A 288,358-nucleotide genomic window follows, 5' to 3' on the forward strand; every position below is an offset into this window, starting at 1 on the left:
GAACACCGTCGCAGCCTTGAGCTAATTCTGGTGGTAGACGGAAGACCTCAAGCAACTCATGGTCCAGAGGCACAGGTAATGCTTTCTTAACCAGGGCTCTTTTGGTTCCAAGAAACAGAAACCCATTAACCTCTTCCAAGAGGTGGGGGGAGGGGAGGCAATGCTGCAAAGGCCTGGTGAAGGGGCTGCTCTCATGGAACCCAAGACAGAAGGCATAGCTGGCAACAGGAGGCTGAAAGCCCTCGGGAACCGTCTGCTCTTCCCCTCCCCTAGATGACCTAGTCCCCCCAGTCCTTGCTCCTGTCTCCCCTTCAGATCTGGCCCCTTCCTCTCCCTCTCAAGGTGCTCTGCCTGTCTGACCCATGGCTCAGCGTGGCCACCCCCCCAACACTATGGCATAACTGTATAAATCCATTCCCACAATTGACGGGGACATCCCTTTTCTCTTGAGAATGAATTCTTAATGGAGAGAATGAGACCAATCTCCTCTCCCCAAAGGGCTATCCCTGAAAGGCAGAACCCTCTGTGGAGGCTGGGGGTGCGGTGCCTGTGGATTGGGAGTTTGATCTGAACTCCTAGTCTGAACAGCTCAGGAAAGGAGAGGGGTGACATCACAGGTACTATTGCCCTTTCCAAAAAGCCAAGTGTTGGGAAGGGGCCTATGAAGCATATGAACCACCAAGGTACAAATAAAAATTCCAGTTCTGTCATGAGTGCTCTAAGAATGCCATAAATAGGTACCACCAGCAACACTAACTCGGCCTGGAAGCATTGGGAAAAACAGAGTACGTAACATTTAAGTAGGATCTTGAAGGAAGAATCTTTTGGTGAGGGGGCTTGGTAGGAGGGGTAAACAGGTTAACGCTGGCAGGCTTGGCTAAACTGTAGGGTTCAAGGGGACGCGAAACAACCCAGAGAAGTAGGCAAGGAGGAAGGTTTGGCTAACAGGCTCATTCAGTTCTTTGCCAGCGGCGGCTAAGATGCAAATGAAAAATGTCCTTTAGCTGATTACATGGTAGATGCTAAGTCATGAGATCCATTTGCACCTACCATTCCCCCTTTTTGAGGCATTTCTGGGTTATCTAGATTTCAGGCTTTTATCAAGGGAGAGGCTGGGATAAACCAGAGGGAATGGGAAAGAGGGTTGAGAAGAAGAGCCTGGGAACCTGAAGCCCCAGGTGCTGGCCTGGAGGCTGCCGTTCCTTGGTTCTGTGGACCTGCACAGCTCCATGTCTGCTCTGGACTAGTTTCCTGAACTACAGATAAGCTCTTCAATGGCCTCAGAGGCTATTACTTCTACCTTCACTCTGGTCTTCTGGAAAACATACACAAAAGTGATGTGTGCACCTGCGTGTTTATAGGCATGCACGTGTGCATGTGTGTGTATGTATAACAACTTACCGGACAGAGCCTTGCAGAAGTCCTTTTGGAATTCCCTGGCCCCATGGCCTGTGTATTAGAGTGAAAAAAGACATTTCCAGCCTTTGCACACATGTTCATTTTCAGCACTTTTTACTGACTGAACCACACGTTCCCGCTCCCAGATTTATTTGTTCCCAGGCTGATATTGCTGCTATAATAAGTAAACCCCAGGATCACAGAGGCATAGCAGGATGAAAGCTTGCTCCTCACTCTTGCGATAATCCGATGAGGATGTGCCCAGGTAGCAAGTAGTTCTCTTCCACATGATGATCCAGGGAATCCACTTCCCTCCATTTTGCATTTCTGCCCCTCGCTGAGGCCTTGGCATGCTCCTTTTCCAGTGCCAGACAGGAAGAAAATTCGAGAAGGCACACACACCTCGGACTCCCTTGGCTCTGAAGCGACATACATTACTTTTGCTTGTATTCTTTTAGGAGGCGCTCATGGCAAAGGAGACTGAGAAATACACACCTGGCTGGGCAGACACTTCCCAGTGTCCACTCTATTTTACAAAAACAGGAACCTTTATGAATGTGTGCCTTCACCACAACCCTTCTGTGCTTAAACATAGATATTTTTAATATCAATGGCAAGAGCCATCTGACCTATATCTATGTGAGGTTTTAGAGGTTATAAAAAGCCTTTTATATACATGTGTTTGAGTTGGATAAAAACCACAGAAATAGATATTATTCTCACTTTAACACTGAAGGCCTGAGTGCCTAAATGATTGCCAGGAGCACCTAGTTATTAGAGGCAGGACACAAGCACAGGTCTTCTAATTCCAAATCTAAGCTCTTACCAGCATATTACAACCTCTGATGACAAACACCAGAACAGAGTTTGAGGACCCCAGGAGGCAGATCTAGCCAGTGAAGGAGCTCCTTAAAAGCAGCCAGGGGCCAGGAGGGAAGGCAGAAGAAACCAGCCAGCAACTGGCCCTCTCATTCTCCTTCAGTTCCCTTCTCCTCTGTCTTCATCCTTGCTGAGCACGGAGCTTCCTCTAGAGGCAACTGAATGGACTGATGTTCCAGTAAGAGCCAAACTGGTAGAAATTTCCAAACGGTAGAAAATTGCACAATGGTAAAGTGAGCTGGGTTGAGGCGTTTAACCACCATTCATGATGGAGAATTATCTGGCCCCAGGAAGGGGGTGATTCAAAAGATATCATCTTGGGAAAGACTATCCGAAAAAGATTCCTGGTAAACTGTCCTAGTAGGTGAATCCTGTGACATTTATGACATGTGTAGAGGAGAACAAGTGATCAAACTCTATAAGAAAAGAGACTAGCCTTTACTCATACTCAAAGGAATTCATCATTCTTTCTTAAATATCTGGAAAGGAGGTCACCCAAGGGAAACTCTTCTGGTGCTTCAAAGTGCTTAAACTCTGATGTCTAGTCTTAGTCCTTTTGCTGTGTCGCACGTTCTTCTGACCACATCAGCATAGCAGGTTGTCACTCCATTTCTCTGCCATCCCCCTTATTAGAACTGTGGATTACATGAATGGGGTTGCTTCTGCCTTGGTAACCATTCACTCTTCTGCTATGGTCAACACCTCTGGCTTGGATCCTCGTTCAATCAGTTTCTCTTTCCATGACTGTAAGGCAGCAGTTAAAACCTGGAGGCCATGAAGCTTGATGTGTTTGATCAATGAAGTGGATTTTTTAAAATGGAATAATTGTTAATGTTTTGAAACAAAAATATATTGTGTAAAAATGTGGACTTGGGTTTCTTTGGCCATACTCTATGGGCATTCTCATGCGGCAACAATCCAATGGAGCTGATAAGTGGCCACCCCGTACAGAGAGGGTTTATGTTCTCAGTTCACTAGAGCCCCTACCCAGCTCACCTCTCTCATTCACATGACTCACCTGGCCCCTGGAACCATCTGTGTGGTGACACCTGCATTTTGGCTTTTCACATATTGGTGCTACCATTTCTACCCTTTTGATAGTACACTCTCAGCCACAATCTCATCTGGGTGAGGTTCTTCGCTTGGTGGGATAACTCAAAACTTCATTCCCATAAAATTTGAATTCTTGATGCATTGCTCTAGTTTCTAATGACCAGTTCTTTCAAGCAAGGGACTATGAAGACGCACTCCCCGTGAATCCCCAGAGTCCAAACATAGTTCTTCTTTATCTCATTGTGTAGCAACAAACCAATTTCCCCCCAAGTAATTGGGACAATCGCTCCACCACTGCAGTGATCTTCTTCTCTGCTTATTGGTTTATTGGCATAAAGTGCCCTAAATGAGTAGGGGGCAGGCCATCAGAGCCATAACTTTGTTTTCTGGTGGAAGCACTTCTCCCTTGGGCATTAGGCCTCCCAACCTACTGAGCCCAAGGTTGTAGGGACACAAAACAAAACTCTTCAAGGGATTTATTAGGCATGATAATGAGAAGGATCACCTCCCTCCCCCATCTCTACCTCTTGGTCTCCAGGCCTATGTATCCAGTTTAGGGGCAGTCAGCACTATCTGCTGCTCTCCAGTTTAAAGATTTTATTTATTTATTTGACAGACAAGAGATCACAAGTAGGCAGAGAGGCAGGCAGAGAGAGAGGAAGGGAAGCAGGCTCCCCACTGAGCAGAGAGCCCAACTCGGGGCTCGATCCCAGGACCCTGGGATCATGACCTGAGCGGAAGGCAGAGGCTTAACCCACTGAGCCACCCAGGCACCCCTGCTGATCTCCAGTTTAAAGCTTAAGTACACTCAGTAAGATAGCATCCCAACTTAAGGCATTATTATCTCCTAGCTCGTGCTGTATTTGAGCCTACATCAGGTCATTCCAATATTATGTAAAGTCAGCTACCTTTGCATAATGGGAAATGTGCTAAAACTAATGCCTGTGATCAGAGGCAATATTGTGAAAGGTATCATGGCAATGGATAAGGCATGCTGAAGTCCATGAATGGAGACGTTAGCAAAAATTCTATGAATTCCACAAATTCCAGAATTTGTGTCCCTTCCCTGTGAAGATGAACTGCTACCTCCTCCATGATGGGAATGATCCAATGTAATCAACCTCATACCAAGTAACTATCTGATTATTGTGGTATATAGTATTGTATGAAGGGTTTATCAGTTACTATTAGCAGGTTGCCCATTCATTCATGCATGAGTCAGATGAACCTTGTTGATGGGATCCATGTACTCTCGCTCAACTGCAGTCTCCATCTCTGTTGCCAAGACCATTTTATACATGGTCCACTGAGCAAGCATCAGAGTGACTAGGGAAAAGGCCAGATCCACAGGATGAGTCAACTTGTCCATTTGATTACTGAGAGCCTCCACAGCCATGATTGGTTTTAGGATGGCAATCATGTAGAACACTAGTATCTTCCAATGCTTCAATGATCCAGACACCCATTATCCACCGCATGAGTCAGTGGAGATCCATAGTTCAGGTCAAAGTGGACAATCACATACACTGCCTGATGTTCTGTCCCCTGGGAGGATTTCCATTTACCAGTCTTTGAGGACCATCCAAGTGGGGCTGCAGCATGGTGCTGTCCACTTCTGGCTGGTGCTGGCGTGCTGTGCAGGTCCAATCCTGAACTGGGTTTGTGCTTTGTCCTTATTTATAAACTGATTGCAGAGAATTCTCTGTGAAACCATAGTGTGGTTGACGGATAGGCTACAAAGCTGCAGATACAGGAGTGTAAGTCACCTGTTTTTGCAGCTTACTGGCACCCTCTTGATCTGAATGGCCTGGACTTAATATCCATACCTTCCATTTTATAATAGAATGCTGCCTTATAAGCCTTGATTTTGTGGTTTTTTGGGTAAGGCATCAGTCGTCCATGGGTAATTTAAGTCAAATGTCACTTGGTTTCTTCCCCACCTGTGTCCTCAAGAGAACTAATAATATTGAGCATTTACTTAACAGAGAGACTTGGGCTTGGTCCATATTCCTGTGCTCCCAGCACCATTCTGTATCAGCTAGAAGGAGAGGAGGGACTGCTTTAGAGTTTCCTGGGGGAGCATCCACTTGTCCATGTGCATATTCATAGCTTTTCATTTGTCTTTTTCTCCTATGTATTATGTCTAAGGTCATAGGAGACTCAGGTGAAGCCACAGTTTTTATAATCATTGTTATAGCCTGGTGCCTAGGTGCTAGAACCACTTGCTCTCCCAATACATTTCCCTCCACCTTTTATCATGCTAACTTCAGTGATAATTTGGATGAATATGATGCCACCATCTACCATAAGCTATCATTGTCCCCTTTGCCCTCATCGAGGAAGCTATCCCTGATCACATGACCAACCCAAACCCAGAGTCCCACTATATGAGTTTGTCTCCTGGGGTCACTTCCACCATCCATTCTGTATCAGCTAGAATCCCCATAGAAGCAAACGGAACATTGAAATTGTGATAGTCCAAAGTTGTGGACAGTGTTGGAAATCCAGGACCAGCAGGACTGGAGCTGTTACCACCTGTTGGCACACGTTTCAGGAGAGAAGAGGTTTTTGGAATGAGAAGGAGAGTCACACAGATAAGCCTCCTTGTGGGGAGCAGTTTAAGTGGAAAAACACAACCAGCCCAAGTCAACCTCATGGGAAGAACCAGGAGAATAAGTGTCTTGCCCTTCTTCCTTCCCAACTCCCCATCCCTGTTTCCTGCTGGACTCCTGGTTATCCAGAGAAGAGAGGAGTTCCAAAGATTCAGTTCATACAAGCTGCCTCCCATGGTAGAGCAGACAGTGGGTGGAGAAGGGGAAAGAGTACCACTAGAGAGTCAGGCAGGTGATTTCTGGCACACCATATAGAGCTGTTGCAATGATTTTATGTGAGAACGAACCTAACAAAGTACCTGACAGATAGTAAGCATTCACAGGTGAAGACACTGATGAAGCCCAGAGAGGTGATGCTAACTGCTCAAGGACACACAGCCAGTTCCTAGCAAAGCCAACTGGGGACTCCCATACTTGAAGCTCTCTCCACTGCCCCTCCTTGCCTTGTATTCCACGTGACTTTGCTACTGACATTGTTGTCCCTTCACTCTTAGCTTCTCCTCAAGGAGTTAACTCCCTACAATACAGCCCCTCACCACACCTTTTTGCAACAGGATACACATCTCCTCATGGTACTTCTGCCTTATTCCCCTGCCTCAGCAAATATATCTCATTAACGCCCTCCCTAAACATCCTACATTTTAGATACGGACATTATGTAGTACTCAACATCGCAGTAGACACACTCCTTTTTACGTGGATAATGGACTTCCCCATTAATGTACATCATACCCCTCTTTAGATTACCATATTAAGTGCTATAAGAATATTAAATTAAGGGCCACAAAAAAGTGGATTCTAATTCTGGCTCTTCGATAAGCTAAGTGTCTGCTCTGGAGAAGGCCCCTTCACATACTTGGTCTTACATTTTTCATGCATAAACATTAGAGCAGGTGATTTTCCAGGCTCCTCCTAGCATCAAAGTTCACTGATGATGCAGAGGAAGAGGGGGAGTGGGAGGGTTCACAGAGAATGTGTAAGAAAAGAACACTTTTCCATGCAGAAGTGTTTGTACCAGGCACTGTGCCCTGTACTTTACCCTCATGAGCTCACTGATCCACCAGGGCCACCCTGTGAGAACGGATTATTAGCCCCATTTTACAGACGAAGGAACTGAGAGCAGACAGACGATTTGCTCAGAGTCACCCAATACTTTTTAGCAGCATCAGAACGTATACTGGAATCAGATGATACTGGAAACCAAACTCTAAACCAATGATTCTCAAAGGATAGCTCCAGCAACAACAGCATTACCTGGGAATTTATTATAAATTTAAATTCTCAGGCTCCACCCTGACTCCCGACCACTGGGGATAGGTCCCTGCAAACCGTGGTTAACAAGCCCCCCAAGCATATGTGACTCCTGTTCAAAGGTGAAGTCCAGTGTTGCAAACCATTATGCTCTACTGTTCCCCTTCCCGATTCTTTCATCATATACATCCCATTACATGCTCAAATATGCAGATAGCAATATAGCTCTGTAAACACAGCCTCAGTGTCTTTCTATTTGTGTCTCCAATTCTACCTTCAAATGTGCTGATTGCATAATTCTTCCCATGGAAACATCTCAGTATCTCTCATACGCCCCTTATTTTTTTTTTTTCCAAGATTTTATTTATTTATTTATTTATTTGACAGAGAGATACACAGCGAGAGGGAGAACGCAAGCAGGGGGAGTGGGAGAGGAAGAAGCAGGCCTCCTGCTGAGCAGGGAGCCTCAATGCAGGGCTCGATCCCAGCACCCCAGGACCATGACCCAATAGGACCCCAGGAGCAGGACTTGAAGACAGAGGCTAAATGAGTGAGCCACCCAGGCGCCCCCATCATACACCCTTTAAATGCTTTACTGTAACTGCCTTCACTCGGGTTTGCAAGTTATTCTAAGCCTTAAGGTGGTGGTTCCCGTCTAGCAGAAGGAAGAGACATGAATGATTACACCCAGGCAAGGATATGTGCTTGGAGGGATGCAGGAAGCAGTGCGAAATGAACAAAAAAGGTGGGGATTTTTTCCTTATAGAAGCAATGCTTGGGTAGAGTTTCCAACATGAACAAGAAGAATAATTATTGTTATTGTAGGGATATTTTTGTTTGAATCTTAGTTCTTTTTTTGGAAAAAAAAATCGAACAGAAAGAAAATCTTTTCAGCAAGTCAGAGATTTTAGCTAATCCCCCCTCCCCCACCATGATAAATTAAGAAAAGACCTTAAAATAGAGACTCCAGTTTTAACCAACTCCCCTCTGAAAGCTCAGGGAGGTGGCTGAGGTAAGAATGGGGGGTTGGGGAGCATTCAGGAGGAAGTATTGAGAATCAGATGGGGTGAACCAAGTTTTGAAGGATGAGGCATCGATAAAGACAGATGAGGGCACCCATTTCAGGCAGTTTAGCAATGCTATAGGGAGAAGCAATTGAGAACAGGAAGTGGTTCATTTGTGAAGAACTGGGTTCAAGTCCTGCTCTCATTTGACTAGCAGATTGACCCTGACTATGTCATCCAAGGAGATCAAGTGTTGTACTTTTCACTCAGTTACACACTTAAGATACTGTTCTCTACTTTAGAGTTTAGCGGGGGTGGGGGTTAAAATACATAACTGCTGTACCTTATGCATTATTCTGTGATTATTTATGTTATTACTAACATTGCTGTTGTTCCAGGAGAAGACATAAATTTGAAGGCCTTAAGTAGCAGGTGGGACATGTGGGATGTGGAAATAGCAGGGTTAACCAGACGCCCACCAGGGCAGCATGGCATTATCACAACAATGGAGTTGTCTATTTTTGCAGGAAAGTGTGTGTGGGAGGAGGGACTGAAGATCATGGCCAGACCAAGAAGCTTAGTTTCTCGGGCTTAACCGAGGCAACTGGATTTACCCCAGAAGCTCCTGTGTTACTCTGCTCTAGTCTGCCGCCGTAAAAAAAAATACCACAGGCGAGTGGGTTAAACAACAGAAGTTTATTTTCTCCCAGTTCTATAAGTTAGACATTCACGGTCAAGGTGCCATCAGGGTTGGTTTCTGGTTTGGCCTCTCTTCCTGGTTTGCAAATGGCCACTTCTTCATTGTGTCTAAGTGGCCTTTTCTCTGCGCAGACACATTCTCTGGTGTCTCTTCCTCCTCTTCTTCTTTTTTAAAGATTTTATTTATTTACAGAGAAAAAGAGAGAACACAAGCAGGGGGAGCAGGAGAAGGAGAGACAGACTCCCCACTGAGCAGGGAGCCCAACACAGGGCTCAATCCCAGGACCCTGAGATCATGACCTGAGCCAAAGGCAGACACAACCCACTGGGCCACCCAGGCACACCATCTCCTCTCTTTCTTCTAAGGACATCAGTCCTATTGGATCAGGGCCCCACCTTTATGGCCTCATTTACCCTTAATTACCTCCTTTAAGGGACCATCTCCAAATACAGTCAGAGTGGAACTTAGGGCTTCCATACAATGTTGGGGGACACAATTCCGTGCTCTCCCATGGAGGGACTTTTAGGACAAGAGTACCATGATCCAGTTTGCCTTTCCCTTAAGTCCGTCCTAGCCGTCCACATGGTGGGTGGTGGAGGTGGGGAGTGGAGACCAGCGCCGTTCAAGCTGGGGACTAGCAGGATGCAGATGGAATGGGGGTCATGCGGGTGGAAAGGAGGGCACAGAGAATTAGAAGGGGGACTCACAGGAAATGTGACTGCCAGGAGGGACAGGGAGAGGCGGGTGGGGCTAATGGGTCCAGTTCTAGGCATGCTGAGTTGTCGGGCTGGTGGGCACCCAAGGGGCAGCGGCCAGGAGCCCGGACTCCGCAGACACTCGGGCTGGGGTCTGAGACAGGGACAATCTCAGTAGCAGATGCCGAGTGCAATCACAAGTCTCCTGCACATCTGTTCCAGGCGGAAAAGAGCCCACACGCTACCCTGCAAAACCTTCTAGTCACAACTGTGAAAACCTCAACCACCAACAGCCTAGTGCAGAAGCCCATTAGCCTAGCTCTCGTTTGTTTTTCCAGTTTGAGGTGCCCCCTTCCTCCCACCCCCCTTCCTCCACCCCCACCGCCCCCCCCAGTGCTTTTCCGCTGGGGAGAGCCCATCAGCTTCTCTCCAACACGCTTCTGATCACTTCCTGCCTTTCTCCTCCCTCCCCTACGTATGTACCTATGTCCGTCTACCTCTTCCTCAGTCTGCATCTTACCTCCCCCTCCGCATGCACTTCTCCGCACTTCATTTTCTTCTTTCTTTCCTGCTAATGGTCCCCACCATGTGGAGCCCCTCCAAGGGGCCTTCCCACACCCGCCCCACTTGCTGAAGGTGTATTAGCCCCTCTTCCCTCGGGACTAGACTCCTTCCTCTCCACCTGCGTCTCTCCCTTCCCTGGAACACAGGAGCCTTGCAAGCAAGGACCACTTCCCTGGGCGCGGCACAGCACAGTCTGGTCAGAAAGAATCTAGGTCCGTGTGGGCAAAGGTGGTGGCTCAGTGGCTAAACCACAGAAGCTGATTTCTCAGTCCAGGACACGTCCCGAGACACCTGGGAACTGACACCACAGGCATCTAGGGCCACACAGACCCCCACTCTCTCACCTCAGCCGGGCTGTCCTGGGCCCTTTTCACCATGTCCTGCCCGTGCCCCACCACCCTCCCTGAGAATCAGGCCTTCCAAGCTTTCCTGCCCTCCGGCCCCCAGCCCGTGGTCCTGCCCTGCTCTCCGGCTGTGCACCGTCCTGGTCCCCACCAGGCCCCTTCCACACCCAGTCAAGGGTTTTTGAAGGGACTTGTGTTCAGGGAGGTCAGCTCAGCATCCTGGAATCAGCTCAGCTCAGCCCAGCGTCGCTCGGGATCTCCAAAAGCAGAGTTCCCATCTTCAACAGGGAGGAGGTAGCCTGCGGGAAAGAACTGCTAACGCGGGGCAGTGGGGAGGATGGGAACACTGCAAAGAGGGGGGTTTCCACGTGTGGTGTTGGGTCACGCCTCTGAAAGGACTCCCTTTGAAGAGATCCTCCTCCTTCCACTGCGCCAGTGTTGCTGGGACTTACTGGTAGGAATTTAGACCATGTTTTTATACAGCACAGTGGGCCGTGTGAGGAGTGAGGATAAGTGGGTGTCCAGGGGCCCAACCCTGCCCTGGGGCAGATGCCCCAAGGACAGACCCATCTGGGGTCACATGCCCATTAGGGTTCTCAGAGGGTGAGAACTTCGGAGCCCTGGTCCTGGGCTTGGAGCAAGTGGGGAATTCTCCCTGGGATCAATTTCCCTTTGCATTTATCACTAAACCCACCATTAACAGTATTTTGTGGGAAGGGAGATACGCATTTCTATTTCCAGAATTCGTGATTAGAGCGCGTAACTTAGAAAAAAAGATGCTAAGTATCCCATGTACTGAAGAGCCACAGCTGGAGCTCAGCGCCCTCCCCGAGGACAGCGTGACACTTGAAGCAACCCTGCGACCAGCCACCCTTCCCCGTCCAGTCCACAGAGGGTGCGGGAAGAGAGAGGGAGAGTGGGAATCCCTGCATTGCTTCCTCCCTTCCTCCTCGCAGCTGGAGAAGCTAGGAGACTCCTGGAGAACTGCCCCTGGAGATCTAGGCCAGCGGCTGGCCGGACACCTCATTTGGCCTTCAGAAGTCTGTGAGGTAGCAGGCTTGCTGACCAGCGTCTCCCCAGTGAGGCAGGGGAGAGGCGGGGAGAGGCAGAGCCAAGACAGGAGGCACTGAGGGTCAACCTGCTCCAGGGAAATGAGATGTGAGTTCCCCAGGGGTGAATGGGCACCACAGAGGCAAACGAGGCCTGGACCCTCAAAACCACAGGCAGGCTCCTGAGAAGGAAGGGGACATGAAGTAGGGCGGTGTGGGGAGGTGTGGAAGAGGTCAAGCCAGGGCTGACTGTCCCATGGAAAGGCCCTGTGCATCGGGGAGGCCCCCACTTTAGGACCTGACATGGGCCCCACTCCAAGAGCCAGCACTGGGGCACCTGCCCCACAGAGGTAGGGGGGCTACCCACAGTAAGCTCTGAGAGGCCTCCACCAGGAACAGAGGAAGACCTGTTTTCTGCTAAGGAGCTCTTACCGGTTTCCTCTCCCTCCTCCTCTACCCATCCCTTGGAAGAACTGAGTCCCATGAAAGCCCAGGGGACGTGGTCTCAGAGCCTGCTGGGACCCTGCTCTCCAGCCAGCAGTCACGTGCCCGCTCAAGGGGTTGCTGGGGCAGCAGGGAGGGGTGGGGGAGCAGGATCTAATTCGAGCTGGAGATTGAAGTTTAGTAATGGCAGAACCGAGCTTATCAAGAAGGGAAGTGGCCAGGAAGTTGTCATAAGGGATCCAGGGCACCGTGGAAAGAAGGTGCAGAAAATAGTGAGCCCAGAGGACACATTTTACCTTTGTCCCCTGGGTTCTTCACAGGGGGGCTGTCTACCCTCGCTGAGCTCTCAAGCACCTGGGAGCCTCGGTCACCAGAGATGCAGCTTCCAGGTAGTGGGGGAGGGGGCATTGAGTGCTCCCAGGAGGGAAGACATATTCCTGCTGCATCACAAACGTGGTCTACCGGAAGCCATGGGACAATGTAGAAATTGCAAATTTTTAATCCATATGGAGAAGAAAACACAGATAATCTATGTTGTGATAGTCACTGGAGTTCACTAAGTATTTCTAATTCTACTCTGGGTACTTACCAGCTGTTTTGGAGTTAGGTGGGAACCATGTGGTTTGCTTTTAGTCAATGAAATGTGGGCCGAGTGACATGTCACTTCCAGATGGAAGCTTTAGGAACCAGCGTACAATTTACCATGTGTCCCCCACCTCCCCCTTTTCTGCCACCACCATCGTGGAGCATGGAGCCTCCCTCAGCCTGGGTTCCTGAGTGAGGACAAGAAGGAGGAGCGCCCCCTGCTGACATCTCATGGATAAGTTGCAGGAATGAGAGCACCTTTGGGATTGAAGCCCTTGAGGGCTGCGGGTGTCTGTTACTGCAGCTGATGGTGGTCTCTCCTCTATGTCAAAGCTGTGGCTAGGAAGACCCCTGCTCCCCGCAAGGGGGCCTTCATAGCGTGTCCCTTGTTTAAGGGAAAAGGGCGGTGCAGGTGGGGGAAGGACTGAGGCGGCACTGGTGAGGTACTGGCTGGGGATGACGTGGAAGAGTAGAAGGAATTGGCCAGAGTGCTCACCCAGATTTGCTAAGAAATAACAGGAGAAGCCTGTGTCACGTATTTTGCACCCCATTCAGAGGGCAGGCATGCAGCTAAGGCCGTGAGCGTTCTCTGCGTGGATTCATGGAAGTCACACAAAGTGGGGTAGTGGTCCAGGCTGCAGGGAGGAGGGCTGGAGTTCATGGCACTGCACAGAAAAGGTCAGGTTTCCCCAGTCCCTACCCGCACAATGGAACAGAGGGCCAGTGCCACAGAGCAGAAGATGGGCGTGCTGAGAAGGTCTGCAACCACGCTTGTGGCCTTGGGGGTCATTCAGGAACTTGGAAGCAAACGGCCAGGTGACCAGCCTGGCTCTGTCTGGGTTTTTTCCTACAAGGCATGGGTGCTGCCCACTTCCCCTCTTCCCTGAGTCCCCTAGAGAACCAGGGGTGTATACCAGCCTACAGGTCCCTCCCCAGATGGCAGCCCAGGCCCAGCGACACCCCTCTCCTCACATCCTAACTAAAAATGTCCTCACTCTTTCCCTCCCCTTAGAGGCTAGGTGTGGCTCAGGAGCGTCTTGGCGAAGGAAGAAACAGGATGGGTCTATCTTTTCCTTGACTGCTACTGCTAATGGTCCTCCTGTCCTTGGGGAAAGCAGAGAAAGGCTGAACGGGGCTGCAGGTGGGCCCCGCACTCGCGCACGAGCTCAGACTCTCCCACACCAGGCTGGGCGTCTCTGCCAGAGGCTTGGTCTGCCCTAAGTCTCCCACTGACGTCCCACATGGGCAGATGCCCCTTTTTCTCTCCCCCAAATCGCTGAAGCCTATGGGAGGCCTCAGCAAACCAGGGGGCTTTTACTGCGACTCTAAACACCTCAGAGTTAAACACACTCAGAGCTGAATGCAACCACGTGGTCCCCCCAGGGTGGTGGGGAGAGGATTGGGGAGGAGGGGAGAGGCTGCTGTTCTAGCGCCTCAAGGAGGGCAGCCGGGAGTGGGCAGGAAAGTTGCGGGTGATGCCACCAGCAAGTCACTGAACTCCCGAGTGTGATTCGTGTGAAACGGAGAGAAAGACGCATCTCGCTGGGCTGTGGAGATAAACAGGATAGGGCGCGTAGACAGCGCACTGGAGCCGGGGGGTGAGCCCGGAGACTCGGTGTCAGCACTGAACCCACATGATGACAGGCATGATCCCAGGAGCACTTAGCTGCATAAAGGGGTAGGGGAGGGTTTTCAAGAGGAATTACCTTCTTTCTGTTTGCTGGCAAAGAACAGAAGGGCAGAGTGTGGCCGAGGAAATTCTGGAGAAGGTTCTTAGAGGGTGATGGAGAAGCCATTTCGAGGGACAGCCTGCCCCTTTGTGTGGTGAGGGGAGGAAAAGAAGAGGTGCCAATATACTGGAGAACATCTAGAGCCTCCCCTTGGCTGCCAGTCAAAGCTCCCCCAGCAATGGAGACCAGGCCAGCAGCCTCAACCAGAGTAGGTACCCCAGAGATGGCATGAACCCCTTTGGGCATCTGCACCCTGTCTACAGCTGCTTCCCACCTGGGGTCCTGAGACCGGAAGTATGGCTGATGTCCCCAGCCCTGCCAGCCTGAAGCCATGGATCGGGCTCCCCCCCCCCGAGCCCTGCCCCCACAGCATGGCCTTCTGGTGATGGTTTTGGGGAGGGTGGGCAGCTGTACAAAGATGTACAAACATGGTAGGTGAAGGCCAAAGGGATCAATGTCCTCATAGCAAAGCAGGCCGACACCCCTCAGCCACTTCAGGGTTCCCTTCTCATCCGACAACTCGGACTTCTTAGAATCAGAGCACCAGGGAAAGCCACCAAACTTTTAAGAAAAAGAAACCCTTCCATGCGGGGAAGCCACCCAAAGAAAGAGGCAAGAGCTACCAAGGTTTACTCATTTTTATTTTTTATAAAACAAGCTACAAATACCTCCCTCTGTCCTCACAAAGGCAAGCCACACAACACAGCCCACACGTGTGAGAGAGAAGATCCAGGGTTGGGAAGGAGGAGTTCTGAATTTCCACAGGGGGGCGCCCTCTCTGTGTTTTCATGCTTCCTCCAGGCCCCGGGAAAGGGGCTGGGGCCTCCTGGAAGGTCCATCCTGCTCTGGCACGCTGTGTCATCTGTCCAGGCCAATGCTGGGGGCGGGGGTTGGGGGAGGTGCTCCCTTTCCTCCTTACCACGTAGGTATGGGGCCTCCAGTCACCCCTGAGACAATCTCTCAGACTTGCTCAAGAACCTTCTCTAGCATGAGGCCCCACCAGAGCATGTCCTGAGGAGGCTGTGCTGACCCCCAACTCCACCCTGGGCGCTCCCTGAGGAGGGCCTTGCGTGGGCCCGTGCTTCTGTTGTCAATGCCTTCCAGACCGGAAATGGATACACCGTCTGCTGAGTTGGGCGCATTTATGGGAATGCTGGGTGGGATACAAGATGAGGCCAGAGTTCCAGGACCAATCTGATAGAGGCACCGGTCCTGGGCCGCCTGTCCTCCTTTGATGCTGCCACGGCTGCTCATGGGAAGAGACACTCAGTATCACTTGTTGCTGTCTAATGGCTGTCTGAATGGGCACGGCCACCGGGCAGAGGAAGGCTGGGTGGGCTGCCGTGGAATCCCAGAAACATGTCTGTGGAAGGTGAGGCCTGGATTTCCCCCTAGCTGGGTTATTAGCCCTACACTTCCAAGGAGGGGGCAGAAGTTGAAGGCCCAGGATCAGTTTTGCTCTGGAATTGGCCTTGAGCCTAGAAGCCCTTAGGAGCATTTGAAGGAGAAGGAACACTCTTCAGTATTGGGTTAAAAAACAAATAAACCACGGAGTCACCAACAAGATGACCAGCTGAGCTCCTCCCTCAGGCTTGTTATCACCACTGAAGACAGAATGGCAGGGGAGATACGGAGTGGAGATGAAGACCCCGTCTGACCCCACTGCTGAGAGGGCCAGTCTTGGGAAGCCTTGCTTGTGCGTTTGCAGGGGGCTGGCAGCGCACTCATCAGTGCTGGCCTCTGTCCTCTTTCCTCCATGGCTTAAACATCAAACATCTACCAAATAGAAGGCCCCACTGTCTCTTTTTCTTCTTTGCCTCCCTTCCCGTGCTTTACAGAGTAGACGCTAAACATGGGCAAAAATGTTTCAAAGGACCTCATGCAAATCGTCTGGGGATCATTTGCTCAGTGGGTCACGAGGATCCTGGCATACCCACGGATGGATTCTGTTCTGGGCCGCCTGAGGGTCCGGAGAGTAGGACCATGTGGGGATGTGAGAACGGGTGCCTGGGCTGGCTACTGCCCTCCCTCCAGGGGGCATATCCATCTGTCCCCCAACCCAACCTCCCTTGAGAAGGCCAAGTGCCCAGTGACCTGCCAGATCTGACAGCTAAAGCAAGGGCAGGACCCTCCTCCCCCCAGAAAAGAACCAACAGAGTCTACAATATCATCATAGGGCTCCCGTCTTTATGCACACAGGGCTTGGCCTCCGAATGGAATCCAGGTGGGCTTGGGTTACAGTCCTGGGGTCTAGAAATCGGGGCCATGTGTCCACAGCCCCCACAAGGAGAGCAGGAAGAGGGAGGGGAATGAACAAACAGCAATGCCAACGCCTGTACAAAAGAACTATACAATTTACATATATATTTATGTACAGTATATAAATCTCTTTCTTCTCAGTCCCAGCAACAAACACCCTCCCGCCCACCCTCCCCACAACAAAACCCCTCAAAGTTGTCAGTAGCAAATCCAAAAACTTACAATAAGAGAGAGAATAAACAGTCCTTTTTCCCTTTCCTTTTCCCATGGGTATTAGATACTGGTGTTTAAAAATGAAACCCAAAAGAAAACACGCGAATCAGAGTTATTGAAAGTGCAAACACGGTGGGCACCACTTATGTCACACGGGATGCGGCCAGGCCAGGGGAGCTGGGGAAGGTTTGGTGCAGGGGGTCCGTCCTGCCTCCCTGGTCTCTCCACCTGCCCTTTGGTTTTCTGCTCCTTAGACGAGGCGTCCTACTGGGAAAGGGAAAACAGAAGCAAGAGGTCAGAGGCGGACCAACCGCACACATTCATTTCCTCACAAGAGCAGCCTGTTAGAGATGGGCTGGGCAGGATGCAGGAAGCCCAGACTTTCAGGTAAGCCTGTGTTTTACCAACCCATCCTTGGCCCCCATGGAGCACCACTGTGACCCCTGAAGCAAGTCTGGCATTCCAGAGAATGGTGCCTTGCCCAGGAAGCACGGCTGGGGGAATGCAGCCCCTATGGGCCATCTGACTCCGAGACACTAGCTGTTCAACCTGGGAGAGGCAGGCGTGGCTTTATACTCGGGGATGGCAGATCCTTGTAGAACGAACCAATCTTTCCCTGTGTCCCCAGCAAATAAAAATGGAAAATGGGAGCCTAGGTAACTTGGCCAGCTCCTCCACTCGGGCCAGACTACCAGTGCTGCATTTAGGGGGCCCACAGAGGGGACCCCAGAAAGAAGACAACTTACTGAATGGGTTTGGACCGGCCCATTTTCCCTGGGGGACGCTGCTGAGCTTACCACCTACAACAAACAGGAACATATGACACTCAGGGGGCCTTGACCCAGAGAACTGGTGGGGCGGGGCTTCCTCTGTGCCTGGGTGGCAGTCTCCTCCAGCCCCTGGAATGAAGAATGGACTCAGGAGAGAGAGATTGTGTGGCCGTGCTTCCTGTTCTGTGGGTGGGGTCCCTCTTGTGCCTGGTTGAAGCCACCGCTGACCAACACCTTTAAACAAAGTCCCTTTTCCATAAGGCCAGGCCCTCACTGGAGCGCCTCTCTGAAAGGTATTAGCTAAGAAGGGCTTTGATGCCAATGGACATTTGCATAACCTTCCTGGGTCCCGGTTCTCCATGTCACAGAACATCAGGGATGGAGGGGATCTTAGTGACCATCTGGTCCCTCCCCTTCACCCAGCAAATCTGGAAACTGAGGCTTGGAGCAACTGCATGAGTTAACCAAGGCCCAAGCCTCACTCTGCTAACACCCACTCTGCCCCATAGGGTGCTGGTGGATCTTGAAGGCTCCTGTAGGGCCCAGGGCTCCTTGAGGAGGAGTGGGAGCTGGGGCAGCTCCGCATGACCCCGGGAGGCTGTATGACATTGCGCACGTACCATAACCCCGCTGGGCCAGTCTACAGAATGGGAATTGGGGCCACAGCTGTGCCGCAGGGCTGCCTTGAGAACAGATTGAATTCATAAAGTGGAGAAAGGGCTTTGAAGAGCGTGAGGTGCCACAGCTCAACGCTCCCCTCTCCCTGTTACGCTAACATTCCCAAGAACTGAGAGCAACAGAACCCCAGCTGGGGGGCGGGCTGGGGGCAGAAACTGAGATGTCCGATTTTACAGATGAGGAAACGAGCCTGGGAAGAGAGTGGGCTCGGGGAGCAGCAGGTGGGCAGTGTCAGAATCCCACGTGACTCAGAATCCCATCATTCATCGGGTCTGTCCAGTGGCCGCTTCTCTCAGTTGAGAGCAGGAAGATTCACAGAAGGAGAAAGGTGGGGGGAGGTGCCTTAGCTGAGCCACCGGGCCAAGCAGAGACTTGGGGAAAGGAAATGCCGGCCAGGGAGGACACTAATCCTTTACCTAAATCTCGTCATTTACCCTGCGGGGCCACTTTATATGATAGTTACAAAATGATCCAATCATCCCCATGTTATGATGGGGCCACTGAGGCTTGGAGATGGCATAGCTTTTATGTGTGAAATGAACTCAGGCCTGGCTCTGCCCTCCCAGCACCACGCTCTTAGGGGCACGGGGGTGTGGGGGAGGAAAGGCCGGAACCCGGGGCATCCTTGGGCAATGCCAAAGGAGAGCTGGGATGTTTCACAAATGTAGGAACTAGTCTCCCATCTGCCTGCCTCACAGGATGGTGACCATCACCCTGACGAAGACGGTTTATTCACTGGAGAGGACAAGCCAAGAAAGAAGGCCCGGCCCTCAGAACGTTGGACCCCTCATGCCGTGCCGACAGCTCGGCCCCCCAGTGCACAGTCTGCTCAGTAAAACTACCAGTGTTCACGAGGCATTTCCAGAAAATGTGGCCTCTGAGACCCAAAGCGACACTCGTTCCTAAACTGCCTGTGCTCCCCCAGTCCCCTGGAGCCCCCCACCGGGCCTGCAAGCCCCTCTCAGCCCACCAGAGGGCACCGCGTGTCACCAGATGGCCAATGCTGGGCTCAGGCCCCACATAACCTTCTACCCAAGTGGCTTTTCTGCCACTCCCCAGAGCAGAGGGCCCCAGGGAAGCTGCCTTCAGCCCGTGGGTGCGCTCCTCTACTACTACCAGTTTCTTCTGTGCTTCACCACAGACTGGGTTACTGGGTTACTGGGCTAAGTGCCTCACAGGCACCATCTTGTTAAATCTTCACACCAAATCTATGAGGTAGATGCTATCACCTCCATTCTGCAGACAAGGAAACTGAGGCCAAAGAGTTTAGATGACTTGCCAGAAATTACAGGGCTAGCGAGTGGCAGAGCCAGGATTTAAAAGCCAGGTCTGTCCGACTCCAGAACTTCTTTCTGTTTTTCACCCACGGCCCTGGCCCCGGCCTCCCCTATGCCTCCCATTAATGGTCCTTTCTCTGGCAGGAGAAAGCACTCTGGGGGCCTCCCTGGGCAACTTGACACGAAAGCCTCGGCCGAGTCTGGGTGAGGAGGAGCAGGGCTCCCTAAGTATCACATCCCAGGGGACAGTTTTCCTGGGTGCTCCCCTCAGGTCCTCGGCAGCAGCCAGCGTTGGCAGACCCTGGCATCTGGCAAGGTTTCCGAGAAAGGCCCGGAAGCCCCGCTCTGCTCTGCAGACAAGAGGTCCCCACCCTCGGCCTCTCCTTGGCTTCTGTGTGGTGCGTAGACCAGAGCGGACTGAGGACAGAGTCATTACAGACTCCTGTGAGTCCATGCCCCCTCGGTCCCTCCATGCTCCTGGGGCTGGGCTCCACACGAACACTGGGTCGGTTCCTCCAGTACGGACCCCTGCCCGTGCTCTGGGAGATGAGCGCAGACTCCAAGCTTCACTAGAGCCGGTGGCCCCCTCACCCATGAGGTCATTGGGCAGATAGGAACGGAACGGTGCCACGCCCGGTGCTGGCGGGGACACTGGAAAGACCCAGCTACAGGGTGGGGATGCGGCTTCTCCAGGCAATAATCGTAAGAACAGGAATGTTGAACTTGTATCCAGTTCCTTCACTGTCCCTGGGGCTGGATAAATGCTACCACTCACTGTTCCACTGAATCAGCACAACAATCCTATGGGGTGAATACCCTGGTTATACCCATTGTACAGATGAAGAAACCCAAAGCCAGAACGGTTGTGTGGTTTGTATACGCTGAAGGAGCGAGTCTGTAGCTGAGGCAGGGTTGGAGCCATGACACTGCCCTGCGTCCTGGGGGAACACACAGAGCCTCCTCGATCACACAGGAGGGGCTGGAGCAACGAGCTCACTCCTCCAGGGTCACAGGCCCCTGAGGCAGGGCCAGAACCAGTTGTGGAGTGGGGAGGTCCCGAGACAGGGTCCCTAGTGGTCATTCATCCACTTCCTGGGCTACCCATTGGGTTCAATGACAACTGAGGGTTAGTGCCAGGGAAAGCCCTTATGTTTTCTCCCTGGGCAAGCTCAGCTTTATCAAAGCTTCCACTTCAAATAAATTGGTATGACCCGCCCAGACCCCTCACCTGCACTAGAGAGCCACCCATCCTTCAGGTGCATCCAACTTGACATGTCCAGACCATACTGGGTGTCTCCCCACTGCCCCACGAGCTCTGCTCCTCCTTCCATGTCGCCCAACTCCGTGAACAGACCCCCCCCCCGTCTCCCGTTGCCTAAGCCCACCTCCATCCCTCTATCCACTTGGTCACCAGAACCACAGCTCAAGCTATCTCGAATCCACTCGCTTCACCCCTGCTGTGCCTCTGTCATCTCCCGCCACAGCCTCCGGTGCCTTGCTCGGCTGCAAACCCATTTCCTGCACTGCAGCCTGAATGATTTTTTTTTTTAAAGATTTTATTTAATTTACTTGACAGACAGAGATCACAAGTAGGCAGAGATGCAGGCAGAAAGAGAGAGGAGGAGGAGGAAGCGGGCTCCCTGCAGAGCAGAGAGCCCGAAGCGGGGCTCCATCCTAGGACCCTGAGATCATGATCTGAGCCAAAGGCAGAGGCTTTAACCCACTGAGCCACCCAGGTGCCCCCTGAATGATTTTTTTAAAGCAAAACCCATCCAGTCATTTCTCTGCCTGAGCCCCTGTGACAGCTCTCCGCGGACCTTATGAAGTTGAGACTTCCCGCTTGCCTCCTTTCAGCCCCTGGCGGCTGCCACATTCAAATACGCATTTCAGCCCCACTAAAGTCTTCCTCTACAGCCCGTCCTCGCCTCCACGCCTGCAGCCTTCAATTGCCGTAGCTGAGAACCCCCACCCTCCACTGATGCACTGGCTTGGCCGTCTTGTACCCGTGGCTCGGGTATCGGTTTAGACCAGGGCTCAGCAAACTTATCTGTCAAGGACTAGGTAGTAGATATTTTAGGCTTTGTGGGCCAAGTAGAGGCTGTCATTTGTTCTTCTTTGTTGAAAATTATATCCCTTTAAAAATATAAAAACCACCCTTAGCTCACAAGCCATATAAAAATAGGCCACGGACTAGATGGGGCCCCAGGGCCATGGCTGGTTTGGACATCACTTCCTGCACCAGGTTTTCCAAGGCCGTCTGCCCCTGAACTAATTTCAGTGCTCCTACACGTGTTCCTACAATACTCCACACTTGTTCTATCATGACAGAGATGATTAGGTTTCCACCCAAATCCATGTTCTCCTCCTCTTCCTGGGCTCCCAGCCTTCCCTACTGTGGGGTGTGGCCTGGTGGCCATTTGCCAACCCCAGGAGTAGGAGAGGGGACGTGTCACTTCAGGACTGGCCCATAAAACTCCCCCATGGGCACGTGCACTACTCTGTGCTTGACTCCCTCTGGCCGACTGGGAATGGAAATGACCCCCACGGTGACCTGGAAGCCCATAATAAAAATGACGAATCATTCTCAGCCAAGATCTCAGAGCGAGTGCACAGACCAGTCTCCATTCCTATCTGTCCTCCTGGAAACACACACACACACACGCACGCACACACACACGCACACACCCCATGACCCAGAATCACATGCTGAACTATCTCATGGGCAAGATGAAGAAGTTTCTCCTGTGTTGATGCGTTACATGCGTGGGTCTGCTTGTTACACAGCCTGGCTTATCCGAACACACTCTCCCAGCACTCAGCACAATGTCTGTAAATACATTCCTATCTATCTCCTTGGTAGACCGTGGGAGGACAAGGATTTTGCCTGTGGACTCCTTCACTGCCCCAGGCATCTCTCCGGAGCCCCCTCTATGCCCCCGGTCCCTTTGCCCCCGTGGGCCAAGTTCTGGAAGGCCAGGAGCCCGGGAGCGAGCACTCACCTTCTTTGCTAACACCCAGGCAGCCCTTCAGCTCGGGCAGCGAGATGACCTTGTCCTTGTTCAGGTCGCAGTAGTCAGTGAATCGCCGGGCGCACTTCTTGGGCTTGGCTTTCTTCTTCACGTAGCGCTTGAAGGGCTTCATCTCGCGCTTGTTGATGTCGTTGCTGCTGTTGCTGTCCAGCTGGCTGAAGTACCAGTGCACCACTCGCTCCTCCAGGGTGTGGCTGGGGTCCGGCTCTGCAAACCTGGGCCACAGGCAGACCCCCGCCCCGCCCCGAGATCCCCGCTCAGCATCCTGCTGGAGCCACCCGTCCTGCCACAGGTGTCTCCCACAAGGTCAGATGCTGGGGTCCTTGTGCTGCGCTGCCTGCAGCCGGGGAGAAACGGCTCCCCCGAGCCAAAGACCTCCCAGCCCCACACAGCTGGCAGCAGGATGGAGCTGTCCTCTTCGGCTTGACTCTCACGACTGGACACTTTATTTTTCCAGGGTCCCCAAGCACATCAGCCTGTCTCACCCTCTACCATAGCCAGGAGTGTTCCTGTACAAGATGGGGGCTCTGGATACACTGGTTAGATTTAATTCACCTAAGTAAAATGCAGCTGGCATCCAAGCTGTCCTCCTGGCCTGGGGTTCTCTGCAGGACAAGCTGCTGTTCCCATAGGAACATGAACACTCAGTAATCGGGACTATGATTGAGCACACCCAACACCAGGCCAGGTTCTGGGACAAACGACCCTGGCCTCAAACTCCTCAGCATCTTGCTGGGACAGAACCCAATATGCTGACACCAGGCAGTAATGATTCGGTGTGAAGCTCCCAGGGCCTGATCCTGTCAGGCACCAAGTACGGTAGGAACTGGAGAGAAGGCAGTTGTGATGGACACAGACAGAGGTTCTGAACCTGGCAAATCCCAGACCTGCTAGGGGTGTGTCTCTCCACGCAGAGGTTTTAAGACTGGAGGTCTGGGATGGATCTGGGAAACCAAAGGTATACTAGAACCCCTGGAGATTTTAGAGTACTTAGGAGTACTAGACTATAGCAACTAAGAAGGCTTCCTGGGGTCAAGGTGCACAGTAATGACCACACATCTAACACCCTCCTGTCTACACAGCACATACAGTGGAAAGACCAGTGTTTTTATGTGTAACAGCACACACGCCCTACCCATCCATTTGATTTACTGATGCCATTCAGGATGCTAGCTAATAGTTCAAACGTTTAGAGCCAATGACAAGTCTGTTCCAGAGGGGGTGACTGTAGCTTCTGCTCCCAGGGCTTGGCACTGAGTAAATATGGCTCAGGCCCTTGTGTTCAAACTCCTGGGCACCTTTCCCTTTGTAGCAGGGAGGAAGGCTCAGGTTGGGAGGCCAACACCTTCAAATTGTCTGCAGAGCCCTGAGCGGAACCACAGCTCTGCCGTGGATCAGAAATGGAGGCAGAGGGCGTCACTGTCACACAGGGATCCCAGGCCAGGGGCTCTGGGCTGCCAGCACATTCTGAAACCATCTCTGGCAAGAAAAATATCCAAGGCACTTGCCAATACCTTGGGGTTCTTCCCTGGGGTTTCCTGAGTTTTCCAGAAGGGAGGAGACCATCTCTGACCCCACCCTTAGAAACGAGCCAGCAAACTCTTTCCCTTTCCCATCCCCAGGTGACCTCAACATTTAGGGGAAAAGAAGTTTCATTACCACAAAAAGCCAGGCATTCCTGCTAAATGCCCGTTGCTAATTAACTGGATTGCAGTCCCGGGCCAGCACCCCTGGGCATCCTGGGCCGATTCCCAGACAGCGCAATTATCGCATCTGCCAGCAGAATGTCACCCCCATGGGTTTAATGCAGGGAGTACCTGGGAAGGTGCGAGGCACCGTCCACCCCTGGCTCTGTGGGGATCTACCTGGTCTGTCATGGCTCAGAAGGTCTTTGAAACAGACGTGGAGTTACTCGCTGTGGAACTCAGATTTTTGTTTCTGTTGACACATGGTATTTTGGGGTTTTAAAACTTCCTTTACTTTACCCACCATATTCACTCTTAAGCCTGCAGGGCAGACCAGGTGAGCAGCGGAAAATTCTCTCTCAAGATGTCCAAGGCACAGGAGGGAGGGTGGCTAGCTCCCTCTTGAGCACCCTGTCTGCCTGTGTTCCCCGAAATGTGAGGGAGGCGCCCGGGGCTGCAGAGAAGAGCCAGGACGAGCCCCAAGGGAGGCACTCCTGTATTCCCACGGAGCGCTCTCTGTCTGGGCCCCTCCAGCCAGGGGCCATGAGAGCCCTGTGGCAGCAAAGGCAACTCTTTCTTTAACCTTTAGGCTCCGCATAGCGTCATGTCTACCTAGAGGTTGGAATAATAAAGCCTCAGTCGCTGAGCCGGGAAGGGATGAGGTCATCCCGCCAGCCGCCCTGCCAGGAGAGGCCCGCTGCCTCCAACACGTGTTGCTGGGGCTCCCGCCTGTCCGCTTCTCAGGGACTGCACTGAGGGAGCTCCCCCACCTTCCTTTGGGCCGGTCCACGCAAGAAGCAGCTCTTTGCCCCACTTTACAACCTCTGGGAGTTTCCCCCCACACGGAGTGATCATCCTTTTGCTCCTGCTCCCTCTTCTTTCCTTTGCTTCTGACTCTCGCCCTGCCCTGTCACCCTTGTCCGCTTGATCCTGCCCTCCTCACTCCCCCAGCATCTTACAGCCATGACCCCTGGCCTGACCTGGCCCTGGAGGCTCTGAGGACGCTCGTTTCCCAGGAGGAAGTCCTTTGAGGCCCCTTCAAGCAGTGCCTCTGGGTCCCTTGACCCTGTCACAACCTCAGCCTGTCCTGTGGGCCCCAAGGGGCACCCCTCTTCCTCATTCCTCCCCAGCTTGCCTAGGGCTCCCTGCTTCTGAACTCCTCTGTCTTCCAGAAACCCACATCCCATCCCCCACAAAGCCCAGCTCTACATGTGACATTGACAGCTCTAGGGTCCTACTTTGGAACCAAGTGCTTTACCGTGGCCAAACTCCAAGTGCATTTAAAGCAAGAATTTCTCAGCTTTGAGGGATCACGGGCCCTTTCGAGAACCTAAACAAAGCTATGGTCTTCTCTGGAAAAATGCATATGCGTGTAGCACTCTGCTGACTGGACTCCCTAAACCTCATCCAAGCTCATGGACTCAGTTGAAGAACCCTTGATCTAGAGGGAAGGACACTGCAGCCATGGCCCCAGAAGAATGCTTAACCATAAGTCTTCTGGAAGAAGATGGGGCGAGACAAAGGACAGTGGCTGGACGGGTTTGGAAGCTGTTTCCAACAAATATTTCCAACAAAACATAATGGAAAACTACCGAAGGTATTTAGTCTAAAACTCTGAAAACCAGGTTTCTGGGTTTACAACAGGTTTAAGTCCATTCCATGCGTCATACAAAATCAAGTCAAGACTGAGATGGGTCAGGAGTCTGGGTTTGGTCAAACCGGCAGTGGGCGCGCATGTGCAAAAGACCCAAAGAGAGGCCTCAGTTAGCTAAGGAGAAACTGAGATTTTCCCAGGGGAGTGGTGGCTGAATGGGGCAAAAGGGCCTCCCCCAGAATTTCCAGAAATCTCTGGACCTGCTTATTGGAGTCCCTTCCATCACAGTTAGATTCCCCCTAACTTATCCTTGACCTCAAAACCATACCCCACTCATCCCTCCAGCTCTTGAGGCCTTCCAGAAGTATCCTTTGAAAACACTGGCAGTTTGCACTCCTGGCTCCAGGCTGACTGACACTGGCACCAAAGCTCCAACCGTTCTCTCCCATATGTGCACCCAGCCGCCCTCAGAGATCAGAGTTGCTGGATTTCAAATCTGCTCATCAGTTGAGGGCTGGGGACCCTGCATCAGAGGGCGAGATGGTTCCTTACATCACTCCACATTGGTGGTCCGTGCCACCGGCCTCCCTGCAGGGGAGGCTCTACTCTACTGAAAGGGTTCATTGCGTGTGTAGAGTTATCCAAGCTTCCTTGGATATGGTATGGAAAGTCACACCCACAGGATACCAAATCCAAGATTTTGGAAAAACAGATCATAAGACTGGTGGCAGTTCTGTCTCTGAGCTGTTTGGGTGGCTGTCCTGTTGACTCCCACCTCCATGGATGAGGGAACCCACTCGAGCCAGGCGCCTCCCTGGTCTGGCCCCATTGAGTTGTCTCCCGAATGGAGAGGGGACAGGTGCTGCCCTTGTCCTGCAATGCTTTCAGTTTTGCTTCTGCAGCCTCACCCTGCCAGGCCTGCCTTGGCAGCAACGCACAGCTGGAGAGCCAGGCCCATTCGCCCCGAGAAAACTTGCTTTGGCCAACATCTCGGGCCTTGCTCTGCTGTCCCAAGCAGTTTTAAAGAAGGTGAGCCGAGACAGCTTGGAAGCACTAGCCAAGCCAAGCAGACCAACTGAGCCCCATCTGGAGAGGGGTCTGGACCCTGCCAGCTGTGTGGGCGGGTGGGGCTGGGAAAGGCCAAGTCAGCCACATTCCAGCCTCTTCCTTGCAAGGCCATTGACAAGTAGCTGCACTGGGCAGGAAGGAGGGAGCCACTGTGCGCAGGGTCTCTCACCAGAAGGCTCACACAGCCCACCCCACCTCCCCTCAAAGTTGACTTTCTCTAGGGTGAGATGGAGAAAGGGGAGGGTTTCCCTGCTCGAGAAGATTCTGCCAGCTGGGATCTTAGAACTCTTCCTTGGGGGCTGATAAATGTTAATGGGCACCATGGGAGGGCCGATCTAAGGGGCAGCTCTCCCCCTGGAGCCCCAGTGGGAAGGACCATAAGGATGATTCAATCATCCCTAAACCTTCACTGAGAACTGCCAGCCTCCAATGATACTTGCCGGCCACCCCTCCCAGCACTGACCGCAGATGGTTCCGTGGACACCCCATTCCACTCTGCCTATTCTCAGATTTGGGCTCCCCCACCCAAAATCAGTGTGGAAGGCCAGAAAAGGAAGCAGCTATCTCCCCTCCCTGCCATGTCCTATAACTAACAAATCATCTTGAAATCGGAGTAATTTCGTTGCTAAAGCTTCAACGAACCATCCCCCCCTACCCCCAGAGCTGTAGTGCGGCCTCTCCTCACCTGTCCCTCCGATGATGGCTGTAACCTTCCCCACTCCATCTTGCTCCCTTCCCATCCCGCGTCCCCAGAGCCTTCAGGATGATTCCTCCAAACACTCACCTAAATCACAGGCGTCGTGCAGCCCTTGGCATGAGTCCCCAGGTCCGGCATGATCTGGCCTCTGCCCAAACTACAGCTTCACCTTTTGCCTGCCTCCCAGAAGGAAGCCGCACTTCTCACGGCTCCCTGCACAGGCCCCACCTCACGGCTCCTAGGGCCCCTCTGCCCCAGTCCCTCTAGGTTGGGCATTTCCCCTTCACACTGAGGATGTGGCTCAAATGTCATCTCTCTGAAGCCTCCCCTCTCCGACCCTCCCACCCCCAAGTCCCTGAGGCACTTTCCTGTCCTCTGTTGCCCCGCTGAGTTCATAGCGCAATCCCGGGATTGTATACCTCTTCTTTCAATCAGACTGAAGCTCCTCCAGGCCAGGAACTTTGCCTCTGTCCCTGTTTGCCCACAGAATCCCACACAGAGCTTATATCAGGGAAGGGCGGAGATGTAATAGTTCGTACAAAGCCTGTATCTCTAGACCCAACAGGTGGTAGGTCAGGGAGAAGATAGGACTTCTCTGTCCCCTCTTCCCACTGGCCCCAGCAAATGTCCAGCCTTAATTACCAGACCCTGAGAGGAGGGAGGAGGGATCGGATGTGCCTTCCTTGACTTCAGCCTCCTATGCCTATAGTCCCAATGTTGCCCATATTCAGGGCCAAGACCAGAACCCAGGCAGCCTGGATTCCCAACTTCTCTTCCATAGTCCTCTTCCAGATATGCCGCCCAACCTTCAGCTGCCCTGTGCCTCGGCGCTTTCTTCATACAAGGGTGCCTATCTAGGGTCCATCCGCACAGTGCCCCAAGTCTCTGGGGACTGCGCAGGGTGCCACAGGGCCCTGGTGACAAAGGAGGGCCATGGTGAATGATGGCTACGGTTGGTGGTGAACCCTCTGATGTGTAGGATAAAAAGGGTACCTTCAGCTGCTTATTTGTTCAATGGATATTTTATTGGGCATCTACTATGTGCCAAGGACTATTCCGAGTGCTAGGAACACAGCAGGGAAGAACGCAGCCCATGTTCCTTCTCTATAGAACTTAGATTTTCATTCAGTAGGGGTGAAACAGACAATAAAAAAAAACAGCAAATGTCAGCTAGTGTACGTGCTCGGCTGAGAAATTAACAGAGGTGTGGAGATAGAAGGTGACCGACAGCCCCTTTAGACTGGCTGGTTGCTGAGAAGGTGACATTTAAATGGATAGTCGGGGCTGGTCACAGAAAAAAGGGGCCTGATATTCCAGGCTGAAGCAGTAGCTGGCATGGCGGCCCGGGGGTGGGGGGCGGGCAGGCAGGAACCTGGAGGGTTCAGATTCAAGGTCTACTGGAGGTACTGAGAAAGATAGCGGCTGGAGCACAATGAAGGGAGGGAGGACATGGCCAGTGAGACCCTCCTGCAGGGCCAGTTCAGGTCAGAGCTAGAACTTGCCCGAAATATAGTGAGAGACCTTGGAGGACTTGAAACCCAGGAAGTGGCCTCCTGTACAAGTGCTTCTCTATCCTTCATCCTGCGTCCCCTTGCCCCCACCTAGATTTCTAGACTATTTCTTGGTTCCCCTCGCCTGTATTTTGATTATGAATACAGCCTCTAAGTAACACAATTCCCCATGTGGTTCAACCTTTCATTCCCATCAAAACCAAATACGATCTGGCATATTAGGAGCCTAAAATGGAAAACATGTTTAGGAAAGAATGTTTTTTTAATCTTTTCCCAAGTCTATATGTGTATTACACCTTAAAGAGAGGGTTTTTCAAAAGAAAAAAGAAAATCTCTTCCCTAAAGACACATGGATATTAAAAACTGTGATTAAAAACATCATACACTTCTTAGTTTTTATTTTCTGCAAAGATCCCTTTGGCCTGCAATTTGAGGGCAAGGCATCAAGTCCCGATGTCCCCTAGCCAGGGGCCCCTGCCTGTGCCCTCAGCCCCTTGTGGGTCCCTTACCCACTGGCCCAGGACCCGTTCAGTTCTGGTACTTCCCTAGTCCCCTTAGTCCGCCTGGGGCCCAGGCCAGACCATGCTCAAGGGGCGGGTTCCCAAGAAGCAAGTGGGACACACTTGAAATCTTGCCTCCTCAGGAGCGCTGTGGAAACACAGGCAGGCTCCCCAAGTGGCTGGTCAGGGCCGCCAGCTCCAGGGGGATGTGGGGGCAAAGCGCCCAGACCTGGACTTCTGAAGCCCATGCCCCCTCCTGGATACTTTTTCCACTCTCTCCTAATAAACACAAGTATGTCATCCCCATTTTTGCCTGCAACAACAGGTATTCCAAGCATAAATCACCACAGCATGGACTACTAAGTAAGTTTTCACCATCTCCTCCCACCGAACCTTCTCGGAAGTCTGGCTACGGTTCTCTCCACCATAGCTGCTCAGTGGTCGAGCGCCTGCAGCTGCCCCCAAGCAGCTCCCATCCACCAGCCTGTCAGCCCCTCTCCATTGTCTCAGAAATAGGGCTGGGCCTCCTGGGGAGGCTGATCCCATCCACAGGGTGTGTTAAACCAGAAACCAACCCGAGAGCTCACAGGCCCGTGAGGCTGCTGAGATTGCGTGCGCTGGACTGGCAGCTTCTGAGCAGCACCCAGGAGGTAGCAAGCTCTGAATTCATTTGGACATGACCTAACCTTGGGCTTCCTGGACAGCCACCCACACCTGCCTCAGGTGGCAGCATCACTGACAGCCCTGTTTCCCTGCGCCAGACACATGCCCTATGGTTCTGTGGCTCGCTGGCCAGGCAGCCATGCCAGGGCCTTTTATGGGCCTGGGCCTGTCACCATGCGGGCACTCCTTGCCTTGCTGATGACAGCTCTGTCTCTGGGCAGAGGTGGAAGGACTCGCCCCGCCCCCTCTCGGTGAGCCTCGGAGCCCAGAGGCAGGCTGCCCAACCCTGCCGAGCCTGGCTACTTCTTCCACTGCTGAACCCCCTCCACATTCATCCCCTATTGTGCCTCCTCTCTGGCTTCCTAGCTCCCGACTGTCCCTTCTGTCTCATCTGTTGCCACTCTCCTCTCCTCCTCACCCTGTCCTCCCTGGCCCAGGCCTCCTGGACTACGGATACTCTCTTTCTTGGAGCCCTAGTATTCTTTCCTTTTTCCTGGGATGGCTCTCCTTCTTTTGCTGGCTCAGTCCTACTTGTCCAGCTATCAACTCCTCCAGGAAGCCTCTCTGATTCTTCCAGACTGAGTTGGCAAATCCTTCCCTGTTCTTCCACGTCATTTCCCATACTTAGGATGCAATTTGCAAATATCTATCTACAGCCTAGGGTGCCCACCAAGCTGTAAACTTTAAAGACAGGAACATGCCTCACATCCTGCATTCCCAGGCCTTAGACCAGTGCTTGGCATGCTGTGTATGTTCACCAGGTGCTGAATGGATAGATGGGTGGATGGATGGATGGACGGATGGATGGATGGATGGATGATGGATAAATGGATGGGTGGATATGGATGGGTGGATGGATGGGTGGTTGGATGGAAGGATGGATGGATGGATGGGTGGATGGATGGGTGGATGAGTGGATTGATGGATGGGAGGGTGGATGGCTGGCTGGCTGGCTGGCTGGGTGGATGGATAGATGGGGATGGATGGGTGGTTGGATGGAAGGATAGGTGGGTGGATGGCTGGCTGGATGGATGGGTGGATGGATAGATGGGTGGACGGATGGGTGGTTGGATGGAAGGATGGATGGATGGATGGATGGATGGGTGGGTGGATGGCTGGCTGGATGGATGGGTGGATGGATAGATGGGTGGACGGATGGGTGGTTGGATGGAAGGATGGATGGATGGATGGATGGGTGGGTGGATGGCTGGCTGGATGGATGGGTGGATGGATAGATGGGTGGACGGATGGGTGGTTGGATGGAAGGATGGATGGATGGATGGATGGGTGGGTGGATGGCTGGCTGGATGGATGTGTACTCCAACCACTGGCCTAATGGGCTAATGAGTAGTGCTGGGATGCTGGTCATGGTGCATGTGTGCATTTCAGCCTCATTTAGAACTGCCTTCACCTACATATCGTCCCTTGAACTAGGATGGATTTGGTATGGCAATGTCCAACCTCCCAGCTGGAGCCCTTGGGATTTTCAGGAAGTCAAAAAAGCTCATGATGCCTGCCTTCTCGGAAGAGAAGAAACTCACTAAGTGCTCTGTCCTTCCTTTCTGCTCCCGTTACATACTCCCTCCTCCTTCCTGCAACTGAGGACTCTCACCCCAATGCATCCACTCCTGAGACTAAGGTGCTGGAAGTCTCCAGATGCCCTGAGCTTGCCTGTCATCAGGTAACTAAAAGGCAGAAGCAGGCAAGTCCCAAAGAACCGGGAGGAGAGAGGATCAGAAGATCTTTGGCAGAAGGTGGGACAGGCCCCTGCCCTGCCTAGCCCGTCCCGGCTTCTGAAAAGTCAGGGACACACCTCCCCCGCTAGGCCTGAGTCCTGCTCACATTCTCACCTCCCACCTCCAGTAGGCGCTGCTGAGTTAATGGCCTGCACCATGTCAGTGGTGAGAGCATCCAGGAGGCTGGTGATAAATTCCATCTTCTTCCCTTCTGGACAGCCTGAAAGATAAAGTAAGATTTAAAGGCAGCTGCCAGGTAAGTAATCAAGCAAACGGTTTCTTCAACTGCCACCATTTCCCAAACCTCTCCAGGTCCTTCTTGCCCAGCCAAATCCACTCTGGGAACTATTTATGGCTCAGATGAGTCTCATAACCCCCCACAGTTCCTCTACCCACTGCCCACAAGGGACCGGCAGAACAAATGGAAAATCATCGCTTTCACTTTTCTTCCGTTCCACAAATTTTTGCTGAGTATCAACTGAGGCGCTATGTCAAATGTTAGGGATTCGGTACACAGGGTCCCTATCCACCCATGTTCAGAGTCTGCTGGGAACGCCAGCTAGCTCGGGGAGAGTCTGACCAGGTGGTCACGCCAGAGCGTCAGAAACACTGCTCTCCTGAGAACGAGCAGGTGCTGAGGGGGCACAAGGGACGGAGACGTCCCCCAGTGGTCGGAGGTGACTCAAGTAGCCCTACCAGTTTATCTGTCCAAGAACCATCTCCTTTCTTCACTTCTGTCTCATCCAGCTCAGATGATGATAAAACCTCCCTTCCCTTGTTTCTTGTTTGTTCCATTGCTTGGTTGCGGCAAAACCCCAGTCTCTCCCCCAGGCCTTAGCTCTGCTGGTGTGAACAACCAGATAGGTGGGTGTCCCTGTATATTCATGACTGCTGGTCCCCACTGGGCCCTACGATCATTCCCACAACCCTCTCTCCGCGGTGACAGTTCTGTCTTCCCTCCGGCAACCCACCCGGTCTCTGGTGAAGCGCCACCTTCTCAGAGAAGCCCCGGACCTGGAACCACAGTCTCCCTTCACGTCTCACAGCTCGCTGCTCTTCCCCTTCAGAGCACCTGCCACGGCTCTTTATACCAGCTTGTATTCATTTATTTGTATCTGTGTCCTCAGCTGTGGGAGCCTCATGCTGTTCAGAGCCCTTGATCTCACCCTCATGCCCGGCACATGGCGAAATTTCAGTTCACGCTGTTGATGGGGGGGGACCCGAAGCGGGTACTCTGGCCTCTACGACTCCAATCTCTCGGGACAGGCTGGTTTTCACAACAGGACTGTCAGGAGATTCTGCTTTCAGTTCTCAGGGTGGAGTCCTGACGGGGAGTGGGGAGGGGGCCCAGCTCCCCTCAGCGCAGGTCCGAGTCTGTGCTTGCTAAAGACTACCCTGTTCCAAGCCACCAATATTTAGTGACCTTCCTGTCACCCCCTGGCAGAGCACACTGTAAATATGAAAAACCCCTCACAGCAGCCAGCTGGAGGCTCTGGGCCCCCTGCCTGCACATCTTGTGTCACATCCCAGTGACAGTGCTGTGCCACCGGGATGGTTGTGAAAGCACAGTACTGGGCTGGCCACGGACACTGCCCATGCCCCTCAGGACAGCCCCTCCCTGAAAGCTCTCCTCTCAGCCCCTGGAACACTGTCCCAATCACCCCTGGATGGACAAAGAATTGCAGGATCGCAAGAATACGATTTTAACCCAATGGCTACATTATGAAGATAAAAGCTAAGAGCGAGGAGGAACAAACTGCTCAAGGGCACCGGAGTCCTTAGCGACGTCCCCGGGCTCCTGGGAGGCTTCGCCCCACACCCCTCCCCCCTCTCCATCCTACAAAAGGGGAGACAGAGCCAGAGCAGAGGAAGGAGATGCTTGGGCATGATGGGAGGTGCAGGAATAGGAAGAGAGGAGGGCATCAGCAAGGGGCAGCCTTGTCTCCCACCTGGCAGCTCCCTGTCCTTGAAGGGATCGTCCACCTCCGCACTCTTGGCCCTGGCATCGCTCTCACAACTGGGCATCACGTAGCTGGGAAGAGAGACACGGGAGTGGGGGGAGGGGTGAGGAGGGGCCAGGAACCTTATGAGCCCGCTGGAGCCACGGCTGGTAGCAACCATCCTGTTGCCACTAAGCTTAGAACTCCCAGGGCAGCCTGCGGATTATCTCCTGCGCTGTCCAGCAGCTGCCCAATCCCGGTAGCAATGTTCCCACAGAGACATGTTGGGGCATGTCCCCAGTTGTCACTCAAGCAGAGCGATGTCACCTTGTGTCTGCATGCAGGACTTCTGGGATCTACAGAACCTAGGGACTCAGACAGGGCCTTAACCTCCTCACCAGTGCACTGAGGTTCCAACCTGCTTCTCCAAGGTCACCCTTGGGAGAAGGAATAGAACTGTGACCAGAACCCAGGACACAGTGCAGAAACATTCTCCTAGTGCCTTGATTCCCACCGGGCCAGGCAAGCAGGGAAATGTGAAGCTAGCCTAACAGCAAGCTGCTGCTCCTACCCCCAGGGTCCATCTCAGGGACTGGACAGGCTCCGGGTGTGTGGGGTGGGGAGGGCTTACCGCGTGGAGGTCCCGGGCAGCGGGCGCCCCGTGTCCACCAACACACACCAGCAGTAGCCAGTGGACTGGTGGCATTGCACAGGCTTGTAGAGCCCCCCGGGGGCGCACTCGGGGATGACAATGCCCTCCCGGGGATTCTGCCTGGCCTCTTCCAGGGCGCTCTGCCTCTCCTGGTCACATGAATGGACTCTCTCTGCAAGAGAAGAGGCAGCCTGTGGGGACTCGCACTCTTGCAGCGTATCATTGCTGCTTTCCCAGCAAGGATCCAGCCTGGCCCCAAGCAACAGATGGCTGGGGAATCACCCGGCAGAGAGCTGTGGCTCCTGCACAGGCCTTGCACCGGCCCCCACGGTGGGGGTGGGGGTTTGGAGGCCCAGAACCTCCCCAAAGCCTCTCCACTGCCAGGGTTCGTTAGCATTCACACGTAGTTGAAGTTCCTTCCAGCAGGGCCACAAGCCAGCTGGGGGCTGCGAGGCTGCTCCTTATCTGAACAGCAGTTTGCCCTGGGGGTGGAATTCCTGACTGTTTTCAGAGTGGCTCCCACTGAGGCTCCTCTCCTGGCTCTGGGAGAGGCAGAGGTGCAGAAGCCTAACCCCTGAGTGCTGAGGAGCGGACGCAGGAATGCCTGCCTGTGTGTGCGGACACTCTCCCAAGCCCAGACCCAGCAGGACTGAGCCACAGCCACCAGCCTTGGGGGAGTGACGCTCAGCGCCCAACAGGAGCAGAAACACAGCCCAAGCCCACTCCTTCCCAGGCTCCAACAGGGCTGGGCAAAGTAGGCTCGACAGGCCCGAGGCCATGACACGGTGCTGCTCTATCCAGTGGGAGAGAAAGACGCCCACAGGAAGTGTCTGTGCTCAGCGGCTGCGGGCAGCCCATGAACACGTCTGTACAGCCAAACCTGGATTCCCCAGCCGGGCCCAGGCTGCGTGCGGCGCCCGGAGCCGGGTCCCTGGCCTGAAAACCCCACCCACCAGTCTATGACCTGCCTGATGTCCCTTTCCTGTTGGGTGGTTCTTGTGTTTTCATTTGTCTTGCTGTTATTAAAGAATAAATAGCATTGGGTTTCTTTTCTTGGTATAAAAAAATTGTGAAAACCCCAGAATCCCATGGAAATTAAACACTGCCTGCCCTAGATCTTCTGTCTTGCACCTATGACATGAAAAAATACATATGCCCACATCCACTTGTTTTTTTTTTTAATAGTAAAAGGGGTCACATCGTAAACCTGAACTATTACTCTCTTTTGTCTATTTCTTTATTATATCTTTATTTCTTTCACGAACGTGATGGCCACAGCTTTCCTCTTGAAGATGACAGGAATAGTCTTGGGCATCCCATGAAATGTTAATGATGTGTTAATAAAAATACTGTTCTTCGAGCCAGCAAGCCGGTATCAGCAGCCTGGAGGCTCACGGAACTCACTGAAGTGCCCAAACGGTCCAAGTCACAGCCGCTGAACTCGACAGGAGCCAAACCTTTGAACCGCAGCTCCATCAGTGACCCACGGACGAGCAGCGCGGGTGTTTCAACAAAGCAGGTGCACGCGGAGCCGCGAAGCAGTCCCACGCGGTCTCCGGGAAAAGTCACACAATGCGCAAAAGATTCTGCTCCCAGAAAAAACGTGGAAAAGCAACAGCCCCTTGGTTCTTGTTGTTGCGGGGGTGGGGCAGGGAATGTGTGCTTAATGCCCTAAAGACATCTCAGGGGGAGGAGGCAGGTGAGCAAAACACATTCACAATCAAAATGTAACTCTGAATTTGGAAAACGAAAAAAGAAATACTACTGTTCTTATAAAGTAAATACAGCACAACTAAACAGAACTCCTATGGCTAGAGGAACAGGAGTCTGTAAGAGCAGACAGACTCCAGGGGAGGGATTCTGAACCTAATTAGAACTACCCGCGGAAGAGACTCTAGAGGCAGCTCAAATAAGAGACAGAAATTGATGAGTAAGAGACAGAAATTGATGGGTTTACCGGAGACATGAAGTTGGCTTAAAGGCCTAGAATCCTGCCTTGGGCCCCTGGCTTGGATGATGCAAGAGTTTTTCAAGAGCTCCCACAATCCCAGTTTGGTTACCTTACTTCCCGACCTCATATTTCATGCCTTGAGAAAGGCGACGGAGGAGCAAAACCAAAGGAAAACAGCTTTTTACTGGCACCATGTTCATGCAACAACCCCGACAGAGGCTTTAAATTAAGATCCTCTGGGCCAACATTCTAAAGCCATAAATCAGCCCAAAAGCGAGAGGCAGAGAGAGTGGGGGGGGGGAAGCTCCCCCAGGGGCAGGGGGAACGATCACCTGACTTCACACCGTTGGGGATCCCGAAACTGCAGAAATGAGGAGAGAAGCCGTCTAAGAGGAGGCGGCATCCCATGGTTTGGGGGCTGTCGACAGACTTCTGGAAGTCCTTGAAGGCTGCCCTGAACTGTGTGCTGCCAGCCTCCACAGAAGCTGCATGGAGTTCGATGGAGAATAAAAACCACACAAGGGACACCTCTTGCTAATTTGGAAACATGGGCCTGGCATGGAATTAGAGAGAAGGCGATGTCTAGGGGTGATGGCCTGTTGGCACATTCGCTTGCTACTTTAGGACAGGCCCTGAAAATTCCAGATGCCCCTCTAAGAAAGAAACAGGAGAAGTTTATAATAATAATCACTAACCATTTGTGAAGAGTACCCAGAAAATTTATCTTCCGAAAGAGATCTCCCTTAAGACCATCTTTATATGAATAACAGTCAAAGCAAATATTCATTGAGTAGTATGTGCCCGGTGATAGACGAAGGGCTTTGCTTGCTTACTCTCTTCGTCCATCTGAGGGGGGCACTAGGACTATGTCTATTTTGTAGACTGAGCTGAACTTTGGGGGGATTCATGAATTTTCCCAAGTGCACTCAGCCAGAGGAGAGAGCTGGGACCCCAGTCAAGAGCTTCTGACAGTTGAGCCTGTCTTGCTAAATTTTAGACAGAGGTTGCTGCCTCTAATAATTTGCTCTGGGAGAAAAATGAATTTATCTTTAACGTGACGTTCTCTTGGATCAGTCACTCTGCAGACTCCCCATATCTGCCACATTCCAAACCACGTGTGTAAATGCACGCATTTGCCCATTAACACGGCACAGCTTCTTCTGGATCAATGGTTTTTCTCAGCCTGAACATACCACACTTCTTGTACCCAAGTATTTTTGCCTCTTTGCTGTGGAGCTGAAAACCTAAAGCCACATTTGTCACTCACCTGCCATCAGAGGACACAAAACGAAGACGAAGAGCTCACACCTGTTTCAGGGTTTACAGGGGGCCAAGCTTGGAACTAGGCACTTGACTTGTCTTAAGTCACTTCAAGCTCACCACAAGCCTCAAGATAGGTGCTATTATTACCCTCAGGGAGCAGAGAAGGACCCAGGAACGCAAGCTGGCTGCAGGGTTTCCTCAAGGTCATACAACTAGGGAGCAGCCCCGGGAGTCTGCTCCCAGGCTTTGCTCCCTACTACCCCTCTTCAACACCATCTCTCACTGCCAGGTGCTAGTCTGATCTTCATTCGATTCCCAATTCTTCTTTTCCTTGGTATGGCAAATAGTTAGAAAGGGGCTCCGGTGAATCGCACCTCAGATCCCTTCACCCAGACACTGACTGGCCCGGACCAAGGGAAAGGGCAGGTGGGAAGTACAGCGTGTCCCTTCCAGGCCTAGGCCTTTAGGGGCCTTGCAACCTCACTTTCCACTTTCTTAGAAGCTGCCCTGGGAACAGCACAGAAGGAAGCCAGGCCAGCCCACTGGAAGATGAAAGGCACAGAAGAAAACAGGAGTCACTCAGTCTGCAGCCAGCCCAACCGCCCTTGGCCATCTTGGCCACCCAATCCCATGGACCCTCCAGCTGGATGAGTCCAGGAGTGAGTTCAGACAGAGCCAGTCAGGGAAACACGCAGCCAGTCCACAGAAACATGATCAATTAAAGGATAAATTATTTTTGTTTCTGCCATTTAAGTTTTGGGGTGGATTGTTACACAGCAGTAGCATGTGAAACACCTTGACTTGCTCAACTCCACATTGATCAATTTACTCCTTATACAAGGATTTTTGTAGGTTCTCACACCCTTTAGTCAATCAATCAATAATAGCTCAATCAATGGATTATTCCTCCAGTGCTTCTCCAGAGGTCATGCAAATATAAATCAGAATGTATCAAGGGGCAAAACTCATTCTGTATCTGAGGAGACAGAAGCCAGCCCCCTCCATAGGGCTTCTGTCACCCTCTGCCCTTCTGGGTCACCTCCCAAAGGAATATTAAAATCTACAACTATCCATTTTCCCAGGTACCAGAAATCACCTTGCAATCACTCAAGACACGTGGTCTCCTTCAAGGGTCTCTCCTGACCTCTGGTTCAGAGAGGGAGCTGCCCAGATGGGGACACCCCTGCTTTATAACATTCTGTCCCTGCTTCAGAAACCTCAGGGAAGTATGACAACATCAGAAGGTTTGGCCTGAGGGTGAGAAGGGCCAGGCCCATCTGCAAACGCTTGACAGAGAGGGGAGCAGTCAGGGCCGGCCAGGGGGCGAGCGGAGACAGAAAGACACATTCTCACATACTCATGCACCCCCCCGCCCCACGATCCAGTGCCAGGATGGTACGGAAGAGAGACGAGAGCCAGGTCACTCCTCACCCGGCAGTGGGGGCTTTGAGTTCCATCAACACACCTCTGTCTGCCTGAGAAAAGAAATACGACAGAATACTGTCCCATGGAAGAAACGAGGACACGGCCCAGCCCTAGCCCCCAGAAAACATGGCCTTCTCAGCTGTCACTTATTCCAGCACCAGGGCAAAGCGGGCCTGAAGCGGGGCGGGAGGGGCAGGGAGGGGGACAGGGGAGGGAAAGACGAGGCTGAACCAGACAAAACCTAAACCCCGTCTGCAGGCCCAGGGCACGGGTTCTTGCGTGTCCCGCCAAGACAGGCTAAGCATGGAGAACAGCTCTGTCTGCTGTGGCTAGCCCCTGCCTCTGCGCCTCTCCATTACTTGTGGTAATTAGGAGCAAAGGAGAGCGTGGACAACCTAAATCCTCAGTTAATCCCCAATCCTGATTTTAGCCCAGAGTTTATCCTTCTGTCCTGGGAACTTTTTTTCCTTTATCGTTTTTCCCCCTTTTTTTTCTTCTTTCCTTTTTTTCTTTTTTAAACAAAAATGGCCAACAAACATAAACATTAGAGGATTCAAGTTTCGGGTCCTTGGGCTGGTCTTTCTTTCTGGCTGCTGCCTTCCAGAAGAGGAACTGGTAAAGAAAGGAGCAGAGAGAAAAGCTGAGACACTGCGTAACCCAGGCCTGCAGGTATCCGAGAGCCAGTCACGTTGTGAACTCTTTGGAGAAAGAACAGGGGATCCTCATAGCGATGGAGGCAGGGGGGAAGAAGGCAGTTAGTCAGGGCCGGGCAGTAGCAATCAGGGTTCTTCAGAGTAAGAGAACCAATTAAAGACCTACATCTACATCTATACCCAGATATCTAGATCTGTCTGTATCTAGACCCCTCTCTCTATATATATATATTCATATATATATATATAATCTTTCTATATAAATCCATATATATACATATATGTGTGTGTGTGTGTGTGTGTGTGTGTGTGTGTATATATATATGTATATAGGCACTATAGCCTAGCCAAGTTCACATATATATGGAGTTATATAGATAGATAATATATATGAATATATTATCTACCAATCAATCTATCTATCTATCTACCTATATATATATATATATATATATATATAGAGAGAGAGAGAGAGAGAGAGAGAGAGGTATTTATTTTAAGGAATTGGCTCACATGATCATGGGGCTGGCAAGTGGGAAGTTTGCCGGGTAGGCCAACAGGCTAGAAATTCAAGTAGGAGTGATCCTGCAATCCTGAGTCCAAAATCAATAGGTCAGGCCAGCAGGCTGGAAACTCAGGCAGGATTTCTATGCTGCAGGCTGGAGGCAGAATTCCTTCTTCAGGAAATCTCAGATTTTGCTTTGAAAACTTTGAATGGATCGGACGACGCCTTCCCACGCTGTGGAGGGTCATCTGCTTTACTTAAAGTCAACTGATTACAAATGTTAATCTTTTCTAAAAAAAAAAAAAAAACAACACAAAAAAAACCTTTGAGCAATGTCTAGACTAGTGCAGAAACAGTCTATTGGTCTAGAAACTGGGCACTGTACCCTAGCCAAGTTCACACACCAAATGAACCGTCACAAGGTCCATATGAAAAATGAGAGCAAGAAAAAAAACCCAGTCTTAGAGAAAACCATACTCAGAAGAACCAAGAAGAGTCACGGGCCATAGAAATGTGCACTGGGAAGGTGTCTTGATGACTGAGGCAATATTCCTGGAGAAAGAACCAGAGGCTCTCCTCCTAGTGGAGGCACGGTTGGTAACAAAGGGCAGCTGCCCAGGCCATCCTGACCAAGAATTGCTTCCATGAGAGGAAAGGAAGTGGGAAGATGACGGAATGGAGGACACTGGGCCGAGAGAGGAGGGTGTCCCCAGAGCATCGGACCTAACATGGCTCCTGAGTGACCCACGAGATTAGGGCTCATATAGGATGCAGAGGAGGTCAAGGGACTTGGTGGACACACGTTACCACATGGTCTAGTACTGGGCATGGGTTGGCACCGAGTCAGCCTCTGGAGAGGTCATGGAAGTTCTGGGAGACATAGTAAGATGAAAGAACTAGCCCTGAGGTCTTAACCTATCCTCACGTCAGGCCTTCCTCCGTCCCTGAAGCTTTCCCTGAGGGCCGCAATCTTAGTGAAGTCTCCCTCTCCTGACTCTAGGACTGAGGATCTGCTCCCCTCGAGGAGACTGGGGACCATGACTTGTCTGGACTGGAGGTTCCCGAGAGCGAGGACTCGATGGCTCTCTTCCTTATCCTCCCCACCCCCACCCCTGGCCCCCAGCTCCGTATTCATAGCACAACCGTGGAGTCTCTATTTAAAAGATACAGAAAGAGTGTTTAGCCCAAGAACCCCTCTATTGCTTGAACCCCTGCTATGTGCCATCTCCAGCGGCAGAATTCTGCTCTAGCCTGGCATTTCATACATGGGGCCCCGCACGGCGGAGTAAACTGCAGAGACCAAGATAAGAATACCTATCCCCTTGACTCATCCTGGAAAATGCTACACTCCACCCTCAGACTATCAACCACTGGAGTTTCTTAGGGGGGAAAAACCGTAAAAGGTGACCCGCCTGGAAGGCGAGAGATTATGTATGTTTCGCTGTGAACGGAATCGTCCAGCAGGCCAAGAACATTAAGGAAAACACTAGTGTTGTATTGCCCACAATTCGCCCAAAACCTCTTCCAATACCACACGCCCACCTTGCCTCTTATCAAAAATGTATGCAATGCTGCCCGATGACCCAAAATAACAAACCGTGTGTTAAAAACAACCTTTCCGAAATCACAACTTGAAATTCCAGAGGCGGAAGAACTCCCGCGGCCCCTGCCTCCGGGTTCCCTGAGTCAGCGAGCGAGGGTGGCAGTCACCTACACCGCGGGCTGCAGGCTCAGGGTGCAGAATCCAGCCGCAGAGACATGGCAGAGGCAGGAGGAGGGACAGGTAGGACCAGGTCGGAAGGCAGTGACTTTCTGGGTCTTGAAGGGCGGGAGGTGCGGTCTCCAGGGGAGGACAAGCAGCTGGAACCCACCGTCTTCAGGAATGATTAATGGAACGTTGCCAAGCCGGCCCTTTTTGTTTACTTGGCCACACAGGGTTTTAGCACCTATGGTTTCAAGCCAACCGTGTGAAGAGGTTATTTTTCCCACTTGGGGACTTTGCACTTTTTCTCAGGATGGGCCAAGTGGCCCTGGAGGACGGTTCCAAGCACCATGTGCTGGGCTGGCTCTGCCCCGCCACCGTGGGCCCTCTGTCCTATCCAGCACTGAGCTGCCCCTAGGCCAGTGCCGACTCCCAAGGTGTACTCGTCTAGGGGCTTCAAGAGCCCCCGAGAGAAGAGGGGAACGCAGAGAACCATTGCTCAAGCCTCCCTTCAGATCTGAGGACAGACAACAGGCCTAGAAAAGGAAAGGCCCAGAGGAGAGGCCCTGCCAGGTCAGAGGAGAAGCAGCCTCACCGACAAAGAGAACAGAGTCAAGCCCTGAAAATGTGTTCAGGGGTGCAGCAGGTAGCGGGGGGGAAAGGAGGACGGAGGGAGAACAGAGACAGAATATGCACACATTTAAAACGGTTGCCCTGCCACTGGGATGGGTTCTCCCATCTCTTTAATCTGAAGGGCATTTCATTCATTTGGGCAGCCAAATGAAGTGAAAATGGTATCATCACACAATCTTAACCTACAGATGGACTTTGCGCCATTGGAGGAGGTTGGTCTCTGGAGGAGGTGACCCCTTCTGATGGACGAACTGGCCAAAAGATGCTCTTCCCCCCGGCCCAGAACAGGTGAGGATGGCAGCAAGGCACAGGGAGCTGGCTTGTCCCAAACCCAGAGGGAACTCAGGGCAGTCAGAGGAACAGGAGTGGGCATGGTATGGGGACACCTGGGCTTCCTTGGCAAGGCTGAAAGCAAGAGTAAGAGCCTAGCACTCCCAGTTTGCACACTCCACCCCCGGGCCTGGCACAGGGAAGGCTCTGTGGCTGTTAATGGAAGTCAACAACAGCTGGAGGCCGCACAGGGTGGTGGCCAAGAACCTGGGGTCGGATGGATCCGCCTCCACCATGTGTTACTCTGTGACCTTGGGCAGTCTCCTTCAGCTCTCTAAGTCCCAGGTTCCTTACCTATGAAAGCAGGGTAATGATAGCACACATACTTTAGGGTCCCTGGGGGATTAAATGAAGAAGTAGAGGCCAAGCATTTCCCCTGGCCCCAGAGTCTTAGCCGTCTAAGGTGGCAGTGTTCTCAGCAAATGTGGAAAGAACCTGGGCTTCCGGACCCATCCCCATGAATAACTAGTCTCCTCGGTTGGACTGCAGGGATGGACCACAGGTGGGCAGTGGCCACAGTCCATGCAGGCTCAGGTTATACAGGGGCACGCTGGCGGTAGGCCAGCTAAACAGATAATAATGGAACTAAGATCTTTATGACCACTGTGCCGGCAACACCAAACAAGATCAGTGATAGAACATTTCTCTGCACTGGAGTGGACGGTACCACTGCCCCCCCTCCCTTTGGCATGCCCCCACCCAACAGCCAGCTCCTTGCTTAGACATGCCTTGCATTTCTTACCTTTCGCACCAGGTGGATGGGCCTGTGACCCTGGACAAGGCCTTTGACTAGCCTGGGCTCTATTCTGTCACTGAAAATGAAGTGGTGGTACGATACGAGGCGCTCTCAAGGCCCACAGCCTTACAATTAGGCAGCTTTGGGAGCGCTTCCCCACCGCTCCGGGGCTGGACCCAAACTCCGCCTCCCACGCCCCAAACTCCACCTCCACGGCCCAAACTCCACCCCTATGACCCAAACTCCGCCTCCCACACCCCAAACTCCGCCTCCCACGCCCCCAAACTCCACCTCCACGGCCCAAACTCCACCTCCATGACCCAAACTCCGCCTCCCACACCCCCAAACTCCGCCTCCCACGCCCCCAAACTCCACCTCCACGGCCCAAACTCCACCTCCATGACCCAAACTCTGCCCCCCATGTTCCCTCGGAACCCAAGCACTAGGAAGGGGTTAAGCAAGGCTATTGCATTGGTTCCGGGTTCTCCCTTGTTCCTCTCAACACCTTCAGAGTCATCCTGTGGCTCAGAGGCCCCATCCCCAGAACAAAAGTCACCATGCCCATCCCACATTCCCGAAGCTGGCTCAGGGCACCTACTCACAGGGGTGTTTGCAGTCGGCTCTGTAAATAGGGCATGCTGCTGGGACAAAACGTCGTGGGTGAGGACGTGGAAGGGAAAATTACAAACCAACCGGCCTGTCTAAATGATTTCTCTCTGTGGAACCTAAAATGGCCAGGCATGGTTCACCATTGTTGGAAGCACCGACCTCTGCCTTCCCACACAGAAGAAACTGAGGAGTGGAGGAAAACAAGATATAAATTCTACAGCAGATATTTCTTTGAGGATGGATCATCCCAATATAGAATATAGGCACTTTTTTTTTTAACTTTTCCCCCAGAGCATCACTGACTCACATCCCCTCAAATTTTAGAAAAGGCTCCATCTCTCCTGCCTCACGCTATTAAGTGAGCTCATGTGACCCTTCCACCAACAAGAATATGAAATGTTTCCCAGTGGTTTTGCAATGACAAGTACTGAGAAGTGGCAAGCAGTCTTCTTTCTAGTTTTGCTCAGTAACTTCATTGACCTTGATCAGACAAGCTCTGTCCTTCAAGGACAAGAGCTAGCAAATACACATTTAGGCAAGAAGGAAGAAGGGGGCACATGCTGAAGCAGAGATTGGTGGGAGGAAGAGAGAGTTTTTAATTTGTCATAAAAAGTGTCTAACTTCACTCTTCATCTCCCAAAAACACTTACGTGGGAGTGTGTTTATAAGACATATACTCCGCCTTCTCGCAAAGCCATTTTACAAATAAACACAGAATGAGGATCCTCAGAGCGGAGACCCTAGTTGACTTCTAGCAAATGGGAAGGAGCAAATTACAATACCTTAGAGGGACCTGTAGTTTCAGGTTTTTAGTAGCAGAGGCCAAAAGAAAATGCCAGGGCACATGGTTTTGCTATCAGCACCAAAAACCGCACAAACTCACCTACTGAAAACAAAACAAAACAAAACTTTTGCTGTTCAAGCAAGGCCCAAAGGCCGATCACACTCTCCCCTCCCCTTGGCCCGTCACCGCACCCCCGTGTCCAAAGCAGATGCAGTGCGGCGAAGGAGCAAGACAACTGGGAAAACTAATTTTAAAAAACGAGGAAAAATGAATGCGGGGCTGGGCTCTCTGGGGCCTCCAAATGTGCGTACGGGTCCTGTCTGCAAAGGGAAAGCTTGAGAAAGGCCTTTGCTGCTACGGAGAGGGCCAAAGGCATGACCACCCTTCCCTGTCCCCGGCTCTATTCTCTGGCCATGACGGACCAAGACACCTGCAGCAGATAGATGGGCAGGCATCCAGAAGGCCAGTTATAGAAATAAACATCAAGGGTTTGTTTTTATACAGATATTTTAAATGCTCGCAAGCCCAGACCCGTCCTCGGCTGCTAACGTTAGCGGATTACTCATTCTTCCTTCCAATCACGTCATGTATGAGGTTCCAGGTGGCTGCGGGGTATTTGCTTACAACGGCTACCGCTGGTTTCCCTGAGAGCTGTTTATTTTTCCAGGCCTCAGGTCATTACATCACCCCGTGGTTTCTGGGCAGGCCAAGAGTGCTGGTTTGGGGGATGGGGGATCCGGCCAGGAGGTGTCGTTGCCTCAGTGACCCCGCATCCCAGTCACCGCAGCTGTCCCGGCAGGAGCTTCCCTGGTGAGGAAGGAGCGGTCCAAATGCAGCCCAGGGGCCCACAGCGGGCCGAGAGGAGCAGGGCTCTGACGCCAGCAGATAGGAAGGAGCAGGGGTGCTGCGAACATCTGACCGGCCATGCAGACGGTGAGGTAGGCAAACGCTCCCACGTGTGAGGAGACGGGGCTGTGTTCGTGGCAAAACTTACACGAAATGATTTTCACCCTGTAACCCTGCTGACGGCTCTGTCTCAGGGGAGCAGAGTTCCCACATGCTCCCACATTCAGGGATGTCTGGAAGGAAGCTCTGCCGGGCAAAGAGGCAAGGGAGGAAAAGCAAGTGCTTTTGGATTTCACCCCCAGGGTCAAGTTCTAGGGCCTTCTCAAAATCCCAGATCAGATCATGAAGGAAGTTAATGAAGAAAGGAAAGGAAAGGAAAAGAAAGAGATGGGGAAGGAAGAAGAGAAGTCGAAGGACCCCACCAGTGGCTCCAAGAGGTAGCCAGCCACGAGGGAGCAGAAGGAAAGGGCCTGTGCCATGAGGGTGTCACTGTGCTGCTCCAAGAGAAGAGGTAAGGCTCACACGACCATATTTCCTGAGAGTATTTTCCCAGACAAGAAAGCACAGAATTCTGTCATACAGAAAAAGAGAGAGAGAGAGAGAGACTTCTATAAATCATAGCTGTAGGAAAGTGTCTGCACATAGTAAAATTAGAAGCAGTGGGACATGAAATATGGGATGAAGAATGAGACAAAGCCTAGTTTTCATCATTTCTTTAATCTCTTTGTTCTCTTCTATAAAATGCAGATGATTAAAAAGATTCTTATACTCTAGTTATATTAAGAAATGCTTTGGTAGCCAGCTTCTGATACCAAAAGCTCCACAAGAGTTCATATTTGGTCCTAAAAGCAGAACACAGTCTCCGACCAACACTCGTGTGTGAGAGGATGGCCGGTGTCAAGTTCTAGGGTGTCAGCTGGCCAGGTATGCCGTCTCCCCAAAGGCAAGAGAGCTCTTGGTGCAACAGAGACCAGAATCAGAGACAGGAGCCCAGAGGGGCAAACCCATCGACAGTGAGGCTGCCAAGTCCTCAAAACGCAATACTGACCACGGGGAACATAAGACAAAGCCTTAAAAACAAGGATCGACACCCCCGGGAGGAGAGAAGGAGACAGGATAAGTCTGCAGGCATATGTGTCATGTTATTGCAAAGCTTCAGCTGCCCAGTGGAACCTTTCCAACATCAACAGTCCCCAGGCCAGAAAACAAACCTGGCGTCACAGGGTCTGAGTGTGAAAGAAGGATGTTTGGGGTGGTAGAAGGGACTAGCATGTCCTTCTTGCCTCTAAGAGAGAGTGGGAAGAGCGCTCACCTAGACTGGCTTCTGAGTCCTGCTTCACCCTTTCCATGGGTGGGGGGTGAAGCTCTCCTAACCCAGAATCTTCTGGCAAACTCCAATGGGAAACTGCCTCGGGGGCTTGACCCAGAGGCTCCACTCTGTACCAGAGCCAGCTGCCCAGACACGAGTTATCACTAACATGTTATCTGACTTCTCATCAACCCACATGAGATAACATGAAGAGCGCTTTGGCACAAGATTTAAAGATATTCCATCAAGAGTAGCCATTATTTTTTAAGTCATTCATGATATACCTAACTCTGTGTTAGGCATTTCACATATATCGTTGAATCCTCAGAAAAACCCTGCAAGGCACTCAGAACCTTGTTTCACAACTAATGAACTTTCTTAAGGTCACTCAGCCTCTCACGGGAAGCCAGCACGGGAAGCCAGGTCTGCTGGTTTGTCTGATACCGAAGCCCATGCTGATGCCATTATGAGGTTTACCACTTCTGTATAAAAATGATCCCTAGTGGGGGCACCTGGGTGGCTCAGTGGGTTAAGCCGCTGCCTTCGGCTCAGGTCATGATCTCAGGGTCCTGGGATCGATTCCCACATCGGGCTCTCTGCTCAGCAGGGGGCCTGCTTCCCTTCCTCTCTCTCTGCCTGCCTCTCTGCCTACTTGCCCTGCTTGTGATTTCTCTCTGTCAAATAAAAAAAAAAAAAAATCTAAAAAAAAAAAAAAAAAAAGATCCCTAGCTCTGCCCACAAAAGCCAGACGTCAGGAAGCCCCCCCCGGCATCCATTTGTGAGAGAATACACCAGAACAGAATGCCGAAGCTCGGCAAAGGTTCACGTTGGACAGGGCAGGGCCACTTGAGCTGCCCCAAGTTCCTGAGCTGACAATGCAGGCTTCCGTGGGCATGTCAAGAAACATCTCCCGAGGCATGGTCCCTTCTTCTGCCTGGTCTATGAGAGGGGCCAGGCACCAGGAGAAAGACAACCCCATGCACACATTCCCATCCAGATGCTTCTAATTCAGACCCACAGACCAGGGGCCAACAAATTGCTTTCTGTAAGGTGTCAGATAGAAAGCATTTTAGGTTTTGCAGGCCAGACAGTCTCTGTCACAACTATTCAGCTCTGCTGTTCCAGCCCCCAAACAGCCATAGGTGATATGTAAATAAGTGGGTGTGGCTGTGTTCCAATAAAACTTTATTTGCATGAACAGGCAGCTGGCTGTCAATTTTGGCTGTCAATTTTGGCTGTCAATTTGCCAATCCCTGCCTAAATGCCTTTGTGACACCATATTTTTTTATACATAATTCCATCAAAAGGATGGACAGGTACTCCGTATTACCACTTGATCATAATGGAGAAAGTTCTCAGTTTACCAGAAAATGCCTAAGGTCTCGATCTCTGATAATTATTGCTGACCTCAGTTACTCCCAGGGAGGCTTTGGCTATCCCTGAACTTTCCTCTTCTACACACTAACCTTCCAGACATAACTGGGGCCAACCAGGGAAAAAATGAAGATGGCTGGGTCACACCAACAACAGGAAGGCAGTTGTACCTGCCTGGATACCATTTCTCCATGAAGACCCAGTAGTCATCCAGTTGGCAACTATCCAGGACAGGTAGGAATGGAAAGCTGAAGAAATCTAGCGGAAGCAAACATCAGATAGCTTCATATCACCACTTTACTTCGCTCTGAGAAAAGAGCCCAAGAACACAAGCACTCCGTTCTCCAAGATAAATCATTTTCCCCAGCCCCACCCCTACTAGCTGGGACCCAGGATAAGTTACTTCCTCTTGCTCAGCCTCCATCTCTTCTCCTGTCCGATGGAGGCGATAACAACACTTATCTCATTGGGTGGTGGTGAAGCTTCAAGGAGATAACACCTGTAAGGTGTGCAGGATCTGAAAGGATGATTCCAATTTTGGTGATGACGACGATGATGATGATGGTGATGATGGTCTTTTCTGTCCTCCCCCAGAGCATTCAAACACAGTGAGCTAGATTCTATAATAGATATAATAGGCAGGCAACAAAGCCCTTGTCCTCACAGAGTTTAGAGCCTTGGTAGAGAAATTAACCACTGGTAGATGAAAACAATTTCTGGAAGCAACTGCTAAATGTCAAGTGAGTGTTCCAGGCAAACGGTGATGCAGGATTTCAGAGAGCGCTGACTGTCCTAGCTGCCACTGGTCACAGAGTGACAATAAAGCCTCTAAATAAAGGCTTTGCCAATTTTCTGGGAGGAGGTGGGGGCCAGGGATAGGGGGACCACAGGCACCAAAACCATGTCACTTTGACTTATCACATTTGTCTAACAGCAAGAGGGGAGGTGGAAGAAGGGTCTACCAAGAAGCTTGAATTAAAGAATTCTCACTGTAAGTGGTATCATTAACATTCCCATTTTTCCTACCGCAATGATGATCGCAATAACTAATGTACTTTCAGCTTCTCTTGTCCTTACTGTTTACCACTTAGCCAGGCACTGGTTAAGCACCAGATAGATAGTATCTCGGTTAACCTTTACCCAAAGTCCTTCAAGGGAAAGATCATGACCCCAGATAGAGAACTGAGGTGCTGGAAGGATTATTTCATTTGCCTGGATCTCTCGCTAAGTGCAGGAGCCTGAAAGCAAATGCAGGTTTTGCTGATTCCAACACCTGTGCTTTAACCACGGCACTGTTCTGTCCAAGACCCTGGCCCATGGGACTCTCATGGTCTTCTTCCCACCCCATCATCCCCTATCTCCAGCTTTTGTCAATCAGGGAACCAGATACATGCGGAGGTACTGACCCGCCCACATCACAGAGAAAATCCAGAGCTGCTGCATGGAGTCATCAAAATGGGTAACTTCCTTCGTACACTTGAGTTCCCCCACTCCCACCTTTAGGCTAGAGCTGGCAGATGGATACACCTAAAGGGGCTCAATGACAGTCCACTCACTAATTAAAGGTCTTCTAAAACTACCCATCAGTTCAAAGGGATGGATCTTTTGTTTATAGACCTTGATATCCATAGGAAGAAAATGATATGGCTGAAATGAAATTCACCAAATTTATGCAGGCATAAATTATGCAGAGGGGCATTTCTCACAGTGAAGTCTTAGGCGAATAGAAGGGTGATTTCCCCACGATGGAGATACAGATTGGCTTTGTTAATACACTTTCCTGTCGGTGGACATCCAGTCTTTTCTGATGGTGAAGTGAACTTTATTGACTTTGGACTTCATTGATGATAAACGAACTCTAAGAAAGAGTCCTATGAATCTGATCACCCTCCAAAACCCGTCACCCTTCTACAAGGAGCTCAGCCAGTACCAAACCTGACCACTCACAAGATCCTCAAAAGATGAGACCAGAAATGACATGACTGTAAGCAACTATTTGGAGCCTTAAAAAAATACATAGAACCGGGGCTCCTGGGTGGCTCAGTTGGTTAAGCAACTGCCTTCAGCTCAGGTCATGATCCTGGAGTCCCGGGATAGAGTACCACATCAGGTTCCCTGCTCAGCTGACCTCTCCTCTCCTGCTCTCTCTCTCTCAGATAAATAAATACAATCTTAAAAAGAAAATCTTAAAAATAAAATACATAGAACCAAGTCTCCTAAGCCTTGAGGTCCAACATTTCCATGCCAGGTCATTTTTTTTTTTTCAAATTCTTCTGCATGGCATGTAGAGAGTCAATTAAAACAGAAAAACATACAGTCAAAAGATTTTTTGCTAAAAGATCAGCTCCTCATGAAAGATGATACCTGAGCTACTAATTGAAGAAAATTAAAGTTGGAAGGGATTCACTCATCTAATCTCGCTTTATAGCTGTAGAAGTTGAAGACAAGACACGTTAGATGACTTGCCAAAGCCCATACTGCGGGTAGTCACGGAGCAACTGTGGGGCAACTGTGGGGCAACTGCAGGCGATTCGTGCACAAACACAATCCCAGGCAGATTATTTACCTGAATTCCTTACATTGGTGTTGTTCAGTTTGGAGTCCTTGATTACCAAGTGCTTAATCCACAGAGTAGGAGCTGTAATTTCTGGGGCAGAAAAAAAAAAAAAGAAGAAGAAGAAGAAGAAGAAGAAGTAGTGAGAAAATCTGGACAAAGGGTGTGGTTAACTTGGAGGGTAGCCCCCAGGCTTCAGGAACTTTTTCTAAAGCCTGAGGCATCAAGACTTTGAGCTTTCTTCCTCATTTCACAACCACTTTGTCCCAACACCTCTCCCTTCTCACTACGGAAGCTCCTCTCCCCGCCAGCTCACGGGAGCCAACCAGGGCCTCCCCTACTCAGAGGCAGAGTGGTCTAAGTCCAGAGGCGCTGAGCCGGCTCCATCCAGGAATAAAAATATTATCCCAGGAGGTGAGGAGCATGGGCCAAGCCAAGTCTCTCTCAGCTGCTTCCCTGGAAGAAGATTTAAAGGGGATAAATCAACAAATGAATGCCAAACAAACCACAGAGACCATTTTGGAGGAAATGACTGAGCCACAACAGATTTCAGCTTGCTGAGACTCTGTTCCACATGGGAAGGAAAGTGGTGAGTCCAATGTGTGCGTCAATATCCTTCCGAATGGTTTCTCATGGACACAGGTTGAATATCCTCCATCCAGAGAGCTTGCGGGGGACCTCTAGGCCCTTTGGGGCTTGGGTCACATGATGGACAAGTGGTATGAGAATCGGGAGGACCCTGAACTCAAGAGTGATGAGTCCTTCAGTGAAATTGCTGGGGCGATCTCCCAAGGTGACATGGTCTCCATTTCCCATCTGATCCCTCCAGATCCCCGACTTGCCAAAAATCCAGGAGATTTGTGGATCACAGAAACATCTGAATTTCTAGGCATGAACACACGTATGTATGTTCCACTAAATAACCAGTTGTAAAGGAGAGCTCACATGTCAGTTCTTCTACCTAGAGGTGGGTCTCTGCTCGGGACATCCGTAGGCACAGTACTGACCAGTGGCATAATTTCTTTTTACTCCTGTCTCCCAATCCAGTCTGATGATCCAGGTCTGGATACACTCAGCTGAACGCTGCTCAAAGTTTGCTGCGTATTGCACTGACAGCCGAACCCCGGTGTCAGACTTTCTAGAAATTGCATTTTGCCAAGCTTCCTACTTCCCCTCATGGGAGCCTGGAGTATATGGCAAAGTGCACTGAGGAATGTAGGCCATGAGCAGCTCAAACTCAAATAGAGGCCAGCCTTCTGCACCCCACACTCCTCCTATCTAGCCCTCATACCCCCAGGGACATTCAGCCTCTATCTACCTACCAGCAATACTATGTCTCTTGTCCTAGAATTCCCTCTCAAATGCTCTCAAGGTCCAACTTTGTCAAACCAGGTCCACTAACCAATCTCTTTCCTCCTACTTTCCTACTATACCCCATACTCTCCCCCTCTGTCCATACCAATCCCCCCACTGCCCTGATTCTTCCCTTCCCCTTTCACAATCCAGCCCGGGTACTGTCTCTTCACACAGTCTTCCCCCAGACCACTGTGATTTCCTTTCTCGCAAAAATGTCACTAAAATAAAAACTAAGACCATATAATTTAACATCTAAAGCTCTCCAGTAGTTGCCATTGTCTTGAGAGCAAAGGCTTCATCTCAACTACTCCTTCTTGGCCCCCCAGAGGCCTACCACAATGGTGGGCACAGAGAAGGGACTTGTAAGTGTTGGTTCATCTACTGAAGGGACAGTGCTGGCCTGTCTTTCTCAGCCATGGATCTTTGGTCTTGGCAGCTCAAAGGGTCCATCCAGGCTGTGTTATTGTTGGACATCAGCAGCCAGGCAGGAAGCCTGGCTAGAACAGAGGGCCTTTCCAGAAGTAGAGAGTGTACCAGTTCCTGGGAGGATCTGCATTTTTTTTAAAGGTTAAAACAACCCAGCCTAACCTGGGAAAAACTGAAATTAAAAAAGAAAAAATAATAATAAAGTTTATACAAATATCCAAAGGAAAGATGTTCCTCAAATCTAAAAATGGGTTGGGAGTATATGAGTCGGAAGTGATACAAGAGCTTACCATCTCCATCGAACACGGGCTGAGTCTCCATCGTGGGTGTCGGCTTCGACCCGTCATCTGAATTGAGAGTTAAAAAGAATCGAAAAGAGACTACCATTATTGAGGTAAATACTATCTACTCTCCAGCACTGTTGAATGATTGGGGTTTGCACATGGCCCGGCCAAGTCCCAATGAAAAGACCAAAGAGAAAGGAAAGAAAGAAAGAAAGAACAGGAAGGAAAAAAAGAACCACAGAGAGACACCAACAGTAAGACAAATCCAGGTGTATGTTCACCATCCCAGGGGTGGGACAAAAGGGAACTCAACTGTCATGGTCTTGGAAGGCCCTTCCCCATCAACCCACGTGACCTGGCATGATGACTATCAGCTGTGGTCCTCCCTGCAGGAAAGCTGGGGTGTGGGGGTGGGGGTGTACCTTCCCTAGCTTCTAAGCTTTGGGCCAGGCATGTTAGGGTAAGGCTGGCATACTTCGTGGCCTCAAATCCTGGTGTCCCCAGTTCTTACCTGTCCTTTTGTGAAAGGAACCAGCCGAGTACCTAGTGGCTCTCATTGAAGAGCTTCAGGAAAACAAGAGGCTGTGCTTATTCCCTCCCAAACACCTAGCTATTTCTCTATCCTCCCCTAAAAAGGAAGAAAAGGCAGGAAGGACCATCCTCTCTCTCGTATGCTGAACTGGAGAGAATCAGGAATCCCTAGAATACTTCTAAGTATGAAACACTGTGCCCACCCATTCCCAGGGAGATTTGGGGGCAAGCAAGATAGAAGGGGATGTGAGAAACTGAAGCCTGAACTGGCTTTGAAATTTCTACAGCAGATGACGGGAGCACGAAGTTCCCAGGAACAAAGTCCTAATGCACAGGGTCCCAGCAGAGAGCCGGCCGCTCTCCACAGAGCAAGAATGTCTGCAGCGGAGGAGTGAGTGTAGACTTTGCCGTCCTTCAGGACTCTGGGTTACTTCCATCAAGATCCCCCAAAATCTCAGTGCAGGTCAGTGTCTCTCAACTTTTCATTACTGCCCAGCTAAAGAGCATTTTTAGACTTTTTCTTCCTAATCGCCTTCCTAATGAAATATTCATAACACAGACACTGCGTGTATATCTGCTTCTGTACTATATGTGTATCTGTTCTTTATATGAAAAAAGAACAAGAGTTCTTTTGTCCCCCTGCCTCCCCCCACCCCCAGTCAACTTCCCTTTCTTGATATCTCTGCCTCCATTGAGAATGCATAGTTTAGAGATTTCTCTGTGTTCTCCCTGGGCAGGGGCGGGGTGGGGTGGGGGAAGAAGAGCCCTGTGGTCTCAGGCAGTGGGATGATTACACCATCCCCCAGAGATCTTGTACAACTGAACATTACATTCTCCGCGCACTATTTTTTGGTCATTTCATTCATTTAACTGCTATGTATTTATTTATACTTATTGGTTTGTTTTGCCAGTAGTTCTTATTTTTAAGAAGAATAAATACCAGTTATTATAACTGGTATAATAACTGGTATTTATTTATTTATTTATTTATTTTTATTTTTCCAATTTATTTTCAGAAAAACAGTATTCATTATTTTTTCACCACACCCAGTGCTCCATGCAAGCTGTGGTATTTATTTATTTTAACGGAAGAATAATCAACATACACTATGGTATTAGTTTCAGGTGTACAACATAGTGGGTTGGTGTTCACGGTCGTTACAAAATGATCACCCCAGTAAGTCTAGTTCCCTCTCTCACCACACCAAGGTGTCACAGTTATTACTGGATATAGTCCCTGTGTTGCACACTACATCCCCATGTCTTATTTATTTTATAACTGGAAGGTTATACCTCTTAATCCCCTCCACCGAGTTCATTAACAATGGAGAAAGCAAGTTCTCAGAGAGTCTGTGTGACGCCAGTCAGATCAGCCTTAATAACAAACCCCCCACCACCCGCCGCCATTTGGAGCTCCCAAAACCTTTGGCCGACTTCCCTGCATCTTATCAGGGAGGGAGGAAAAACACAGAGTTCTGATCCCTTTCTTGAGCGTCAGACTCACACCCCACCCTTGGGATCTTCAGACTGGAGCTCTAGAGAGACCCTAATCGTGGCCAGAGGCTGAGGCCAGCAGCCCACCGTCGGGTGACACATGACTCTGCTATTATTCTCCTCGGCTGACACCAAGACCCAGCTCCTACCGGGGCCGAGGCGACCCTGCACCAGCTGACAATCATCCCTAGGAACAAGATATGGGCAGGGGGAGAGGAGTGAACTTGCTGGAAAGCTCGTTTGCCTCCAACCAGAGTCCAGAACAGGCATCTTTTGATGCACAACCATGTAAGTTTGATCTGGAAGTCATTGAAGGAGAATAAACACAGAGCAGAACCGCACAATGTCACTTTTTTTAATAGCATCACTTCCCCTGACTCTGTTAACACCTCTTTCCACTGAATTCAATCAGCCACTGAATGAAGGCTTGTGGCAGCTGCAAAGCGCATTTGGTTGCTCCTCCAGATGCAGAGTTCACAGTCTAAGGAGCCCGGCCCCACAGGCTCAGGCCCTCCACCTGGGGTGGCTTCACTTTAGGGGCCTCCAGGGCCACAGAGGGAAAGGGAGAAATCAAACATTCCCGGAGGGACAATGGTGAGAACCCAAGTGAAAAATGGCTCCTGCGAGATTTTAATATTCAACTAAAAATCCCCCCATATTCCAAGAGCCGTAGCTCTCTCTGGAGCAGGGTAACAGAGAACATTCTGCTGCTTCCTCCCACCAATCCGATGACAGTCTCGGGCTGCCCATCTGGTGTAGCGATCAGCAAAGGTCCGTTGCCCAGGGGAGGAAGGAGTGTTTCCAGTCTCCCGGGAAAGTTTGGCACTTGTGCGGGCCCAGGACCTCCACGGTTGCCCAGATGCAGGCCCAGGGCCCGAAGCACCTGAAGGCACGTGCGGGCAGTGAATCTTCCTGCAGGGCGGGGTCACCACGGGTGAGTAGATACAGCCAGACCGCCACAGTGGAGGCCCTAGACAGAAATCTTTATGAAGTGAGAAAAGACAAGGTGCCCTGCTGCCAGGAGAACCACCTGTGAAATTCAGCTGCCCAAAGGATGAGAAGCCAAGCCAAAGCCAACAGGACCCTCTGACCATCATCTCCGGGCACCTGGGCCCCTGGCTCCCAACCCAGCAAACAAGCACACCCTTCGACCAAACACAGGTCCAAGGCCTGGGTCCAAGGTCCACATCAGTTCAGCTTCCTGGCAGGCCTTGGGACAATACCAGGCCCCACACGGAGCCCTGGGGAGAGAGAAAAGCTTCCGCTTAGTCTCCCCGTATCCAGTGGGGGCACACTCCATATCCTGGCTTTACATCCAAAAAACTGGGTAACCTGAGCCCCTCACTTTTCTTCTCTGGGTAGTGATAGCTTCTTCTGAAATGAAGGGTGCCCCAGTCTTGGCACAAGGTGCAGGACTAAAGATTTAAAAGCTCAGGAGCAAGGACTTTAAAGGTATGAATGCTATGAGTATAAAGCATCTTAACCAACTGCTTACTTTTCAAATTGGATTTACAAAATTAAAATCCTATCAAAGTTTTTAAATTAAAAAAAAAAGTAAACCTTTCAACTCAGTAAGAAGATGAACAACCTGATTTTAAAATGAACAAAATACTATAGTAGACATTTCACCAAAGAAGATGCACGGACAGCTGAAGGATGCCTGAAAAGATGCTCAACACAATTAGTTATTAAGAAAATACAGATTAAAACCACTATGTACCTACTAGAATAGCTAAGATTTTAAAAATAGGAAATACCAAATGTTGGCCAGGGTGTGGAGAGACAAAACCCCTCATTCCTTGCTGTGGAAATAGAAAATGGAGTAGCCATGCTGGAGAACAGTTTGGCAATTTGTTTGAAATGTGAAACATAAACTTACCATTCGACCCAGAAATTCCGCTCTTGGGAATCTGTCCAAGAAAAAGAAAAACATGTCCACCCAGAGACATGTGTGCAGAGATCCATAGCACCATCACTTACAAAAGCCTCAAACTGGAAACAACCCAAATGTTTGTCAACTGGTGAACAGGCCACAGATGGGAATAGGGCCCTATCATGGAATACTACACAGCGACGAAAAATAATGAATTCCGAATACAAGTGACGCTATTGATAAACTTCAAAAACATTAGACTAAATGAAAGAAGCCATGTACAAATGCTCATATTGTAGGATTCCACTTAGATGAAAAGCTTAGTAAAGATAAGTCTATAGAGTCCAGATCTGCAGGTGCCCAGGGCTGGAGGAGGCAGTGGGGTGTAACCAGAAGCCGGTCCAAGGTTTCCTTTTGGAGTGATGGAAATGTTCGCTGGTAATGGCTACACGATGCTCTAAATGTGCTAAACTCATTGAACTGTATGTTTATGATGGGTGAATTTTATGGTATATAATCATGCTTCAGTAAAGCTGTTAGAGTACCAGTGTCATCTCAGATTCAACCTCAGGCAGCAGCCGCTGAATTATTTCAGTGATCCTTAATTGGCAGGGAGACTCCCATATATTTTAAAGAAAAATGTATCTCAATCTCAGTTGACACGTAAGTTCATGGTGATGTGATATCTCGTGCTCATTATTGGTGGTGCTTTTGGACCTCACATAGTAGGATGTTAGTCCTCTTTAACACCACTACACTCTTCCAGAACAAGAAGAGGAAAGGAAACTGCAAATGCCAATTCGAAGATTATCGTTTTTCTTACAGGGAGAAAAATGTAAATTCGGAAACAGTGACGGGCGGCGGGGAATAAAAAGCAAAATAAAAAATAAAACAAAAAAAATTTTTTAAAAAAAGGCAAGCTTACACTCATGACTAAATGAATGAGGCAAAGCTGAAAGAATTTTTCAAGGATGATGTCAAGATCTGCAATAATGAGACCATGTTTTGCAACACTCCATTTCAGGCAGGTGGCTTTCCTCATCTAGTCTCACCAATGGCCAGCACAGAGGACGTCACTGGGCAGATAAAAAGAGATGGCGTCGCAGAGGAAGAAAGTGATTTGTTCTGGGCCCAGAGGCAGGGAGCAGCTCTGGAAACTGCCCAGGCCCAGGGTCCTGGAGTTTGGCCTTCCAGTTTCTCCAACCCCCAACCCTGTCTCTTCCTAAGGTGCAGCCCCGAAAAGCCGCACCCCCCGCATGGGTTCCGCGAGCCTGTCCAGACAGTGGGTTTGTGTGACAGCACAATTCCTTGCCCTGAGAGAAGGTCTGGCCCATGCACAGACAGCTGGAAGTCACTTCGACCCCTGATGACACCGTTCAAAGCCTCCTCTGTTTGGCTTTTTGATTCCTGATTGACATTCTCTGGCAAGTGGAGATAAATGCAGGCTGAGGACAAATGTTGATCCGCTCTGACTATTCTCAGCGAAAGACTTTTCAGAATAACAAACAAAACAAAACAAAAAATCAAAAACATTGGTGTGCTTAAGGGACTGAATAGAACCCAAGAGGTCCAGGGAAGCAGGGCCCGGCCTTTCAAGGGGCTGGCGAGTCCGCCGAGGAGTTAATTGTTCGGGTGTACAATGAGTTTATTCTGACCACATACAAAGAGCTTTCTCTTCCAGGTCCTTCAAAAGCAAATGTGTCAAAGGGGCCAGAGGAGGAATCTGTATTAATGGCAGCTCTTGGGGTCTCTGAGACTGAGGAGCCTTGGAGAATGAGGAAAAAAGAAATCCCCCACCCCGAGATTCGGAAGATCTCTCGACGATCCCAAGCCCCCTTTGATTCTTGGGCTCTGCCCAAGCCATGTCCATCACCGGCCACCCTCCCTTGTGAATTCTTTTAGACCGCCATTGGTCGTCTTTTACAAAGACATGGAGAGAAACTTCAGCCTGGCAGAAGTACTGGAAGGTTCTTGCTTTTGACGGGACCACATTTATGCCAGAGCCACCAGCCCCCTTAGCTTGTGACTCAGGGACCCAGTATGGAAATTGGAATGATGTATTCTGGGCATCACAGGGAGACACCGGTGCCTTTTGCAAAAGTCCCTTAAGACCCTGACCCAAATCATGTGAGGAGGAGGATGGAATTTTAGTCAACATTTCCTGAGATGCATGTCCCAGGAACAATGAAGCTCAGACATGTACTATGAGCTTTCCTAATCCTGACCTTTGAGAACAGCGGTTATCTGGGCACCTTGGGTCCTTTCCAGAGCAAGAGATCAGTGTTTTACATTCCATCTACCCACCTGCACACTCCCTCCCAAAAGAAGTAGAAACAAGCTCAAAGCTGTTTTTTTGCAAACAATTCCCTACATTCTCAAGCTCCACATTCCCCTGAATAAGAGCAAAAACATGATGCTGGTGAAAAAAATAGACCAGACATGGAAGAAGAAGAGAAGAAAGAGGAGGAGGAGGGACAGGAGGGGGGAAAGGAGGGGAGGAAGGGAGAGGAGGAACCACCAGCAGCAGAGTCAGTTCCGAACTGGGTTCACAAAGAGAAGTGGGCTAGTTTTTTTTAACTCTTTATTTTGAAAAAATGATAGATTCCCAGGAAACTGCAAAAATAATACAGGGAAGTTCCATGTACGTCTTGCCCAGTTTCCCTCGATGGTAACATCATCATAGCAAACCTAAATACATAGGCAACCTACAAATATGTAGGTTACCTCATTGTACAATATCAGAGTCAGGACTTTGACAGGGGGGTCATCCACGGACCTCATCCACATTCTGCCAGTTTTACGTGTACTCGTGTGTATGTGTGTCGGGGAGGGGGTATTTCTTTGCAATTTTATCCACGTGCTGATTCGTGTGACCACAATTAAAAGACAGAACAATTCCATCACCATGAAGATCTCCCTCTACGGCCCCGTGATCATCACACATGCCCGCCTCCACCCCATCTCTCACCCCTGGCCACCACTGACCCTTTCCCCATCTTTACAATCTTGTCTTTTCTAGAATGTTATTTAAATGGAATCATGCAGGAAGTGACCTTTTGAAACCAGCTTCTCTCACTCTGCATAATGCCTTTGAGGTCTATCCAAGCCGTGGTTTGCACACACGGACGTGTTGTGCCCTCTTACCGCTAGATCGTGTTCCACGGGGTGGAGGCACCGAGCTGTGTTTCACCCACAGAAGGACATCTGAGTGGTTTTTCTCTTCGGCTACCACAGATAAGGCTACTGTGATCATCCACATTTGGGTTCTTAAGTACACACAAGTTTTCATTTGTCTGGAATAAAGGCTCGGGAGTACCATTGCTATATTATAGGATAACTGTTTGTTTTGTTTTTCACTCTGTAAACAAACTTCCAAAGTATATCTCTCAGAGTGTGTTATCATTTTACATTTTTACCAACGATGTGTGAAACATCCAGTTTCTCCACAGCCTTACCACCATTTGGTATTGTCACTATTTTTTTTTTCTTAATTTTAGCTATTCTAGTAGGTGTGTAGTGATATCCTCTCACAACCTTAATTGGCATTTCTTTATGGCTAATGATGTTGAATATCTTTTTGATGTGTGTATCTGCCTTTTGCATCTGAGCTCTGGTAAAATGTCTATTTATGGATTTTGTCCATTTTTAAATGGAACTGCTTTTTTTTTTTTAAAGATTATTTATTTATTTATTTATTTGACAGAGAGAGATTACAAGTAGGCAGAGAGGCAGGCAGAGAGAGAGAGAAGCAGGCTCCCTGCTGAGCAGAGAGCCGGATATGGGACTCGATCCCAGGACCCTGAGATCATGACCTGAGCTGAAGGCAGCAGCTTAACCCACTGAGCCACCCAGGCACCCCTGGAACTGCTTTTCAACAGGTTGAGTTTCTGAGAGCTCATTACATGTTCCAGATAGAAGTCCTACACTGGATATGTATTTGGTAAGTATTTCCTCCCAGTCTGTACTTTTTTTGTTCTCTTAACAAGATCTTTCAGAGCAAGTTCTTAATTTTGATGAGGTCAGATTTCACAAATTTTAAATTTGGGGGATCATGTGATTATAGTTCTAAGACAAAAAAGTTCTAGACTCATCTACCTATGGTTTCTGAGAATCTCCTCCTATATTTTCTTTTAAAAGTTTTAATCGTTTTACATTTTACATTTAAGTCCAAGATCCACTTTGAATTCATTTTTGTGTAAGAAAATGGGGTTTGGGTTGAGGGCTTGGGGTTTCTTGTTTTTGTGTTTGCCTACAGGTATCCAGTCGCTACAGTGCCATCCTCCTCAGAACTGCTTTCTGTCTCTGTCCCATCAGTTTGCCAGCCTTGGGCAGGCCTTTCTCTGCGTTCCTTACTCTGCTCCACTGATCTATGTGTCTATCCCTTGGCCGACACCACACTGTACTGAGTACTAGAGCACTGTAGGTCTTCACAGGGTATTATGATTTCAACTTCGTCACATTCTAGAAAAGGCAAAATTATGGAGACAGTAAAAAGAGCAAGGGTTGCCAGGACTGGAGAGCACAGAGGATTTTTAGGACAGCAAAAATACTCTGCGTAATATTGAAATGGTGGACATGTGCCATTATACACCTGTCCATTTCCACAGAAATGCCAGCACTGAGAGTGGGCGCTAATGTAAACCATGGGTCCTGGGTGATGATAACGGGTCAGTGAAGATTCACTGATTATAACGAATGTGTCACTCTGGCGTACATGTTGATAGTGGGGCACCTCTGCCTGTGTGGGGGCAGGGGCTGTATGGGAAATCTGTGTACTTTCCTCTTAATTCTGCTGTGAAGCTAAAACTACTTTTTAAAAAAAGAAGTCTTTTTTTTTTTTTTAAGAAAAAAGAAATGAAACAAACATTTTTAAAAAGGGAAAGGTCACAGCATTTGTTCGGAAGAACACAGGGAAGCATGAATTGAAACTTTATCAAGGGTCATGGGGGAGTAAAGCATGAAAGCTCTCTTTGTTTTTAAAAGAAATCAGAGTGATACCTCCCACTTAATTTTTCATTTTAAAAATGTTGTAGCTCTTCTAGCTCCACTGCCTTTCCATGTAGACTTTCAAATAAGCAGCTCTTGGATCTCTGTTTTCTTTCAGCTGGCCCAGAATTGGTACAGCAGGACCCCGAGAGTGGTGATTCGTTGGCCTCTCCCCCAGGAGCTGCGTGGTGCTCTGAGCCTCTGAGCTGGAGACAGGGGCTCAGATGTGGCCCAGAGACCTTGGTGTGCACACGCGGAAATCTCTGCTTCCATCCGCGTTCCTGGGCCATGCCTGGAACTGAACTCAAGGGATAGCGAGCCAATGAACAAATTCTCAATGGCCTGACAATCTCTGAGTCCTCACCTGGACCTGGGGGACCCCACAAAGGTACCAGGCAGTGGGATCAAGAACATGAATGGCAAGTCATCAGAGAGGGAGACAAACCACAAGACTCTTAAGTACAGAAAACAAATCGAGGGTTGCTGAGGTGGGTGGGGGATGGGACAACGGGGTGATGGGCACTAAGGAGGGCACCTGATGTGTATCAGCTGAGCACAACTGATACACAACTGATGAATCATTGAACTCTACATCCGAATCTAACGATGTACTGTATGTTGGCTAATTGAATTTAGATTAAAAATAAAAAAAGAACTTGCCAGTGGGCCAAGCTCATCCCAGGCAGCTTCCCCAAGAGTCTTTCCTTCAAGGCTCTGGCCATGGGGACTACCAACCAGGGCTGGGTGGAGGGGCCACCTAGTTTGCCTCCCAGCAGAGGTGACAGCTTCCCAGCACCTAGAAACCTGTGCCTCCTGGGGAGGCTTTCCCTCCCCCTGAAGGGAACCTCTCTAAGAAAGAGGCTAAGGGCCATTAGAATGTGAGTTCCACAAGGCAAGGCTGAGCTCTTATCGTGTTCCTTGTCGCCGGGTCCTCAGTGATCGTAACAAGCCTGGCACTTAGGAAACTCTCAGTAAATGTTTGTTGAATGAAAGAATAAGAAAACAAGTAGAAACACCAGAGGTTACACGTAACACCAGGGACTCAAAAGAATCCACGACTAGGAGGCTTGTCCAGATCCCTAAAACCCCTTTCCTCTCCAGTCCTTGAAAATGGGATTCAAACTCTTCATTTAGAATCCTCCACGCATAACTTTCTTTCAGAGACCCCAGCATAGGGACTGGGTGGAGGGCAGGGCTTCAGCACATGGGAGCCAAGCTGGGGAGTGAGGAAGGAAGGAGACAGGGCACACGTACGTGTGCTGGAGCACACCCACGCACACCGGTCTACACTGCAAAGCTGGTACCCTGACGTGCTGGGCTTGGTCAGCGCGGCTCGGGGCCCTGGCAGGCAGCAGCCACACACAGGCGGATGCGAAAGGCTGCCTCCCATGGGTCTGGAGCTGCCTAGGCCCGCTCCTGTCTCAGCAGGTGCTGTATTCGCATGACTGCGCCTCCCTGGGGAAATCCAGTGTGAGCAGAGGTGGACCTGTCGAGGTCGTCAGCTGCCCACCCCCACTACGTCCAACCCCAGATGGTAGGGAATCAGACTGTTGCCATCTGACGACCACGCTAACAGGTCAGCTACTGAGCTCGCCTCTCCCTCTGTGCTGGGGGAGAGGAAAGAGGGGACGCTGGGAAGAGGGTAGAGTCATTTGAGCAGGAGGGCCGCTCTACGTGTAGAAGGTCCTGAGACAGCCCGAGAAGTGCAGCTCAGGGCAGTGAGGCGAACTTCATTTGGGTGTGCTGACCACAGGAGGGCTGCTTCTGGAAGCCATACTGTCCCCGTCGTCCCGGATGCCTGCGGCCCATCACCCCTGCCCGAAGCACATCCCTCAGCCCTCAGTAAGCATGCTGCTGAACCCGTCACCCGAGTGACAGGTCGTCCAAGCTGGCACCAACCTGTAGACCAGGCTCTAAGAGAGAGTCTAAAAATGGAGATAGAAAAAGAGACCCCGAGACAAATAACTGTGACTCACTCTTTACTTAAGAGCACAGGATACAGAGCAGCTCTTGGGGGATTCAAGATGGGCTGGGTTTGGGGAGTTCTGCCCCTCTCCACCACTGGCTCAACAAATACAGAAGTCCATGCAGAAAATGCAAGCAGAGTCTGCTAAGGTTTCTGTTTTTCTCTCACTTTCCTTTAATGGCTAAATCCCAGACATCTTACAAATAGGAAATATGCAAACTACAGAAAACCCCTCCTGGTCCTCAACCTTCCCTCACCAATTACTGAAGCATCAGCCCGGGATCTCCAGGGTCCTGGATGCTCAGAAGAAGCAAGCTCCCAGAGAAGGGCCAGGAAAGAATTTCACAAGTGCTCTCCGCCCATTCTCCCACTTCATAGTTCTACATCCTGAGGTCTTCCCCGGGAGGCTGAGAACTCCCCTCCAGCACCTCACAAGCAATCCTACCCAGGAGCCGCCCCCGACTTTGCTCCTACGCTCCCCAAATCATCCACGTTCTTTCTCATCAAGACCACAAAAACAGGCACCTCAGGAAAATCCACTTGGGGTAAATTCACGATCTCAAAACACATTTTGCTCCCCAGCCATGTCCCAGCTGTCCAATCCATCTCTACCTCAGCTTCTGCAGCCTTCTACTGTTCTTAGCAGCAGATCCGCAGAGCTCAAGGGGCTGCTGGCAGCCCTCTTCCTCTCCTCTGATCGTCCTCTGAAGCATCAATAAAACACATGTGGAGGCACGTGTGCCCCCCAACTCCCCAAAGACAGCCCCCACCTTGCATCTCTCTTCAAGGCCAAGGACCAAAGGAAAAGAAGGGGAGGGGAGCCAGGATGGGAGTGCCCCAGATCAATGGATATTTGAAACTCAAACACATGGCCCGGGACCTACGTTGCACGTGTTAATTACCACACATGTTCCCATAAAGGGGTCCGTTAAACACAAGGGGCCCAAAGAACAGAGCGAGGAAAAGACATTCCAAGGGATTAAGTAAATAGTCTGAAGTTCTGACCCTCCTCCCCTCCCAGAGCACGTGCATCTGGGTAAGATAACAGCACCTCCCTCCCTCTTTCCCCCACGTCTCCCCTCGGGCCGCACACCTGTGGACCCCGAGCCTTGAGCCAGGCCTCCTGTCTGGGCCAGCCGCCTGTGACCTGCTACTGCCTGGCTTCTCTCCCTCCTCCCTTCTCCGGCTATCTCTCCGAGCCTCCTCCCCCAGTCTCCTCTGCTCAGCCTTCTCCTCTGCTCCTCCGCAGGCCTAATTCCTGGCTGGCAACCAGACCCTCCGTCTGCGCACAATACACCTTTTCATTCCTTGCAGGCAGGGAGAACCGATCCTTCTGAGCCCTGTCAGTGGAGCGGGCTCCCCGAGGCAAGAAGGTGGGGGAGAGGAAGGCCTGGGCCCGCTCCTCCCCCCACCAGCCCCTGCGGTCCCCACCACACTCACACCCAGACCCGGGGCGTCCTCGCTGGGTGTGCCTCTCACCCTGCTCGAGGGCCGGGGCCGCAGCAGGCCTCAGGGCTGTGAGCCCCAGCTCTAGGGAGATCCCGTCTAGGAAACCCCACGTGTGGGCACCAGCTCAGACAAGGGGCCTTTGTGTCTTCCCACCTGCTGCCCTCCGGAGCACATTCCATTCTTAAGTGGCAGCTGAGAGAGGGACCTCAGCGGCCGACACAGGATATTACAAATGCCCTCTCGCACCCTGTCCCCCTTCCAGCTCCAGCTTCCTGGACAGGTGTGGCTTCAGGTGGCCCTTCCTACAGGTGGCCTGAGCCTGCTTTTCTCCGCACTGCCCGTGGCAGACAAAGAGAAGAGGATTAGCACCTAAGGTGATCCTTTCCAAAGTAGAAGGGAGGAGAGGCTCTGGGCAAAAGTCAAGTCTCCAGGGGCGAGTGTGCCCCACCAGGCCTCTGCACCAAAGAGAGGCTCTGTAGAACCATCTGGGAGGGAGGAGCCCATCCCGCGTAGGGGGGCAAGCTTCTGGAAACTAAGCAACTTATCTCTGCGATGAGGCTTCAGACTCTATGCCCTTATTCTGCGCACCGTCCCTGGAGGAATCAGGTGTCCTGTCCTCTCCCAGCTGGATCAGCAGGAGCCCGCAATGGCTACGGGCCTGTTTCTTTTGTTGTCCACAGGGTGCAAAGCCACAGCAACCTGGGAAGTACTCCTCTGTATAGTTTAAGATCCCAGACCCCACGGTTCGCCCTTCTCGGCGTGGGCGCTCCATTCAGCATCACGCCTTCAGTTCCCTTTGGTGAGGGAAATATGGGCTGTCAATATTGCACGATTGCCGATTGCCTTTTACTACCGCCGTGATCTCGTGCCCCAGAGCAGAGGCAATGTTCCTGAAGTCTTCAGTTGCAACAAGGCAAATTGAAGGCAGCTCCCCATCGCAACTCCAATAAATTGCAGACAGACACACACGCCATGCACAGTGTTGAGGAGTTCAGATCTTTGCAGGAAGAAACATTCACACCCCTCTCCCACTTTACCACCTAGAAGGGAGCCGCCAACAGGCACGGCTGCCTTTCCCTGTCCTGGGAAGGACCTGGAAAGGCATCTGGTCCCTTATTTTTAACCCCCATTTGCATTCCTGCTGGCGGGAAGGTCCATTAGTCCGTGTTTTCTAGTGGGATCCTGATGCTCCATTTCCACGTCCTCTTGGAACACCTGCTCTCAGGCCAGCAGCTTCTCCAGAGTCTCATTTCCTGCATTCGGGCAGGGTGGGTTTGCCTCCTCTTCCCATTCCCATGGGATAAGCATGTAGGGCGGGCTCCAAGGCCCGGCCTCAGTCTCCCTGCGACCACGGGTGCAGGTCAAGCCCATGTACCTCACGCTGATCCTACCCAGGCCTGATGCTCCTTGTGGACATTTAAGAACATGAAGTCCCCAAGACCCAGACACAGGTGCAAAGCCTCAAACTCAGCTACTGTCTCCTGGCTGGGCTTTTACCCAAGAGCCTGAAACAGGGGCTCTGGAGTGCTCGCACACGCAATGACATTGGTATTGGTTCCCTGCAGCTACTAGAGCGCATGCGCGCTCTCCCCCCGCCCCTTTCCCTTTCCGTTATCCCGGTGGTGAAGCTCAGTGTGCCTCACACTGGAAATTGTGGTCAGCACAGCCCAGGGACCTAGTCTTCATGTTGGCTGCTCCACTAAACAGCACTCAGACAGACGCCTTAATTGAGGTTAGCCACATAATTTGTAGAGCCCGGTGCAGAATCAAAATGCAAGGCCCTTTGTTCAAAAAGGAGGAAAATAGTGCCATGAAGGACACTGAACTGCACAGTTTGATCCTTTCTTCCATGGTCTCTCTCCTGACTTGTCGTGGTGGTTTAAATTTTTCCATTTAATGTTGTTCTACATAAAGAAGGATTAAAATCTTTAGCGTCCTTTGGAAGCCCCATAACCCGCACCACAAAAGCGATATGCCAACGGTGTGACAAGGGCGCGCACAGGAGTGCTTCCCGGTCCCGCTGGGCTTTCCGTCACAGAACACAAGTTCGAAGACAGAATGATTAAGAATTCCAAAACAACAGCACCATGGGTTGCAAGCCTGTGAAGCCAGTTTCCTCTTAGTGAAGAAAATCTGATGTACTAGAACAGTTATTAGGGAGAATCAGCGAGGGACCAAAGATGTTCAAGCCAGTGTCCAAAACAAGAGGGTCGGGGCAGACTTGGACATGACTGCCTTTGTGTCCTTTTCGGTTGCCTGCTGCCTACCTGGTAGCTGACTGCCTGAATGGCCCAGGAACCAAGATTCTCAGGGTCCCTGCCAGCTCTGTATGCTGCGCTCACTCACCTCCCTCAGAAATTCTGGAAGCGTGGACCCCCACCACCGTATGAGCCTTACTTACCTTCTCCCAGTCCTTCTAGGAAGAAACCTAGAATAGGAATGGAGATTTTCTGTGGGGGGACTTTTAGCCTACACCCAGGCTCCTTCCATCTTGTCTAGAACTCTTCTTGGACTGGCTTTAGAAGCAAACATTTGGATAGAGCGTAAAACTCTACTCACCTTTCCTTCCTGAGTTACCCTGGCTCAAGGGCTTGTCGGTGACTGAACCTTGGGTAAAAGGGAAACAGAAACACAGACATTCAGAATGTATCGTGGTTGGTTTCTTTCAAAGAGCTGGCAAAGCCTGCAGCTATAAGCATATGGTTATGTATATACATGGCCTGTATACATGTCTGGGGACATTATATACAAAGAACGGGACATACACGTCCAGTGGTGTTTGCTTCGCATCAATGTCACTGATACCGCAGCACCAGTGAGATGAACCATGATCTCCTGGCAATAATCCTGACCAGATTTTTACAAAACTTCCCCTCCACAGAACCCCCTTGGTGAAGGTTCCAGTCACTGCCCCTCACCTCCACTCCCCATCTCCCCCACATCCCACCACCGCCGTGTTCTGAGCCATATCCAGTCAGTAGGGCCAACTGAAAAGAAGCCCCTCTTACTGAAAATGCAATGATTGACATCCCTTGCTGGTTAGGGCAGGAAATCGGCGATTTTCCATCTGCGTTAAGTAGAAAATTGTCGGCCCAATTGTATTGAGTGGGCCAAAATAGTCTGAGGCATGGAAACAATTTTCTAGACGCAGCCTATTCCTCAAAGAGGGTACAGTGTGTGTGTGTGGCTTTGCCCTGCGTCTGCGAGGACGCCGCGTGCACCCATTCTGCGGTCCGGGCCCTGTGGCACCTGTCTTCTCCCTGAAGCCCACATATGCAGGCCAGAGTCAGCACACCCACGTAAGGACATCTGCGGAGGTCTGGCCACGAAGAGAAAAAAAAAGAGGATTCCCTCTTTTCTCATTCTGTACCATATCTCTTTCTCCATATATTAGTTTTGTGAGAATTCAATTATATTACTCTGCATGGCTTGTTTCTAGTGCATTTGTTTGCTTTACATGAAACTTTCCAGGACATTTGCAAGGAGGGCTCATTCCTGCTTCTCCCCACACCAACCCCAATTAAGGTTTCCAGTTTCCACGTAAACCACAAATAAAGTAAACTTTCCATTTTGGCCTGCAAATCTTGGTTTCCTAATGTAGATGCTTACTGCCTTTCTTACCATTCCCTTATATAGCAGGGCCGGTAGAAAAATGAATAAAGCTTGTGAAAAAAGAAAAATGTTAGGATAGCAGGGCTGTTGGCCCTTGGCATTTCCCATAGGCTTTAGAACAATGCTTTATTTGCTTGCGCTTAAAAATTAAAGATAAGTAAATAAATAAAACCTCATAACACACAGATACGAAAAAATATGGCTGGTGGCTGGATGGGCTTTCTTGAGTGAGGGCTGAGCCACACCGTGAATTAAGGAAGGGACCCCCAAGTCCCTTACCATCTGAATGGAAGTAGGAAGTCTGGGGCTTGTGTAAATCCAAAATCCATGATCCTGTGGGTTGACCTAAGAGCAGAATTTCTCTATGCTCGTAGAGTCGTCAAGAGAAAGGACTTAATGTCTCAGTGGACTAGTGTAGTGGGTCGCTATGAAGCAATGATCCCCTCCCTCGTCCAGTTATCAAAACCACCTCAGAAGCTTCGCAGACCCGCTGGATCCAACTGTTCCGGGGAGCCTCGACACCTGGGCTCTTTTTAATTCCCCGGGCACAGCTGCTAACAGCCAGCTTGGAGGGCCACTGGGATGAAAGTTTCCATTCCTCTACATTACGTTGTTGGGGGGAGGAGAAGCAAATATATGGCACCCAGGCCACCACGTCCTCCTCGTGTGCCCGTGACGGACATCACTTGTTGATCCTCTAGTCTTTGATGCCGAACTCCCATTCAGTTTTAAAAATCTGTCTCAACAAAGTGCTCCCAAGACCGCTAGCAGCCAGAGCGTCCCAGCTGAAAGCTTAGATGCCATTCTCTAGGAATTCCAGCTGAAGCTTGGGAAGAGAGCATCGAACCAGAAACCTCAACTCAAAACAAAGAAATATATACCCATAGGCATATACTGAGCCTGTCGCCCGGCTGACTAAAGAGCAGGTGTGTCAGCGTGGAATGCTCTCTGACCTGGAAGAGGGCTCATAACCACCCGCCATCTTTCCACCATGTTTCCAAGATTCCCCCACGAGATGCAGGAGACCAGCAGAGGGGTCTCTCTCCAACTCTTTTCTTTCTTCCCGCCCCTCCCTACGGTACCTGAACATACAGGAGTTTTATTCTGCACAGAAGAGCCACTGATGGGCTTCCCATCTGCGGTGACACACCAGCAGTACCCCGTGTAAGTATGGCACTGCACCTGTTCAGGGAAGCAGGGAGGGGGAAGAGAACCATAAGTCGTGGGTCACCATATCAACAGTCAGCTCCCACCCCTTCCAAAGCCTTGCCACCATGGCGAAGGAGCCCCTTCTAACTCTCACCCAACACCTGTCCCAACTACCTCCTGCAGGTGGCTCGGTCAGTCGACAACATGGATATGCGTCTTCTGTGGGAGCCCCCAGGCCCAACCACAGCAACCTACCTACACGTCTTCCTTATGACTTTTAATGCTGAGCATCTTATATCCTATCGACAGGTCCACTTTGTCTTTCCTGTGAGGGTTCTCACCAAGATCTGAACATCGCCCCCCCCCACCAAGCATTGGCATATACACTCCCATCCATCTGTAATAAATTTGGTTTGGTGAACTAATCTGGCAAGTGTAAGTTGGAATGTCACCATGGGGGGCTGAAATGACCCTTCCTTAACAAACAGTGCAAGTAGTGGGCTCTTCTTCTTCTAGCTTCTCCCAACATCTGGTCAGACAGTCGGCCTGCCTACTGCTCAGTGGCTCTCGCGAGACCAGGGCACACACTAGCAGTTGTCCACGAGACGACAGGGTTAAGGTAAGAACAACGTCACTTGACTCTGCAGCTTCTAGTTTGAGATGCCCTGCTGCCCCTCGGTGTGATCATCCTCAAGCCTCCATACTTGGGTCCACCCCATCTGGGAATAGTAAATAAAAATGAGGCTTTTGCTTCATTTGGGTAACTATTCTCTCTCTCCCAACAGCTATCACTCTGTTCACCTCCTCTCACCCCAGCGCCCCTCTTTCCCACCCATTTTGCAACGCGGAGCAAGGCATCACTTCCCTGCTGAAAACCCCTCCATGATTTGCCCCTGGATTAGGATAGAGATTAAGCTCCTGTATGTGGAGCTCAATCCCCCATGATCTGCCCCCTGCCCACCCTCACAGCCTCATTTTACACCCATGTCTTCACATAAACCCTCCAGTGGAACCACACTGAACCTTTCCAAGCCTGCAAATACATCCTAGGATTTTATGATTCTGAACATTTGTTTGCTCCAAATATCCAGTAGTCCGGGATACCATTCCCCAACACATCCCCAACCCCCTCCTTGTCCCTTTGTGTTCCCATCCACTTTGTGATACACTTTCTCTGCAAAGCAATCCCAGCCTCCCCGCCCTTCTCTTCTCCTGACCCTCCACATACCCTGGCTCTCTAAATTCAGAGCCCTTATCTCCCCCACCAAGACTGTGACATTCTTAAGGCAAGGGACTGCATGCTGGTTATTTTCTACCTCCTAAGCATCTAGCAGAATGCCTGACATTTACTGTAGGCATTTGATGAGTTAAATAAGTGCTTCATTATCATATTTTCTCAATTCTTGGTCCCCATCAATTCTAAAAATGTAGCATCCATTTAAACAGCCCCACCACATTAAACACGGACCTCAATGACAGGATGGGTGCCAGTGCAAAGACATTAACATGTGGGAAAAAAGTGCTTCTTGGGATCAAGGACATTTTGGAATCAAGGATAGACAGTAACAGCATACAAACTGGCTAGTAAAGTATATAGGGGTAAGGCAAGAGAGATCTGATGGTCTGGGTGAAATCCAGAAATTATCGGAAAGGCAGAAAAGCTCCACAATGGCTTCTGCTCTTCTATGGGTACCAGAAGCTATAGTTTTCCCCAAGACAAGGTGTTGTACTACAGACCTACCCATAGAAATCAGGACAAGAACAAGATGGGGGCATCTTACCAATATGATGACTGGGTATAAACGAGGCATTTACCTCCACTGCTCCATGTAAAGAAACTACATTCAATGCCCTTGTTCCAGTACCATATTTTTGTCCCACTTCATCTCATGGAGACATCTGTAAACCCGATGGCTATGGTTGCTGCCACAGATGCTCACCCAAGATCAGTATCTTGGGTTGAGTCAGCGCTACCTTCTGAGAAAGCCTAATGACAGAATGGAAGAAACCCAGACAGACCTGGGTTTGAATCCGGATCCAGCCAGTTACAAATTAGGCATGTTACTTAGCTCTCTGAGCCCCATCTATAAAATGGGGAGAACACCGCCAAACCTGGAGGGCCCTGGCAAGGGAAACAGACAGGGTGAGTCCAGTGCCTGGCACGGGAGAGGGCTGGGTACAAGGTGACCACGGTGATGATTGCTTCCAGCTGTGTCACAGACACCTGGCAAGCCGGCCCCCTTCCGGGCCAGAGCTTCCCTGGTAACCTCCAGAGCTTTGGGTGGGAAACGCTCCTGGAAACTTGGGAGTTTCCCCCTTCAGATTTCGTCAGCCCTGCAGGGGATAGTTGCTAGATGATTCCTCGCCAGCGGCAGATTTTAATGGGGCCTGGCTGGCTGCTTTCTCCTCCCCAGCCAGTAATCACCTGTGGGGAAACCAGTCCCCAGGGCTGGGCGGCCACACTGACTCACTCCCAGGCCCCTTGGCTCCCGTGGCCAGAGCTAGCTTCCCTCTTCGTGAGGACTCTACCCCCCCCAAAGTCCAACACTGGCGCAGTCCTCTGGCCCAGTGCTGCCTGCTGGGGCTGGGTGCTGCGGTCACACAGGCTGCGGGAACGGCTGGACAAAAGCCTCCTCCACCCAGGCACACAGAGTCCCAGCCAAAGCTACTGAAGAGTGAATTAAATGCACGAGTACGAGGCTAAACCCAACGCTTTGTTTCAGGGGCTATAATCTGACCTCTGGGCTAAGCAGGTCCCTGGGGCCACAAGCTCACTGAGTGTGCCCATTGTATCCCTACAGGCATGTGGACGCTGCCTCCCAGCCCCCAGCCGGGCCCACAGGCCAAAACACAGCCCCATTTTCCCCAGGGCTCTCAGCATTTTCGGACCAGGCTCCAAGGAATAGACTCCAGATTACAAAATCCTCTGCTGGGAGGTGCTTCCAAATCCTAGAGAAATAGAATTGATTGGAGGAATGATTGCCATGCCATGTAGTAATGGGCTCACAGAGGACCCAGGTAAGGTCTCAGGCTACAGGAACCCAGCAGATGACCAGCAAGCACTTCCCTTTGCCAAAGGAGCCCCATGTTATTTGCCCATGATTCTCGACCAAGAGGTTGTTTGTAAGCTTTTTGGGGGGCAGTTTCCAAGACCTCTTCTAAAGGAAAAAGAAGTTAGGTGGAGAAAGAAAGCAAGGGTCATGGAGTCAGACTGCAGCCCACTTAACTAACTAGTTCTACCACTGTAGTTAAGTTACCACTTACCTTTCAACCCTCTGCAGCCTTGGAAACGTTCTTAATCAAACCAAGCCTCAGACTGCCCCTGCCTACTTAAAAACTGGAGATAATTATGGGGCGCCTGGGGGGCTCAACCAATTAAGCATCCAATTCTTGGTTTTGGCTCAGGTCATGATCTCAGGGTCGTGAGATCAAGCCCTACATCAGGCTCTGTGCTCAGTGTGGAGTCTGCTTGAGATTCTCTCTCTCCCTCTGCCTCTGCCCCTCCCTCAGTTCGAGCTCTCTATATCTCTTTAAAAATAAATAACATCTTTAGAAAAATAACAGGAGATAATTATACTTATCTCACTCAGTTGTTGAGAGGATTAAATTAGATAATGTAAATAAAGCACTGAACTCACACAGTAAGTGCCCAGTTAAGCTTAGCTATTTATTTTTATTATCATGTTATTTTTCAGCAACCTATCTGTACACTCAAGAAGGGCACAGTCAGATTCCCTGATGGAAACCAAAGAACATACTATTCTGACCAGTCCCAGGGGAAGGGGGTAGTCTAAGTTCAGCAAACAGTTTGAAAAAGTTAGTGGGAGAAGGGAAATTTTGTTTTCATACAGAAGTAGTTCAATTACTCTCAGAGGAGAGAAGTAAGGCTTCTTACAGAAAAGCAGTCAGGCTATAAATTCTATAGAATTGATGGTTTACATACACATAATCAAAATGGAAATTCTACCAAGTTTGGTTTCCTACCTTGACAACTTATTTAACATTTTAAATTAATAAGTAATCCCTTTTGTTCTACCTCCCGCAATATCAGCCTCAAATTAATCAACTTTCGTATTTAATGGGAAAGTTATGGGCCATGAGGAATTGCAAAGGTAATTAGCAATTTCTAGGATCTCACTGTGCAGCTGTCAAAGCTCAGGGCTGATCCAGGCCCAAGGGTATGGATACAAACCATGGAGTTTGCTCCTATTCTATCTGGAGCATGTTGGGAAAGCTGAAATGTCAACTGATGGGTCTTCCTTCAGAGACAAAAGTGTTTATATATCAACCTAAGTGAAATTACTCATTGCTTAACTATACTGTTGAATATGACTGGCATACTTAATATAGGCTTTTTTTTTAAGATTTTTTTTTAATTTATTCATTTGACAGAGAGAGATCCCAAGTAGGCAGAGAGGCAGGCAGAGAGAGAGGAGGAAGCAGGCCCTCTGCGGAGCAGAGAGCCCAATGTGGGGTTCGATCCCAGGATCCTGGGATCATGACCCGAGCAGAAGGCAGAGGCTTTAACCCACTGAGCCACCCAGGCACCCCTAATATGGGCTTTTATACACCGAGACGTTGTATGTGAACCTCACAGTGACCATAAATCCAAAACCTGGGATTGATACACACACACACACACACACACACGAAAGAGAAAAAAAGCCAAACATAACACTACAGGAACTCAACCATCATAAAGAAAGAGAACAAAGAGAGAAAAGAACAGAGAAGAACAACAATACAATGAGAAAACTATTAATTACATGTCAATAAATCCATACATATCAATAATTATTTTATTTATTTTATTTTTTTTTTAAGATTTTATTTATTTATTTGGCAGACAGAGATAACAAGTAGGCAGAGAGGCAGGCAGAGAGAAGCGGAGAAGCAGGCTCCCCGCTGAGTAGAGAGCCCGATGTGGGGCTCAATCCCAGGACCCTGAGATCATGACCTGAGCCAAAGGCAGAGGCTTTAGCCCACTGAGCCACCCAGGCACCCCTCAATGATTACTTTAAATGTAAATGGCCTAAATGCTCCAATCAAAAGACATAGGCTGGCAGAACGGATTAAAAAACCAAAACCCATCTAAATGCCGCCTACAAAGAGACTTATCTCAGACCTAAAGATACAAACGGACTGAAAGTGAGGGGATGAAAAGATATTTACTATGCAAACGGAAGTGAAAAAAGAAGCCAGGGTAGCAACACAGAACAGACTGTAAAACAAAGACTATAATGAGAGACAAAGAAAGACATTACATAATGATAAAGGGATCAACCCAACAAGAAGATATAAAAATTGCAAATATCTATGCACCCACCATTGGAGCATCTAAACACATAAAGCAAATACTGACAAACATAAAGAGAGAAATTGATAGTAACTTAATAATAGTAGGGGACTTTAACACCCCACTTGCATCAGAGGGGAGACCATCCGGGTAGAAAAATCACTTAAACGTACTTTAAAACAGTGTGTTTTTAGGTAAGCACGTTTCATCTCTGACTCATACACTTAAATATTTTTGGCAAGAAGCCCTTTGCATCAACAGCCCAATGGTATATTTCAGGTCAACCTCTGTCCAAATTAAGACAAATGGGAAATTACTTTAAGCCTGTTCAACATTAGCCCAACTCCCAGACATCTGGAAGAATGTGGGAGGCTAGCACGCTCAACAAACACAGTGAGTAACTCGTGAGTGTGGGGAGCAGAGCAAACGCCGGCTCCCAGGATAAAGCAGACCAGGAACTGAAGGCAAGGACTGACATGAGAAAAACAAAGGAGACTCCCAGACAGCGCATATAGACAACTGCCCCCCACTGCTTCCATGCCCCAAATGGAAAACACCTCTTCTACTTCACAGCGGCTTTTCACTCACCACCGATGATCCCACCAGACCATCCAAGTCATGCTGTATGCAAGTCCTTTATAGGACAGGCACACGGAGCAGAGGTTATGTGTTTAAATGTCACAGCTAGTTCTTAACAGCTTGAGAATTTGGATCCTTGGGGCACCTGGATGTCTCAGTTGGTTAAGCATCTGGGTTTGGCTCAGGTCATGATCCCAGCGTCCTGGGATCGAGCCCTGCATCAGGCTCCCTGCTCAGCGGGGAGTCTGCTTCTCCCTCTCCCTCGGCCCCCCTCCCCTCCACCCACCCCCGCTTGTTCTCTCTCTCTTTCTCAAATAAAAAAATAAAATAAAAAAACTTCCAAAGAAGAAAAAAAAAAAAAGAAGAAGAATCTGGATCCCTGGATTCAAACTGCCATAAAATTTCAGAATTGACAGAGCTGGGGAAAAAAGAAAAAACAAACCGTAATGATCACTAGTCTAATGCAAACATTTCACAAAGGAGGAAACAAGTCCGAGTCTGAGTCCTCGGACACAGCCTGAGTTCTGGCAGCTGGATGTCCCCCAGAACTGAAAGGGAGAAGGAGAAAGGCATGGCCCCTTGTGCTGGCATTTGAGGGAACTGACAGGGTCTCTTTGTGCCTTGTAACTCTCTGGCATATGGAACTCTTTTGGGGGGGATGAAGGGAGGGGTAAAGATGGAAATGGGATAAATACTCAAATCAAGGAGGCGGCTGGAAAAGTCTCTTGTTCCAGCTTGATGAGAGGATGCTTCCGGTGTGGTTCAGGTGACAGTATTGGGGGGGCCTCCACTGTGGCCCCTGGCTGGCCTGCTTTCCTCTGGCTGTTCCTGGGGGGCTTCTGTGCGGGACCCCACATCCCAGAGTAGCTCCTCTGTTGTTAGGCATTTGCTCTCCTTGCTGCCAAGGGCCCCCAGATGCCCTAGGCCAGTCTCTCCTGCTTCTAACTCCTGCCACACTGAGATGCTTGTGAAGACCGCAGGTGTTCCAGAAGGTGTGACCAAGAATTACTGGGGGTGAAGTTCTCTAGCCAAATAACTTTGGAAACATTGGGTTAAATAAAATTGAAAGATTTCTTGATTATCTGACTTAAGACTCTGAGAAGTCAGATCATGATTTAGATCAAAGAGGAAGATAGTGTTTGCAGCAACTCCTGAACTTATTTAACAGGGGGACCGTCCCTTAATTTTGTGTGGGGAGCATTTCGTGGGACTGGTGGTCTCTGAAACGTGCTTTTAGAAAAAGACAATGTAACGAGCTACAAGGCTTTGCTGCGTTTCCTTGCTTTTCCCAGTCTGTCCTTCTTACAGCCCCAGATCGGGTTCTCATTTTAGCTCAATCTTCCTGAAATATTTTCCCTCTGGCAAACCCCACCGCCTTTTTGTAACACTTTCTCAAGCTCTGTATCTGTTAACGAAATCCATCTTGAGTAGCCTCGGACCTTCACGAACAACTGGATCCCCTCCAAAGCACAGCACCTTCTCACCCCGTGGTTTCTTCTCCCTCCTCTCTTTTCTTTGTGCCTCTTTTGTAAAATAGAAAACGTGAGTCATATGCAAAGGGTCGGGCTTGATGCAGCCTTCTTTGTAGCAACCCCCAAACCTGTCATGAAATAACTCCTATCATGCACACGAACACTTCCCAGTGGGAAAAAGGGAAACTACGAAGCAGAAGGCATGCGGATATTTGTCTGACTCTCTTTTGGCAGTGGGAGTAAGAGACTTTTTTTTCTCTCTTATCTGCCAGTTGCCCCAGATCAGTTAGCAGGTACTCTGGATTAAGTTAATGCTCAGTGAGAGTTCAGCATCTTGCTATTGGTCCAACTGATAACTTTGTTTCGGGGCAGTATTTCCGGCAGCCCCACTTTCCCTTTGTCCGCATTCTCTACGGGACCTTGGAGAAACTGTGTGCCTCCAAGGGTGCCATAGGCCCTCGCTCGCTGGAAGAATGATTTGGCCTCGGGCCATCTGAGACAGCCGCTTGTTGCCCTAGAACATCTCTCTCCATCTGAAGCTGCCGGAGAACGTGCTTTATCGGGTGTGCTCCCCACACGTACAGTTTCGGGATTCCTTGGGTCTGGGATCAGTTGGAGAATCTGCATTTCAAACAAGTTCCCAGGTGCTGTTGCTGCAGGAACCCCATAGTTCAAGAGCCACTGCTTTAAAGGAAACTTCCACCAAACCGCCCTTTCTGGCATTTACCATGAGCTCCTCAAGAAACAAGTCCTTTTCCAGGTGAAAATTTGGGAACAAGGAGCCTATGACCATACTTCCCTCCCAAGTTTTTATGTTCCTGTTGTTTTGATGACATCCGCGGTCTTCTGATTCATGGGTCTAGTGACTGCAGCATTAAATCGTCTGGGTGATTTTACACATGGGAAAGAGTTTGCTTGTGGTAAAAAGAAAGGGGGAAGAGGGAAAGGATAGTGTAATTCTTTTGCTTTGGCTAGCAGGAGCTGTTTTTTCCCCTCGGTTTAGGAAAGCTTATCCCGCAAACGGCCCCCTCATCTTTAGTCAGGTTTGGCTCAGAAGCAACAAGATGCAGAAGGAAAAACACAGCTTTGGAGTCAAAATGACAGGGGTCTGAATACCAATCTCTGCCATAAGCTGTGTGACTTTGGCCAAGTCACTTAACCTCTCTGAACTGTCTGGGATACTGAGCTACCGGCACCCACCTTAAAGGTTACTGAGAAGACAAAATGAGACGAGATAGATAAAGCATCTAAAATGTTGTGGGCTGTTGCATATGCACTCCGCACAAGCTGAACTTGTCCTTTCCCCTTTCCTTGGCAGGCAAGATGGAGGTCATCACTTCAGAGTGCCATTTTCTTATTGGCTATAGACCTTGTCTCTTGTCTTCTGCCAGGTTAGGGAAGCTTGCATGTTGGGGAATGAGGGCCTTTCCTTTTAGAATATTTACCTCAACCTCTAGAGTTTAATGGAGGAGATGCAGGAAAGGAAGGTGATCTTACAACTTCAAATATGAAATATCCTCCTCAATTTGAAAGTCTTTGTTGACACATTTTTATGTGTTGATGGTGTAATGGAGCTGCAGGCATGATATTTGTTAGAAGAGGTGAATTCAGAAAGAGAACCAGAATTTCTCTTTCCTAGGCTGTTTATGACCACACCCCAGTTTTGGGAAAGACTTTGTAAGAAACAACTTGGCAAATTGAATTCAGGGGGAAAAGAGACATAAATTCCTATGATATGGGAATGACTGATAGAAATAAGGATTTTTGCCAGGGCAAAAAGGAATGATTTGTTGGCTAAAAGAGAGAATTTCACAGGGACATAATGATGTCTATCTTCAGACTTTCCTGAGGAATGTGAGATTTCTGTGGATTCAGTAAGTCCCATAGCTGGGACGGGGCTCATCTGTTGCCAGTGACAGCTCTCCAGTCAAGGTAGAGAAGGACTTTCCTAATAAACTGTCCTGAAATACATTATGTCTGTTGTCTTTGGTGGTGATAAGCTTCCTGTCCCTGGTGGCAATCAAGAAGAAGGTAGATGACTGGGTCCTGAGCCCTCGATTGAGACAGGGTAGGGAGCGGAAGGGGAAGATGAACTAGATACCTCTGAGGTCTCCTTTTACCCAAAAGCTCTGTGATTCTACACCTTGCTCTAAGTTGAACGTCTGCTACCCAGGAGTACAGTGAGAATCTACTAACTGGACCCTAATGATCAGTTAGGACCACGCTTCCAAGTATCTGATGAATATTTTTTTGTATTTTTTCAAAAAATATAAACACCATCCTCTCAACACACACATAAGGAATCTCAGGGACCCAGAGGACCTTCTTTCCTTAACCCCATTCCCTCTGTCTGATGCCTAGAATGGCCCAGGCTTTGTAAGTAGCAAATAGAGCACTTCTTGTTTACTCGCTTTTATTTCCTTTTGGGGTTGGGGGGGTGCAATATCAAATATGCTTTTTTTCTTTTTTAATTTTAGTACAGTTGAATCAAATATACTTTTTTTGTTTTTTAAAAAAAGGGACCCGGTAATAAAGCTGCTTGTGGGTAGGAGCTGTATTCAGAGCAGAACTGGGCAAGTCTGGCCAGGGGAGAAGCTAGGGAGGGACAGGGATGGTCTACAGGAGTGGGCGCTCTTTCTTGTTTCTCCAGTGGACTTCACGTTTAATGAGACTTTTCCACCTTCATATACCTCCCTCCTGTGTTCTTATTTATTGCCTTTCCCTACTTTGATGGGGAAAAAAAAATCCTACTCCTTTAATTTTGCAGAATCACTTAGCTAACTGATCTGCCGTGTCACCTCCTGGCATGTCGTGTGCGACCACAGGAGCACAGCAGAAGTCCTAAGTGCATGTACATGAACGGCTGAGCCTGGAAGTTTCCTAAGTGTGTGGTGCACACCGACTTGTGCCTCCCCACCCAACTGAACGTTAGCTACAGTCTTGTAAAATCCAAAAAAAAGTGTGGAGGTCACCTCCCAAAGGCCATTGAGTGAACCTCCCTCCCAGGGCAGGAGCACTCCCTCCTCTCCCGAGCAGCAGCACTGCTGGATGCCAGTTCAGTTCCCAGGATGGGAAGGTAAGCTCTCTCTGAGTCAGACATTCCATCTGTGGATTGCTCTACTTGTAAAAAGCTTTCCCTGTTCTGAGTCAGAATCTGAGTCACTATACAGTTTTCTCAGTGATCCTGAGTCAGCTCCCTGGGACTATTCAGTAAAAAGCTATTGTCATCCACAAAGGTTGGAAGATGGTTCTCTGTATTCCCCTGGTCATCTCCTCCCTGCACCCCCATCCCATCTGCTGGTTCTTCCACCTGTAAATCAAACATGTCTGGCTCCTGGGCAAGAATGCAGGGTCTGGGTGCTCTCAGCTGGGTGTCCGAACTCCCCACGGCCCCTGGTAAGTCTGTCCCTACTTTTGTCTATCATGGAAATGAAAGGTGCCAGCTCTGGGCAGTGTGTGCTGCTGCTGCAGGGGGGTGTACTTGGGAGGGAGGGAAGGACGGAGGCCTGCTTCTCCAGCCTTCCTACAGCCCATGGGGACAGGGAGGCTCAGAGGTGGTGGGCTTCAATCACCCTCTCTGCTGTTCTCTTTTTCAGTGCCTGGGCTGGAGCTAAGAAGCTTGTCTGGATGTTCCTTTTTAGCTTTTCCTCCTCTCCCCCTTCACACTCTAGAACTGTTTCCTGAAGTCACCGCTGCAGGCCTGAGTTGCATGCTTAGCTTGCAAAGCAAGGGATGTTGGCCAATCTGGGAGAGGATGCTCTGTGACCACTCAGCATCAAAGAGCAGGACAGAGCAGTGGCTGGGCTGTCAGGTCGCCATAGAACTTAATGGATACAGTGTTTGAGCATAAAACAGGCTCCATCCACCCACACCGTCTTGCATTCCTCTGCATGGGACAGGTGACTCGGCGGGGGGGGGGACCAGTTCTCTCGCTGAAAAGAGGAGAGTGGTTGCCCTCACTTTGTACAAGAGCATAGATGAACCCCTTGCTAGACAAGTCCTTCCTGCACCTGGAAGGAGCAGGCCCTGTCCCTGCCATCATCCACAAAACTAAAAATTCACTTTCACAGGATGGCCGATGATCGGCCACAGGATTTGACGAAAATGCTCTGGTACGAGACCATGAAGACAGCTGCACACCACTCTGTGAATGTTAAAAGCCACTGAATTACACACTTGAAAGAATAAATGTCATGGAATGTGGATTACATTCACTAAAGCTCTTATTTTTTTTTTTTAGGTAGGCTCCGCACCCAGCATGGAGCCCAACGAGGGGCTTGAACTCACGATCCTGCAGTCAAGACCTGAGCCGAGACTGGACTTGACTTAGCTTAACCATATGCAGATATAGATCCATATCTGGTGCCCCTCAAGCTGTTATTTTAAAGAACGAAACCAGGTGGCCAGCTCCCAGGTCACAGTGTGCTGACCTCTGAAACAGTTCAACCAGCTCTCCCATTTTACAGATAAGCAAACTGAGGAAGAGGAAGAAAACTAACATCTAAGAAAACTCACCATTTTGTGCTAAATAGTGGGTATTTCCATATAAATTATCGTATGCATTATCTGGTTGTGGAACAAAAGCAACACAATGAAAAACATATGTAAAACAAGAAATAGGATGCCCTGGGCACGGTAGATGTTCAAGTTGTAACAATAATAATGTGTTTGTTGCTTATTTAACCAAAAAGGAATAAGAAAAGCAACAACTTGACTGACAGTGGGTCTATTTACCATTATGCCACTTATACATAAAGAACGGACTTGATTTTTTTTTTTCTTCACAGTGTAACTGCTTTAAAAAAAAAAAAGTTGACATTGTACACACCACAGAAGGCTTGGGGAGCCTAGAGCAGGCCACCATGCACTAAAACATACAGAACCGGCTTTGTCCAGGGGCATCCAAAGGAGCCATTTATAGCTAGAGAAGCTCCAAATACTCCAGCTTCTGGATGCAGCCAGGGTTTTAGTACTTTACGTAGAGAGGCCTCTGCTATGAGCAGAGACTCACATGGCTGCTCTAGGTAAGACAGTTCCCCATGAAGACAAAAAGACATAGCTCCTAGACTCATCAAAGATAGGATGGACCCTTCCCCTAAGACAGTGCTCAGCATTCCCGCCTGCTGATGTTCAATCTACCTTGGTCAGCAGGGCACAGATACCTTCCGTACTTGCGGGGGACCTGGAAGGGGAAGGTCCAGCTGGTAAGCCCAGGTGATCCCAGGGCAAGCTAGTCACATCTCAGGCCCACAGGGGCAACTTCAGGAACAGCAGCTCCACCTGACAGGGTGGGGAGGGGGAGGAGCTCAAAAAGGAACATCAGGGACGCCTGGGTGGCTCAGTTGGTTAAGCGGCTGCCTTCGGGTTAGGTCATGATCCCAGGTCATGGCATCAAGTCCCACATCGGGCTCCTTGCTCGGCAGGGAACCTGCTTCTCCTGCTGCCTCTGCCTACCACTCTGTCTGCCTGTGCTTGCTCTCTCTCTCTCTCTCTCTCTCTCTAACAAATAAATAAATAAATAAAATCTTTAAAAAAAAAAGTTCCCTTAAAAAAAAAAAAAGGAACATCCACACCTGCTTCCTAGCTTGGCCCAGGCACTAAGGAAATAATAGTTCCCTGGGTATTTGGAAATATATCAGTAAGAACTACAGCAGTGCTGACAAGGGGAGCCCACCATCTTTGCCAAAGAAACACAGAATTTTTTCTTTGCACTTCCAACTTCAGAACAAAGCATCATCGAAGGAAAGAATAATGACAGCTCCCCAGGTCCCTAAAGGCAAAAAAAAAAAAAACCTCAGGAAATAAAAAAATTATGTGTAAGTGTGCATTCGTGTAGGGAGCAGTGATTAGAACAAGTAAAAATGAGGAAAGTGTTAGTGCCAGATAAATCTTTATTAAGGAAGACTGTTCCTAGAACATGAAATCAAAGATGGGAAACAGAATACATTTTATCACAGAGAAGTAACATCACAAATGGTGTCTTATAGTCTCTAGCATTGTTAGAACCATCCAGCTACCCCCCAAAATTCAAGTGGCTTGGGAATATATTTGATAATAGCCACGAATCAGCCATGTTGCCCTCGATGCTGTGGAAGGCTATTTGGTGGTATGCATCAGATGCCTTAAAAAGTACGTGTCCTCTTGACCCAATATTTGACTTCCAGAAATTGAATCCCCAAACTTCTGGGATTCACTGTGTAGTCCACGCAGTGGAACACATTGCCGCTGTTAAAAACCAGGTAGCAGGGTGAGGGGATCCAAGATGGCAGCCCAGGAAGAACCTGAGCTCACCTCTGCTTGTGCCACATTGGATCTGCAGCTGCATACAGATCATTTCTCTTAGAAAAAGATCTCAAAGCGCGACAAACTGCTTCTCTACAGGGAAGGATAAAAGGAACCCATCAAAATGGGTGGGAGAGGCAGAGATGCCGTCTTGGCAAAAACCTCACACTCTCAACCCAGCCACGTGCTGACCCACAACAGGGAAGGCTCTCCCCAGTCCAGCATCTGTCTGAGAGCTCCTGGGATTTACACCAGGGAGATGAGTCCCCCAAAACACCTGTCCTGGAAAAGCAAGGGGATGATGTGCAAGGCACCCAAAATGCTATAAGAAACTGAGATTTCCCTCTTTAGAGGGCTCACAGGTGGTCCTGTTCACCTTATTCACTTATTCACTGGATCACTGAATGATCCAGTCCAAAAGCAATTTGAAAAGCACCTGGACTGTACGTAAAGGAGATTCATTTCCTGGTCTGGGGGCTTCTGCTAGAGCGGCAGTGGACAGCTGGGGTTCTCTCTAGAGACAACAGTGCCAGCAGATGTTATCTGGGTCCTCTCCACTTACTGGGGCAGGCAGGCCCATTCAGACACAGCACCCTCCCCTGCCCCACTGGGAGGCAGGAGGAAGGGTGGGGATGGACGGTCCTGACACGGTCCCCTTGCCCTGCTGAAGCCATAGGCGGTCACAGAGCCACCCTACTCCCTAGCTGGGGTAGATAGTCACCGATGCCCATGGCATTCTCCCACTCCTTTGATAACGTCAGCAGCACAAGTGGTTATCATACTCTCCCACACCCTCACTGGGGCTGGTGACTTTGAGTGGTCATGGCTTTCTGCGACACCCAATCTGGGGCCAGCGAGCCCAGTACAGGCAAGGCACTCTCTAGCAGGACGGCTGAAGTCCTGGGGTGTACACAGTCGCGGCATTATCCCACTGCATTTCTGAAGTCAGACAGTGGGCCCCACCCCTCCTCTCTCCAGCTGCTCTGCTAAAGTCAGCACACACGGACTGCACAGGGGAAACCCCTTGTTTGCCTGGCCCCGGTGGCCAAGGGGTCTGACTTTCCTGAGCTCCCAGGGACTAAAACAGACAGTTATAAATTCTAAGACAGTTCCCGGCAAGCCAACACCTTGTGCAGGCACAGTCCAGACAGCCAACTGAAACACACACCCAGTCCTGTGAAAAAGGCCTATTTACTAATCCTAGAGCTACAGCCTGGGGAACAGGCTTCAGGTTTCCCACACTGCTAGAGGCTAGTGAGGCACTCCCAGAGAACATAAGCAGGGAGACACCATTCTTGCATGACCTTTGGTCTTGCTATGTCTTGACAAGACCCCCTAGAAAGGAGTTTATATATTCATCTGAAGCCCGGAGTTTTGCAGCTGTCACCCAGGGAACACCTCCGGATCTCCTGACCTGGAGGCTGGCAGGGATGATGAATGCAACCCCACAAAACTATAGAAACATATACATATTCTTTAAAAGCTGCTGCCTGAGGGTCTGGCTTCCAGTTGGTCTGAAACTAGATGCTAAATGAGATCCTCTCCTTTGTAACATGGACAGATGTCGACATGCCCTGATATATCAAGAATAACTCGGGTTGTTTGGACAATCACCAAAGTTCAGGAGACAACCAAGAACTAGGGCAAAGTTGAACTGTAAGGTTCATCACGTACACAAGGTCACTGCTTTAAGAACCAGGAGAGGTAGCTTGTTTTGCCTAATGCATTGAAACAGACAAAGGAAGTCAATGAAAATGAGTAAACAGAAATATGCTCCAAAAGAAAAAACAGGACAAAACCTCAGAAAAGGACCTCTGTAATGATACAGAGATATGTAATCAAGCTGGTGAAGAATACAAATGATCATAAAGATGTTCACTGAATTTGGGAGAAAAATGGAAGAACCCAGTGAGAACTTCAACAAAGAGATAGGAAATATTTTTTAAAGTACCAAAAAGAAGGGGCACCTGGGTGGCTTAGTGGGCTAAGCCTCAGCCTTCGGCTCAGGTCATCGTCTCAGGGTCCTGGGATGGAGCCCCGCATCGGGCTCTCTGCTCAGCAGGGAGCCTGCTTCCCTCTCTCTCTCTCTGCCTGCCTCTCTGTCTACTTGTGATCTCTGTCTGTCAAATAAATAAATAAAATCTTAAAAATAAATAAGATCTTAAATAAATAAAATCTTTAAAATAAAAAAGTACCAAACTGAGCTGAAAAATATACTTTTTAAAAAAGATTTTATTTATTTATTTGACAGACAGAGATCACAGTGTTAAAGAATATAAAAACTGAGCTGAAAAATATACGAGAGGGGTTCAACAGCAGGCTGGATGAACCAGAAGAATGGATCAGCAACCTGGAAGACAAAGCACTGGAATTCACCCAGACAGAGCAATAAAAAGAATTTTAGAGGCAGCTTGTGGCTCAGTTGGTTGGGCATCCAACTCTTGATTTTGGCTCAGGTCATGGTCTAACAGTTGTGAGATTGAGCTCCACATCAAGCCCAGCGCTAAGCCATGCATCAGGCTCCACACTCGGTGGGGAATCTGCTTGAGATTCTCAGCCTGTTCCTCTGCTCTTCCTCTCTCTCTCATTCTCCCTAAATAAATACAATCTTAAAAAGAAAAAAGAATTTTTAAAATAGAGATAGCTTAAGAGACATGTAAGATAACATCAGGCAGAATAACATCCACATTATAGGGGTCCCCGAAGGAAAAGAGAAAAAGAAAGGGGCAGAAATCTTATTTGCCAAAAACTCCCTAACATGGGGGGGGGAGGGGGCGGAAACAGACATCAAGGTACAGGAAGCCCAAAGAGTTCTAAATGAAATGAATCCAAAAAGATCCACACCAAGGCACATCATAATTAAAAGGTCATAAGTCAAAGAGAAAATCTTAAAAGCATCAAGAGAAAAGCAACTTGTTACATATAAGAGAAACCCCACAAGATTATGAGCAGACTTTTCTGCAACTTCCAACCATAAATATTCTACCTGGCAAGGTTATCATTCAGAAGTGAAGAAGAGACAAAGTTTTCCAAATAAGCCAAAGCTAAAATAATTCATCACCACTAAACCAGCTTCATAAAAAAATGTCAAAGGTACTTCTTCTAAACTTAAAAAAAAAATGGCATTAATTAATTAACAACAACAACAACAAAATGCAAAAGTAAAGATTTCGTTGGAAAAGATAAATATATATAGTAAAGGTAGTGGTTAAATCACTTATGAAGCCGGTGTGAAGGTTAAAAGACAGAAGTAGTAGAATTAACTAAAACTACATTAGTTATAAGATATATAAAATAAAAAGAGGTAAAGTGTAATGTCAAACACATAAAAGCCTTGAGGGAGATAGTAAAAATGTAGAGTTTGGGAATGTATTCAAATTCAATTTTCAAATTCAAATTCAACCTAAAGGAGACTGGTATATATACATAGTATATTGTATGTAAACCTTGTGGTAACCATATAGCAAAATTTATAGTAATACATAAAAGAAAATGAGAAAAGGATCCAAAAATAACACTAATGACAAAAAAGGAGCACAGAGAAAGTACAAAAACAGCCAGAAAACAATTAAAATGGCAATGATTACATATCTATCGATAAGTACTTTAAAATGTCAATGAAATAATTCCCCAATCAAAAGACATAGAGTGGGGACGCCTGGGTGGCTCAGTTGGTTGGACGACTGCCTTCGGCTCAGGGCATGATCCTGGAGTCCCGGGATCGAGTCCCGCATCGGGCTCCCAGCTCCTTGGGGAGTCTGCTTCGCTCTCTGACCTTCTCCTCGCTCATGCTCTCTCTCACTATCTCTCTCTCTCAAATAAATAAATAAACAATCTTAAAAAATAAAAAAAAATAAAAAAAAAATAAAAAAAAAACAAAAGACATAGAGTGGCTGAATGGATTAAAACACACACATGCACACATACACACACACACACACACACCCTAAAAACAACAACAAGACCCATATATGCGGCCTACATAGAAGAGACTCAATTCAGGACACAAACAGACTGAAAGTGAAGAAATGGAAAAATATATTCCATGCAAATGGAAACCAACAGAAACCTTGTGTAGCAATACTTATATCCAACAAAATAGACTTTAAAACAGAGACTGTAATAAAAGTCAAAGAAAACCATTATGTAATGATAAAGAGGTTAATCCAGCAAAAAGATACAGCATTTATAAATATATAAGTACCCAACATTGGAGCACCAAAGTACATAGAGCAAATATTAACAGACATAAAAGGGGAAATGAACAGCAATATGATAATAGCAGGGGACTTTAGCACCTACTTATATCAATGGATAGATCATTCAGACAGAAAATTAGTAAGGAAACAGCAGCCTTAAATGAGACATTAGACCATATGGACTTAATAGATATATACAGAACTGTCCGTTCAAAAGCAGCAGAATACATATTCTTCTCAAGTGCTCACAGAACACTCTCCATGATAGATCACATTAGGCCACAAAACAAATCTCAATAAACTGATGAAGATTAAACTCATTTCAAGCATCTTTTCTGACTACAATGGTATGAAACTAAGAGTTAATTACAGGAAGAAAATTGGAAAAACCACAAACACTTGCAAATTAAACAACATGCTACTGAACAACTATCAGACAAAATCAAAGAAGAAATAAAAAAAAATACCGAGAGACAAATTAAAACAGAAAAATGGCATAACAAAATCTGTGGATGTAACCATAGCAGTTCTAAGAGGAAAGTTCATAGTAATACAGATCTACCTCAAGAATCAAGAAAAACCTCAAATAAAAAATCTAATTTTACACCTAAAGGAACTAGAAAAAAGAAGAACAAATGAAATCCAAGGGTAATAGAAGGAAAACGATTAGAGCAGAAATAAATAAAATAGAGAATAAAAAGACAATAGAAAAGATCAATGAAACTAAGAGCTGGTTCTTTGAAAAGTAAATAAAATTGACAAACCTTCAGCTAGACTCACCAAGAAAATAAAAAAGAAAGAACTCAAAGAAATAAAATAAAAAATGAAAGAGAAGTTACAAGAGATACCATAGAAATACAAATGATTATAAGAGACTTCTATGAACAATTACATACCAGCAAATTGAGCAAACTAGAAGAAAGGTATAAATTCCAAAAAACATACAATCTTCTAAAGCTGAATCAAGAAGAAATAGAAAATGTGAATAGAGTGATCTCTAGCAAGGATACTGAGGCTAAATCTTCCCAACGAGCAAAAGTCCATATGGCTTCACAGGTGAAGTCTATCAAACATTCGAAGAAGATTTAATACCTATCCTTCTTAAACTCTTCCAAAAAGGTGAAGAGGAGAGAACACTCACAAACTCATTTTAAGAAGCCAGCATCACCCTGATCAAAAAGTGGATAAGGACAACAACAATAAAAGAAAATTTATAGGCCAATACCCCTGAAGAACATAGATACAAAACTCCTCGACAAAATGTCAGCAAACCAAAACCAACAAGAAAGGATCATACACTGTGATCAACTGGGATTTACTCCAGGGATGCAAGGATGGTTCAATATCCACAAATCAAGTGGTACATCACATCAGCGAAATGAAAGATAAAAATGATATGATCATCTCAATAGATGCAAAAAAGTACTTAGCAAATTCAACATCCATTTATGATTAAAACTTCTCAACAAAGTGGATATAGAGTGAATGTACTTCCACATAATAAAGGCCACATGTGACAGACACAATGCTAATACCATTCTCAATGATGAAAAGCTGAAAACCTTTCCTCTAAGATCAGGAACAAGACAAGAAGCCCCACCCTCCCCACTTTTAGTCAACATAATACTGGAAATCCTAGCCACAGCAATTAGTCAAGGAAAAGAAATAAAGTTCATCTAAATAGGAAAAGAAGAAGTAAAACATTCACTATTTGCAGATGACATGATATTATATGGAGAGAACTCTAAAGATTCCACCAAAGGCAAGGGAACAAAAGCAAAAATAAACAAAACAAATGGGACTACATCAACCCAAAAAGCTTCTGCACAGAGAAAGAAACCATCAACCAAATGAAATGGCAACCTATATATTCAACAAGGGGTTAACATCCAAATATATAAAGAACAACAACTTAAAAACAAAAACCAAACAATCCAGTTTAAAAATGGGCAGAGGATCTGAATAGACATTTTCCCAAGAACACACACAGACAGCCAAAAGGCACATGAAAAGATGTTCAGTATCACTAATCGTCAGGGAAATGTAAATCAAAACTGCAATGAGATATCACCTTCCACCTGTCAGAATGGTTAGTATCGAAAGGATAAGAAATTACAAGTGTTAGAAAGGACGTGAAGAAAGCGGAACCCTCATGGACTGTGGGCTTAACATATATTGGAGCATGACTACAGAAACAATATGGGGGCTCCTCGAAAAATTAAAAATAAAACTTGCATATGACCCAATAATTCCACTTCTGGATTTAAAGAAAATGGAAACACTAACTCATAGAGACAGAAGTACCCTTATGTTCACAGCAGCATTATTTACAATAACCAGGATATGGAAACAATCTAAGTGTCCAACAATAGTTGAATGGAAAAAGAAGACATGGCCTGTGTGTGTGTGTATGTGTGTGTGTGAGTGTGAAATGGAATATTAGCCATAAAAAGAATAAAATCTTGCCATTTGTAACAACACAGATGGATCTTGAGTGTTAGGTTAAGTGAAATAAGTCAGAGAAAGACAAATACTGCATGATTTCACTTGTATGTAGAATCTAAAAAACAAAACAAAGTCCAGGTACAGAGAACAGACTGGTAACTGCCAGAGGGGAGAGGGGTTGGTAGGTGTGAAAAAGATCAAGGGAACCAGAAGTACAAACTTCCAGCTGTAAAATAAGTAAGTCATGAGATGTAATTAATGTAGAGCATAGAGAATGTGATCAGTGTCATTGTATTACATTTGTATGGTGACAGATGGTAACTAGACTTACCGAGCTGATCATTTCACATTGTACACAAAAATTGAATCACTGTTGTACACCTGAAACTAATGTAACATTGTATGTCAGTTATACGTCAATAAAAATTTTTTAATTAGGTAGATTTATATATAACATGGAAATAAATCCACAATGTAATTAGTTTAAGAAAATGTTATTCAAAAAGGGGCACCTGGGTGGCTCAATTAAGCATCTGCCTTTGGCTCAGGTGTTGATCCTGGGATCCTGGGATCAAGTCCTGCATTGGGCTCCCTGCTCAGTGGGGACCCTGCTTCTCTCTCTGCCTGCCACTCCCCATGCTTGTGCTCACTTGCTCTCTCTCTGACAAAGACATAAATAAAATCTTTAAAATAAATAAATTAAAACATTGTATTAGTTATTAATATTTTTTTAAAAGAAAATGTTATTTAAAGGTGTAAGATATTGAGGCACCTGGGTGGCTCAGTGGGTTAAGCCTCTGCCTTCGGCTCAGGTCATGATCTCGAGGTCCTGGGATCGAGCCTCGCATCAGGCTCTCTGTTCAGCGGGGAGCCTGCTTCCCCCTCTCTCTTTGCCTGCATCTCTGCCTTCTTGTGATCTCTATAAAGTAAATAAATAAAATCTTTTAAAAAAAAAGATTTTATTTATTTATTTAACAGACAGATATGCAGGTATGTAAAATGAGCCTCTGTAACACATCGTTTTACTAGCTACAGAGTGCAGCAGCAATGAATTGAGTATAAATGATATCTAATCGGTTTAAGTGATTTTCCATTACTGGATGTTTAGATTGCTTCCAAACTTTTGCTACTATCAGCAAAACTTAGATGAAAATCCATGTGGCTAAGTACTTGCACATTTTTTAAAATTTTATTTATTTGACAGAGATCACAAGTAGGCAGAGAGGCAGGCAGAGAGAGAGGTAGGATGGCAGGCTCCCCACTGAGCAGGGAGCCCCATGCAGGGCTCAGTCCCAGGACCCTGAGATCATGACCTGAGCCGAAGGCAGAGGCTTAACCCACTGAGTCACCCAGACACCCCTTTGCACGTATTCTTAATGTTTCCTGAGAATAAATTCCTAGAATTGGAAGGGTGGGCATAAGATATGGGCACATCTAAGGACTCTTGACACACATTGCGAAATTGTCCCATAAAATGTCAATGCTGATTTACTTTCCAAACTATAATATTGGGGGGGGTAGTTTTTTTCCCTTTAGTAATTCTCAATTTTTAACAATTTTCCTCTAATTTTTAACAATTTGGTAAGCAAAATGACATTTTTTTTTTTTTAGTTTGTATTTCTTTAATTACTAAGTCAAATGAGATGTTCCATATTCATTTATCAGCTAGTTGTGTGATTTGCTGGTTGGTATCTCTTGCCTGCTTTTCTACTAGGATCTTTTTTCTGGTGTGTAAGAATTCTTCATTTATCAGCTCTTTGTCATTAAGGCTAATAAATGTCATTTGTCTTTTCGTTTTGGTTAGGTTTTATGTTCAGAAACTTTTTTAAAAAGATTTACTTATTTTAGAGAGAGAGAGAGAGGAAGTAGGGAGGAGGAGCATGGAGGAAGGGCGGAGGGAAGCGGCAGTATCACAAGCCAACTCCTCACTGAGCACAGAGCCTGCTGTGGGGCTCCATCTCACCACCCTGAGATCATGACCTGAGCTGAAATCAAGAGTCAGACACGTAAGCGACCGAGGCACTCAGGAGCCCCTGCTCAGAAACTTTACATTGGTATAAATTTTTTCAACAACAAAATGCACTTGGAATTCCAAATTACTCATTTGTAAATGGGGATGTGAAATACAACCATCTGAAATACGACCCTGTATATTCGCTACTTTATCATTGGTTTTCATATCTTTTCAAGGAAAGGTACTGGAAGGCACACGTTGTGACGTTTCTTGAACCCTCCACGGCAACCAGCGCACAGCCCAGAGCAGAACTCCAAGATGCTGGAGATGAAAACAGCGCTGTGTCTGGGATTTGCTTTGAAACAGCCCAGTTCAGGGTGGGAGATGAAAACAAGACAGAAACAAAACAGAATCAGCCACATGTTAGTAATTGTCAACTCTGGCTGGGTAAAGGGTACAAGGGGTTCTTTCTACCATTACTTCTTGTTGTATATTTGAAGAGTTCTGTAATCAAAAGGATTTTTTCTCCCCCCCCCCTTCCCCTTTATGGATTGGCCACCAGCTTCACAGTGCAGCCTTCGGGAATAACAACGGTGATGAATACGAACTACACACATATCAAGCCCACTTTTTATAACCTAAAAACGTTAAAAGCCCCGGCCTTGAAAATTAGGTAGGGCTGGGTACAAACCCTTTCTAGTGTCAGTGACCTTGAACCAGTTCTCAACGTCTCTGAAACCGAGTTTTCCTTTGTAAGGAAGGGCACTAGTTACTACCGCAAAGGGTTCCGGTTTATACCCGGTTTAACGGGTATAAAACTCAGTGCCTCGCGCCCACCGGCACTCAGCAGAGGAGGCTTCATCATGACTCAGGGATGCACCAGCCTGACAAGCTCCAGCCAGCATTTCCTGGTGGTGTTAATCCAATACCCTTCTCCTGCAGCTGAGCTTTCAGCTAATCGGTTTGGGCACCAGACAACCGCTTGGCAGAGGACTTGGCAGAACAGATGTCAGGAATTATGTTCCCGACACCCAGAAGAGAAAACAGATAAGGCCACAGGAAAGGACAAAGCACTTAACTCCCAACCTGACTCAGCGGGTCCCCAGAGAGCCTGAACTCCACATTCCAAGGATGCAATCAAGAACAAGAGTGATGACAACGGTGGGTCATTCAAAAATTTGACCAAACGCTGTCGTCACCTAGGGAGCTGAAAATAACACAATGCCTGGGGCCCACTCCCCTCCCAGCAGGCAGGGTGTAGACTGGGTTATCAAGGTTTTTCAAAGTCGCACATGACCTAAGGCGCAGCCCCCCTGCTGTGGGGGCTGGGGTGGAGGCTGGGGAGAGGACAGGGCAAACAAAGAAGAGAACAGAGACCACCGCATCCCACATGAACCCCATTAAAACCAGCCCACTCATGTGGTCCCAAGCTGTGTCCCATGCCAAACAAATCTAGTCCTATTAGGGTCCCCTTGCTCCCTCTATAAACTTCAAGAGCCCATTACTGGTAATAATTCACAGGGCTGAAATATGGTAATAACATCAGGATGCGTGCCTATCAGTATTCTAAGGAGTCCCGAAGTAACAGCCCCCCTCTGGATGCTGGTCTCACAAAACAAAACAACAAAGTCTGGCTAAGCGAAGGAGGGGGCTGGGAGAGGCAGAAAGCGCTCTGTCCCACAGCCGTCGGGCAGCCTGTCCCCGCTCCGGAAGCACACTCAAAGAGGCAGCCTCATTTCGTGACGTTACTGCAGCGTCTCTGATCAAGGCAAAAAGCACATCCGTTTCAATCACCGTAATGGGACGAGCGGGCTGTCGGGCCGCCGGCTGCCCACCGCGGTGAGCCGGCCTCGGGCCTGCGGACACATGGCAGTGCTTAGCGTGTCAGACAAATGAAGGGGTTCTTGACTGTCTAGCCAACATTTGCTGAACTTCAGGGGCCCCTGTGTTTAGCAATTCCTCTCCCAGCAAACACCACCTGGTTAGGACCGGCCTCGCCAAAGCCAAAGCTGGCCAGCGGCTGTCTGTCGCCAGGCAGCAAAGCCCTGAGACCCAGGAGGGCAGGAGTCAACCTTCTCACGAGCAACACATGGGGGGGGGGGTGTGACACAATCTTCAAGAAAGGGGAGAATGACGACCATCCACTTGCCCTCCTCCCCACGACCTCTACCCCAGTTCCCGGCCCCAAACTTAGTCGAGAGAGGTCTGATTTTCTCCCCTACGTGGGAATTCCCAGCAGTGCGGTTACAGAGACAGACACAAACACCTGCCTTCTGTTCACCAGAATACATGAAAAATAAGAAATTGTAGAGGGAGAGGTTCAACAGAAGGTTTTCCTTTCCTTGAGCGACATTGTCCATAATATCTCGGGAAGACGTGAGCATAGATAGTGCCAGCATAGATCCGCGGAGGACGCTAAGGAAAATGCAGGATATTTAAATAGCATCTATGCATTCCAAGGGTTGGACGTGCACAAGCGTATGTAAATCCTCACCACAGCCCCATGAGGTAAGCTATCGTGATACTCATCAATAATAGTCATAACAAGAGTAACATATAATAACATACATAACATAATGACTATGATTATGTATGATAATAGTGGTGACCATAATCTCCATTTTTCACATAAGGACACTGAGGACCAGAGCTCTGTGACTCGCCTGAGGCCTGAGGTCGGGGCTGGGTGCCTTCAGGATCCCCCGGGGGAAACCACAGCAGGAGACTGCCTTCTTGCAGTCCACGCCTCAGAGCCTTCTGGAAAGCTGCCGGGGCAGGGCACAGCAGAACAGGGACGACTGAGGGCCTGGGAGCGAGAGGGGTCTGACTCTGAAGGGAGTCCTGCCTCCCCCTGGTCCCTGTATGTGGGGATAACAACAGGTACCTCGCAGGCTTGTGGTGAGGCGTTAGTGAGAAAAGGAATAAAAAAGTGCTTCTCGAATTGTCGGCAGCCAAGGTCAGTTTAACCCACAGGCTCTCCATCCTGGCTGAACATTTGAATCAGCTGGGAACTTTAAAAAGTACGATGCCCAAACCCTTCCCTGCCACCCCTCTGCATTTCCACACCAACAAGTGGTCTATCCGAAATCAGCAATCCCCAGGCTTGGCCCCAAAAAGAAACCAAAGACCAGCCTGCACCATTTGCCCCCTTGATTCAGAATTACGGGAAATCTTTTAAACCTCAGAAGCCTCTTCTTCCAGCCCCGAGGCAGTGGGACTCCTCCAAATGCTGCTCTATTCCCCACAGGGAGAAGCAGACACCAGGCCCACCCCCAACCACATGACTGATGCACGCTGGTCCAGTGTGACCTTCCCTATGTTCACCTGAACCACACCTTCATCCAGCTGCCTCACACCTGGCACACTATATCCCCCATCCAGCCGGAAAGCTGTATAAAGGGGTGCCCTATTGTCCCACGCTGCCTGTGTTTTAGAAAGAGTTGTGCCAACACCAACCTACCCAACATCGGTTCTACACAAAGCACTAACCAGAAGACCGTGCAGGATGAGAGGGGGGATGGCCCGAAAGCAATTTTTAAATCTGAGTGAGTGCGTGCACACGCCCGTGTGACGTGTGTGCGTGTGCACAGACACACGCGCTCCAAGAATCATGGCACCATGTGTACTCAAAAGGAGCCCTGCTTCGTTCAAGGACTAAAGGTGGGAAGAACGGGATTGCAGAAGGGGTAGAAATAAACAGTGAAGGGATTACCAGGGTTGCCCTTGGAAACTGGCAGGGATAAGAAAAATAATCAGCGTGCATTTGACAGAAGAGAAAAATGGAGACAGCCAGCAGGGAGGACGGGGACCAAGCAATGCCAGTTTCCTGGCTCAGACTTCCATGCCCCTTTTCAGGAGCCACTGCCAGCTGGCAAGGGACGGCATGGAGGGCCCAGGAGGGGGAACGCAGGCACCAGAAGGTAGCACAGAGGGGTGTCAAAGAGCCCTCCGCAGTTTCCCAGAAAGCAAAGGCTCTGAGGGGCCCTCCCACTCGCAAGTATCTCCCCTCGGCCGCAGTCCAGGAAATGGGCCTGAGAGACTTGGCCAAGGCCTCACCTGGGTAAAGGAGCCGTCCTCGCTGCACTCCGGGACGAACACTGCCTCCTGGGGCTTCTTGGCTTGCTCCAGGGCCTGAGCCCGTTCCAGGCGACACTTGCTCTGGCCAGCGTCTATAAGAGGAGAGGAGGAGTGAGGTTCGTACGTCCCTTGAATCCACACGGGAGCCATGAGACAAAATGGCTGCCCAGGCCTAGGAAAGCGGAGACAGAGCCTCTCTGCGGGGGGATGAGCCCCGTACCGCCAACTGGCTTTTCTAACAACATGAAGCCAGGGGCTAGTACATGCTGCTCAGCCTCCCCTTCCCCTTAGTGTTATTCTTAGAAAAGTTAGGGAGGTGCATTTATACCAGATTCTGCTTATTTTTTCCTCCCAAATACCCTCAGCCCCTCTCATGGAAGGAAAAAAAAGTCCCACTTCTATTATTTTTCACTGGGTTTATTGAAAATCTTGCAAGCCCAAGGGGTCTCAGAGATGTTTTAGAGTTCAAGAACGGCAAGTGTTGGGGCGCCTGGGTGGCTCAGTGGGTTAAGCCTCTGCCTTCGGCTCAGGTCATGATCCCAGGGTCCTGAGATCGAGTCCCATGTCAGGCTCTCTGCTCAGCAGGGAGCCTGCTTCCCTTCCTCTCTTTCTCTGCCTGCCTCTCTGCTTACTTGTGATCTCTCTCTGTCAAATAAATAAATAAAATCTTAAAAAAAAAAAAGAAAAAGAAAGAAAAAGAATGGCAAGTGCTTTCTTTGGAAGATCAGAAGCTCTAAGGCAGCCTACTTGGTCTCACACAATTCCTACAAAAGCTCTAAAGAGTCCACGGCTCACAAACGCAAATATCTACAGGACGGAGGAAAGTGATATAAATTAGGGAGTTGAATCAGGTGTGCAAAGAATGGTACTCAGCTTGGAGATGCTGCAACTGGAGAACAGCGCCCCCCCCCCCAAAGGAGGGAGCTGCCACTCAGGTCTCACCATGTGTCTCCCTGTGGGAGGAAACACAGACCTAATATGATCAGAGCTTCCAATTATTTATGAGAAGTCTAAAAATCCAGATTTTCATGTTGAATCTCTCCACGTTTAAATGTTGTCTCAAATGTTTTTAATATTTTTAAACATGTGAGCAGCCCAAACAAAATACATCTGTTGGCCAACAATTTGGAAGCCTTCCCTATTCAGGAGCCAACAATAATGTCTTGCCATTTTAAGCATCTCCATTTACAAAAATAAAAAATAAAAATAAATAGCTCTAGCCAGATAGCAGTACATCCGCTAAGCCCTAGCCTGGTGGCAGTATCTGAAAGACAGAATAGGGCTCATTCCTTCGGGTAGGCCCGCTTTCCTTCTCCTAGTACCCAGGGGAGGGGTGGAGGGAGATGAGCAAACACAAGGAATGGACTCATTCTGAGCCTCCCGCATGGACAGCGCCCCATGCAGGGCATGGTGGCGCCTGCCTGGGAGCCTCCTGTCTGCTGGGCCAGGGCGCACACACTCACCTTTGCATCTGCCACGATGCACCACGCCCAGGTTTGGGTCTCTGCACTTGGCTCGTTGGTACTCACACATGGACTCATAGGACCTGCCGTCAGAGGCACAGATGGGTTTGGGCTGAGTCCTGGAGCAGTGGAGGTTGCACTGAGGGTCACGGTCGCTTATGAGGAACTAGGTTGGAGAGAAGTGAAAGGGTGTCCAGGTTACTTTTGCAAGGAAAGTAGGGGTGATTCCATGTCTCACAACACTGGTTTGCCTGGGGGAGCAAGTCCAGAATAAACCCAGAAAGTTATTAAATCCTAGAAGGGGACGGGGAACAGAGCAGCCATGAAGCCTAACCAAGGAGAGCATTCTGTGCTAAGTCATTCACAGGCAGGATCTCCTTAATCCTCCCAACGGCCCTGTGAAGTAGGAACTGTTTGTTTTGTAGATAAAGAAATTCCAGCCAGAAAGAGGTAACTGGTCCACCGTTACACGGCTGTAAGTGATGGGGTTGAACCTAGATCAGTCAGAAGTCAAATCAAAGCGTTTACCCCCAGGATATTCAGTCTCTCCATCCTTGCCCGCGGCCACACGACCTAAATCCAGAACTCACTAGCAATCTCTACATTCCATCTTTGGAGAGTTTCATGTATTAGAGAATAGCGTGGAGACCCACCTCCATCACCCGTCAATTTCTGCCCCCTGCTCTCTGGCAGAGTAAGAGTGATTCTCTATGAGAAAGGGATTTCCTGATTTTAAAAGATCATAATAATCAGATTGGGAAACGCTGAGTTAAACAGGTTCCTTTACTGCAGGACTTCTCAGACACCTTTGGTACGTCCTTACGGACCGTGCTGGCAGCCAATTGTGTGCTACTCTTTCCGTTGAGCTACTTCCCTTCCCTTGAATCTGGACTGGCCTCAGTAATTTGACCAACAGCATGCTGTGGAAATGATATTTGGGACTTCTGAGCTTTCCAGCTTCCTCCCAGGCCTCTCGCAACACTCACTCTGGGGGAACACAGTCACCCCGCAAGAAGCCTAACAACCCTGAAAGTGCCACCTTATGAGAAAGCCCAGGCTAGCATGTGCCAGAGCCACGGGCAGACAGAAATGGCCCACCCACCCAGGCACAGAGACCCAGTGAGTGAAGAAGCCATCTGATGAGTCCACCCCGCACCCGCTCTCCTCTGATTGCAGCTACCAGATGGAAGTAAGTATTTGTGTGAGACACCCCAAATGAGAATCGCCCAGCTGAACCCAGTCAACCCATGGAGCTGTAAGGGGTAGTAATATATCGTTGTGCTAAGCCACCCAGTTTGATGGTAGCTGGTTACACAGCAAGAGAGAAGCAGATCAAGGGGCATGCAAGACAACACATCTCCCACTTACTTGACCATGAACACTTTTATCAGTGAACCCCTATTAGCAACTATAGGACACAGCAGGAAAATAATAATTGGATCCTACAATAATGAGCTTCTGTTGAATAACCCATGATTAGGCTGCATGGGCATTGAGAGCTGGACCCATTCTTAGCCATCCCTAAATACCAGAGTTCTAGGCCCACTCAAGGCTCTCTGCCAGCACAAGCTGACACAATGCACATCTCACCGTAATGCAGGCAATGCCGCGAGCGCACCTCTGGCCATTGGTGATACTAGAGTTGACTGAATAATCATGCCAAGCTCATAGGGTTTAGGGGAGGTGTGAATATGACCCCTGTTTTGGGTGTATCTTGAGGCCCTTTGTGCAAAGCAAATAAATGAGAACTTGACCCTTTTCCAGAACAGTGGAGGGAGACTGGAGGCTGCATCACTCCCTTCAAGGGAACACTAGGAACACCTCCACCCCCCATACTGGCCAAATTCCTAGTGAGTCCAAGCCCATTTGCTAGCGCTCAGACCGTCTCCCAACTATAAAACCAGTCCCTCCTGCTAGACTGACCTCCCACCTGGGTGTTGGCTGCTCAGCACAGGGAGGGAGCAGCTGTGGGCTAAAACCATGCCGGCCTCCTCAGGATCGACAGTGCAACTTGTCTTCCCTGCAGACCCTTGGGGCTCCCACATGCACGGGCTCAACCTGAGTCCTGCCCTAGCCCAGAGGGAAATGCCCTGAGTGTCTCATAAGAGAGTCCAGAGTTCTGGGATTGAAACCAGCACTGCAGAGAGCCATATCCAGAGGAAGCCCGCTGCCTCCCAGGCCACCACGCAGAGAGAAGAGTTGAAGCTCACGAGATAGCAATCAGGGGTGGCATCACCCACACCTCAACCCCGCATGGGATCCCCCGCCTTACTCCCCTCGGGTTGCCCCCACTTCAAACCCTAGAGCAGCGTCCCATCACCCCTGGGGACTTCCACGCGGTCTCCTGGGCCTGGCAGACTCTGACCCTGGGGTCCCTCCCTGGCCTCAGCTCTTATGGGCTTGTCCCCACCTTGCTCACCGCTGCTCAGGTACACTGGCCTGCTTTCCATTTTCCAGACACGCTACATTTGCTCCCCCCTCCAGGCCCTTGGACACACTTCCCTCCCACCCCTCCTTCGGATTTTGGCTCATATCCTCTGTTTTTGGAGGCTCTCCCTGACTCTCACAGATGCCCTATCATAACCCCTCACGCCTCACTTTTCCTTCAGGGCACCGAACATGGTTTGTGAGGATGAGCTGTGTGATCTGATTAACGGTGGAGCCCCCAGCTCTGAACCCTGCAAAGACAAAGAGAACGCCTCTCTTGCCTGTGAACGCATCCCCGGCATCTAGAACAAAGCTGGGTGCCCGAGCATTTGAAGGATGAACATGATCTTGTCACAGCCTCTCCCACGTGGTGCTGCCTCCAAACCAGCTGGGGCCGTGTGACTGGCCTGGCCTTGCAGGCTCCTGCCACCCCAGGAGATCACTGGGCTGTACCCCCACCCCTGTCTCCCCTGCATCACCAGGCAGGCCGAGGTGGTCCACAGCTTCCCATCCTGGCTCCACCTCAAAATTTAAGCTGTCTCTGAGACTGAGAGGTAGGTGAGTCTTTTCTCTCCTACCCGGCCCAGAGCCCTCTGCCACTACAGGCCTCCCGTCTACAAGGGACTGAGCACCAGGGAAAACTTGGAACAAAAAGGTCCAGCTGGATAAGGCAGGTTTGGGAAGCCCCGGCCACAGGCTCCTGAATGGGCACAGGATACAGGCGGCTGCAACCAGCAAAGCTGGCCTCAAACATCTCCCTTCCTCCCTCTGTGTGGCCCTCCTGTCCCATTCCTAAAATGTCTGCGGCGTAGAAATGCAGCCGGATCTGGCTTTGTAACTCTGCCTGGTGAAGAGCCAGTCTCCAGCCAGAGGGTGGCATTGGTATACCCCCACCCTGGCTTCCAGGCCAACCTGTAACCCCAAGACTGTCTGAAAGCAGGCCAAGGCACTGGTGTAATCACACAACTCTCTTCTCACCTGTGCACCCACGAGCCACTTACCTGAAGTGACACCTGCTCGTAAGACCTGTTTTGTTAAGATTTTGCCATGGGGATCAGCAGGGGCCAAGGGAAAACATGTCCTTTTTTTTTTTTTTCTCATGGTCAGACAAGGATGGAAACATATGTATCTTCTTTTTTTCTCTTTTTATTTTAAGTAGGCAGCATGCCCAGCACTGAGCCCAATGTAGGGTTTGAACTCAGGACCCTGAGATCAAGACCTAAGCTGAGACCAAGAGTCTGATGCTTAACCAACTAAGCCACCCAGAAGCCCCAAAACTATCTGTATCTTCTAGAGTCCGGGAAAACCAAGGAACTCATCCTTGGTCACAAAGGGATTAGTGTAGCCCGAAGAGCAATAATTATAAAAGCTGATAATTAGGTCTCACTTAGGATACGTTAACGAATTTAACCCTATGAGGCAGGGCAAGTTACAATCCTCATTTTACAAATGAGGAGACCAAAGCCCAATGACCCCTCCAAGCATGTACGTGTGAGTATCAGATCTGACACCCCAGCCTGGCTCGGAGCTCTGCTCCCAACTACACCCAAAGGCACTTCTTCATTATTCCAGAGCAAGGCCGCAAGTACGAGCTCTGAGCCAGTTGCAAAACGGAATTCACAACATCAAAAACAATTTACCTAGAGCCTACTGTGTGCCAGCCACCAGCCGCTAAAGATCCAGACAAGACAGGCCTGCCTTCCGGGCACGTGAGGCCTCCTGGGAGAAGCTCCTCACAGGGCCCTTGTTCACTTTAAAAAGCAGGGATCGAAAAAGACAAAGTGTCTTTTCAAACCGAAGGAGATTGCCCCGTTCTCTCTTCCTCTCGGCGCACGGGAGAGGAGAGCTATGGGCGTCACCGTGGCATTGAACTACAAGCCATAAATTTGGTTTGGAAATGGCTAACTCTGGGCCAGCAGAGACGCTGCGGCAGCCGTGCCAGAGACCAGCTTAACGACTGGGGAGAACATTCTGTCTGCAAATAGACAGGTTAAAGAGCTTCAGAAGAAGCCCCACCTACCCCACCGCCACAGGGGCTCCCAAAAAGTTCTATCTAGAAATTACTGGTCCCTGAGGCTAAGGAAAAAAGTTGCGCGACGGCATGGGGCCATTGCTAAAAGACTCTTCCACGGTCTGTGGTGTTCTATTTTCATCTGTTTCAGGAACTGTGTGTATTTGTGGTTGTTTAAAAAAAAAAAAAAAAGGCAAGGAGTTCTATAAAATAGACTTTTAATAGGATGACTGCCCTAATGGATCACCCAAAGCTCCAGGGCCCAAGGGGATCACTTTGGGTCCACAAACTCGGCTTATTCACCCACCCGTTCATCTACTTTTGTCTTCAGTAAGCCAGTACGATGCACCCAGCCCTGCAGGAGGCCTGGCAGGCAGAACACACCCACCCGGGTCCTGCCCCCACGGGGCTTGCACTCTGGGGTGGAGACAAGTGAGCCGGTAGTGGCCGTCCAGCAAGGGAACAGGATCCTGCAGGACCTAGAAGCATTGAGTCCTAGGGACTCTGCAGTGCAAAAAGCCACACAATCCAACAGAGTATTCCGCAATGACAAACGTGTTCTGTATCTGTGCTGTCTAACACGGTGGCCACAAACCACACGCAGCCATTAAACACTAAAATGTAGCTAATGCCATGGAGGAACTAAATTTTTAGTTGCATTTAATTTTAGTTAGCTTAAATTTGCATAGCCACATGTAGCTACGGGCTGCCGTTTCAAGAGCACGGCTACTGAGGGGGAGGGAGAAAGGCTCATCCTCCCTGGAGTTCTCCTGGTTGAGCCAAGCCAAGACTCACTGGACCAAGGCAAAAGAGAAGCAGAGCCTGAGGGCACGTTCCACATTTTGAAGCTGGACATGAAATCAGTTCGTAACTTATTGACCAACAGCACCACAGCCCAGAAGTTCCTCAGTCTACCTGAAGTCACAACGGTGGCTTTTTCTTCTCTTCTGCGGGAGTTAGGAGCTCAGGCTACAAGTCCCAAGTGCCAGCCTGTGGCCTGGGTCAGTTCTCTAGGCACACAGACCAAACTTAGGAGTCTGAGTCACCCTGGGGGATCCTGAACCCCAGAGCCACAGACGTCTGTCGTGGGCTCAAAAGCAGCCACGGTTGCAGGAAGACTTTGGTGTTGGGCGGGTGCAAGCTGTCTCCCCAGCTGGACAAAGCATGAACCATTTCCCTTGGGGAGCGGTGGGGGATACGGCACAATATTTTCATAAAAATCCTCACATACATTCCCTTCCTTCTTCCTAACCAAAAGACAACAAAAACAAAACAATTATGCTAAATATGATTGTGTAATACGGAAACCAAACAAAAGGGGCCAGGACAATTGTGAGTTTGCAATCCTCTGCTACTCCCACCCTCTCTCCTTGGGGAGTGAATGATTCCAAAGCAAACACACGGCAGTTTGTGTTCTGCTCACATTTGTAAAGTAGGACAAACCCTTGAAATACACATAAACAATCCATCTTTCCTGGTGGAAAAGTAAGCCACCGGCTGGGGGCCATCTTCTCCATAGAGATGGAGGTAGACGAAATCAGAGTCAGACCAACAAGCCCTTCTCCCTGAAATGCACGCACGCCCGTCTTAGCCCTCAGGTTCCAGCAGCGTAGCAGGCCAACTCTGCCACAGTTTTGGCACAGAGAGGTCACACCAGTACCATAAGCCATGTTCGGTTGGACTGACTGCCAGGTTTCCATGACGATATAGGGAACAGCAGAGGCAGCCTAATGTGCTGTCCTTTATAATATAGAATTGGCTTTGCAGTCCTAACTTCCACCTGTATATGCTGATTTAACCAGTAGCTGAAATTCCAAGTCAGCATTCTCCTGGTAACATGCATATGTCTCAGTTTTTCCCAGGTGTAGAAGAGGGGTGGTGACCCACCCACTGGGCTTAGAGATGTGAAGGCCACAATGTGGAGTGGCAAGGGGCCACACTGTGGCAAGGGGCATTCCCCTTTATGATATCAGGTTCAAAAATCACAGGTCAGACTCCACTGATCTGAGGTTTCTCTTTAACAAGTGTGTGCATAGCACAGCTTCTGCCACTCACTTTCAATATTTTTCCTTTGCTTATCTGTTGCTGTAAAAGCAAACCAGCCCCATACTCATTGGCTTTAAACAACTAATCATTTCTCGCAAGTCCATGGGTTGGCGGGGCTCAGCTGGGAGGTTCTTCTGCTCCACGTGGTGCCAACTGAAATAACACACTTGGGCTGCACTCTGCTGGGAGCTTGGCTGGGGCTGGAACAGCCCCTGTGGGGTCCCTCACTGGTGCCTCCATCAGGGCTGGTTGGGCCTCCCTCTCCAGCAGGCTTTTCTTGTTCATCCATGGTGGTTTCATTTAGTCCTTTCTCTCTTGCCTAGGGGTCTGACTGTACCTCCGACCTTTCCTCCCCATTCCCGTCCAAATTCCATAGCCCACAGAGGTTATCATCCTAAAGAGCAAACGTTTTCATGTTTAAACACCACTGTTATTAGTGCCTTGGAGCTCCTGGGCCTCATGTTCACCCTTTCAGCCAAGCCCTCAACACACTGCACCATCATCTGTGTGTTCCCGTGTGTGTGAAGGACCGCCTTGCCCTCTGTGGCTATGCGGGGTCTTGCACAGTGCCTGTTCTACAAGAGTCGTTTGATACCAGTTTGAGGGGGAATGGAGTGACTGTCAAACCTTACCGAAAACATATCCTGGATAAAAGAAGCTCTTTTGTGTGTGTGTGTGTGTTTTTTTTTAAACCAGGTACCATGGAAAGAGATATTCTTTTTTTTTTTTTTTTTTAAGATTTTATGTATTTATTTGAGAGAGAGAGAATTAGAGAGAGAGGGAGCACGCATGAGAAGGGTGAGAGTCAGAGGGAGAAGCAGGCTCCCTGCCGAACAGAGAGCCCCATGCCAGACTCAATCCTGGGACTCCAGGATCATGACCTGAGCGGAAGGCAGTTGCTTAAGCAACTGCGCCACCCAGGCACCTGAAAAGAGATATCTTTGGCCAACCACTACCAAAAACTTAAAACTCTCAAACATACAGAGGAATATAAGCTGCTTGTTCTCTTCTTTCCTTTTAAGGAACATCTATTAGATAAGGAAAGCCATGCGTTAAACACAGGATTTTTCCCCTCGAATTAAAGGAAATCACAAAGACATTGAAGGAATGTACCAGAGTGGCTGAGGCAGGACCCACATCTCCACAGCAGATGCCATCATGAAGTAGCCGAGCGAGGCTGGCCCAGTGGGAATGCTTCTCATGCAGGCCCCCAGAAGCCTTCCTGCTCCCCTTCAGATCAGCTGTCCCCTCCATAAGGTAGGCAGTAATCTGAGAGGCCCAGGCTGGCTGTGTCTAAAATGAGTCTGTGTCAAGGCAGAAAGCTGTGTTAATTTAACAGCCAGCGTCGTGAGCACTGTGCTTTTTCCTGCTTCTGCCTTATGCAAGCACTTGACTAAGAGCAACCACCAGATGATAAAATGGTATCAATGATTCATTTATTATATGTCAGGTTTTTGACACCCTGAATTCACTTTTCCACAGAATTAAGATTGTAAGTCATGGTGAGTCTCCCGGCCCAGACTGCAGATGCCCACTTGGAAGGAGCGGGAAGGGGAGGGATCCTTACCTGTGTGCCTGCTGTGTAGATGACAAGCACAGTGAAGGCCCCTCACATCCGGGCTCCCAGTGAGCCCCCCTGGCACTGTTCCTTCCTGCCTCAGAACCTGCTGGTCCTTCTCTGTGGACTGTCCCTCAACCTCATACCTCCTTTCATCCTTCCAATCTCAGTGCAAATGCTGCTTCCTTGAGGCACTGCCTTGAGCCTCCTTGACAGCTTTTTTCTGTGTCACGACTGTCCTTCAACGACCAGCAGTTCCACTGTACGTTTCTTGCCGAGGCACCACGATCTGGGGGCCACACCGCTGGATCCCTAGTACCCAACAGGAGCCTTACCCAAAGTGGGCGCTGGAGAAATACTGGCTGAGCTGATGGATGAGGAGGAAGCCAAGGCCCCCAGCCAGGTCAAGCTAGTGAGTGGCCGAGCACACTCTATGTCTGCCTCGGAAGGGCCAGACTCTTTCTACCACACCTTGAGGGGCCTCCTTTGGGGGTGGGGGAGGTGGGGGGGGGCGGGGGCTCTTTGGTTGGCTCTGGTAGTGGTGCCCAGGGTCTCCGGCATCCTTCGGTGGGCAGGAGAGGACAAGGGTCGCAGGCAAAGCAAGCTTTCCTCAGGGAGGACTATTTTTCCCATCATGTTTGTAAGTCAAAGCCCAGATCAAGGGTTTAGAGCTCAGGCACGACAAAGCATTTCTGGGAGGTAAAACTCTTTGCCATTGAAAGGAGAAAAAAGCCACTCCTGGAGCCAGTGCCTGGAACAAACAGTAAAGAACCGCATTCCAGATGTCTAGCTGTAGCTCAGCCTCTGACTCTCTAAGCAGGGACTATCCGCCTCTTGTCACTTGCCTCACCAGCTGCAAAACCGGACTTTGGTTTTTTCCCCTGGGGCTTGCGTCTTTGGGAATGAAGAGCCATTTCACATTAAAACGTCACTCACCCACCCGCTATCTAATCCATCATCTGCATGGAAAAGCCACATCCCGATTTCTGCCAGCTTGCTCTCACCCTTCCCTGACCCCACAGCCACTGCATTTACACAGGTGCGAAGGAGGGTCTCGATCTGGCGGCTTCGGAGTGGGGCCGAGAAGATGGAGGAGGGGAGATAAGGGAGGTCAAAGGGAAGGGGAGGTCTGCAGCCTCGCCGGTGTCTGCTCTTCTTCGACACACCTTCACCGCGGGCTTGACAACAGCACGCACCCCGATTAAAGGGCTTTTCACGCTGCTGAAGGAAAGCAGACGTCCCCCTCCAGCTGTTCGGCAGCTGGAACCACTTCTGTTGTTTTAGCCAGGAGAGGCCTGACCTTTGTCACCCGGCTCCCTCCCCAAGGGAGGAATTTAGTGGTCACCCCACCCCATCTACCCAGCTTCCCCCCTCCACTGTGCCCCCCACAGCTATGGGGATGACCAGTCAGGACCCAGGGGAGAGGTTGTCTTGGGCCAGGTGCCACTGTGGGGGACAGGAGGGGACAGGAGGGGACAGAGGGTCAGTGGGTTTGACAAAGCAGCTGGGACCCTGGGCCCAAAGAAGTACTAACAACACTGCAAGGTAGGGGGGCCCTCAGACGCTGGCAGTTCGCACAGACCTGACCACTCCCCGTGAGTGCCCCCGGACAGTCTACGAGAAATGTGGAGCAGATAAAGTATGGGTTAGGGTCTGCGTTATCAAATTTCAAAAAAAAGGAAGCATGATGGTAAGTGAAAGAAGCCAGATTCAGATTCAGAAAGCCACATACTGCATGGCTCCATTTATATGACATTCTGGAAAAGGCAAAACTATTCAGATATCAGTGATTGCCCGGGTTTGGAGGGAGGAGGAGCAGCGTGAGAGAACGGGGGTGGGGGTCTCTGTCTGGGTTATGTCGGTGGTCACACAACTACATAAACATTAAAAATCATAAAAAAGTATACACCTAAAAGTATACACTGTAGACCTAGGACCTCTGTAGACCTGTACACTCTACACCTAGAACTGTACTGTAAGTAGACCATATCTCAATAACCAAAAATAACCATAAAAACTAAAGAAAAATAATGCCAAAGCATGTTTGTTTTGAATGGCACATCGGACCTCCTGTAGGGTGTAAAAGAGGTTTCTGGAGATTTCTCTGCCCACTGCCTCAGATTACCAGGCATCTTGATAGGTGCACTGGGGATTATGAGAAAAAAAAAAAAAAAAAAAAAAACCAAAAACAAGAACAAAGGCCCTGTCCTCCAAAGCCGAGCTAGTCACAAAGACTAGCATGTACACAGCTGGTTCCACAGGGACCGAATTTGCAACACCAGCAACCAGGAAGCAAAGCCCACGTCTCAGACAAAAGGATGGCGTGTTTGAAAATAGGGTGCCAAGAAGTCCAAGAAAGCTAACTCTTTAAAAAAGAGAGAGGGAAAAGAGGAGAGGAAAGAAAAGAAAGACGAAAGAGGCATCCATTCAGCAAAGAATGGCTGAGCACCTGTTATGCCCCTGGGCTATGCTGAGTGCTGAGGACAGAGCAGCTGCCCCCCTGTTCTGCGGGGTCGAGGAAGAAGTCCATTCAGATTAGAAGGATCCAGGAGGATTTCTCAGAGAAGACGCCATCAACAGGGAGGGATGTCAGAAAGGCATCCTGAGCAACAGTGCGGGTATGCAGAAGTAAAGAAGCACACTTATCTTTTTTCTTTTTAGATTTGATTTATTTAATTGAGAGAGAGCATGAAAGAGCAAGAGCAGGCAGGAGGGGCCAAGGGAGAGGGAGAAGCAGACTCCCCATTGAGCTGGGAGCCCCATGCAGGGCTTGATCCCAGGACTCTGCGATCATGACCTGAGCCAAAGGCAGATGCTTAACTGACTGAGCCACCCAGGTGCCCCACAAACTCATTTTAAAAAATAGATTAGGGGGTCACCTGGGTGGCTCAGTTGTTGAGCATCTGTCTTCAGTTCGGGTCATGGTCCAGGAGCCCTGGGATCAAGCCCCACATGGGGCTCCCTGCTCAGCGGGAAGCCTGCTTCTCCCTCTGCCACTCCCTCTGCTTGTGTTCCCTCTCTCACTGTCTCTCTGTCAAATAAACAAATAAAAATCTTTAAAAATGAATGAATAAATAAATAAATGAAAGATTAGGAATTACCATTTAGGGAGAAATAAGGCTCTAGGGCCAGGTTGGGGGCAAGAACACAGAGCTTCTTGAAAATGCCAAGTTGTCTTTTTCTTTCTATCTATTTTTCTTTCTTTCTTTCCTCCCTTCTTTCCTTCCTTCCATCCTTTCCTCCTTCCTTCCTTCCTTTTTAAGAATTGGAAGCCAGTGAAGGAAGTAAGAGACAAGGTCAGACCCAAGCTGTGGAAATCCCTGTCAGGGGTAGGAAAGACCAGAGAGACTGATCAGGAAGTTACGAGAGCCACAAGCAGCAGCAACGAAGAAGAAGGGGCATACGGGAGCCGAGGAAGTGGCTGGGGAGGCCTACCGGATGAGCCAAGAGCACCAAGAACCAAACAGCTGTGTGTGTATCCCAGGGACACACACATCTGGTGGTAAGGATCTGCTACATGAGCACTATCCCTCCACCTGGCAGGAACAATTTATTCTGTCCAGGCTGGTGGTTCCTTACAAGGTTATCCTGAACATTCTCACAGGCTCTGCCCAGGGATATGCTCCAAATTTTCACTGGGTATCGCTATGAGTGGGACTATCTAATGTGTCACTGAACATGCTGGCCAGTGGCAGTGGGACCCAGACATAACTCCTGTACACCCTGGCCCTGCCCTCCCCATACTCTGTCCCACTGTCCCTGGTAGCCTTGTATGCTTAGGGATATGTGACATGGGTTTTAGGACTCGGGGAGTGAGCAAGGAGATTGGTCAGGATTGGGGTTACTGACTATGGGGGTGGTGGGTGTTTGGGGATAGTCCCGACAAAGCTGGGTGCTGGGCAGTAACTGAGCCCCTCTGGTTGGAAGGACAAGATCCCAGAAACAGAATTGTTTTCACAGGAGACTGGATGGGACTCTGGGCAAAGTGGGAGGTACAGAACCTGAAAAAGATGTTCAAGAGACTCAAGATCACTTGGAGAGATTCTAGGCATGCACAGAGCTCCTCTGGGGCTTAGGTGACAGACACAGAAAGGAGACAGGTCTTTTCCCCACCTCTGCGTGAAACCCAGCCCAGCTCTGGCAACTGAGTCAACGGCTTTGGCAGCAGCTGGAGAGAGTTCCACTGGCACAGACTCTGGTGTTCTCATGGTGGGCACTGCCAGCAATGAGGTTCCTTTGGGCAAAGGGGAAAATCATGACTAATTTGTGGAAATATTTAAAGCACCCCAATGCTGTTTGAGCAGTTGAGGGTCTTGAAGTCATTGCAATTTGGGAGTAAAGGTAAATGTGGTGCCATTTTTGTTAGACACAGACAGAAGAGGTTTGGAAATAGCCGTTGTAAGGACAGAGACAAAAGGGAGTGAAGTCTACTTCGCAGGCTGTGGAAGTCCAAACGAGCAGCCCCGAGCTTAGGAAGAATTTGCAAAGGCTAACTGAAAATCTGGAGATCAGTTTTCCACAACAGTGACACTGCGTATGGTTGTCAGGCTCCCGGGCTGGTCCATAAAATCCCTCAGTATCTCACAATGTGGCAGAAATAAAGCTCACGACACTTGGCCCAGAGGAGGATGGAGAGGTTGGGGTGGGTGGGAGTTGGATAGTCCTCCCCAAAAAGAGCTAGTCAGCTGAATCTGTTCAAGACTAAGGAGTACACGTGTGTCCATGGTATGCACACCTGCACGTCTGTGTGTGCAAACACACACTCTCGGAACTATCTTCTGGGGTGGGGGGTGGGCACCATCACTAGCTTTGGTTCAAGAGTCTGGGGTCAAGCACATGGATGAAGACAGCTGACAGCTAAGTGACTTGAGAAAGCAACAGCACCAGAAGTCGATTTCCCTCCCCTCACAGATTTGCCTCGCACTCTCAGGTCTAAGTCCTTCCACATGACAATACGTTCCCTAGAGGAAGTGCACAGAGACCCCATTTAGTGAGCCCTGCCACCACCCACGGAAGTCATGCACGGACGCTCCTGGTTCCTCCTCCAATAGGCCAGTTGGGCCATTTGAGCCCAACCCCCTGTGGTGTGCTTCCTGCTGTCACTCCTCACACGAATAGCACCCCCCTCCCCAGCATCCTGGGTGGTGGAGAAACCCACAAGCTTCCTTTAGGACTGACTCACTCCACCCGAAAAACAGACACTGGCCCAGTGTCCTTTCTCATCCTGCCAGAGGGCTGCCTTGAGCCCTCCCAAGACCATGGCTTGGGATTCTTGGTGCTGCTGCTGTTAGTTTTCTGACCTTAGAAGGTATGTGTCCACTCACGTAAGCTGCAGGACCATCGACTGCTCCCGTTATCAACACCAGCCCCACTGCAGCCCACCCGAGATAAAACGCTCCCATGCAAAGTCTAAACATGGCGGGAGGAAGGGGCAGGAGTGGTACACCCTCCAGGCTCCTGGGACTTATTTCATGGTTCCCTCATAACTAAATGCAGAAACTAGTGCACTTTGAGTGCCATGGGATTATCACGAAGGGAAATTGTCATTTTAATGCCTGTTTCATTCGGTCAAGATACTATGGCACATATATATATACAGGCTCATTTTCAGATCTGTTTACGCCGTGGGGCGATGTCTATAGACAAGGGAGATAACAGAGGAAGAGGCACTTGGGGAAATCCACTCTCTTCCAGCACTAAGCCCTGGGGAGAAGGCTGAGCAAGCAGAGAGTGAAACAAACAAGAGGAAATCTCAGTCTTGCTCTGTCCCCGAATTGTGTTGGGCTGTGTGTGCTCACACTGTGTGTGTCATTTTGCTGCTATTTCCATGATCATCTTGAGGTCCTGCTGTACTGGGGCTGGGCTCCAGATCACCAAATAAACACACACACGTACACACACATGCCCTCACCCACACATGCAGGTGCATGCGCACGCGTGCGCACACACACACACACACACGCAAACACACTGCCTGTAAAGTCGCTTACAGACAAAAGAGAAAAAGAAATAGTTTGGCCCATGCAGGACAGCCATGTGCCATGTAAAACCCCCAGTGCTGTCAGCCCATCTTGGGCTGAAAATCCCCACTGCGTTGCTCAGACAAGGATTAATTACTGCTGTCCAGAGCCCAGGCTCACGTCTTACTTCACACAAGCGTGCGGCTGTTCTGGGCAGGGGAGAAATCCTGTTGACCCAAACTGGGCCAAGGAAAAGTAAATAGAACCATGTCAAATTCTACAGGCAGGAATGGAAGATTAGTGGAAAACCCAAGCAAGCCCCCGCCTGTGGGAGAGAGAGAATGGTTCTTCGGCTTTCCAACCCTTCTGGTTCCCGGGCACAGAGAAAGTCTTTCTTTGAAGGATAAAGCCTGTATTTTACTTTAGGGAATCTTTTTCTTTCAGTCCAGACATTCATAATCCTTACGTCCACATTTCCCTCAAGCACCGGGCCAGACAATCTGATGGAGAGGGCACCTACCTTTGCGCCGAGCAGCTGGCGTCTGGTAAGCAAGCCTGGGGGAACCATAGGGCACAGGGTAGGCTGAGTCTATCTGGGAGCACCGCGGGGCACACCAAGCAAGGAATTGGGCTTCGTGGGCTTTCTGACATGACATATGGGGGCTGGGCTGTGTCTCTACAACCCTGCAGTTCGTGTATCACATACGCATGACGTCCTTCTAAGTCCTTGGGGCTGCCAGGCTACCAAGTCGGGACACAGGCAGACTTCAAGGACAGGGTGGGCCGAAGCAGCACGTGCCTCCCATGTGCAGCAGATACCTTGTGGAAGGTTCTTCTCAGTCTGAATCACAACATGGCTACCACCCCCCAGAAGAGATGATGCTCTTCCTCAGCTGACCCAGAAAAACAGACTGACTCAAAGGAGAACCCAGAGAACCCGCCGGAAGACGGTGTAGTTCCAGCCAGCCTGAGTACTCAGGCTGCATCAAGATCCGGAGATGAGGGGCACCTGGGTGACGTAGTCACTTAAGCATATGACTCTTGGCTTAGGTAATGATCTCAGGGTTGTGAGATCGAGCCCTGCATTGGGCTCCACGCTGAGAGCAGAGTCTGCTTGAGATTCTCTCTCCCTCTCCCTCTGCCCCTCCCACTTGTGCTTGCACAAGTGCTCTTGCTCTCTCAAAATAAAAACAAATCTTTAAAAAAAAAAAATAAGATCCAGAGATAACTGCCTCCCAGCCTGGCCTCCAAGAGGATTAGCACTAAGGGTAATGTGCTGGAACATTTGATCTTATACAAGAAACTATCCTTGTAGGGAAAGCAGAAAAAGACGATTTCTAAATTGCCCCTTTTTACCTCAATAGATATATACTCCTAAGCCCTGATGCGTTTTAAAGCATATTGGAAGAACATGCTTAAAGTAGAAGCTTCTTTGCTTTAAATAGATTCTCCATGCCAGATCTAAATCTGTTGGAGTCTCGGTATCCACCAAAAAACACTATATTTTAGTGCAGAAGTTCCAAGAATGAAGACTATATTTATCTAACCTAGACTATAAAACACCTAATTGCCCAGCTACATTTTCAAAGCAGAAAGAGAAAGTTGGAGAGGCAAAAGCATTGGAGAAATAAATTTGGGGGGAATTCTCATTTATTGTATGACTTCTGTGTGCCAGGTACAGTGCTGGGCATCGTATTTGAATTCTTTTCATCAGTCCTGACAACAACCCAAGATATAATATTTTGCATTCCACTTTGCAGATGAGAAAACCAAAGCTCAGGAAAGTCAAGCAATTGCTCAAGTTCACACAGTCAGAACCCAGAGACAGACCTATGACTCCACAATATCACAGGCCAACACACCATGTGAGGACCCACAAGGAAGGAAGGAAGGAAGGTAGGAAGGAAGAAAGAAAGAAAGAAAGAAAGAAAGAAAAAAGGGCCCTGGGTGGCTTAATTGGTTAAGCATCTGCCTTTGGCTCAGGTCATGATCCCAGGAACCTAGGATCAAGCCCCACATCTGGTCCCCTGCTCAGCAGGGAGTCTGCTTCTCCCTTTTCCTCTGTGTGTGCTGTCTCTCTCTCAAACAAATAAATAAAATCTTTAAGAAAAAAAAAAGGAGTCACCTGATCTAGCTTTGGGCTACATAAAGTCTCAGAGTTTTTAAAAAATTCAGTCTGACATGGTTATGTCCTTGCACAACTGAATAAAGAAAATACAGATTCCTATGACCCAGCTACCACATTCTCGCCTCCTGCCTCCCAATCCCTTAAAAAAAAAAAAAAAAAAAAAAAGGACAGGAGGGCAGTGGGGAAGAGTGAGACAAAGCAAAGATTCTGGATCCTTCCCAGGCCACGGCACCTGGTTTCCAGCAAAAAAGTTTCCCAGGACCCAACACTTCTGGTTCCTGCGGTCCAGCTCCACTCCATCTTCCTGTCTCACCTGGCTGAGAGCTGTTTCCAGCAGGTAAAAACATCAGGGACAGAGCTCAGAGTCCATGCCATTCTATTTCTGATGTGGGGGAAAAGGGTTTGTCCTCATTTATGAGTAGGGGGCAAGATGCATACCAGACTAGCTCAAAACCCAACCCCAAGTCAGACAGCTGTGATGTTTTTAGCAGGAACCAGATCTGAGCCTTTCACAGGGCACAGCCAAGAAGGTGTTGTTGGGGAGGGTCGTCTGCCCCTGGCAGAAAATGCAGGTGTCAAAAGCATAGACTTGGAGTAGACAAACCCGGGATCCCATCCTTGGACTGTGGATCTTACTTAAGAGGTCCTCTGTGAGACTTAGTATCCTTATCTGTCAAGACGAGGAGGAAGAGCCGTTTCTGCCAATGGTTAATCTGCAGATGAAAGAGTAGGTTGGCTCATGAAAGGTTCTTGGTAAATCTTAAGATATCACTATATTATTACTTCCGTTATCTACTCAATCAGGGTTTTTCAAACTGCATTCCACAGTTCCACATATGGTCACTGGAGACCCTAGGGCCTCCCTGACCGGTCATTTGAAGCAGGACAGCAGGTGGGACAGGAGATCTGGGAGAAGGAGGAGTTGAGGCCACAGAGGACTCCTGGGAGGGGCTAGGATGTGCGGTCTTTGAAGGGTAAATCAGTGCGCGCTCGTGGCCCAGAGGAGGAAGGGAGAGGGCGCGCAGGAAGCTGCCTAGGAAGGTCGGCATGAAGGCGCAGTGGGGTGTCCCCTTCCACCGGGCCAGATGGCCCCCGTGGAGGCCTGTGTAGGAAAGTCCCTTCATAAAACTGGTGTTTTCCGCTGGCTCCTCAGACCGCGGCGGGGAGAAGGGCTGGCGGCCGAGAGAGTAAACGCAGAATGGGCAGTGAGGAGGCCCTGGCGGAAATCCAGGCAGGAGGTGCTGACAGGGGCCTGGGCTACCCAGTGGCAGTGGGGATGGAAAGAAAGAATCAATACGGGAGGTGGTTTAGAGGAAGATTCTGGAAATGGCTGTCCCCATCTTCTGGTTCCAGCCTGCCTTAGTAAACGCGACGTAATTAGGTCACCTCCTGCATTCCCTGCTCCAGGCCAACGGCCGCTGCTTTAGGCACTGCAGGGCCGGATGAGTGTCCTTGTCAGGGAGGGAGTGGGAGGAGCACTCTGTCGCTGGCCAGGCTCCTCTTGGGACCGGCTCTGTGGGTCCCCCTGGAGAGGGAGCTTTCCCAAGCCCAGACCCTGGAGGCCAGCGACTCGGGCTCGTGTCCCAGGGAGCCTCCTTCCTCACACCTCTGACCCTCCCAACTCCACCCAGGGACCAGCTGCTGGCTCCTACCCAGGAGCGTGGGGAAGTGGCGGGGTGGTGTTACTCTGCACCCTGTCGGCTGCCAAAGGGAAAGATCCTTCCCCAAAGCCACAGCGCGGTCCAGGCGACTGAAACGAATGTTCCACAGAACACTCAATAGCCCCTGACCCTCGCCCCAAGCACAGACCCCGCCTCCCTCAGAAACGTCTTGGGCACAAGACAAATGCCACACAGACCTCCTGGGTGAGGTGGCCCAGCAGCTGACTCAGGAGACCAACCTTGCAGCTGCCCGGTGACCTGGCCAGAGATGTGCAGAGATGAGAAGGGGCCAGCAGGGGAGTCCATCTCCAGGGGCGAGACAGGGTGGAGGCAGTGGATGGAATAGGGCCAGGAATGACCCAGAAGCGGACCTAGGGCTCAGGCTGCTCTCTCAGGGTCTGTGACACCCCCCTGGCCTGCCCCCACCTCCTTAGATGAAGACCACAGTGGGTGTAGAGCTAAGCAGTTCCCTGGGGAGTCGTGTTCCAGCCCTTACTTGAACCTCCAGAAAAGTGACTATCCCCAGCTTGGTACACATACCACAAAGAGGTTTCTTTGTAGGAAGGCTTCCCTCCTTTGCCAGCCTGAAGCAACCCCCGCCCCACCATTCCGCCGCGGGCCTTGCCTCCTTCCATGTCCACACTGAGAAACAAGCCCCATGGAGTCTGGCCAAAATCCAAGTGACTACTAAGAAGTCCCACCTGTATTTAATCCAGCCCCAAGAAACTCCTTATTGACTTGTACTTTCCACTGGAGATCACATAGCTGGCTCTCTGCCCCCCGCTGTCTGGGGGCTTGGATGCCTAAAGAAGCCTCCAAGATTCAGTACCCTTTGTCCTGGGATTAACTTTCAAATGGCTTCCAGAACATCTGTCTAACACACTCATCCCAGCACCGTGGAAGGCACTTGATTTCTCAGGCATTTCTGTGGCCAAGGTAGCTCAGTATTTAAGACCGTGACCTTTAGAGTCAGACCAGGATTTCAAATCCCAGCACCACCACTTACTTGCTGTGTGACCTCAGGACAGTCATCTAACCTCTCTGAGCCTTAGCTTCTTCATTGGTAAAATAAGAATAATTCCATTCCATAGATTTGTCACGAGAACTACTGAAAGGGCGCTTATAAAGCACTTAGCACAACACCCGGCACTTTACAAATGCTAGATGAAGGGTGGCTGTCTTTGTTAGGACCACTCCACTGCCCTCAGACCAAAATCTGATGGGGGAGAAAGAGGAAGTAAGGAATGGAGGAGAAAGACTTCAGCATGTGGAATGGTCCTAGCTTCCTCTTCCTCCTCCAGTGGGTTGGTGTAGAGCCCCTGGGGACCTTGGCTGTGGCAGACCCTGCCCTCTAGAAGGTCTCTTCCTATGAAGCTTGTAATCCTGTCTCTCCAGTCCTTTGAAGAGATCCTCTGTTAGAGAGATCCAGACCCTCCAGAGAGTTGCCACTCCAGTGTAGACAGATTTCCAGACGGTTATTTCCTCTCCAGAAAGGTATCTGTCTCTGTCCCAGCACCTATACCATCTCTATCACTTGGGAGTTAAAGAGGTAGGTTTTCCTGACCCATCCTTGGTGAATTTATGATGAATGTAGAAAATAAGAACAGACATAAGCAAAGGAAGTATGTGTATGTATGTATGTATGTGAACACACACACACACGTACATGTGTTTACACACACACATATATATATATTTGGGTATATATATGTATATATGCAGGATATAACTATTTGGGCTGTGAAGATATGTAATATGAGTAACTCTACCCAGAGGAGCACATTAATTGGGCAAAACAGATTAGTCTAGATTTTCTCCCAAATTGTTATGTTCGGTGGGTTCCTATTTCAGTTGCACTCTGAAATAAAGGTCCCAGGAAGCAGATAAAGGGCCCACTGAAGAGCGCCCCCAAAGACGGGCACAGAAGAAACCCAGGGCACGCAGCCAGCCATACTACCTGCACCAACAAGCAGAAAGATCCAGAGCTGGGACCACGCCAGAGTGCGCAAGTCCAGCTACAAAGCTCTCTGGGCTGGGCTGGACCCTCCCCGCTGGCTGCCTCTGGCTCTGGCCTCAAACACACTGAGCCTGCATCAACAAGGGATTGTGATGACCCAAGCTATGAGGAGACTGCATTTTTGCTTTCTGAAAAAGTCTTGATTTGCCAAGAAAAACCATCTTTGATACACACAAGGAAAATCTTGAAATAAATCAGAGCTGCACATGGGTACAGCACAGCTGAGGAAGCCTGCCCACTTCCTGGAGGAGGAGGCAGGCTCCCCGGTCAGTCCGACCTCCCGTTTCCCAGGCTGGGTGCCAGCAGCAAACACTCACAGTCTATGAGTGCGTGGTCTCCTCCAGGCCTTGGGCAAGTCTCTTATCCAGTGCGGACCTGAGGTCTGAAGCTTTCCGGGTTTATAAGAAGCACCCCTTCTCTTCGGCAGGAAGCCAAGTGCATCCAAACCCATTGGCTCTCCTTGTCCAGTTCCCAGTCACCTTCCCTTCCGCACACAGACCCCAGCCTTCTATTTCTTCTGTTTCTAGTTTCCTCCCTCTTAGCTTCACATTACTGGATGGTGGGGAACTCTGCTCCATTACCCCCAGCCAAGGTGGCTTGGAAGTCCTGCTGGGTGATCAGTCCCACCAAATGCTTGGTTCAGATGTGAGCAAGGATGGAGGACCAGCCCCATCCAGTCTCCCTCCAGAAAACCAGAGTAAGGAGAAGTGGCCGGAGAAGTGGCCTCGCCCCATGCAATCCTGCACTCCCTCTGAGGCTTTCTGGCATGGGTGAGAGGTTTCCTCTTACCATGTTACTGAGCTCAGCTCCCTATCCTGCCAGCCCCCTCACATTCTCAAGCAATCGCAAGGCCCTTCCTGTCTGGTGTTCGTGGGTCCCAGCACACACGCAGCAAATGCTCAGAGGTCAACGACCTCCAAAACCAAGCCCCGGGCCCAGACCTTGTGAAGCCTGCCTGGGGGGGTAACACCGAAGCAATGGAAGTTGGCCAACACTCATAAAACACATTCTGCATATATTATCTCAAGTGGTCAGGGGAAATAAGTGCAGAGCTTCCACCCCTCGCTCTTTGTTTGTGGCCTTGGATGTGCTGTTTAACTCCTCCGTGCCTCAGTTCCCACAGCTGTGAAATGGGTATGATGACAGAACCAGTACATAAGGATGCACAAGCAAAGTGAAGGCATGTAAAGAAGGCAAAATCATGCCCGGCACCGAGTGAGCGCTCACTAATGGCCATTATTGTCGCCCATGTCGTAACACAGCAATGGGTGCGCAGTCCTGGACACCTGAACTGAGGTTCAGAGAGGCCAAGGAACATCGTCAAGGTCACCACATAAAGAACGGCCGGAACACAGCTTTCAGTGAGCTCTTCTTACTCCAATGTACTTCCCACCATTCGACATCCAAGACCAGTCACTAGGTGCCTATGTGCCATTCTGCCCCAGGAGCGGCAGCTGCGAGCCGGGCAGGTGTCTCTGGTCCCCGACTGTGCCCCACCGGGGAGCGCAGAGTATGAATCGAGGAAGCTGGTTTGGGAGCAGTTTGACAGGATTGCGCAGAGCCCTGGCTGTGGGACAAAAGTTGGGTTCTGCGGTCTCTGAAGAAAAGGCCATTTGATCCTCCGCAGGGCCTCTAGGTCTGGAGGCCAGGAGAGGGAGAAACGACAAGAGCCCGGCCCCCAGAGCCCTATTCTTTCCACTTCCCCTTCCTGGCGCTTTCAAAGTTATGGGGACTGTCACCTGACCCGCAGCCTGAGGCAGGGAGGATGGCTCAGTCCTCCGGGGGGCACAAAATCAAAAGCCAAGATTCAACCTAGCTCTCCACAGGGGAGCGATTGTTTTGGACACTGGGCCTCCTGCTTCCGAAACCTCCCAGAACAGGATTCAAAGGCCTGAATGGCTTAACTTCATTGTGCCCTAAGAATCTCCCAACAGGAAAATGCTGCTTCTTGTTCTTCAAACAAAAGTGTCATCCAGAACATAGTTCATTTGTGTCTGTTCCCCAGACACGCAATGTCCAGACCTCATCAGAGCTTTGGGAATACCAAGTCAGGAGTTGGGGGAAAAAAATGTGAAAGGCCGTGATACTAACCAGCTCCACAGGCCTCCATGCCGGAGGCTCCTGAAACGAGCCCCCCTTGAGGACAGCTAACAGGGCCCCAGGGAGGTGCACCTTCAGTCAGGAAGAGCCAGCGTACCGCTCCAGGTGTGCTCGGGACTTTTCCACAACTTGTCTTTCCTGGTGGTCTGAGGTATAAGCAGGAAACTGGGTTTCATTTCCTGCTTTGCTTATTTTGATAAGAAGAAAGTTGGAAAAGAACGGCTTCTAACCTACCATGGATGGAGTGGCCTGACCTTAACTGGGCCCCTGAGAGGGGCCCAGAGAGCTGGCAGCTCTCGAGTCTCCCGGGGTACAGTCATTCAGTCAACAAACACTTGAGCCTATTATGTGCCCGGCACTGTTCTTAGTCCTGGGGATGCGGCAGTGAGTGGGACACATGAGGCCCCTGCTCTCACAGGCTTGACATCTTAGGGCGCTGGGACAGACACACAGAAATAAAAGGACAAACCATTTCAGACAGTAATATGTGCTCTGAAGGAAACAGAACCAGGTGATGCCAGAGTAGCAAGTGACGGGCTCATGAGGTCGAAGAAAGACGGGACAGTTGGGGGTGGGGAAACACTTGAGCAGAGACTCGAAGGTCAAGGTGTGCTACCCGCACAAAATCCAGGGCGCCCTCATCCCCTGCTCGTGGGGAGGCAGGACGCTGCCGCCACTCTGGAAAGCAATCTCACTTTCTTACAAAAGTAAGCCAACCTGCCCCTATGACCCAGCAAACATGCTCCTTGGTATTTACCCAAAGGAAATGAAAACTTACGTCGACACCGAAACCTTCCCATGGATCCTTATAGAAGCTTTATTTGTGATTGCCAGAGCTTGGGAGCTACAGAGATGTCCTTGAGTAGGTGGCTGCATAGATAATCTGGGGGTACATCCAGAGAATGGACTATTATTCAGCATCAAAAAGAAACAAACTATCATGAAACACATGGAGGAACCCGAAATGCGTATTACTAAGTGAAGTGAAGTCTGAAAAGACTATGTATTCTAAGGCTCCAACTCAAGGGCATCCTGGAAAATGCAATACTAAGGAGACAGTAAAAATATCAGGGGTTGCAGGAGAGGGATGAATCTGGGGGATTCTGGGGGACAGTGAAAACACACTGCATGATACCGCAATGGTAGAATCAGGCCATTCAACATTTGTCCAAACCCACAGAATGTACAGCATCAGGAGGGAGCCCTAATGTAAACGACATCGGACTTTGGGTGATTACGAAGTGTCGGTGTAGGTTCACCAGCTATAATAAATGTCTGACTCTGCTGGGGGAAGCTGATAATAAGGGAGGCGGTGCACGTGTGGGGGCAGAGGCTTGTAGGGGAAATTTCTGTGCCTTCCTTTTCATTTTGCTGCAGATCTAAAACTGCTCTCAAAACTAAAGTCCATTAAAAAAAAAAAAAGAAAGAAAGAAAGAAAGATTCACCCCAGGGACTTTTCGAAGAGGGTAAGAAAAACGCAGGGAAATCAACGTTGAGGTCATTGACGCTATCCAGGCCCAAGAGATGAGGGAAGCAGCTTAGAGTAGGATAGTGGTTTGGGAGTGATTGGACAGGATTGGTCAGAGTGCTGGAGAGACAGAAGTCAGTACAGATGGGAGAAGGTCTGGAGGCAGAGTCTATGGGATTTTCTGATGTACCAGATGTGAGTAGTTAAGGGGGTAAAAAATGGACCCAGAGTGATCTCTAGATTTTGGGCTTGAGCAAACGGGTGAATGGTAGTGCCATTCACTGAGATAAGCAAGTCTGGGGAGGAGTCAGCTTGCACAGGAAGAACAATCTGAGGTTTATTAAGTCATAGATGTTTACTGGACGTCAGTAGTAGCTGCCACTGACGCCCCACGCAGATCCTGTTTTCTGGCTGGTGCATCCATCACCCGTTTGCTGCAAGGGCAGAACTGCCTTACGAAGGCAGCCATTCCACCAGCAGACACAGGGAGGTGTGTGCCTGCCTTCCCCATACACCCAGCACCTCCACTCCCCCACCCCCCCTCCCCCACCCCCATCAGGCCAAGATCAGGCCAAGGCCAGAGATTATCTGGCACCACCTGGTTTTTTCCCCCCAGTTTATTGAAGCATCATTGAAAAATAAAAATTGTATTTAAGGCATACTATATGATGTTTTGATGTATGTATACAGTGTGAAATGATTACAATAATTAAGCTAATTAACAAGGTAACCTCACATAGTTACTTTCTTTTGCATAATGTTCAGATCTACTCCTTGGTGACTTTCAAGTATACACTAGATTACTGCCAACTATAGTCTCCATACTGTACATTAGATCCCCACAATCTATTCCTCTTATAACTGGAAGTTCATACCCTTTAGCCAGTATCTCCCTATTCCCCACCTCCAGCTGCTGGCAACCACATTCTACTATCTCTATGAGCTTGTCTTTTTTAGATTCCAGATATAAGGGAGTGGCACCATACCTCTGCAAGTCTCCTCTCCTACCCTATCCTGTTTCCCTTACTCGCTCTCCCCTGAGAGCATGCTCTCAGAAAATCTCACGCACCAGAATCCCTATCTCAGACTCTGTCTGCCACCGGGTACCCAAGAAAACAACTCTTAAATGAGAACGTCCAATAGGCAGCTGTCCTAGGAACCTAGTCGTCAGGGCTAGACATGTAAATGCACCACCAAGGCACGGATCTAAAGCTATCTCGGCGAAACAGTGAGAAACAGTACGGCTCAAGGCAGAAAGTCTAGGACCATGGCATGGGCGATCCCATACTGAGAGGGGGTAGCCAAGGAGACACAGAAGGAAACCCAGTGAGTTCTTGCTCCTTCCAGTCCACTGCCCCACCCCCATCTGCACCTGGCTGTCAGAACCAAGGAGAACACTCACACTTCCATGGAAATCATTTCATTGCACTTACTCAGACATTTATTGAGTCCTACTGTGAGCCAAGGGGTGAACTGGCAAGGAGGGCATTTGCTAGGGACAGCAGAGACCCTGCCCCAGGAGCTCACCCATGGGAGGAGTCAACAGGTGAATGAGGTTCAGTGTGACAGCTGATGGGAGGCAGAAAGTCCCAGGTCAAGTTCTATTGGTTTTCCAGTTCTCTCATCAGCTCATTCCTCCCCCCTCTCCTGCCCATCTGTACCCTTGACCCACCACACCAAACATATAGTGAGAGCTTAATTCCCATGAGCCGATATAAGGTTAAGCAGGCTTCTCGAACTTTAAGGTGCATACGAATCACCTGGGATCTTGTTAACATGCAGGTTCTCCTGCATTGGGTCTGGGGGTGGGCAGGGAGCGGCCACCCAGATGCTATATTCCTAACAAGCCTCTAGTGATGCCAACAATGCTGGCTGGGCAGACCACACCACAGTTCCAACATGAAGGGCGTAGAGAACGCATTTCACCCAACAGCAGTTGCCAAGGGCAACGCAGGAGGTCAACCTGACTTTCCCTAGGAAAGCCAGTTCCTGTAGCAGGAGAGGTTCAGAGAGCCCTGGGCCTCATTCCAGCATTTCAAGCAGCAGCACGTACTCTGCCTGAGCATGGAATGATGCATAACCTTTCTGCCTAGAGCATGACAGGAAGAGCAACAGACACAGGTAGCAACATTCATCCCGGTTGACACCAACTTTGTGCCAGCCACTCCACAAAGGACATTACGTGCGCTTTCTGCTCTATCCGCACAACGTGTGGTATTTGGACTTCCATCTTACCCACAAGAAAGCTCCAGAAGCTCTGCTACTAGCCCAGGACGACATAGCCGGGCAATCCCACTCCAGAGCCTGGCTCTGCACCATGACAACTGAGCTGCCTCTTAGATGAGCTCATGGAGTATGTAAAGCCCAGTGACTCTGAGCGGGAGCACTGCCTCATTCCGCAATGGATCGAGAAGTCCTCCGAGGTTGCAGCAGATAGGAGCAGTGGTCCCAGGTGGGCATCCCATGACCACAGACAGCCAAACTCCCCCAGAACACTTCAGGGGTCCTGGGGTAGAGAGGAGGACTCCTTCCCTCGGTCCCCATCTTTCCCCATCGTGATGCCCGGCCCACTGTTTCTGGTGGCCGCCGCAAAGCACTCCACGCTTCAAGACCCTCGGAGCCGTCTTCTATAAGGAAAGAAATACGTGAGAAGCACTGGTTCACTGTCCAGCTGGACGACGCAATGAGACCACCCCAGTTAGGGTCCCAGCCCAGCCCCTAGGAATGCTCTTTCATTGCATACAGGAAACTACTAAGATTTTCCTGGGATTGGCCAGGCATCTCCCTCCCCAAAATACAAAGCCCTGTGTGATATGGGATTTCACTCACCTCCCCCCACCTTGCAGACTAGATCAGAGAGGTGGAGGGGCCCGGCACTACCACGGGCTGGGAGCCCCTGTGGACGGGGGACAGAGGCCCCAGACCCCAGAGCCCAGGGACTCAGGGCATGACACATCAGGGTGTGCAATAAATGTTTGCTAAATGAACTGATGTCTCCTGCTCTACTGGGAAACTTGGCCCAGTACAGAGAAGGACTCATCACTCTAAATTTTGCTGTGAGTAAGTGGAAAGGAAAGCCAGAGTAGGCTGTGAGCCTTGTGTCCTGACAGCCTGCCCTGGGAAGGGTCAAACATACTCTGCAAGGCATGACGGGTGGCCGGGCCAGCCACTCCTTCCCCGCCGCAGTCTGCCAGGTCTTGCTGTGATGGAAAGACCAAGGTAGAAGTCTGTGGGGCTGGGGGTTGCTCAGTCAGGCTCACTCCTTCCTAACCCTTCCGTGGTCTCCCCAGGCTGTGACTCAGGCAGGAGGCAGAATTTGGGAGGCATCCCGCCAGCCCAGCGGCAGGAAGCTAGGGTGAGAAAGGGTAGTTCGTGGCCCTTCTGGGCAACCAAAGGTGGGCTCTCACCCCTGAAGAATTTAGCCCCTCACAGGGGCCTGGATGTATCAAACACCCTAAGAAATCCAGGACTCAGGAGCACAGAGCAGGGCTCCTCATCGGAACAGTGACTGCGAATTGGCTTAAAGAATGGGGAAAATTGGGACAGCTGGGTGGCTCCGTCGGTTAAGCATCTGCCTTCAGCTCAGGTCATGATCTCAGGATCCTGGGATCGACCCCCACACCAGACTCCCTGCTCAGTGGGGAGCCTGCTTCTCCCTCTCCTCCCTGCTTGTGCGTGTGCTCGCTCTCTCTCTATCAAATAAATAAAGTCTTGAAAAAAAAAAAAAAAAAAGAATGGGGAGAATTTCCACAGCGCACCTCCAGCCACCAAGTCTATCCCAGTCTGTGAGTTCTGCCTAGTGTTCCTCCCCTCCCTCCTCCCCAAGCAAATCCACCTCCTCCTCCTCCTCCACAGCCCACGGACCATCACATCCTCAAGGAGACCCTCTTTGCCCCTCTGACCTTCCAGGCTAGGACAAAGCAGTGGGCCAAGAAGCTGCCTTGTAGCTCTCACCATGTCAAAACTGTATTCTGTCTGTGTGGTTATTTGACTGCCCACCCCCGTAGACAGAAACTCTAACATGGCACTGGCTGTGTCCATTCTGCTCTCATCGCTCAGTCTGGCTGTGTCTGGCTCGGAGCAGAAGCTCAACATCAATGTGCGGGACGAACGCCGGAACTGAGTCAGAAGGATGGAGCAGTGGCATTTCGGTCTGCATGTGGCAGAAGCTGCTGCCGTGTGTAAGCTCGGGAACGAGGACTCTGAGTCCCAGCTCCGGCCACAGCCCTTTATCCATAAGGCCCTTTATCCATAACGATGTGGATGCTATGTGGGCTCCCAGTAAGGGTTCCCACAGCTCCTCTGCACCTGCCTGATCTGCATATCCATAAACCCAACAGCCAGGTGGGTGGCAAGCACAGAGCCAGCAACCACACTAATTATAGCCAGAATCAGCACATTAGGGCTCATTCATTTGCAAAGAGTCAGTCATAGCAAAGCCCTGCAGAAACTAATCACAGAAAGAGTTTCCCACAACAGAATAGAGGAGCTTGGGGGCTCTCATAGCTCCCAGGAAGGCACTCCGTCCCTCCGCCTGCAGATCCAGTCCCCGCTAAAGGCTCTGGGCCTCACTCCAATGGGATCCCTTAAACTGAAATCAATCCATGCCCACAGCCTTGGCAGCCACCAGGGAAAGAGACAGGAGACCACCCATACCTCCCTGGAGACTGGATATGGCAGACGGCCATCGGGACTGCAAAGGTAGGATGTGATGTGCCTCTCATCCCTGCTCCAGGGGAGAGCACGTGTGTACGTGTGTGTGTGTGTGTGTGTGTGTGTACATGCACACAAGCGGCATTTACGTTGATAGGATGATTTAATACAGATGGTTATATTACTCTTATATGAATAATACATCTCCAAATCAAAGTTGAATAATTGTATAACGAAAACACATTTCTTGAAAAATCTACCTCGGCCAGGTTTCTGCTAACTTTGCCAAAGGCAGGAACATGAACAAAGCAGGTTTCCCTGCAGGTCCCAGGCTTACCAGATCCCCAGTGCAGCTCTGACAACTATGAGTTAAGAGGACAAGGTATGCAATCACGGTCCGAGCTTGAAGCCCAACCTCATGTTCCCGAGCCAACCGATCTTGGGCTTAGGTCAAATTTCATATTCCTGTTTCGTCTGCATGTCCGTGAAGTGTAAATAATCACAGGTATGTTATGATACTGCATGTGCCTGGCTCCTTCTCGGTCTCAGTAAACAGCAGCAGGAATAATTCCTGCGGTTAAAATAATCATCATTATTTTCTAAAGTAGAGAAGGCAGAGGTTCAGGGTCTGTGTGGGAAGTAGAGTAACTTCCCTCTTGGCCAGAACACAAGTGGACAGGGGAGAAACAATGCTGGGGAGCTAGAGTCCAGACTGGAGAAAGGGGCTGGGGGGGCTGCACCAGGAAAATGGGTGTAATTCTTCACCTCCACGGGAAACCTCTGGGTTTCTAAGCATCCTTTCTGTACCAGAATGGAAGATGGTTGCTTAGTCTGACTCTTCCCATAGGCCTGACCTGTCTGTGAGAGGCAACAACAGGGTTTCCCAGTGAGAAACCAGCCCCATGGGAAACAAGATTCTATCTCCTTCTACAAAAAATACCCCTAAATCAGCACTTCTCTACCCCACCCCAAGTGTGTGTGCCCACAGAAACAACAGCAAAGAAAATACATGCCTTAAACTCCAGAGAAGCAGTCATCAGAGATAGCCACAATCCCGTTGCTTATGCATATTAACAGGAAGAGGACATGTCCTCATCCTTGTATCATTTGCTTGGGTGTATCTGATGTCCTGAGAATTACCCGAAGTGCCTCAAAATGCTACAAGTTCAGGAGAGACAGAGAATCTTTGTTCTTAGGTCAATATCCTGTGGTCTTTGCTAGATGGGCAGCTATGAAAAGCATCACCTCTCATAATAATAATGATGACAATGATGATGGTGGCAAACATTTTTCTTATTGCTGGGCATTATTCCAGGTGTTTTCACATGTTAATTCATTTAACCCTCCAAACAGTTGTGTGAGATACGTATTTTTTAAAGATTTTAGAGATGAAGAAATTGAGGCACAGGGAAGCTCTATTCCTTGGCCAAGATCACTACCTGGTGATTGATGGCACCAGGAATGGAATCCAGCCTGTCTGACCCTAGGGTTCCTGGTTAAAACCGCATCATACAGGAAGGAAGGTGGGGGGGGGGCGGGCAGCGAGGCAAGGCTTTGCTTTTTGAAGAAGACACTCCATAGTGCCTCCCCTTCTGACTTCCACTGTGTTCATCCAACATCTAGCATTCATGAACTGAATGTCTACTGTGTGCTTAGAAGTTGTCTTTGGAATCATTCCTGATGACTTTCTGGAAAAGACACCCAAGTTCACTGGCCTCCGTAGATTTTGTTCACACAGAAACCAAAACACAATGCTTGCTATTTTTTTTTTCCCCAATAGCTTAAAAAGAGAATAAATCAGAAGAATCTGCTTTAAAACCATTTTTAGGGGCATCTGGGTGGCACAGTCAGGCAAGCGCCTGACTCTTGGTTTCAGCTCAGGTCATGATCTCAGGGTTGCGAGATCAAGCCCCGAGTCGGGCTCTGTGCTCAGCATGGAGTCTGCTTAAAATTCTCTCTCCCTCTCCCTGCTCCTCCTGTTTATGCTCTCTCTCTCTCTCTCTCAAGTAAGTAAACCTTTTTTAAAAAATTTAAAAAATAAAAAAATAAAACCATTTTTAAATGGCCAACTGACATATTGAAAGTCCAAACGTTAACACACCAAAGACTGCCAAATCATTGCCCCGTGCTCCCAAATACACTGTCCTGTGCTCCCAAAGTTTTTGCACGACACCCAATAACAAGACTTCTCCCAGCCCATCTTTGTGTACCTATTAAAATGTTTTTTAAATACACCATTCATTGATTAGGAAAGAAGATGCAGGTCTGTGTGTTTTGCTCTGCTTTTTAAAATTTAGGCCACATGTGTCATTCGTGTGAAATTCTAGAAGCAAGGTCCCTGCAACAGCCCATGTGTACTACGTTCAAACGCTCAGGCACATACTTTGCAACTATTCTCACCATAAATGTGGATTAATTGTTTAATATTCTGTGAATGGGTGGGGCGCCTGAGTGGCTCAGTCGGTTGGGCACTAGATTCTTGGTTTTTGTCAGGTCGTGAGATCGAGCCCCAAATCAGGCTCTGCGCTCAGCAGGGAGTCGGCTTGAACTCCTCTCTCTCCCTCTGCTCCTCCCCCCACTCACATGCTCTCTCTCTCTCTCTCAAATAAACAAATAAATCTCTAAAAAAAAAAAAAAAAGAAAAGAAAGAAAGAAAAAGAACCCATGAATGTGTAACTCATCACATCATAAAAGCAGCCCATTCATTATAAATCTGGATAACTTCCCTGACTGACATGTGGGCACATATGCACATGCAATAATGAATGACCAGTTGCTAAATGCTGCTAATAACTCAACTCTGAAATAAAAATATCTGACTGTCCTCCCCTTAAACTTCTGGGTCAGTTTAATTTGAGAGTATTCTGCTGTTGCAATGTAAATTGGGACTTTCTCAACACTTCACAAAAAAGACAACTAAAGCAAGATTAACATTAGATGAATTCTAATACCATTGATATCCATCCTACAAACTGAGGTGCCTTCTAAATGTGTCTGGAAAAAGCATTATTCTGATTTTTAGAAGTCTGAAAAAAATTAAACATAAGGGGTAACATCAAGAGGTCAGATCAGAGAGGGAGTAGAAGAGCAGATCATGGAAGGCTCTGGAAGCCACTGTAGGATGGAAAGCAAAGCAGGGAGACTGGTCTGATCCTCATTATAAAAGACTCACTCTGCTGCTGTGTTGAAATGGAGTATGGTGGGCAAAGGCTGGAAAAAGGAGGCCACAATGGCAGCTGTCGTAGTGATCCTGCAAAGAGGTAAGAGTGGCTTGGACTAGGGTATACAGCCAAGGTATTAGGAAGTGGGTGGGTTCTGGACACATTTTAAAGTCAACGGGATGTTCTGATGGCTATGATTGGGAATGTGAGAGAAAGAAATGTTAAGGAGGACTCCAAGGGTTTTGTCACATCGGTAAAGATGGCATCATCATTGATTGAGTTGGAAATGAGGTTTGGTTTTGACTGATTGAGGGTTAATGAGTTTGGTAGATTTGGTGGGAAAAATATGAAGTTTGGTTTTAGCCACTTCTCATTTTGGATACCTATAACACTTCCAGGAGGAGATGCTGAGTAGGAGTTGGATGTGTTGCTATGAATATATCCTGCAGACTAGAGACATAGACCTGTGATAGCTCTGCATAGAGATGCAATTTAAACTGTAAAACTAGATGAGATCAGAAATGGAATGAGTACAGAGAGGAGGTCCAAGGGCTAGGTCCTGGGGAGCTCCAACATTTAGACGTGTGGCAGAGGAGGAGGAACCAGGAAATGAGATGAGCTGGGAGCATCCAGGAAACAGGATGAGAGCTGAAAAAGTGATGTCCCAGAAAACTGAGGGAAACACTTCGTGGAAGGGGCAGTGAACAAGCCTGCTGAATGCTGCTCGAAAGCCTAGTAAGGTAGGCAATGAACACTGACCATGGGATTAGCCAGCCTGAAGGTCAATGTGACACTGACAAGTTGTTTCAGGGAAGTGATGGAGACGAAAGCCAGATAGGTGTGAGATCAAGAGAAGACTGAGACAAGGAATGGGCAAACATGTAGCAGCAACCCTTTCCAAGAGTTTTGCTCTCAGAGCCAGCAGAGAAATGGGGTGGTGGCAGGAACGATACTTGGGAGAAATCATAGCAGTTTTGACACTGAGGAATGATCGGGGGTGGGAAGGACAGCGATACAGAAGACAGGGAGGTGGTTGCTACATCAATGTCCTTAAGCAGGTGCAGGGAGTTGAGGTCAAGTGCAAGGGTGGGGCGTTTGCCTTGGACGGAGGCAGGGGCCATTCATCTGCTGTGAGAGGAGGACAGACAGAGTCCTGGGGACAGAAGGGGGTCAGTTCAGAGATCTAGTAATGGCACCCTGCAGAAGTCCTCTTCTCTTGCCTCTATGTTCTCAATGATGAAGCATCAAGGCCATCAGCTGAGAGCAGGGAGGGAGGAAGATGGGCTGAGGGTTGAGGGGAGGGTGTGTAAGCTCCTCCTCTAGAACAAAGGGAGAGTGAGTGGGCTAGAGAAACAGAACAGGACTGCCGGGGAGCACTTGGGACACAGAGGAATAAACCCCCACTAAGAGCAGTCAGAATGGCTTCACTAGGGAGCACGAGAGCTGCAAACAGGGTGGAACCCCCAGAAGGACAAAGCGCCATCCTAGTCACCAGGCCAGTGAAGAGTGAGCCTTCTCGAAGGACAGCAGCTACTGCACCAGACCCAGCAACTCTGTTCTACTGTTTTCTCCTTCTGGTCGCTCTCCCTGCCGATTGGTTCTTAAAGAGCACTGCACATCTCTCAATGACAAGAAGAGGCAAGTGACAAGCAAGTCCGCCTGCTCCGAGGGTTGTTCCTTCCTGCAGGCGTCAGGAAGCTACTCAGGAGAGACATCTCTGGCCCGGCTCCTGCTCCTGTGATGTAAAGCTGCATTTGCTTTATAACCCAGCCACAGCCACTCATGCACGCCTTTGTAGCTGCTTTTGCACAATCGTGGAGCACCCAGTAGCAGACACCCTGTGGCTCTCAAGTCCAAAATATTTACTATCTGGTCCTTGATTTTATTTATTTGTTTTAAGATTTTATTTATTTACTTGACAGACAGAGATCACAAGCAGGCAGAGAGGAAGCGAAGCAGGCTCCCTGCTGAGCAGAGAGTCCGATGCGGGACTTGATCCCAGGACCCTGGGATCATGAGCTGAGCCGAAGGCAGAGGCTTTAACCCACTGAGCCACCCAGGCACCCCTGGTCCTTGATTTAAAAAAAAAAAAAAAAATTATCGGGTGCCTGGGTGGCTCAGTTGGTTGGGCGACTGCCTTCAGCTCAGGTCATGAACCTGGAGTCCTGGGCTCAAGTCCCACATCGGGCTCCCAGCATGGGGATTCTGCTTCTCCCTCTGACCTTCTCCTCGTTCATGCTCTATCACTGCCTCTCTCTCAAATAAATAAATAAAATGTTTTTTAAAAAAATAAATTTTAATAAATTTTAAAAATTTAAAAAATATTATCAATCTTTGATTTAGAGCCACGGTTCTCAAAAGTTTACTATGCATCAGATGCCTCCAAGAGTTGTTAAAAACAGATTGCTGGGCCTACCACAAACAGTTTCTGATCCAGCAGGTCTGGGGCAAGGCCCAAATTTACATTTCTAATTAAGTTTCCAGGTGGCACTGATGCTCCTGGTCCAGGGACCACACTTGGAGAATCACTGGTTTGGAGAAAGCCCCAAATCTGTCAATATGGGCCTATTGTGCTCATGTCAAAAAGATCTTATTCATGACTCTGCAGTGAACTGAACTTTCCTGTTCTAATTCTAGGTCCAAATGCATAAACGGATATTCAAGGACAGCATACAGAAGTCTTTAAAAAAAAAAAAAAAAAAACTCTAAACAGGCAAGAGATAAGTCAAAGAGATAACAAGCTCCATATCCCTATGTCTCTTAAACCCTAGCTAGGGTTTCTCTAAAGCCTGCTGTATTCAGTCAGCTTATTAGCAGTTATGAAAAGGGAAATTTATTTTCTCTGCTTCATAAGAGCATCAGAAGTCTCACACTCAGAGCAAAATTAGATCAACAAATTTTCTCCCATTGTGCCAAGAATGAGTGTTTCATTAAAATCAATTCTACCCCTCCAGCTCTATCAGGCTGAAAGGTAATCAAGGCCTTCTCCTGACACCCATACACTCTGAGTAGGGTTACCAGGTTTAATAACCCAAAAGAAATGACTCCTAGTTAATCTGAATTTCGAATAAACAGTGAATGTATTTTTAATATAAGTATATCCCATGTGCTATTTGGAACATACTCATACTAAAAACAAACAAACAAACAAAAAAAAAAAAAAAAACCACTGTCTGGAATTCAAAGCTGATAGGTGTCCTGTGCTTTCTCTAGCAGCCCTAACTCTACCGTTCCATAGAGCATCCAATCTTATTTCATTTGGTCCTCCTAGAAAGCTGGCAAAAAATATATGTAATGTTCACATATAGGTATATAAAACACTGGATACAGATGGAAAAGCCACCATGTTCCTGCCCTCAGGGGGATACAGTCTCATAGAAAGGAAAGAGATACAGAAATGATTTCATTACATAGCAAGCCAACCCTCCAGGTGGAATGACACAATCAAGATGCCAGAGGCTTTGAAGCCACACACACAGCTACGTGCCCCAGCCCCAGCTGGCCCTAGGCTATCCCCTGGGTTTTGTCTGCCTCTTCCTTCCTTGTCAAACTGTCCTGATTAGGGTCTCCATAGACTAGCTGTTGGCCGTCCCTCCTCCAATGTTCTCATGCTTCCAAGTTGAGTCTTCCAATTTCCAAATGAACACAAGTAATGGACTTGTTCAAACTGTGTTTAAAGTGGAAATAAACAGGTTCCAAGTAAAAGTCTGGATCGCTCTCCTAGGCAGAAAGTAGTCCCATGTGAGGGATATGGACCAACTAGAGCCTGAGCAGGGTTACAGCCAGGGTAGAGAAGAAATGTGTGTTCATCTCGCATGAGAAAAAGCTGAAAAAGCCCTTCCCTGTTCCCCATTCCCTCCCTCCTGCATGGAAGCTACTGTGATCGCTAGAGCTCTAAAACCCATCTTGGGGGGCTCCTGGGTGCCTTGGTCAGTCAGGTGCCTGCCTTTGGCTCAGGTCATGATCCCTGGATGCTGAGATGGAGCCCTGCATTGGGCTCCTTGCTCAGCAGGAAGCCTGCTTCTCCCTCTCCTTCTGTCTGTCGCTCTCCCCCCACCTTTCTGCTCTCTCTCTCTTTCTCTCTCTCTCTCGCTGTCAAATAAATTTTAAAAAATCTTTAAAAATCATCTTGTGACTTTAAGAAAGGAAGCCACAATCTAAGGATGAGGGCATGAAAAGACAAAAGAACCTGGGTCCCTCGTGCTTGCATGGTGCATCTAGAATCTCTTTACGTGAGAAAATGAAGCCAGACATAATTAAGCCTCAGCTACAGTTGAGTCGGTTTTAATTGTAGCCAGACACTACTCCTAAATGCTATAGGCTCAAGGGTATATGAAAATAGAGAAACACCAAAACAAGGTTACCAAAATTGTGCTACATCTTTAAGTGTGCACACTTCACAAATGAATGGTTGTTTCCTACATACGAAAATACAATTTAGTATCATTGTGCTATTTAATTCTTTTGATCCTGAAAATTGGGACATGTAACCTCATTTGGAAACAATGTTTGAAACATTTAAATAGAAAGCAAGTAAAAGGGGCGCCTGGGTGGCTCCGTGGGTTAAAGCCTCTGCCTTTGGCTCGGTCATGGTCCCAGGGTCCTGGGATTGAATCCCACATCGGGCTCTCTGCTCTGCGGAGAGCCAGTTTCCTCCTCTCTTTCTCTGCCTGCCTCTCTGCCTACTTGTGATCTCTTTCTGTCAAATAAATAAATAAAATCTTTAAAAAAAAGAAAGAAAGAAAGTAAAAACCACCAGGAGATGCAAGGTACCTATGCTCAAAATATAGATATAGACACACATCCAAGACCAAGTGCTGGTAAGTACCTCGAGCAGCCAGAATGTCACACGTTGATGACAGGAATACAAAACAGTACAGTCACTCTGGGGAAAAAATTGGCAGTTTCTCATAAAGTTGGGTGTATACTTACTTATGACCCAGCAACCCCACTCCCAGAAACGAAAACTTACGTTCACCCAAAAACCTGTGCGTGGATGCTTCTAGCAGCTCTATTCATCATCTCTAAAAGCTGAAAACAACTCAAATGTCCTTCAGCTGGTGAGCAGGTAAACCAACCACAGTACATACTCGGCAGTAAAAAGGAAGAAATGGCTGATAGGTGCAGTAACATGGATGAATCTCAAATGTACTATAATACACAGAGGAAGCCAGACTCAAAAGACTACATAATTCCATTTACAGGACATTCTGGAAAAGGCAAAACCATGGGGGGTGGGGGAAACAAAGTGCTCTGTATCTTTACCATGGGGGTTACAATGCCAAGCATTGGGGAAAATGGCCACTTGGCTTCCCTGGGATATCCCCCTTCCGCCTCAGTGTCAGTGTCCATCCAATCTGCCCCAGCCCCAAGCCCCAGACACCATCTAGACATTCCTCCAGGAACCCGTAGAGCAGAGAAGACTCTCCGTCCAACCGGAACACATCTTCACACCGGCCGCTAAGAGGTACCCCTGGAGTGAGGAACAATGGCCATACTGTACGCAGCTCCATACAGGCCACTGCGTAAACATTAGCAACAAGTTCCAAGGTGACTCCCGGCCACTGGCCTTTGCAGCTGCCCAGCTCACTCGGCTTGATGACCCGCCCAGGGTAACACAGTGTCTGGATACAGCCCCATGTGTCAGGCTTCAACCCATCGTTCAGAACCATCTCAGTTCCAGGAAACTTGCCAGTAATGGTACCAACAACAGAGCCCTTCCCCCTGAGGCCTCCAGTTTCGGGCTTCCTACTAGTTACCCCTATGCCCCCCCGGCAGAGGACACCCTAAAGCTGTGAACATCCAGGGTTAAATGCCGAGAGTCGGGCCGTGGAAAACCTGTCCAGGGTTAAATGCCGAGAGTTGGGCCGTGGAAAACCCTTCTGTTCAGTGGTGGACTCTGATCGGGAACGCATCTGACTTGACACCTCCCCAGTCTGTTGCTCTTGACCTTAGGCAACTACTGTGCCTGGCTTATTAAAAATCGAGAAGCCAGAGCTCATTGCAATAGGAGTATTTTTGTTGACAACCCCCACCCAAAATCCTTCCAACATAACTCATTTACGGCACCTTCCACATTAGCTGGCACAAAATAAACGGAGCCTGTCTTGTGGGTAGGAGGTGCCAGGGTAACTTTGCCAGCTTTGAGCCTCCTGCCTGGCCATCGTGAACTCCACCCTCGATGCTTGCAATATAGTAAATGTCTTCAGAAAGGTTTCTGCCCACTCACCTGCGCTGGGTAACCTGAACTTTTCCCCACCATGCCATGAATGTACCATCGCGTCCTGGAAAGCGTAGGGCTATGTAACTAGGCAGAGCCGGATGCAAATCCAGTTTCCTCCCAGGGTCCCTGAGCCCTGGGATTAAATCTTCTGTACCTCGGTGTGCTCTTTTATATGTGGGGACAACAACTGGTCCCCTTCGTAGGACAGCTGGCTGAAATGAATGAGTGTCCGTACAGAACACCTACATGGGACTTCCTCCTAAAACACGCTCATCACATCTAAGCCTCTCTTTCCCCCGATCTGGAGTTACCCCACACCAGCCCCAAAACACAGCCGAAAAGGGAGCAGAAGCAAATGATCAGAGAGCAGGAGGAAGCCATGCGCTCCAAGTTAGGAAACCTGGTTCAAAGAAGTGACTGATATGTGAGTGATGAAAAGTGGTGTCACCTGGACTAGTAACCCAGTGGCTCCCTCCCCAGGGAGCGGGACCAAGATTCCACTGCTCTCTCACTCATACTATCCTGACTTACACCCAGCTGGAATTCTTTTTGGCCCAAGAATCAATGAAAAACAAATTAAATGGCCAACGTCCATCAGAATACAGATTTTTTTTTTAAGTGTTTTAACTGCTCCTACCTCCTAGGGTGCTCTTGGAAAATGCCCTGACATTTTCTGGAAACTTTTTACACAGCATAACTTAAAACCCAAGATTGTTTTCCAATGGAAAATAGCTCCTCACAAAAATAAGAGATGGAGCATTCATTAAAGATACAGTCACAATTCTGAAAAGCTTTTACATAAACCCCTGCCAGAAATCATGTTTCCCCAATGCTACACCCTGCACTAGAAGCTGTCTTCCTCCCCAGCCACATTTTCCACCGCCAAGAGACTGTCGCGGGAACTCTGTAAGGCAGAATTCGATGTATCCGTCTATACAGTCAAAGTGAAGCCTGTCAGAGGACGCGTGTTTGCTTAGAGAGGCTTACCACAGACAGGCAGGAGCACTAGCCCATCTCTGGAGCAGACACAGCGTATCACACACTCTGCAGACACCAGTTAAAGTAAAATTACACACCACAGAAAGTCCACACCTGCTGTAGTTCAGAGACCCAGCAAACTCGCGTACGGATGATGAAATGCCGGCTGGTGCCGTTACTAGTGGGTTCAGCACTTGAGGCAGTGTTGGTGGCTGGAAATAGAGAGACTGTAAATAAGGGTCTGCTGAGTTCTTGGGATGCGGTTGGGGGTTCCTGCCCTCAAGGAGCCCACCATCTAATGGGCAAAAAAATCACTGTACTGTGAGCAAATGAATCCGTCACCACAGAGGGCATTAGCAGGCAGGAGCACAAAGTGGCAGGGGACAGACATGGAGAAGAGAGGGACATTCCAAAGAGACAGTCTGGAAAGTAGAATTCTCCCAATAAAATCCTCCCAAAAAATAGGTAAATAAAGAAACACACACACACACACACACACACACACACACACACCAATCGTTAGGACTACCAGTAAAAGGGTAAGGAAAGAGAAGGAAAACAGAAAAACCACTTCCCTCCACTGCTGGAGCCCTGCTGCCCCAACTCCTAATTGTGCCGAGGAGGTCACCGCCACATGCCAGAACATCTCCTGCTTCACCTCCAGCACTCACAGGAAGAACATCACAGGGCCCCACAAAGCCAGCATGGCCCCTACAGAAGAGGCACTGTCGGGATTGAAAGAAGAGTCCAACATACGCATATTTTTCAAAGAAATGGGACAGAGGCCCCATGACACGGAAGAGAGAGGATGCTGAGCCCCAGGCCCTACCAGTCCTGGCCGGCAGGTTCTCAGGGATGTAGCTGTGTTCTTTCCCTTCCTGCGTTTAAAAGCAGCCTGCTCTGTGGCCAGTCTGTCCTGTTCCCACCGCCTTCTGAGCTTCAGTCAAGGGAGTGGAACATTGGGAAAGGCAAGAGCCAGGACTTACCTTCTTACCATAGCTAAGTAAGCGATGCTACTGGCCAGCTTTCACATTTGAAATGAACAGACATGCAGATTTCAGCCATTGCTTCATTTTTCCTAATAGTACTTATTCACACGAGAAATGCACGCTCCCTTTAAACAAGGAAAGTGAAAAGTCTCTGTAATATCTTTTTTAAGATTTTATTTATTTATTTGACAGAGATCACAAGCAGGCAGAGAGGTAGGTAGAGAGAGAGGAGGAAGCAGGCTCCCCGATGAGCAGAGAGCTCAATGCGAGGCTCGATCCCAGGACCCCGAGATCATGACCTGAGCCAAAGGCAGAGGCTTTAACCCACTGAGCCACCCAGGCATCCCAAGAAACAACATTTTAATGTGTACTCTTTTTTCTATGCATATTTATCATTTACAAAATGGGACTCTATAATGTAATAATGTTCTTTTTTAAAAGATTTTATTTATTTACTCGACAGAGAGAAAGTGAGCACAAGTAGGCAGAGCAGCAGGCAGAGGGAGAGGGAGAAGCAGACTCCCTGTTGAGCAAGAATCCTGATGCGGAGCTCGATCCAGGATCCTGAGGATCATGATGTGAGCTGAAGGCAGTCGTTTAACCCACTGAGCCACCCAGGCACCCCTATAATACAATAATGTTTTAACCCCTTTTCCTTCCTCCCCCAGTACTTACCCATATCAAAAACCTAAGACCATTTTTATAGATTATACCACAGATTTGTGCCATAACTTACTCACCTACTTTCTATTTAAGTTCATTCTTCTCTTCTGTTTCTGTCTCATCTACCCTCATTTTTACTGAATGTCACTGAATTAGAGAGGTACACTGCCCTTAAGCTAAAGAAAAAAAAAAAAAACCACAGCAGAGTCATCTTAAATTCTGCGTCCTTACTTTCGTTCTCTCTACCTGTAGTTAATTACAAGATGAAACCAGATCTGAGTGCCTACCCTTTTGTGTTGCTCCAAAGGGAGAGCCAGGACCAATGAGAAGTCTCAGAAAGGCAGAATTTCATTTAATAGAAAAAGCAGTCACTTATGTACTTAAGAAAACAGATCCTCATTAAGGATGTTATAGAAATAATTTCTTAATCATAGTAGAAGCAAATAAGGTACATAAGATTTCCCGGGGTAGATTTCATCTTTTATAAATAGTCCCTGAAATTACCTAAGTTTTGCTACGAAAGCAATATTATTATTCCTCAATGATAAGACATTAAATGGAATGTACGGCTTCCTGTTGCTGTCAATCCCTGAATTCTAACCCAGTGCCTGTTCCACCACGCACCTCATGACAGACACCAAAGTAAAAGCGGTTACGATTCCCAGCCTCAGATATCCTCTCCACCGCCATCTTTTCAGCCTCCTTCCCTCCTCACCAAAGGCTGCTCAAGACCATTTCTTCAATAAGGTGCTTGTTCTCATCCAACTCTTCCTATCTCCAGCCTCTGGCTCCTCTCAAATCCCTCCCCACCATCTTCCAAAGAAAATTCTTTGACCCTGCGTCTCCATCTAATTCCCACTCTTCTTGTCCCATGCTTCATGGCCAAGCTTATTGAAAAAGAGACCGGCACTCCCTTTCGAGTTCCCACCCATGGCAATTCGACGTGGGCCTTCCTGATGCACTGAAGGTGCTCTTGCTGAAGTGACCAGTGGTTTCCCAGTGGCCAACCCACTGGACACCTCCTAGGTGTTAGTCATCTGGACCTCTTCTAGGTGCCTCTCTCTCTCTCTCTCCATTAACTTCCAACTTCTTTGATTCTTTCCTTGTTGTCCTTGTCCTGGTTATCTCATTATCTATTACTGTATAGCACATTGCCCCATTCCGTTGTCAGTTTGGGTTACTATAACAAAGGTACCAGCCTGATGTCTTAAACAGCAAACATCTATTCCTCACAGTTTTGGAGGCTGGCAAGTCCAAGATCAAGGTGCTGGAAGATTCGGTGTCTGGTGAGAACCTGCTTCCTGGCTCATAGACAACCATCTTCACACCGTGTCCTCACACGGTAAATGAGGTAAAAGAACTCCCTGGGTTCCCTGTAATAAAGGCACTGATCCCATCCCTGAGGACTCCACCTTCATGACCTAATCGTCTCCCAAAGGAACCCCTCTCCTAATACCATCACATTGGGAATTAGCATTTCAACATATGAATTTAGTGGGGGCACACAAACATTCAGGCCATAACATCCTAAAACTTAGCAACCTAAAGCAATAATTTTGTCATACTCACAGATTCTGTGGGTCAGAATTCAGAAAGGGCTTTTCTTTAGGGATGGCTTTTCTTTGCTTCATGAAGGGCTCAAAGGCTATGGGTGAATTTACAGCCAGGGGCAGGAAAAATCGGGTAATGTCCTCACTCACACATCCAGCATTGACCCTGGTGGTCAGTGGGGATCTCAGGTAGGGCTGTCAGCCAAAATGCCTACGCATATCTTTTTACCATGGTCTGAGTTCCTAAAAACAGGGCATCCTCAGGTTTTCAGGGCACCAAAGATGATGTCTTAAGGGAACAAGTGGAGGCTGCATCTTCTTTTATTACTGAAGCTTGGAAGTCACCCAACATCACCTCTCCTGGAGTCACCAGCCTGCCCAGATCACGGAAAAGAGACATAGACCCTCCCTTCTCTGGGAGGAAGGGCACAGTCACATAGGCAAGAGGGCATGTGGGTTAGAGGATACTGTTGCAGTCATCTTTGGAAAACGCAGTCTGCCAACATTCTCTTCCAGGCCCAGCTTACTGGTAGCATTCTCCAGAATCTGAGCACACATGATCCCTGAACAACTTTATTCATACCAGTGGCTTTAACTCTTCTACATGTTGGTGGTTCCTCTGTCTACTGCTGATCTAGATGCTATCCCAATAGCTTCACCTAGACCTCTCCAGATGCCTCAAATTCAAGTCCAAAACAGTCTTCTCTTGCCCTCACCAACTCTGCTTCTTTTCCCGTGTTCCCCCATGGAATCTGTGGCACCACCTAATTTCTGAAATCTAAGTGAGATAAGAAATAGGCAGCCTCAAAAAAAAAAAAGAAAGAAAGAAATAGGCAGCCTCGATTTCTCCTTGTCTTTCACCCTTGACAATCCCGCATCCAACTGGCCACCAACTCCTTGCAACACTGCCTCATTGAGGGTTTAGTCCTTTTTCTCTCCCATGGTCACAATGACCACCTTAACTTAGATCCTCATCAGCTCTAGATGAACTCCCGTCATCAGTTCATAACTGATCCCGCAGCCTCCTGCATCCCTGCAACCTCTTCATTGCCTGGACTTTGATGGCACTCTCTTGCTTAAAGTCCCCCAGCAATGCCCTACTCTCTATAGGACCAAGTCTAACTCCCTAGCAATATAGAGGCATCGTGACCCTCATGATTGGCTGCCACCTGTCCAGCCTTCCTCCTTACATTCCCTTACAATTAGCCCACATCGTGGCATACTGAACTTCCTGCAGTCTCTGGAACATACCACTCTCTCATACCTCCGTGCCTTTGCCTAGAAATTCCTCTCCAGTCCCTGTCTTGGAAACTCCTACTCAGGGTTAAATACCTAGATCAAGTGGGGTTTCTTTGATCCTGCTCCCAAAAGAATCGTAGCCAGTCTTTCCTTTATGTTGCCATAGCACCGCTGTCTCCCCATCATCATATTTTTATCACATGCAACATTATCGCATGATGCTAAAATTTGTTGATACCATCATCCCTTCTACATGAGTCATATTTCAAAGGAAATAAACAGACACACTATTAGAAAAAGTTCTCTTTATCATAGGCGACCCATTACAATCTTGATTCCAAACAAAATAATACATGATTCCTTCTAGTGTTAACAGTGAAATAAAGGGAGAGGGAAAAAATATGTTCTGTGATACTCTGCCTTCAACAAAACAAACAATGTTGAAAGTCACCACTAAATGTAGACTGCCAACACCGCCTGCCAGGGACTGCCCATGCCTTCCCTCACAGAATGGGCCCCATAACCCCATGAAACAGGTATTACTACCTCCCATTGTACCTGTAAAGAAACAAAATTTCAAACAGATTGAGTGATATGCAAAAGGCCCTCCACTAGCAGGTGTCAGAGCAAGGCTTGGAGCCCACATACATCCAACTCTAGGGCTGGTGTTATTTGATTGCCTCTAGTACATTCCTTAGTCTCAAATAACATGCTTCACATCTCCTAAGCATTTTAAGGACAGACAAGGAACCCCAGAGGCGATGTGTAAGAGCCTATAAAAAGGAACTGCAACTTCAAGAAGTCATCTTGGAGAGAACGGTCTCCAGTGAGGTGAAGGAATGTCAAGTGTCAAATCACATAAGCGACCAGTAAAGCCCAGCTATTGAATGGTCTCCCGACAGGTGCACGTGCTGGACAAACCCACCTTCAGGCACAGTGGCACTATCATTCAAATAAGTTACACAAGAAACGGATTCCACCACGTGAGTCTACACGCGCACACTGACAAGTGGAGACATAGGTGGAGGCAGCTGGTCTCCTTGCCCCAGTGGCACAGGCGGAAAGTTCTGCACGGGCACACTTTCGGTAAGGTTTTGCATATCATGTAAGTATGTCAGGCAGAAGCATTGCAAAGCAGTCTGTGCTGCAAATGACAAAAAGTAAAATCAGACTGACTTAAGCCAAAAGAGGAGTGTTATCAGCCACTGACTGATGCATAACAAGCCCCTCAAAAATTTAGTGGCTTAAAATACCAATTTCTGATGCTGTAGCTGCATGGAGCATTTCCTCTGCTGGCTTCACCTGGGCTCACCCACTCAGCTACCAACAGAGGGAAGGTCAGTTTGGCTGGAAGGTCCAAGATGATCTCAAGGGCAGTTGGTGCAAGCGACTGGTGCTTCAGTTCTCCTACATGTGGCCTCTTGTCCTCCAGCAGATTAACTTTCTTACATGGTGGCTGTGGAGCAGTGGCCCGAGGAGGTGAAGACCTAAGCTTCAAGGCTCCTTGAGGTCCCATGTCCAGAACTCACACAGGGTTGCTCCGACCACATTCCATGAGGCAAAGCAAGTCACAAGCCAGCCCAAATTCAAGAGGTGAGGAAAGAGACTCCATCTCTTAATGAAAAGAGTCACAAAGAAACTATGGCCATATTTAATCTACCACAGGACGTTTCTGGCATGTATAATGGAAGCTACAAGGGAGCTTCAGGCATAGCTGTGTCCAGATGCTCACAATGTATTATCAGAAATCAGTGTCTTTCCTTCTCAGCTTTGTTTTTGTTCTATGTTGGCTTTATGGTCTGGCGAGCTTTTCATTCACAGTGACCAAGGGACATCCAACCACCATTGGCCTACGTCCCCACAGTGTCCCAACCCCAGAGTTTCTCTCCCCAGTGGTTAGTTGTACCATGGAGTCCCACAGTGGGGTTTGTTGGTCCAGCTCGGGTCACAGGAGCACTCCTGACCTGGGAGAGAGCACACACTGATTGGCCAAGCCCAGGAGGTAGGATAGTCCACCTGAGTTATGGGGAAGGAAAGGGAGGTATTTTAAGCCACTAAATTTTGAAGTGGCTTGTTATGCTTCTACTTTCTTTCTCCCCAAAAGAAAGTAGAGATTTTATTACCAGAAAAGAGAGAATAGACCAAACCAACAGATGTTTACTATAATAGACTTCTCAGGATGGTGGCAGGGCAAAGAGCCACCATGGAACGCACTGAACTCCCCTCTCCTGATGCATCATGCAACTTTGCCAGCTGACAAGTCCCAGCTTCCCAGTGGGGTGTTATGTGCACGACTGAATAGCTTGTTGTGCATTTGAAAAACAAAGACATAGGACAAAGCCTTTTGCAACAAGCACTTGCACAATTCTTCCATCTGGCAAAAGCTGTCCCTTCTCGGACGTCTGTCACATTGCTTCTGAAGACACGCCTCCGTAACAGGAATCAGAATGCTTTGTCTTTTAACTTAGTGGTTTCTCTAGATCAGATGCAAACAATTTCCTTCTTGCCTCCTACAGCCCTATCAAAAGCCAACTCATCGCTGAATAAATGCACTAGAGAACAAACCACAATGCCTGTCCCTAACTAGAGCTGTGCTCAGGTCCAAACCTCCCCCCCAGTACAGGAGGCAAAGATGGTCAATGGAACAATACAAGCGGGAATCCAACTTTTTGGAAGCTCTTGGACTCCAATGTACTAGTTTACATTGGAGCACTTATTTTCATCTTACTGGACATCTCCTGAGTATGGGACAAGAGGCTGGAAAAAGAAATCTTCATCTTTTAAAAAGATTTATTTATTTATATTTTGAGAGAGAGAGAGAGAGAGAGAGAGAGAGAGTCTGCACATGCGAGCTAGTGGGGGGAGGAGCAAAAGGAAAGAATCTTCAGACGGGCTCCCTGCTGAGTGCAGAGCCCAACACAGGGCTCAATCCCGTAACTCATGAGATTATGACCTGAGCCAAAACCAAGAGTCAGATGCTCAACCACCTGAGCCACCCAGGCACCCTAAGAAATTTTCATCTTAAATTTCATCTCATGGCATAGCAGTTTCCTGGGCCCTAAAGACTTGGTCTTCCACAGAACTGGACATCACCCTTTTAGAACTGCAGCTTCCCTCTGCATGAATGGCTCCAACTCAAAACAAAGATGCTCTTCTACCCTCAAACATGAACATAACATCTGGGAAAGCAGAAGCCAGAGGCTTTAAGAGGCTCCATGCCCTCCAAGGGAGCTAGCCTTGATGTATGTACATATGTATTAGTGAAAGCAAATTGAATTTGCATTCATTTATGTTAAGTCAAAAGTTGCATAAGCCCTGGGTCCAAGCCTTGCCTGGTAGATTGTATTCCTTTCTACAATTTTAGCCTAAAGAAGTGTCATTCTACAGAATGCATGAGACTCACCTGAACTGCTTTTGAGAAATGCACGTTGCTGGACCCTTTGGCATCTCAGGTGCTACACACAATGCTTTAGGAAACATACACTTTGAAAAACACGTAGCTATAGGATGTAATGAAAAACTTTTTTTAAGATTTCATTTATTGATTTGAAAGTGAGAGAGAGAGCAATCAGGAGCAGAGTGGATGGGTAGAGGGAGAAGCAGACTCCCTGCCAAGCAGGAAGGCCAATATAGGACTCGATTCCAGGACCCAATCATGACCTGAGCTGAAGACAGACGCTTAACCGACTGAGCCACCCAGGTGTCCCTGTAACAGATTCTTAACTGCTGGGTCTTACTCCTCAGAGAAGAGGCCAAGAATTTGTTAATGACACCCAGTTATAGGCTGATATGACTAAAGTTTCCATGAGCTGGACCAGGCTATTGTGGCATGTGGTTATTAGCCCAGTCATATGGTGAGCACAGGAACATGCAAACACTCTTCACTGCGATGCATTAACTCACTCACCACAGCACTGGGGAGCACCTGATTATTGGTTTTTTCATCATTAACGTGAGGGGAGAGTTTTGGGTGTTGGGGATAGGCAAGAACAATGTATCAGGGCCCTACAGGGAATATCAAATTACAGTCCCCTCATGCTTTCAGCAGGGGGAGGGAGAAACAGCCAGGGCACTCAGTTCTTTTTAACAAGGCCTACCATCAAAAGAAACCATTTAATCAGAGCCTAACTTATTGGGGTTTTATCCAAGCTAGTCAACCTGACTTGAAAGAGAAATACCTGAATTTGGCCCACTCTAGCCATCCTATCCCATCCAAGGGAAGGAAGCACTGAGACATACTTAGGAAGCTTACAGTCCAAAAGACTGAGACCTAATCACAGGACAATAGAATGCTTCCTCACTCCCCACACCTCCCCACAACATCACTGAAGTCCTTTTCATCACAATTCTTTCTATGTAATATATCACGTCTGATTTCAACAAAAAATTAAAAAGCTTACTAAAAATCAAAAAACATAATTTGATGAGACAGAGCTACCAAGAGAACCAGATTTAGATAAGGGAGAGATGTCTGATTCAGCAGATCAGTAATTTTAAAGCACTATGTTTAACATGCTAAGACCGCTAGTGGAAAAAGTAGACAACATGCAAGAACAGATGGGTAATGTGAGCAGAGAGGCAGAAATTCTAAGAAAGAATCCAAAAGAAATGCTAGAGGTCAAAAACACTGCAACAGAAATGAAGAATGCCTTTATTATTATTATTATTATTATTATTAAACTATAATTGACATACAATGTTATATTGGTTTAGGTATACTACAAAGCATGCCTTTGATGGGCTTATTAGTAGATGGGACACAGCTGAGGAAACAATCTCTAAACGTGAGGATGTAGGTACACCTGGGTGGCTCAGTTGGTTAAGTGACAGCCTTTGGCTCAGGTCATGATCCTGGAGTCCCGGGATCCAGTCCCAAATCGGACTCCCTGCTCAGCAGGAAATCTGCTTCTCCTTCTCCCTCTGACCCTCTCGTGCTCTATCTCTCTCTCTCTCTAAGTAAATAAATAATGTCTTAAAAAAAAAATAAACATGAGGATATGTTGACAGAAACCTCCAAACTGAAAAGCAAAGAGAAAAAAGATGGGGTGGGGGAGGGATAACAGAACAGAATATCCAAGGTCTGTGGGACAAGTACGAATGGTGTAATACACATGTTGCAGGATTTCAAGAACAAAAAGGATAGGAAGAAAAGAAATATCTCAAGTGATAATAACTGAGAATTCTCTCCAAAATTAATGTCAGATATTAAACCACAGATCTGGGAAATTCAAAGAACAGCAAGCAGAATAAATGCCCCAAAACTATACATGGGCATGTCATACTCAAACTGCAGAAAATCAAAGATAAAGAAAAAATCTTGAAAGAAGCCGGGGTGGGGGGGCAGGGGGACCCTCACCTGTAAAAAGGCAAACATGGGAACTGCATTGGGGTTCTCATCAGTAACCACACAAGCAAGAAGACAGCAAGCTGGGATATTCCATGTGTTGTTGAGAGGGGGAAAAAACCCACCAACCTAGAATTCCGTATCCTGATAAATTATCTTTCAAAAGCAAAAGAGAAATAAAGACTTTCTCAGATGAATAAAAACCAAGATGCCTTATAAGAAATGTTAAAAAAAAAAAAAAGTTCTTCAGGGAGAAGAAAAATGATACAGGTCAGAAACGCAGAACTACCTAAAGAAAGCAAGAGTGCTGATAAAGGAAGACTTTTTTTCTTATTCTTAATTGATCTAACATGTAAGTTTGTTCAAAGCAATAATAACAACAATGCATTCAATGATTATAACTTGTTTTTAAGTGAGATGAATTACTTCGATGGAACAAAAACCAGGATGGAAGGACTAGGAATTAAGACTGTTTTGTTATTATAAGGTACTTACCCTATGCATGAAGCAGTAGAGTAGTATTTCAAAGTGGACTTAGGTGCTAGGGAAACTGGATCACTTTCTTACACCATACACAAAAATAAACTCAAAATGGATTAAAGGGGCACCTGGGTTGGTCAGTCACTAAGCATCTGCCTTCGGCTCAGGTCATGATCCCAAGGTCCTGGGATCAAGCCCCACATCAGGCTCCCTACTTGGTGGGAAGCCTGCTTCTCCCTCTCTCACTCCCCCTGCTTGTGTTCTCTCTCTCACTGTCTCTCTCTCTGTTAAAAAAAAAATCCAAAATCTATTAAAGACCTAGATGTAGGACCTAAAACCATAAAACTCCTAGAAGAAAACATAGGCAGTAATGTCTTTGACATGGGCTATAGAAACATTTTTCTAGATATGTCTCCTGAGGCAAGGGAAACAAAAGTTGAAAATAAACTACTGGAGCTACATCAAAATAAAAAGCTTTTGCACAGCATAAGAAACCATCAACAAAACAGAAAGGCAACCTATGGAATGAAAGCTATTTGCAAAGGACATATCCAATAAGGGGTTAATATCCAAAATATGTAAAGACCTTATACAGCTCAATATTTTAAAAAATAATAATAATCCAGTTAAAAATGGGCAGAGGGCCTGAATAGACATTCTGCCAAAGAAGACCTACAAATGTTCAACCAACACATGAAAAGATGGTCAACGTCACTCATCACCAAGGAAATGCAAATCAAAACCACAATGAGGTATCACCATACACCATACACTAGAATCAAACAGATAAGAAATAACAAGTGTCATTGAGAATGTGGAGAAAAGGGAACCCTCACACTGTTGGCTGGAATGCAAATTGTTGAAGCCACAGTGAAAAACAGTATGGAGTTTACAGCAACATTATTTACAAGAGCCAAGATATGGAAGCAACCCAAGTGTCCATCAGTTGATGAAGGGATAAAGAACAAGTGGTATGTATGTATGCGTGTGTATACACACACACACACATATATGTGTGTGTATATATATATAGACATATACATATATATACACATATATACATACACATATATACACACACACACACATATATATACATATATATATGATGCAATATTACTCAGCCAGAAGAGAGAATGAGAATCTGCCAGTTGCAACAACATGGATGGAGCTAGAGAGTATTATGCTAAGTGAAACTAGTCAGACAGAGAAAGACAAATACCATGTGATTTCACTCATATGGAGAATTTAAGAAAACAAATGAACAAAGAATAAAAAAGTCAATAAAAAAAAAAAAAGATTCTTAAATAGAGAGAACTGGTAGTTACCAACATGACCAGACATCTCTGCGAAGACATCCAGATGGCAAACAGACACATGAAAAATTGCTCTACATCACTCAGCTTCAGGGAAATACAAATCAAAACCATAGTGAGATAACATCTCACACTAGTCAGAATGGCTAAAATTAACAAGTCAGGAAACAACAGATGCTGGCGAGGATGCGGAGGAAGGGGAACCCTCCTGCACTGTTGGTGGGAATGCAAGGTGGTGCAACCACTCTGGAAAACAGCACAGAGGTTCCTCAAAAAGTTGAAAATAGAGCTACCCTACAACCCAGCAAACACACTACTGGGTATTTTCCCTAAAGATACAAATGTAGTGATCCAAAGGGGCACGTGAACGTGAATATTTATAGCAGCAATGTCCACAATAGACAAACTATGGAAAGAACCTAGATGTCCATCAACAGATGAATGGATAAAGAAGATGTGGTATCTATATATAATGGAATACTATGCAGCCAGCAAAAAAGAAATCCTGCAATTTGCAACAATGTGGATGGAACCAGAGGGTATTATGCTGAGCAAAATAAGTCAATCAGAGAAAGACAATTATCATATGATCTCCCTGATATGAGGAATTTGAGAGGCAACATGGAAGGAAAAAATGAAACAAGATGATATCGGGAGGGAGACAAAGCATAAGAGACTCTTAATCTCACAAAACAAACTGAGGGTTGCTGGGGAGAGGGGACTAGGGAGAGGGTGGTTGGGTTATGGACATTGGGGAGGGTATGTGCTATGGTGAGTGCTGTGAAGTATGTAAACATGGCAAGTCACAGACCTGTACCCCTGGGACTAATAATACATTTTACATTAATAAAAAATAAAAAATTAATTTTAAAAAACTGATAGTTAACAGAGCAGGGAGGCCGGTAGGGGGTATGGATAAGATGGATTAAAAGGGACAAACTTCCAGTTACAAAATAAATAAGTCACAGAAATGGAAAAGTACAACATAGAGAATATAATCAATACTTTTGTAATAAGGTTGTTTGGTGATGGATGGCGACTACAGTTACCATGGTGAGCACTAAGTAATGTAAAGAATTGTTGAACCATTATGTTGTACACCTGAAACTAATATAATACTACATGTTAATTATACTGGAATTTTAAAAATCAATAAGTAAAGAGGCTTTCTTAAAAAAAGAAAGTGAAGTTGAATTCATTATAAATGTATATTGCAAATTCTAAGGCAATTACTAAAAAAAAAGTTTTTAAAAAGAATTATGATTGATATGCCAAGAAAGGAGTGAAATCGAGTCCCATAGAATGCTCAGTTACAAGCATGAAGGTGGGGAAAAAGTGGAAGACAAACATAGGAACCAAGAATATGAACAAGGAATAGAAAACTACATAAATATGATTGAAAAGGATCCAACAATACCAGTAATCACTTTAAACGTCAATGGCCCAAATTTACCAATGTAAACTACCTGGAAGGGAGAAGATGTGGATACAGTTGCCTAAGTCACCCTATCTAGAACTATCCCTCAGGAAGCCATGCTAATAGTCAGGAGTTTTCCTTTCTGAAATGTGGTTCTAAAAGCAGCCTGGAAGATTGGGTTTTGGTCCACCCACAGGACCTGCTGGGATGGGCTTTCCAAACAAGGCCAAGGGAAGGCTGATTGGAGGGAGAGGAGCACCAGAGATTCAGGCACTGCTCCTCCCACCTCCTGGGGGCAGTGGCCTGGTGACGCGATCTGGGAACATACTGGGCAGTCGCCTGACCCCTGAGCCCAGAAGTTAGGAGGAAGCACATCAGCATGGAGTCACGTGGCCCTCTGGTTGCCTCCTAAGAGCAAGACTGCTTCCCACAGTCTTAGAGGAAAAAGCAAAGTTGAGAAGGCTCACTCAAGCTTCCTTCAGATGCTAAACTCAGGAAGACAAACTCTCATCCTGGGAAAGAGAAAGTGAAGAAAGATTTCAGGAAGCAGAGTGCTGCCTGGAGAAGACATGGTCAAACAGCAAATGGAGGAAGATCACACTGAAGAATATCTTTCTTCCATTTAAAAGAGTCGTCCTGACCTGGATCTGGTTGGGAAAGGGTAGGAATGTGATTGATCACACACACAGGAACCAGTTTGATTTTAAGCAATAGGTAACAGGACCACACATTAAAAATCTTCCACATACTGATGGGCTTTATAGCCTTAATTCCAAGGAGGAAAACTAAGGGAAACAAAACAACTTCGGGTTCTTCTAGGAATCCCTCACGTTTTCCTGTTACTTCCGTTATTTGTATGAGTAGTTAACATTTACTGAGCATCCTGATGTTATTTCATTTAAGCTCTGCAGTGACCCACTGAGGTAAATAAAATCTTCCATTTGCAGATGAGGGGTGAAACTCAGAGTCCATCTGCCCAGGAGCACGTGGTGAGGAAGCACTAGAACTAGAACTCAACCCAGGTCTCGTTGGTCCCAAAGCACTACGCCACGCTGCGTTCCGGAGGGGCAAGAAACAGTTTGTCAGATGGCTCTGGCTCCGACCTCTCTCACCTCCTAGCAATGATACAGGAGATGGATTTCATTCTCAAGGTAGCTGTGGCTTTCAGGAAAGAAAAACTAGAAACCGAGATCAGCAGTGGATGGAGCCTAGGCTGTGGGTGCTATCTTTTTCTAGATCTCCCTGGATGGGGAGAAGGTACATGAGAGGGTACGTGACCCTCAAAGCCAAAGAGAAGTCAAGACAGACAGAAACGAAGCATTCACTTCTCTATTCGGCCTCTGCCTTCAGAATGCCTGGTCCAGCGCAGGCCTGGACCTGCCCTTGGGTTTTCTGAAGTCACTTCCAGGGAGGCAGGGAGAATGCGTCCATCCAAGTGTCCTGGACGCTTTCAAACCCTCTTCAACAAATACAAAGGGTTTCTGCTTCAACCCTCCAATTGGGTATTGATTTTTAAAAAGGCCTCCCAGGAAAAGATTGCGCCAACCATAAAACATGCACCCTCTGCTCCAGACCATTCGTCATCTGACTCTGTGAACATCTGCGCTCACTGCCTTGCTATGAACAAGCGTTAAGAGTCTGACAAGATCAGCCTTTACTTCTTCCAACTGTATCACTGGCTACTTGTTGTGTCTGCTCTGTTGCACGTTCCCACCTGAAAGCTTTCAGCATTTGCAGAAACCAGGAATTCACCTCTTTTAGGGATTGGGAAACCAGAACCCTATGAAACAGAAGGTAAAAGAATACCAGTAGTCAGGTGTCGCGGAGGGTCAGGATTCCACAAGGCCTGACTTTGGGGCCACATGGAAACTGGTGAATTGGCCAAAGGCAACTCAGAAATATGATCCTCTACTAGAATTCAAGCTAGTTCCTCCCCTTGGCAGGACTTTTACCCCTTTCCCAAAGTTCTCCAGGGCACCTTTAAATGTGAAAGTCACAGACAGAGCAAGGAGGCAGGGATCCGGATCCTGACTGGGTGGAGTGGAGACAGATCTTACCTCCTGCATACAAGGAAGACGTCCCTGAGATTTCCTCCCACTGTAGGATGATGCCTCATGCTTATCTTATTTGGGGGGCCTTCTGGAATCATCCTCATTTGGCCTATTTATTCTGCCTGGAAAGGGTACAAATTTTTCCCATGTTCCCTTTTTCCTATCAGCTCTTAATCTCAGAACATCTGTGCCGATAGTAACCTTGGAGGTCATCTGTTCTCCCTTTAGTACAGGAGGGAACTGATCACACAGTAACAGGAGAGCTCCCTCTTCACCAGACTGACCGTCGGTGTCCAGCACACTTCTTACTACACAGCCCACCCCACCACTCTGCTGATAAAAGCAAAAACAAACAAAAACAAACAAACAAAAAAAACCCGATGCTCCAAATCCCAAAACAGACACTGCTTGTTGCCCTCCTCTCCCTTTCTCTCCCCCACCGTGTGCGGCCATGCTGTCAGCAGAGGGAGGAGGAACCACCTGACCCACAGCTCCAGAAATGGGTACCCTGTCTCCAACCCTGCCACAGTGACCATCCTAAGGCATCCAGACCTAAGTCACTCACAGCATGGCACTCTCCTGGCCAAGGGATTGGCGCAAAGAATGGGCATTTGATCCAGTTTAGATCAATGAGCTAAATGCCAAAGTTTTCTGACATCATCTAGGAATGAAGGTTGTCGCTTCTCTGAAAAGACAACTTCAAGTCACCTCTCTTCTGTATTCTAGAAAGTAAGATGTTGGTATGAGAAGTATGGAATCATTGCAACAACCCTACCACCATGAAAAGCTAGGCTTGAAATTAAACAGACAACACAAAGGGCAGAAAAGGGGAAACATAAAGACAACACAAACAGAGGCAGAGGGAAACTGTTGATGGCATTAATAAGATGCTGAGTCCAACCAATCCTGAAACCCACCTTGTATCTTCATTGGGTAAGCCAGTTCAAAACGTGGTCTCTGCTCTCATGATATAAATTGAGGTGTACATACCAAAGATCATACTCAAAGCCGATCGACAATTACACTTTAGAGGCCTTTTGGTTAGCACTTGAGAGTAAAACCAGCTCACGTTCTTACTGCTTCCCCCAGAAATCAAGGAGATCCTCCTTCCTCGGCTACCCACCACGAACCTGGAGCATGTCTCCCTCTCAGAGCTCTGCAGTCACACACAGCCTCCCCATCAGGAAGCCATTGCTGAAAAGAGAACATTGGCAACTAAGCCCCCTGGAGGGCGAGAAGGATGGCAATGCCACACAAAGCATAGAAGTTCTTTTCAGTTTAACCTGTTACTTGTTTAAAAATCACTGACAGGGGCGCCTGGGTGGCTCAGCCTGTTACGTGTCTGCCCTCGGCTCAGGTCACAATCTTGAGGTACCGGGACTGAGCCCCATGATGCGCTCCCAGCTCAGTGGGGAGTCTGCCTCTCCCTCCACCCCTCCCCTCACTCGTGCTCTTTCTTGAGTGTGCACTCTCTCTCTCAAATAAATTATTTTAAAAAAATCATTGACAACTCCTAGAAAACTAAGGGATCCCCAAATGATGCTGATAGCACAGATGTTACGTGCCTCCTGGTGGAAGAACAGACCGACTCCCACGAAATATACTTGCCAAGAAAATATCATATCTAGGGTCACGTGAGTGGCTCAGTCCGTTAAGCATGTGCCTTTGGTTCAGGTCATGATCTCAAGGTCCTGGGATCGAGCTCCGTGCTGGGCTCCCTGCTCAGCGGGGACCCTGCTTCTCCCTTTCTCTCTGCCTGCCACTCCCCCTCCTTGTGCTCTCTGTCAAATAAATAAATAAATATATATATATATGATCTGTATCTGATCAAGTCCCTAGATCCACCGCTCATTTTACAAGAAATATGAAGGGCAGAGGAATGTGGTACACAACGTTACAGGAATGTAGTCAATAACATCTAGTGCAGAAAACCCTAGAACCACCTGTTTGTTCAAAAATAAATCACAAAGTAAAAAGGAGGTGGAGGGGAAATTCATAGACTCAAAGAGATTTAAGATACAGATTAACATATGTGGACCTTATTTGGGTCTTGTTTCAAACTCACATAAAACCACATCTAAGAGATAATCAGGGAGATCTGAATGTTGATTGCATTATATTATAGAGGTATCCCCTGTTGTCTGAAAGTACAGCCATCCTATGAAACATCTCATCAGCAGAAAAGGCACAAAGTGAAGAAGCAATTACCATGAATTTATACAGAAGCATTTTTTTAGCACTCCCAGGTACAAAATATAACCTCGTGGGCTTTTCTGATACGTTAGGACACAGCTTGCTAATGGGTGCACAAGATAAATCAAGAGAAAGCGAGATGCTCACAGACACAGCTCAAAGGTCTGGCGGCTTGAGGCTGGGGTGCCGCTGAGTGTGGTTCCTAGGGAAGGAGCTGCATCCCCAGCCCCATAAAGGCTCACTTCAGAGTGAACACTGAATGTGATTTTTGGGTTTTGCCCTCCTTTTGTAAAGGCAAAACTCCTCCTGGGATGTCTGTTGGGTAGCAAACCCTGGTTCTACTGTAGATCTTTCATAAAAGCCAACTGGCTGAATGCCAACTTTCAAAATACCTGTATTAAGCACTTACCAGTATTCCTTGGTTGTGATATGGTATTGTGGTTAGGTTTCTTTTAATGCCTTTATCTTTTAGAGATATATTTGAAAATATTTACAGATGATAAAATATAATGTCTGGACTTGCAAAATAATCTGAACAGGGGCCTGGGGGATGGGCGGAAGGAACGAGATTGGCCAGCAGTTGTCCATTATTAAAGCTGTGCGAGGGTTCCATGGAAATCTGTTACACCACTCTCTCTTTTTGTGTGTGTATTTGGAAGTTTTCATAATAAGGAAAAGTTTTTTTCGATGAATGGAAGAGATCCAAAGATGAAGGAGAGTCTATATTCTTTGCCAAAGTCCTAGTATCTCTTCCAGGATAGCCTGCTTACCCAAAGTGACACTTTTTATATAAATCTCCCCAAGTAATTACCTTTAATGGAATATTTTTCAGTTGACACATCTTCTTTCCAAATATTATCGGGAATTTCTGAAATACAGGGCAAGTGCTCGTTCCATGGGGTTACATTAAGAAGTTCAGTTCACAGAAAATACCATATAAATTCCCATCAAACATGAAATGGATGGCCGGTGTGATATATGTCACCCAGCTTGTGCAACTTTAGAAATGTATTCCCCTTAATTTCTACCATCTTAGCAGGCGGAGACATTTCTCACCCTATTACTGAAGATAGAAACCATAATAACATATTAACTACATACAGATGTAAAATTTACTAGACTGAGGCCATTGTCTTTTTATAATGAAAGGTATCTGCCAGACATGACAGAAAAAACAGATTAATATCCTTAGTATTAAAACAAACAAAAAACTCCTCCAAGTCGGTCAGTGAGCCAGGGAGAAAAAATTACCACACTTACTTTAAAAATTGACAAAAAACCTAGATAGATGATTCCTAAAAGAAAAAAAGCTAACATAGGATGGCCAGATACAATACAAGACACCCAGTTAAATTTGAATTTCAGATGATTAACAAATAATTTTAGATAAATGACAAACAAGTTTTTATTTAGGCCATATTTACACTAAGACCATGTTATTTACCTGAATTCAAATTTCTGTAATTTACATTCTTCTACATTATGTTATTCACTTACATCCTTCAAATGTATGCAATTTACAATTTAGGCGATCTTATATTAGTATTTTTATTTGCCAGTTCTGACAACCCTAAATTAATGATCAATAAGTTTGAGAAAATGATCAAGTTCATTCCTAATCATGCAACGAGAACAAGTACAGTGAGAAAAGCAGAGGCCCAGGAGAGCAGAGAGGAGCCCCAGCACTGTCAGGTAGACGTAGGAGACGGTACCATACCTGCACCTGGCCCTGAGCTGGGGGGAGGCATGGCCTCAGGGCCTCAGGAGGGCAGGAGAGACGTGGCCAGCAATGCAAGGAAGGGGGGAGGCCATATGTTTGGCTAAATGTCCCTGAACGTGTCCTTCTGGGGAAAGGAAAAGTGTGATCAACAGTACGGACCCCTCAAAGAAGCATCACTTTTATTGCTTGCTCTTAAAACTCTGTTGTGATATACCCAAATCCATTTTTTTTAAGATTCTATTTATTTAACACAGAGAAAGATCACAAGTAGGCAGAGAGGCAGGCAAAGAGAGAAGGGGAAGCAGGCTCCCCGCCAAGCAGAGAGTCTGATGCAGGGCTCGATCCCGGGACCCTGAGATCATGACCTGAGCTAAAGGAAGAGGCTTAACTCACTGAGCCTATCCAAATCCATTTTTATCTTTTCCAGAAAACTGTATGATCTATTATGTAGTGCATACAAAATACAATTTAAAAATCCTCCCGCTTTAAAACATAAAACATTACCAATTCAAGGCAAACCTTCTGTGTCCCCTCCAGCTTGTCACTGGCCTTCCTGCCCTCTCACCTAATTAACCACTAACCTGAGGTTCAGAGTTATCATTACCCTTCATTTTCTCACGCACTCTTTACATATGTATGCACTCCTAAACAATCATCACTCTTGCATGCTTTCAACCTTTATATAAATGGCATAATCTATGTGTTTTTGTACATTTTGCCTTCTTTCACTCAACTTTCTGACTATGAAATTCCTCCATAATAATGGTTATAGCTTTAGATTAGCCATTTTTGGTGCTGCGTAGTATTCTACTTTTGTATATGCCATAATTCATATTTCTAGTCACCTGCTGATGGGCACATGGGTGGTTTCCAGTTTTGCTACCAAAAAATGCTGCTATGAGCATCCTTAAACATGTGTCTTGGCACATATTTAAGCACATTTCTCTAGGGCATATAGCAGAGTGAAAGTAAAAGTCAATCCTACGAAGTGATCGTGCTAATTTATATTTCCACCAGCAGCAATAAGTACATTTTTACATTTATATCTTGCTAAGGTTAATTGGAAACTCTCCTTTAAGGCAAACCGAGTTTGGGGAGCCTGAGTGCCTCAGTCAGTTGACCGAGTGCCTTCCGCTCAGGTCATGATCCCAGGGTTCTGGGATCGGGCACTGCATCGGGTTCCCTGCTGCATGGGGAGCCTGCTTCTCCCTCTCGCCCTGCCTGTTGCTTCCCCTGCTTGTGCTCGCTCTCTCTCTCTCTCTCTCTCTCTCTCCATTAAATAAATAAATAAAATCTTTTTTAAAAGTTCAAAGCAAACTAAGTTCAAAGCACACTGGAAATGAGTAGGAGGCCTGGTGCTAACAGTGACTAAACCTGAAACCCAGCCTAACATGAGACAGGCTAACTGTCAGATGTAGACAGAATCCAAGGGTATTCAGGCTGGATTCAGACAGGTTTGGAACTTTTTTTTAAAATCACGTGTGTGTGGTTTTTTTTTTTAAAGGTTTTATTTATTTATTTGACAGACAGAGATCATAAGCAGACAGAAAGGCAGGCAGAGAGGGTGGGGGGAAGCAGGCTCCCTGCCAAGCAGAGAGTCCAATACGGAGCTCAATCCCAGGACTCTGAGATCATGACCTGAGCCGAAGGCAGAGGCTTAACCCACTGAGCCACCCAGGCGCCCCTAAATCACATGTATTTTAATCTTTATTATTGTCCTCTAAGATTTAAAAATGCTCATTTACTAAAACACATCCCATAGACGTGAAACACCCCATGCTGATTACCATTAATGACATGACTTATAACCTACCCCATTTTTCTGTACATAAACCAGCTTTTTTTGCTTTGAGCAAATAAAATCATATATTCTGATTTGCAGTTTACTTTTTTTTTACTGTTCAATATATCTTTATAAGGGAGGAAACAATATGTTTCAAAAATTCTATTGTTCAGTGAACATTTACTAAGCACCTGTTCTTGGCCAGGATAAGTCTATAAAGAAAATTAAATAATTCCACCATTAGGAAACTCTCACTCTGAAAGGAAAGAAACTAATAGATGTGGGTCATTATAATGGCCCCTGTTTATCAAGCACCTTCTGTGAGCCAGGCACTATATTTGACCCTTAGTGAATGTGGTAAGCGGAACAATGGCCCTTCAAAGATGCCCATGTCCTAATCCTAATAATGCTATGTTACATGGCAAGGAGGAATCAAGATTGCTAACCATAAGATCAGCTAACCATAAGATAAGGAGAACATCTGAGCTCATCAATCACAAGAGTCCTTAAGGGGAAGATGGGCAGCAGGAGAGTTGGAACCAGAGAGATGGCAGCATGAAAAAGACTTGACCAGCTTCTGCTGGATTTGAAGGTGGAAGGGGACTACCAACCAAGGAAGGTAGGCAGTTTCTAGAAGCAGGAAAAGGGAATGAAATGCTTTCTCCCCTACTGAGCTCTGCTGATTTTTTAGCCCATGGACACCGTGTCAGACTTCCAGTCTCCAGAAATGAGTGTTATTTAAGTCAATGGTTGTGGTACTTGTTATGGCAGGAATGGGAAGCTAAGACATCCCACGTGCATCCTCCCCACCACCCTGGACATAGAGGCTATGACCTCTATTGGACAAATTAGGGAACTGAGGGTCCGTGAAGTTAAATTACTAGCCCAGGACCACAGAAGCCAAGCCAGAGTCAAACCTGGGTCTGTCTCTCTCCAGAGTCTGTGCTGAGGCTGCCCCAGCACCTTCCTACATATGGTCGGCTGCGACACCGGGCCGATGAGACATGCGCTGACGCCAGGGTAAGCAAAGCCCAGGGTGCAGAGAGAACTCTGCTTGGGGCAAGTCTGGGGGGACTGTGTGGAGCCATCCAAAATAACAGGCAGAATTTTGAGAGACAGAGATGGGAAGGAAAATACAGGTTAGGAAATGTGATGTGGTTTAGCACAGCTACAGTCTGGGGCACATGGTGGAGGCATCTGCCAGAGGGTATTATTGGGCACACGGCTGTGCAGTGTGATAACCCCTAGCTATATGTGACATCTAGCTAATTTTAACATTAACATTTAAATTAAGTGAAATCAAATTAATTAAAAATTCAGTTCCTCGGTTGTGCTAAGCACATTTAAAACTTCAACAGTCATATGTGTCTACCATCAGACGGTGCCAATGTAGAATATTACCATCCCCAAAAAAGGTCCAGCGGACACTGCTGCGGACAAAGTGAAGCCCTGTGTTCCACCTGGTCAGTGGCTCTGGGCACCCGAGGAGCAGGGAGCGGTCCATGGGCTTTGGCAACTCTCTCCACCTCACCCTCATTCTTATGATCTACTTCTGTGTCCTTTTCCTGGCTTTGCAGGGTTCTCCAAGAACACATTCACAATAAACACCCAACCAAAATACCTAAAACTCCCAGCAGTGTCCTAGAGATGCTTATCTGGTCCTAAAAATGAACTATTCTGGGAAGTAGGTCCAGTTTTCTTCCACCAACAATACTTTAAAATAAAAAAGGAAGGAGAAGAGCATTCAGTCCTTATCTGAATCAGATCGACGCTGCCCTGTGAAACGGATATTAAAGAGGAAGGGCAGAGCCGCTCACATCTGTAGAGTATCTGTCAGGTTTCAAAGCATCTGCCACATTGTCTCCTGGAACCTCACTCAGTGTGGTCCTCCCAGCTGGGGGGCCGGGGGGGGGGGGTGGCTGTCCTGGAACTCCAGCTCTCCTGAGTACCTTTCCCCGCTCACTCTGCAGAGGCAGCCCAACCCTGGCTCCCAAAAGAAGGAGGCTGAAATCAATGTCTGGGAAGTGTGCAGGGCTCCACACCTAACAAGCTTAGATTTCTGCCAAAGGTAAGATTATTTTGTGATCTAGCAATTGAGTTTAGAATGATGTCAGATGCAAAATGAAATCCAATTAATTGCTATAATGACCCATGTTGCTTTGGGGGGTCTTTATGGCGCTGTTGGGAATGTTCTTGGAGATCCAATTCTTGTATCCCCTCAGTGACTCTGGATGTGTGCAGAGCACATATGTACAATGCTAACCCTGTTTGGCAGGCCTCACAAACAGCTCCGATCGATTTTTCATCCGCAACTCAACCCTTGTCCTCTCCCAAACAGCTCTGCGGTGACAAACAAGGAAGGGGGGGGGCCTCCTCACGGACATTCTCCCCCACCACCTCCACCGCCAGCGATGCCAGGAACTTGGCTGCTTAAACAATAGATCTCTATGTGGTCGGGAGAGAAAGGGTGCCCTGTACCTGCTAAGGAAGGCCATGCTCCCTTCCCCCAGGCTCTGCCAGGGGGTTGAGGGAGGAGACCAGGATGAAGAAAGGCATCACACCAGATGCACTCCGTTCCCCTCCCCCAGCCCACCCCCAACGGGCTAGTAAGTCTTATGACCCAAGCATCAGCTAGTGAACTTTTCTACTCTGCGGGGCAGGGGACCCAGATGTGCAGGATAGATCCCCCTGAGCAAGGGAGAGGGAAGACAGCCCACTGCCCACTCAGCCTTACAAATGAGCCCCTTGGCCAGCTGATGTAGATACTGATGCGGGGCCTGGGCCTGCTCTGGGTCGATCCAGGCCAAGAACTGAAACAAAAGCCAATAATCACTCCCCAGCGTGGTATTTTAGGTAGGACCACGTACACATCTGGAAGAGGGGGAGCAGAAGGAGGCAAGACAGGAGTTCCTGCTCTGGGAACTTTTATTTATCTGAGCATGGGGTGCCAAGAATTGAACTAATCATAAACTTTGGTTCCTGATACTCAGCATGGGGTCTATCCAGGCCCCACTTTCATTTTTCATTTAATCAGCCACTAATCTTTATTAACGGACAACTACTTTCCAACCCATCCTTCCCTCCCCCAAAAGGTAAAGTACTGACATTAACTTACACTAACCATATGGTTTACCCCACCATGTGGTTCCAACCGTCTGATCCCCCATAACTTCGCCCTAAATCCTCTAACATTACTTTGCTTTTCTTCTCATAGAGCATTATTATAGTTATATGTATTCCTAGAAGATATTTTCTTTAATTTTTGCTCTTTTTAAGTTTGTAAGATACCATGCTCCATCTTTTACTTAATATCCTATTACCAAAATGTATCCATATTTTTGCATGTCAGTGTTGCTCATTTGTTTTGCCTGAGTATGATCCTCCACCATGTGAAAACATCAACTAATCTGCCCTCCAACTAGTGGGTATTTGGGCTTTTTCCAGGCTTCCAGCATTACAAACATGGTTGCATGGGTCTCCTTCTGGACAGGAGTTTCTCTTGGGCATATGTACTTAGGACTGCAATTGCTGGGCCATAAGAAATGTGAATTTCAACTTTGGGAGAAAATGAGATAACATCCAAGTATTTTCCATTTGATAGCATTTCCTACAGCTTCCAAGATGATCATTTCCTCTTCCTGGCCTTCTCAGTTTCGTTCCTCTAAATTTCACATGTCAGTTCCATCAAAATGTTTAAACCGAGTTCTTTGCCTAACACCTGAAGAGCATTTCAGATAAATCTCCCAGGGTGGAAAAGAAGGGTCTTGTCAGGCCCACAGGTAATAGGAAGAGTTTCTACACAGACTCAGGGACCCACCCCAGTCCAGACACTGATGCAGATTAGCCAAAAGAAAGAGAGCTGTCTAGAAGCTGTTTCACACCTGTTCCCCATCCCAGTTTGCTCATTCTGTCCCACCTCCCCCAAACCTCCCATAACCACCACACATACTAATTTTTTAAACAATGAACAAAAGCCTGTAAGTGGGGGGAACATTATTTATGAAATAACCAATTTCAGGTTCAAATGAGAGCAAGGGGTCTAGCTTGGACATCACTGCAGATTCTGACCCATTTCAGTAAACATTCAGAGAACGCTTTGCAGTGTAACCCAGCACACGGACAAATAAGACCTCTATTCTGCCCTTAAGGTGGTGTGAGTTTGTTCATTTCCCAAGACGGGGTTGTACGTGATGTGCCACCAGCGTTAGCGCGGAGAAGGTGGGAGATGCTAGCCTGCTCTCGAGACGCTCATTGTGGAAAGATCAGCCGAAGTTAGAATGCAAGTGAGCCAAATACAGGAGCTGGTCGAAGGTGAGAGTGACCAATTCTACCCCAAAGGGTATTCTGCAGGAGAGCTCCTGGGAAGTGGTGCAGGAGCTGGGTTTTGAACGGCAAACCCAGCCAGCAAGAGGAGAGAGAACCAATAAAGAACAGACATAAAAAAAAAACCCAATTCCTTACTCAGACTTCTTGACCTTCCCATTTTCGCCTCTTTTCAAATTTCTTAAATCTATTTCCGGCCTCCAGTCGTGCAAAAGTACTAAGAAAGCGGAACCCGTAGAATGCTGTTAAACATGCATTGTCTGCATTAATTTATTTTTTCCATAAACAACAACACAGTCCTTCCCCACCCAGTACCTGGCTCCGTGCTGGGCTCTGAGGATGCACCAGTAGAGAAGACGGGTCAGTTCCCGCCATTACCCAGCTCTTGGGCAGACAGGTTTAGACAAAGACAGGCAGTTGACTTGGCCTGACCATCAGCCAGACTCCATCAGCCTGGGATAGCCCCTCCCCCACCCCACCCTTCCCTGAAACATTTTTGTAAATTGTACAGAATTAAAGAAATGGCTGCCTCCTCGCTAATTAAAAGGATCCTGACCAGCATCCCAGGTAGCCAAGTGGCTGCTCAGAGCTCGGAGACCAAAAAATCAGGTGCTTCCTACAAAATAGCCTTCAATCTGATACTTGATAGCTGTGGGTTTCCAGAGTCAAACAGATGTCAGGAATTTTATGAAGGCAGGAAGCAAATAAGGGAGCAAGGATTGGGGTCTAGGCCTCGGGGGAGCTCAATTAGTGGGCCAGATAAAGTTAAACCAAAAGGGCATGCTCTTGGTTTCCTAGAAAGCCAGCTGGAAAAGATGCCAATCCTTAAGCCTCTGTCACTCAAAAGATTAACAGAAGAGACCCAGGGTGCCCAAGGGAATACTGCAACAAACCAGATGTTTCTGCTTCTCTGACACTGACAATGGCCACCAGAGCCACACTCCTCAGGCCACCAAGAAGCCATAGAAGAGAGCTGGAATCTTTGAGGATTGCCTGAAACTCAAACTCACCCTTTAGCAATTCAGACACCAAAAAATATTATCAACCCTTTCTTACAGCCTCCCCTAATGCGTCCAGGTTCAGTATTGTCTCAAGGAGCCATCTCTTCCTGTGAGAGGGACAGCGCCACTAGTGGGAGGAGCGCTCCCTGTGGCGGCTTGGTGGCAGGGAGAGCACACCACCTGTAAATCCATATAAATTGGGACGTGGATCTCACAGCTACATGTGCACCATGAGTGTTTCAAGCAAGCCAGTTAGCTTCCCAGGGTCTCACTTGCAAAATGGCACTAACAAGACCCCCTTCCTTGTTGTTCTATGTATAAGTGGTCATGGAAACGGCCCAGCCCCCATGTCCCTGAATGGCAGCTCTTCTTGTAGCCTGTAAATGCACCCAAGTAAGCACATGCTCAAGACAGCAGCTTTCCCTTGGTACTTTCACAGTGTGTGTGTGTGTGTGTGTGTGTGTGTGTGTGAAAGAGAGAATGCAGCTGGGATCCACACAAGCCTATTTACAGCTCCTGTTTTATTTCATCAGATCTATCGAATGATTAAACTAAAGAAGCTAGAGGGAAACCTAACCAATGTCCCGATTTTCCCCTAAAGCCTCTAGCCTTCCCCTAAAGTTGCTTCCTCCAATTTCAGGAGGCAGAGAAGGAAAGCCATATGGCTTGAGATGCTAGACATGCCCAGCAGCAAACGAGCCCCCCACCATTTGTCTCCGGGCCTCTCGTGTGGGCGGGCATCCAGATTTCAGTCGGGGTGCTCTGGTCTGCGTCTCTGTCTTGACTGTTCCTAATTATTGGAGGGAACGCTGTGGCTCTCCTGACCTCGGAGTTTAAGAGCTGCGGAGTCCTAATATCAAACCAAGCAGCTTCATTTAAAAGGCATCCTCATCTGCATCCATAAAATTCCTTCCCGGAGCCCACACTTGCCCCAGCTTCTAGAACGCCTGCTGTCGAGGATTTACGACACGCCCTGGATCTAATCTGCGGCACCTTAACTGCTTTTTGTGGCACATCTGGTCATAAAAGCAAGGGCCGGCACAACACGGGGACAAACACTTTTCTTTCCTAAGTGGCTGCAAATCTGATCTCCCAGTGATAGCTGGGCTCCCACGTCAGCAGCAGCCGGTATCTGGGCGGTCGGGAAGGCTGGCCAGCCTTTGCAAGGCTTTTCCTCCACACACGACAGCTATAAAGAGGACTCTCCTAGAGCAAGAGCTCCGAATAAAGAACCTGCAGTCTGAACAGGTGGTAATGGGGCTAGGCCCTCAGATACCCAGGAAAGCCCCCGGCGCTTAGGGAGCCGACCTTGTTTTCACAAAGATTCCAGCTGCTTCACACGGACTCTCAGGCTGCCAGTCAAGGCAAGCAGCTATCCGGAGAGACTGCCCTGACATAAGCTGATTCTTGGCCAGAGATCCTCTGGATTAAGTTCGGTCAAATGAACCACCAGGTGGTTTAATAGCACATTTTTTTTAAGGCAGTGGAATCCTTCATTTAGACCAATTGGGGTAGGAGGAGCAATTATTTAGACCAGCCACGAACACAATGCCTTCAGTTCCAGGAGATTTTACAACGCTCTGGACAGCCTGTCCTGTGCACAGAATTGGCACGTTCGCATATCGTTTAGAAACTCCAATCAGACCAAGGTTCAACAAGTAGTTCAACATCCCAGCCCCTAAGTCAGGGGGAAGAGACTCTTGAGCACTGCGCAGCGCCTCTCCGCAGCCCCCCACCTCCACCCCTGCTCCGGGGCTGTGCCCAGCAGGAGAGAGCATTAAAATTATCTGCCGTGGATTTTACGAGCAGCGATCACTTTTTAAAACAACAACAACACAAGTTCCTTGTGTGGCTCTCAGGTAACCTAAAACTCTGAAGGCAGAGCTGCCCCCCACCCCCTCGCCGCTTGCCAAGAACGCGGGCGCTCCGGGACCTGGACCAGGCGCGGCGTGAGACCACAGGGCAGCCCACTCGAGCGGAGAGCGAGCCTTTTTCGGACGCTGGAGGCACCCGCTCGTAGCAAAATACTCTAGGAGAAGAGACAGGGAAAGAAAACCCAGTGACAGTTCGAGGGGGAAGGCGGGAGGCAGATCGGCGCTGCAAGAAAGGAGGGAGGTAGGGGGGGAAGAACGGGAGAAAATTTTATTCGCCCAGAAGCCTACGAGGACCGGGCGGTAGGTGCGGGTTTGAGGGGGCGAGGTCTGACACCTCCCTTCCCCCTCCACCCCCACCCCCACCCCCGCCCCGAGGGATGGGGGCAGGCGACCTCAGGCTCCCTCCGCAGGTGGGCGCGCGGCCGGGGGCGCACTTACCCTGGGGCCCGTGGTGCGGTGGCCGCGAACTAGGGACAGCTGCACCAACACGAGCAGCAAGTGGGGCGTGAGCAGGCGGGCGCAGCGCGCGGGCAGCATGGTGCCAGCCGGGCTGCGGGCGGGGGGCGCGGATTCCGCGGGGCGCACGGCTGCGCCTGCCTTCCTGCCTTCCTTCCCTCGGGGGCCCTCGCTGCGGCCGGGCGGCGGGGCGGCGGGGGCGGTGGCGCTGCGCTCAGAGCGCGCGGTCATGAACCGCCAGGGAGGGGAGCTGGAGCGCGAGCGTGTGCTCTGCGCGCGGCGCTCGTTCGCTCGCTCGCTGGGCTCGGCCGGGCCGCGGCTGCAGCAGGTTGGACGCCAGAGCCCAGGCCATGGGAATTCCCGTTATAAACCCCCGGGAGGGGCGGGGCGGAGCCGGGCGGCCCTGATTGACAGGCCGAGGGGCCCGTAGCAGCCGACCCTCTGGCAGGTGAAAGCCAATCGGAGAGCGGACAGAGGGGCGGCTCGCGGTCAACCCCACCGAGGAGAGACACCCGCTTGCTCAGCCGGAGTGGGCTCCCGGAGAGCCTGGAAGGAAGAAGAACTTTCTCGCGGTCCTTCTGTCTGAGGAAGCCTCGAAGAGCTCCAGCGGCCCTAACTCCCGGAACGCCCACCCGGCTAAAAAATCAGGCCTTAAGCGTGGGTAGTTTTCGACAGAATTCCACGAGTTGTCCCAACAGTCCTGTAAAATAAGCAGGAAAAATATTTGTAGCCCCATTTTTCTGAAGAGGATACTAGGGCTCAAAGGAGTTAAGAAATCTGTTTCCTCATCGCATCGACACCAAAAACAACTGAGAAGGGGACCCGCGCGGGACAGGCTGTGGATGGCCTTGGGAGTGGGGAGTGCATGCGTTCACTTCTTGTAAAGAAGCTTCCAGGGGATGACAACCCAAGTCCTAAAGCATTTCCCACGGGAGAAGTGCTAGGAGATAAGGTGAAGCACGTCCTAGTTATCCACCTGCTGGGGAGGGACCCTGTGGCTATGGGGTAATGCCCACCTGGAACCCTGCAGGGGGTGGGGGTGGGAATCCAGGATTGGGACCCAGGCATCCTGGCTCCCTGCCTTGGACTGGAGGGCCAAGCGGCAGCCACTCTGTGGCCTAGGAATTCTGGGAGAGGAGGTCAGAGGGGACCTGTTCTCCAACTGGGGGAGTGGAAGAAAAATATTGATGGGGAGGGATGGTCTGTGGGTGCAAAGACCCCACCTTTGGGTCAGAGTAGGGAAAAGAGACCTCTCCTAGGTGCCCAACCCACTTGGAGACTATAACACCACAAAAGGTCCAGCCGGATGTTGAAGGTCTCTGCGCAGCATAGTCTCCAAAGGGCCGTCTGGGGAATGGTCACAGCTGCATCACACCAGCTCCTGGGCCAGAGCACCATTCACTGCATTCAACCCAAGAGAACCATGGCTTCCCTTTTTGTGTGGATTATAACCCTTAGGGTTTACTTCCATTGAATGGACCACTCACTACATGAGGAGGGAATCCTTTCTCCAACCAGACAGGAAGCATCAGCACCAGCACTTAATTCCTCCCCCGTGTCTGTGCCCGAGAGGTCCTACCAAAGGTTAGCTCTGCTCCCTTATGCCTTCTCCTCTGAACTGTGTGAACATAGTTCCCACCCAACTCCTGCATTCAGTTTTGCCTACTCCCCTTGCCTGCCTCATCCAGCCTCCACCCTACATCCTTCCAAAAGAGCAAACCTGAATGTACTGCTCCCTACTTAATAGATTTAAACTCTGCCTGGTGCTCTCCGATAAGAGAGCCCAGATTGGATGCTGGAACAATAACAAAAGTACTTGTCGTTCTCCAGACAAAAACAAAGACCATCTCTAAGGGAAGTGCCTGTCTTCCTCTGCTGAGAAGTAACACAGTGGTCAGGCTGCTTTCTGGAGCTAGACAGGATGGGTTCAAATCCTGGGTCTGCCACCTAGTGGCATAACCTTGCACAAGTCACTTTACTCCTCTGGGGTCCAGTCTTTCCCTCTGTAAAATGGGGATAAAAAATAGTCTCTACTTCATGAGTGGTCAGGATTCAAGGAGATGGTTAAGTTAGAAATACCTCCTCTGGCTAAGAAGAGGGCAAGGCAAATGGCTCATCTCATTTTATCCTCAGAATGATGCTGTGAAGTAGAGAGTTAGATCCACCTTTACAGGTAAGTAAACAGATAGTCCAGGAGATTGACTTCCTTTCCTCGTCTGGCTGGTAAAGGACATCCGAGATTCAAGGCTAGGTTTTCAGATTCTAATTCCGCCTCTGTCGTGCGATGACCACAGTGTCCAATCTCAAATGGCATTGGGTTAGATGCTCCCTGTGAGGTGCGCAGAGAATCTCAGCCGTGACCTGCAAAAGAACTGAGACTTGGGAGCGGCACCGAGCTTCAGGGGAAGAGCGTGGAAACGGCCCCTATGATCTGGCATGCTGGGAATTCGCCCAGCTGGACTTGTGACACTGGCCCAATTCTACTGCACCTCATGCAGCACTTAGATTAATTTCCGTGTGCCCTGTGTGTTCACACACCAGGGGTAGGCAGGATGGAAATGTTATCACCGAGCTCCGCAGCCTGACAGATCTGTCCTGACTCCACCACCTGGCCATGTACACATGGTCAAGCTGGTCAACTTCTTCCTGTTGCTGGAATTATTGAGAAATCTGCTGGAGTAAGTAAATATGCTTGCGATGGCCCCCCAGTATCTGGCAGTTCCGCGCACCCAGGGAAAAGGCATTGCAATCGTCCTTTCCATCCATAACACCGCATGCTGTTTTCTAGCCAGAAAGCCTATTTCCAACTGGTTGCTGGTCCAAAAGTCTACATTTTCTGGATCTCGACCATGTAACTTAGTTTAAAATATGAGCAACTGCTTTCCAGTTACTTTGCTCAGCAAGTATTTTCTTTCCCTCTGGTTGGCATGCAGGGCCTGTCGTAACCATGGCCATCATTCAAATGATGCATTTTCTTCTCCCGACTCCTCCCAACCCCAGAGAAGGTTAGAAATTCCAGAGAACTACTAGTCCCAAACAGCGTGTCTCTGCCAGGCTCAATCCTCTGATCCAAGCAAAAAGTGAAATTGACAAGTTCCTTCTTTCCCTGGAGGCCAGGCTTATGGTCCAAAAATAAATTTAGCTATTCTGGCATCTGGTCTGTCCAGTTCCAGCCATACTCCTTGCCCTGTGGGACTTCTATTTGCAAGGGGATATTTCAGTAGAAGAAAAATAATACTTTATATCCCATATTGAGGCCTGGGGCCTCGAATATTTAGTATTAGCTCGGAATGCCCGTTTCAAGAATATGTTTCTGTATAATCCAAAGGAGACTTGCCTCATCTCATATTACAAATAGAACCTTTCCATTTATTTTAACAAGCACTTTGATGCATCTCCTTCTGTGCCCGGCACAATGCTCACTATTATGAGGAATTTTGGATGCACACCCTGCCCTCTGAGTGGTTATAATCTAAGACACAAAGCAAACGGATTCTTGGAGACCATTACTTAAAAGCAATGTATTTTGGGGACTCAGAGAGCAGGTCTCTATAGACCTAACAACCAGGGAAGGCCTCATAAAGAAGGTAGATCTAGAATGAGGCTTTGGAGAAAAGTCCATCTACAATATAAATATGCTTTGATTTATGTTTGCTTCACTTGTGACAACAGCTACCAACAGAAAAGGGTGAGTTGTGTCCAAGGTCCTGGATTCTCTTCTAATATACTCCTGCACCCAGAAACCTGGGACACCAAGAATCTTGGGTTTAAAAAAAAGAAAAATATGTGGAGTGATGGATACGTTCATTGACTTGATGGGGAAAACCTTTCATAATGTATACATATATCAGATCATCATGGCATGCACCTCAAGTATTTTACAATTTTATTTGTCAATTGTACCTCAATGAAGCTGAAAAAATATGCATGTCAAAAATAATTAGAATGAACAAGTTAGAAGCTTATTTCTCTCTTTTGTACACAAACTCCCTTCAAAGTCAAGGGTAGCTCCCTCTAACCCAGACTTCTAGTATCGCCCTGTCATTTCTTTTTTTCTTTCTTTCTTTTTTTAAGATTTATTTATTTATTTGAGAGAGACAGAGAGAGCAGGCAACCAGGGGGAGGGAGCATGCAACCAAAAGGGAGTGGGAGAGAAGCAGACTCCCCGCTGAGTGGGGGGCCCGAGAGGGAGATCAATCCCATGAACCTGGGGACTCCATCCCACAAACCTGAGATGACTTGAGCTGAAACCAAGAGTCATATGTCTAAATGACTGAGCCACTCAGGCACCCATACTGTGTCATTCTTCATAAGCAGCTTCTACCTCAAAGTCCAAGATCGCGGCTCAAACTCCAGACATCACATCTCTTTTCTCATCAGCAGGGAGAGAAAAGGGTCAAAAAGGAGCATGCCTCTCTCTTTCAAGACATCTCCCAAGAAGTCACATTTCATTGTATCTGTATGACCACATCTAGCTACAAAAAAAAGATTGAAAAATTGTCATCTTAATTGGAGGTGGCCACAGGTCTCCAGCTAAAAATCAGGTTTTATGTTACCAAGAAGAATAAAATCCTGGAAGACAACTAGCAGTAGGGGCTATCATCATTATGATGCCTAGGGTTGCCAAACAAAAGAACTATAAACAATGCAATAGAGTTCAGAATGTTAAGTTGTGGCTTTTCTCCACCTCTGCATGTCCAATTCCCTCATGCTCAAAAACATTAATAGGCTTAGGGCCAGACACCAAACTCTTTTTTTTTTTTTTAAGATAGAATTGGCATATAACATTGTATTAACACAAGGATTTGGTATATGTATATTTGTGAAATTATTACCACAATAAGTTAACATCTGTCTCCTCAAATAGTTACAGTTTTTTCTTATGATAAGAACCTTTAAGATCTACTCTTTCAGCAACCTTCAAATATATAATACAGCATTAGTAGTCTCATTAGGCAGATCAAGAATTGAGGCTTAACCACTAAGATTAACTTCACCAAAGGTGGTCCTTATATTTTGCATGCACTTCAAAACTTTTGGCATTATTGGGGCACCTGGGGGTTCAGTCGGTCGGGTGTCCGTCTTCGTCTTAGGTCATGATCCCAGGGTCCTGGGATCAAGCCCCATATCGGGCTCCCGGCTGTGAAGGAAACCTGCTTCTCCCTCTCCCTCTGCCTGCCACTCCCCCTGCTTGTGTGCTATCTCTCTGTTAAAGAAATAGATAATTTTTTTTTAAGTTTTGGCATCCTCTTAAATCTGTCAGTACTAAGGGTCAGAAGCACATGCTACATTTACATGTGCTATTTTGTGTATTACTGAAGACTGACTCTTATTTCCACATGTATGGGTTTTCTCCACTCACCTACTTCGTCTTTCACTTGCCTGCTTTATTGGTCTGTGTTTTTTATATTGGAGCCCATGAAGCGAGGAGCCTTTCCAATATCTTTGAACCTATAATCCACCATGCCTGGGGGACCCCAGAGAAAGCATTGTTACAAACCCCATTTAGACGGGGGTTTCAGACTCCATTGCAGATCACTGCCGTGCACTCCCAGTCCATTGACACAGAGCTGAACCACTCAATCAGACAAATTTCCTTGCTTCCCTCTAGTGTGCCAAGTACTGCACTAGGCACTGGTGTACAATGAGAACAGAGAAAGTAACTGACCTCACAGAGCCCACAGTTTAGTAGAAAGACAGACATTAAGCAACCAATTGTTGCTAATGTCTAATTATCGACAGTTTATTCCAAGTGTCTGCAGTGTCTACAAATTCCAAGTGTCTACAGTACTGCAAAGAGGCACAGGGGATTTGGGGAGTCATTAAAAAGAGTGTCTGGAAGCACCTGGATGGCTCAGATGGCTAAGCGTCTGCCTTCGGCTCAGGTCTTAATCTCAGGGCCCTGGGATGGAGCCCCTCATCAGGTTCCCTGCTCAGCAGGGAATCTGCTTTTCCCTCCATCCCCCACCCCTCACTCATACTCTCTCTCAAATGAATAAGTAAAATCTTAAAATAATAATAATAATAATAATAATAAAAGACTGTCTAACTCAATCCAAAGACTGTCTAATTTTATTATATAATAATAATAAAAGACTGTCTAACTTTTTTCTCAGAAAAGTTGAGATCCAAAGGATGTCCAGTTTAAGCTGGACCAGAGAGGGGGGAGAATGTTCTGGGCATAGTGAACAGCACATGCAAAGACACCAAGGCAGGGAACCCCATGGAAATAAGTTTGGAACTAACTGGATCATTCTTATCTCTTCAAATCTCAGTAGCCCAAGAAAAATAATTATCACCATAGACTAATCGTCTGGGTCTGATGGACTCATTTAATGTTTTTATATTTCCAAGTCATTTTACAAAGAATTTACAGAAGTAGGAACAAATGGATAGTGTGTTAGTTAGCTATTGCTACCTAACAAATAACTATCCAAACTTAAACAACAAACATCTCACAGTTCTTATGAGTCAGGAATCTGGGCGGGGCTTGCTGGGTGGTTCTGGTTCATTGTCTCTCATTAGGTGGCAGTGAGGGCTAGCTTCACGGGCATGCATGCAACCTGGGCAACCATGAGAAGTCCCAGGCTTGACCTAGGAGTCTGCTGCTGCTGTCTTGGAATTTTTAGTAATTTTTGGTCAGGGAATTCCATTTTTTTAAAAACATTTTATTTATTTATTTGACAGACAGAGATCACAAGTAGGCAGAGAGAGAGAGGAGGAAGCAGGCTCCCTGCTGAGCAGAGAGCCCAATGTGGGGCTTGATCCCAGGACCCTGGGATCATGACCTGAGCTGAAAGCAGAGGCTTTAACCCACGGAGCCACCCCGGCACCCCAGGGAATTCCATTTTAATGTTGCATTGGACAACATAAATTATGTAGCCGGTCCTAGTTGAAGTCAACCTACCAGCCAGGACTACAGTCATCTAGGATCTAGGGTTGGAAGACCCACTTTCTAGCTCATCTCATCGTAGTTAGCAAGCGTCAGTTTTTTGCTGACCATTGACAGATATGTTGGTTCTTCTCCACATGAGTCCTCACAGCAGGATAGCTTGCTTTCTCCTGAACAAATGATCAGAACAAGAGCCCAAGATGGAAGCTGCAGTCTTCTATAACCTAATCTCAGTAGTGACATACCATCACTTCTGCCATATTCTTTGGTCACACAGATCAACCCCAGTGCAATGTGGGAAGGGACTACACAGGGGTTCGAATACCAGGAGACAGGGAACAATGGGAGCCATCTTGGATGCTGGCTACCACAGAGAGCTAAAAGCAACTTTGTTAGGAATGTTAATAAGAACTTAAATATAACAAGCCCAAAATCTTATTTCATATTTTCCTAGTTTTGAAAGTAACATACCTGAAATAAACAAATTTGACTGAAAATATCCACGCATCAAATGTCATGAACATGGAACACATTCATCATGTAAATACTGATTCCAGATTTCAACTGTATCTCTAAATGGTCTAGCTTACCATGCTTTATGATTCTTCTGTTTACATTTGCATCAACAAAACACAACACTTTTGAAATTTTTGGTGGCTCATAATTTATTTATTCATTCATTCATTCACTCATTCATTTATTCTCAATGACGCATAATTTTGTTGAAGAGAGTATAGCCATATTCTTCTGTAATTACAAAACATTTTCATTTCCAGGTCTATAAACCTAATTCAAAATCTTCAATCTGGGGCACCCGGGTGGCTCAGTGGGTTAAGCCTCTGCCTTCAGCTCAGGTTCTGATCCCAGGTCCTGGGATCGAGCCCTGCATCGGGCTCTCTGCTCATCGGGGAGCCTGCTTCCTCCTCTCTCTCTGCCTGCCTCGCTGTCTACTTGTGGTCTCTGTCTGCTAAATAAATAAATAAAATCTTTTAAAAAATAAAATAAAATCTTCAATCTAATATTTTCATTTCTGCATCTATTTCCTCTTTGCATGTCTACTTACTTTCAATATTTGTCTACTCACAAACCACCTTAAGTAAATTCTGAGGCTCAAAAAGTCTAAGATATTAAAAAATATTGTCAATATTTTTAGCAAAATAGGAAGGTTCAGGCTTTTCCCATGAAATACTATGAAATCAAGTTCATCTTGATTTCTATGAAAATAACATTATTTCCTTTTTGTCCTTAAAACATATTCTTGGCGCACCTGGGTGGCTCAGTCAGAGCCTGGGTGACTCTTGATTTCAGCTCAGGTCATGATCTCAGGCTCCTAAGATTGAATCCACAAAATCAGGCTCTGCTCTGAGCAGGAGTCTGCTTGAGATTCTCCGTCTCCCCCTCCCTCTTCTCCTCACCCCCACCCCCCCACACACTCTCTCTCTCTAAAATAAATAAATAAATAAATCTTTTAAAAAACCATATTCTGGGGTGCCTGAGTGGTTCAGTGGGCTAAAGCCTCTGCCTTCGGCTCGGGTCATGATCTCGGGGTCCTGGGATCGAGCCCCGCATCGGGCTCTCTGCTCAGCGGGGAGCCTGCTTCCTCCTCTCTCTCTGCCTGCCTCTCTGCCTACTTGTGATCCCTCTCTCTGTGTCAAATAAATAAATAGAATCTTTGAAAAAAATAAAATAAATTAAAAAAAATAAAAACCATATTCTTAGTTCATTGATATTCAAGCTGGAGGAAAATCCCCTAAGATATCATCATCCAAATATTCATAGGCTAAGATTTCTTTTACATAATTTCACCATCATTTGCTTATGTTCTGGAGTGCTACAGACTCTTTGCATTCATCTTCTGATTTATGCAGTAATTGTGAAACCTCTCTTGCTATTAATTTACTTCTCTTTGCCACTAAAGGTAGAAAATTAAAAATTCAGAGTTTTCCATTGCATGCAATAAAACTAAAAGCAGATCACAAAGATGGTATCTCCAGGCCTCTTTTATATCTTCTTGAAAAATGATATAACACTTTAGGCAATGAATTAAGAAAACTGAAGGATGACAAACAACTAATGATTGATGATACTGCTACACCGTCCTTCTAGGTAACTCTGCCGTCCTTCGGTTTCCTTATTTAGTCTTTCAACATCGTTGGGAATAAATGATGAGTAATGAGAAATAATTCCTAGGAGGACAAAATAAATGCTTGAAGACACAGGAAAAACGAAGACCACGAGGCTCTTGCAATGTATCTTACATTTATAAAAGTGTTCCTGTGTACCCATATCATAACAGCAAGATCGAATGAGTTTTAGTCTATATTGAAAAAAATCAGTAAATTTTATCTTTGTGTTCTGAGAGATATCGAAAAAAGCATCAAAGCCATCAAAGCCAAGAAATATCAATGCTTTACCAAAGCTGCAAGTGCTTTTAAAAATCAGCTAAAATTGGGTCCTGGGGCCCCTGTATGGTATTAACACAACCCAGCTAGTGGATTTGGGAGAAGGGGCACCACTGACATGACTCGAAGCAGACGCTCTTCATGTCCCATCCGCATCCTTTCAGACCCTGAGTCACTATGCAGCAGCTAACCTCAGGTACCTCTTCTTTCTGCCTGAGGACTTCCTTTGGCTCCAGGTGGCTGCTCGTCCCATGCAGAGGGCAGCCAGAAGTGTCTTGGAAGGTAATGCCACCAGGAGCAAGCCTCACCCAGTGGAGAACAAGAATTAGTAGGCACATTCCTCCCCTTCCATACTGCCCAGCAAGGCAATTCTGAGGTGCATCCCACAGTCTTTTAGTGGGTCCCCAACAGGATTAAGACCCAGCTGCCTGCAGCAGTGACCCTCTCATTAATGAACCATTAGTTGGCCTCTCTCGCTTCCCTGTTGCATTTCCACATGCCCTTACTGTGTTTCCTTAGATCATCTCCAGATAAACTATTGGACCAAAATTTCTTGTCTCAGAATCTGCCATTGAGCAAACCGAAACCAGGACACAGGGTGAAACCACATCACGGTAGAGCAGCCATGGCCCCAGAACGCACTGGGAGGGCTACCCTTGCTCTACCAGAACCTGGGTGCTACCTAGCCAGAATGAGAAGAGTGGGCTGAGCCAAACAGGCCAAACAGAGAGGAGACTAGTTCCTGGTGGCAGATGGCAGTGTAGGAGAAATAATGCCTTCAGAGGTCATTCGAATAAGAAGCTGTCTAAAACCATCAGAAATGTTTTATCCATTTGACAAAAACTTGGAATGGGCTCCCAGGGGTGGCAGATGGACAGTCTGATCTTATTTAAGAAACATCCTGGGGCAGTGAATCTGCCCTGGGCATGGAGATGGAGGGCTAGGGTTCCAATCCAGGCCTCTCTGGCCATTCCCACCACCAAAGATAGGTAGCAAGGCCTGCTCAGAGTTGTTGGGAGGAATGAATGAAACCATGGGGTGTAGTAGCATGTTCTTTGTTTTTCATCTTCTTCAGCAAGATATTTGCCATTTACCCTGGAGTGCAGGCTGGAGCAGACACTTGCCTCTAGCACATGGCCTTATTTTGGAAAAGCTACCTGAGTCCCTTTAGTCGTGTAAATGAAGGGTCAATAGGCACTGGTGTCCTGGGAGAGGAGTCCAACAGGCCCTTTCTTGCGCTGTAAGCTCTGCTCCTTTAGAGGAATCTGGTCACTGGGGAGAGAGGGAGGCCGGTTCTGCTTCTGGGCAGTGAAGGCGTGTGCAGCACCATCTCGAGAATCCTCTCCAGACCCCAGACTGTGCTAAGCACGTGTGCCAGGTGTCTAGCAGAAGCTGTGCACAGTGCCTGGGTCTGTTCAGTATGTTGGTTCCCTCCCTGGACCGGGTTCCTATTGCTGCTGTAACAAGTTACCAGTGTTGAAGCAAAACCCGAATTTACTATCTGACAGTTACAGAGCTCAGAAGTCCAAAAGCAGGCTCCGTGAGCTAAAACCAAAGCGTCCTCAGGGCTTTGCTCATTTTAGAGGCTCTAGGGAAGAGTCTGCTACCTTGCCTTTTTCTGAAGGCTGCCTGCGCGCGCTGGCTTTGGCCCCAGCCTCTATCCAGAAGAGCAATAGCATAGCATCTTCCGATCGCTCCCGGAAGAGAGACTCTCCTCCCTCCCTCTTATAAATTCCCCTGTGATGGCAAGGAGCCTTCCCAGATAATCCAGAATAGTCTCTCTATTTCAAGAGATTCATTCAATCATATCTGCAAGGTCCCTTTTGCCATATAAAGCAACATATTCACAGGTCTCGGGGACTCAAATGTGGACATCTTTGGGGGTCAGTTATTACTGAGCCTGCTCCCTTCCCACACACCGCATTTCCCTCGGATTCCCTAGCACCTCTTCTTTAACCAAAGTGTCCCTAACTCCAGGGCTTCTTTTCATGCCCCCAGCGTTCAGTCCCTGCACTGCGGGGTGTGTTTACTGTCACAGCCTCAGGGCTGACCTGCGCTTTGGTGACTCAGACGACTGCCTCGGGCCACACACCTCACCTGCTTGTCATAAACAGGGGCATGATCTCCTCATCACCCAGAGAGCCACCTGGTGCCCATGCCTGGGCTGCCACCCACGGCACCTCCAGACACCTGGCCCTGCAGGCTCAAATTCCCTCCCCCCAACCCCGCTGCTCACCCACAGCTCTGCAGCGATCACATGGCCCTCTGATTTTCCCAAGATGTAGTGCGTTTCCAGAAAACAAGCCACCATCCCCCCACCCCCACCCCCATCACACACACCTGTCCAAAGACCCCTGGCTATCTGTATTTTCTCTTTTTTCTTTTTTTAAAGATTTTATTTATTTGTTTGACAGAGAGAGAGCACAGGTAAGCAGAGAGGCAGGTGGAGGGAGAGGGACAAGCAGACTCCCCACCAAGCAGGGAGCCCAATGTGAGACTCGATCCCAGGACCCTGGGATCATGACCTAAACCAAAGGCAGCCACTTAACTGACTGAGCCACCCAGGTGTCCCTTTTCTCTTTCTTCTACAATGAACTTTGTATCTGTGATAAGGGCAAGTGTTTATAATACAAAAATAAAAGATCCAATACAGTCCTCTCTCTTCTCACTGCCCACCAATGCACACGCTTCCATGCCTCTCACTCCCATGGCCCCCTGCATCTGGAACCCCAGCCCAACAAACACTCAGGGAGCACCACTCCTGAAGGCACACGCCTCCCCGTTCAGGCAGTTCACCCACGGCCTTCTCTGCTCTCCAGCACACCAGCCGGTGGCTTCCCACAGAGTTCGGCCATGCCGATGTCACTGGCACAAGGGTCCCACAACAAGATACACACATAAATCTGGTGGGTTTGTTCCACAAGCCCTACTTGTATATGTATTTTCATGGCTAGTGTTTACTGAGCATTTACATCATCCAAAGCACTTCAAAAACACACCTCATTCCATCTTTATGACAAGCTCATTGTCCCTAATATTATTCCCCTTTTTCAGATCAGGAAACTGAGTGCAGAGGGGCTAAGGCACTATAACTGAGGTTAAACAGACGTCAGTGGCAGCGTCGTTTCCAACCCTGAGCACATCTAACCCCACCATGCGTGCTCTTCCCCACTAGCCTGCAAGAGCTGGGTGACTCGATGGGACTGTTCCTATGACACTGAGTGAGGGCTCGGCTGGCACAGGAGGCAGGAGGCAGGTGGTCCCCGTGGGACCTATGTTTAAGGATAATGGTGCAGCAGGAGGGCTCTGGCTGCTGAACAAAGAGGTACTCGGGCACAGTCTGGGTCTGAGAGGTAGGGCAACATCAACCACAGCCCCCTTCCCTCGGGGGCACTGCACAGAGGCATTCCAGGTTTTGCAGCCAGCCAAGGAGGCAGGCCGCCCTCAGGCAGGCACACCCCTGACCATCCATGGGGGCATTGCCATTGGCCTACCCTTTCTGAATTGTGTCTTCCCGATGGCCTGCTGCCTGCTGTGGTCCTGTGTCTGTGCTGCTCCACGATGCCTCTCAGACAGCCACAGCTCTTGGACCAGTGAGACTACAGACGTCTGGAAGCTGCGACCCAGAGCTTCTATTTTGTGGCTTCTCTACCCTCCCCCACTAGGTCAAAATCCATGCTCAATCACGCTTGTTAGTTCGGCCATTTAAATGACCAGATGAGGGGCACCTGAGTGGCTCAGTCAGTTAAGTCTCTGCCTTCGGCTCAGGTCATGATCCCAGGACCCTGGAATGGAGCCCTGCCTCAGGCTCCCAGCTGAGCAGGAAGTCGGAGTCTCTTTCTCCCTCTGTCTCTCCCTCAGCTAATGCTCTTGCTCTCTCAAATAAATAAAATCTTTTTTTTAAATAAATAAGATCTTAAAAAATAATAAAAATAAAATAAAAGGCCAGAGGACGTCGAAGTAAGGGACTATGGGAGAGCCCAACTGAATAAATTATTTTAAAATTAAGTAGGATGAAATGCAGATTATGTGTTATTGCTATGTTCTCACGGGAGAGGTGTATTTTTAATAAGAACATGTCAAAGTCCTTGGACATATTTCATTCCTACACTTGTGCCTTTACCAGATGTCTTGCACAATTAGACATCTGTGCACAGACAGAAAAACTTGCATTTGGATGCGTGTATGAGAGGCAGGAAATTTAACATCGAGTTAAGCGTTCCAATTTGGGAGTTAGGCCTTGATTCAAATTCCATCTCTGTGAGTGGCTGACCATGGATCAGCCCCTCCACCTCTCTGGGCCTCCGTGTTCTCATTTGTGAAATGAGAGCTGGAGGCTCTATCAGTTGAGCCTCCAGCTCTTGATTGCAGCTCAGGTCCTGATCTCAGGGCCGTGTTTTCGAGTCCCGTGTTGGGCTCCGCGCTAAGCGCAGAGTCTGCTGGTCCCTCTCCCTCTGCACCTCCCTACCCCTCTCACTCGCTCTCTCCCCTGCTCTCTCTCTCTCTCTCTCTCAAATAAATAAATAAATAATAAAATCTTTTAAAAAATGCCTTCCTCGTTCACGCCCATTAGGATGAATGTTACTAAAAAACAACAAAAAAAAAAAAAGGAAAAGGAAAAAAAAAGAAAAGGAGTGTTGGCGAACATGTGGAGAAATTAGAAGGCTTGTGCATGGCTGGGAGGGATGTGACATGGCATGGCTGCTGTGGAAAACAGCTTGGCACTTTGGCCAAAAGCAGAAACGCCATAGAATTCCCACGCGACTCAGCAATTCCACTTCTGAGTAGGAACCCAAAAGAACGGGAAGCAGACACCAGAACAGGTATCTGTACACCCATGCTCACCACCGACTTACACACCACAGCCAAGAGGTGGAAGCAATCCAGATGTCCATCATCCAATGAATGGATCCACAAAGCGTGGTACATGCGTGTAATGGAGGGTTACTTAGCCTTAACAAGGCAGGAGAGTCTGACACGCTATCACGTAGATAAAGTTGGAAGACTTGATGCTACGTGAACTCAGCCTAACGCACAGGACAGCGATTGCAAGATTCCACTCAGAGGAGGTACATAGAGGAGTAAAAGGCGTAGGCACAAAAAGCAGAATGCTGATTGCCAGGTGCTGGAGGGCAGGGGGCAGGGGTGGGCAGTTAGTGTCGTCGGATGGTTATGGAGTTTGGGACATAAAAGATAAAGAGTTTGGGACATAAATGATGGTGATGGTTATACCACAATGGGAGTATGCTTGATGCCCAGCTGTACACCTAAAAATGGTTCAAAGGGTAATTTTTATGTTCTGTCTTCTCTGCCACACAAAACTGCCTTTGTCCGAGTCTCGCTGGGAGCACGAAATGGCTATTGGTGGAAGGGGCTCAGCGCCTGGTGCATAGCAGTGCAGTAGTAAATTGGGGATAACACCGTCGTTCGCTTTAGTCCTCAGAACCGGAGGCTGAGACCTGACAAACCAGCACCTAGAGGTAAGACCGAGGGAGGGAAAGCAGGGAGATGCCCCACACGGAGACCCCCGGGAATTCTCACTGGGCAGAAACGTAGAAGGTCGACAGGGCCCCAGAAGACCTAAGTTTCCAAGGCATCCCAGCACAAAAAAGAGGCGGACCTAGAAGAAACCAAGAGAGAAAAGAATTTTCAGGGGCTCTTATGCAAGAGGGCTGGAGCAGGGCTGTCAGGAAAACACAGGAGGCCCTGTTAAAATTTGACTGTCAGCTAAGTAACGAATCTTTTTTTTTTTTTTTAAGATTTTATTTATTTGTCAGAGAGAGAGGGAGAGAGAGCGAGCACAGGCAGACAGAATGGCAGGCAGAGGCAGAGGGAGAAGCAGGTTCCCCGCCGAGCAAGGAGCCCGATGTGGGACTCGATCCCAGGACACTGGGATCATGACCTGAGCTGAAGGCAGCCGCTGCTTAACCAACTGAGCCACCCAGGCTTCCCTCGAATCATTTTTTTTTTAAGTACATCCCAAATGCCACATAACCCTGAATTACGGCATGGGACATACTTATGCTAAAAATCTATTCATTGTTAATCTGATAGTCAAATTCAGTGAACTGTCCTTTTTTGTTGTTGTTGTTGTTGTTGTTGTTGCCAAATCTAGCAACCCTGGGCCAGAGACTTGGCTCAGCGTTCAGCCCTTCATACTACGTCACTTTTAGGATTGTTACAGCTTCTAGGATATCCTGGTAGCTGAAAATCTGGTCAAGGCAGCTGTCAGGGAACAGAGGATGGACAGGATTCTTTGCTTTGCAAATGTATTCTTTCACAGTTGAGGTTCTATAAATAGCAAGCTCCCTTAACTGTCTTACCACAGAAATTAGTTCTTAAGGCTTAAATTTGGTGGCCTATTTTTGAAGAAGCCCACCCCCATCAAAGCTTAAGGCCACAGTCCCAAAAGCTGTGGTTCTGGCTTCTGGGAGCCCGGGACGGGCAGCGGGGAAGGGGGGCGGATATGTCATACCAAGGGCCACGGCAGACTGAGGTCCGGTTCACGAAGGCCAAGTCACCACCCTGCACGCAGACAGTCTGGTCTCCCAGCATCCCCTGCCCAGCCTGCCGTGGCCATTTACATAAAGGGCTGTCGAAGATTCCTCTGAAAGCAGAGACCTAAAAAGGGCTTTGTCTGTGTAAAACCAAACACGATTCTCCGTCTCGGCCCTAAACTGATTAAAAGCCGGAGTCATTCGTTTTGTTTTGAGAAGTGCCAGGGTTTTATGCTCGAGGTGCCCCCCTTCCCTCCTCAGGATTTCCAGCTGCTGAGGCATATCAGTGTGACAGACCACACACCAGCAGGCCCAGCATGTGTGGAGGCCTGGCAGAGATTAAACCCCAGGCTCAGGGGAGGGCCTCTGGGCGGGAGGGGAGCTGAGCATGGAGAGGGGAGTTCAAGGAGAGGGACCTCCTGGCCAACCAGGCTCCCCCACACTCCAGCCATGCCTCTGGTCCTTCCCACAGTCAGACAAGAGAGGGGTCAAAGGCAAGTCCACGGGAAAAGATCAGCACTGTACTCAGTGCGGCCAAACACGCTTCCCTCTTGACTTTCTTTTTGAACTTAAACAATTATTTCCTCCACCACGAACTTCACCGGGCAGGATATCCAAGGGCGGGGGCTGAAAGGAAGCACAGTTTGGGCCAGGTGATGGGTGACCTGGGGCCCTTTGCGCGCAGCTCGGCCAGCTGCTGGGCTTTCCAGTCAAGGAGGCTATAACCAGGACAAAAACTAGGTAAAAGGTGTGATCGGAGTAGTTCCTACACCCCACCTGGACAACCTGAAAGAGTGTGTTTGCTCACTTGTTTATTGTCTGCATCACCTAACAGAAGCCACAAGCTCTGGGTTGGAGACACGGTCACTAGAGCAGAGCCAGGCGTCAGACTGAGGCTCCCGAAGTGTTTTTGACTAAAGTATAGCAGGTGCATTGACCACGGAAGGAGGCTCTGGGCTTGAGAGCTGCCCTTCCCACCGGAGCAAACCTTTTTTCTTCCTTGTGATGTTTCCTTGGGATCCAAAGGGGACATTTTTGACTGCTCGGGGTCCCTGAGATATTTATCTCACACTAAGTTTTGAAGCGAATGGCAGTTAACTATGGTGTCTTGAGCGCCTGTCTCTTATACACTTCCTCCTTCGGCTTTGGAACCCTGTGTTCCCATGGGCAATGCCAGTGCAGGGCATGGGGGACTTGGCAGGGCTGTCCCTTCTGAGACCCCAGCAAAGGACCCTTGGCGACCACCCCTTCTTTCTGGCCCCACCTGCCAAGCTCCCTACCAATAGAATGGGGTTGTCAGTGGTGAAAGGAAATAAAAGCGGGCAGAAGGTAATTGAAGGAGGAGGCCAGCGTTTCTACTGGGCCCCAGCAGGGAAACAGGCCTGGGCCCCGAGTGTCCTGGAGAGGGAGGAGGCTCCCATCCCCACATGGGGCAGACTGGGGCTTTCCCTGCTGCCGGCTTCTTTCCTCCCCTCCTCCCCGCCCCCACCCCCACCCAACGCTGTAATGAAAAATTCATGTTAAAAGCTTCACATGTGATCTGATTTTCAACACTTTAATTGGCTTTAATAGAAGCAGAGAGTGTAGTGAGCCCATGGCCCTTCCTGCCCAGGCCTCTCTTCACCACCATTTCCACCCATGCCTTCTCCTTCTTGCTACTTTTCAGAGCTTCTCTCTCTCTCCTAAGACCCTCCTTTGCCTTTCCTCTCTTTCTCTCTTAATGTGCTGTTCTCGCCCCCATCGCTCCCCTTCCTACCCTCCTTCCAGCTCAGTCCCAACAGCCTGCTCCGCCTGGGGCCCGGCACTTTCTGATCTCCAGTAAAATTTTCTCTTCCTTGCCCCACTGCAGGAAAAGCAGCCTCATCACTTAAAATCCTGATTAATGGAAGATTTCTAAATATCTGGTGAGTGGGATGTTTCTAAAGAAACTCAGTTTTATTAGGTTCTAGAATATACACTACTTACTAAGAGGGTTACAGGATTAACACTCAAAATCCTTAATAGACACGAATTAAATGTAATTAGTGTATTGGTTATTAGTGTACAAGTGTTACCATTAGAGGCCTTCATTCTTGAGGTGACTGAAACACTTCCTGGACACATCTGGGCCTTGGCCTTACCACCCCATTTATTGATTGATTGATTAATTGATTGATTGATTAAAGCTGAACTACAGAGGGAGAGAAAACCATCCAGGCTGTTTCCGTGAGGCATAGTAAACAGCTGGGAGGTGCTACCACTATATCCTTGGGAACAGCAACAAAATCCCGTACAGTTAAACAGTTCTGGACACCTGCTTCCCAGTGCCTGTGTGGTGCCCCAGGACCAGCTCACAGCCAGACTCTGAAAACATGCCTTTACTCCTCTGCCCTCTGTGACTCCAGCTACATACGCAACCGAAGGAACACAGGTGGGCTCCAGTCTTTTTTTCCTGAATGCCTCTATCGGTAAAAATGTTTGGAGCAGCACCTGGGTGGCTCAGTCACTTAAGTGTGTGACTCTAGGTTTTCGCTCAGTTCGTGGCCTCAGGTCGTGGGACGGAGCCCTGTGTCCCGGCTCTGCACTCAGTATGGGGTCTCCTTGCCCCTCGGCCTCTGCTCTTCCCCCCTCTCCCACCTCCCCCCTAGCACACTCTCTCTCTCAAATAAATAATTTTAAAAATGTTTTGAGCATCCATCCCCACTATATATCTTTATATATGTAGTTATAATGTACCATTTGCACTGTTATATTATATACACAGCACAGAGAATATTTTAAAAGGGAAAAGCATGAAATAACTGATATTTTTATGTTGTACTAACCACGTGGCTTCAATTTATCACTTGCTAATATTTCAAGGCAAAATATTTACTTAAGACTCTTCAATGAGAGTTGCTGTAAATCTATGTTTCAAGTAGACTTAAGATAATTTATGTTTGTTTTTGTCACTGATTCCTTGCCAGATCATTGTTTTTACTTCGTAATGGGGCTGGCTGAAAAGTAGAACCTAGAGCAGTATCACTTGGCCATTGTCATTGTTTTGGCTTGAAAAACAATATTTGATTCTTTTATGGTATATGATTAATTCTATGTTTAAAATTTGGTTTTTTGCAGGAATCTCTTTAGGCTGCCTGATTATTTTATGAGGGTAGGTATTAGTTAAATCTCAACAATATGCTTTGTAAAGTATTACAAACAGGCCCAAACATAGGGCAAGACATCACAACACAGTTTCTGCTTAAACAACCCCATTTCTCCAGCCAGGAAAGGTAAAGAGAGCTCCTCCTGGTGTGCATAAAGCGTTTGCACAGGTGGAACATGAGCGGACTTTCCCCTAGAACCTTTTCCCCAGTTATGCTTTACAGAGAATAAATGATTTGGCCTGGGTCACCAAACTACCAGGTGGCAAAACTAGAATTTGAAGTTGAGATCCAGATACTTCCAAAACCTGCATTGTTTCCAACTCCCCCCAAAGCAGGGAATGTCCAGGTTTTATGTGTGTACCCCACGCCTCCCCATGCATGCATAAACGAACATACAATCCTACGGTATAATTGATACAGGGCAAACAGGTAGATAAATAACTACAGAAGGAAAATGCTGGTAAGTCCTAGAGAAGCCAAAGGTTCAAAAGCTGAGAGCCCCAGAGCAAGCAATGTCCTTAGCCCACAAATGAGATCAGCTCTTGGTGGCTGGTAAGAGAATAATGGTGTGCCTGCTCACAACCTCATGGGGAAACGGAGGAATAAGACTCAGATTTGTCTGGTCCTGACCCCTCTGTTTGGCCTCGTTGAAGGGATGGCATTTACTCTGGCCTTGGACAGAAACCTGTTCTGGTTTGACTACGAATCAGATTCCTTGCCAAGGTGATAATGACCCAAATACCATGTGGCGAACTTCTGCACCAACTGTTCCAGTTCAAGAGAATAAAGTCTGTGAGGAATGTGCGGTCCTTCCACATCTACGTGACTATGCCCTTGGCAGCTAAGTGCAAGTTTTAAAAACAAGAGAGCAAAGGAATTTTTTAAAAAACGGCAAAATGGGGTTTGGCTTACCACCCGGGAGTGTGATTGGCTGGGGAGAGTCATTTCAAAATAAAAGCTGACACTCCTTTCTGTCACTTCTCCCCTATTTTATTACCCCATGGTGTTGCCATGCCTAGATCAGCCCCACTCTCAGGGATGGGGGAATCTCAGCGTCAAAATAATAAAATGGTGATGACCACGAGCATTTGTCCTACATACACCTGGTGCCAAGAATTGTCATGAACACTTCTCAAACATTATCTCCAATCACGCTACAGTCTGCACGGTAGCGACTATGACTATCTTCAGATGAGGAAACTGAGGCTCAGAAGTGCTGGATAATTGTCCCAAATTCACATTGCTATTGAAGAGTGGAGGCAACATTTGAATCCAGATTGATGACCATGATCCTCACCACGGCTCTAGGAACCCCAGGTCGGGAACAGGAGGGAGAGGGGCCACCCTCCTACAATGCATTTATCATGAAGTAACTCGGTCCAACCAATATCTGGGGCCAGAGATTCTCTTCCTGTTAAGGGATCTGAGAGTCACTACCTCATCCAACCATTCAGTAAATACTGATGGAACATCTACAGCGTGTCAGGAACTATTCCAAGTACTACAGATACAGCCATGAACAAAACAAAGAAGTTCCTATTCTCATAACACTTAAGACATAAGAGGAGATAGGTAACAAATCAATGACTATGTTATGTGTCGGGGGTAATAGGCCCCATAAAGAAAACAAAACAGGTGAGGGACACGCAGAGTGATGGGAGGGGATGTTTCTGTTTTGGATAGGGTGTTGGAGCAGGGATCTGAAGGAGAGAGACTCACAGCAATCCAGGCAGAGGGAAGAGCAAACACCCCCAGGGAGGCCAGTTCTGTTCTGCCTTTTAGGTTCTCAAGCCTGCTTTCTCTTTTGCTAATTTGCAAGACTATATTATCTTTATTTTGTGGGGTCTTTTTTTTATTGATATTTTTTTTTTTAAAAGATTTTATTTATTTATTTGACAGAGAGAAATCACAAGTAGGCAGAGAGGCAGGCAGAGAGAGGGGGGGGAAGCAGGCTCCCTGCTGAGCAGATAGCCCGATGCGGGACTCGATCCCAGGACCCTGAGATCATGACCTGAGCCGAAGGCAGCGGCTTAACCCACTGAGCCACCCAGGCGCCCATTTTTTTTTTATTGATATTTAAATATGGAACTCAGAGATCTTGATCCAAAAGTCCTTCTCCTGGGACACCTGGGTGGCTCAGTGGGTTGAGCCTCTGCCTTCCACTCAGGTCATGATCTCAGGGTCCTGGGGTCGAGCCCCGCATAGGGCTCTCTGCTCAGTGGGAATTCTACTTCTCCCTCTCTCTCTCTCTCTGCCTTTCCCCCTTGCTGATTCTCTCTCTCTCTCTCAAATAAATAAATCTTTTAAAAAAGTTCTTCTTCTGACTGGCTTCACAGAAAGAGGAAAAGGAAATTACTTGTGTTGGGTTTACCTCCATGAGCTTACCTATCCTTATGATGGCTCTAAAAAGTAAACGTATCCAAGTTATGGTCTGCTGGCTCCAAAGCCTGCATGCTTTCTACCATACCATGTAGAAGTGAGGCCCATGACTTCAGCCTGAGATAATTCCTTCCTTCTTGAGAGCTCAGAACACCTGGAAACCAGAACTTCAGGGCTTCATCCAGCCTCCGACATGAGAGGAGGGCTTCCTGTGTGTCCGGCTCACGCTGGGCGCCGAGGATACAGCGATGAGCCAGACAGACAAGGCCCCTCCCCTCCAGGGTGGCTCCAACTGACCAGGGGCCACTTCCAAGATGCAGCATCAGGGTGTGTGACACGCTCTCACTCCCCCTCCAGCCCCCGGCTGGGACTCCAGAGGGATTCCCTCAATCGTTGCTCTGCAAGAGGGGAAATGAGTTCTGAGTCTCTGGTCCTCAACCAACTCTGGGCTGCCAGCTGGGACTCAGTCTTGTCCTGCTCACCCTCCATCCTGGTCTCTGAAGCCCTAACACAGAGCAGGTTTTCAAGCAGAACTCTCCAAGTCTTGCCCACTGACTGAAGTAAAGGATAGAACTAAGATCCTATTGCTTCCCAAGGACTGGAATTCCAGAGACCTTCACAGGGTGGGACAACCCATTAGAAGAGTCCAGGATGAGTTTGCGGACTCAGATGAAGGTCTAGCTGGTTCTCATTCCATCTAAACAATATTATCCTGACAATGAACCCAGCACACCCCCTGCCTCCAAAGGGAATTAAACTCCATCAAGAGTTGCCAGAAACCCGTCTCTCAAGTCCTCCCATAGTGAGATCTAACTTCTGACCCCGCGCACCAACAAACGGATCCTGGGACAGCCAGCAGAGGGGACATGAGTCTCAATGGGGGCTGTCAAAGCTTATTCAGAAATGGGTCTGTCAGCCTGCTGCTTTCCTCCATGTGGAAAAACTGAACGGGGTGGTTGGAAATCAGCTTTAGAGGGACGGCAGAGTGGAGGAGTGTTAAGTTGTAGCTGAAATCCACCTCCCCCAACCTCAAGGGCTTCGCCCTCAGTGTCAACAAATATGCAACCAATTAATGTAATTGCAGAGTTATTTACGGTGCCCAGCAAAGTGCAGCTGGATACTAAAATGACGAGGGTGAAAGCGGAGAAAAAAACTCCTTCTCGGTTTTTGGTGTGCGGTTTTGTTGGTTGGATTTTTTTTTTCCTTTTCTTTCAGATGTTTGAGTCGACTTGTGGTATCCATGTGTCTGGTGGTCATGGCCCCTTCCAGTCAGTTTGCAGGTGTTCCTGCCTGCGGGGAGGAGAAGGAGGGGGGAGCTGGGGGGAAAAGCTAAAGGTCTTCAGATTTCAAACTGTGACCTGACATAGAAGACTTTTTCCAAGGTTCCCCACTCTGACTGCACCCCTGTCTTAATCCTCTCCATTGACCCTTTCCATAACAACCACCACCAAAAATTGCATGTAGAGACCTTTTTTTTTTTTCCTCCTATAGCTCTGTTCTGTGATTGTTTGGAATGACAGCTGTGTTGCCATTCAGCGCCCCACACAAGACAGGTTTTAATTAGAGTTATTGAGGGGGTTGAATTGGCACAATTAGGGCCAGCATTAATGGGGTCTCCATGTGTTCTTTTGAACAGTTTGGCCCCATTTTTTGTTCCAGGGCAGGAGGGGGTTGCAACTAATGAAGTTGGAGAGTGCAAATTATCTCAGCAAAAGGAGGGCAAGTGTGAACCACCCGGGGGAGGGGGCATGCGAAGAAAAGAAGCGGTTACATATGGTAGAGACACGCACACACGTGTTCGCACACACTTGTTTTCCCATCTTCTTTTTTTTGATATGGTCCCTCTAGAAGGAAGCTGTGGCCACCAAATATGTATTATTGGGAACACAAAAAGGAAAACAGAAGGGCGTGGATCCTGTGCCAAACTAAACTAAGTCTATGTGTGTGAATGCAGGTGATAAACACACGTGTTTTTAGGCTGACCCCAAATACTTGATACAAAGACAAAATTCAATTATCCAAAGTCCCAGCCCTTTGTTATCTGAAATGTTGCTGGCTCTTTACTATCCACTTTCCTACCTCCTTTCTTTCCACATGCCTGTTCTTCTCTCGTAACTCCTTAAACCCTTACCCTCTATAGTCCCTTGACAGGGCTCAATCAAAAAAACGGATAAGCCCCAACCCCAAGTCTCTGAGCCACCCACCACCCCCCCACCCCGCCACTGCCACTCAGGAACTGCAGGCCGGGAGGGTGCCAGGGACAAGCCTAAAGCCTAGAGGCCCTCTGACTTCCCTGCGGACCTGACACTCTTCCAGAGGTCATTTACATTGCATTTACAAATGGCATTTCCAGTAAAAAGTCAATGCAGCCATTTGGGCAGGAGGAAGGTCAGATTCAGGAAAACAAATATAAGGGTGCCCAGTTATTAATCAACTCTACCTAACGAGAAGGAGGCAGTTGAACTGAAACAGGCCTCGGTTCAGTATGGCCCTGAGGCTGGGAGTGGCTTTTGAGACACCTGAGTAGCTCTGGGGACCCGGAGGCAGGGGGGGTGGTTTGAACCATTTAGTAGTAAGTTCAAGCAGCGGCAAGCCCAGGAAGCATCACACTCCCAAGTCGCAGCTAAGAAGGCTGTGATCATTTACTTGTGAAAATCAGAGCAAAGGCCCTTCTCATCACAGTGGGCACCGGGGGAGCTGGTGGCTGTGACAAGGTCCGTCTTACTTCACCATGAGCCTCAGGCTCTATTTTGCATGGGTGACATCACCTTGCTTCCTCTTGCCTTCCCTGGCTGCGATCCCTCATGGTTTAGCCCTTCTAGCCACCCAGGCTACTCTTGCTTCTTTGGCAGAGTGAATGGAGGAAGGAGACTGGCTCCCCCTCTGTGGGACAGTCTTGGCAGAAAGAAAGGAGGAGAGCAGTTGAGGGGGGCTGAGGGCCACTCCAGACAAACAGCCAATTCAAAATGCCTCTAGTGCTCCGTGTGAATTTGGGCTCTGGTGTCCAGGCAATTTGGCCTTGTCTGATTATGCCAACTCATCTTCTGCCACTCTCTCTAAAAATCACAGGGCTAACCTTTATGAAAAGGATCCCACATTGCTGATTGGATTGGTTTCCCCAATTTTTATACTCAGACGAAAAGCTGATCTCAAGGAAATCCAGCTGGCCAGCCCAGGAAGCAGGCAGGGGTTGCTTTATACCGCTGTTTCTCGGCAGGGACTAACGGCCCCCAACCAGGGGCACATCTGGCAATGTCTGGAGATACATTGGTTGCTACAACTGGAAGGGGGGGTGCTACCTCCCATCTAGAAGGGACGCTGCCCTTCTGTAATGCACCAGAGAGCACCCCCAGCAAAGAGTTCTCAAGGCCACAAAGTCAGTCGTGCCCAGGTTGGGAAACCCTGCTTTTTAAGTCAAATAGACCTGGGTTCAAACTCCAGCTCAGCCTTCCCCTGTGTACGTTTCTCCTATGCGCCATTTCAGCAAACCAATAACCTCCCTAAACCTTGGTTTCCACACCTGTAAAAGTTCATTCCTCGACAAATCATTGTAGGGGACAAGAAATACCATGCTTTCCTTTTTTTTTTTTTTTTTTTTCCCCCACCGCTCCAACGTACAACGTTCCGCGCTATCTTTAGGAGAACCACTCAAAGAATGTAGCATTTGGTCATCACTAATGGCGTGGAGCCCTCCAGCCCTGGAAGTGTATTTTACACTTGCAGCTGTCAAATGCCTCCTTCCTGAAGTGTTATTTCTCCCGGAGAAACTGAAGGCTGGGCGCCCAAGCCCTTTGGGAGACACCTTCAGGACACCTTCTACCGGAGCCAAAGCAACACAGGGCAGGGATTCTGCGCGGCGTGTGTCCCCCTCTCCACCCTGGACCAGCGGCGTTTTGGTATCCGGCTGTGCCCCCAGGGACCGACCCACGTTGGAGGGGGCGCTCATTTCCGGTGGAAGTGGACTTGGGGAGCTGGGCCTTTTCTTTTGAACCACACGGCAGCCAAACGTCAATTAGCCCAGCCCTGAAAAATGAGAGTGCTCTTGGCTCTCCGCGGGCGGGGGCAGGGCGCCCCCGGCCTTGCCCGGGGTTGCTGCCCCGTTCCCCCTATTGTGCCGCCAACAAGAGCGCTTCATTGAAAAGAGCTGAGTGCATCTAATGCAGTTATCCGTGTCCGCCCCATCGGGCCGTGGGCTGGGGGTGAGGGCGCAGCTGCCGCCGCCTCACACGCCCGCAACAAAGGAGCGCGCCGTGGAGAATGGGTTCCCCTTTGAAAGGCTCATCTGGTTTCCATTTTTGAAAGGTCCCCAATCTTCGCTTCCACCCAGCCCCCACCCACCTTCACCCTTCCCCTCTCTGCTCTTCTGGGCTCTAGCTGTGCCTCTTGGAGGGGGCTCCCCGCGCTCCCCCCACGCGGCCGCCCCCCTCGCGCGTAGTGGAGGCGTGGGCTTCACCCCACTCGGGGCTCGGACGCCCTGAACCACCCGCCAGCATGAACCTCCTGGCCAGGCTTGGGCCTCAGTTTCCCCGTTGTTAAAATGCCCTGGTTGGCTACCGCCTGGATGGCCTGCAACTCCAGCGGGCTGTGAGTCAGTGAACTGATTTGCAAATTATGAGGCAAGTGCATGATAGTGTAATTAAGAAATTTTAAACTGCCCTAAAATTTCACAGCCTGGAGGTAACCCACTACCAATGTTCTAGAGTCTGATCTTCTAGCCTTTTTCTCTGTAGATAAAATTATCATTGTCTGAAGGGGATCATGTTTAGTAAATAATTTTATCTCCTGCTCTTGCTTTATGTGGAGCATTCTCCTATGAGTCTGAAAACATTTTTAAGCAGTTGCAATATACACCATTAAGGGCTTGTACTATAATTGAGTTAACTGGTTCCCCCATTGTTGGACACGTAAGTTGTCTTCCTATTTGCCTGGGGTTTGTTGTTTTGTTTTCACTATTACAAATTACAAATGCATTTTTTTAAATAGAATCCTCCAGTGGCTTCCCGATCTGACCCCTAGGACTAAACCCCCTGCCCCACTATAAATCAAAAGCGGTAAGGCAGGCACTTCCACCTCTTCCTAGGGCTGGCACGGAGGGGAAAGGTCATCCCTGGCCTCCTCCTCCCCTCCCTGACACCTCCAGGCACCTGCAAGTTGGAAATTCACATGTGAATCATGGCCCTTGTAAATTACAGCCTTGGGCAAGCTGCATAAACCTCACAGTCTTCTGTGCAATGAAGATACAATCACATCCCCTCAGAGGGCTATTGTGGGAACTAAGTGAAACAGGAGACCCAGCGTGTTAGCTGATGCCTGGCGCTCAAGAGTCCCCCCTGGTTGACGGAGGCCAAAGACTCCGGTGAATTTCAGGCCTGCTAGGCTGGTGGGGCCTGGAAGGGGAAGGTGAGGAGTAGGCCTTCTCGGACCTCCTAAACCCTGCCCTCAGAGCAGAGCGCCTGGCAAGGGCACCACTTTATCGCTATCCCATGTACGATGCGACCTTAGGCAAGTTTCCTGATCCTTCTGTGGCTCAGTCTCCCTGTCAACAAAATGGGGAATTGTGAGATTTACATGAAGTAACACATGACAAGTACGTGACACCTCACCTCAGTCAGACTGGTTGTCATCAGAATGATAACATCAGTGCCGGCGAGGCTGTAGAGAAGAGGGAGCCCTTGCACACTGTTGGTGGGAATGTAAATTGGTGCGGCCGCTGTGGAAAACAGTAGGAAAATATCCTCAAAAAATTAAAAATAGAAATACCATATGATCCAGTAAATCCATGCCTGAGTATCTCAAAAAGATACCTGTACCCATGTTAACTGCAGCATTATTTACCATAACCAACACATGGGAAACAACCTAAGTTGTTAAAGATTTACACACACACACACACACGAATATTACTCAGCCATAAAAAAGAAATTCCGCCATTGGTGACATCATGCATAGACCTTGACGGCATTATGCTAAATGAAAGAAGTCAGAGAAAGACAAATACTGTATGAGTTCATTTACATGGGAATCTACAGAAAACCAAAAATTCATTGATACGGAGAATAGAGTGGTGGTTGCTGGCAGCAGGCAGGGTAAGGTGCAGGGGTTAAAATGGGTAAAGGTGGTCGAAAGCTGGAAACTTCTGCTTATAAGATAAGTATGGGAATGTTATGTACAGCATGGTGACTATCGTTATTAACATGGTATTCTATGTATATCAAAAACCTGTTAAGAATTAATCTTTTTTTTTTAAGATTTCATTTATTTATTTGACAGAGATCACAAGTAGACAGAGAGGCAGGCAGAGAGAGAGGAAGGGAAGCAGGCTCCCTGCTGAGCAGAGTGCCCAATCTGGGGCTCGATCCCAACACCCTGGGATCCTGACCCGAGCCGAAGGCAGAGGCGTTAACCCACAGAGCCACCCAGGCACCTTGTTAAGAATAAATCTTAAAAGCTCTCAACACGGGGCACCTGGGTGGCTCCGTGGGTTAAAGCCTCTGCCTTCGGCTCAGGTCATGGTCCCAAGGTCCTGGGATCGACCCCCCACATTGGGTTCTCTGCTCAGTGGGGAGCCTGCTTCCCTCCTCTCTCTCTCTGCCTGCCTCTCTGCCTACTTGTGATCTCTGTCTGTCAAATAAATAAATAAAATCTTTAAAAAAAAAAAAAGCTCTCAACACAAGGAAAAACATTGTAACTATGTGAACTGATACATGTTAACTAGACTTGTGATAATCATTTTGTACTAGTACATATATCAAGTCATTATTTGGCTAAAGTGTATTTCAGCTAATACCATGTTATTTACCAGTTATATCTTCAAATGGGGGGGTATGTTAAAACAGTGCCTGGCACATACGAAGTGCTCAATAAATTTAACTATCATCATTTCTACCTACCAGCCTTGCTCCTGAATGGTTAAGGCCAGCCTCCCCGTCTAGGAACTAGTTTTCTCTTTAGTTTTCCCAGATAGCTGCTTCTAGATCCTTACCAAAACAGACTCCTACCTTCAACCTCAGGCCCTCCTGAAGGACCCCAAGACCTTGGAAAGCTGGACCCCAGGGAGGTGCTGAGAGCAAAGAGCCCCACATCCCATTGACACCCTGGCCTCTGCTTCTGGGATTTGGCATTCCTGCTGCATCGGAAAAGGGCACAGACTGGGAGTGAGGGTGCATAACCATGACCTTGAATCTCCTCTCTTGCCCTCTCAGGACTTTCTGCTCATTTGTCCAGATAAAAGTAACACCTGTAGCAGCCATCTTTGGTGGAGTGCCCACAGGTGTCAGACCCATCGCTCATTCCATCCCTGGAAAGGGTTATCGTGGCATCTAGGAATTATCAACCCACTGAACAATGAAGTATGGAAACTGGGCTCAAAAGGGTTAAGCAACTTGCCCAAAGCAGTGGAGCAGAGGTTTGAACTCGAGATGGTCTGGCCACAAAATCCTACTCTTCCCCAAACACTATGCAGTTCTCGTTCCTTCATCAGTGGAGCGGGAGTTGCAGACTCCAGCAGTCCGTGCCCAGAGGAACCTAAAAATGGGAGGGCCTTTGAGGTAGGGTTGCCAGAGATTTAGCAAATAAAGCTACAGGACACCCAATTAAGTTTGAACTTCAGATAAACAGTGAATTTTTTTTTTTTTTAGTGTAAAAATATCCCCATGCACTATTTGTGACCTACTTAAACAAAAATTCTTCATCATTTATATGACATTAACTAGGCATCCTATATTTTATCTGGCAGCCCTGCTTTGAGAGCTTCATTTACACTCCCCAGTAGCTGGTTTATTAGCAGATGAGAGGCACAGTCTTGGCCTCTGGATCAAATCACAATGATGTGATGTCACTTAATCCCTTCTCATCTCTGCGCCGTTTTTATAACCCAGAGATTACATGACTTGTCTAAGACCACAGGGCTGGAACCTGAACCACACACAGCCCCAATCTCCCGGGCCTCCTGATTCTCTTACAGTGTTCAGCGAGGAGGCCGCCGTAGCCCAGGGGAGGATCGGTGCTTTCCAGTGTAATATTGTCATTTTAGCTGCACTGACATAAAAAACATGAGAGATTTTCAACACATAATGCAACCTAAGGACTCTCTCTTCTTTTAAGATTTGTTAAGAATCTAGGGCACCTGGGTGGCTCAGTTGGTTAAGCAATTGCCTTCAGCTTGGGTCATGACCCCGGAGTCCCAGGATCGATTCCTGAATCAGGCTTCCAGCTCTGTGGGGAGTCTGCTTCTCCCTCTGACCTTCTCCCGTCTCATGTTCTCTCTCACTTTCTCTAATAAATAAATAAAATCTTAAAAAAAAAAAAGATTATTAAGAATCTTTTGGTTACAAGCAACAGAAACCCTGATCTAAACTGAAGGTTGGTCTAAGAAGTAATTGATAGCTCATGTCCCTGAGAAAGTCCACGTGACCACAAAGATGGGATCTAACTGACAGATCTCCCGATGTCCAAAGTTGGAATATTTTGGGCAACAAAATGCAGTGTGGGATTATATCCCAAAGTATAAAGTAAATATACAAGAGTATTTATATAAATAAATAATTGACTAAATAAATTGGGGAAAGAGACAAATCTACCACACAGAAGATTCCAAATAACTTATGTAGATACTCCATCCTCAAACGGGAGGAACATAAACCTCCACTCCTTAAGCATGAGCTACCCATGCTGACTCCCTTTCCAAAAGTACAGTATAGAAAGGGAGATTGAAAAAGTAACTTTACAGTGGAGAGACCTGACCAACCCAACCTAATCTAGGTGATCAAGGTCAACATTAACAGTGATACGGCATGTTAACAGTAAGTACTTTTGGTATGTTGTGATGAGAATGGCACTTTACTTCTTTTTTTTTTTCATTAATCAGTTAAATTTTAATTGTATTTAATGCTTAAGTTAATTCCACTTGCTTATATTCAATAAGGCACTTTACTTCTGTGGTCTTCTAAAAACATAGAACCTGGTCTCATTTTGAGAAATAGATCAAACAAACCCCAAAGTGGGGAGCGCATGTATCAGTATCATTCATTAACTAATGTGCCTTTAATAGTGCAGTTTATTGGGGTGCCTGGGTGGCTCAGTGGATTAAGCCTCTGCCTTCGGCTCAGGTCATGATCCCAGGGTCCTGGGATCAAACCCCACATTGGGCTCTCTGCCTAGCAGGGAGCCTGCTTCCCTTCCTCTCTCTCTGCCTGCCACTCTGCCTACTTGTGATCTCTGTCTGTCAAATAAATAAATAAAATCTTTAAAAAATAAATACTAGAAACCATTATTTTAAAACTAAAATAGGAAAATGACTCCAAAATACAGATAGTTACCATTGTCCTTCCTCTGGTTGGAGAGTTGCTTCACTTTTCAAACTCACTTCAGGCGCCTGGCGTTGCAGGAGAAAAAAGTAATTTCTCTATCAAAGGGGGGGGAGCAATAAAAACAAGCAGCAGGGAGGGACTGAACAGGCTACCTGAAGAAAACACAGATTCAGGATTCTGAGTTCAATTCGCATCTGTGTACTGTTTTCCTTGGCTGATGCATGAGATATTTTAATGCCAACTTGATTTTTCCCCCCTCTCCTGAGCCCGTCGCCAGTTTGCACCACCAACCTACCCTGCCCGTGCCCTGGCTCCAGGCCCAGCTCCAGCAGGTGTTCAGAATGAGCTTGGCACCCCTGAGCAGGAGCACCCCAAAGCGGGAGCACTCCCTGCTGGGGACTCAGCATGGCCCAGGATGCTCAGCTAAGACTGGACGTGGGGGCGCTGCATGCTGATGGCCCTTCCGGAAATCCGCATGGGGCTGATGTTTGGCTCTTAGTTCCTCACTTTTACCAATCTTCAGTTCACAGTGACCATCGGAAAGAAAGTCATTCCAAATTCAACTTGTTATCTTCCACTACCAGCCTCATTCCCCGCCAGGGACACAGATACTGCTGCCACCACCTGGCCAGCCATTCAAACCGGAACCCTGGGCTGACACACCCCGGAAGTCCTGGAAATTCAACTCCTCAAGGTCTCCCCACTCATCCCCCTCCTCCCCAAATCTACTGCCTCACCTGTCCTCATGCCTCACCTGGTTTCTCATGACCCTTTCAAACCTTCTGCCAAGCCATCCCCCTACTCTCTGACTTGTCACACTGGGTAGCGACAATCAAGTCCCTAAAACAGGCATGGACCTCCTAGTCTGCCTACAGAATAAAGGTTGAACCCCTGGGATTCCTGGGGGCCCAACTGAGTTCTATGAATCATGGGAGAGACAAGAGAGGTGGGGGACATTGCCTTTGTCCCCAGAGAGTCACAACAAAACTGAGATGATGAGAGAGTTACACGAAGCCACTTATGAAGCAGACCCACGGGTTTATGGAGGCACAATGTTTGAGCTCAGTACGTAGAATCCCTACTAGTAAGTCACACTGTCATTATGGTAGGGTGTCATGTGCCCACAGCTGGCTCTAAGTGCACCAGGCCGATTCCAGGAGCCAGCCGTGGCCCCCAGAGACCTCACTCCTGTCCTATGCACTAGGGGCCTCTGTTTTGGTATCTGGCAGGTGGGACAGCTTTGGGAAGGAGCTCTGGGATGCTCAGACGCAAGGTGTCGGAATGCCCAGGCTTCTCTGGATCTTTCTCTCATTATCACTCCAGTTCCCCACAACCACCGCCGCCCTCCCGCACAAATCAGGCTGGACATCCCATGCTGAATCAGGGCCTTTCCCCAAGAACATCTCCGGACCCTCGGACCCTTGGACCTCACGACCTCAAGAAGACCTGTCCAGCTTCTTCGCCCAGACAGCCAGCAGCCCCAAGGCCACCGCAATAAGCTGTCATCAAAAGTCCAGCCTGGCTTTCCAGAGAGCCGGCGGCCTGCGTAGGGCTTGGCCAGAGGCAGGCCGTGTGGGTGTGCATGCGTGCACAGACATGCACGCGCCCTCTGTGGTTCTCCCGGGCCTCTGCCCTCCCAGACCCTCCCCCAGCGTCTTCCCCTCTGCTCCAGGCCACTTGCCCCCTGCCAAACCCCAACACCCTCAACGGTTTCCCGACTGCTGCCGCTAATCTGGTTCTGGGGAGCAGGTCAGCAGTGAAGGAGCCGCAGCTCGTGTGAAAACAGCCCCAGCTGGCCCCAGCGGCTCACACCTGCACACTCCATTCATCCCCACTGTTTACACATTGTCATCCGCAATTAATGCTTTCCCAGGAACTGCAGCCGGCTGATTGCCCCACTGCCACACAGGGACCCCATTCTGAGCCCTTGTGTCTGTTAAATTGAGCATGGGGCCCTGTGATTAAATTAAGGTTTGTGGCTCTGCCACTCTGCCCCCACACCCCCCAGCTCCATCCTCCTCCCCCTCTCTCCTCGTGCCCCCCTCCGTCTCCGACTCCTTCCGCTTTCCCTTCCCATTCATCACGGGGCCTCTTTGTGACCTGATGGGGGGAGGGGGGCAAGGGGGAAATGGCCTGGCCCCTGGACGGGGAGGAAGAGTGAACGTCTTCCATTTCAAGCAAGGATAAAAGGGATGCATGACCCTTGTGAGAGGAGCTCTGGGGAGAGGAGACCGTGTGCAACTGGAAAGAAGAGGGTGGTGTGGGGCCTTTGCTAAATTAATCAATCAATTCCTAGCATGGCAGAGTGGTTAAGGGTAGAGGCTCCAAGGTCAGACACACAGAGTTTGGGTTCAACTCCTGGCTCTGTCACTTTCTTCTTCTGCGATCTAAGTTTGGGGAGTCTTGGCTTCTCTGAGCGGGGCAGAGGAATCAGAATGAGCAAGGAAACAGGGAAGCAGGTACCCTTGACTTGATGTGAGGAGAATGGCACTTTACGTCTGTGGTCTTCCTCCCAAAAACCCATAGACGCACTCTAATCATGAGAAAAATGTCAGACAAATCCCAAGTGAGGAACATTCTACAAAATACCTGACCGGTTCTCCTCAAAAACAGGGGCAGTCTGAGACAGGGTCACAGCCAAGGGAAGCCTGGAGAGATGTGAGGACCATGGGTCATAGAGTAACCTAGATGGACGCCTAGAACAGGACAAGGACACTGGTGGAAAACTGAGGAAATCTGAATAAAATATTGACTTTAATGAATAATGATACACTGATGTTGGTTTCATAACAATAATGAATGTACCATACCAATGTAAGATGTGGTTAATAGAGAAACCAGGGTGCAGAGTATATGGGAACTCTCTGTACTCTCTTTGCAATATTTCTGTAAATCTGAAACTTTCTTAAAGAATAAAGGGGACTATTAGAAAGTGAGGGTAAGGGGTGCCTGGGTGGCTCAGTGGGTTAAAGCCTCTGCCTTCGGCTCAGGTCATGATCCCAGGGTCCAGGGTCCTGGGATGGAGCCTCACGTTGGGCTCTCTGCTCAGCAGGGAGCCTGCTTCCTCCTCTCTCTCTGCCTGTCTCTCTGCCTGCTTGCGATCTCTGTCCATCAAATAAATAAACAAATAAACAAAAAGTGAGGGTAAGAGAAGGGCTTCTGAGAAAATGATGGGAGTACCACAGTTGTCAAAACTCCCATGAGTCCCCTCGAGGCATATGGAATAACCAGGACAGCCAAGTCAGAGACCCAGAGACAACATCTGCAACTGCACTAGACAAGGTATCCCAAAAAACCATGAAGACTCCCCCTTCCCAAATTCCCAAAACTCACTGGAAACGCAGCAAGTTAACCTAAGCCTAAGTAGCTGAAATGGAGAGGACCCAATTCATGGGTCTGGACAGGGCACCATGGTGCAGCAGTGACTGATGGCACGGGATCCCACAGCCTCCCCAAACTGACAAGCCACACGCACTTCCAGAGAAAGCCCCACCAGGAAGCAGAAGTGCTGGCAAGGCCTGGTTTGGAACAGGACCGGACACAAGGATCAAAGGAGAGAAAATATCAAAACAGAAGAGGGAGTCAGAGGAAACAAGTCTCAAAAAAACAGCAGGTCATTTTTTTTTTTTTAATCATTTTGCAAAGAACAACCGAGGAAGGAGTTCTAGAGCCAAGAAGAAACTCTTGACTCAACCCTCTCTCGAAAAATACTCCACTCACTTAAAAAAGTAGGAACAGAAAAGGATATTTGAATATGAGCAAAAAGATCAAATCACTTTTAAGAGAAAGAAAATAAGGTTGTCATCGGACATTCCAGCAGCAATTTTTTTTTTTTTTTTTTGCCAAAATGCAATGGAATGACATATTTAAGACACCCAGGAAAAGAACATGAGCACTGTGGCTGTTGTATCCAGCCAAACTGGCCTTCAGGCATAAAGGCCACAGGTAAACTTGAATAACATGCAAGAACTCAAGAATATTTCTTCTGTAACGCCCAGGTCGGGTGGGAAGCAGGCTCAGCAGGGAGCCTGCTTCTTCCTCTCTCTGCCTGCCTCTCTGCCTACTTGTGATCTCTGTCTGTCAAATAAATAAATAAAATCTTTTTAAAAAATAAATAAATAAAGATAGCTGTTAGAAGAAAAGTAAAACCTTCCGAAATACCAAAAGGTATATTGAGAGAGAGATGAAAGAGTCCACGCAGTTAAACATATATGACAAAATATGTGAACAATAAAATATATTTATGACATACAATATACAACAGAACTGAGCGGAACTTTGATCATTGTGTGACCAATTGTGTAAATATGCTTACTTCACCTAATAAAAGAAAAAATGTTTAGGTTGGTCAACAAAGCAAAGGGGAAAACCCACACTATGTAAGAGACCTACCTAAACAGGGATTTGGATGGGTTAACAATCTTGAAATGCACAAAGGTGTACCAGGACTAGGTAAATCCATTAAAAAAAACAAAGAAAAAAAGAAGTGACATTAGAAGAAACAAAGAAGGTCATTTTATGATGGTAAAGCTTATAATTTACCGTGGAGCTATAAAGTTATTAATATACAGCAACCACTTTCAGAAAGGAAAAACTGCAGCTTTTATGAGGAAAAATATGAACATGGCAATAGGAGATCATGACATTTTTAGGAACTAATCTCAGAAGTCATTACACCATTTGCACCACGCTTTATGGGCCACGGTAATGAGAAAGGCCAACACAGTTTCTAGCAAAGAGACAGGCTTCACCTCCTGCTGGAGGAGTAGGTTTCAGAAGAACATGTGGGATGGGGACTAGACAATGTTGTAGCCACCTCTGACACCTGCACTCTGCCACAACCACCTACTCTGTTGGTGAGGCTACAGGGAAGTGTGGGTGAGAATTTCATTTTAAAAGTTTAAAAAGAGGGGCGCCTGGGTGGCTCAGTGGGTTGGGCCTCTGCCTTCAGCTCAGGTCATGATCCTGGGGTCCTGGGATCAAACCCCGCATCGGGCTCTCTGCTCAGCGGGGAACCTGCTTCTCCCTCTCTCTCTGCCTGCCTCTCTGCCTACTCATGATCTCTCTCTGTTAAATAAATAAATAAAATCTTTAAAAAATATATTATAAAAGTTTGAAAAGGAAGACAAATGCAGGGGAAGGACAGAATATTGATCTGCCAACATCTCTTGACAACCGCACTTCTATGATACAAGGTTAATCTATTCCAGTTAAAATTATGGTCAAAAAGGTTCCCAGGAGAGTGCACCTGGGTGGCTCAGTTGGTTAAGTGGCTGCCTTCAACTCTGGTCATGATCCTGGGGTCCTAGGATCAAGCCTCGCATGGGGATCTGCTTCTCCCTCTCCCTCTGCTGCTCCCCCTGCTCATGCCCTTTCTCTGTCAAATAAATAAATAAATAAAATCTTAAAAAAAAAAAAAAAGTTCCCAGAATTTTTCTGTTGGCTTACATGTAGGTAGAGCTCTAGACTTCACATGAAGATGAGGTAACGTGTCTAAGATTTCATGACCTGGGTCCTGGGTTCCAGTCCTCCCCTTGAGGGACCATCTTACCTGTGTTGCAGCTCCCTGTAGCTTGATCCCATTTTAAACCTTGTCGCACTCTGTTTTCTATGAGCAGTACCGTTGCTGTTGATGGCTACATCCACAATACAGTAAGAACTCTGGCAAATTGTTGAATACTTAATTAAAGCATTAAATCTTTCGGAAATTTTCATTTAAATGGTCACGGAAGAACATGAAACAGAAAAAGAGAGCAAGCGAGGGGATGGCAGAGGGAGCGTGGGAGAGTTCAACCAGCAGGAGCCATTAGCATGGACTCGAGATTGCTTGGGGAGGGGATGAAAAGGAGAACTGAATAAGCCGGTCCAGGCGTCATCTAGAATGTCTTCTAGATCAGTCTCCTGCCCTCACCCACTGCTGCTTAGATGCAAGCCCCTAGTACCACCAGCACTGGATTCTAGCTCAGTTCACTTGGGCTAGTATCACAGCAATAGGTCATTTACAATCCACAGAAATTTATTTCTCACAGCTCTGAAGGCTGGAAGACAAAGATCTGGGGAGTTCTGGTGCAAGCACTCTTCGGGGGTACGGACTTCTTCATATACTAGAGAGCGGAGAGGGAAGCAGCCTCTTTGGGGACTAGTGCCGCCTACTGTAGGGCACTAATTCCATGCTAGGGTCTCCACCCTCTTGACCTCATCTAATCCTAATCACCTCTCAAAGTGATGTTAAAAGAAACAGAGAAGGGCATTTTATCATGATAAAGTTTATCATTCACCAGCAACCAGTTTCGGGAAGGAGAAATTGTGCGTTTTGCAAGGAAAAATATGAACACGGCAACAGAAGATCGTGACATGTTTATGGACCTCTGAATTACCAGCGCACGGGGGGTAGGGCTTCAACATGGGAATTCCGGGGGGGGGGGACCACAAACATCCAGTGTACAACAGATACCAAAGCCCAAGGCAGAGGCTCAGAGGGTACAGGGTTTCCACACACACAGCAGAAGTCCCAAGTCTCCCCGCCCGCTGCGACCCAGGGGGAGCTGGATCTCCATCCCCAAGACTACTTCACCCCACACTTCATTCCGCCAGCCCCGGCTAACCCAGGGCTAGAACCCCACTGGGGCAGCCTGTGAGCAAAGAGAGAGAGGAGCCACTGGGCGTGGAGGTGGGAGACCATCGGAGTTTCTCATCGTCCCTACTGGGAGTTCATTGAAGACATGAAAGACATTGTCCTAATGTCTCCAGTGCCAAGCACAGGTCATGGCACCCAGATACACACACACACACACACACACACACACCATCCCCGCGCCCAGAGATAGAAATATAAATTAAAAAACAAATGTAAGGGGCACCTGGGTGGCTCAGTGGGTTAAGCCTCTGCCTCCAGCTTAGGTCATGGTCTCAAGGTCTTGGGATGGATCCCCGCATCCGGCTCTCTGCTCAGCAGGGAGCCTGCTTCCTCCTCTCTCTCTGCCTGCCTCTGCCTACTAGTGATCTCCGTCTGTCAAATAAATAAATAAAATCTTTAAAAACAAAAGGCAAATGTAAAATAACAGTGAAAACATCGCAAGGGTGCTCATACGTTACCTGCGTTATTAAGACAAGGGTTTTTGTTGTTGGTTTTTTTTTGGTTTGGTTTGTTTTTTTTTTTTTTTGGTTTTTTGTTTGTTTGTTTGTTTGTTTAAGAACAGGGAAGTTTACCTACATGGAATTGGGACTATATTTCAGCTTATACACGTAGTACACATATATTATGCAAATGTCCCCGCGAGTGGAGGATCGCAGCCCGCGCTGCCCTCCCCACGCCCCAGGGCTTCTTGGCCGCCCTGGCAGCGCGTAGCTCGGCGCCAGCCGTGCGGAAGCACCAATTATCCTTGGCAGCCAGAGCCAGGCTTGTGACCGGCCAGCGGAGGTCTGAGGGTCACTTCAGCAGCAATATCTCAGACTATTTATTTTCAAGCAGACTGGGGAGCGGGCAGAGGGTGTCCGAGCCTTCGCAGGAACCTCAGATCGTTTCATCTCCCCACCTGGGTCACCCCAAAACACCCATCCAGGGCTTTCCAGGCAAAATCCGGGGAATTTGAGGAGTTAGTCCTAACTAACTGAGCTAACCCGGCTGAGCGAGACGCCTCCTCTTGATCGTGGACGTGGGGAAGGTGAGCTGCAAAGAAGGAAGGGCGGAATCCGAGGGAGAACCTGCAGTGGAAAAATCCCGGATCTGTGGGATTTCCCACGAGGGAGGAGCCCGCTTCTTCACAGCGCCATCCCAACCCCTTCCAGCCGGTGGCAATGCCACCTGACCTGAAGATACGCATGGGCTTCATGGCCTTGGCTTCTAAAATTCAATTAAAAAAAAAAAATTGTGGGGAACAATAGCTTAACCGACAGAGGTTTTATTTCAGGGGATTCAGTGTTTTGGACCCGGGCACGGTGCTTGCCCAGCATTATAAACGTGCTGCATGGCACCGAACTGTTGAACTTTTAAACGGTTCACTGAGTGTTGTATGAATTTTACCTCAATTTAAAAACAAATGAGATGACTCGATGCAGTGGCTGAATAAAAATTAACACCCAAGAATCAATTACCTTGACTTAGAACAGAAATACTCAGTTAGAAAAAGAAACTGGAGATAAAGTCCATTTTTTAAAAGAGCCACCAGACCTGAAATTAAACTTAACAAGAAAGGTGTGGAAATCTATGCATTTGAAATCGCCACACTTAATTTAAGGGCAGGGCAGAAATAAATTGAATGTATATGGAAAGATTTGCCACATTGCTAGACAGGAATTCTGAAAATTGTAGAGAAGGTAATTCTACCCCCAGTCTTCTGTAAATTAAATGCAATCTTAATCAAAACCACCAATTTTTTTCTGGAAGTTGACGAATTGACTACAAAGTTCATTCAAAATTCAGAAAACAGGGAAAGGAGCTGTGCCATTTTCCCATAATCCTGACAGCACAGATCCCCTCTTCCTTGTGTGTCTATGTTTTTGGAAAAGCTATAAAGCACAACGACAGCGATCTCAGACTCTGTAGTTAGAGTCGATGCCAACTGTGCAACTTAAGGGTGTGTGTATGACGTAACCTCCCTAAATCTCACTCATCATACGAATTAAGTGAAATTCTCATGTATGACGGCTTAGCCTCATTTTTCAGGCACCGTGAGTCCCAGCATTCAGGAAATAGTTCCTATTACACTTACATAAATACACGACAGCATGTCTACGATTGTATTATACACTGTAAAATGGTTTTTTAAGCTCGATGTTCCATAAGGGACATCTTCACAAGTCAAAACATGTATTTTTATTACCCAGTGCCTAACCCAGCACCAACACCTACTATGTGCTCAGAATATATTTGTTCCATGAATAAATAAGGAAATTAATCTTGGCTCATTTTTTAAACTTGCTCCTGATTGTGATGTTTGCTTTGGATTCCAGCATGTAGAGCCACCGTAAATGAATAAGGAGTCCTCTGCCGACTGACATGGATTACCTGTAGTGTTCAAAAAACTGAAAACAGGGATGCCTGGGTGGTTCAGCCAGTTAAGCATCTGCCTTTGGCTCAGGTCCTGATCCCAGGGTCCTGGGATCAAGTCCTGCTTCGGGCTCCCTGCTAGGAAGGGAGTCTGCTTCTCCCTCTGCCTGCTGCTACCCCTGTTTATGTCGGCTCTCCCTCTTTCTATCTGACAAATAAGTAAATAAAAACCTGAAAACAACATTAAAATATGCATTGATAGAGATTATGGATAGACTTTGTGATTTAAGTAATTGCAAATGAATTAAAACATTTCTGCACCTACATCATGAGTATGTATACATGAGACCATGTATACCGAGAAGTCATTTCAATGTGAAGATAGTAAAGATTGTTCAATTTGGGGGGGTGGGAGGACCCAGGATTTTGACTATTCCTCTGCAGAGCTGAATACACCCACTTCTCCAAGTGCCTCTATTGGTCTGACTTCTTGCTGCTTTTCCAGGAGAAATATGGTAACAACTGTTTCTTTGTGGAAAATGACCACCAAGTGAAATGTAAATAAAGTGAACATTTCCCCCCAGAAAATGTGATTTCGGAGAAAGTCTGGAACCCCAAGAGCCTTTCTATGTTGCCTAAGATGGCAAGCCTAAAATCTTCAAACAGACACATCAGAATGTGTGACCCACAACCACATCTCCCACCAGCTATGCCAGCAGCTATGGTCTGGAGCAGGACTGTCCTAATTTGCAAACTGAGTCAAGATACAAATGGAGGGATGCCTGGGTGGCTCAGTCTGTTAAGTGTCTGCTTTTGGTTCAAGCCATGATCCCAGGGTCCTGAGATCAAGTCCCAAATCAGGGTCCCTGCTCAGCGGGTGTCTGCTTTTCCCTCTCCCTCTGCTGGTCTCTCTCTCTGTCAAAGAAAGAAATAAAATCTTTAAAAAAAAAAAAAAATGGGGTCCCTGTCCCACAGCCCACCACCCTTCTCTTCCCAACACCATCACCCTTCACCAAAGTTGCTCATACATAGATTTGGTCCAAACAATCTAGTTGGCCTGGCCAGCCCCGCCCACCTCTCTCCCACCTCAGCAGACCTTGAACCACCCTTCAGAATGTACATGCCATCAGCTGGGGGAACTGGCGGGAAACCCACACAGGCTCTGGAAAAATGGAATATGTTTCGGAAGGCTGGGGTTGTTCTGGGTGGGCATTTCCATGACTCTGGGGACCCCTCACCCTGTAGAGAAGACAGCAGATGGAGGAAGGCAAAGCAGGACTCTCAAAAGCCCATGCCGGGCAGAGCCCCATCTCCCTGCTCTGAGGAAGCACTGGTCTACAGCCAAAGCTTCGATGTATCAGTGGCTCTTGGTGGTGATGCATTTGTCTCCTGGGGGTCATTTGGCAAAGTCTGGAGACATTTTTGGTTCCCACAAGTAGGGTAGGTGGGGTGCTCCCAGCATCTAGTGAGTAGAGGCCAGCTGGCTGCTAAACATCCAGCAATATACAGGATAACCATGGCCTTCTCACCCCTATGAACAAAAAATCAACTGGCCCAAAATGTTAGTAGTGCCAATGTTGAGAACCCCTATGACACATGCATAAGTGTGGACCCCAAACAGTCTAAGGGTTCAGACCCTAGTCTGCTACTGACTTATTAGGGGACCAGTTATTTTTCTCTCTGTATCTCAGTTTTCTCACCTGTAAAATGGGGTTAATGGAAACTATTTCCCAAGGCTATTGTGAGAAAGAAAAGGAACTTGCCGTGTAAAATGCTTGGTACAAAGTAGGTCCCCAATAAATGTCATAAGTGTTTCTTCAATGAGGAGGGAAGCCGACTTCATAGTCTTACATGCCTTTTGTGAACCAACTAGAAGTCTCTAAGTTTGTAAGAGGAGTTTGGCCATAAAAGCAAAAGAAGCTTATATGATTTCAGAATGACTGTAGATAAAAAGTCAAGAGGAAATACAGATATGTAGAAAGATATTCTTAAATTGTGTTTATCAACGAGAACATTGTACATACAAAATGTTTTATGAAGCTGTGGGCAGGAAAAACTGAGTTATACTTCTGGCAGGAATTTCCCTTTTCTGCAAAGGATTCTCCAGATCAAGACACCATCCCTACACCTTCCCTGGCCTCTCCATCCCTATTTATTCCCCAGCACCCACCCCAGCAGCCGTGCCTAGATGTAGGGCAATCCCATCAGAGGTGACTTGCTGCCATCTGGTGGCAGAATTGGTAAGGGCGGCTAGGATTTTGTCCGCAGATTCTGCCACTAAACCCAGGACGTGATTTTACCACGCACAAAGCAACCTTTTATTTAACAGCACCCAGGAGCTGTGGGGAATGTAAAGAAGGACAAATCTTCACCTCTTCCCAGAATTAGATGGAGACATTTGGGTTTTGGGGGAGCTGATGATAACTTGAGACCCCTTCAAATCTGTTTTAACATGTTTAGTTGGAGTAGGGATGCTCTAGTTATTAAAAAACTATTACCTAATAGAAATTATATATAGAAATTATTATTATATATAGAAACTATTATATAGAAATTATATAATTTCTCATGCTCAAATAAGGAATTTCCTACATGTGCTCATATAAAGCTTTAATCATTCACACTTAACTAAAAGAGATCGTTTGTAATGATATAGATAGAAAACAACATCCAAAAGTGCTTAAACATTCTTTTTCTGACTCTATCAGCAAAATGTTTTCAACTTTCCTGTGTTTCTTCTTCTCTTTTTTGTTTTCTTTCACTGTTTTCCTACGGGGGCTACTTTCTGAAAGGCAAATTTAAGGCTCTAAAATGTAGATAATGATTCGCCCCTCGTTGATAATACTGCTACTGATTTATTTCAGAATTCTAGCTGACTTCCCGTGGCTCTCGGGCTGGTAGTCTGACCCAGCACTGCCCCCAACAGATTGCACTTCGAGGGTACAAACATGCCAACAACTGTGTTTTATTCCTGACCTAGAACACTATTTCAATGAAAGCGGGACCTGTTTACTTTTCCCCAGATATGAATAGAGTTGCAGGTGGAAACCCGAGTTAGCAAGTACTCGATTTCCAATTCATTCCAGTGATCATTTTAGTGCTTATATTTATTATGACATATCTTCTATATCTAAATAACACATACATGTGCCTATGTACATATATATTTGTCACCAAAAATAAACATATATACCTAAGTACAGATCACCCAGATCAAGAAAGAGAGCACTGATAGTGACTTCTGAGTGCCTGTATGCTGTATCTCTCTTCCCCAACAAAAGGGACTTTAATAATGTTTTTGCATCTTATGTGGGTTGGGCCAGAGCGTATGGTTGAAAACCATAGAAATCAACTTTGATCATCTTAAACAAAAACGGGAATTGCTGAAAGAACTTAGGGGTTCTCACAGAAGTCATAGGGGACTGGAGATCAGATCAGACTTGAACTTGCAGGAACCATCTAGACCGGGGGCTGGCCTGCCACCAAGGACATTGGGTACACTGCCCCCCTCCCCCCGGGTTCTCCTCTCCCCCTGCCCTAGGTCTTCTGAAATTACTGCTTAGACCTTGGTCTTGAAAGTGATCAAGACCGGGGCGCCTGGGTGGCTCAGTGGGATAAGCCGCTGCCTTCAGCTCAGGTCATGATCTCAGGGTCCTGGGATCGAGTCCCGCATCAGGCTCCCTGCACCTGCTTCCTCCTCTCTCTCTGCCTGCCTCTCTGCCTACTTGTGATCTCTGTCAAATAAATAAATAAAATCTTTTAAAAAAAAAAAGAAAGTGATCAAGACCCTTCTCTCTGTTTTGAGTTTCAAATAAACAGCTGAGTATCCACATGCTTGTTTCTCTCACATTTCTGAACCCCTCCTCTAAAAGCCTGAGAACTCACCAGCCAGGCAGACCAGGGGCCAGCCGGTCGTGTTTAGGAATGGGGGAGGTTAATATTCAGCATTATCATCTTGCCACTTATTAAAAGATATTTCTAGGGGCACCTGAGTGGCAAGTCCATTAAGCGTCTGCCTTTGGCTCAGGTCATGATCCCAGGGTTCTGGGATCAAGCCCTACATCCCTACATGGGGCTCTCTGCTTAGTAGGGAGCCTGCTTCTCCATCTCCCTCTGCCTGCCTCTCTCTCTCTCTCTCAAATAAATAAAATCTTTTAAAAAAAAAAAGGTATTTCAATGGAAATATCCTTGCTGTACCTAGTAGTAAAAGACCAGTTCTAAACTGACCCTCTGGGTGATGTAACACCACCCCCGTGTGTTACGGATGTCCCTCTTGTTAGCACAGCCCGTGACTCCCCTGTGAGGGGTACATAACGGAAGGCCATGAGCCTTCTGGGCCTTTAACGCAGAACTGCACTGGAGGCTGCCCTTGTGTGGCTCCTATAGGATTTCCCGTGGGTCTGCCTGCAGGGCTGCAGGGCTCCAGCCTGCCCACGAGGCACAGGGAGGACAGGCACAAGTAAGCGCCCAGGGACAGCGGGTGAGGCTGTGTGCGAAGCTGGCCAGAGAGGCAAGGTCCTGTGCTGGCCGTCACTGCCAGGGGACGGCTCATCCAAGCTCATCAGCCCACTTGCTCCCTACAGTTTTTCTGTGGCCCAGATGGTGTACACTTTCTTGATCACATTCCAACCAGTGTTTGTGGAGTCTTAGAAGCACCTCCGCAGAGTCTCGGGTCCTCTAGGAACCCAGATGGAAGCTGCTAAAAAATTAACCACACTTATCTCTGGGTGGTGAGATTTTTGTTTTGTCCTTTGTGCTTATCTTTATTTTCTCCCTCCTCTAAAATACGCCCAGGTGGCTTGTGTAATTTTGTTTAAGCCAAAAAGAAATCAATGTTATAAAGGACCCCTGACCCTGTGGGTCCCGCAGCTGCCTGCCCTTGGGACTTTAGCCTCCCGTGCATCTCGCTCTCTCCCAGGCACGGAATGAGTATATTTGCTCACATCTACAGGCAGTTAAGAAATGCTTCAGGGGTGAGGCTTACCTCTCGGCCAGTCTCGCCATTTTCCAGGCTGAGCGGTATAGAGACAATAGGGAGCGTGGCAGTAATCACAGCCAGAGTGATTCCGGAGGATGATGGAAGAACTTCTTCAGGAAAGGGTTAACACCCTGGGATGCGTCTCCCCAGCCCCCAGCATCAACTCATCATTATCAGGTCAGCGGACCATGCTAATGCCCTTTGCCCACGCCATGTCCGCTCAGCGTCCACCTGAGCTCTCAGCTCTTCGAGGTGGACCGAGTTCTCCGTTACTGGTCTCCCCAGAACCACCTGCCGACCTGCTGAGGCCTCCAGCTTCGCAGTATCCAATTCAGGCATTGACAGAAGTGTCTCATGGAACAGAAAGAGTTCAAAAAAAAACTCCAGGGGTGGGTCAGCATCTCTGGCCACGGGAAGCTCCAGGACAAGCCAGGCGGTGTGTCAATGCCCACTTTGCTATCCCCCATTTCGGTACGTTTTATATTTATTTTGGACTGGGTTCAGTTCTCTAAAAGTGTGGGAAAGAGGGTGTTTGTCATCTTTGCTGATTTAGTAGCTTGTACACACATTTCCCAACCACAGGCTAGAACATTGGACAGTACCATTTTGGTTTAATCTCAGTAGATGTGTAACAGACCGTGCTGAGGACTGTGAACACCTTTCATTCATTCCCCACCCCTGCTAACCTGTCTGTCTCCTCCCAACTGGTCTTAACCCTGGAGTCTCAGGTCAGATTGATGCTTGATATGTGAGTCCCCTGAAAAAGCCCTCTCTACTTGAAACTTCCCCACCCACCGTAGCCCCAGGGACAGGCACTTTCAATGTCCTTCGATCCTTTTTTAGATGACAGTTATAGGTTAGTATCAAATACAGATTCACCCTCCCAAAGCTGCAATTTCCAAATCCAAAATGCTCTGCCACCTAGAAGCTCGTTTTGTGATTCGTTTAACAGCAAACCCTATTCTGAACTGATGTGAAGCTGTTTATGACCTTTAGTTGTCCCATTGTATGATTCATGGCAGAAATACTAGAATATCAAGACTATTAATGTGTTGGGTTATGATATTGCCCCAGACCCCAGTCGGGATGTCACATAGCTGCACTCAGTGCCCTACCTCATCTTTGCAAACTTTGAGAAGTCGTGGGAAACTTCATAAGAAATTATGAACCTGAATCTGCTTCTCTAAATATAATATTTGGCCTTCTATAGCCCAATTAATTTTTTCTAGATGATTTAGAAATGATTGAGAGGGATGAGTTCAAGTCCCCTGCTACTTGTCTGCTTCTTCATTTCTGACTTGTGTCTCCTGTAATTGTAGCTTTATGCATATTGTGCTTTGTTATTTGGTACATATCTACAATCCCTGTAGTCACCGTGAATTGCATCTTTGAGCATATAAAGTATCTTTCTTCATCTTCACTTTACTTGGTATTAAGATGATGACCTGGGGCGCCTGGGTGGCTCAGTGGGTTAAGCCGCTGCCTTCGGCTCAGGTCGTGATCTCAGGGTCCTGGGATCGAGTCCCACATCGGGCTCTCTGCTCAGCAGGGAACCTGCTTCCTCCTCTCTCTCTCTGCCTGCCTCTCTGCCTACTTGTGATCTCTCTCTGTCAAATGAATAAATAAAATCTTTAAAAAAAAAAAAAAAGATGATGACCTATAGGACCTCAGTGACTCAATCAGTTAAGCACCTGCCTTCTGCTCAGATCATGATCTCAGGGTCCTAGAATTGAGTCCTGAGTCGGGCTCCCTGCTCAGTGGAGAGTCTGCTTCTCCCTCTCCCTCTGCCCTCTCCCCTCTCATGTTCACTCTCTCTCTAATAAATAAGTAAAATATTAAAAAAATAAATGATTGTGACCTGTGCTCTGTTTTCTTTGTATTTGCCTCAGGTATCTTTTACATACTTTCCTTTTCGACCTTTCAGAAGACACTGTGTCCTAGAAGGGTCATTTGTTTGACTTACAGTATAAAGGTGGGTCTTGGGGTGCCTGGATGGTTCGGTCGGTTAAGCATCTGCCTTTGGCTCAGGTCATGATCTCAGGGTTCAAGCCCTGCATTGGGAATCCCTGCTCAGCAGGAAGCCTGCTTCTCGCTCTGCCTCTGACCCTCCCTGCTGCTCATACTATCTCTCTCTCTCTCTCATAAATAAAAGAAACTTAAAAAAAAAAAAGGTGGATTTTGCCTAAAGAACAGTCTGAATCTTTTTTTTTTTTTTTGTAGGTGAGTTAAGCCTGTTTCAACATTTATTGATATGCCACATGTTAGCCTTAGTTCTATCATATTAAAATATTATACTTCATCGTTTTTAAAAAGCTTTCACTAATCTGTCACCTTTGTTGTTATGACTAATTTCCTCTCAAATTCCAGGTTTTCATTTTTGCTCTAGTTTTTACTTTTATTCGTTTTTAAAGATTTTATTTATTTATTTGAGAGAGAGAGAGAGCACAAGTGGTGGACGGGGGGTGGGAGTTGTTGAGCAGAGGGAGAGGGAGAGGGAGATGCTGAGCAGGGAGCCCGTCATGAAGGGCTTGATCCCATGACTCCGGGAACACGGCTTGGGCCAAAGACAGACGCTTAACCAACTGAGCCACCCAGGCGCCCCCTAGCTTTTACTTTTATAATGACAATTTTAATAATACCTCTTGTTTTCTACTATCTAACAATTACCTTTCTATAAACAATGAGAAAAATGAGCACGTTTCTCTTCTTCCCCTTTTCTCCTCTTCTATCCAATTTTAGTCCATAGTATCTTTCCCAGAGGTTGGGTGTTTTTTTTTTTCAGCTTTGAGGAATGTTCTTTGGCTCCCAGTTGTTAAGAGACATAGCAATCGGGAAAACAGAGTTGACCTCTCACCTACTTTCCCCCTTCCTCTGCCAACATTTGTTACATGATTTGATATAGTGTCAGGACCCATAATTCTTACACCCTTTTCAATCACTGTAATGTGTAGGATTATGTTAGCTTGGTCCCCAGTAAATATGTTCAAGGCTTGTTGCCAATCTTCCTTCCATATTTTCCATGATTATCTCTGATTTGGCTGACATTCATCCTCTGGGAGTTTTCTCAAGACAGGTCCACAGAATCAATATTTTCTGATTTTTTTCAAGTTCAAGACTATCTGTAGGCTTTATGGTTGAAGGGTAATTTGGCTGGATATAAAATCCCTAGGTACACTTTTCTTTCCCTTTGTAAGTATTGCAACATCATTTCTGGCCTTGAACGTTGCTGGAGAGGACTGGAGGCCAGCCTGATTTTTTTCCCTCTAAGCATCTTGATGGTTTTGTTTAATCGTCTTTAAAGGTCTAACACCTTTACTACCTTGTATCTCTAGGGTGACTCTCCTGGGCTAATCTCTCCTTTCAGACGATAAAAACTGAAGTCTCCTTTACTTCAGAAAATCACAGTTCTATTCAATCTGTTCCACTGTTCTGGTGTTCTTCTTTGGAGGCTGTGATTATGTGTCTTGATTCTTGTTTGCCTGTATTCTAGATCTATCATCTTCTCTCTTTTTAAAATTTTTTCTCTCATCTTTTTTAAATCCTCTGTTTCCGCTCAATTGTATTGCCTTTCTGGTGTCTCTCCTTCACATCCTTACTATGGTTTTTTTAATTGTCCCTTATTTGTACCTCCTTCCATTTCTAAACAAATTTTTAAAAATATTTTATTTATTTGAGAGAGAGAGAGAATGAGCAGGTTGGAGGGGCAGCAGGAGAGGGAGAAGCAGACTCCCGGCTTAGCAGGGAGCCCGATGTGGGGCTCGATCCCAGGACCCCAGAATCATGACCTGAGCCAAAGGCAGATGCTTAACTGACTGGGCCACCCAGGTGCCCTGTGCCTCCTTCCAGTTCATCACTATTTCTCTGATACTTTGTTTTTTGTGGGTTCTACCTGCCCATGCTTCCTCTCCTCCTGTTATCTCAACATTTCTGTGTTCTTTCTCTCTTCAACTTTTTATTTTGAAAAATTGCAAACTGACAACGTGTTAGAAAAATACTACAATGAGCATCCATAGATTCTTCCCATAGATTCACCGGCTGTCAGCATTGCCCCATATCTTTCTGAACTTTTGCCCTCTCTTTACACACACACGGTACACAAACACATTTTTCCAAACCATTTCAAAATAAACTGCAGACATCATGACACTCTATCCATAAAAACGTCAGCCTGCAAACATAACTGCAATACAAATTTAACAATAAGGGCGCCTGGGTGGCTCAGTCGGGTAAGCATTTGCCTTCAGCTTGGGTCATGGTCAGGGTCCTGGGAAGGAGTCGTGTCTGGCTTCTTGCTCAGCAGGGAGACTGCTTCTCCCTCTGCCTTGCTGCTCCCCCTGCTTGTGCTCTCTCTCTCTCTGACAAAAAAAGAAATAAAATCTTTTTAAAAAATAACAATAATCCCATAATATCATCTAATATGTAATCCATATTAAAATTTCCTCAATCACCCTCCAAATGTTAGATTTTTTTAAAGATTTTATTTATTTATTTGACAGACAGAGATCACAAGTAGGCAGAGAGGCAGGCGGGGGGGGGGAAGCAGGCTCCCCACCAAGCTGAGAGCCCGATGAGGGGCTCCATCCCAGGACCCTGGGATCATGACCAGAGCTGAAAGCAGAGGCTTTAACCCACTGAGCCACCCAGGTGCCCCATGTTAGATATTTTTTAAGCAGTATCCAATCATACATTGCATTTGGTTATTCTGTGTCTTCATTCTCTTTTAATGTAGAACAGGTCCCCTACTTCCATTACATTTACTTTTTTAAACATACACCCATATTTTAGTGTCCCATATTCTAGATTTGTCTTGTTAGTTCTTTATATTTCATTTGTTTTGTAGCACTTATATTTTCAATGAGCTATGAGCTAGGTCTAAAGATTTAATTAGATTCATATTAAACATATTTGCTGTAATTACATTGTGCATTTCATACTGCATTCTGTCAGGAGACATATGACATCAGCTTGTCTCATTATTAGTAATTCACAGTTTGATCACTTGGTTAAGGCGGGTAACTGCCAAGTTTCACCAAGGTAAAAGGACATATCTTCTCTCTATAATTATTAATTAATCTGTATGATGATACTTTATCACTGTATGAATATCTTATTCCTCAGTTACCTCTTACCCAAAGGGTTTGGCGCCTTTTGAGAATTCTTTTTTTTTTTTAAGACTTTTATTTATTTATCTGACAGAGAGATCACAAGTAGGCAGAGAGGCAGGCAGAGAGAACGGGGGAAGCAGGCTCCCCACTGAGCAGGGAGTCCGATGTAGGACTGGTTCCCAGGACCCTGAGATCATGACCTGAGCCGAAGGCAGAAGCTTAACCCACTGAGCCACCCAGGTGCCCCATCTCTTGAGAATTCTTACCTGAATCAACTTATTACATTAAGGGTTCCAGAATGGGGACTCAAAAAAACTTTGTTCTCATATTTCCATTTTGTGTTTTTCCTTCATAGCAATGACTAGATTCACTTTTTAGAATTCAACAGCGTAATGTTTGGTCTGCTTTCTTCTGCTCTATGGCCATGTTTTCCTGATGAGTATTCTTCAGTTGTTGGGAATTTTTCCTACTCTCTTTGTCTTTCATTTTATGGTGGGTTTAATTTGCTGCTGGGTAATACTCATCTTCGAATGGGCTCGTAATTTGCTTGAGGCTCCTGCAGAAGAGGCCGGGGAGCCTTCCAGGCTAGCTGGTTTTCCCCACCATCGTCAACTAGAGATACAGGCTGCTGCCTACAATTACTGCTCTTCCGTCTGTTGCTTTATATACCTTTACGTGAAGGATTCAAGATGGCCGCAGATCCTTTGCTACTCTACCACAGATAGGATGTGGTGAAAGTGACAGCATTGAGTTTCCCCAAACTGGGTCACAGATGCCTTGTTGCTTTGGCTCAGGCCCCTTAGAGCAATTGCTCTGTTGGAATTCAGCAACCACCTAAGAAGTCAGACTATCCTGATACCACAAAACTCTGAGGAGACCCATCCTGGCCGCATGGAGAGGCTTCACAGAGAGCGAGGAGTGTGACAAATCGAGGCAGCAGACACGTGAGCGAAGGAGGCGCCCGTGGCTCACCTTAGCTGCCTCTGACAGCAATTATAATAAGGAAACCCAACCAGCTGAGACTGCCACATCTCAGAATTGTGAAAGATTCTAAGTTGGTGTTTTAAGGCATGAAGTTCGGAGGGGGTTTGTTACACAGCAATGAATAACAGAAACATTCTACTGGTTTCTGGGACCTCACTGGGCTCTAAAATGTCTTCTGCTGTCAGACTTGCTCACCTGGTCCCCAGTACTGCTGTTACAAAGAAGGGATATCCCTTGAAATTGCCTTCTTCTCTTTCAGGGGGCACATATATTTCTGGAACTTTCTCACATCTATCTTCTTTGAGCCTTCCTGTCTGTTCCTCTTCATTCCTCTTCCTGTCATGTTTTCTTTTGTTATTTCTGCCTGTTCTCAGGCACTTGGGCAGCCTTTTCCCATATTTTGGAGTCTGCAAATTGTATTTGTCCCCTACTTTCATTAAAAACTATTGTCTGAGGGCACGTGGATTAAGTGTCTGCCTTCTGCTCAGGTCATGATCCCGGGGTCCTGGGACTGAGTCCCACATCGGGCTCCCTGTTCAGAGGGGAGTCTGCTTCTCCCTCCCTCTTCCTCTACTGTTTCTCAGAGGCACCCCACCCTGCTCACGCTCTCTCTCTTCCTCTCAAATAAATGAATAAAATCTAAACCCCCCTCCCCCGCAAAAAAACGAAAGAACTATTGTCTGGAGGGGGAACGCCGGGCTGGCTCAGTCAGAATAGCATGAGACGCTCGATCTCAAGGTTGTAAGTTCAAGCCCCATGCTGGGTGTTGAGATTACTTAAAAATAAATGAATGAATGAAAACTTTAAGTATATATATAGTCTGTGGGATTTTCCCTCCATTTTTCTTGTTGCTTTTGAATGATTTCCAAGAAAAGAGAAGAAAACACTGGTTTCTGTGGAGAGGCCGCTTTTAGGCAAATAGGCTTGAGCAATGGAATATAGAAAGGGCCACCATGATCTCCCCCACCACCACCCCTTGGCTGAATACACAGGGGCCAGCAGGCCACACACCTCAAAATAGCCACAGACCCTCACTGACCAATGGGCTGGGTCCCGAACAAGGAAGATTCCATAGGGCACCTTATCTTCCCCTTTTAAGAACAGCTCCCACCCGCTGCCTCTGCTGTCCTGCCCACACTCCCTGGTGGATTGAATCAACTTCTATCTCCTTTGTTCTGCCTTAGGTGAATTCTTTGACCTCTAGTGCCACTAGCCTCCATCCCATCATTACCCCACATTTGGGGGCTCCCATCCGATCGAAAGACATCCCAGTTAGGCACCATATTCCACAAACACTTTCATATCATGAGTCCCCACTAGATTTTCAATGCCTATATATATAGTTTTTAAGATTTTTTTTATTTGTCAGAGAGACAACGAGAGCAGGAACACAAGCAGGAGGAGTGGGAAAGGGAAAGCCACTTCCCACTGAGCAGGGAGCCCAATATGGGGCTCGATCCCAGGACCCCAGGATCATGACCGGAGCCAAGGTCAGACACTTAACTGACTGAGCCACCGAGGCGCCCATCTCCATCACCGCTCACCTGCTAACACTCCGGTTGCTTCCAACAGTTCACTGTTTCAAGCGATGCTGCAGGGAGGATCCCTTTACCTAGATCCTTTGTGCACTCGAAAAAGTATTTCTGCAGGAGAATTTTCTGCAAGCAGGATTTGGCGGGCAAGGGCAATGGTTGATGGGGGGCTTTTTATGCCACAGCAGACTATGGGGCAACAGCTCCATTTTGCTAGAACTGAAGCAACATTGCCCCTTAAGCAGATTCTCCTGGCTTCCACTACCCCTCGTAAATCATTCTGGTGCTGCGTTGCTGGCTCTAACCAGCCTGTGAAAGAACTGGTCCAGTTCAGTTTGGAAAAACTATGTCATCAATGAGTTTTTCCATTCAGACATTGGAGATCTCAGAAGGCAGAGGCGGAAGAAAGGAGCCGCACAAAGCAACATGAGGGAGCACTTAGGGGCCTAGAGCCGGGCTGCTGGGAAGATGAGCTTCTCAGAGGGGGGTCTGCACAGGAATCCCACCCATAGCAACGCCAACCGGGCAGATTGCTTAACCTCTCTGAGCCAGGCTTTCCTAATCCGGGAGAGGATAGCAACCGCGCCTAACAGGTCCAAGGTTATTGTGAGAACCGGAGAAGAAACGTGATGTCAGTCACAGTGTCTGTTGCACAGCGCACGCGAGGGGACTGTCCGATGTCATTAATGTAACACAGAAGACCCTTCCATCCCCCAAATGTTACGGCATCAGAGGAAGTACAGAGAAGACATGGATAAAAGGATGGAGGTTGTTGGCTTCCTAGATTTTCTCCTTTCGGTGCAAAGGCACATAACTGGGAACAAGGGGCGGGGAGGGCAAGAAAGTGTGTTCTCCCAAAGGGAAGAGTCCACAGTGGGAGGCAGAAGTTCGGGTTCCTGAGAAATGTGGAGTAGCTGAATTAGTATTTTGTTTACAGCGCTTGTGGGAGCTCTGCCCTTTCTCTGTGTGTAATCCATCAGTAGATGACTCCCCACACCCTGGGGAGCTCTTAACCAATCTTCTAACAGGTCCTGACTGATGAGCTCTCACGGCCTTGGGCATCAGACAGATGTGTAAAAAGTAATGTTTTGGCATCAGGGTCCCAGGTATGGTTGCACATGTTAAAAAGGAAACAAAACAAAATTCAACCAAGTGAATTTGAAGATCTAACTGGCATTATTAAGTGATTCATGAATCAGGCACCACCCTGTGGAACAAGTAGGGGGTGACTTCGAAAAGTTGTACAGAATGGAAGGTTTATATAGGAAGGAAAGCGAGACAAGAGAGTTATCAGCAAAAGACTGGTTCCTACAAGATGACCTTTCCTTGACGGGGGCGGGGTGTCTTTTTATGAAGATTACGTCATCCTCCTTTGCTTGGGGGGGGCGGGGCGGGGCGGGGATGGAGAAGGCGGGTGTGATGGATGACCTCACTGATGCTTATCAGAAAATTCCTGACTGACCATTTAAGGCTACATTTGGAGGGGAGGTTGGAACTGCAGTTAGATTAGGTAGGAAGCCCCATTCTCCTGACTTGGCCGGCCCCAAGTGACATTTTGGGCCTGGCACATTTTTTGCTTTCTGCTTTGCATTGTAATCATCTGGTCACGTATGGTCTTCTACGGACTATAAAGTCCCTGAGGGCAAAAACATGTATTAGAGTGTTTTATATTCCCAGAGTGCCTGTGATCATTCTGCCCTAGTACTCTGTTAGGGGCCTCTTCTGACCTGCTCCCATGAGAGGAAGCAGCCTTCTCTTGGCCTGTTTCTGACCCTCCAGGTACACTCAATCCAAGTCATGTGGGAAACAAAGGCAGAAGAAAAATGATTAAATTTCCTTACTACCCACAGCCCACTGACAAGTCCCTGAAACAGGCAGAGTGACATTCCTCTAGGAACTCAATGTTAATACTTTGCCAAGGGCAAAAGGCAATCTTGGTCTGAACCCCAGGATCCTAAGCCTACTTTAACAAATAAAAATTCCTTTGGAAACTTCCTTTGTCTCTAAACCCCCCAAGGTACGTATTGGCAATCATCCCCCAAGCATATGGCCCACTGATACACATCTGAAGGGTCTCACAACTGCGGTTTTATTAGACGGTAACAAATGACTTTTTCCCAACAACAGCTAGCCCCCCTCGAGGTCCTAGAAACCTTGCTTCCAAAATTCCTTGGATACTTCACAGTGTCCTTAACCCCCTCCCAGCCTGAAAGTTGGAATATAACCACTCACTCCTCACCACCTCTGTGCAGCTCTTTCTGCCCACAGGTCCTGTCCCCGTTCCTTAATAAAACTACCTTTTTGCACCAAAGATGTCTTTCTTGGGGGGAAAAAAAAATTCTTTCTTGGCTCTCAGCTTCAAACCCTAAAATCTTTCCTACATTGAGAGGGAAAGGCGCTCTGTAGCTGATGTAGCAAGCAGGGTTCCTGAGCCAAGAAAGAATTCTTTAAAACGTTTTTGGTGCAAAAAGGTGGTTTTATTAAAGCACGGGGACATGAGGGTTGCTTACATACTTTGGAGTTGGGGGGGATGTAAAGACCTGGGAAGTTTCCAGAAGGATTTTCATATGCTAAAGAAGACTTAAAGGATCCTGGAGGCCTGGTATTGTCACCCTGAGGTTGTTTTTCCCTCCAGCAAGGCATTAAGACTGAGACAGTTGGAAGTTTCTGGAGGAATGTCATACTACGCCTGTCTCAAGTATTTGTCAACAGGCTGCAGGTTATAAGGAAATTTAATTTTATCTACATTTACTTTGCCTTTATTCTCCACATCCTGCCCAGGGCACAGGGGCGCGAGAGGGGTCCCAAAGAGACCAGGTTAGGCCACCTGCCCTTGACAAAATCCCAAGGCAGAGAGAGTAGTGGTGGTGAAACAAGAAAGGAGTTTAGTTCAGCGAGGCAACACCAGAAGGACCACGGACTAGCGTCTTAAAGATGGTCTCCGAAGGGCCGAAAATATGTCCAGGTTTATACAAGGAAAAGGCGGGGCCAAGGTTGGTGGGTATGTTCAGGAGTGCAGGAAAGGTCAGGTCGTCAGCCTCACGGGTGGGATCTTGGGGGCTCAGAGAGCAGCCCTTACTGCCCGAGGGGGTAGTTTTGTTCCCTCTGGGGATACCTTGACTCCGGGGTCTTTTGCCTGAGATGAGCTGGAAGGAAGATCTTTTTTTTTTTTTTTAAACATATAATGTATTATTAGCCCCAGGAGTACAGGTGTGTGAATCATTAGGTGGAAGGAAGATCTTAATCAGTTAGAAAATTTGAGGTCAAAGTGATGGTGGATGAAATCCTCTTTCAGCTTCGAGCTCCTGTCCCAAGGTTACAAGTTCCTGTCCCAAGGTCATGGTATTCAGCCTACAGACTGCTTCAGGGAGCAGCAACTTCCTGTGTGTGGCATGGATCCGATCCCCCAGGCTTTATCAGGGTCCCCCTCCCCCCCACACTGGACCATTTTTAAGTGGCTCCTCATTCCGAACCAAAATCTGTCCCACCCCCAACCCGCAAGGTTTCACAACCCGTCCCTGTCCTGCACTCGAGTCCCTCCCCCGACAAGGCCTGACATCCCATTTCGGCAAATATGAAACTGTGAGACACCACCCAAGCCTCGTGGGCTCCAAACCAGCAAAAAGGTCTGTTCTGTCCTACCCCTGCCACTGGGATGGAGGTGACATGGTTTGGGAATACAGGTGAGGTTTGATGGGGTGAGGTCCAGCGCCAACGTCCAAGAAAGAATTCTTGAGACATCTTTGGTGCAAAATGATGGTCTTATTACCGCTCAGGGACAGGGCCCATGGGCAGAAAGAGCTGAGGCACTGGGGGGCCTGTGGAGTGGCTGATTATATACTGGGGAGTTGAGGGAAGTAAGGAAAAGGGAGGTTTCAAAAGAACTTTCATATGCTAAAGACGACATGCAAGATAATGAGGTCTTGCCATTGTTGAAGTTGTTTTCCCCACTAGCAAGGTATTAACATTAAGATAGTTGGGAGAAAAACATCACAGGGGTTCTACCCAGGAGTGGGGGGCGGGGGAGGGGAGGAGGTTGCGGGGTGTCAGCTTGCGTTCTGGCTTCAGCCAGCCTTCTGTTCCCTCATCAGGGGGAGGCTCAGGGCTGCCTTTCCCCCACACACAACGGTGTGCCCTGCCCCACGCCCCCACCTCTTTCTCCTTCCGCCCTTCTGCTGCCATGCAAAACCTGGCTCCCAGCCTCAGACACATGGGCAGAGAGCAAGTAGAACAGTCAGGACATCAGAGAGGAAAGCCTGTGCGCTCCTGCTTCCTTCTCTGCAAGTTTCCCAAGTGATGGGTCCACCCCGGCTGCTGCTGCCTGGGAAATCGGGGCACAACCATCTCTGCTGCAGGGTTTCCCTGAGAGCTGCCTTTCAAGGAAAAAGCCTCCCCACCTTCCTGAGAGGCCCTCACCGTCCCAGCAGGCTTTACCCTCTGCAGAGCATAGTCACCTCTCAGGATCTGCTCTGTCCAGGCGGGAATAAGATAAGAGTTTTCCTAGAACAGGCGAGAAGGACATGGGGCCCTGTCATCTTGCAGGAGAAGAGTCACGGACAAATCACTTCCTGGAAGCCAGCTGCACGCCTGTCCCTCCCCTGTCCCACAGCCCCTTGAAATCTGCTACCTTGGTCCCGCAAGGAAATGGGTCACTCAGCTGTTTCACCACCCAGATTTGGGGGAATGGGGAGGGCGTCTCCCCCTGAATGAGAGCAGAGGTATCAGGGACTGAGCAGAGAACAGGGAGGACCAGACCTGGATCGGTGCAGGCCCTGGACAGGTCCCCAGGGGCAGAAGGCCCGTGGGGCACACTCAGTGGGTGGCGAAGGAGAGACACGGCTCTCTTGTCCCAGGGGTAGCCAAAGTGTTGAGAGGGAAGAGTAAGGGCCCCCTGGGAAGGCTGCAGAGGCAGAGTTGGAGCAGGCAGAGAACGCTCTGGGTTCTCTCCCCTTTGGACCGCCTCCAGAGAAGCAGCTCTGCCAGTTGCATAATCCTCTGTTTGCCCAGAGCCACAGTCCTGCCCTAGAGGGGACTGAAGAAGGCACCTAGCAAAGACTGGACAGGGAAGGGAGTCCTCAGTGAACAAGGGTTGTGCTGGGTCCCGCGGCCTTCTGCAGCTGCCCAGGAGGATGGAGGCTCACAACGGGACAGCCCCGCTCAACTTCACCCTCCCGCCCCACTTCGGCAAGCGCCCCACCGACACGGCCCTGAGTGTCATCCTGGTGTTCCTGCTGCTCATTATCATGCTCTCGCTGGGCTGCACCATGGAATTCAGCAAGATCAAGGCCCACTTCTGGAAGCCCAAGGGACTGGCCATCGCCCTGATGGCCCAGTACGGTATCATGCCTCTCACTGCCTTTACTCTGGGCAAGGTCTTCCGGCTAAACAACATCGAGGCCCTGGCCATCCTCGTCTGCGGCTGCTCCCCTGGCGGGACCCTGTCCAACATCTTCAGTCTGGCCATGAAGGGGGACATGAACCTCAGGTAGGACTGGAGGTGAGGAGGGAGCTGCCTGGGGAATGGAAGCTGCATGGGAGATGTCCCAGTCAAGGTCAAAGTCAGGATAGGCAGTGAGTGGGGGCCAGGTGGAGGCTAGGGTAGGGGTGCGTGGGACTGCTGTCAGGGCTTACACTGGGCTGCAGACAGGAGTTGGGGTACATCCTGGTTTAAGCATCAAGTCAAAGGGGACCAGATCGTCCAGAGTCCTCCTGAAGACCCCCTTACTTCCAGAGATGTCTCAGATGGGCCACAGAAACCAACTTATAGGAGTACTATTTAAACCCAAGAGGCCTCTGGGGAGCTCTGCCCCCTTACCATGATGGGCAAGTTGTCTGCCTTGAGGCCAGAGATCTGAAAGGGAGTGCTCATGGGTTCCAGACTTCTCCAGGGAGATCAAGGTGGCTTAGAACCAAAGAGCCCTTCCGATCCCTGTAGAACAGACAAGTCTTTTCAAAGATCCTTCCAGCTATCCAGGCCTATGGGATGGCCTCTCCTAACCCCCCTGGGCCCATCAGGCACAGGACCATATCCGTGCAAAGACACAACCAGGCAGATCCCAGAGTTTCCCAGGCCATGCTGGGCTGCATGAGCCACACTGGGAGGGGGCAGAGTAGCCATATCCCCTCACCCAAAGCATCGCAGCAGAAATCAGGGCTCACTTCTGCAGGGGCCGGCTGAACACCTGTCCTTCTAAACAGGCGGGACTCTGATCTAGAATGCCTGCCAGAGTGAGGCCATTGCAGACCTGCTCCAGCCCTAGCAGCAGCCCGCGCTGGCTGAGGGAAAATCACCAGCAAAAGCCCCGGCCTCTCTGTGAGCCTCCATGTCCAGCCTGCCCACTCTGAGGTTCAGTGCCCGGTGGAGACCCTCTTCCATGCCAGGTAGGGCAGTGGGCTCAGACGGTCCAGCTGCTCATGCTGGCCAGCACCCGGCTGAACATTACTAAGCACACCAGCCAAGAAATCTGGTGCAGAAGAAGGCCACCGAACTTTAAATGAAAAACAAATAGTGAGCAGGTCTTTACTGGGACCTATCTTCTGAGCTCTGGACTCTCTACCCACGTGACTCAGCACTCACTGAGGCAGTTGATGGGAAGACAGGCACAAAGTAGGGGTTTGGCTTGCACAGTCTCCCATGGGAACACGTTCAATGTTCAACTCCCTGTGAGGAAATTCTTCCCTCTGTCTGATCCAAATCCTTTCTGCCGCAAAGCAAGCCCTCTGTCTTCAGTCTGCCCTGTGGACAAGGTGCGTTGCAGCCTCTGTGTCCCGAGAAACCCGAACTATAGCTTCATTCCAGTGTTAAAGGGGTGTCGTAAGTGTGAGTTACCAGATGTCCCAGCCTCAGTGGCCAAGGGGTGCTGTGAAGTTTCTATGAGGTTCGAGCCTCCAGCCCAGCCTCCAGCAACACAGGAGCATGAGCTCTTGTGCTCTCCTGCTTGATCTCTTGTTCTGGGCTCCTGAGGACCCTCACCTCTCCCAAGACCCCACAAAGAAAATGCTGGGATGCCCACCTTCTGCCATAAAGCCCATTCCCACAGACAGACCTCCCTGCGTATTGAACCATGCCTCAGACCCCTGCAGCCGAACATGGATTCCACATCACCTAGCTTCATGGGCTGCCAGACTTTAAATCACAGTCGGAGTTCATCTGGGACAACTCCTTCCATGCATCACAGAGAAATGATTCTGATAATACAGCACAGCCAGGCACTGCAGCAAGCACTTCGCAGGAAACCTGCATACAGCATCCTGGGAGGAGGTGCTGGGCGGAGTCCCATTTTAAAGATAAGGAAACTGAGGCACAGAGAGGCTAATACATGTGTCCAAGGTCTGGGAGGCTCCAAATGCTCTCCTTTCACTCAGATACCTTCAGGGCCAGGCATGAATAGAAAGGAACACAGTGACTGGCAGTGACCTGCCAGCCATGAGGTGCAGGTCCCCGGAACAGGGCACATCCCAGGTGCCCCCGCCATGGGTGTTCCATGGGAGCATGAAGCCGCCGACGACCGTTCCCTGCTTTTCCCGAAAAAGTCGAATCTCCCTTTTTTACCTGAAAACTCCAAAGTTTTCCATAATGACAACTCATTAACGTCTTTTTAAAACCCTGTGCAAGCCCAATGGAGCCTGTTTGGAGCCAGCCACTACAGCTGGGAGGCTACCAGGCAGGACCTCTCTTTAAGCCCAGCACTGGACGATTCCCCACGCGGAGCTGTGGTGAATCTGAAGGCCCTGATTCTGCTTTAGAGATGAGGAACTGAAGTCTAGACACTTGCCAGAGGTTTCCCAGAATTTGCAGGAAAGTCACGCCTGGAGCCAGTCCCAGCCTCTCCCACCCGTACCCACTCCTCATGGCTGGAGTGAGTCTGGGGTCACTGCCATCACGGGCCGGAGGCCACGTTCTAGGCTGTGAGCCCCTCTGACCGCCTTTGCTGCCCCACACCTTCAACCAGCCCACAGGCCTTCCCCTCCCCATCCCAGAGGTAGGAAGCCTAACCAGGCTGAGACAGAAGGTGTTCCAGGAATTTCACACTCCCCCAGAAGCTGTCGGGTCCCCCCACGCTCCCTCAGCGTCAGCCTCCAGTGCCTTTACTGACAAGGGCTCCAAACCTGTCCCCACACCCAGGGTGTACAGATGTCCAAGAGCAGGGCATGTGCAGTGTTCTGAGAGGCAAGAAAGAGAAATAAAAAACGACATGGACTCCTTTCCCTCTGGCCCTCTGCTCCCCGTCCTCCCCCGAGGCAGCTAGGTCCACACTGCTCTGCCGAAACAAGCCCCCATCTCAGAGCTAGAGGCTGGACAAGTCCTCCCCCGTCCTTCGGGATAAAGGGACGATCATGACAGTCAGAGACACTGGTGAGATAGGAGGTACCCGGAGGTCTTGGGGCATGGTTTCCATCCACCGGAGTTTGCAAGGCACACCACATCCCAGAGCAAATTCCAGAACTTCTGACGTACCAAGCCAGAGTAAGCATGACTCCTCTGCCCAAGGGCATCAAAACAGGCACACAAGTTGTGTGTGGCTTTTCTCCCAAAACAAAATCCATAGCTAGCGCCGGAGCCCCCTGTGCCCCAGTCTGGGGCCACTCTACCCACCCCAAGGGAGCACAGACTCTTTTACACTCTTTCTACCTCCTTGCATGGATCCCTAAGCAGGACACATCATTGAACTTGCATGTCCTCAAATGTTATATAAACAGTAGCCTGCTGGCCAGACCACTTGACAGCTCACCTCTCTGAGATACGGGCATATGTGCAGAACAACTTCTCCGGGGCCCTTGACCCACAGTGTAGTTTGCTGGAATGCATCTGTTCTACTGACAGACATTTATTTACATGGATTTCATGTTCTGCTGCTGTGAACAGTCTTGTACCTGTGCCCCATGCTCCCGGGGCGAAAGTGCATAACATCAAAGCAGGACTGCCAGGTCGTGGGGTTCGCACGCCTACAAATGAGTCTCCAGAGTAGTTCTTGCCTCGCCCTTCACACTTTCCCCAGCGGCGTAATGAAGATCCTTTTTTCTCCTTGCCGTCATCTGTCAGACTTTGTCATTAGCGCCATCTGGTGAACGTGGAATGGGTCGCAGCGGTTTTAAATGTGATTTCAAGGGAGGTTTAGCACCTTTTCATATGTTTATTGGCCATTTGGCCAATGACTGGATCACCATCGGTCCTCTGCTAGAAATATGTCCTTTGCTGCTTTTTCTCTTGGACTGTCCTCTTGCACGTTTTTTCTCACTGAATTGTAGGTATTTGTTGTTTTTGTGTGCTGCAATGGTCAACTCGGTTTGGGACTGGTCTTCATAGGTTGATGTCTTTTAATAGAGAGTGCTCATTTTAATGGACTCAAATTCACCAATCTTTTTCCTTGGCAGTTTGTGTCTGGGGAGGGTTCCTTTAAGAAATCATTGACTATGCTCAAGATCATGAAGATATCCCGCTACATTTTCTTTGAAAATTTTTTGGTTTTTTTTTTTTTTTAAGATTTTATTTATTTATTTCACAGAGATCACAAGTAGGCAGAGAGTCAGGCAGAGAGAGGGAGAAGCAGGCTCCCTACCGAGCAGAGAGCATGATGCAGGGCTCGATCCCAGGACCCTGGGATCATGACCTGAGCCGAAGGCAGAGAGAGGCTTAACCCACTGAGCCACCCAGGGGTCCCTGAAAAGTTTTTAAGTTATGCTTTTCACATGGAGATTTTCAATTGCTCATTTTTATGTATAGTGCGATCTAATTTTATCTTTTCCAAATGAATAGAGAGAATTCCCAGTACCACTGAATGAATTTTTCTCCAGTAATTGATAATGCCATCTCTCACATAGATAAAATTCACCAGTATGTGTGGGTTTGTTTCTAGGAATCTCTCTTCTCTTGGTCTGTGTGGCCACCTTATACCACGTTTTCTTAATTACCATGACTTTGTAAGTCTTGATATCTGAAAGGTAAGTCTCCACACCTGGTGCCTGGGTGGCCCAGTCAGTGAAGCGTCCAACTCTTGGTTTCAGCTCAGGTCATGATCTCAGGGTCCTGGGGTGGAGATCTGCATCAGGCTCCGCACTGAGCGTGGAGCCTGCTTGTCCCTCTCCCTCTGCTTCTCCCCAGGCTCTCCCTGCCTCTCAAATAAATAAAAAATTGTTTAAAAAAAAAGAAAGAAAGGGTGCCTGGGTGGCTCAGTGGGTTAAAGCACCTGCCTTCGGCTCAGGTCATGGTCCCAGGGTCCTGGGATCGAGGCCCGCATCGGGCTCTCTGCTCGGCGGGGAGTCTGCTTCCTCCTCTCTCTCTCTCTCTCTCTCTCTCTCTCTCTCTGCCTGCCTCTCTGCCTGCTTGTGATCTCTGCCTGTCAAATTAAAAAAAAAAAAAAAAAAGAAAGGGAAAAAGAAAAAGAAAACTACATTCGCTATTCTTTGCCCTTAATTCTTCATTTGGTTTGGGGGATTAGGTCTCAAGTCTACAAAAAACATTTCTGGAGTTTTTCTTTTGGATTATTTATTTATTTGACAGACAGAGATCACAAGTAGGCAGAGAGGCAGGCAGAGAGAGAGGAGGAAGCAGGCTCCCTGCTGAGCAGAGAGCTCAATGTGGGTCTCGATCCCAAGACCATGAGATCATGACCTGAGCCGTAGGCAGAGGCTTTAACCCACTGAGCCACCCAGGCGCCTAATCTGCCAGATGACCTCAGATCTGGTCCCTCCCTTTATCATGAAAACCAAAGCCTTCAGATTACAAGACTAACACTCTACTCCCTACTCACTCCACACCATGCCACTTCAGCATAAATTCACCCACAAACTCCTTTGCATTCTGTTGCTGGTACCTGGAAAACTCCCTAACTTTTCTAGAAGCTCAAATATGTATTTAGTGTTTTAGATTTAATGGGAAGAAGGATTTTCCCCTTATTTAGTTCACAATATTCTTTGAGGGTCTCTCCTCACCTCTGGCAGCTACTTATTCCTAGTGATACCTCTACCTGTTGCTGTCCTTGATGGCTACACTCTGGACCCTTTGACTTAGGCCATGGCTTGATGTGCAACAAAGCTGTACTTCACTTCTATACACTGGAAACAACCAGTGTAAATAGATAATAGGGCTGTGGGGAGGAGAAACACACACTTAGTGCGGCTTTCCTGGGATCTTGCCAACCCCTCATGCCCAACCCTCCTACAAGAATGGAAGCTAGAGCCATATATGTTCACATGAATATCCACAAATCCAACAATATTTTCTAGCTTCTTTATTCTTTCAACCAGCCTTTCCAGAAGGCCTCTCCCTATACAGGACTAACAGGTAGTGGAGTCCAAATGGAAATGGTAATAGTACAATTAGGATACATATTAGAGCAGAGATATATTATTCAGGCTCTGGGACTCACACTCTACTTATCAAAAATAATGTAAAGATAAACCAGAAAGTAAAGAACTTGAGAGTATCAACCTGTAACTTGTATCTCCTAAGCGTACTGGAAAAAAAGAAATTAAATGTATGTAAAATGCTTAGCACAATGCCTGGCTCATACCAGGTAATCAACAGAACAGTCTATGTTAATGGGCTCACTCTGTACTCTCTCTGCTTCTCCCTCCCAGCATCGTGATGACCACCTGCTCCACCTTCTTTGCTCTGGGAATGATGCCCCTCCTCCTGTTTGTCTACTCCAGGGGGATCTATGATGGGGATCTGAAGGACAAGGTACCCTACAAAGGCATCGTGATATCACTAATCTTGGTTCTCATTCCTTGCACCATTGGAATCTTCCTCAATGCCAAACGGCCGCAATATGTACGCTATGTCACCAAGGTAAGAACCTGGGGACCTGTACAGGGAGCAAGAATGCCACGATCATCTCAGTGTATTGCTTGAAGAGAGCCATGGCTTTCTCTGTGTCTGTTTCCTTCCTTATTGGAAGAAGTAAAAGGATCGACTATTGGTACATCTACCTCATGGGGTTGTAACGTATGTGAGAATACTTTTGAAAAGTAAGGAGAAAAAAGTAGAACACATGCACAATCATATGATGATTATTTCTCATAATTCTTATTTTCATTGTTTTCATAATAAAAAACTTCTCATATACCTACTAGATGCTAAGTTTTATGCTATACTCAGAGGCTTCGTTGTCGTCAATGAGTCTGATATTAGCAGACAGTGAAGGAACACATGAGAAATAAGACCAAATTCAGTGCACAACTAGGTATTGGCTGAATGCAAGATCGGGAGGGGTAGACCATGAAGGGTAGGATTTGGGTCAGCCTGGGTCGGGGGGTAGTCTGAATAGAGGAACTCAGGGGGAATGACGGCAAACTTGGCTGACTTTACAAGAAGCCAGAGGAGAAGAGAACAGGGGAAGAGGTACTGTGCACACTCCCAGCATTTCAGGTGTGGGATGGGAAGGAGAGATGACTAGCCCCAGGGGGTTTGGAGGAGCACTGTGGTCACACACAGGCCATCATGCCACTGCCCTGTCCTCAGAAGAAACATAGACTCTTGGGAGTGCTGCAATGGACCCCTACCAACTTTGTAACCCTGGAGCTCAGTCCCCGAAAGTCTCCCCCTCCAGCTCACTGCTCACCCCCCAAGGCCTGGACTCCATGCTTGTCCTCAGGAAGGACTCTGCCTCAGATCAGCCTGCGAGGCCTGCTGCTTAAAAGCTCAAGCCTTGGGGCGCCTGGGTGGCTCAGTGGGTTAAGCCGCTGCCTTCGGCTCAGGTCATGATCTCAGGGTCCTGGGATCGAGTCCCGCATCGGGCTCTCTGCTCAGCAGGGAGCCTGCTTCCCCCTCTCTCTCTTTGCCTGCTTCTCTGCCTACTTGTGATCTCTGTCTGTCAAATAAATAAATAAAACCTTTAAAAAAAAAAAAAAAAAAAAAAAAAGCTCAAGCCTTGGCAGCAGCTTTGGGCCTGAGACCAAGGAGTTGCAAGTTGTCGGGACTTTTCAGTTTTTGCACTACCATCGCCCAGGGTAGGTTTGCCCTTGTCCTGGCCCAGTCCTAACTCAGTGGCTTCAGCTGTCCTTCCCACTCTGTTGACAGACCTGGAAAAGTCGTTTCTCCTCGGTCCATCTTCCCCACCTCAACTCTGGGTGGCTTCACCCATTCTCTCCACTCTTGCTTCTCAGAGATCTGCTTTTAGTGATTATGGCCCCCGGGTCCCCTAGCCTCCGGCACCTCTGCTCTCATTTCTCAAGTCTCCGTGCCGGTTGGTTCTTCACAATCAGTACTGATACAGGTTCACTTCTCTCCTCTCTTTAAAACACAAAAACAGGGGCGCCTGGGTGGCTCAGTGGGTTAAAGCCTCTGCCTTCAGCTCAGGTCATGATCCCAGGGTCCTGGGATCGAGCCCCACATCAGGCTCTCTGCTTGGCAGGGAGCCTGCTTCCCTCTCTCTCTCTGCCTGCCTCTCTGCCTACCTGTGATCTCTGTCTGTCAAATAAATAAATAAAATTAAAAAAAAAAAAACACAAAAACAAAAGCCATCCCTCCTGGGCTCCAACAGCTGCCTTTCCTCCCCAACCCATGCTTCAAGAAACACCCCTCCCTGCACCTGTGTCACCCCCACACCTTCCACTCCCACCACACCCACGAGGGCAGCTCTCACAAGTGACAGACCCTCAACAATTAATCTCAGCTAATTAGTCTCAGCTACTTGAATCTCTCACTTCTCTTCTCCTTGGTCTCCCATCCACTCAGCATGATGATCTACTTTTTTGCCAAATCCAACAGACATTTCTTGGTTCATCCTTAACTTTTTAGCAACCTTTGGTATGACTGACCATGCTTCTCTCTCAGAAGCCTTCCCCCTCATCTGTGGTGACCGGGCACTCCTGCTTTCCTCTCACCTCTCAGGCACTTGTTTTTGGACTTCCTAGTGAGTTTCCCTGGTAAAAGTTACTTCTCTGCCTTCAGCCCAGGCTTTCTGCTTTTCTTGCCAGATTTCCCTAAGCCCAGGATCTCCCCACCGTGAGATCTGGTCCATCTCAATGACCACCCACAAGCTGATGACTTCCAGAACACCACCTCCAGCCCTTAACTATCTCCTGACTCCAGAATTCATTTATTAACTGCCACATATTTCTACCTGAATGTATGTCAGGCATTTAAAACTCATTATGCATTAAACTCAAACTATCTCCTCCCCAAGCCTGCTCTTCCCCCGTGTGATTATCTCAAGCCATGGCGTTCCATGTGCCTAGCTGCCGGAGCCACAAAATCATCAAATCGTTCTCAGGGTCCCCTCACCATCTCCTCTCCCACCCACCTGTTGTCTATTCTGCCTTGTGTCGCTTGGATCCATCCACTCCGCCCCATCTCTGAGAACACTATCATCTACTCAGTCCACTGTCCTCTCTCACAGGACAACTGAAACAGCCTTCTAACCTGGCTTCCTGATCGGTTTTAACCCAAGGGTGGAAATGGACAGTATGAACACTTCCCATGTCTCTCCACTGCTTAAAACACCTCGTCAGTTCTCCACTGTTTAAAACACCTCATCGGTTCTGTATGTTCTCGAGGATAAACTTTGAACTCCCTAATGGGGCTTTCTAGGCCCTTCTCGACTTGCTATCCCCAACCTCCCCAGTCCCAGCTCTTCTCTCTTCGCACATGTCCTCCCCTCCATCTGGGACACTTCCCACATTTGCAGGGGCAAAAACCCCAGACATGTTTGCATCTATCATTTAATGTTATTCCGGATAGTTTGTAGAAGTATAGGAATGCAAAAAAAAAAAAAAAATTAAAAATGGGAAGTGACCCTGATATCATTTAATGCAACTCTGTTCTTCCCCATTTTGTAAGTGACAAAGCCAAGGACTATAGTGCCAGTTACAACTAATATTAGAATGTAGGTCTTTTTAACTCAGAATAACTTTAATTAAAAATATTCACCTGAAGATGCAGAAACGATCTCAGATCTTAGAGCTGGCAAGGCTTTCAAGATAAAGTTCAGTCTCCTGCCTTATTCCGATGGAATAACCGGAAGCCCCAGAACCTACTTGGCAGAGCCAGGATTATTAATCTGTCTCCTGTTGCTGGTTGTTGCATACCCACCACTCAATTCAACAGCAGAAATGGAGTCCAGTGAGATCTCCCTCTTGCGTTAGAGAATGAGTGGTAAACTGAAAATTGAGCAAATACTCGCCCCTGCCCTTTTCCACATGTAACCCTTCTAGAGACTTTCAAATCACAATTACCCGACTTCTGATAACTAGCTCTGGCAGAAGGTATCCGTTCAAATTCTGCTCCATCACCTGCATTACCTTGTGGGAGGTCACATCTAGACAGGCCAAGATACAAGTTCAAGGATGCTCTATTTGGAATGGCAATTCAAGTAAAATACCCTAAATTACCCATGCAAGTCTATGTGGTCCGTTTGATGAACCCCAGCATGACCTGGTCCGCTTGTACCACAAGCCACCCACCACCCTTAAAAAGGGTCCTGCTGTTACAGTGCCTTGGCCACTCCCCCAAGCTTTCCCCCACCTGCTGCTACAGGAGAACGGCCCCACCTCCATGTGATAGTGTTTGCCAACTTGCGGCTTATGCTGCTGTCTTTCAAGGCCTGTCTCTGCTCCTGCTTCCGTCTCTGTAGTTCTGCAAACCCTCTAAATGAGAGGATCTTCTTAGTTTGGTCATTCAGCAACCTGTGTACGCCACCTTTGTGGGAAGAATAAGCCAAATCATCTCCCGTGTCCCTGGCACGCTGATGGATTGGCTATGAATGGAGGCTGCTCACAGCTTCTGTCAGCTCGAACAGAGCAGTGAAGTCAGGCGGTACAGAAAACATGGAGAAGCACCTACCTTTGGCCTGTCTCACCAGGAGGTTGTGGACAAGTGGCAGGACCAAGAGGACACGAAGCTCTGGGACGTTCAATTCCCCTCCTTAACCCGTGAATAAGAAGAGGGGCTACAATTCAGTGAGTCCGTTCTTACATGCCTAGTGCTATGCTGTCCACTGACTCAGAAAGGTGGAGTGGCTGAGCAATGTTTACACTCCTGGAGACTGGCAGTCAGCCTTCAAACCAGGGTCGCACCAACTTCTGTGCTCCAAACCACTCTACAACCCCAGGAGAACCAGAGTGAGAGAATGAGAGCAGATGCCCACAGAGAAGAGGGTATCTGGCTTCATGGACAATTTCAGTAGCCCAGTAACCCCTATATTACCCACTACACTATTTTGATGGGGACAAAATCTATTTGGTTATTGAATAGCGGAAAAAATCCAAAAGGAGAAGTCAATCCAAATGCAAACTAACAGCTCACCAGTGAAGTGTTCCAATACAACTTGAAATGTGGTTATCAGTGAACTCTGTGAAAGTTCTTCCTATCTTGGGGTAGGACCACTAGTCATTACAGGTTGACATTTAAATTTTCACATCAAAGGGGACTTGGGTGCCTCAATGGGTTAAGCATCTGACTTCGGCTCTGGTCATGATCTCAGGATCCTGAGACCCAGCCCTGCATCTGGCTCCCTGCTCAGCAGCGAGTCTGCTTCTCTCTCTCCCTCTGCCCCTCCCCCTTGCCCGTGCACTCACTCTCTCTTTCAAATAAAAAATAAATAAAAATCTTTAAATGGCCATATCCATTACAATATGGATTCAAACATAGAAATGCAAAACAGTGCAGCTGAAATTTGAGCAATATAAATAAATGTTAAAATGTTACCAAGACAACTTTGTGAATGTAACTAATGCCACTGGATTGTACACTTAAAAATGGTTAAAATGGCAACTTTTGTGTTACATACATTTTACCACAATTTCTATTTTTTTAAAGATTTTATTTATTTGAGAGAACAGAGAGTATGTGAGAGCACAGAGGGAGAGGCAAAGGGAGAGGGAGAAGCAGACCTCCTGCTGAGAAGCACCCCACCCCCACCCCACCAACCCCGCCAAGATCATGACTTGAGTTGAAGGCAGATGCTTAATTGACTGAACCACCTGGGCACCCCTTACCACAATTTTCTAAATATTACGAGGAAATATGTCACATGAATGAACTGGAAACTGGAAGCAATACACCTAAGTATTAGAAAATAACATGGTAAGTTCAACAAAAGTTTGTTAATATATTCCTTTACCCAGAGGATTAAAGGGATACAGAGCCTTAAATTTATGCATATATTTTACCAGTTTGGTGTGTCATTCTCCAAAATGAACAGACATGTGAGTGCAGTTTGAAAGCTTTCATTCTTATGTTACATGCTAAAAAGTCTTACTGTAAATTCATCATAAATTCACCTATTGAAGTTAAAATGGTAAGTAAGATGGGGGTGCCTGGGGAGCTCAGTTGATTAAGCATCTGCCTCCAGCTTGGGTCATGATCTAAGGGTCTGGGGATTGAGCCCTGTGTCAGACTCCCTGCTCAGTGGGAAGTTTGCTCCTTCCTCTCCCTCTGCTCCCCAACCTCACCCCACTCCAGCTTGTGCTCTGGTCTCTCTCAAATAAATGTATAAAATCTTTCAAAAAATAACAAATAAAATAATATGTAAGATAGAACTATAAAATCAACAAATTTTAAAATAAAGCAAATTCTAAAATAAATGAAAACATACCACTGTTCCAAACAAATATTGCTTTCATAGGCACTTCCCTGGGGCAGGGTAGACCTGCAGTGTTTCTGTTGTTGCCTTATTACCCGGAACATTCCTGAAACTTCTTTTGGTAACTTCCTTCAGTTCCAATCTGCAGGTCACTCAAGAAAGTAGGTTTGCCCCTTTATGGTTATAAATCAATTTGGAGTCTAAAATCACATTACCTGGCTCAATCACCAACCTTTACTAGCTTCACTTCAGATGATTCTTAGCAACTTCCAGAAATCAGATTCATCCTAAAACAGAGGCAGTCCCTACATGTAATGGAGGTATTTGAGACAAGTAGGACAGGTTCCAAGAGGAACTTCCAAGTTCCTAAATATGCGGAGGAGTGATGGTAATATGGTAGATATGTGTATACAGGCTCCAGAGATAATGACTTTGTAAGAAAATAAACTCTTGTGGGAGGACTGAATAGTCTCATGCCTTCAGAGTCACAGCAGTCACTGAAATACCTGCAGTCCAAAGAGGTCAGTTAGAAGCCGTGCTGGCTTAGTAACGTGAACATAAAGGAAATCTCACTCAGAATGCAGTTGGGAAGCCCTGAAGGGACTACCACTCTCCTGAGAATCCGTATGCCTTTTGTGTAGCTTGTGGCTTTGGAATGGTATGGAACCAGTAAGGCATCCTCACTTCTAGTGGGGACAGAATTAAAAATGGCCTTTCTGTCCAGAAATTATTAGATGCCATACTCTTGCCAGCCACTTAGCCATTAACAAGGTCCCTGGGAATCCTAAACCTGATTCCCTGGGACTTAAAGGAGACCACCTCACTGATATTTCTGCAAAGAATGCAGCTTTCAAAGTAACCAATAACTAAACCTCTGTCATGGTCCAAAAGGATGTTCCCCCAAATAATAATCTAGAAGAACTGACCAGAGATGCTTAACAATTGGCCCCACAAAAGGAAAAATATTAGAATAATAATTAACTGCTAGTCAATTTAAAACAAAACGAAACAAAACTCTGGCGTGGGCCAAAAGTCTATTTGGCTTGGGCCAAATAGTAAGCCTGGGTGGCTCAGTGGGTTAAGCGTCTGCCTTTGGCTCAGGTCATGATCCCAGGGTCCTAGTATGGAGTCCCACTTTGGGTTCCCTGTTCAGTGGGAAGCCTGCTTCTCCCTTTACCTACTTCTCCCTCTGCCTGGCGCTCCCCTGCTTGTGTTCTATCTCTCTGACAAAGATACAGAAGATCTTTTTAAAAAATGGCATGGTCAATTAAAATTTTAAATAATAATAATAATCTAGTCCTGCTCGAGACACAAGGTTCCCATTACTGATGACTGGAAAACCTTCATGAACCAATACCGGTGGAGAGATATTAACAAGGTCCCAGAGAGTACCTATTTTGCTTGCCCCACCTGCCCAAAACACAATTCAAGAAAACGTGTCCACACTGCTCCCTACACCTCAAACTACATACTAGACTATTTGAAGTTTGATAAATGGATTTTATAGAGCTTCCTCCACCTCATGTATATAAATGTGTTTTGGTAATGGTTTGTATGCTTCTTCACTGGACTGAAGCTTTCCTTTGTAGATAGGCTACTGCTACTTCTACGATTAAAATCCCACTAAAGGTCATCAATGCCCCCCGGAACTTCATAGTGACCAGGAAATTCACTCCACCAGTCAAGGGCTTTGACAAGTCTGTGCAGTTCAGCTACTTTTACGGCACTTTCCCTGTGCTCACCACCCTCTATCTTCAGGGCTAGCTGAACACATTAACAGTATCATTAAGACCCAACTGGCAAAATTTGTAGAGACCTTTCAAATACCATGGCCAAACGCATTGCCATAATCCTTCGAAATCTATCATCTATTGCTCAACTTGCTTTAGTAATCTTTCCATAGTGTGCTCCCAGGAGATGAAGACTTTAACCATCACACCTTGTAGTCCAGAGATTTCACCTACTGGAAGAGACAGCTCAGAATTCCCCTCAACCCTGCTGAAATTGCCCCTAACAGGTAGTGTTAACTCTTGTGCCACCAAACTAAGGAAGAGACTTTTGGATCATCTAATGAAAGCATCAAACCCTGACTGGACCCACACACCAATTCATGACATAAAAATAATGGTTTCTAGGAATCGAAGCAGATGACACTTGAAGGAGACAGTTTTCCCAAGATATTAAGCCTGTATTCCTTTTTTTCAATATTGCTTCTTAACTTTATTTCCTCCCTTTCTTGGCTCAATCTATTGTAAAAGGGGAGAAACTTTCTAGCTGTTCGATCTGTCACCAGAAATTGCAATCTGTTCATGAGGTCAGAGATTCCTTACCTGTAACCAACTTCTCTTTTATCCCAAATTATAACTGCAAGACCTGTCAGGTTAGGCTCTTACGGCCAGGTGTTCTCAGAACTTGTTTCAACCTTTCTCCAACCATAACCATCAATCCTTTGACTTTTTTTCAAGATTTTATTTGTCAGAGTGAATGAGCATACAAGCAAGGGGGACAGCGGGCCAAGGGAGAAACAGGCTCCCCACTGAGCAGGGCACCCGATGTGGGACTTGATCCCAGAACTCTGGGATCATGACCTGAGTTGAAGGCAGGCACCCAACTGACTGCGCCACTCAGGCATCCCAATTCTTTGACCTCTTTAGCTGGATGCCTTAAGGTTTGGAATCCTAGTTTAGGACTATTAACATACAAATTATTCTGCTAGATATTCACAAACTTCTTATTTACTATCAAATCTCTACAGAAATGACACACCAATAGAGAGATGTTAGCTCAAAGACTTCCAAGATGATCTCCAACGCTTACAATCTTGGCAAGATATAGACCTCAGAAAGAAAATGCCTGAAGAGTTCTCCCTCATATCCTTCCTTGTTACTCTAATGTAGCCTCAACAGTTCCAACCTATGCACTTTCCAACATGGGACACGACCACCAGGGAAAGTCCTTCCTGGCAATGAGGAAGAAAACCACTTTAGTGGATGGAGCCGCTAAATATAAAAAACCTGACTCTGGATCAGCAATGCTTTTGAAGACAGACCTTGATCAAAAGGGAGAAATGTGAAAATAAAGAAAACCTCATTTAAAATGGAGTCCAGGGGGCCCCTGGATGGCTCAGTGGGTTAAGCCTCTGCCTTCAGCTTCGGTCATGATCTTAAGATCCTGGGATTGAGCCCCGCATTGGGCTCTCTGCTCAGCGGGGAGCCTGCTTCCCACCCTACCTGCCTGCTGCTCTGCCTACTTGTACTGTCAAATAAATAAAATCTTTTTAAAAAAAGAGAGCCCAGAAGCCCTGGAGAGCTCTCCTGCACTACCAATAGCCAAAAGAAGCTTGCCTTACATAACACAGCAGGAAGAATTTCTCCTTGCCCAGCAACAGCCCTGCCAGTGAGGACTTAGTAAAACAGCCCCTCCCAGCTTGTCCTCTCTAAAGGCATAGTTGCCTATTCTGAGCACTTGCCTATGGTTCATCACAGCTTACTTGTCCCAAGCTGTACTTCCTCTATTTCCAGATAAACTCATTTTGCTGGCAATTATCTGGCTATCTTGTTAACAGTCAATAGTAACAAAAATTTTAGATTTGTCATTCAAGATGCTTCCTAGCCGGGCACCTGAGTGGCTCAGTGGGTTAAGCCTCTGCCTTTGGCTCAGGTCATGATCTCAGAGTCCTGGGATCGAGCCCCACATTGGGCTCTCTGCTCCTCGGGGAGCCTGCTTCCCGCCCCCCGCCTGCCTCTCTGCCTACTTATGATGTGTCAAATAAATAAAATCTTAAAAAAAAAAAAAAATGCTTCCTAGCTACATGTAAGAATTCCAAAAAGATGGGAGATAAAGTTTTTTGTACTCCCTTCAAGTACCAATTTTTCATTAACATGTTTTCCACCTTTAATACCCACCCGTGCTTCCTCAGACTCTCTGTTCCTCCCTATCCCCTGCCACCCTTTTAATTCCTTTCTTCCTGTCCTCATTTACAGGGAGGGATGATCATCATGCTCTTGTTAAGTGTGGCCATCATAGCACTCTCTGTCATCAACGTGGGAAAGAGTATCATGTTTGTCATGACACCACACTTGCTGGCCACCTCCTCCCTGATGCCTTTCGTCGGCTTCCTGCTGGGCTACGTCCTCTCTACCCTCTTGCGCCTCAATGGACGGTAGGTATTATTTTAGATCTCAATGTCCCACAGGCTTCATTCTCGTCCTTGTCTCTCAGGAAAAGACTAAGATCCAAAACCCGGGGGAGGCATTTTCCTGGCAGTATGTACAAATTCATCAACTGAACAAGAAACTTTGGACTGTGAGAAACACTGAAGTTACTAAATGGTTTGGGAACAAAAGCATCTAATAACCCAAAGAGCAACAGCTCATGACAAAGCACTCCCTCCTGAGCTGAAATCTGGTAGCTAAACAACTCTGGAGTGCCTCCAAGTCATCATGGCTAAGTGTTGACGATCATCCTTTTCCACGCTTCCTCCTTGGCTGCCAAGGCTTTAGTCTTGACAAGGACACCACAGAGTAACAGCTCTGCTAAGTGGCAGGAAGAGTCAAAGTGGCTGTGGACCTCTGCTGTAGTTTAATCCAATTCACAGACTCAGGGGCTCTTTTCAGGGACAGTCAGCCTGACAGTCTGGTGTAGGATAATCAAGACACACCATCTACACACGGCATTGTTTCAGAAACTTTGCCTCTTTTCAGCTATAGACAACTATTTCTGCCAGAGTCTAATCATTAGTAGCACCCTAGTGCCCTCCCTCTGCCCCCCCCACCCAAACTAAATTGCTTTAGAAGTACAGCTTTAAAAGTTGTCCATTTTAAGAATCACACTAATAAAGAACAAATTATATGATGTAGCATGTGGCCACTTAGTAGAGTTAAAACTGTCAAAGACCACTAGATGTCAATTTTCAGCGATAAATGCCCAATCAAGGGTCAGTCATCAGTTCCCCATAATAAATGTGCTGAGACAGCTTTCAGAATTTTTAATCACTACTTTAAATGCTACCACAACTCAACGAAATTAAATGTGTATTTACTAAATGTAAACATCCCACTCTTTAGTCCGTAAAACAAGAACAAGAGTATGTTCTATGTACCATAGATAGAAAATGGGGCTGAATCTTTTTTTTTAAAGATTTGGGAGTCTGCAAGCATGGGGGTAGGGACAGAGGGAGAGTATCTCAAGCAGACTCCGCACTGAACAAAGGACGCCACGTGGGGCTCGATCTAACGACCCTGAGATCATGACCTGAGCCATAACCAAGAGTCAAGACACTCAAGCAATGGAACCACCCAGGCACCCCATCAAGTTTTTTAAGTCATTATGGGTTTGGAATTAAAGATGTTCAAATCAGAAACTAGGTAACAGGACAAGGTCCCCCAGGCATTTCAATCTTCTACTTTATGTTCACCTTGCAACTGTCCCATATGTAAACCACAGAACAAGCCAATGAATGATGCTGGCTCACACTTCCTCCCTCTTCAGCCAGACAGCTCTCCCAAAATCTAATTTGGTAACTCTGCAGTGAACCTACTAGTCACCACACTTCAACCTTCAACGAAGTACTCTTATAAGTCTTAAGTAATTTGGGAAGGAGGAAGATGGACACACGTGAATTCGCACCCTCACGTCCCTTCTGAGGGAATAAAGAGGTTTTTGGGTTTTTTTTTTTCAACCTATACAGGTGCAGCCGCACTGTCAGTATGGAAACTGGATGTCAAAATGTTCAACTTTGCTCCACCATTCTCAATGTGACATTTCGCCCTGAAGACATTGGACCACTTTTCTTCTTCCCTCTCCTCTACATGATTTTCCAGCTTGGAGAAGGGGTTCTTCTTATCCTCATCTTTCGGTGCTATGAGAAAATGAAGTCTTCCAAGGGTGAGTATTTAATCATTCTCCTATTCTCCCATATTGGATCTGATCCTTGCCAGCAGAGAGATCTCTGGCAGGGACGTTTTGGCTGGGCCTTCAGCTCTTATCAAGCAACGAGAAACCAGGCAGCGCCAAAAGTAGGAAAGGACTTCAAAGAGCCAGGGCTATTTCCAGAAACTGTACTCCAGTGGTCTTCTAGCTGGAAGAATCTGTGGATAAACCGCCCTCATGGGAGCAAGGCAATTTTGACTTTAACTAGGGAGACCACAGAGACTCAGAATGAATAGGGCAAATTTTTCTAAGATATTAGATAGCTGTGAGGTGGTAGTTGTGTGATGGGCTCCTATTCACAATCTGGAAAACTCAAGTTTTCTTCAGGCTAGGTTCTCCTGTCCTAGAACCAGGTTAAACCCCAGCACCACTGGCACTCCTTTATGAAAAACAATATATTAAAGCAATACAGACTAATAAGCCAAGAGCCAAAAGACTCCAACTGTGGTTACAGAGTAAACAAAAGTAGTATAAGCTTATTAAACAGTATCACAATCATCTGGTCTGACAGCTTAGTCTGATCATTATTGAATCACTTTTTAAACAATAGCATGGCACTTCTAAGACGTTCCTTCTTTATTCTCTCTAAACTATCAACCTCAAGGAAACCACTAAGGCCCTCTCCTCTAGGTGGACCTTAACTGCAAATGTCATTTTTCCAAATCAGGAAACCTTACTTGGTAAGGTATTTCAGGATTTTTTAATTCTATACATCAATATAACCAAATTCTTCAACTGGAACTTCTCATGAACCTGAAGGGTTCCTTCAAAAGGTTTCTAAACCCTGGGAATGGACTCAGACCCTAGACCATCTCCTTCTTGGAATTATTGTGTAATAGTAAATGTGGATTTATAATTAAGATGTATGTAATCTTATCAAAAAGAAACCAGTTAAGTAGCTGATCATATTTCAGAACTTCAAGTGTTAGTTTAAAACTATAGTGGAGGGGCGCCTGGCTGGCTCAGTAGGTTAAAGCCTGTCTTCAGCTCAGGTCATGATCCCAGGGTCCAGGGTCCAAGGAATCAAGTCCTGAATCAGGCTCTCTGCTCAGCAGGGAGCCTGCTCCCCACCCCCCTTCCCCCCACGCTTGCCTCTCTGCCTACATGTGATCTCTGTCACAAAATAATCCTTAAAAAACAAAAACAAAACCTACAGTGTAAGGGGTCCTGGGTGGCTCAGTTGGTCAAATAGTCCTCTCTTGACTTCAGCTCATGTCATGATCTCAGGGTCAGATCGAGCCCAGGTCAGGTTCTGAGCTCAGTAGTGTGTGCTTGAGATTCTCACTCCCCCTGTTCAGGAGCACACGCTCTAAAATAAACCTAAACCTAAAAGGACACCTGGGTGGCTCAGTCAATTAAGCATCTCCCTTGAGTTCAGGTCATGATCCCAGAGTCCTGGGCTAGAGTCCTCCAATGGGCTCCTTGCTCAGTGGGGGAAACTGCTTTTCCCTCTGCCTGCCACTCTCCCTGCTTGTGTGCTCCTTCTCTCCCCCAACAAATCAGATCTTTAGAATAAATCTTAAAAAACAAAACAAAACCACAGTGGAATTGTAGAGAAGAATCCGGTCTGATGCTTACCTGAAGGCAACTGCCCATGAAGTCTTTAGTCTCCACTACCTTACAAAAGTAGTGTGAGGTGGAAGTTTCTAAACCAACCAACCAACCAGGTTCCTAAGTTTGCAGAGATACAATGCAGATCAGAAGACCTTAAGAGCTTACACACTGTAAGGGCTGACGCACCTGTGCTCAGGGTCAAGATTTGTTTTTGATTCTGAGCCCTGTACCTTTCTACAAAAATGGGGACCAAGACAAGGGAACTCTGACTCCTATGATCACAACTCACCAACTCTATACAGGCACAAAGAGGGATGACCAAATAACATGAAGGGGCAAGGACACTCCACTCAGAAGACCCCCTAAAGTTACTCTTTCCTCCCTGCTCCTCATTTCTCCCCAAATACAAGTCGACCCTTCTGAACACATTTCCTATACTGAGAAGTATATTATTATATATTATAAACTTTATTAAAGATTTATAATATATTTTTATTATATATATTACAAAGTAATATACATATTATAATATTATATAAGTAATATAATATACTTATATTAGTAAGTATATTAGACTTACTTCATAGTATTACCATAAGGGATGTTAAAGGGAAAACACATCCTTCCCCCAGAATTTAAGTCATAGCAGGATAGGTGGTAAAGTGATTGGGCGGGGGGGGGGGGGGACCTCACAAAACCCCACAGTATACAACTTAATACCTAGGATGTTCTTTGACCAAACAAGCTTTGTATTAACTATAGTTGCTCTCCTTCTCCACTCCCTTTTCAACTTTCCAGATAAAACAAAAATGACCTACACAGCTGCTGCAACTGAAGAAGCCATTCCAGAAACTCTAGGAAATGGCACCCACAAAGGGGAGGAGTGCTCCCCTTGCACAGCCCAGCCTTCCCTGAGTGGCCTGGATTCTGGTCAGAAGGCAATTCAGTGTGATCAACTAGAGAGCAAAAGATGAAAGAACACCAGAGACGGAGTCTTTCAAGACTGCTAGCAGGACTACCAGAACTGACAAGTCTTGCCTGGAGGGTCCACCTGAAGAGCCTCACGTATCCCCAGCTCAGAGATGGGATACTTGTTTAAGAAATAAAGACTTGTTCGAAGACAGCCCTATGAAAGCAGAAACCAAAAGTGCCTTTTGTCCCTGAATTTCCAGAAGTGTTCCACAGGCACATAAGACACACTCAACTTCTGAACTAGACAACAAATAGGGGCCTTTTACCCTAAAATCAAATATCCAAATCCCATTCCAACCTTTTTGACAGAAAATGGGGAAAAAAAATGCTCAGAGCACTGCCAAATTTCAAACGCCCAAAGTCCTTTCTAACCTTAAAATTTCCCTTCTGTTATTTCTGGGATTAAAGCTCCTGAGAACAACAACATGACCCTAAATGTACAAAAGCAGACATGAAATGCAAGAGCAATTATAAACAACATGAACTAAAAAATCAGCCATAATGAAATGAATGGACATTTCTAGAGAACACCATCAGTAGAGAAGTCAGGAAAACAAGAGAACACAAACATCCACAGAATTATCCACTAATCGGATAGATTAGTCATCAATTCATTAGCTGAGAGTGGTTTCTGTATTATCCCCCTCAAAACTCAAGTACTGCAAAAGCTACTAGAAAATGAGTGGTTTCTCTAAAATAGGATTCCAAAATTGCAAATTTTCTCCAATGAAACAAATGTTTTACGTACTGCTCATATGCAGACAATCATTAGGCAGATTAATAAACAATACCTGCAAATAAGACTGTGCCCAATTACTTGTGATTTTCATACCATTTAGTAAGTTTAAGTTCAACTGAAACCCTAAAAGACAATTTTAAGGTATCAGTTGCCCAATGGCCAGGACTACCAGTACTCCTGATACCAGAGCAAGTTTAAGAATCACCAACTGGGGGGAGGAGGGAGCACCTGGGTGGTTCGGTCAGTTAAGCGTCCATCGAACTTTTGATCTCAAATCAGGTCTTGATCTGGGTTCAGTCCACAACCAGCACAGGGCTCCACTGTGGGTATGGAGCCTACTTAAAAAAATTACCAATTTGGTCACTAATACTGTTAAAGACCTGTGAAAAGATCTACCTGCCTACTGTATGGACATATTATACCCTTATTTACGTATCTACTCAAATCGTTTTAACATTCAGCAAGTATCACCTGCCAGGAAACTTAGTTAAGCAGAACCAAGAGCATTAGTATTCTCAGGAAGGTAGAGCTAGACTTGAGCTCTAGTAATCTCAAATTATCCTTCAAAAGAGAACTAGATAAAACACAAAAGAAAACAAGTTATGTTACTTCACACAAAAGCTGGTTCTAAAACTTTGCTTAGGATTATATTCAGACTCCTATTTCTCAGGTCCTCTACGGGGCAATTAAGGTTAGTTCAAACCAACTCCCAGTCATCTCTGCCATTTGCTCAAAGGGCCTCATTTTATTGCTTCACTCTATGACAACGATTTCTAATGACAAATTGGCAAGCCACTGACAATTTACCTATCTAGGGGTAAAGAAACGTGAAAAACTAAAACAGAATAAAGTCATCTGGTAAAACATCAAGCATGTACATCATACCACCAACATATAAAAACTTAAGGGAAGAAACTGCCTTTCCATTTGGTAGCAATTGTGGCTCACTTCCAGCCTTCCAAACTAAACACACCTAGTTCTACTCCTTTACATCAGCCTCCGCCCAAGCAAATTAACAAGTGTTAACACTCAAACTCCCCGCTAGAACTGGCCCTTCACAGAAGGGAGCAGCTTCCCCATTTTTGTTGCATGAGCTTCTACTGTCTCAGATGTAACAAAAAAATATATATACCAACTTCTCAAACCTACCCCAAATGGGAGTCCTACCACCTAATCCCCATACTTTTGTAAAGCGAAAAGCAATCCTTCTGGTACTTCTTTCCTCAAAAAACCCATGCAAGGCTGGGACAGATGAAAGAAAATGAGCTTTTCAGGTTCTGGGGAACTAGACTTCCTCAATTCCAATACCAGTCCACCATTTACTTCGCTCTTCTCTGGCCCTGAGTTTCCTCCCGTAAAATGATTATGTTCCTAGTAGCTGTGAAGATTCAGCGAGCATAAAGGGAAGATATTTGTAACATTATCTAAGTACTATATGCCATTCACCACTACCAAACATTTATCCAACTGCGCACTCCTAAAGAGAACTAAGAAAATCTAAGTAGTTTCTGACATTACTAGGAGACAATAAAGATCATCATCTATAGGTATGGAACGCGCAGAACAAAGATGGATGTAGAACCTTAAGCAGTTTTCCCTTTAATACAGTCACATCCACAGCTCATCAATGCAAGTAAAACGTGAAACCCCTTAAAGCATTCTTGTGCGTGGATTTAAATAAGCTTTACATAATAATCTAACCTTCATAATTTATTACCTTTGAAATAAGCGTAAAACATTCTTAAAATCTGTTCTCCAATTATTCTTCTCTTGGCTACGGAAGCCTAAATAACCTGATACCAATACAATAAGTGATAAAGGGAAAGAGCTTTGGTACAGTCACACAGGAAACTTAACTGTCATCATCATTTTAACAGTTCGCAGACATCTCTGCCCTTGTTTTGACTAGACCAGAAATGGCAAGGGATTTTAAGACTCAATTTTTCAAAGAAACCTTTAAAAATCCACCAACCAAATTCCAGGATTCTCCACAAGGTATTTTAAATGTGCTGAACATAGATGGATAGGGAAAAATAATAGCATACATCCTTCAGACAAACAGACAAAAACAGTTTTTATAATGTTTTATTATCAATAACAGCTGCTTTACCGTTGTCTTTGTCAGGCAGCTGTTAAAGGGTGGGTGGGAGGACACCCTTGACCCTAACAAGGAAAACTCAAGCCTTTATGTACAAGCAAATTTAGAGCTCTTTTAAATGTCCAAAGCTATTAATTAGTTTAATTGAGGCATTAAACTAATTGTGAATTAACATATTTGAATAACCAAGAACTAAAATGTTCAAATCTTTTCTAGTACAAAAAAATTAAATTTGCTTTAGTTATAAAAGAGCTCTCTCAATATACACAAACTATACACTTCAGACATTCACAAAAATGTGAGCGGAAGGCTTATCAAAAGACATTTAATACAATTAGTTTTCAACAACCCCTGGTGGTCCACATCTACAAAGATTTCCAGCCCAACCCACCCCCCCTCCAAATCCCACCCCCCCCCACAGAAAAGCACATACTTACCAGAATTTTTAGCAAGTATGGTTTGGGAATTTGTTTTGTTTTTTAAAAAAAGGCCCCCAGGGCAAGTTATTTACAGTTTAATTGCCACTGTCAACTGATCTGGACCTTGACCGGGATCGGGACCTGGACCTCTGGCGATCCACAGATGCTGGAGACTTAGATCTACTTGAAGAACCACGTTTCTGGCTCTTCTCAGGCACAGGAGACCTACTAACAGAACGGGACTTGCTCCGGCTCCGGCTCCGGCTCCTGGACCGGCTGTAAGACTTGCGACTCCGGGACCGAGACCGGCTACGAGACCTAGAGGAACTCCTGGTCCTGGAACGAGACCTGCTCCGTGACCTACTAGGGAGGAAAATGAACAAGCAAACAAAAATACAATGTAAGTGGCAGGAGCTACAAACCCACCAACTAAAACTTTTGTCTTTAATATGTTAGATACCTGTGCCTTTTGCTGCCTTCGATTAATTTGATTTTTCTCCCATTTATTTCCTTTCCAGAAAGTTTTTCAATAGCATTCTTTAAATCACCATAAGAGGCGAACTCAACCACCCTACAATGGAAAAAAGCCATTTGTACAATTATATACATCTGGTAGTCTGGTCTCAAACTACATATAGCAATCCAGAGAGTATCAAGATTACCTTTTCTAGATACTTTCTGCTACGGCTATTATTAAGAATCTTAGATCTTAAAAACAGCATTACAAGGTTCCTCCACCTCCAAACCACAGACATTTTAAGCTAAACAGTTCTTTGTTGTGGAGGCCTTTGCCTATGCTTGGTAGCCATGTTTAGCAGCATCCCAGCCTCTACCTACAAGATGCCCGTAGCACCCTAAACCCATTACAACCACCAAAAATGTGGTCCAATGCCCCCTACAGAGCAAATTCATCCTCAAATGAGAAGCACCATACTCCAGCATATCCAAATTCTCAGACTTCTGAAAACATTCAGTTTTCAAAAGGCTGTTAAGACCTTCAAAACATGGGACGCCTGGGTGGCGCAGTTGGTTAAACGACTGCCTCCGGCTCAGGGCGTGATCCTGGAGTCCCGGGATCGAGTCCCACATCAGGCTCCCAGCTCCATGGGGAGTCTGCTTCGCTCTCTGACCTTCTCCTCGCTCATTCTCTCTCTCACTGTCTCTCTCTCTCAAATAAATAAAATAAAATCTTTAAAAAAAAAAAAAAAAAAAGACCTTCAAAACACACTCACCCTTCATTTAATTTAGGTCGATGTGCATCCGCAAAGGTTACTTCCCCAGCTTGTCTCATGAAATCTTTGAGATCCTTAACACAAGACAATTGTGTCACGCGAAGAAAAGGAAACTTGACACACAAACAACCACATGGTATAAAAAACAAGACTACTGGAAGAGAAGATGTTAGATAAAGTACAAACATGGTATTTACCACACTTGTATTCTATCAGAATTCAAAAATTATCTATGCCAGGGCACGAAATAAGCAAAAAGCATATTGCTTTTAAGCAAAATGCTACAGGAAAATTCAGATTTTAACATTAAAGTAGTATTAGTCTATACTGAGCTCAATACAAAAGGAAGAAAACAAAACAAAACAAAAAAAAACAAAACAAAAAGGAACAGTACATATTTTAAAGACTAAAGCAGAGATTTTATATTAAAAAAAAAAAAAAAAGAAACAGAACATTTACAAGACACCAGTTATTTTGTGCCCCATATGTCATTAAAAAAGTTTACTTTACCTTTATTATTATTTCCCTAGGCTAGTCAAGCAGCAAACCATTAATCGGTCGGAGAAACCTTCATGACATATGCCCGACTGGCTCTTCGCCACCCACTTGAAGGACACTACCCAATCGGTGGAAGCCTTTAATCGCACAGCCCTCCCTATTAGCAGACTATTGGCGGATGCAGGCACCTTCTACTCTTGTGCAGTTACCAAGGACCACTTTACTGCGATCAGGATTCCAACGACCACCTAATTTCGAATCTTTCAACTCTTTTCGACCAGGACCTCTTATTCGGAAGCGTTACAGGAAGACAGCTCTCAATTAGGGATCAGATCACGTTATCAACGCTCTGGGATCGCTGCAACCTGGCACTTCAAGTAAGTGCCCCGATTACGTCTAGACCGGCAAACACAGATCTAGAGGTGGCCAACTGATCACTGTAGGAGCTGACTGGCAAAGTCAACCAGGCCCAACCAAGAGTGACCAAGACAACGATTAGGATAACCCACAGGCACTCCTCGTCATAAGGCCAACGACACAGATAGGCTGGCAAATAAAGGGTTTAATATTTGGTTAAAATTGATTTTAAAAAACAAGATAAAATATCCTCAAAACATTAAACATTTGATCAAATTAATTAAAGTTTCAAATATCCCCCAATTACTTTTAATCAAAATTTTAAAATTACAATTAATTCCATTAATTTAATTTAAGATAAAATTACTTTTAATAAAAACATAATAAAACATTAGCTACCCATTAACTTTTAAAAAAACCACATTAAAATAGCTCAAAACTGTGTTTCAACAAACCTGCCAGCTGACTCTTGAAGATAAATTCTCAACTATAAGCCGATTTTCTGTTCTTACAGGTGGAGCATTTCTGAGGAAGAAAATGAGTACTCACAATGGAAGAAATGCAGCAGTGTGTACCTACTGTGTTCGACTGTGGGCAGATTCAAGCAGTAAGATAGAACAAGTCATTCAAATGACTTCCATCGAGTTTCTGAACTATTTTACAGGACTTATTACACACACTAATCAAGAACAGCAGACTACCACAGGAATAATAGAAGTGATTATACAGTAAGCAAAAAACCACTTATCACTAATTGTTCTTAAACATTAAAATCTCCTCCTGCAACAATGATTGTTCAAAGCAGCCATTCACGATCCATCACATACCGTCTATCATTTCGAGGTCTGCGACTACTAAAACGGTCAGAATAGCGTCCTCTACCTCGCCCACCTCGAGACCGAGCTCTAGCATGTTCAATAGTAACCCTACAGGAAAGGAAAGAAGGCTCTGTTATCCACACAAGCTACCTGACAGCTAATCTGAAACATCCCAACTGACCTAGTCTGTTCTACCTTACAGTGCTAACGGTCACAAAACTCAGGTTCTCACCTCTCACTGCACAGTTCTTTTCCATCGAGTTCATATACGGCATCATCCGCATCCCTGGGATCCTCAAATTCCTAAAACGTGAACGTGAAAAACAGCTCTTAACATGACTTTAAATGTATTCTACAACAGTAAAAGCACCAAAACCACGTCAAGAATGAGTATCTTAATGACAGTCCCATACACATAAGCTCAACAGAAATACAATCAGGAGTGGTTTCCCTCCAACTAACAGCGAGGTTTTTAATCCCTTAAAAATACCCTACGCTCAGTAAAAATAAAAAACACTGCTTATCAAAATCTTTACCGACTTAACAGCAGTTCTAAACAATCAGTTGAAAATACTTACCACAAAACCAAAGCCTCTTTTCAGATCAATATCTCTTATTCGTCCATACCCCTTGAAGAATCTTTCCACGTCTTTCTCCCTGGCCGCTGGATTTAACCTCCCGATAAATACTCGACAACCACTCATGGTGTCCGGCTAGTATTTCCTGTTACAAAATAATTCAATTGAGACAATACCAGTGAATGTCCGAAGAATGCCTGGTCAAGGGGTCAAAAACATAAACGGCATAAAATAAAATGTTTACCCGGTGATGTTATAAACAAGATTGCCAAGAGTGCCTCTTATTAGGCCAGGTCCCTTGCAGACAAAATTAAAACTCGGCTCCCAACACGATCCTTCCCTGGGCCCAGACCGCAGCAACCGCAACGCCCACTGCCGCCTCTGGAACTGCGCAGCCGCACTCTCTCCCCGGCTCTTCTGGCCCCCTCCCATCTGCCGCAGTTAGGAAAGGCCGAGAAGTGCGGGCGGAGCCGACCCCGCCCTCCGCAAGGCCAGCCCAATGGCGACGGGCCGCGCGCACGTCGCCGCCTCCCAGGAACGTCACAGCGGGTGGAAGCCGGAATCTCGCGACGCCACCGCCGCGCCTGCGCAGACGGCGGCGGGCAGACGCTGGCAGCCATAAAATGGCGGCGGCCGAGCCAGCGGTGGGGTGAGCCGCGCGTGCCAAACGCCCTTCTCCCTCCCCCCTCCCCGGACTCCACAGTTCCGGAGTCACTGTGCCCGTCCCAGAAAGCCCTAACCACGCCCCGAGCAAAGGCATCAGCCCAATACTCGGGGAGGGTCCGGGTAGTGAAGAGGTAAGGAGGCAGGGAGGGGCACACGACCCCCGTGTAAAAACGACCATAACCACAACCGCCCTTCCACCGTCAGTTCCCCTCAAACAATACCCAAAGGGAGACGTGCCCCAGCGCCCACCTCGAATAAACTGCACTCATTGGACGCCGTCCTCCGCAAAGAGAGCAGCCCTGGCCACTCACGATCTGAACGGCCATGAAGAAGCTTCGATCCGAGAAGCCTTTCCCTCAAAGTGAGCCACTCACCTACCGGACAGGGTCTTTGGCAGCTGAGACCAGAGAGGTCCGTAGTCTGCGACGGAGCCGTCTACCTCCCCGCAGACCAGGACTAGTCTCGTCTACGCCTTTCCACAACTGACGCACTTAGCTGCTCCTGCGTCCCACAAAATGGAGGGCGCGCCCTGGCGTCACTTCCGGTACCGCCCCTGGGACCTCCCAGTTGGATCTAAGGGCGGAAATTTCTGCGGAGCCGGAAGTTTACGCGGGGCCGGAGCCTCTTAACGGCGACCGCCCCGGAGACCTGTACCCGGGATGGGCGGGGCCGAGGGGCGGGAACTGGCGTGGGTGAGGCCGTCAGGTGCTGCACGCTCCAAGGGCCGCGGTGGGAAGTGTTTGCGTCAACTGGGCGGTGGGGTGCTGTTCACCGTTGTCTGCCTGGTGAAGATACGCTAGAGCCAATGACATTTCTTTTTTATCTGAAGTCTTTTAAAGATACCCACAGAAGTACTGGGTGAAAGAAACTCAGACTTTGCAAAAATATTTGGCCATCTATGACCCCTTGCTTCTTGCTGTTTATGGTAGAACTTTGGCAGATGCTCCTTAATGCACAAGTGAATATTTTAGCCATACTGTCATACCATGGACATGTGGTTTACACTAAGAAGACTGAGGAACTGCAGTATTTTTTTTTAAACGGAAGGTTCTCGCACGATGAAATCTTGAAATTGGGACTGCAGCTAGCAGACCATCTTGAATTGAAGCCAAAATGCAGATTTCTGCACTAGAGCTCAGCTGGTTGGAAGAGGTTTCAAGCTACCTTTAAAGTCCCAAATGGTATTTGGTTAACCTTTCCTATTTAAGTTTCTATAACGTAACACATAAAAGTATACTATTCTTCAGAAACAAAAGACTATGTTTTCTAAATGTGGGTGAAACAGCCTTCTACATCCTTAGCTCCACATTTTCCCAGCAAGGTTGTCAGGCTTAGCAATCCAGGCATAAAGAGAATGTGAAGAGGTTACTTTTCTTTAACGCTTTTAGGTGGAACCCAAGGCACCCCATTTTTCAGAGGTGCCAGGCATCTAGGGTTGCTATTTGCAACTAAAGTTACACAGAGCAAGAGTAGTTCAAGAAGCCGCAGAGATACAGACCCTCGCTCTGACCTCCTAGCTCTTAGAAACTCTAGATGTGAATTTTGATAGTTTTTATGCGATGAGTTCATCCATTTATACATTTGTTTATTTTTTTTAATTTTAAAAGATTTTATTTATTTGAGAGAGAACAAGAGAGAGCATGGGGGGAGGGGCAGAGGGAGAAGCAGACACCACCAACACCATCACCCCACACCCTCGGAGTAGGGAGCCCCTCATGGGGCTCTATCCTAGGACTCTTGGATCAGGACCTGAGCCTAAGGCAGAGACAGAATGAACTGAGTCACCCAAGTGCCCCTAAACATTTGTTTATTTTAAGAAGAGCCTCAGTAGGTATGTAGTAAAATTGTGAATTTAGGCCGTCTATAGTGTGGGAAATTAAGGATGGATTTAAAAGAAATTAAGAGTTTGTTATAGGAAAATACCTTTAGCTACTAGCCCAATAAATACTGGCCTCTCATAATGTACAAATTGTCCCAAACCAGTACTTATTTAGCTACATTTGTTCCCTTTCTGCATAATTTTAAAAAATTGGCGTTCCAATTATTTTCTACATTTTTCTATTGACTATGATAGAAGCAATCACTTGTGATTTTACTCTCTAAGTGTTATTTTTGCTGCAATAACAGTAATCTAAAGAAGGTTTTCTGGGAGTGAAAGACAAGACTGATCGTGTTGTATATCATGAAGAATGTTGCTGTCTTCAGCACACAGTGTTGTGATTTTTTTCAGGACTAATTTTTTTTTCTAAAGCCTATTAATCTTAAAAAGAAAACTGTTATTTCACCAGCAAAATGATTTTATTCAGGAATAGTAGAGAACTATAATTCAAGACATATAAGCTGCAGAAAAACCATAGGCAAGTCCTACAAGGAAAGGAACATGTTAGGGAAAAGGAGGAAATTAGCGGGATTGTTTTGAAGGAAAGTCCAAAGGCTGTTGGAGAAAAGCATGTTTTCTCATTTGTTCAGTACAAGAGTGGTCATTTTCTTTCTTTTTTTTCTTTAAAGATTTATTTATTTATCTAAGAAAAAGAAATAGAGTGTGCTAGTGGGGAGGGACAAAGGCAGTGGGAGAGAATCCCACACAGACTCCCTACTGAAGCCAGCACCCATTAAGGGATTCAATCTCACAACCCATGAGATCTTGCTTGAGCCAAAACCAAGTCAGATGCACTGAGAGGCCCCAGGGGTAGTCATTCTCTCATAGGAAATGCAGTGTATACCTTTTCGATGTTGGAGACTGTGATGATTCTTTCTTCTTGAGGTTTCTTCTTTTGGGGTCTGTTAACTGACACTTGTTCCTGTAACTGCAGATGTGTGGTTCAGCTCCCACTAGAGCCTCCAGACTCTAGTAAGTTTTCTCTTCATTAGTTTTTTACAAAGCCTTTTCCTTGATTTGTTTACTGTTAAAAGGCTTGATTTCCACAAAGGTAATTTTTCATTAGTGTGCCTAGTGACTTAATCTACAATTCCTGCATATGGGTATGTGTTGTGGTTTTTTTTCCCCCCGAAATGCCTAGCACAGAAAAGATTTGGTATCTGTAAACTTGGATTCACATTAGCATCTTTCTTTTTTTCCCAAGTCATCCTGCTCCTATATTAGTGTTTCAACAGAATGGCATAGCATCTTTTTTCCCAAGACATCCAAGTGAGTTGCAAATTTTAGAAAAGGGAGAAAAAAAAAAAACGCAGGGAAATCACAGATTAAAATAAACACAATAAAATAAAATTAAAATATTTGGGGTGCCTGGGTGGCTCAGCGGGTTAAAGTCTCTGCCTTCGGCTCGGGTCGTGATCCCAGGGTCCTGGGGTTGGGCCCCGCGTCGGGCTTTCTGCTCGGCGGGGAGCCTGCTTCTCCCTTTCTCTCTGCCTGCCTCTCTGCCTGCTTGTGATCTCTGTCTGTCAAATAAATTTTTTAAAAATCTTTAAAAAAATTAAGTTAAATTAAAATATTAACACAGTTTATGGGCCATTTCTGTTGGGGTCTTTCAACACAACCATGAGATATTTCATTCATCACGTTCCTAATTTCATTCAACACAGGGGTCAGCAAATTATGGCCTGTGGACCTAATCCAACCTGTCACTTGTTTTTGTGTGGCTTGAGGATGGTTTTACATTTTTAATGGTTGGAGTTGAGAGAAGGTGAGCAAAGGAAGATTTCGTGACAAATGAAAATGAGATGAAATTCAAAGGTCAGTATCCACAAAGCTTTTTTTGAACACAGCCACTCCTGTTCATTTACTTACTGTCTATATCTGTTTGTCTTGCCACAAAAGCAGGGCTGCATAGTTGCAATAGAGGCCATATGGACCACAATACCTAAAATATTGACTATCTGGCCCTTTACAGAAAACATCTGCCAACCCCTGAGCTAACTGATTCCTAAACTTTAAACAGTTTCGTGAATGCTCCAGCCAACTCCCTTTGTCAGATAAAACTGTAAAGGACAGAGAATTCGATCTTTATTTTTAAATAGAGTTCATAATTTTCCAATTATAAAAATATCTATATGCTCATAATCACAAAAATGTGCAACAGGGGAGATAATTGAAAGAAGAGAACACTTGTGAAGCCAGCTCACCCAGTGAACCTCAGATTATGGTTCGCTATTTTTCTTCCTTATGTTTTCTTTCCTGAGTGTTTAATACATATTTTATTTTCTAATTCAAAAATAATACATCATCATTTTCAAAAAACATGGAGATTTTTTTAATTTTTTAAATTTATTTTTATTTTTAAAAAAGATTGTATTTATTCATTTGACAGACAGATCACAAGTAGGCAGAGAGGCAGGCAGCGAGGAAGGGGGACCCAGGCTCCCTGCTGAGCAGAGAACCCGATGCGGGGATCAATCCCAGAACTCTGGGATCATGACCTGAGCTGAAGGCAGAGGCTTTAACACACTGAGCCACCCAGGCACCCCCACAGAGATTTTTAAAGGATGTTAAAATGCTATCCTTATTCCCAACCCTGAAGGATACCTATTTGGCCTTTTAAATAATTTCTCTGTAGTGTTCCTCTCAAAAGCACAGTTGCATTTCCAAAATATGAATCATCCTCATATATAGAATTTGGTTTCATGAGGGGTTTTTATTCATAAAACATAATTACAGGCATTTTTCATGTTTCTTTAATATGTTTACGAACAAAAGTATATATTCAAATTTGTGTCTGTTTTTCCACTTAACATGACACAAGCACATGACTGGGAAAATTCTCATCCCAATCAGTAACTCTGTTTTTCTGAAAATGTACTAAATAACACCAGATGCTTAAAAATTCCTATCCAAAACTTCCAACACAAAGAAAAAATCTGCTTCCTTGCTTCTAGCTAATAATTCCAAAGATTTCTTTGAAAGGGTATCCTTAATCTTTCTTGGAAATTTATGGCTTTTAAAAATGTTCCATTTTTTGAATGATTTATCGCCACAGCCCTATCTGACTTCTTTTTATTGCTACATCATGGTTTTTTATCGTTTTTTAATTTAGTGCATAATAGTTAAAAGACCTGTGAACCCACAACTTTAATTTCAGTACCTAGAGCAATATTTCTCAACACCAGCCATACACTAAAATCATATGGGAAGTGTTTATAATGTTCTGTTGCCTGGGTCCCTAATGGCAGAAATTCTGATTCAGTTGTCTGGGCTGGAACCCCACCGAGTGTGTTAGTAAGGGCTGCAGGTGCTTCTGATACTCAACCAGGAGTCTGAGAGGAATGCTGAACGGGTCGAGGAGCTCACTTTTCTGTTCTTCATAAAATCCATCTATCATCTAGCTCCATCTTCTTTACCTCTGTTCTTGATTATCCTCTAACTCAATGGTTCCTTTTTTTCTTTTTCAAGATTTTATTTATTTGGGAGAGAGAGTGAGAGAGAACATGAGGTAGGGATGAGGGGGAGGAAGAGGCAGGCTCCCTGCTGAACAGGAACTCAATGCCAGGACTCTGGGATCATGACCTGAGCAGAAGGCAGACGCTTAACTGACTGAGCCACCGAGGCACTCCTAACTCAATGGTTCTTCTAAAAAGAATCACCTGGGGGGGGGGTGCCTGGGTGGCTCAGTGGGTTGGGCCGCTGCCTTCGGCGCGGGTCATGATCTCAGGGTCCTGGGATCGAGTCCCGCATTGGGCTCTCTGCTCAGCAGGGAGCCTGCTTCCTCCTCTCTCTCTCTCTCTGCCTGCCTCTCTGCCTACTTGTGGTCTCTCTCTGTCAAATAAATGGATAAAGTCTTTAAAAAAAAAAAAAAAAGAATCATCTGGGCACTTTTCCGATAGTAGATCCACAGTGCCATTTTCCCACAGAAAAGCCCGATTCAGGAATGTGATACTCAGGAATCTAAATATCTAACTGGCACCTTCATCAAGTGGTTCTGACCTACAGTTTGCATCCACTAATCAGACCTGTGTTGTTGGTTCACGGCTCCCTTTCTCATGATCTCAGCACCCAGTCCATATTCTCTCTCCTCTTCTCAAGCAACCTTGTCTCCTTCATTGTTAGCAGGTGTATTAGTTATCTGTTACTGGATAACAAAGTACCCCCAAAGTTAACAACTTGAAACAAAAGGATTTATGATCTCATAGTTTCTGTGATTCAGGAATCCAGGAATGGCTTGACTGGGTGGTTCAGCGTTGAGTCTCTCATGAAACTGCAGTCAGGCTATTGACTGGGGTTGCGGTCTTATCTGAGGCCTCAGCTGGGGGGGTGGTCTACTCCCAAGTTCACTCTCACAACTCCTGACACACCTCGGGCCCTTGCTGGCCATTGATGGAAAACTTTGGTTCTTTCCCATGGGGGCCTCTCCATAGGCTGCCTGAATGTCCTCATGACAGGGCGGCTGAGTATCCCAAGAGGGAGGGATCTGAGAGAGTGCACCAAAGAGGAAGCTACAGTCTTTTTATAACCTGATCTTGGAAATGGCATACCATAGTGTTATTAGTTTGCTAGGGCTGTCATCACAAAATACCAATAACTGGGTGGATTACAATAGAAAATGTATTGTATCACAGTTCTGGAGGCTAGAAGTCCCAGCTCAACATGTGAGCAGGGCTGTGCTTCATCCAGAAGCTCTAGGGGAGGATTCTTCTTGCATCTCCCTAATATTTGGTGTTTGTCAGGCGTCCTTGGGGTTCCTGGCTTGCAGATGCACCACTCCAGTCACATGGCTATCTCCTCCTGTGTGTCTTCATCATTGTGTTTGTCTGTTCACACTTGTGTCCGAATTTCCCCTTTGTGATAAGGACACCAATCACATTGGATTATGGTCTGCCCTAATGATCTCATTTTAACTTAATTATGTCTATAAAGGCCCTATTCCCAACTAAGATTGCATCCTGGGGTGCTGGGGGTTAGAACTTCAACACACCTTTCTGCAGAAGACACAATTCAACCCAGAACACACAGCTTCTGCCATATGCTATTGGTCACAGAGCCCAACCCCGGTACAGTGTGGATAGTGTGGGAGGGAGCTGCACAGGTCATGAGAACCAAGAGGAGGGCATGACAGGGGTCATCAAAGACTAACTGCCACAATGCTTCCTATGTCACACAGAAAATAGACGTTATTGGGGCACCTAGGTGGCTGAGTGGGTTAAAGCCTCTGCCTTCGGCTCAGGTCATGATCCCAGGGTGCTGGGATCAAGCCCCGCATCAGGCTCTCGGCTCAGCAGGGAGCCTGCTTCCTCCTCACTCTCTGCACGCTTCTCTGCCTACTTGTGATCTCTGTCAAATAAATAAATAAAATCTTTTAAAAAAAGAAAATAGACATTATCGTCTTTTTTTTTTTTTTTTTTAGATTTTATCTATCTATTCAAAGAGAGAGAAGAGAGCACAAGTAGGTAGGGCAGCAGATAGAGGGAGAGGAAGGAGAAGCAGGCTCCCCTGCTGAAAAGAGAGCCGATGCAGGACTCTGTCATAGGACCCTGGGATCATCACCTGAGTCAAAGGCAGATGGTCAACTGACTGAACTACTCATTTGTCCCTAGACATTATCTTCCATTATCTGGGAATAAAGAAAAAAGAATTGAAGTTATCAGGCTGCCTCTGCTTCCATCTCTCCCCCTCCATCTTCAGATTACATATATTTTCACCCATCTTCTTCCCATCCAGCCCAGAGAAACAAGGGGTTTAATTTCTGCCCAAGCCTTTTGGTTCTTTGTGTACCAGATTCCAGACCTTGCTCCGTGCATCATTTTTCTCTCTCCTTTTTCTTTCTATCTAAAGTTCCATCCTCTCCACTATGTCTTTGATCCTTAACGGTTTCCCCCTTTAAAACATTTTTTTTAAGATTTTAGTTATTTATTTGAGAGAGAACATGAGCGGGGGAGAGGGTGGCAGAGGGAGAGGGAGAAGCAGACTCCCTGCTGAGCAGGCAGCCCAATACAGGACTTGATCCAAGGACCCTGGGATCATGACATGAGCCAAAGGCAGATGCTTAACCCACTGAACCACCCAGGTGCCCTAAAACCTTTTTTTTCTTTTTAAAGAAACCCTCCTCTTAACCTCTGTTACTTGTCAAACTGCCCCATCTCACCTTTCCTAAGCCAACATATTTCTTTTTTTTAAGTCCAGTCAGCCAACACATAGTTAAGAGCCAGCTTCTCTCTCTCCTTCTACCTGCCGCTCTGCTTACTTGTGCTTTCTACCTTTCTGTCAAATGAGTAAATAAAATCTTTTTTTTTGGGACGCCTGGGTGGCTCAGTTGGTTAAGCAGCTGCCTTCAGCTCAGGTCATGATCCCAGGGTCCTGGGATCGAGTCCCACATCGGGCTCCTTGCTCGGCAGGGAGCCTGCTTCTCCCTCTGCCTCTGCCTGCCTCTTTGTCTGCCTGTGCTCGCTCGCTTTCTCTCCCTCTGTCTCTGACAAATAAATAAAATCTTTTTTTTTTTAAAAAGGGATAAATTGATGTTGTGGTAACCAACTCCCAAGATGACCCCCAAGGATCCTCACATTCTGGTTTTCACACATTCTCTCCAACGCATACCAAGTTTGGTCTCTGTGATCAGTAGAATATCAGAGGAATGTGTAGATCAATAGATCAGTAAATCAGTAGCATCAGTAGAATGTGATCGACAGAAGCGAAAACATTGGAAATTAGGCTTAAGAGACTACGGCTTCCATATTGAGTAATCTCTTTCTCTCTCTCTCTCTCTCTGTCACACACACACACCACCACCACCACCTCAGAGAAAAGCCAGCCGCAGAGTGGCGACACTCCAGTAACCTAAGGAGAGGCTGACTGAAGCGTCCAGCCAACAGCCGCAAGGAAAGGAGCCCAGACAACAACCACACAAGCAGGCTTGAAGCAGATTCTCCAGCCCCACTGACTCTTGAGATAACCGCAGCAGGAGTGCAGCCCCCCTTAGCGATGCTAAGTCAGAACCACCCAGCTAAGCCACTCCCAGATTCCAAGCCCTCAGAAACTGTGCGACACGATACATACTTGCTTCCAACTATTGAGTTTGGGGGTAACCTGCCACACAGCAGCAGGTCACGAAGAGAGATGGCGAAGCAACAACAATTGTCAGTCATGGGATTGACGGGGACGAATTCGAGAAATGCTGAGAAGGCAAGTTCCACCACATTGGTGAGGGATATGACAGGGTAGGGAAGGGGGAGGTAAGCATCAGATTCCACCTCCAGGCTGTAGTATGTGCAGGACACGGAGTACAGGATTGAGGGGTAATGCCCATGAATTCCGTCCGCTTCTTGGAGTTGGAAGTCCACGGGACAGCCACATACTTGAATCGCTGGGAGGAGATGCCAGCAGGCAGTGGGTGCACAGGGTCTGAAGCAGAGGGGGAGTTTAAGGCAGAGCAGGTTTGGGGTTTGTTTTTTTTTTTAAGTTTTTATTTTATTTTTATTTTTTGGTAATCTCTATACCCAACATGGAGCTCGAACTCACAACCCAGAGATCAAGAGCTGTGTGCCCTTCTGACTGAGCCAGCTGGGCACTCCCAGAGCGGTTTTTAAGATCCAGTTGAAAGGGTTCCCCAGAGATGTGACAGCTGGACAGTGAAAATAGATAAAGTCACCCAGGTTTTTGTTGAGGCTAAGATGGGGAGAGAGCATTCTGAGGACAGATTAAGAATGTATTTGGCAGGGCGCCTGGGTGGCTCAGTGGGTTAAGCCGCTGCCTTCAGCTCGGGTCGTGATCTCAGGGTCCTGGGATTGAGTCCCGCATCGGGCTCTCTGCTCAGCAGGGAGCCTGCTTCCCTCTCTCTCTCTGCCTGCCTCTCTGCCTACTTGTGATCTCTCTGTCAAATAAATAAATAAAATCTTTAAAAAAAAAAAAAAAAAAAAAAAAGAATGTATTTGGCAGGGCGCCTGGGTGGCTCCGTGGGTTAAGCCTCTGCCTTTGGCTAAGGTCATGATCTCAGGGTCCTCGGATCGAGCCCCGCATCGGGCTCTCTGCTCAGCAGGGAGCCTGCTTCCTCCTCTCCCTCTGGCTGCCTCTCTGCCTACTTGTGATCTCTCTCTCTCTCTCTGTCAAATAAATAAATAAAATCTTAAAAAAAAAAAAAAAAAGAATGTATTTGGCAGGGCACCTGGGTGGCTCAGTGGGTTAAGCCTCTGCCTTTGGCTAAGGTCATGGTCTCAGGGTCCTCGGATCGAGCCCCACATCGGGCTCTCTGCTCAGCAGGGAGCCTGCTTCCTCCTCTCCCTCTGCCTGCCTCTCTGCCTACTTGTGATCTCTCTCTCTCTCTCTGTCAAATAAATAAATAAAATCTTAAAAAAAAAAAAAAAAAAAGAATGTATTTGGTGCAGGGTGCCTGGGTGGCTCAGTCAGCTAAGTGACTTCGGCTCAGGTCATGATATGATCTTTGGGTCCTGGGATCAGCCTTGCCCTGGTTTCCGGGATTAGCAGGGAGTCTGCTTGTATCTCTCCCACTGCATCTTCCCTCTGCTCTTGTGCATGCACATTCCCACGCACGCTCCCCCCCACCTCTCAAATAAATAAAATCTTTAAGAAAATGTATTTACCGGGGCGCCTGGGTGGCTCAGTGGGTTAAAGCCTCTGCCTTCGGCTCGGGTCGTGATCCCAGGGTCCTGGGATCGAGCCCCACGTCGGGCTCTCTGCTCCATAGAGAGCCTGTTTCCTCCTCTCTCTCTCTGCCTGCCTCTCTGCCTACTTGTGATCTGTCTGTCAAATAAATAAATAAAATCTTAAAAAAAAAAAAGAAAGAAAACGCATTTACCATAAAATTAATCAGTTCTGCAGATGTCATGTACAGCGTGGAGGCCACAGTTAAAAACACAGTATTGCATATTTGATAGTTGCTAAGAGACCAGATTTTAAAAGTTTTAATCACAAGACGAAAAAATTGTAACTATGTGTGGTGAGCAGATGAACTGTGATCATTTAGCAATATATACAAATATCAAATCATTACATTATATACCTGAAACTAATATAATGTTGAATGTCAGTTATATATCAATAAAAATAATTTTTTTAAAAACTGTATTTTGGGTGCCTGGGTGGCTTACTCATTAAGCATCTGCCTTCAGCTCAGGTCATGATCCCAGGGTCTTGGAATGGAGCCCCACGTGGAGGGGAGCTCAGCGGGGAGCCTGCTTCTCCCTCTGCCTGCCGCTCCCCCTCTTGTGTGCTCTCTTTCTTGCTCTCTCTCTTTGGCAAATAAATAAATAAAATCTTAAATACATACATACATACATACATACTGTATTTGCCTTGGAAGGAGGCTTCCAGGGACCAGTGGAAGAAGGGCTTTGAGTCCAGGGGACCCCAAGCATGAACACTATGGGGACGAGAGTTGCAGGGAGGTAGGCCGACCAGAGGCTTACAATCTGGGCAGGACCAAGGGTTCCAGGAATATGAGTAACTCACTTTACAATTCAGGCAGAACATATTGCTCTTTCCACTGGGCCAAGGTCAGTTTGCTCTTTCCACTGGGCCAAGGTCAATTTCAGTATGGAATGGAGAGGTGGGCAGAGTGGAGTCTTGGAAAACAGGCTGAGAGTGGAACAGAGCTCTGGCTCAGGGGCTGTCCTGGCCTCCCCCCAGACCTCCCTCAGCACACTGCCTCTTTGACCCAACCTCCTCCAGGAAAATGGGGCTAAAAAGGAACACAATAATATGATGCTAACAGCAGGGTTTGATGTCCTGTGTGGTGATTTATCTTTTGGGTCTCAAAGCATTTTACGAGTATTGCTTGTCCCAGGAAGATTTGAAAGAGGCCAAATTTAGGGCAATGCCAATAATAATAATAACCGCTTACATGTGTTGAGTGCTTACTGTTCCTGACGCTGTGCTGCCCAGACCTTGTGTGCATTCAATCACTTAAATTTGAAAACAAACCAAGTTTTCATTAGAGGTGACTGAGACAGAGACCTAAAGGAAGCAAATTCCAGGGATCACCCAACAAGGGAGCATGGGTACCCGAGCCTGTCATCTCACAGGACTCTAAGTGACACTGCTATGACGAAAAGTAAATACAGGGTAAGTCTGCAAGGACAACCTGAGGACCAGAGAGAAGTTTCAGGGATACCTGGGTGGCTCAGTCGGTTCAGCGTCCGACTCTTGATTTTAGCTCAGGTCATGATCTCAGAGTTGTGAGTTCAAGCCCCACTGGGCTTCATGCTGGGCGTGGAGCCTGCTCAAAAAAAGGGAGTTAGAAAGAGAGAGAGAGGAGTTTCAGAAAACAAGTGGTCACACAAGAGGGAAGACAAGACCAGGGGCATCAGCTCCGAGTGTGACTGGCCTGTGAGAAGGCAGCTTCCACCTCCCAGTGGGCGGTCAAGGTTATCTTACTTGGAGTCGGAAGCTGCAGCAGTGGCTCCATCCAGCAGGCCTGCACAGAGTATGCAAACCCCTGGGGACACACCATTACTTTCTAAGTGATGTCTGTGCATTCAAGTCCAAGTTAAGGGACCCACCTGTAATTCTAGATGCTTGTCTTAGCCAGTCTGAGCTGCTGTAACAGAACACCTTAAACTGGGTGGCTTATAAGCAGTAACATTGATTTCTGATGGTTCTGGAGATGAAATTTAAGATCAAAGCTCCAGGAGATGCCATATCAGATGAGAGCCCACCTCCTGGTTCATAGAGGAGCCAGCCGTCTTCTCCATGTCCCCTCACATGAATGAAGGAGTGATGGCACTGTCTGGATCTCCTTTATTAGGGCGCTAATCCCTTTACCTGATATCTCCCAAAAGCCCCACTTCCAAACACAATCTCATTGGGGATTAGGATCTCTACATATGGGGGTGGGGGGATACAGACATTCAGTCCCTAACAACCCTCCTTTCCAATCTTTTGCTTTTAACTAAATTGGAGGAGGTTATAACCAAGTCGCCAGCCAACACCTTATTAAATATAATTTTGGGGCACCTGGGTGGCACAATTGGTTAAGTGTCCGACTCTTGGTTTGGGCTCAGGTCATGATATCAGGTCCATGAGATCGAGTCCGGAGTTGGGCTTTGCACTCACTTAGGAGTCTGCTTGGGATTCTCTCTCTCCCTCTCCCTCTGGCTCCTCCCCTTCCCATGTGCATGTGCTCTTTCTCTCTTTTTCTCTCAAATAAATAAATCTAAAAAGAGTGTAGTTTTAATCAGCCATAAAATCATTTTGGACATATAACTCACAAGGAATTTTATAAATTGTGTGACATCACTTTAACAAAACTCCATCCATTCCCCTCTACTTGTTTATGTAAACATTTATGTTTACATAAATATGTTTGTGTAACCATATGTTTACATATGTTTATGTAAACATTTCTCAGCACTTACATATGTAAATGCCTCCTTCTTGCAATGAATATTATTTAATAATATTCATTAAATATGAATGAATAAATATTATTCATTCAAGGTTATATGGGGAAAAATAGCCTGATCCACCTCATTCAAAGATGTCTTTCCAGTAAAGTTACTTTCAAAATGGAATAACTATCAGAAATTGTAATATATTTATTGCGGGGTATAGAAGGTGAAAGAATTCAGCTGAGGTAGGACAAAAGAAATAGAATTTTATTGAGTGCACTGCAAGGGAGCAGCAGGCAGGACAGCAAAGGAGAGACGGCCATGAGGGGGTGGGGAGGGGCTGTATTTACGGGATAGAGTGAGGGAATACAGGCACAGATGGAATTTCCCTTTTTTTGGTAATCTTGGGAACTGCACCTGGCTGGAAGTAGCCCACTGACCCTTTAGAGCCTATAGCTTAATGAACCTATATGCCTCAGCTCCGCGGTCACTGTGGGCCCTTTTGCCTTGCTCAAAGCCTGTTGCCTAAAAGCAGCCTCTACCTTTATGTTGTATTGATGACAGGCAAGTAAACATTTTGAAATTTCCATTTAAAGATTTTATTTATTTATTTGAGAGACTCAGAGAGAGAGAGAGAGACAGTGAGCGAGCATGAGCGGAGAGAGGGAGGAGCAGACTCCCAGTGTGGGGCTGGATCCCTGGAACCCGAGATTATGACCTGAGCTGAAGGCAGACACTTCACTGACTGAGCCACCCAGGCGCCCTGAAATTTTCCATTTATATACCCAATGTTGATGCATAGAAATAAGAAAGTGCTTAAAAATACTTTCAGGTATGAAAACATAATAGGGTTAAAGTCTGTGGGGGTGGAGGAATGGAAAGAGTCTTAAAAAGAAAAGGAATGATAAAAATTTCTGTCTTTGAAGAACTGGGAAGTACCTGGGTGGCACATTTGGTTAAGCATCTGACTCTTGATTTAGTCTCAGGTTGTGATCTCAAGGTCATAAGATCAAGCCCCACATCCAGCTCGGTGCTCAGCCTAAAGCCTGCTTAAGACTCTTTCTTCTGCCCGTCTCCCCCCCACCCCAGTGAGCTCACTCGCGCGTGCACGCTCTCTCTCTCTCTCTCTCTCAGTCAAATAAATAAATAAATATTTATTTATTTCCTTGTTTTAAAATAACCAGGAGGGGCACCTGGGTGGCTCAGTGGGTTAAGCCTCTGCCTTCGGCTCAGGTCATGATCCCAGGGTCCTGGGATGGAGCCCCACATTGGGCTCTCTGCTCATCAGGGAACCTGCTTCCCTTCCTCTCTCTGCCTGCCTCTCTGCCTACTTGTGATCTCTCTCTGTCAAATAAATAAATAAAATCTTTTTAAAAAATAAAATAAAATAACCAGGATAGGGCGCCTGGATGGCTCTGCTGGTTAAGCGACTACCTTCAGCTCAGGTCATGATCCTGGAGTCCTGGGATTGAATCCTGCATCGCGATGGCCCCCAGCTCTATAGGGAGTCTGCTTTTACCTCTGACCTTCTCCCCTCTCATGCTCTCCCTCTCTCTTTCATTCTCTCAAATGAGTAAATAAAATCTTAAAATAAAATGACCAGGATAGCATCAAATTGCAATGGTATGCAGATCTCAATGGATTTGCGTAAGAGTGATGTCATAGTTTTGTTCCGGAATGTTGCTAAAGAAAATGCATTAGAAATCACCTCCTTTATAACTATGTCAATCGATGACGAAAAGTTTTAGCTGTCACCTTAAAAATGTGGTGAAAAGGGGGCGCCTGCGTGGCTCAGTGGGTTAAGCCGCTGCCTTCGTCTCAGGTCATGATCTCAGGGTCCTGATATCGAGTCCCGCATCGGGCTCTCTGCTCGGCAGGGAGCCTGCTTCTCTCTCTCTCTCTCTGCCTGCCTCTCCATCTACTTGTGATTTCTCTCTGTCAAATAAATAAGTGAAATCTTTAAAAAAAAAAATGTGGTGAAAAGTCCATCATTTTTCCAAGTTCTTTTAAAGGCAAGATGAACAGTGAGGTCAGAAGACCGCAGGTCTGAGCCACGGAACTCCACACGTGAACACAAGGAGGTAGATTCAAAAGGGCAAGTGTAGGGGGAATGACCTCACCTCAGGGAGAGACTGGAGGCCTGGCCACACTATCAGTTCTGTTCCCTGCTTCTCCATCGGGTTACATTCTGGGAAGCAGAGGGCTGCTCCCAAAGGCCATTTCTCCTCCCTTCTTGTGGGGTTCCAAGCCTATATAAACACCATTAGAGGGCGTCTGGGTGGCTCAGACGGTTAAGCAACTATCTTCAGCTCAGGTCATGATCCCGGAGTCCTAGGATTGAGTCCCGCATCGGGCTCCCTGGCTTCTCCCTCTGACCTTCTCGCCTCTCATGCTCTCTCACTGTCTCTCTTTCTCAAATAAATAAAATCTTAAAACAAAAACCAAAACACCATTGGAGTCAGCAACTCTGAAACTCAGTATCAGACTCATCGAAGGGCCTGGATGACAATGTGATTTCTGGGTCCTCCTCAGACCCGTGGAATCATGGTCTCTGAGAAAGAAACTGTCCCCAGCCCAAGCTGGTGTGAATGGTGCTGTCTGGTATGAAGAGTTGTTCCTTCCTAGAAACACTGCGTTGCGGAGAAAACACTTGAGCAATTTTGGACAGATTTTATCTGACCTTAGAACCTTTTCTGGGAACTTTACCCAGCCTGTGACAGGCACAGAAGAAGCCAGAGGGCTTTAATCAATGTTAAACCAAGGTCGTTCTGACAGTCTTTAACTTGACACTCTTCCTCCCTCTTTTTGTCCACAGTCTGACAATGACTATCTAAACCCACACGTCCGATAGAAATATAACGCTAGTGGCCGCGTCTTTTAAAAAGTAAAATAAAAGAGGTGAAATTAATTTTCATTACTTTTTTTAACTCAAGAAATCCAAACTATTATCATTTCAATATGCAATCAATATACAAATTCTTAATGTACTATTTTACAATTTTTACCATGTTAAGTCTTCACAGTCTGGTGGGTATTTTACCGGTACAGCCCACCTCTGCCAGACCTGTGCCGCAGCCTGTGCTCAACTGCCACGTGTGGCTTGTGACTCCCAGGCTAAACAGCAGAGATTTAAACACTCTCATGACTTCCTCTTAAAATGTCCCTGCCAAGAAGGAAATCTTTGAATTCAGTTGTGTTTTTGTTTTTGTTTTTGTTTGGAAAGACTTCACCCTTGCAGCAAGTTTGAAAAGAAACTTGAACATGTTTGTAATTAACGTGTCTGAAGAGTTTATTTAACCAAAGGGAGGTGTCGGGAAATCTGCATTTTAACAGCTGCTGGTGACTCTTGGGTACACTTTGGTTTTTGGCTCACTCTTCTAACTACTCCGGGCCAGTCCTTCCCCACTCACCTTTGTGGGAACCTCTCTGTTGGCCAAATTCTCTCATACTCCAGAAACAATGGCTTGGAGAGCTGCTGAATGTACTTCTCTTGAGGTATGGACCTCAAGAGAGGGACAGCAGACTCCTGGCTCTAGACCCTGCTACGGGTCCCAGACATAGTGGCCTTAAGCATGTGCTTCGTACCTGGAAAGGCAGTAATGGTGACTGCTGTTTTCAGGTCACCTGGCTTCAGAACCAAGTCCTGCCACCTAGAAACCATGTGATTTGGACACATTTCTTTTTTCTTTCTTTAAGATTTTATTTATTTATTTGACAAAGAGAGATCACAAGTAGGCAGAGAGAGAGGAAGGGAAGCAGGCTCCCCGCTGAGTAGAGAGCCCGATGCAGGACTCCATCCCAGGACCCTGGGATCATGACCCAAGCCGAACGCAGAGGCTTTAACCCACTGAGCCACCCAGGCGCCCCATCTGCCAGACTTCTTTAATGAGCAATCCAGAGTGGGCTAAGATTTCCATGAAAAACCATCGTCCACCTTTCAATTGGCAGCGGCCCGTGCGGCAGAAGGAAAGGAATGTTTTAAAAGGAAACCTGAAAGAACAAACTAGTGCTAACACTAATACCATCACTAACCCTAAAACTAGTAAGAGCAGTTGCCATTTATTGGGCCCTTATTAGGCACCACGCGCTTAACTCTTGTTACAACTAAGAACCATAAAGAGTGATTGCAAGGGGCACCTGTGTGGCTCAGTCAGTTAAGCGTCCACCTTTGGCTCAGGTCATGATCCTGGGGTCCTGGGATTGAGCCCCATGTCAGGCTCTCTGCTCAGCGGGGAGTCTGCTTCTCCCTCTGCCCCTACCCCCGCTCATGCTCTCTCTCTCAAATAAATAAAGTCTTTTAAAAAATTGATTGTAATATTATTGAACACCAACGCATAGGGCCGAGAAATCTTATTCTTCAGAATCATAAACTATTAAAAACTTCCCTGCTTGAAATCTTTTCCCTTAAAGGTACTGAAGGTTCTGAGCGATGCAGGACCCTATGACACGTGGCAACCTTGGTTTTCAGCCTTGGTGTGGAGCTTCTGATAGAGGGTTTGGGGATGTGACATTCCACAGTTATCATAGTGAGACAAGCGTCCTGAATTCACTCCCTAGCCTGGATGGTCATCAGACTTTGAGTTTCTTTTTTCTTTTTTTCAAATTTTTGTTGTTGTTTATTTGACAGAGAGAGAGAGAGAGAGCAAGAGAGGGAACATAAGCAGGGGCAGTGGGAGAGTGAGAAGCAGGCTTCCTGCCGAGCAGGGAGCCTGATGTGGGGCTCGATCCCAGGACCTTGAGATCATGACTGAGCTGAAGGCAGACACTTAACAACTGAGCCACCCGGGAGCCCCAGACTTGAAGTTTCTAACAGAGCCTAAGCCAGTTTCTAAGGGGGGTGTGGCCAAGGCCATACAGCCCCTCTTCCTTTGAATCATTATTACTTTCTTACCAGTAACACCCTCGTCCTCCTGCCTCAGACAAAGATTCCCGAAAAACCCAACCACCACACTGTTCTTACTTCTGAGCTGATGATAAGCAGCTGCTCCTTCCTGCTTACGCCCTTGTTTTTTCCCCCGAATCATCCTGCAAAAGCCCCAACCTGTATGAAAATCCCTTCCTACTCTATTTGTTTGAGATGCCCATGGCTTGCCATGGTCTGTGTGCTCCCTTAACCTCTACCCTTGTCACATATAGAGATGGTCCAGTGGACTTAAGCATTATTATCCCCATATTTAAAGATGAAATCCTGGGGCGCCTGGGTGGCTCAGTGGGTTAAGCCGCTGCCTTCGGCTCAGGTCATGATCTCGGAGTCCTGGGATCGAGTCCCGCATCGGGCTCTCTGCTCAGCAGGGAGCCTGCTTCCCTCTCTCTCTCTCTGCCTGCCTCTCTGCCTACTTGTGATTTCTCTCTGTCAAATAAATAAATAAAATCTTTAAAAAAAAAAAAAAAAGATGAAATCCTGAGGTGAAGAAATGTGTCCATGGGGCGCCTGGGTGGCTCAGTGGGTTAAAGCCTCTGCCTTTGTCTCAGGTCATGATCCCAGGGTCCTGGGATCGAGTCCCGCATTGGGCTCTCTGCTCAGCAGGGAGCCTGCTTCCTCCTCTCTCTCTGCCTGCCTCTCTGCCTACATGTGATCTCTGTCAAATAAATAAATAAAATCTTTAAAAAGAAAAAAAAAAACAAAAACATTCCTTTCCTTCTGCTGCACGGGCCGCTGCCAGTTGAAAGGTGGACGATGGTTTTTCATGGAAATCTCAGCCCACCCTGGATTGCTCATTAAAGAAGTCTGGCAGAGGCTCCTGGGGCAGCCCCCTGGGTTCTAACACTGTCCTCAGCCAGAGGCTCTCTTTTCCTCAGGGAGCACGGCCTTCCTCTCCTTAGAATTCTGCTTTGCCGTCTGGGTGTCACTTCTGGACTTCGTTTGGTTTTTCATGGACAGATCTCCTCGGCTCCTTGGGGAAAGGATCCTGTGTTATCAGGAGCCGCCGCATGTGTCGGCCCAGCTGTGCTAGAGAATGTCACTTGTGTGTCCGCACGCACGGGCACACGGAACGTCCAAGGCGCCCCAGGTTCCGCGGGCTCTTTTGATTCCTGGGCACCACCCAGCGCTGTACCCCCACCTCCGCTCTCCTTTACACCCGAGGAAACGCCGTAGTGTGCAGTGGCTTTGTCCGACTGGTTCTTCCAGCTCCGTGACCTTCCTCCTCTGAGTGTGGTCATCAGACTTGACAGCGATGTGTCTCTCCAAACCGGACAGGAGGCTGCCTCACCCTGTCCCTCTAAATGGGACAAGATCTTTCTGAAAATAAGCCACCAGGACAGGCCACACAGACCACCAAGGGCACAGCGAGAGTCAGCAGGACAAATATATTTTGTGGTAATCTGCAGTTCTGCAAGTCTGAAGATGCATTTCACTGTGATCAGGAACGTGTTGCACTGGCTACTAATTCTTTAGAAAATGTCTTTTTCCAGGGCGCCTGAGTGGCTCAGTTGGTTAAGCAACTGCCTTTGGCTCAGGTCATGATCCTGGAGTCCTGGGATTGAGTGCATCGGGCTCCCAGCTCTGAGGGGAGTCTGCTTCCCCCTCTGACCTTCTCCTCTCTCATGCTCTGTCACTGTCTCAAATAAATAAGTAAAATCTTTGGGAAAAAAAAAACAAAGAAAATGTCTTTTTCTGTAAACCAGGAATATCATTTTTCCCATCAGTAAATATAGTTTCAACTGCTCATTGTAAAAAACAGTACATTTTCATACAAATCATACAAAATCGATAGAATACTGATCACTGTTGCAGCGCAGGGATAGGTACCTGGAGGTCTGTCGAACAACTCTCTCATTGTGAGCCCATTTGAAATCGCTCGTGGTAGTGGGTAAAAACAGCCTCTCACGTGCTCTCACCCTCTGACCTGAGTTGAGACCGCACCCCAGGGCTGGGGAGATGAATAAATCCTCCAGTTCATTTGAGGTCAGTGGCCTGCTTGGAAAAGAAGACTAATAGGGAGATTTAGGGCAGGTGGTCCTCACTCTAGAAAAGCTACTACAAGGTGATAGGCCTGGGGGGTGGGGGTAAAGAGTGCTGTGGAGGGGAAGCAAAGGGGGAGCCCACTGTTCTGGGCACCAGCCTAGTCCCTTTGCTGCCTCTTGCTCAGGCTTTGAGTGCCCTAGCCCATCATTAGCACCTGGCCTTGTGGGAGAAACTCCCTCTTCCACTTCTAGAAGCACGATCCGAGTGCCCCCACGATGCTCTTTGCTCCACAGTAGGAATGTTTTCCGCTTACACCTGCCTTAGGCAGCCTTTGCTCCCCGCCCCCGCCTCCTGATCCTGGGATTGCCCGGTAGCCCAAAGACCTGAGTGAGAGGCGCTGGGGCTCAAGGCAGGCCGCTGGTGAATGAAGTCATGTGCCACCTCTTCTGCGTGCAGGCCTTCCTGGCGGTGCAGCTCGGCTCTGCTGCTTTGTCCTAGGACAGGCCAGCACAGGTAAGAACCAGCAAACAGCCAAATGGCAGCGGCAATGAGAGCAAGGATTAATCATTTACACGGAAAACTGAAATTTCTGGCTTTACAGGCCGTTTGGTGTGTGTTTTGTTTTTGTTTCTCTCCATTCTATTTTGCTTGTGCAATATTTAAAACATAATCATAAAAATAAGGATAATAAATGTCTAATATTGGGTCTAAGACCGAAGTTATTCCTGCTAGTAATTCTTAATTGGGGCTTTCCCCTAAAAATTTGTATTTGGGGACTTGCTTAAAAGCACCTGGAGGGGGGCGCCTGGGTGGCTCAGTGGGTTAAGCCTCTGCTTTCAGCTCAGGTCATGATCCCAGGGTCCTGGGATCGAGCCCCACATCGGGCTCTCTGCTCCGCGGGGAGCCTGCTTCCTCCTCTGCCTCTCTGCCTACTTGTGATCTTTGACTGTCAAATAAATAAATAAAATCTTTTAAAAAAAATAATAAAATAAAATAAAATCTTGGTTGGCTCAGGCAGTTAAGCATCTGCCTTCAGCTCAGGGCATGATCTCGTGGTCCTGGGACAGAGCCCCGCATCAAGCTCTGAGTCTGCTTGTCCTTCTACCCTCCCCCCATTCATTTTCTCCCTCTCTCAAATAAATAAATAAAATCTTTTAAAAATAAATAAATAAATACACCTCAAGAATGACTGACCTTGCCTAATCCTCTCATTTTACTAAAGAAACTCAGGGCCAGAGAAGGTGAGTAAGTGACCCAAAGTCACACAGCTAGCTAGTAAGGGCAAGAAGGGAGAGCTGCAGTTCCTGACCCCAGGCCACCTGCCTTGCCTAAGGGTTGGGACCACTAGACCCAACCAAGTCCATCTTCTTGACTTACTAGAAAGGAAACTCCCAGGTTCCCCCGGCCCCTCCCTGAAGACGGTATTTGTCCAAGTATGGGACCACCTGTTCCAGAACCGGTCCAGATGCCTGTGAAAGATGCAGTTCCGGTCTCAGCCCTTCACCAACCTTAGACGAATTATCTGACTTCTCTAGACCCCAGCTGCCCATCTAGGAAGGAAATAGAGCATCGCTTCACAGAAATGCATGGAAGAGCTCCCATACAATTTCCGACATAATGGTGGCTACTGTTCCCTCTTAATTCCCAAGGACGACAAGACAGTCATTGTGTTGAACCCCGGGGGACAGAGATGACCCTGCCAGCCCTCCTCCTTAGGGAGCTTACAGTCTATCCGCTGACACAATGAGTCCTTCCTCTTCAAACCAAGGCTGCCACTCTTAATGATTCAATGAGGCCTGTGTTGTTTGCTTTTTCCAGAACAAGAAGCTCTTTGTACCACAGAAAGGAACCCCATGCTGGTTGAGAGCATTCTCTCACCCTGAAGGTAATAACCCTCCTCAGTTTCCTCATCTGTAAGATGGGCTTTCTCCATCCTCAGGGTGAGGAAGACAAGCATATCTGGGTCATGTGCAGAGGCCTGGGGAGCTCTCTGAGAAAGCCGTACTGACAGGGACAAGAAGTCCTGGGAGCAGACCCCCACGTGGGCCTCCCCTCAGGAGAAGCACCTCAGGAGAAGCCCACGGGACCTGGCTGAGAGAGAGGGCACCGTGGCCAATGAAACCAATGAGGTGGGAAACCCCAAGGCCCCGCCCAGCCCACCTGGCCAACACCTGCAGAGCTCTTGCCTGCCCAGACCCGTCTCTGTCCACAAGGGAGAGGCTGCCCTGAGCCGTCTCTCCTCTGAAGCCTTCAACTTTCTCCTTCCTTTCCAGCTTCAACTTCCAAGCTGAATGGACACAGAGAGTTAGTTCTCCTGTTGTTTCTAGGCCGCAGGTGGCAGAAAAAGTAGCACCTTTGCTGGGACAGCTGCAGGGAGTGCAAGAGAGGGAGGCCAGGAGGTGCCGCCCGCAACAGCCACCCCTGGCCCCAGCAACAAAGTGGTCCCTGTTTCCAGCCCCCTACAGGTGGTTTCGGCTACGGGGAGGCTGTCCAGAGAAAAGTCTGGCTCACACTTTCAAACGGGAGATGGGCCCCTCTGCTTTGCCAGGCTTTCTTAATTTACTGCATCAAAGTTTAAATACATGCAAAGTGATTACTTCAGCTAATTCATACAAATCATTAACTTGACCCTCAAACAGTCCTGTTCTTATTAGTCTCAATTGTGAGAGGAGAAACCCAGGGGGCCGAGGGTAGCCGACCCAGGACATCTGACCATCAGAGCAGCTCGGTTTTTCACAACATCCTCCTCTCTACAGCAAAATTATTTCCATCAAGAATCATGGAATGAAACAAATAATAAAAAGGGCCAAAAAAGAAACACAGGGAAGTGTTTCTTGTATTCAACTTTGTATATCAACCACAAGAGACTCTTAATCATAGGAAACAAACTGAGGGTTGCTGGAGGGGAGGGGGGTCGGGGGATGAGGTAACAGCGGGGATGGACATTGGGGAGGCCACGTGAGGTCATGAGCACCGGGTGTCATATAAGACTGATGAATCACAGACCTGTACCCTTGAAACAAATAATACATTATATGTTAATTAACTGAATTTAAATTTTTTTTCAAAACTTATATCAAGGGGCACCTGGGTGGCTCCGTGGGTTAAGCCTCTGCCTTCGGCTCGGGTCATGATCCCAGGGTCCTGGGATCCAGCCCCGCATCGGGCTCCCTGCTCCGCAGGGAGCCTGCTTCCTCCTCCCTCTCTCTCTGCCTGCCTCTCTGCCTACTTGTGATCTCTGTCTGTCAAGTAAATAAATAATAAATCTTTTTAAAAGAAAAAACTTATATCAAAACATATATTTTTTGGCTTCCCTTTTTTATTGCTTATCAAATTATTATAACAACAGCATATGACTTGTAACAGAGAAAAACCATACACAACTCCAGTCTCCTAAGAAAAATCACGTGTTTATTTCTCTGTCATCCACTTACAGCCTACAACCATATGTGCACATATCTCTCCATGGCTCTAATGACAGAAAATCTTCTATTTTTATGCTTTCTTTTTGTTGCCTGCCATATTATAAGCATTTCCAACATGGTAATAAAATCTTTATAATTATGGTTCGAAGCGGCTGCAGGGGACAAACGAGAAGTCCACCAAATGAACATCAGTGCAAGCGGTGGGGGGCGACAAGATAAACATAACAACTCGGTATTTTTTTGTTTCAACAACTAAAGCAATGCAAGACATTTCTCAGCGGCAGAAATACAAAATCATCTCTGTTAAAACACAAATACTATGGGTGCCTGGGTGGTTCAGTGGTTAAAGACTCTGCCTTCTGCTCAGGTCATGACCCCAGAGTCCTGGGATGGAGCCCTGCATCAGGCTCTCTGCTCAGTGGGGAGCCTGCTTCCTCCTCTCTCTGCCTGCCTCTCTGCCTACTTGGGATCTCTCTCTGTGTCAAATAAATAAATAAAACCTTGGAAAAAAACCACAAATACTACATTACAGAAAGAAGTAATAGATTAAGTACTTTTTAATTACATCAACGTTGGGGTAGGGGTTTGGAGTTTTGTTTTTTTTTTTTACAAGAAGGGAAAAAACACATGAAAAAATGTTTCCAAATGAATGAATAAATGAGCAAACTCATGAGCCAATGAGCCAAATCATTTGTTTTATTCTCTGAATCAATTGTTGCTGCTAAAAAGAAAATAATAATAATCACACATTCTGTTATTGTTAAGTTCCTATCCTGCAGACACACACACACACACACACACACACACACACGCATGCACGTGCACACACTGTTGGATTTAGGCCCCTCGTTTTCACTGAAAAATCCCCCATTCCCCATTCCTTATAATTCTTGGGGGGAATCTTTTTCTTGCCCAAACTTTTACTTTGTCCTATTTTTGTCTGGATTGAAAATATTACCAATTTTCTATAATCTCTTTTTTTTTCTTGTCTAGTTGGGAAGCCAGCTAAAGGTTGGAGGAGGATGGAGTGAGCTCCGAAGTATGTGTTTGGTGCGCCACCTAGTGGACGTAGTCTCTCCACAGCTGACCTAGATCCCAAACGTTAGGAAGCTCTTCAAACGTTCTTCAAACAGGTTGTTCCTCATTGCCAAATCCATTATCAGTTCCTGACCACCGATTAATAAGCCCAAACCTATTTCCAACCTTAGCCAGCGTTTTTATTGCAATTTGAAAGAGGGCAATATGCCCGAGCAACAAACTATCCCAATGGAACAAGTGAGAACAGAGTTTGACATTAAAATTAAATAAATGCACTGAAAAATCAATGTGTCATGTGTCTGTGATAGCATGGGGGAGCATCTTGACATTGGGTAAGCAACAAATGACAAAAATTCAGAGCGAAATTAGTAGGTCAACAATTGTAGTTTGAAGTATTACCACACTGCTCTGTAGTCAAGCAGCATAATTAGTAAGACTGGGCTATTAGCAATCTATATAACCTTCCATACCTGGAAAAAATAAATACACATTCCTTTTGGGGGATGCAACATTTAAAACAATATAGTAAGCCGTAAAGCTACAAATCCCAAAGGATCCGTACCATTCGGACTGTAGTCTTTGACGACAGAGCAATAAAATTAGACATTTATAACTAGAGTTTTTTAAAATATCAAGACAAGCCAAGTTCTATGAAATATTTGGGGCAATGGAAATAATAACTTCAATTTTTGAAAGCAAAGCGTGGTGACCTCTAAAAGAATGGAAATATCATCTTGTGGCTTCCCAACTAGACAAGAAAAAAAAAGAGATTATAGAAAATTGGTAATATTTTCAATCCAGACAAAAATAGGACAAAGTAAAAGGGACGAATTTTAAAAAGATAATACAAAATGAGATAGTGGAAATAAATCGAAATGTATTAATAATTATAAGAAAGATAAACATAATAAACTCAGAGATTAAAATAATGTATCAGATCAAAGTCATAAAAATCCAATAAAACACTGCTTATGAGAGAGACCTATAACAAAACCTCAAAAAGCAATTGAAAATAAAGGGATGAAAGACTGGCTTAACCACATAACATAGGCAAATAAACTATATGGTATTTAAAAAATTAATATGATGAAGAGGAACAGTACATAATAAAGGAATATGCCGTTAAGAGAAGAGGACAGCAAAAATCTTGGTAGATAGAATAACATAGCCGAGTCACTTTTTAAAATATGCACACAGATTCTTGAACCCCTTCTCCTTCAAAAGATGGAGATTAACTCCCGGGCCTTGAATATGGGCTGAGCTTACCCAAGCTAATCATAAAAGACATCACAGATTCTGCCTCGTGCACTCTTGAATCACTTGCTCCGGGGAAAGCCAGCTGCCATGCCATGTGGACATTCCAGCAGCCCGAGAGGGGTTGGCAGGGAGAGAGCCTGCACCAAGCTCCCAACCATGTGAGGGAACTTGGAACCGGTCCTCCAGCCCCCGGTATACCCTCAGAGGACAGTGTCCCCACAGACAGACTCCAAACCAGAACCACCAAGCTAAGCCATTTCTGAATCTCAGACTCAGAAGCTGTGAAAACTATGCAAGTGTAGTGTTGTTTTAAGCCATTAATTTTAGGGATGGGGGGTAATTTGTTATATAGTAACAGATAATTGATAAAATGGCTTCAAGTTGTAGAAAGTGAGAAGGGCCTTAATGACCAAAAGAAATAGACAAATGCCTAGGCCTCGTGGGAGATTTTAATAGCCTCTATCATAAATGGGCAGATCATGCAGAAAAAAAATGGGAAAATAGAAGATAGTAATAACTCTTAGCTCATAGTTACTAAGAACCTACATGCCAGGCACCATTCAAAGTATTGTGTCCTTGGATATAGACACTTACACATATAAAAAATAGAGAGCAGACATTCCTTCAAATGTGAAAGGAGCATCACAAATATTGACCATTTAGAAGATCACAAAGAAAATCTCAGTGTGGTTCAAATAATCTGTCATACTAATCACTGTCTCTACTAGCGGTGCAACTAAATTAAAAAGCAACAATTTTTTTAAGGTTTTATTTATTTATTTGACACAAAGAGAGAGAGATCACAAGTAGGCAGAGATGCAGGCAGAGAGAGAGAGAGGAGGAAGCAGGCTCCCCGCTGAGCAGAAAGCCCGATGCGGGGCTCGATCCCAGGACCCTGAGATCATGACCTGAGTCAAAGGCAGAGGCTTAACCCACTGTGCCACCCAGGCACCTGAAAAAAAGCAACAATTTTTTTAAAAAGTATTTTTAATCCACATTTGATAATTTAGCAATTTATTCCCAAATAGCTCATGGTTAAAGGTGAAATGACACTTATTTAGAAGTGAGCAATGGAAGTACAGTTGACCCTTGAAAAACACAGCTTTGAATTTCGTGAGTCCACTTACACGAAGGTTTTTTTAATATATATAAATACAGTACAATACTATAAATGTATTTTTCTCTTGTGATTTTCTTTTTTTTTAAGATTTCATTTATTTATTTACTTATTTGTCAGAGAGAGAGAGAGAGCACAAGCAGGCAGAGCAGCAGGCAGAGGCAGAGAGAGAAGCAGACTCCCCGCTGAGCAAGGAGCCAGATGTGGGACTTGATCCCAGGATCATGACCTCAGCCGAAGGCAGTGGCATAACCAACTGACCCAACCAGGCATCTCTCTTATGATTTTCTTAATATTTTTTTCTCTAGCTTAATTTATTGCAACAATACAGTATGTAATACACATAACATAGAAAATGTATGTTTATCTACTGTTTATGTTATTGGTAAGGCTTCTGGTCAACAGTAGGGTATTATTAAGTTTTCTTGGAGGGGGCAAATGTTATATGTACATGGGGTGATGTTCAGTACTTCCAACCCCTGTGTGGTTCAAGGATCAACTGTACCACTAATCAAATCTCATAAGATATAACTAAAGTAACATTTAGAGGGAAATGTGTAGCCTTAAACAGACTTATTGAAAAACAAATGGAAACAAACAAGTGTGTTCAACTCATGAAGCCAAAAGCAAATACAGAGTAAGTCCTAAATTAAGAACAAAGAAGGAAATTTAAAAATTAGATAATAAAGTAATGAAATAGAAAGCCATAATGAAACCATAGAAAGGGAAAGACTGACAAAACTCAAAACTAGTTATTTTTTTAAGTGATTAACTTTATTTATATATCTTTAAAAATTTATTTATTTACTTGTGAGAGAGAGCGCATGTGGAAGTAGGGGGATGGGCAGAGGGAGAGGAAGAGAATCCCAAGCAGAATGTGCTGGGTATGGAACCCTGGGTGGGTCTCCATCTCATGACCCTGAGATCATGATCTTAGCAGAGATCAAGAGTCTGAGGCTTAACAACCTGAGCCACTCAGGTGCCCTAGCGCTCAACTCTCCATTATCAGCTAAGATGTTCATCTCAGGGTGGTGAGTTCAAGCCTCACATCTCACATCGGACTCCACGCTAGATGTGGAGCCTACTTAAAAACAAACAAATATATATATATATATGTGTGTGTCTGTGTGTCTGTGTGTGTGTGTGTGTGTGTATGAAGAAAACAAACAACCAAAATTTTTAAAGAGGCAAAGGACTTGAACAGACGCTTTCCCATAGAAAACAAATGGATGGCAGGGAAGCACAGGAAAAGATGTTCAATGTCGTTAGTCGGTAATGGAAACAACCAAAGATCCTTCAGCGGGGGAGTGAAAAAACAAAGCAGGACAGCCATGTGACGGGATACCGTCCGCCAACGAAAAGGCAGGACTTACTAATACACGCCATCAAGTGGATAAACTCAGACGTATTGTGTTGAAGTAACAGAAGCCAGTCTCCAAAAGCCATGTATGGTTCTATTTACACGACATTCTGTGAAAGACACAACAATAAAGCCGGAAAGCGGATCAGTGGTTACCAGGACCTGTGGCGGGGGAGGGGTTGGCTACAACGGAAAACAGGGATCCAGGGGGGAGATGGAACGTTTCTTGATCCTGGTGGTAGTGACATGGTTGTAGGAGTGTCGAAAGGAAAAACTAAAAAGGGTACCTTTTACTGTATATAAATTCATACGTTAATAAATCTAAAATAAAACTAATGGAATAGATAAACTTCTGGTGATATTGAAACGATTTTTAGGAATCGAGAAAAAGAGATCCGATTACAAATAATGAAATTTTATTTATTTATCTATTTATTTATTTACCCATTTGACAGACAGAGATCAGAAGCAGCCAGAGAGGCAGGCAGCCGGGGGCAGGGGGTGAGCAGGCTCCCCACCAAGCCCAGAGCCCAATGCGTGGGCTCGATCCTAGGACCCCGGGGACCATGACCCGAGCCAAAGGCAGAGGCTTCACCCCACTGAGCCACCCAGGCGCCCCACAAATAATGAAATTTTAGAAATCAAAACACTTCACACAAATTTGAAAAAAGATTAAAATGGATAACTTCATAAAAAAAAAACCCACCAAAATTAATAAAATGGAAAACCTAGCTAAATCAACACTCAGGAGACTAACGGGTAATCAAAAGTCTCTTCCATCAAAAGACATCAGGCACATATGGTTTTATATGTCAGTTTTATCCAACTGTTAAGACACCAATAAACTCACTCTATATCCTACAAACTATTTCAGAAAATTATAAAAAAGAAAGCTATCTATTTCGTTTTATGAAGTTAGGATAGCCCTGATAACAAACAAGGACAGGAAAAACAACAGACCATTTTCACTACTGAGCATAGATGCATACATTTAAAAAAAAAAACTGCTGTGTTTTAAAACACATGCACATACACTCACATGTTCTTATCATAATCAAGAAGAGTTTAGTAAGGATATAGGATAGTTTTTCTTTTTTCTTTTTAGATTTTAAGTATTTGTTTACAGAAAGAGTGAGTATGAGCAGGGGAAGGGCAGAGGGAGAGGGAGAGACAGAATCCTTAGCCGACTTTGAGCTGAGCCCAGAGCCAGATTTGGGACCCAATTCCACCACCTGAACTGAAATCAAGAGTCAGGGGCACCTGGGTGGCTCAGTGGGTTAAAGCCTCTGCCTTCGGCTCATGTCATGATCCCAGGGTCCTGGGATCGAGCCCCACATTGGGCTCTCTGCTCTGCAGGGAGCCTGCTTTCTCCTCTCTCTCTGCCTGCCTCTCTGCCTACTTGTGATCTCTGTCTGTCAAAAAAATAAATAAAATCTTAAAAAAAAAAAAAAGATATCAAGAGTCAGACACTTAACCAACTGAGCCACCCAGGTGCCCCTATAAGGATAGTTTAATAATAATAAATTCTATCAATATTCAGTACATTACATTAACAATTAAAGAATTGTTAATAAATAATTAACAATTAAAGAAAAACGTGTTGGGGTGCCTGGGTGGCTCAGTGGGTTAAGCCGCTGCCTTCGGCTCAGGTTATGATCTCAGGGTCCTGGGATCGAGTCCCACATCGGGCTCTCTGCTCAGCAGGGAGCCTGCTTCCTCCTCTCTCTCTGACTGCCTCTCTGCCTACTTGTGATCTCTCTCTGTCAAATAAATAAATAAAATCTTAAAAAAAAAAAAGAAAAAGAAAAACGTGTTGCCATCTTAATAGATGCAGAAGAGGCATTTGATACAATTATACCTTCATTCATTTTTTTTTTAAAGATTTTATTTATTTGACAGAGAGAAATCACAAGCAGGCAGAGGGGGAGGGAGAAGTAGGTCCCCTGCTGAGCAGAGACACCCCCCCAGACATGGAGCCCCTGGGGCTCCTGGAGCTTCTGGGGCTCCATCCCAGGACCCCGGGACCATGACTTGAGCCGAAGGCAGAGGCCCAACCCACTGAGCCACACAGGCACCCGCAAAACATTCATATATTTTAACAACACTCAGCAAACTGGAGATTAAAAGACACTTCCTTTACTTTGGTGATGCCCAGATCCAGACTATGAGGGACCGACCTAAACTAACACAGATCAGGTTTCCTGGTACTGGCCACCAGCGAAGCTTGCACACCTCAGTGAAGTGTGACTAGGGCTTGTGGGAAATATTTTGGGGAAGTTTCAAGGCAACATGGTTTTATTCTGTACTAAGTGCTACCATAAAGTGGGGGTAATACTATATTTCAATTTTTACCTAGGAGACCCTCTGGCCCTTTGTCATGGCTCTCTGCCTGCTACACAGTCTCTACCCCTGGTAATTATGACACCTAGAGCAGACTTTAAAACCTCCAAGGTGGGGGGCTGCTGGCTGGCTCAGTTGGTGGAGCATATGACTCTTTTTTTTTTTTTTAAGATTTTATTTATTTGACAGACCAAGATCCCAATCAATGCGGGGCTCAATTCCAGGACCCTGGGATCATGACCTGAGCCGGAGGCAGTGGCTTTAACCTACTAAGCCACCCAGGCGCTCCGGAACATATGACTCTTGATCTCAGGGTCCTGAGTTCAAGCCCCACATTTAAATAAACAAATAAAAATAAACTTAACAAAAGTGTTGCCTGGGTGGCTCAGTCAGTTAAGCATCCAACTCTTGGTTTGGCTCAGGTCATGATCTCAGAGTCATGAGATCGAGCCCCGTGTGGGGCTCTGGGCTCCGTGGGGAGTTTGCCTAAGATTCTCTTTCCTTCTCTCCCTGCGTCTCTCTGCAACCCCCCACCCCACCTCTCTCTCCTTCTCTCTCTCTCACTAAATTAAAATCTTTAAAAAAATAAACTTAAAAAAATAAAACAAGATAAAAAACATGAATGCCTGCTTCTAGCATACAAAAGGCTCACAGAACATAAAATAACATAAAGTTATTAAACCATTTACTGGGTCTAGTTATTTCTGAATGTTTGTACCCATTTGCTTGAGGATATATGCATGCATAGTTGTGCGTGTGGTGTTTTTTTATAATGTGGTCACATGAGTAAATTACTTTGAAAAAATGTAGCATGTAGGTAGCCCTATGTAAGTTTGTAGTCCCTCATTTATAACAGCTGCATAGTATTTCATTTCATTTTATAGTTAAAGGAGGATGGCTGGGTTTGTTTTTTGGTAATTTATGTTCTCGTGTTCTATTAAAAAATGTTGTGATACATGAAGATACAAATAAACAGGAACCTTCCAAGTACCTCTCCACCTACATATATTTAAAGCCATGAGGATGGTCCTCAAAACCCTTCCCCTTAGAGCCACTGTCTTCCAAGCTAAGCCCTCAGGCAGCACCCCTCCAACCACACACCCTCATTTCCAGCCACACCAGACTCCTCCGCGCTCCCCAACATCACAGCCTCTGACACCCCTCTAGGCCATGGCCCACACCTTCAGCTCTGCCTACAAGTCCCCCACCCTTGTTTATCTTTTTCCTTCCTGGCAAACTCCTATTGCTTCAAGACCCAACTCCAATGTCATGCGCTCAGCAAAGCTCTAGGCTCTTACTCTGCACGCCTGTCCCCCTGTGTCATCTCCTCCTCATCATTCCTGCCGCCTTTCCTGCCTCTGTCTTACCCTTCCTCATCCTCCTTTCCTACATCCTTTTCCTCTGGGTGCTGAGGAGTCACGGGTGAACCGGGAGGTGGCAGATCAGTGAGGAGACTTAGAGAGCGCCCTGTGAAAACCTCAAAGGAGGAGGAGCAGGTCTGCTGGTCAGCTTGGACAGACCAGCCCCCAGCACCGGGGGCAGCGGGGAGTGGGGGGGACTTTGCTGATGCTCAGGGAACGGCTGTTGGGTGACAGGAGTCACTTCTAGATTGACGTGTGTCCCCCAAGGGATCCCCTCTAGTCCGAACCCCCAGTTCCCGTGTGGCCTTATTTGGAAATACGGTCTTTGCAGATATGATCAGGTTAGGATGAGGTTATGCTGGGTTGGGTAGGCTTTAATCCGAATACTGGTGTCCTCATAATGGAGGGACATTTGGACACAGGCACACAGGGGAGACTGAAGGCAGGCGCGGGCATTGGAGTGATCTGTGAACCAACCGTCAGACAGGAAAGACTGCTGGCAGCACCAGAAGCAGGGGGAGCCAAGGAAAGATGCCCCCCTCCGGAGCCTTCCGAGGATGTATGACCCCTTAATTTTGAACTTCTATCCTCCAAAACTGTGAGAATGAATTTCTGTTGCTTTAACCTACCGTGTTCGGGCAGCCCTAGGAGCAGACTTTAAAACCTCCATACAGAGCCCAAGACTCATTGCTCAGAAACAACGGAGTCGCCTGCCCCCTCCGCTGCCCCGGGAGGCCGCAGCTGTCCCAGGCTCTTCCAGTCCATCTCCCCCCACCCGACGCCCGCCTCTCCGGCTCCGACCCGCACAGCACCGCCGCCCCATCCACACTAGATGGCGCCAGCGGACTGAGCCGTGCCCGCTCCCGGCGCACCGAGGGCTGCGGAAGGGACTCTGCAAATCCGAGCCCATCAGACGCCCAACTCCTTTAAGTTCTTTCCAGAGAAAGCGGCTTTTGTTCAGGCACCGAGGAAATCGGATCCTCTCCCCTGCAAACTGTCCTGCCAACCCCAACTTGCCCTTCCCCACGCCCGGCCTCTGAGTTTGAGCGGCCTGTTGAGGGTGAGGCTGGTGGGGCCCCGGGCTGGGAGCCAAGCGCAGGCCCTGCCCGGGATGGGCAGGGCTTTCCCGCCCCCAAGTACAGACCTCGCGATGGTGATTTGGGGCAGGCCGGCCGGGGTGCCCTGGGTGTGAGGACTGCTATCTCAGCACACGGGGAGGCTGCGGGAGGGAAGACAGGGTGTCTTTCTCCTCCCGGCTTGACATCTGCAGTGGCTAACGTCCTTCCGGCCCATCAGCTCCTTCTGCGGTCTCCTCCTCTCAGAGAAGCCCGCATCTGAGAGCCTGTTTTGACACTTTCCTCTCTTTGCCCCTGAGTGTTATGCGTTGCCAAGTACTGAAGAGTTTGCCTCCAATGGATGTCTGAGATTTCTCCATTAATCTCCATTTCTCCTGCCCCGCTCTGGTCCAGGCCACCACACAGCTCACCTGGACAAGCCACTTGCTGCGGAGTGTGGTCTGTGAACCAGCAGCATGGGCACCCACCGGGAACATGGAAACGCCGGTCTCAGGTCCCCACCCCAGGCCTGTGGGATCCTGATCTACATCTTTGTAAGCTGCTGCCATGTGACCCAAGGATTCTTGATTCTCGGTGCTGACTCATCTCTCTGCACCTGCCCTTACCCTCCTCCATCCATCTACAACAGAGTAAGAAGAACCTTTTAGAGATAACACCAGATTATTTCAGTTCCTTGAGAAACTCCTTCCATGGCTTCAGTGTTCTTAGGCAATGGACAAGGTCTTGATCATGGCCTAGCAGACTTGCCTAGCCCTGCAGCATGGTCTCACGCCACTCTCCTGGCTCCAAGCTTTGCCTACTACTTCAGAGCTCCTGGCGCCTTGGGCCTTTTGCGCGGAACCCTCCTTGCCTAGCTCACCCCTGTGCATTTTTGCATCTTATGGCTTCCCTTTTAGGAAGCTTTTTCTGATCCCACTGACCAGAGCAGTTCTCACAGCCAGGGACCGTGTGGATCTGTGCCCCTCTGTATTCCTAGGGCCCAGCACAGACCTTGGCCCACAGTAGGTGCTCAACACACACTGTTAATTACGTATGTGTCAGAGTAGGCCCATGAGTGGGTGAGTGTTTGTGTTTCCAGAAATACTGTGACTCTCCATCCCAGGATTATAAGAACCAAGCCAGCATCCAGGCCCAGTAAAGCCAGAGGCTGTGTCCACAAGAGACCAGAACCTCTTTCTGTATAGTGTCCCACTGACCCCAATTTGTGTTTGCAGCCTCAGTGTTCCAGTTGCTACTGGGAGAAGTAGGGGGTGCTGGGTCACTGTTTCCCGGGTTCTGCCCTCAAAGGCAGGCTTTCCTTTCTCCTTCGGCTCCTTCTACAACTTCCTGTGGGGGGCAGCTACTTCTGTTTTCACCCAAGAAGCCATCCCCTGGCTGTGTTTCCTACCCCCAAACAAGGGTAAGGAAACTTCCCTGGGTCCTGGCCCTTCAGTCCCATATTCCTTGACCTTCTGCACTGGCCCCTGACATGCTTTTTTCAATCAGAGCTTTCCTTCATTTCTCTGGCTCCCCCTTTTCCTCTCCTCGCCATAGAGATGTATAGTCTTTTTGACCCTTTTTTCCGTTTCTCTTCATACAGTCAAACACAGAGCTCAGAGCTTTTCACCTGAATGAGCTCCCCAAACACATGAGCAATCTTCCCATTTCTCCCAGACGGACTCAAGCCCCCTGTGCTCTAACCACCCAAGGCCTGCCCCTCTCCTCACTCACCAGGATGTCCACAGTGGTCTCTAGCTTGGCTCTCACTCCAACTCACTGTCCATTGAGTTCTTTTCTAATGTATTATGTTCAGAGCACAACATTTGGTCTTCAGATCCTTCCAAAGCCCTCACTTGCCTATGGAATCACATTCACATCCCTAGTATGACATTCGAAGTCCTTCTCCTGGATGGCTCAGTGGGTGAAGCGTCTGTCTTGGGCTCAGGTCCTGGGGTCAAGCCCTCTTCAGGCTCCCTGCTCAGTGGGGAGCCTGCTTCTCCCTCTGCCTGCCTCTCCCCCTGCTTGTGCTCTCTCTCTCTCTCCAGCAAATAAATAAATTAAAAATCTTAAAAGAGAAAGTCCTGCTCCAGCTGGGCACTGGCGTACCTCCCTCACTGCTTCCCTCCCTGGCTCCCTCCATGCTGGACTCATGTCCCTTGCCTGGAGAAGTCACCGTTGCTGGGGAGAATCTTGGTCAGACCCCTATTTTAGACTGAATGTGCTAGTTTGCTAGGGCTGCAGTAGCAAGGTACCATAGACCAGGGGGCTTAAACAACAGATTTGTTTTTTTTTTTTTTTTTTCCCACAGATCTGGAGGCCCGAAGTCCAGATCAAGAAGCCAGCAGGGACTGTTCCAACAGAGGGCGGTGTCTCAGGGCCTGTCTCCTGGGCTTGTGGACAGCCATCTTCTCCCTGTGTCTTCACATCACCTTCCCTCTGAACGTGTTTGTGTCCCAATTCCCTATTCTTATAAGGACACCAGGCATTTTGGAGTAGGAACCTCCCCAATGACCTTATTTGAACTCACTTTCTTCTTTAAAAACACTACCTCCGAATAGGATTTCCACATATGCATTTTAGGGGAAGACAGTTCAATGCAGAACACCAAAGATCCCAAGAAATCATTTTTGTTTTATCAGGGAAAGAAGATGGAAATAACAGGTAATGCGTACTGCTTCTTGTCCTTAAACTTGGCACTGCGGGGAGCTGGGTGTTCCTTCCCAGAAGGCAGATTACTGATTTGGAACAAGAGAAAAGATGAAATAAATTTGCAAATTTTTTAGTGAATATTCCTTCCGATACCAGGTAACATACATTTAGCATTTTTAGAAATAATGTATTAAGCAAGTAATGTATTCACTTGCTACAATGTTCAAAATTACAAAAGGTGTAAAAGATAACCCTTCTTCCAGTGACTCTCTCTTCACAAGGGGCACCTCTGCTGTGTGGATCAGGACTGACCCTCTGTATGTAGAAAAACATGCACTTGGACACTTTCTTGTACACAAAGATAGCATTCATCCACTTCTTCTGCACTTGGCCTTTTCCATACAACAATGTATTGTGTAGATTGGTCCAGAGCCATATTGTTCTCTTTTCCGTATCCGTTTTGTGCTTGGACATATCATACGTGTTTAACTCCATATTGGTGATTATTTAGGGTGTTGTTTTTTTTTTTTAATTCTGGCTTTATTAGACACTTGCAGTGGCTAGCTTTACACATAAGATATTTGATATATGAACAAGAACATCTGTAGAAAAAATTCCTGAAATGAGAATTTCTAGGTCAAAGGTGTATTGCAATATATTTAAAAGTAAATAATTTTGTTTAGAAACAATCACCAGCTTCGTTTCTTGAACCATTTGGGAGTATGTTGTCCAAACCCCTCCAAAGACTTTAACATGTATTTCCTACAAACAATGACGTCCTCCTACATAACCTCAATATAAGCAACAAATCAGGAAATTAACATGGTTGTGTTACCTTCACACCCCATTTCAGTTTTGCCAATAGTTCCGATAATACTGTTTGTCCAGTTTAGTGATGCCTTGAATTTCTTTTTTTTTTTTTTTAATTTTTTTTTTTTTTTTTTGAGAGAGAGAGACAGTGAGAGAGAGCATGAGCGAGGAGAAGGTCAGAGAGCGAAGCAGACTCCCCATGGAGCTGGGAGCCTGATGTGGGACTCGATCCCTGGACTCCAGGATCACGCCCTGAGCCGGAGGCAGTCGTTCAACCAACTGCGCCACCCAGGCGTCCCGATGCCTTGAATTTCTTTTTATTCATGTCTCTTCTGTGTCCTTCCTTCTGGAACAATTCCTCCGTCTTTCCTTGACTTTCACGCCCCTGACATTTTAAAGATTACAGGCCAGTTCTTTCATATCACTCAATTTGGGTTGTCTCATTTTCTTCACATTTTCATTTTCGTTGCATTTCAGTGGGAACATCACGAAAAGGTTGCTTGTTTCTCTCCTTGCATCCCATCAGGCAGTGTGTGATTTTGTTCGCATTTGATTAAAGTAATGTCTACCAGGCTTCTGTTTATCTGTATGGTCCCATGGCCTCCTGTTTTATTCAACGGATTATAATCCATTACCATCCCTATTTACCTTGATACTAATTTTGCTCCTGATTTAGTCAGTAGAAGAAACTTCAAGTGGGAGTCTTTTGGGCCTATACTCATCATTCTTTGAACACTTTCTTGCTTTCAGGCCCATCACGTGATCTTCCTGCCTTAGCTCCGAATTCAGACATTTGTCCAAGGACCCCTGGTTCCTTTTAGTGGAAAATAGTATAAAGCTAAGATCCGAATTCTAGGTGTGCTCCCAAGCCCTCCGGGGAGAGCTAGGGAATATCTGTGTGTATGTGTACGTTTGAGCATGCGTACACCTCTATATAATTTCTGCATCTGTTTAAGTAGATCGAAAACCAGGAGTGTACACACATACCTACGATTCCAAACTGCTCCTGAAGGGCTGTTTGTTCTGTGGCTCTTTCTGAGCTTGTAACTCTGCCCCCACCGAATGGCTTTAGAACAGACTTCAGCAAGAGAAGGGCCAGGAACTGCACTGTAACTCCATGGTCATTGCCAAATTGCCTTGCAAAGAGAATGTACACTGTGTAAGACATTCTTTAAATTCTGCCTTAAGTTTTAGGTAGCTATACTCAAAGAGAATATACACTTTAAACTTTTTCTTCTGCCAGTACAGTATCATAGGTGGGAAATGCCATCTCTGACATTTTAACATGTATTACTTT

At 47.4% G+C, this 288,358-nt stretch overlaps 3 protein-coding genes across 9 annotated transcripts; 1 reads left to right on the forward strand and 2 right to left on the reverse strand.

The window, feature by feature from the left end:
• Positions 1 to 14,928: 14,928 nt before the first annotated feature.
• Positions 14,929 to 165,256, reverse strand: SMOC1 (SPARC related modular calcium binding 1). Of its 3 annotated transcripts, none has more exons than XM_044229507.1 (12): positions 164,920 to 165,256; positions 98,148 to 98,313; positions 96,664 to 96,776; positions 70,314 to 70,413; positions 68,179 to 68,226; positions 53,327 to 53,383; positions 51,267 to 51,347; positions 34,560 to 34,752; positions 33,938 to 34,020; positions 32,103 to 32,208; positions 22,505 to 22,749; positions 14,929 to 17,047 (listed from the first exon to the last, which is right to left on the reverse strand). In XM_044229507.1, exons 1-12 carry the CDS (start codon positions 165,166 to 165,168, stop codon positions 17,031 to 17,033), a joined length of 1,458 nt encoding a protein of 485 aa, XP_044085442.1. In that variant the 5' UTR covers positions 165,169 to 165,256; the 3' UTR covers positions 14,929 to 17,030. The 3 variants fall into 3 exon arrangements, with proteins under 3 accessions (XP_044085442.1, XP_044085441.1, XP_044085440.1); XM_044229506.1 differs by having other exon boundaries at positions 14,929 to 17,044; positions 53,327 to 53,416; XM_044229505.1 differs by having other exon boundaries at positions 53,327 to 53,416.
• Positions 165,257 to 222,257: 57,001 nt separating this feature from the next.
• SLC10A1 (solute carrier family 10 member 1) lies at positions 222,258 to 243,564 on the forward strand. Its single transcript, XM_044232291.1, has 5 exons — positions 222,258 to 222,613; positions 228,709 to 228,919; positions 238,637 to 238,815; positions 240,343 to 240,539; positions 242,937 to 243,564. Exons 1-5 carry the CDS (start codon positions 222,258 to 222,260, stop codon positions 243,110 to 243,112), a joined length of 1,119 nt encoding a protein of 372 aa, XP_044088226.1. The 3' UTR covers positions 243,113 to 243,564.
• A 2,881-nt stretch (positions 243,565 to 246,445) lies between these two features.
• On the reverse strand, positions 246,446 to 251,042 carry SRSF5 (serine and arginine rich splicing factor 5). Of its 5 annotated transcripts, none has more exons than XM_044232296.1 (8): positions 250,765 to 251,042; positions 249,850 to 249,994; positions 249,504 to 249,574; positions 249,281 to 249,379; positions 248,909 to 248,978; positions 247,599 to 247,672; positions 246,827 to 246,937; positions 246,446 to 246,726 (listed from the first exon to the last, which is right to left on the reverse strand). In XM_044232296.1, exons 2-8 carry the CDS (start codon positions 249,973 to 249,975, stop codon positions 246,462 to 246,464), a joined length of 816 nt encoding a protein of 271 aa, XP_044088231.1. In that variant the 5' UTR covers positions 249,976 to 249,994; positions 250,765 to 251,042; the 3' UTR covers positions 246,446 to 246,461. The 5 variants fall into 5 exon arrangements, with proteins under 5 accessions (XP_044088231.1, XP_044088229.1, XP_044088228.1 ...); XM_044232294.1 differs by having other exon boundaries at positions 246,446 to 246,729; positions 250,894 to 251,041; XM_044232293.1 differs by having other exon boundaries at positions 246,446 to 246,729; positions 250,890 to 251,041.
• Positions 251,043 to 288,358: the final 37,316 nt, after the last annotated feature.

The sequence above is a fragment of the Neovison vison genome, chromosome 13, assembly GCF_020171115.1.
Source record: "Neovison vison isolate M4711 chromosome 13, ASM_NN_V1, whole genome shotgun sequence".
Classification (NCBI taxonomy): domain Eukaryota; kingdom Metazoa; phylum Chordata; class Mammalia; order Carnivora; family Mustelidae; genus Neogale; species Neogale vison.

Excerpts from the sequence above, each read along its gene's own strand:
- SMOC1 (XM_044229505.1), bottom strand. The coding sequence starts at position 165,168 with ATGACCGCGCGCTCTGAGCGCAGCGCCACCGCCCCCGCCGCCCCGCCG. Across the intron at positions 98,314-164,919 it reads ACCGCACCACGGGCCCCAGG|TTCCTCATAAGCGACCGTGA; the intron begins GTAAGTGCGCCC and ends TCTCCAACCTAG. Across the intron at positions 34,021-34,559 it reads CTGCCCGGGACCTCCACGCG|CTACGTGATGCCCAGTTGTG; the intron begins GTAAGCCCTCCC and ends CTCTCTTCCCAG.
- SLC10A1 (XM_044232291.1), top strand. The coding sequence starts at position 222,258 with ATGGAGGCTCACAACGGGACAGCCCCGCTCAACTTCACCCTCCCGCCC. Across the intron at positions 238,816-240,342 it reads CTCTTGCGCCTCAATGGACG|GTGCAGCCGCACTGTCAGTA; the intron begins GTAGGTATTATT and ends CAACCTATACAG. Across the intron at positions 240,540-242,936 it reads GAAAATGAAGTCTTCCAAGG|ATAAAACAAAAATGACCTAC; the intron begins GTGAGTATTTAA and ends TCAACTTTCCAG.
- SRSF5 (XM_044232294.1), bottom strand. The coding sequence starts at position 249,975 with ATGAGTGGTTGTCGAGTATTTATCGGGAGGTTAAATCCAGCGGCCAGG. Across the intron at positions 249,380-249,503 it reads AAAGAACTGTGCAGTGAGAG|GGTTACTATTGAACATGCTA; the intron begins GTGAGAACCTGA and ends CCTTTCCTGTAG. Across the intron at positions 248,979-249,280 it reads AGACCTCGAAATGATAGACG|AAATGCTCCACCTGTAAGAA; the intron begins GTATGTGATGGA and ends TTTCTTCCTCAG.